Source organism: Schistocerca cancellata, chromosome 5, assembly GCF_023864275.1.
Source record: "Schistocerca cancellata isolate TAMUIC-IGC-003103 chromosome 5, iqSchCanc2.1, whole genome shotgun sequence".
Lineage (NCBI taxonomy): Eukaryota > Metazoa > Arthropoda > Insecta > Orthoptera > Acrididae > Schistocerca > Schistocerca cancellata.
In genome coordinates, this window is record NC_064630.1 from 433,011,050 (window position 1) to 433,296,671 (window position 285,622).

Sequence of the window (285,622 nt, forward strand, 5' to 3'; positions counted from 1 at the left end):
CATGAGTTGTTGGTAGCAGCATATTCATGATTTATGATGATACAAAAGTCAAAGTATAGGTAATCAACATTGTCAAGACTCATCCTATGCCCCAGGCAGTGGAAATCACTCACAGAAAACCATGGATTCAAGGAAATTATGAAGAAGGTTTCCTGTTTGGTGTTCATTTGCATATGTACATTGGAGACAGTACTGGAAACAGGTCATTTTAAATTGATGTATTTGAATGGCAGTTGCATCAACAATTAAATTATGTGATCTTTTCCTATATAATACAAATTTATTCCCCACTAAGAAGCCAATGTGAAACAATTAATTTTGAAACAAAACATTTGTGCTACTGACTACTTATTTTCAGATGGTGATATTTCATTGCATTATTTGTCATCTTCCCACAGGTAATGAAAGAAGTAGGACTAAAACTACTTCCCATCATTTCTACTACCTCAGTTCAGTTGAAGTCCTGAATGGGTGAAGAATAATTCAAATGCCAGTGTAAAGAATGAATTATGAAGAAGAGATACCAGTAGGTAGTAACAGTGATGTATTGCTGAAGTTTTCTGCAGTTTGTTTTGTGAGAAAATGTGAGTTACATTGAACTTTTGGAGTCTATGATCAACTATTTATCATAAAATGTAAGAAGTGCAAGGTCATTATAACCATAAATGAGATATGTAAAATTAATAGGAAAATTTGCAAAGAGCTGTATCTTCAAAAGTTACAGGTGACTGTAAATTTATACATTTTGTATTTCTTATATTTATATTTTTTCAGTACTTATTAAGGTGAATGACATTTCTTGTCCTTAAACAAATTAAATATTTTCTTCTCATCAGAAATTAAAACTGGAAGTGAGCTTTATATATCTAATATGTGTGTTAGGTAATAAATTTTGTGTAATAATACAATTTTAATTTAGGCAATCACTTAAACTTTATTTTCTGAATGTATTCCATAGTAACTCATTCCAATTTAACATAGTTGCCTGTTATCAGTCTATTGTAGTGTACATAATATAAAATGTTTTCTGGTTTCAGTTTCAAAGTAAGGTTAGAAAAAATAAAACTCACCCAGAAAACTATTCCATGAGCCTTAATATAGACAACCTATCTTACATTGTCCAGCCCAATTGTAGATGATGTGAGTATTATTGTATATCTTAACGTGCATGAAATATTTCCAGGACGGTTTTATTTTGCCCACCTTGTACCTATAAAAAAGTACTTATCAAATGAAATATTTCCTTCAATGAAACAAAAGTTATCATATCAAGACAAACCTGTTTTCATTTTATAAGAGGCTAGTCATAGGTTTTGGATGTGATTCGTAATACGAAATTTTCAAACATCTGTTAATGGAGGTCATTTTACACATATTATGTTTCATAGATCAAACTTAATGCCCTGAGCAAGAGGCAACTGCTTGCTGTGATTAATAGTCACAGTAGCACGCCTCATGTATTGTTTCCAGGAATCAGAACCAGATTCACGGCCACCACCAGTGTGCTTCTCCCCACCAAATGCTCCTCCAATTTCAGCTCCATTTGTTGGGATGTTCACATTCACGACCCCACAGTCAGAGCCTTTTGGCCCAAGCCACTGAAAAGAAGAAAAATATTTATTTATCTGTCCAACTGAATAACAAATTGTGTTTTTATTTCCACCTAGGCACTTATTATTTAACAGAAGGGATTTGGGTATATTAATGAAGAATTAAAGATGACATTAAAATTTCTCACCAGCTTGAAGTAGGCTAGATCTCCTGCGTCAAGCACAAAGGTAACATACAGAGTGCTGTATGAATTTGGAAAACTGATTTGGCTTGTTTAGTTGGCATTCAGGTGAGTGACTTTAGTTTATTTGTTGCTTCTGTGATTATGAAAGGAGTACTACTACAAATTAGGCTGATAGATCATGTGTCTCCTTGCATCTTGTGTTTGTACTTTCAACTGTTGTGGTACCTGAGTTGTTGATAATGACAGAGAATGTAGGGCAAATTTTTACAACATGGCTGCTTAGATGGGCAAGAGTTACAATAATCTGGAGTGATGAACAATTATAGGAACAGACAAATGTATAGTTCAAGTTAGTTGAAGAGAGGAAGTTGATCCTGGGAAGTTTTAGAATTTTAGGTAATCTGTTTCTTGTTAAATGGAATGAATAACTGAAGCAGTTGATTAATAAGATTGCAATCTTGAATGATATTGTATAGTGAGAGGCAGAAACACATTCAGTGGAAGAAATGATTAAGTGGTAAAACAGTCAGCATAATCAATTTTGTGCAGGATATGAGGTTAAAGTAGAGTGAAAGAACTGATGGATGCAGAAGTTAACCCTTAGGGGGACATGTGCAGTAGTACATTGAGGTAAACATAGACAGCAGGTGAGATTTTGCAGTAGTTGGAGGGAAAAGACTCCTAAGTCCAGAATTATGGTTATGCTGAAGCTTGTCAGGTGAGGATAGCAATCAGATTTGAATAAATGCTTCATGGCATTTACTAAATACTATTCTCATGTGATTTGCTGTATAATGAACAACAGGTATTTGAGAGACTTAATTTGATGAAATATGAGAGTTAAGATGAAAAGAAGTCCCTTAAACTGCAATGAGATCTCATATTTCTTTACTTTTAGACTTTTTTGTGATTAGAGATCCACCAGATTGGAAAAAAGGGAAAAAAACAGCATCCTCAAGTACCTTATGTCATATAGATAGGAGACATAAACTTTTAAAAAAATCCATTGGTAGAATTAAGGAAAGTGAAGAAAGGGCACGGGAGGGGCTTCCTGGCTTGCAGGAACCATGTACAAAAATGGTATCAGGGTTATGAAATTTTCTTCCTGAGTCTAAATAACTGAATGGGGAAAATGATGGTAAGTAGAACAATGACTATAAGGATTATAACAAACATATTTGTACGAAATGTTCATGCTGTCAGCATTGCAAACCTTGGCAACCTCTGTGTGTATTTCAAAGTTCATGAGATCCAAAACTACATCTATGTTGAAAGGAGACTACAAATCTTCCTCATAAAAGTAAGGCCATGGTCAATTAAATGGCACAGCTTAGAATGAATGTCACACAAAAATTACTGAACATGTACATCACTAACAAAGAACGTGTATACTTCAATGCTGCTGTCCAAAATTTACAGATTTACAGATTTGCTCCCAAGATAACCTTACCAAATTGTGTAACAGCTACCAGAATAGCCTTAGAGCAGGTATAAATAAGGCAGCTTTAGCCCCACCAATTACAATACTACCAAATTCATAATAATAATAAAGGTGGGAATTTAAGGAGATGGGACCTGGATAAACTGACTAAACCAGAGGTTGTACAGAGTTTCAGGGAGAGCATAAGGGAACAATTGACAGGAATGGGGGAAAGAAATACAGGAGAAGAAGAATAGATAACTCTGAGGGATGAAGTAGTGAAGGCAGCAGAGGATCAAGTAGGTAAAAAGATGAGGGCTAGTAGAAATCCTTGGGTAACAGAAGAAGTATTGAACTTAATTGATGAAAGGAGAAAATATAGAAACACAGTAAATGAAGCAGGCAAAAAGGAATACAAACGTCTCAAAAATGAGATCAACAGGAAGTGCAAAATGGCTAAGCATGGATGGCTAGAGGTCAAATGTAAGGATGTAGAGGCTTATCTCACTAGGGGTAAGATAGATACTGCCTACAGGAAAATTAAAGAGACCTTTGGAGAAAAGAGAGTCTCTTGTATGAATATCAAGAGCTCAGATGGAAACCCAGTTCTAAGCAAAGAATGGAAAGCAGAAAGGTGGATGGAGTATATAGAGGGTCTGTACAAGGACGATGTTCTTGAGGAAAATATAATGGAAATGGAAGAGCATGTAGATGAAGATGAAATGGGAGATGTGATATTGCATGAAGAGTTTGACAGAGCACTGAAAGATCTAAGTTAAAACAAGGCCCCAGGGGTAGACAACATTCCATTAGAACTACTGATAGCCTTGGGAGAACCAACCCTGACAAAACTCTATCATCTGGTGAGCAAGATGTATCAGACAGGCAAAATACTCTCAGACTTCAAGAAGAATATAATAATTCCAATCCAAAAGAAAGCAGGTGTTGACAGATGTGAAAATTACTGAACTATCAGTTTAATAAGTCATGGCTGCAAAATACTACCACGAATTCTTTACAGACGAATGGATAAACTGGTTGAAGCCGACCACAGGGAAGATCAGTTTGGATTCCGTAGAAATGTTGGAACACATGAGGCAATACTGACCTCATGCCTTATCTTAGAAGAAAGATTAAGAAAAGGCAAATGTATGTTTCTAGCATCTGTAGACTTAGAGGAAGCTTTTGACAATGTTGACTGGAATACTCTCTTTCAAATTCTGAAGGTGGCAGGGGTAAAATACAAGGAGCAAAAGGCTATTTACAATTTGTACAGTGACCAGATGGCAGTTACAAGAATCGAGGGGCATGAAAGGGAAGCAGTGGTTTGGAAGGGAGTGAGACAGGGTTGTAGCCTATCCCCAATATTCAATATGTATATCGAGCAAGCAGTGAAGGAAACAAAAGAAAAATTTGGAGTAGGAATTAAAATCATTGGAGAAGAAATAAAAACTTTGAGGTTCACCGATGACATTGTAATTCTGTCAGAGATAGCAAAGAACCTGGAAGAGCTATTGCACAGAATGGACAGTGTCTTTAAAGTAGGATGCAAGCTGAACACCAACAAAATCAAAATGAGGATAATGGAATGTAGTCGAATTAAATGATGTGATGCTGAGAGAATTAGATTACAAAATGAGAAACTTTAAGTAGTAGATGAGTTTTGCTATTTGGGGAGCATAATAACTGATGATGGTCGAAGTAGAGAGGATATAAAATGTAGACTGTCAATGACAAGGAGAACATTTCTGAAGAAGAGAAATTTGTTAACATCGAGTATAGATTTAAATGTCAGGAAGTTGTTTCTGAAAGTATTTGTGTGGAGTGTAGCCATGTATGGAAGTGAAACATGGACATAAACAGTTTGAACAAGAAGAGAATAGAAGCTTTTGAAATGTGGTGCTACAGAAGAATGCTGAAGATTAGATGGGTAGACCACATAACTAATGAGGAGATATTGTATAGAATTGGGGAGAAGAGAAACTTGTGGCACAACTTGACTAGAAGAAGGGATTGATTGGTGGGACATGTTCTGAGGCATCAAGGGATCACCAATTTAGTATTGGAGGGCAGTGTGGATGGTGAAAATCATACGGGAAGACCAAGAGATGAATACACTAAGCACATTCAGAAGGATGTAGGTTGCAATAGGTACTGGGAGATGAAGAAGCTTGCACAGCATAGAGTAGCATGAAGAGCTGGATCAAACCAGTCTCTGGACTGAAGACAACAACAACAACAACACATTCACTTTGCAATCTTAGCTCAAGAGAGAGAGGTTTTCCAAGAGACCAAGTAACAATCTCCTCTCTGACAAAACTCCTGTATAAGATTGATTGCCTTTTCGTGAAGAATTATGTGAAAAGAAGATACAGAAGTTACATATATTTTAAAGAAAGTCACATGTCATATTCAACCAGGATTGGTGTGCTTACCTTTGAAAAAACAGTTTCCAGGCTTGATGTGAAAATGCTGGATGATAAACCTTGCTTAACTTCATTATTCCATTTTATTGCCTCATCAACATTTGCAGTTTTCAGGGCATAGACAATTGGTGCAAATGTTTCCTTTTGCACTACACTGGCATCATGTGGCAGTCCCGTTATAATTGTTGGTTCAACAAAAAATCCTGGTCTATCTACAACCTGTAAAGTAAATGTCAGTCAACTTATTGTTATTCTGTAAAAGTCTTCCTAGTTATTATATGATATTGGGTATAACAAGAAAGCAAAAGATTTTCAGGTAATCAAGTATGAAACTAGTAACTGCAATGAATTTGAGGTTTGTGGAAAATACATTAAGGTAGTAATATTTGATGCATGCATAGAGACTTCCAAAAGCAAGTCATTCCACACTACAGCCATTGCCCAACAAGAATGGCACACCATCAGAAGAGAGAACATATTCTGGGTTTCCTGCAGACACAGCTCTGTTACAGTACAAATAACAGGTGCCTCACAGTGTGAGAATGAAGTGGCATAGCAATTGGAAACATGCTCCAAAACTGAAGTACATGGGACATTATGAGTCTTGTGGCCAAAATGTCTAAACTGTACAGAGATTCTCCATGAAATTCTGGTGCTATATGGACGAAATACAATTTGATGTTCAGGCATACTGAAAGGGCACTAACAATTTGCTCAAGGTTGCACACATGTGGGTGACAGTGATCCATCATAAAAGCCAGATCTTGCACCATGTGTTTTCCATCTTTCCAGCAAGCTGAAGGAACATCTGGATGGAAAGAGATTTTTCTAAGGATGAGGATGTTCTCACAGCAGTACTCGAATGACTCCTTGCCCAAGGAGAGGATTTCTACTATGAAGGAACTGAACAATTTGTAGAACATTCCAGTCATTGTTCTCAGAGTCTTGCTGATTACGTTGAAAAACAGTGTAAGGTATGTGTGTCACTTTGAGGTGTAAGGTGCAACATTCAATAAAATTGTTTTGGATTGCTGCAATAATGTGTAACTTACTTTTTGAAGTCCACTCATACTTCCACCATAGTGATAACATTGAGCATTTATTTGGGAAAAGGACAAAGTTAGGCAAAATAAAAGAGATAGTTACCGACATGTCTTGTATTAGCCCTAATTAACCTCTGAAATTACATTTCTACTACACCAGACACGTTTTTGCTTCAGAATAACTTTTGGTCTGTGTTATGTTATAGTAAGGTGTTTTCTTCACTGGCTGGGTAAACGTAAGACCATAAATCTGTAGGTTCATGGTCCAGTACCTGGTCAATCCTAGAACTTTCATATGAAAATAATTAATTTTTGAAAATATCAAGTAATTGGATAAATACAAAATCTACTCACCAAGTGGTGGCAGGAAAACAAACATATGAAAATTATTAAAGTTTGTAAGCTTTTAGAAGCAGTGGCTCCTTATTCTAGCAGAAGGGTTGAAGGGGAAGGAAGAGGGGAGTAGCAAAGGGACTGATTAGGTTTAAGAAAAGGGCAAAAATTCATAAAAGTAACCCAGAACACCAGGTCAGAGAAGATTTACAGGACAGCATGAGAAGGAAAGACTGATTGTTGGGGACTGCACCAGATCAGATTTGAAAACCTGAGCACTTAAAGGTGGAACATTACTGCCAAAACATTGTATAAGAGTTAAAAAGGGCAAAAATATGGCATGTGTGGTGAAACAGGCACCGAGGTCACAATTGTCACATTGTATAGCATGTTCTGCAACAGGATATTACATTTTGACAATATACACCATCTGCCTATGCACACTAGTTTTAAATAATAACTTTGTGGTGGTCATGCTGATGTGAAAGACCAAACAGTGTTTACATAACAGTTCGTATACAACATTTGTCATTTCACAGGTGCCTCTCCCTTTGATAGTGTGGCGCCGATGAGATCGACACCAGTATTGATCTGAGCATATAATCGAGCCTCCATGTGCTTACCTCCTGCTACCCTCGCAACTGTGCTATCAGGTCTACCATAACGTGTACTGACAGTTCCACAGGACCAGACCCCCCCTAACATGGCAGCACTTGACACTGGGCCGGACACAAGTGCGCATGCGTGACAAGCGTCACATGTTCCTGTAATGACAGCTCCTACCCCTCCCCTCGCGGACAGCACCTCAAACTATGCAACTTCGGCTCCTGCGCACTGCTGTGGGACTGCCACTGACAACACAGCCTAGCACTTCGCCCGCGACCATGCTGCCACAGGCCGCGCCCTCGGACAATGGACTCACTAACACTTCACGAGCTCTACCGAGCTCACTCGACTACGGTGCCACTGCTTCGGGCCGGCGGCCATCTTGTCACGTTGACTCCTGGGACACTTCGCTGCCTCGGCTCCCATCAGATCCGCTGAGTGGCTCTGAACACCACGACCTCGCCTCGCCTGCCCCGCCCACCTCACATTGTAAACAAACCGCCTCCTGTGCCGCCGGCAACATTTCCATCATCACCAACAGCACGGTTCACAAGCTTCGCCTCACACCTGGCCCACTGATCTCCAGTAAACCATGTCGACTTTGTCCCGAGCACCTCTCCGACCTTAAAAAGCAGATTTCTGAACTTCTAAGCTCTGGTATCATCGAACCCTCTGCCAGCAGCTGGTCTACACCCATTCATATGACACCCAAGAAAGATGGGTCCTGGCACATGTGCAGAGACTACCGTCGACTAAACGCATGAACAATTATGGACACCTACCCTATTGTCAACATTGCCGACTTTACCAGTTCCCTCGCAGGTGCGACCACGTTCTCTGTCATTGATTGCAAACAGGCCTACCACCAGATCCCCATGGCTCCTGAAGACATCAAGAAGACAGCAATCACCACCCCAATCAGGTTATTTCAGTTAAGATTCATGCCCTTTGGGCTAAAAAACGCAACACAGACCTGACAACCCTTCATCAACGAAGTGCGATTTGGCCTAAAATTCTGCTTTGCATATCTTGATGACATTCTTGTGTTCAGCTCCACCGTTGAGGACAACATTCAACATGTGCAAACTGTTATGGACACTCTTGTGGCAGCTGGCATCGAGACCAACCAGGACAAATTGCAGCTACATCAACCCGCTGTCACTTTTCTTAGTTTTCGGGTCTCTGCCGATGGCATTTCACCGCTCCCTGACAAAGTACAAACAATACTAAACCTACCCAGACCTTTATCATTCAAAGAGCTCTGGCCATTTCTGGGGACGGTTAATTATTATCGCCGTCATCTACCTCAGGCTGCGGAGATTCAGGCTCCACTGATGGACGCCTTGGCAGGCACCAAAACTTCTGGATCTCGACCCGTTCCGTGGACCCCTGCTATGACTGACTCTTTCACTGCCCTCAAAAATCTTCTCGCCGAGGCCTGCACCATCGCGCATCCTCATCCCAATGCGCAGCTTTTCATCACCACAGATGCAAGCGGTACTGCCCTTGGTGCTGTCCTTAGCCAGATAGTCGACACCCAAACGTCGCCTCTGCAGTTCTTCTCACGGAAGCTCACCAATGCACCTATGCTGTGCTGATGAGATCAACACAAGTATCAATCTGAGCATAATCTTTGGACCTAGCAAAACATTATCTTTGTGTAGTTCCACCAGCCGGTTCTCTGTAAGCCTTACTTGTGTGAAGAGGTAAATAAATGAACTCCTAATTATAAGGGGTTGTTTGGTGTATCTCACCTGAGCATCCACCTCGATAGCATATGTTTTCCCAGTGCTAAGGCTGGTGTAGGTGGTAGTAGGAGAGTGCATATGGTAAGTCTTACAGTGAAGGTGGCAATAGAGTAAGAGCCATAGGGTAGGGAGATGGGTGCAGAAAGAGATAGGATCTGACAAGGATATTGTGGAGATTGTGAGGGCAATGAAGAGCTAGTCTAGTTATAGTGGGCATAATGTCAGACAGCGGTCAAATTGTCAGAAGCATGAACTTCATTTCAGGCATGATTTTAGGAAATCATATCCTTGTCAAGTAGCTGATTAATACATTCAAAGCCAGGATTATACTGAGTGGCAAGTTGTGTACTCACTTACAAGCCTTCCTAGAATTCCTCTCATCTAGCATTGCTTCACAACACTTCCTCAGGTTCCCAACAACATGACCCTACCCTGTCCTCTGCAGTACTCCAGGCTTTTTTTACCCTAAAAGCTGATGAATCTATCATTATCCTCTCAGCAGACAAGGGATACTTGACCAACAGGGGTATGTAAATGAAGATCTATGCCAGCTGTCTGACACCTCTATGTACAGCATCTACAATTAACATCCCACCCCTGTGATTCAAACTGACTTGCAGTCTCTCCTTAAAATCTCTGGCCCCTCACAAGGACCAAAACCTCATTCCATAGAACTTCTTACCCCACCCAAACCAAGCACTCTCAACTTTTACCTTCTTCGTGAGATTCACAAACCTTATCATCCTGGCTGTCCCATAGGTGTGGGCTTCAAAGCACCCACTGAATGTATATCTGCCTTAGCTGATCAACACCTGCAACCCATAGTGCAAAGACTTCCATTTCCTAGATCATCTGAAATTTGTGCCCACTCCCACCACATACCTTGCTTGTCACCATTGGTGCCGCTTCCCTCTAGACCAACATCCCAAACATACATGGTCTGTTCGTTCAGTCAGTGCCCACCTGATTCCAAACTCATGACACCCTTCCTGCTCGACTTAATCAACTTTATATTTACCAACAACTACTTTACCTTTGAGGGACAGGCATACAAATAGATAAGGGGCACAACCATTGGAAGGAGGATGACTCCTTCCTATGCAACCCTTTTCATGGCTCAGTTGGAAGGGACTTTCCTGGGATCCATAGGCCTTCAGGCCTGGGTTTAGTTTAGATACACTGATGACATCTTTTCCATATGGACTCATGTTGAAGCTGAGCTTATAAAATTCTTAGAATCTCTAAACAGATTACTGCAATTAAATTTCACATATTCCTATTCCAGACTCATACTGTTATCCTTGAAATTGATCTCATCCTCACTAATGATCACATTAAACCTACTAAAAAACAACAGTATCTGCCTATGACAGTTGCTATCCTTACCATTTCTAACATTCCCTCCCATACAGCTTTGGGATTCAAGACAAACATATTTGTTCTGATGCAGATTCTTTACAGCAATAGACCATCATTCTCACCTCAGTCTTCAGTGGACATAATTATCCCATGAGCCAAGTTCAAAAGCAGATTTCCTGGACTAGCACATCCAATCCTGGTACTGCTGATCCCTCCAAAAATCAGGTTACGAGTACTCCATTTGTCATTCAGTATTATCCTGGCCTTGAATGTATTGATGAGCCACTTCGACAAGGCTCTGACTTCCTAAAATCATGCCTTGAAATGAGGCTGATTCTGTCTGACATGTTGTCCACCATACCTAGAACAGCTTTTTTTAGCCCTCCCAATCTCTGCAATATCCTTGTCAGGTATTATGCTCCTTCTGCACTCATCTCCCTATCCTATGGCTCCTACCTCTGTGCCCATCCCCACTATAAGACTTGCCCTATGCACCCTCTCCCCCTCTCCTACGATGGCCTATACCAGGACAGTAACCAGCAAAACATATACTGTCAAAGGGAGAGACACCTGTGAAATGACACATCACATACCAGCTGTTACATAAACACTGTTTGGTCTTTAACATTGGCATGACCACCACCTAGTTATCAGTTAGGATGAGTGGGCATAGGCAGTGGATGTATACTGAGAACATACAATATCCTGTTGCAGTGCATGCTCTACAGTGTGACAGTCATGGCCTCAGCTTCTGTTTCATCACACATGCCATCAGGATTCTTTCCCCAGACATGGGTTTCTCATAACTCCACAGGTGGGAACAGGTGCTACAATGCGACTGTTGTTTACACCATCCACCTGGCCTTAACTTATGTTAATTTCTTTGGTCTTAGCATTTCTTCACAGTAACTATTCTTTCTTCACTCCCTTTTAGTTTCCCACATCTTTCATTTTCTGTCTTATCTATTTTTCTCCACCCCATCCCATCTCTATCACATGCAATCCACTTAGCTTTCCACTCTTAATAACTTGTCCATAATGTTTTGGTAGTGATGTCTTTCTTGCATATTACCCTGTGTTCCATCTTTAAGCTCTCAGGTTTTCAAATCTCATCCGATGCAGTCCCCAACAGTCAGTCTTTCCTTCTCATCCTGTCTGGTAATTCTCCCCTGACCCAGGGTTCTGGGCAACTATTCTGGATTCTATCCTATTCCTATGCTTCACCAGTCCTTTTCTTTCACCCTTCTTCCTTCCCCTTCAAACCATCTGCCATAAGGAGGAGTCACTGGCTCCAAAAGCTTACAATCTTTAGTACATTTTATGCCACCACCTGGTGAGTAGATTTTGTATCTATCCAATTACATTATGCCAGAATTTTATCTGTCAATTGTCAATTATTCTTTACATCAGGAAACAATTTGTATTTGTGAAAATGACAGGAATACTGTAGTTTGGAGTTGACCTGAACTGCAGGTCTCCTTATAATTGGCTAAGCAGGAAGACAAAAATGATAAACCATTTCCAATAGAACATGCCTAGAAAAGCACTTTGGTATTCTAACCAACTATAAGGTTGAGAACAACATTAATTTCAACTTTACATCACATTATACGTTTACTGTGATAACTGCAACCAAGGTGCTATAACAGGTTGCTTTTTGGGATTTCATTTTAAAACTGAAAGTGTCACTGTGTGTGTCTGTATGTTGTTATCTACACTAATAAATTAAATGCTTAGGGTAGCTATCTCTCTACTATGCCTTTCTCTGATCCTATAGTCTCATTGTTCAGACATGTAATTTATCTTTGATGTCTTTGCTGTTTTTATCCACAAGAGCTATTTTCATTGCTTTAGATTTTGATATCCATGGAAATGAGCCATACAACAAGCACTATACAAAGTCTTCATGTCTTTTTATTTGTTGAAATATACTGTGCTTTCCATACTATTGATTAGTTATATCTTTGCTATAACTATCTGTACAAGGTGACATGATACATTATTCACCACTAAGGTAATCCTCTCTTTGCCAGATCTAATTAGATCTGCATAATAGTCTCTTTCTTTTTAGCAGAAACTGATGTGATAAAGACTTTATATCTCACCAGGGAGAAAGTCAACAGTTGCTATTGTCCCTAGCGTTTTAAATACCAACTGAAGTAAACATAAATTGTGATTTTGCAATATATGCTGGTTGTCATATAAAGCACTGTTTGTTCAAGATAAATCACTCCATATATAGAGTTTCAGGAATTTGCAGTTTACATGTAAGCAATACGGGATTGTAGTTCTGTAGGTCACTGCAGTATACATTGTACAGATGGATCTGACATCATCTGTGAGTCACTGGAGATCAGAAATATATATTTTCACAACAGTAGTGTTAATCTACTTCCAGAGTTCATCTGGAGTGTGAAATAACCCACAGGTTGCAGGGCTTTATGATTTAAGATGTTCTTCAGTGTCACATGTTATAATGTCTGCAGAGTTAATCCTTGAAGCAGATGAGAATTAAGTTGGATCAATACATTATATTTTCCTTTTGTTAACAGAAATAAACTTTAGACTAATAGATTACACTCTGGTTAAAAAAAAAAAAAAAAAAAAAAAAATGAAACATCAGCAAGTGCCTGGACTCTAAATTTTGTACCATGATATATATCAATATACAACCAAAGATTACTGGTGTTCCGTTATATTCTTTTTCTCTTTTCACAATCAAGCCTGTTTCAGCTAATACTCCAACTTGTTTTTTAGTAGTTTATCAACATTGTTAATATTTGAAGGTTTCTTTTCATTGGCTTTAGTTATTCTATCATGTACAAGCATAGAAAAGAAAATTACAGAAATTTATTAATTTGCAGAGAGACAGTTGGGATGGTTAGTACTTACGTCCAGAGCATGTAACTCCTAGCACAGTTGATTGAAACAGATAAATTTTTCACCATGCCAGATCTAGAGACAAATAAGTTGGGTAGAAGGGATTGTGTGGGGGGCTATGGAATACTCTTCTCATGCCAACTTTTATTTGCATCATGGGAGAGACATCCCTTAGCTTACAAAAGCTGCCCCTGACTTTATAGATGTTCAAAATGATACATATGTTGTTTGGACCCAGGGCAAGTAAGAACTACCCCACTTCCTCCAAGAGCTCATTTTCCTAACTGCATTTTATCTGTTTCTTCTTCAAATTCCAAACCAACATTCTGGACATTGATTTTCAGATCACTGATGCACATGTAGAAATTCCAGTTTCATGTTTCACACCAAACAAAATCTAATTGGGATGGAAGAGAGCATGATGCAGGTCACTCTTGAACTCACCATTTAGTAAAAATTATTGAGAAAGATGGCAATAGCGGAATGATTCCATTGTCAAATCTAACACTTTATCACAAAGTACACTTATTACATTGAAATAGATGCTGTTGCTTGTTGTGCAGTCCCACTGTAGGAATTCTACACAAGAGTCTTGCAGAATAAAGCTGTGTGCTAGTGAGTGAAGTTAACATGAATTTATTGTCAACAAAAAAATTTACAGATATATTTCCTGCATACAATACAATCATTCACAGCGAACTGAGAATGGCTGAAGTGGCAAAGATATTCCTCCATGAGGGAGCACTATCTAATATCTGAGAGTTTTATTTGTGTGATATTATGTGTCATGAATGATTAGGTCTGCAAAGAGCCCCACTCAAATGTATTGTGGAGCTCTAGTGGGAAGAGGCCAACGAACCTACCAGCTGCCCACGTGTTCTTCACACAATTGCTCATGACCAGCCCCGCCAGGGCTGGCTGCAAGGCAGGACACATCTAGTCCATTTTATGGTGTAGAAACGCAGTAGTGGTGCCACAGCCCCTCCACCCACCCAACTTTGATCCATGTGGTACTAGCTAAGATTGGAGGGAGCTCATTGGATATGGCTGTAGCGAAACTGTTAGTCATTGCAGAAGTTCTCAAGCTGCAGTGGTGGAAGGGTCATTTATGCCAAATGATTCCTCACATGGTGTAAGGAGTGTAAACACTGGATGATTGAACAGTGGAAAAATGTTGTGTGGAATGACAAATCATGCTACACAATATGGCGATCCGATGGCAGGGTGTGGGTATGGGGAATTCCTGGTGAACGTCATCTACCAGTGTATGTAGTGCCAACAGTAAAATTTGGAGGCGGTGGTGTTATGGTGAGGTCATGTTTTTTTATGGAGGGGGTTTGCATTCCTTGTTGTTTTGTGTGGTACTATCACAGCACAGGCCTACATTGATGTTTTAAGCACTTTCTAGCTTCCCACTGTTGAGGAGCAATTCAGGGTTGGCAATTGCATCTTTGAACATGATCGAACACCCGTTCATAACGCACAGCCTGTGGTGGAGTAGCTACATGACAATAGCATCCCTGTAATGGACTGGCCTGCTCAGAGTCCTGACCTGAATCCTATAGAACACCTTTGGGGTGTTTTGGAATGCCAACTTCGTGCCAGGCCTCACCAAATGACATTGATACCTCTCCTCAGTGTGGTAGTCCATGAAGAATGGGCTGCAATTCCCCAAGAAACCTTCCAGCATCTAATTGAATGTATGCCTGTGAGAGTGGAAACTGTCATGAAGGCTAAGGGTAGGCCAACACCAAATTGAATTCCAGCATTAGTGATGGAAGGCACCACAAACTTGTAAGTCATTTTCAGCCAGGTGTCTGAATACTTTTGATCACATAGTGTTAAGTGTTGCATTGGGTGTTTCATAACAGAATTTCACAAGTCCATTGCTCTGTGGGAGGTAGGCTGTGGTGTGGTGGTACTGGATGCTGCAAAGACAACATAGCTTGAAGAACAATACAGACTTGAACTGGTAGGCCTGATTGGTTGTTATGGATGCTGTGCAGCTGAAACACAGTACCCGCAACTCTATGCTCTCACCATCATTCCCACCATTGTGTATGGCAAGGGTGTTGCTTTGACCCAACACATATTCAACTGTGGAAAGAATATGTCAGTGACCTTCTGACTCTGGTAAGTTGCCAACCAGATTGAGGTGGACATGTAATGGACCTTTCAGTATTGCTACTACTTTGACTGTGTGTATCAACTAGTCTTGCAACTCTGGCAAGATATGCAGATTTGAGTCAACAGCTTGCACTGTCACTTCACATCAGGCCAGACATCATTCTGTAAAAAACTAAGTAGTAGAGCATACATCTGGTGCAACAGTCAATGTAAATTATTGAAGATAGGCTTCCTCATAGCTAACTGAATTAGTGGGCAGAGCCGGTGTTGCGATATATCATACCAGACTTGTGTGGAGGAACAGGAGATGATGCGCCACTCCATTTTCAATGAGGATGCTGTATCTTGTAGAGGTTCACAGGTTTGTGGATCCTGTTGCACTGCTTTAAGATCCCTGTAGTTGATGCTAACTGACAGTGAACTGGTCAAGACAATTAATGCTCCTGAGGTGCTGAAAATCAGTGGTAAATTATTTGACATAATCCATGTGGTGGAACAGATGTGGAAAACAATAGTTTCCAGGATTCCATATTGAACCTGCAAGCAGTCAGTGGTTGTGTAATTTGTTGTTGATGTACCCTAAGTGTCTTCTCTGAATTGCCACATGGCCTCATACATGGCTAGCAGATCCTAATTGTAAATTGACCATTTGTGTTACAACTCTGTTAGCTTCTGTGGAAAGAAAAGTCTTGGTGGCTTGTAGCAAGCTGAGCTTAATTTGGCTGAGCACCTGTTGCATTTTGGGAGTCCAAGTTCGAACCTGTTGGCCGAATGTGTTGTTCCCAGCCAAGGCATCTGTCAATGGTGCTTGTATTGCTGCCACCTGCAGCATCTGTAGAAACTGATCATGCTGAGAAAATGCTGCAGCTCCTGGTAGTTTGTTGGCTATGAGAGATGACAGAATAAGTCAAGTGCATTGGTTGTGGGTCAAAACCCAGCTTGACTGATGGAGTGTCCTAGAAATATTACTTCCATTTGTCAAAGCTGGCATTTTTCTTCATTCATCACAACTCCAAAATGTTCAAGGGTCTCACAAATAAATCAAATATTATCCAAGTATGAGAAATAGAATGTAAATTTGGGGAAGTGTTGTACATATTAGCTGCATTTTTTTAACCACAAGACATGAATAAGAATATACAGAGCCCAAACAAAGTTTTCTGCAGTTATAATTATGCCCTCTGTAGCAGTAGAATGAGTAGAATGCTGAACAAGTAAGCACATGCCAAATTATGAGTTAAGTCTTGGGTAATCCTTATTGGTAATGATCAGATACTGTGTGGAGATTCAGGGTACAATAATCACTAGACAATCTGTATGTTCTGACTTTTTCAGGAACTGTGTGTATGTATGAAGCCCCTAGACCATACAGCGACCTGACTATGCTTGCCTGCAACAATTCATTGATAGTGGTTTTAGATGCTCGTAATCTGTCTGGTACAAGCCTGCATACTTTTTGGTACACTATTAGGCCTATGTTAATTTTGTGCACTGTGTCATGTCTGACACCTCTCTGTTTATACATTACACACACTGCAGGGGGAAAACAGGGCACAGGTAGTGGGTGCATGCATACTGTTATGGAGGTACATAATACTGATCTGTATCTTTGATGGGTCATAGGATGCAGTATGCACTGACTTTCTATATCTGCAGCTCATTGCTACTTCAGCAGGTGCTGTCTCATTTGTGCCAGTATTTGCAGATGGTGGTGCTGTTCCCACATTAACTGCCTTAGATAAGATTGCATAGCATCCAGTTCCCTACCTCATGAGTGTGTCCAAGCTTCCAACTCAAAATTTTCAATGTGCACCCTAAGCCTGTCCTTTTTCCTCCTTCATAACTCTTCATCACTGCTTGTAGTCCACACTTTGAAGCTCAGTGGCTATTAAATAGTTGTAGGCATATGTCATATGGGACTAGATGAATCACAGGCCGGAGTGGCTGACCAGTTCTAGGCGCTACAGTCTGGAACTGCGCGACCACTACGGTCGCAGGTACGAATCCTGCCTCGGGCATGGATGTGTGTGATGTCCTTAGGTTAGTTAGGTTTAACCAGTTCTAAGTTCCAGGGGACTGATGACCTCAGAAGTTAACTCCCATAGTGCTCAGAGACATTTGAACCATTTTTTTGACTAGAATAATCACTTACAAAGCTGCATTGAATGTGCTCGCGGACTGCCAGCAATACTGAATACTGATTCCTTAGTACTGATTTTCCTGAGGTTCCCCAGTTTTAGGTCAGGGGAGACATGAAACTAATGGAGAAAACCAATGCCTATGACTGGCTCATGAACATTTGTGACTACATACTGCCTTGTAAATTTTTAATGCAAACTGAGGTCCATAGGGCGCACAGACGTTCCGCATGGCCTGACACAAGTGTTGTTTATGATGCGCAGTTCGATCATGGATTTTGTGTGTGCCATTTGTGGCAGTTTCACATGAATGGAGCTCACTTCAGAGCCTGTATCTATATGGGTGGTTATATTTGTTGCATTATCTAACAAAGGCCAGCTCCAATGGCAAAGATATTCCTTCCTGCAGGAGGGCTAACAAAATCACTACCAGAGTGTTTATTTGTGTGATATTTCTTGTCATTGATGCAACGCAACTTGGGTCCACATCAAAGTAATTGTTGCAATAATCTCTCCACTTTGTCAGTTTTCACACCTTCCCTGCCAAACTGTACACTATGTACAGCTTAGGTGTCCATAGTCATCAAAACTGCTTCAGCAATGAATGTCTCAACACTTAAACTAATAACATCTCCTAAGCTTCATTGTCAGCATTCACCCCAATGACATCATCCAGAAATTAGTCTCTTGAGCAGTCTCCTTCCTCCCAACATCTATTTTCTTCTAGCAGCAAAGTCCATACTTTCAAGTAACTCAGAGCCTCTTCCCATGTCATCCAGTACCAGTAAGGCCTTGGATTGCCTCACTGGAGTAATCCAGCAGAGTTATAATTTTTTTAAAGTAAATCTATTTAATAATATCACATTATTCGCCATACCCACACCCTGCCATCGGATCACCATATTGTGTACCACGATTTGTCATGTGATAATCTCTTCCCCATCAGTCTTCTGTTGTCACCACCCTCTGACTTTATCAGGATTCTTGTCAAATCCTATGAAATGCCTAGATCTCCATTCATAACACAAGAACCTACCCTTGCAACCAGCCCTACTGTAAAACTTGCCCTCTGCACCACCCACTACCACCTATTCTGGTCCACAATAGTAAAGTACACAGTATTAGCAAGCAAGGCCACATTCAGAACTAATCTTGTTATTTACTAAAATGTTTTCATCGTATTGTTTTCTATGTAGTAATAGCCTCATCCAAATGTGCAGAACACAAGAATGAACACAGATGAACTATCACCTTGGGAATATCCAATATTCTTTTGCTGAACATGCTCTACACTTGTACAGCATGACGCCAGAGACCTGACTGTGTGAAACACCACTGAGGCCATTTACATCCCCCATTCCTGAAATTCGAATATGAGAAGCTTCAATCTAACACAACCTCTCATCTCACCACACCCTTCCTCCTCAGAGAAGTCTATTCTTTCTTAAACTGTATTTTGCATGGCCTGTTCTCTCTTTCTTACCATCCTCAGCTATTTTCTAATATATTCCATGAAGACAGAACCCGTTGTACAGAAAAACAGGAATGCTGTCATTATTTATTTTGCATGTGTCTATTGGCTGTAGTGAGAGCTGAGCCATCTGAAGGCAAACACTATACTCCTTATGCACATAATCTGCTACAACTTCATTGAGTACTTACTAGTGAAGATACATTATCAACAGCTTGCTTGTGAAGTTTACCTGGCATGAAAAATTTCTGTATCCCTTTTAGTAGAATTTGTACCTTAGTGGCCATTATTATTACAACTGTGGCTTCTATCATAAATCTCGGTTTTAATTACAGCATCTACATTTATATACATACTCCTCATGACACTGTAAGTCCATGGCAGAGGGCACCATATACTACTATTATTAATCATTTTTGTCCCTGATCTACTTGCAAACAGAGCAAGGGAAAAAGCCCTAACTTTTTGTGTCTTGCCTTCTTGTTCCTTATGTGAAATATACATTGGCAGCTATAGAAACATTCTGCAGTCAGCCTCGAATGCCAATTCACTAAATTTCCACAAGAGTGCCTCACAAAAAAATGTCATCTTGTCATCTTCCATCCAGGGTTTCCTATTTCAGTTCATTAATTATCTCCATAATGCTTTCGTGCTGATTGATATTTCCAGTAACAAAACCAGCAGCGTGCCTCTGAATTCATTCAAAGTCTTCTTTAAATCAGTCCTGGTGGGGATCCCAAACACTCAATACTCAAGAAACAACTCAGTAGGTTTCACTAGTGTCCAATGTATTGTCTCCTTTTATGGATGAGCTACACTTTCCCAAAATTCTTGCACTAAAACAAAGTTGAACATTTGTGTCCCTTACTAACAGTCTGATGTAGTCATTCTGTTTCATATAGCTTTGCATCATGTATGCCTGGATATTTAATCAATGTTACTGTATCAAGCATCACTTTGCTAATGCTGTATTTGAATGTTACAAGATTATTTTTCCAACTCATTTGCAATAAATTACATTTTCCTACATATATAACAAGCAACCTTTCATCACACCAACTAGAAATTCTTTCTAAGTTGCTCCTATGGTCACTCAATGATGACATCTTCCTGTACACGACAACATCATCAGCAGACAGCCATAAATTGCTGCTGACCCTGTCCGTCAGATCATTTACGTGTACAGAAAATAACAGCAGCCCTGTGACACTTCCCTAGAGGCACTCCTGATGATACCTTTGTCTCTGATGAACATTCACCATGGAGGACAACATACTGGGTTTCATTACTTAAAAAGTCCTCAAGCTGCTCACATATCTGGGAACCTAAACTGTGTAGTCAGAACTTTGTCAACAGTGTGCAGTGGAGCACCATGTCAAATACTTCCCATAAATCTAATAATATAGAATCTACCTGTTATGCTCCATCCATAGCTTTTATGATTATCATGTGAGAAAAGGGCAAGCTGAGTTTTGCAAGAGTGATGATTTGTAAGTCCATGCTGATTTTTGTCATTCCTTCCAAACATTTCTAGTGCTATCCCATCCCTACCTGTAATCAGTTGTAAGTAGCGTATGTAGCATGCCTTCAGAAATATTTGGCTGGAATTTTTGTTTACGTATAACTTTGGAAGTTAATTATGAAGTATTATTTTCTGCATAACACTTACATTTCCACCAAATTCAATTGTACCTCCAGCTGCCAGTGCTTCTTTAATGGTATTCTGGAATGCAGTTACAGTCTGGGAGCTGTGTACTGGTCCATACAAAACACCTTCCTGCAGAGGGTCTCCCATCTTTTTAATAATCTGAGCATAGGCTTCTTTCAGTCGCTGCAATACTTGTTCATAGATCTGAAATAAATGTAAAAAAATTCAGTAAATATTTACATAATACATTCAATGTTGTAAATGTACTAACAAATTTTATCTGTGTAGAGACATCAAATTATTAATCTTGCTGGACTTTTAATGTTTATCAACAAGCAATATAGGGGTGTATATTTGCATATTTGTATCTCTCTCTCTCTCTCTCTCTCTCTCTCTCTCTCTGTGTGTGTGTGTGTGTGTGTGTGTGTGTGTGACAGAGAGAGAGAGAGAGAGAAGAGGAAATGGGGGGGGGGGGGGGGGGAGATTGGGAGTGTTTCACTTATTTCACCAATTGTTTCTCTATTGCAATTCTGCTGTTAGGTAATAAATTATTGTTATTACCAAAGACAATAATACACATTTTAGTACTGAACTGCCCAGGCAAGGGAAGGCCACAAGTCTGTTTCTGAGAAAGAGCAAGTGGCACCAAATAACTGACTGGTCAATGGCAAAAACAGTACACAAATTAAATAGTAGGCAAGAACCATTAACAGTGTACAAACAAAGCAAACAGAGAGAAAAATCAAGTGCAAGCAAGTAACTGTATGTGAAAATAAGATTGACCATCAGAAAGCTTCAGAAACATCAACACAATACTGCAAGGAAAGCCCACAAACTTTCTTCCTTGCTTTCTCCACCAGTTTTGACAACTGAAGATATGAATGCAAAACAAAACAGTGCTGGATGGCTCATGCTGGCGAATCTCAGTTTCAGTATCTGAGTAAAACAAGGATACTAAAACCCTCCCCCCCCCCCCCCCCCCCCTTTAACAGGCGCCTAGGGCCAAAAATAAACAGACTTGTGTTTTGCACTGTGTGGCAAGAGGTAGGTAGCACTGTGATGGTAGGCTTGCCAGCAGCTCCAGCATCACCTCAACTCTGCGGTTTCCATCACTATGGCATCCTGTTTATCTGCTGACTGGTTCATTTGTTGCTATCATCGTTGCTGTTGTTAGTGAAAGTGGCTCAGCCTCAATTGGGTGCCAGTCCGTGCTGGTTTGATTCTCGTCTGTTGTCATAGCTGCTGCTGGTAGTGATGGCATGGGTGCAGGCTGTAACAGTGCTGTGGCTGTGGCCATGGTGCAAACCTATGAGCACTCGCAGTCTTTGGATAAGACCTAAAAGTGCTGTTGCTGAGGGTGATGGGGTTGGAGGGCCCTGCACTGGTTTGAGAAAGCTTCTGTATTTGTGATGGCCACAGCTAATATGCTGACAGATAAAGTACTCTGGTATGGCTGCAATGAGGAAAGCTTAGTGGTCGTTGTGCCCGAGAATGATGTGTCCCACCTATCTTCTGGCTGAATGTGGATGCCCACACAGTAGTACCCTTCTAGTAGGAGCATGTGTAACATGGACTCAGTGCTTATCATGTAGGTAACATTGTCCAGTGTCATGCACAGCTTTTTCCTATGCAGTACCTTGGCCAGGCTGCATCCACTGACTGGGATGGTCCAGTATGTTTCCAGAAACATTCTAATATTTCAGTGGGCATTGATGCCACTGCTTTCCTCATATGTGCCTTAATAGACTTCCATTTCAAAGTTCAACACTGAGTGGAAAGGGGTCGTGGTCAGGTGCTGTATGGCACTGCATTGGCAGAATGCCTCAAATTCTGCAAAACAACTGGTATCCATTATCAGATACTAAAGTGTATGGTGCTTCCTCCATAGTGAAAATGGAAACTAGAATTGTGATTATAGTAAGTGTGGTTGCAGAAGCGGTTCATGCCACATAATGAAAATTGGAGAGAGCATCCACCCAGCCCCGGATCTACAATATTTTCTAACCGGGGCAAAAACTTGGCAGTGGCACCCACCTCCCATTGAGCATTTGAGATAGGATGTCAAAAACTTAAAAAATGATTGTTAAAAATTATGTTCATTTTGTAGAGTTTGATTTATAAGACATATACACTCCTGGAAATGGAAAAAAGAACACATTGACACCGGTGTGTCAGACCCACCACACTTGCTCCGGACACTGCGAGAGGGCTGTACAAGTAATGATCACACGCACGGCACAGTGGACACACCAGGAACCGCGGTGTTGGCCGTCGAATGGCGCTAGCTGCGCAGCATTTGTGCGCCGCCGCCGTCAGTGTCAGCCAGTTTGCCGTGGCATACGGAGCTCCATCGCAGTCTTTAACACTGGTAGCATGCCGCGACAGCGTGGACATGAACCGTATGTGCAGTTGACGGACTTTGAGCGAGGGCGTATAGTGGGCATGCGGGAGGCCGGGTGGACGTACCGCCGAATTGCTCAACACGTGGGGCGTGAGGTCTCCACAGTACATCGATGTTGTCGCCAGTGGTCGGCGGAAGGTGCACGTGCCCGTCGACCTGGGACCGGACCGCAGCGACGCACGGATGCACGCCAAGACCGTAGGATCCTACGCAGTGCCGTAGGGGACCGCACCGCCACTTCCCAGCAAATTAGGGACACTGTTGCTCCTGGGGTATCGGCGAGGACCATTCGCAACCGTCTCCATGAAGCTGGGCTACGGTCCCGCACACCGTTAGGCCGTCTTCCGCTCACGCCCCAACATCGTGCAGCCCGCCTCCAGTGGTGTCGCGACAGGCGTGAATGGAGGGACGAATGGAGACGTGTCGTCTTCAGCGATGAGAGTCGCTTCTGCCTTGGTGCCAATGATGGTCGTATGCGCGTTTGGCGCCGTGCAGGTGAGCGCCACGATCAGGACTGCATACGACCGAGGCACACAGGGCCAACACCCGGCATCATGGTGTGGGGAGCGATCTCCTACACTGGCCGTACACCACTGGTGATCGTCGAGGGGACACTGAATAGTGCACGGTACATCCAAACCGTCATCGAACCCATCGTTCTACCATTCCTAGACCGTCAAGGGAACTTGCTTTTCCAACAGGACAATGCACGTCCGCATGTATCCCGTGCCACCCAACGTGCTCTAGAAGGTGTAAGTCAACTACCCTGGCCAGCAAGATCTCCGGATCTGTCCCCCATTGAGCATGTTTGGGACTGGATGAAGCGTCATCTCACGCGGTCTGCACGTCCAGCACGAACACTGGTCCAACTGAGGCGCCAGGTGGAAATGGCATGGCAAGCCGTTCCACAGGACTACATCCAGCATCTCTACGATCGTCTCCATGGGAGAATAGCAGCCTGCATTGCTGCGAAAGGTGGATATACACTGTACTAGTGCCGACATTGTGCATGCTCTGTTGCCTGTGTCTATGTGCCTGTGGTTCTGTCAGTGTGATCATGTGATGTATCTGACCCCAGGAATGTGTCAATAAAGTTTCCCCTTCCTGGGACAATGAATTCACGGTGTTCTTATTTCAATTTCCAGGAGTGTATGTTTGAGGAAATATAAGATGTGTTGTTTGGTCTCAAGTATGCCAAAGTACAGTGCCATGCCTCCCTCGCACAGCATTCTTCAATTGCACATCGTTATATTTTACTCTGTGGAATTGAAAACATGTATATTCTGTAATGGAAGCCATAAAACTTATATGCAGTACAGTGGAAATTAAAATGTCCTGTGATGCCTCTTGTGCTCCTACCCCACTTTAAAAAACTCACAATTAATACTGGGTGGAATTATTTGTGACTCGGAGAATAAGAACTCTTCAGAAAATTTTCACTCTTGATTGCCTATTAGCTAATAACTTTCTTTTTTGTGTCACATAAAATGAAATATAGGAATTATAAAACCAGTATAGACAAGAGGCAAGCAATACAGTACACATTTCTTCAGTCCTTAGGTCCCAGCACCTTTTTCTCTCTAATCTTGCTACAGCTTTACATGGCATACTTTTTTCTGCAAAAGAATGTATTACCTCATCAAAGTTTTTCAAACATTTTATGCATGAAAAATCAAGTGTCATTGTCTGACACTGAAAAAGCTGTTAATACAAATAATACCCAAGACTGGTGTGATTTCTTGATCTGATTATGTCTGTTTTGTCATTGTCTGCAAGATAAAATGAAATAGGCTTTTCTACTATTACAGCAGTTGTAACACACTCCAAATCAGCGAGACTCTTTTGGCACAAATGATCATTTTATCGTTTTATATATAAAAATAGAGGGAAACATTCCATGTGGAAAAAATATATCTAAAAAGAAAGATGATGAGACTTACCAAACAAAAGCGCTGGCAGATTGATAGACACACAAACAAACACACAAAATTCTAGCTTTCCCAACCAATGGTTGCCTCGTCAGGAAAGAGGGAAGGAGAGGGAAAGACGAAAGGATTTGGGTTTTAAGGGAGAGGGTAAGGAGTCATTCCATTCCCGGGAGTGGAAAGACTTACCTTAGGGGGAAAAAAGGACAGGTATACACTCGCACACACACACATATCCATCCGCATATACACAGACACAAGCAGACATTTGTAAAGGCAAAGAGTTTGGGCAGAGATGTCAGTCGGGGCGGAAGTACAGAGGCAAAGATGATGTTGAAAGACAGGTGAGGTATGAGCGGCGGCAAATTGAAATTAGAAATTAGCAGAGATTGAGGCCTGGCAGATAGCGAGAAGAGAGGATATGCTGAAGGGCAAGTTCCCATCTCCGGAGTTCTGACAGGTTGGTGTTAGTGGGAAGTATCCAGATAACCTGGACGGTGTAACACTGTGCCAAGATGTGCTGGCCGTGCACCAAGGCATGTTTAGCCACAGGGTGATCCTCATTACCAACAAACACTGTCTGCCTGTGTCCATTCATGCGAATGGACAGTTTGTTGCTGGTCATTCCCACATAGAAGGCTTCACAGTGTAGGCAGGTCAGTTGGTAAATCACGTGGGTGCTTTCACACGTGGCTCTGCCTTTGATCGTGTACACCTTCCGGGTTACAGGACTGGAGTAGGTGGTGGTGGGAGGGTGCATGGGACAGGTTTTACACCGGGGGCGGTTACAAGGGTAGGAGCCAGAGGGTAGGGAAGGTGGTTTGGGGATTTCATAGGGATGAACTAAGAGGTTACAAAGGTTAGGTGGACAGCGGAAAGACACTCTAGGTGGAGTGGGGAGGATTTCATGAAGGATGGATCTCATTTCAGGGCAGGATTTGAGGAAGTCGTATCCCTGCTGGAGAGCCACATTCAGAATCTGATCCAGTCCCGGAAAGTATCCTGTCACAAGTGGGGCACTTTTGGGGTTCTTCTGTGGAAGGTTCCGGGTTTGGGGAGATGAGGAAGTGGCTCTGGTTATTTGCTTCTGTACCAGGTCGGGAGGGTAGTTACGGGATGCAAAAGCTGTTTTCAGGTTGTTGGTGTAATGGTTCAAGGATTCCGGACTGGAGCAGATTCGTTTGCCACGAAGACCTAGGCTGTAGGAAAGGGACCGTTTGATGTGGAATGGGTGGCAGCTGTCACAATGGAGGTACTGTTGCTTGTTGGTGGGTTTGATGTGGACGGACGTGTGAAGCTGGCCATTGGACAGGTGGAGGTCAACGTCAAGGAAAGTGGGATGGGATTTAGAGTAGGACCAGGTGAATCTGATGGAACCAAAGGAGTTGAGGTTGGAGAGGAAATTCTGGAGTTCTTCTTCACTGTGAGTCCAGATCATGAAAATGTCATCAATAAATCTAGTTATTTAGTATTCCCCAAGATCTGCATCCAGAGTTCTTGCACTCCTACTTGTGGGTCACAGGGGCATATCCAGCATGAAACAGCAGGCATGCTGCTGCACCTACTGGCCAGCCATCACCAAGACCATGCTGTGGTTATGCACGATGTGTGCTAAACAGAAATCTGCACCCCCCCCCCCCTCCCAAATGTTTTCTCATTCTGGCACCAGTCACGCCCTCAGGAGTATCCCCAGATAGGCATCACTGGTCTCTTCTTGTATCAAATGTGGTTGTTTGCAGTCAATTCATACTCCAAATGTCCATACATCAGCCCCAAGGCTCCTCAGTTGCAAATGTGATCAAGTCCCTTTCACATATCTTTACCACTGAGGGCCTTCTGCAGGCTGTGATCTCAGACAACAGCCCCAGTTCACCTCCACTCAGTTCACCCACCTCTGTGCATTAAATGGGATAAAACATCTCCTTACCACGCAGTTTCACCCACAGTCCAATGAGGAAGTGGAACAGATGGTGCAGACCTTCAAAGAGAAGATGAGGGCCCTGTTACAATCCACGCCATCGGACAATGCCATCATCTTGTTCTTGGCCACCTATAGGACCACTCCAATTGCAGGAAAAGCCCAACAACCTCACACCTTTCTCTCTCTGCTCTTACCCCTGGGCCAATATCTTTCCTAGCTCCAGTCTACCCCCAGTGCTTGACCAACACCCAGTGCGGACCCAACTGTTTGGATGCCATCCAAACTGGATATCGGCTGTCATCCAGGGTTCAAATGACCACCAGACATATGGTAACTCCATGTAAGGTCACCTCTGGTGACGCCACCAGAACCAGTTGTGCCCCAGGACACTGCCAACATGGCCCTCTTGTCTGTACAACCTACACCCCTGGCCTCATCTGCTACAGATGCCTCCTCTCCTCTGCCACAACCCCAGGCCCCTGATGACCTGTTGGTCATGGACTGGACTATTGCACCCCCTCCTTCCTCTGTTCATGTCCCACCAATGCAGGCCTGCCTTACACTTTGGTATTGAATCTGCAGCATGGCCCTTGTGCAGCCGGAAGGTATCAAGTTGGAGATGCAGGACCTTTCAGCTTCAGCTCCAGCAGTGGTGCACCCCAATACAGCGTCAGCAGTATGTCTGCAGAAAGTGGACCGAAAAGAGAACTAGTGGTTTATGATCCATGTGTAACTGAAACTTATTCTCATACAGGACAACTTGAAGTTTTTTAATGCCATACACAATTGCCAGTGCGTCCTTCTTGATTTCTGAATAATTTTGCTGCACCTTTGGGGATGTCTTACATGCGAAAGCTCTTGATTTTTCTGTGACATTAGCATTCTTGTATGATAAAACTTAACCAATACATATTGTGATGTTTTAGATTTTATGTCAGGACTTTGCCAAGTGTGAAAGCTGCTAAGCACACAAACAACTTCAGGTGTTTTTTCAATTACAAGGATGCTTGTGACACTCTTGAGACTAAATGAACAGAACACCTTCCTTCCTCAAATGGTTCAATTGATGCATGTGGTGAACAACCTGTGGAATGAACTCTTTGTAGTAGTTCACTTACCCTAAAAAATGTTGTAATTCCTTGATATTTTTTGGGGTTGGAAGTTTCTCAATAACATCAATGCACTCTATCACTGACGTAGAAGTTTGTAGTTATGAGCACAATTTATTTGGCTTATTACACTGACACAGTAGAAACAAACAAAGTGCAAACACTAAAACATATAAATTTGATGCCACGCAAGCAAGTGGTGCACTGAGTTTCCACACTGGTAGGATAGACTGCTGTTGATGTTGTTGTGGTCTTCAGTCCAGAGACTGGTTTTATGCAGCTCTCCATGCTACTCTATCCTGTGCAAGCTTCTTCATCTCCCATTACCTACTGCAACCTACATCCTTCTGAATCTGTTCAGTGTATTCATCTCTTGGTCTCCCTCTATGATTTTTACCCTCCACACTGCCCTCCAATACTAAATTGGTGATCCCTTGATGCCTCAGAATATGCCCTTGACTTCTAGTCAAGTTGTGCCACAAATTTCTCTTCTCTCCAATTCTATTCAATACCTCCTCATTAGTTGTGTGATCTACCCATCTAATCCTCAGCATTCTTCTGTAGCACCACATTTCAAAAGCTTCTATTCTCTTCTTGTTGAAACTATTTATTGTCCATGTTTCACTTCCATACATGGCTACACTCCATACAAATACTTTGAGAAACGACTTTCTGACATTTAAATCTATACTCGATGTTAACAAATTTCTCTTCTTCAGAAACAGTTTCCTTGCCATTGCCAGTCTATATTTTATATCCTCTCTACTTCAACCATCATCAGTTATTTTTCTTCCCAAATAGCAACACTCATTTACTACTTTAAGCCTCTCATTTCCTAATCTAATTCCTGCAGCATCACCCGCCTTAATTCGACTACATTCCATAATCCTCATTTTGCTTTTGTTGATGTTCATCTTACATCCTCCTTTCAAGACACTGTTCATCCCATTCACCTGCTCTTCCAAGTCCTTTCCTGCCTCTGACAGAATTACAATATCATTGGTGAACGTCAAAGTTTTTATTTCTTCTCCGTGGATTTTAATTCCTACTCCAAATTTTTCTTTTGTTTCCTTTACTGCTTGCTCAATATACAGATTGAATAACATTGTGGATAGGCTACAACCCTGTCTCACTCCCTTCCCAACCACTGCTTCCCTTTTATGCCCCTCAACTCTTATAACTGCCACCTGGTTTCTGTACAAATTGTAAATAGCCTTTCGCTCCCTGTATTTTACCCCTGCCACCTTCAGAATTTGAAAGAGAGCATTCCAGTCAACATTGTCAAAAGCTTTCTCTAATTCTACAAATGCTAGAAATGTAGGTTTGCCTTTCCTTAATCTATTTTCTAAGATGATAAGTCACAGGGTCAGTATTGCCTCACGTGTTGATAGACTGCTACTCGCCACATAAGGGATGCACTGAATGGCAGACAGGCACACTTAAAAGTAGTTTTAAAAGCAGACTATACAATTGGGCAATTCATTCTTCAGATACAGCTTAATCTACTCTTATTATGCCTGTCCACCACACAACACATCCTCTACATGGTGAGCAGCAATCTTTGCTATTTAATAATGTGGGAATATATAGACTGCTACTTACTGTAAAGATGACATGTTAAGCTGCAGACAGGCACAGGTAAAAGACACTTACACATAAGCTTTCAGCCACAGCCTTTGTCAGAAACAGGAGGACAAACACACACCACTCACTCACACAAACAAGCACACCTCATGCACATATGACCACCAACTCCAGCAGCTCAGACCAGAATGCAAGGGGCCAAAGTTGGCAGTGATGTGCATGTGAGGTGTGCTTGCTTGTGTGAATGAAAGGCACATGTTTCTCTTTCTTTTGCTGACAAAGGTTGTGGCCAACAGCTTATGTGTAAGTGCCTTTTAATTGTGCCTGTCTGCAACTTAACATGATATCTTTATGGTAAGTAGCAATCCATCTTTTCCTACCTAGGGTTTCCATTGTTTAATCTAAGCTAATTCATTTGGTTTGTTGAACAAATCTACATTTTTCCAGGAATAGGTTAAGTATTTGTGACATATTCTCAATGATCACCAATGTCACAGAATTCTATCTAACTATGGAAACTCCAGGTTGGAATATCAGCAATGTAAGGAAAATACAAATTGATACTTACTGTAAAGATGACATTCTGAGTTGCAAAAAGACTCAATTAAAAGACACTTACATATTAGCTTCAGCCATAGCTTTCATCAGAAAGCACACCTGGAAAATGCCACTAGACAATGCCACTGACCTTCCAGAGTGGTCACTATCCCAAGACTTCACACAATGGATTCACCAGATCAGACATTAAGTCCTCCCCTCCAACATGTTCAACACCTTAGACAAGGCACTAATTATAGAGCTTCCAGCACTGTATGCTTATTTTAGGTATGAGTGCTAAAATGTTTGAAGATATGACCTATTGATACATCAGAGCCAATGGAAAGCGAACATCTGGAGTGGCCACAATCACTGTGCACCTGATATAATTGGCAATCACAGAGCTACCAGTAAGTCACATGTGACAAGTTACTTTTGATTCATTTCCAGCTGGATGCTCCCATAATGACCTTCTCCATACTTTGTGTATGGATTCACTTGATGAGAATCGGACGGTCTCAATATTGTATTATACAATTCTTAATGTTGTAACCTCTTACACAAGTTGGAATGTGGTGAGCTGTATTCACAATTTATTCTTACAGTTGATAAATGTCTGTCTGCAGCATTTTAACTATGGGAATTTGTTAGGAATTTAAAAAGAAAGAAACAAGAAAAAGCTCGTTTGTGTCAAAATCAGTCAGGATTGCCAATCTCAGTAATTCAAGAGAACCTTTTTTTATGAGCTTCAGTCTCACAGCTGGTGACACCTGATATGTTGAGCCACCCAACAAACATGATTACCTGCATTTTGACAGATCCTAACCATTTCGTGTTAATATTCTCTCCTTTGCAGCTTTCTGTTTCATAGGTAGTGGTTCTGCTTTGATAAAGTTCTCTCAACAAGTATAACTTTAATGCAAATGTTTTAGACTCTCTAAACTATGTTAATGAGGTAGTAGGCAAGGAAATTTCACAAGAAGCTGTGCATTAACAGAAGCAATAATGGTGTGTGACGAGGGCCTCCCGTCAGGTAGACGGCTCACCTGGTGCAAGTCTTTCAATTTGACGCCACTTCGGCGACTTGCACGGCAATGGATATGAAATGATGATGATTAGGACAGCACAACACCCAGTCCCTGAGCGGAGGAAATCTCTGACCCAGCTGGGAATTGAACCCGGGACCTTAGGATTGACAGCCTGTTGTGCTGACCACTCAGCTACCGGGGGTGGACAGCAAGATAATGTCCATAAGAAACAAGAGAAATTATCTTGTCATGGAATACCAACCTGGACTTGAATCTGCCAGCCCTGATCCAGGTGCTTCTGTGGCATAGCTGCTAAGTAACTTGTCCTCTTTTCGCATACATATTTTTCACTTTCATTGTAAGATATATTCTTATTAATACAGTTTGAACAACTTAAAAACTTAAATGCAGAAGGTGGAGGCATGCACAGTGAAACATGGTAACTTCATATTATTACTATCAATTAAATTGCATATGTTGTGTGAAAAGGAAAACTATAAGATTAATAACATTGAAGAGGCAAAATTTCAGTATTGCTGATAGACACATATAAAAGTACATACACTGTCATATCTTTTGGAGCTAATAGTTCCTCCCTCATGGAAGAGAGAAGGATGTATTGGGAAGGTCAGGAAGGAAGGGCAGGTCACTCACACACCTGGATTGGAGGAAACCAGCTGTTATGAGGATGAAAGGAGACAAAGCTCTCCCGTCCAGAGCCCAATGGACCTGCTCTTCCTTTTTAACATTCCTCAACACATTCCTTTTTCCTTCCTGATGAAGCAATTATTGCCGTTTCTGAAAGCTAGGATAAGAAATTACATACACTCATTACAGAATATGTTTTACTGTGAAACAATGCAAATATTTACTGTCTTTTGAGGCTGTGTTTTTTATTCTGATTTGTAAGTAATGTTTAGCACATTCTTTTTTTTATTTCTGACGGATTAATATCACAATTTTCTGTTTGCACTGTTCATTTTATTATCTCTAGAAAAACAACCCACAAGAGTGCTTTCAAGTACGCAAGCCAAAAAGTTTTTATTATCTTGGAAGGGAGGAGGAAGAGTGTGGAAAAATGGGCATTACAGAAACTAATCTTAGGAGTTCAAAAGCGACAAAGCTGGATTGGCTTCCTCAACTTGAAAATTTAGATGGGAGCATGTGGAACAAATTCATGTTTATAAAAAATTAGACAGAAACTCCTTTTCAGAGTCCAGCTCAAGAGGAAAAAAGCAAGATAAGACAAGATGGCAATTAACTGCAATATTCCAGAAAGCTCATACATTGTTAGTATTGATTTTTAATTTTCATTATATCCCTCCCTACCTCTTTTTTTCAGGTGAAAGAATCTGAAATGCTGTGTCTTACTTTTTGTGGATGTGTGTTTGTTGATTGGTTTCCACTGATAAGTAGATATTATGTTTTAATACTTTATACTCTATTAATTGCAATACAAACACAATAATACCCTATAGATAAGTTATTTTTTTTATTACACATCTTAATAAGCATGGTTTTGTGTGATATTAGAAAAAAGATTAAAATATTTACCTTCTCATGGAGAATCAGTCTCCTGGTGGTCGTACAGCGCTGTCCTGCAGTGCCTACACATGCAAATAACACAGAGCGGACAGCCATTTCAAGATCAGCATCTGCATCTACAATAATAGCGTTGTTTCCTCCAAGTTCTAGTATAAATTTACCAAACCTTTCTTGCACTTGCAATGCAACCTAAAAGTCAAACCAACCAGTAATCAGCTTTTAGGAAGGCAGCAAATCTTGTTCATGCAGAAAAGTGAAACAGATATAAAAAGTATATCGGTAAAATTGTCCCCAAGATTAATAATCAAATGTGTCACCCTGTCTCTTGTGACCACTGTTCTATATACTGCGCTATTCATGAAATATTCTGGGTGCAGTGCAGAGCTTCAGTATGTTGTTTATTCTTTAACTTCCCCAACAATGCTTCTGCAATGTCGAAAGGTTGGTATTATTAAAAAATAAATCAGGGTCGTATGTAGAGCAAACAGATTTTATGTAACGTTGGATGAAATATTATCAAATATTGATGACCATATGTTTAACCATCTTACTTTCTTTCCTCCCACTTCAACTTTTTTCCTGTTATTATATCTCAGAAAATAATTAAAAGTTTTGATATTTATATTGTAAATTTGTAAATATAGTAATTGAAGGTCTAGTGTTTGGACATATCCTTCTTCAGAGCCAACAAACACCACACACACACACATACACAAGGATACATATACTTCTCGTGGCCCACAATGATGAAATAGTATACCTCAACTGGGTTGATGAGTTATGTCAGGCAGAGTGAGTGAGGGCAGAAAAGAGTTGGGGAGGGGGAGGGAGGTTTGGAGAAGGTATCAGACAAATGGTAGAAAGAAGCAGTAGGCTTACAGGATGGGAATGAGGTACCAGTGAGTTCATTCTGGCTAAAGGCTGGGGGGGGGGGGGAGGGGGGGGGGGAGTTACGTGCAGCACACAGTGATATGGTTCAGATGGGTAGATAGAACACTGGGAGGGGAAGACTGTGGGGTGAAGGGTGTGAGTGCAGGATGAATGAAGTCACAATGTGGTGGCTGTGGAAATGGGTGTTGAGCAGATGACTCGTGCAGATTGAGTCCAGAAGGATTACGGGATCAAATTATGTGTTGCAAAGATACTTCAGAGAAGATGATATTGTGGGGGAGGATTGAGACAGCATTAGCTGCAACAAATCCATTGAAATAAAGCATACTCATGCCCATATAAAATATTGTGCAGAAACAGAGCTAGTCGGTCATATGACTGTTTTCATAGGTGGCCCTGCCTCTGATAGCATAGGATAGGATAGAATAAGATATACCTGTGACAGGACTGGAGTGGGATGTGCTGAGTAGCTGGTTGGTGCATTGGAGAAGTATTGCACTTGAGCTTTCCACAGGGACTGTGACTTACATGGCAACTGTCTGGGATAATTTAATGACAGGAGGCCTGCAGCTATTGTCTGAATACTGAGCATATCCTTTTAATCACTTTTGGTTGCTAATAATAACGGTTCAAGTTTGTTAAAAAAATTACTTATGCATTTTGGGCATGGTTCATCATCAGAGCATCATTAAAAAGAACTTAATAAAGAGTATCTTGGCAACAAAATACTCTATATTAAATTCTTTTCTCTGACATTTTGAAGATACACTATGTTCAAAATAAGTAAATAAAAAAGTTTTAACAACGTGTAGGCTGTTGTTATTAGTGACTAAAAGTAGAGACAATAATGATCTAAATAGAGGGTTTGGGAGTAAGTGTGATGTTAGGATGGACTAGGATATTTATATAAATTGGATGGACCACGGAATACTGCTGTGGGAGGAGGAGGAAGGATTGTCGGTAGGATGTTCATCTATCAGAGATTATTGGAACAGCGGAAAGTTCCACAGGACTGGAAGAAGGCCCAGGTCATAGCAATCTATAAAAAGGTTAGAAAATCGGATGCACATAATTACCGGCCAATTTCACTGACATCGATTTGTTGTAGAATCATGGAACATATTTTGTGTTGAGACATAATGACCTTTCTAGACTCTGAGAAGCTCATCTGCAGAAACCAGCATGGTTTTAGGAAACAGCAGTCACACAAGACACAGCTGGCCCTCTTTGTGCATGATATACAACAGGCTCTAGATACCGGCTCCCAGGTTGATGCCATATTTCTCGACTTTTGAAAGGCATTCGACTCAGTTCCACACTGTCACTTGCTCTGAAAAGTGTACGCTCACGGTCTATTGACATATGTGGGTGGATAGAAAGTTCTGTAACAGTCATGGAGCAGTTTGTCACCCTGAACAGAGTGACTTCAACAGAAACAAGTGTAAATTCAGGTGTGCCCCAGGGCAGTCTAATAGGTCCACTGCTTTTTATGATATACATAAACAATGTGGCTGATGGTACTGACAGTGGCATTAGAGTGTTTGCCAATGATGCTGTAGTCTACAGGAAAGTAGTATCACATGAAAGTTATGAACAAATCAATGAGGATTTGCAGAAAATAAATGTGTGGTGTAATGACTGTCAGTTATCTATCAATTTTAGTAAGTGTAACCTACTGTGTATAACAAGGCGAAAATCCCGTTTAATGTATGAGTACAAAATAAATGCCCAGTCTTTTGAAGCGGTATCATCTGTCAAGTATCTGGGTGTGACTATTTGAAATGATCTCAAATTGAATGATCAGATTACACAAGTAATGGGTAAAGCAAACTCAAAATTGCGGTTTATTGGTAGAATCCTGTAGAGATGCAATCCTGCGACAAAGGAAATCGCTTACAATATGTTAGTTCGTCCAGTCTTAGAGTATTGTTCATCTGTATGGGACCCTTACCAGCTGGGTCAGATTCAAGAGACTGAAAAGGTCCAAAGAAGAGCAGCAAAATTCATGACTGGTACATTTAGCCATCGCGAGAGTGTGGCAAATCTCATAGAAAGTTTGAAGTGGGACACTCTTGCAGATAGACGGCGCACCAAACGGAAGGGGGTACTCACTAAATTCTGAAATCCGATCTTCACCGAGGATGTAGAGTATATATTATTACCACCAACTTTCAAATCGCGCAATGATCACTATTCAAAGATAAGGGAAATTAGAGCTTGTACTGAGGCATTCAGACAGTCGTTTTTCCCTCGCACAATCAGTAAGTGGAAAAGACGGGTTGAGGGGGGGGCAGGGGGGGGGGGGGGGGAATATGTCTTTGGTGTGATTTGTGCCCTCCACCACACACTGCTTGGTGGCTAGCAAAGTATATATGTAGATGCAGATGTAGATGTAGATTTCTATAAGTTGAATCCCAGGTAAAGGATATGCTTAAGATCTTCCAATCTCAGATAATACTGTGTGATTAGGACAATGCTCCTTCGCAGCTGATTCATTAGGATGGTCAGAGAATTAGGGGTGCGGCATAGGAAGTAGGACTAAGTTTTTTTTGGGGGGGGGGGGGTCATAGGGAGGTGGGGGGTAATGCCTGCCTATGAAGGCATTAGTAATGTGTATTGATGGCAAAGACAGGGGCATTATAGGTTTAGGAGCTCCGCCATAAGTGGCAGTAACTACATCACAGGACCTCTGGCCATGCTAGTCAGCTACCTGAAGAACTACAAACATGACAATCTATCTGGCTGCAGAGCAAGTGGAAGTCAGTTTTCTTTGGGCACCAAACTGAAGCAGATTGTCATCAGCTACCGTATTTACTCGAATCTTAGCCGCACTCGAATCTAAGCCGCACCTGAAATATGAGACTCGAAATAAGGGGAAAAAAAATTCCCAAATCTAAGCCGCACCTGAAATTTGAGACTCGAAATTCAAGGGGAGAGAAAAGTTTTAAGCCGCACCTCCAAATCGAAACAAAGTTGGTCCATTGTAATATGAGACACAATTTAGGTCGAATGAATGACGATACAGCTACAGTAGTTTGGTTCGAGTCGAAAGCTTAGCAGTCAAGCTTTACCAGGTAGCCATTGCTGTGCGTCAGGTGCTCCATCCGTATTTATAGTATACGGATACCCTTCCTTTTTCACGTGCTTCATCTGGTTTGAATTGATTGCTTATTTTGCTTTGATCTGATAAGTGCCGTTTTCAATGTTATAGGTGTTTACGTCAGTCACTGTAAGCTGAAAATGCATTACTATACTGTGTCATGCACTGTTTGTTGCATTCTGATAGTGCGTGTTTACGGCCTGTCGCTGCTCGCGGCATGGCTTGCTTTTGTGCGTGCTAACGCCGCCTACAATTAAAAAAAGATAGGAATCGTCACATTAGCGAAACAATGGCAAGAGACTGCTATTTGTTGTTACTTACACTGCTGCTTTCTTTGATAATGATCAACAAGAACCAAATAATAGACTGCATATGATATAACATGTTCTGAACGAAAGTTTGGCGAAAATTTTTCTCCGTTTGAAAATCTTTGCGGCCGCTTCTTTAGTACATCAAATTCTGCACAGAAATTACTCATCTTAGATTTAAAAATCTAGTCAGTTGCCGTGCTTCATTTCTGACTGTATCACTATTAGGCATAAGAGTAATACGAATATAAACATGACACGATACGTATATTCTTTCGCGTTTGCTGTTGTCTCACTCTAGTTTCGTAGTTTATTTGGCAGACAGGATTTAAATGAGATAGAAGCAAACACGAAAGAATACATGGCAAAATGTTTATATTCGTATTATTCTTGTGGTGAAGAGAATACTGCATGTGATTCACATTTCATCAGGTTCCTATTAGTAACCATCTCTTCTCACACGTAGTAAAAAATTCAGAACGTAGAGTTGGCCATATTGACAAAAATCCCAGTATTACCAGTCGGATTTTCGTAGTACATTGAAATTCGAAGATGAACAATACGGAATTTGTATTTACTTCGTTGGATAATGTATGAAAATGCAGTGATCGAAACTCGGGTGAAGAAAAATGCTCGTCTTCCAATTTTTTTAAAATTTTATTTACTGACACAGAGGTTTTGGCGCCAGTATTTATCTTTGTGCCTACAAAGGATGCCTGTGTAGCGCTACATATATTTGACGGCAGAAGTTAGTTGTGGCGGCACCTATCAACATTTTTCAGAACTTCCGTTTGCTTTGCACTCGATTCTAAGCCGCAGGCGGTTTTTTGGATTACAAAAACCGGAAAAAAAGTGCGGCTTAGATTCGAGTAAATACGGTACACTAAGCCACCATTTGTTTACTGCCACTGTCACTGGTCTGTGAGTATAACATCACTCTGCTCTGTTGGATTCTGTCAAAGTCATCATCTCGCCTTGGTGTACTGCCACAGAATTGGTATTGTCTACCACAGGCAGCCTCACAGTGGACAAACTGGTTCAAGATACATCTGGATTGGTAACATAAAAGTTACCAGATTCTAGTTTTGGAGAAATATTAGTCACTGCATGGTCATTTGAAAGAACACAGACAGCCCAGTGCCCAACACTGCATCTGACATGTTGCCTTCACAGCTTCAACCAATAGATTCCCCAACCATCCACCAAGACCCTTCTTCCAAGCACTGAAGGGAGCTTTCCTTCAGCTCTGACAGTTCCCGTGGCCACAGCTGCTACACCTAATCCAAACATAGTGCTGTTTGTGTAGCTTTTCATCATTGTCAGTCATAAGAAGGTCCCAGACATATTTGCCATGGACTCTTTTAATAAAGTCTATTTCATAACTGTAGACACTGTCCATGTAGTATCAAAAGATGTTCCATCTCAAGAAATCACCAACATTTGAAACAATTATCTTAACTGTTTCAACAAGATTTCAGATGCTCAACACAATTTTCAGTGCATATTGTCATCTCAAAACTACACTCAACTCCAAATCCAAAAGTAGAGACATCAATGAAGTACAGCACTTAGCAATGAATACAAATTTATTATGAACACCATCATACAGCCAAAACAGGACTGAACTCCCGAGTGAAGAATGCTCCTGTTTACACAAATATTAAGTATTCCAGAATATACAAACATTAGAGATTTTGAGAATCTTCCATAAATGGTAAATACGAAATAACAAATAATTGCTGGTGATCAGGTTAGAACTGGTGACCCACTGCATGCCAGCTACCGATATTAACCAGTATGCCATACCGCACACAACACAGGTGGTGACAATATCACTCTTTGTGAAAACAATATTCCACAGTTGGCAGATACTAATACTATGCCTCAAGCCATCAGTGAGTTTGTATAGAACAAACTAGATCACGTTGTGGCTTGGGGCATACTGAACCAAATTCCAGTAAGTCTGCAACTTCAAGGCCTTAGTCAGTGCCCTAGTTGTAACAGATATGTATCCACTAACATGGCCAGAAGAATTACTTTCTTTCATTGCAGGTGGGCACTGATACTCATAGATTGAATGGTCGCATTCTTGCTTCTCAACCACGGGGTCCCGGGTTCGATTCCTGGCAGGGTCAGGGATTTTTCACCTGCCTCGAGATGAATGAGTGTTTGTGTTGTCCTCATCATTTCATCATCATTCATCAAATTGGCGAGATTGGGATGAGCAAAGGCTGGGTATTGGTACAGGCACTGATAACAACGGAGTTGAATACCCCACAGACCAAACATCATCATCATCATCAAAGATTGAACTTCCTGAAATGTAATTAAGTTTCTCCTTTCTGCAGAGTCTCAGAGTTACATGGTCATCCATGCACTACGATGACTATATCAATACTGTAAGTTGCCATTTGTCATAATAACAAGTGCCCCAGCAACATTTCCTAGATTGCTGGAGCAATTACTGCAGGGAATTGCCCATTGTTCAAATTATTTGGATGACATCACATAACAAGCACTAATAAACTGAAAATGTATGCATTCTTTGCCAAGTTTTCACACTACTGGGGCAAACAATCCTCTGTTGCAACCATCAAAAGTGCTCATTTTTCATCCATGAATAAAGTACTTAAGACATATTATGGGAATAGATGGAGTGAGACCAAAAGAATTGTATCTATAGGCCACACAGAAACTACCTAAACTAAATAATCTAAAAGAACTTCAGTAATGGTAAAATGAATTATTACAGATGTTTCACTTCAAATTTTGCCACAGTAACCAAACCATTTGTCACAAGGTGATATCCATTTTGAGTGGACTTTCGAATACAAGCAAGCATTCTCTTCTCCTAAGAAGTGTCTAATACAGGCTCCATGCCTCATACATTTTTTCTACTGAGTACCCTCTTATCATTTTCAAAACTGTCTTGAGCAGCTGGTTCAACAGCCAACATGCAATGGAAATATTTTAGACCTTGTAGCTACAAACAGTTCTGACCTTATCAAAGGTGTCAGTATAGAGACAGGGATTAGTGACCATGATGTCATCATAGTGACTAGAGTTACTAAATTTAATAAATCAATTAAGAAGGATAGGAGAGCATTTCTGCCAGAAAGAGCGATAAACAGTTGTTAGCATCTCTTTTAGTCAATGAAGTGACAACATTTACTTCCACAATGGTGGATGTAGAGGAATTATGGACATAGTTTAAATGGATTGTAAATCATGTTCTGGAGAAGTACATGCAAAATAAATAGATTAGCGATGGAAAAAAGTCCCACCATGGCATTTAAAAACAAAATTCAGAAACTGCTGAGGAAGCAAAGGCTGTTTCATTCTCAGTTTAAAAGAAAACACACAAACGATGACAGGCAAAAGTTATTAGAGTCATCCTTAACATTTATTTGCTGCAGAATTCTCAAACATGTTCTCAGTTCGAATATAATAAATTTTCTTGAGACTGAAAAACTTCTATCCATGAATCAGCAGGGTTTCTAGAAAGCACTGCTCAGGCAAAACTCGGCTTGCCCTTTTCTCACATGATATTTGTTAGCTATGGATGAAGAACAATAAGCAGATTCCATAGTCCTAGAGTTCCAAAAAGCATATGACACCCCACTGCACACTGTTAACATAGGTATGAGCATATGGAATAGGTTCCCAGATATGTTCCTCACAGACTTCTTAAGTAACAGAAGCCAGTACCTTGTCTTTGATAGTGAGTATTCATAAGAGACAAGGGTGTCATTCAGAGTGCCCCCAGGAAAGTGTTGTAGGACTGCTGTTATTTTCTATACACATAAATGATCTAATAGACTGGGTGAGTAGCAATCTGCAGCTGTTTGATGATGAAACTGTAATGTGTGGGAAGATGACAGTGACTTGACTTGAGTACTGCTTGAGTATTTGGTGTCTGGACCACACTGGATTAAAGGAAGAGATTGAAGCAATTCAGATGCGGGATGCCAGATTTATTACCAGTAGGTTTCAACAACGCACAAGTATAGGGGAGATGGAAATGAAACTTGTAGCTACCTATTTATAGTTACTGCTAGATGAATGAATGTTACAGATTTTGGTGCACGTCACAGCCCCTGCATGAACTGGTAAAATGACCTGCTTTTTGGTGTAGCTAATGCACCCACCATATTTCATTGGGATTTACAACAGTTAATCCACAGTATCCCTTGTTGTGTGAATTACCTGGATATCATCACTCACACAGGAGCCACTCAGAAGCAGTGTGTGCAGAGCCTAGAGATGTTGTTTAGCCACCTACAGGAAACAGTTTATACTGCCATCTTAAAAGTGCATATTTTTTTAGACTAATAGTAGTAAGGAGAACACAGCAAGTGCCTGAACGTGATTTTCCAGAAACTTTGCTCAGTGGAAGAGGATTCAAAATAAATGAACACATGTTTTGGCTTATTTGTAGATACTTGACTGTTTCTGAGAAAACAATAGTCAAAGGCTTAGACGTACTTTAAATGCCTGTTAGTGTGTGATAATCTCAGCTGAAATGGTGACACAGTGGCTAACGTCTTGGTCTTGTGTCCTGCATTTGACACACTATTTGTCCCCAGCCATGTCTGTAGAAGGTTACTACATGAATATCTTTTTATCAAGATAGGGTATACAAGGACATTACCTTAATCATAAAATTTATATATGTGTGTATGGCATTTTCAAGTGCTACAATCTTTCTTAAATTCTTATTTTTTATTCTTATATCAATTATTATATTAATGGTTATAATAGAAGGAAACATTCCACGAAGGAAAAATATACCTAAAAACAAAGATGTTGTGACTTACCAAATGAAAGTGCTGGCAGGTCGACAGACACACAAACGAACACAAACATACACACAAAATTCAAGCTTTCGCAACAAACTGTTGCCTCATCAGGAAAGAGGGAAGGAGAGGGAAAGACGAAAGGATGTGGGTTTTAAGGGAGAGGGTAAGGAGTAATGCTTATATTTTATTCTTATGCTTATTCTACAGGAAGATTTGGTGCCTTCACTTGTATGATACCATTTGAAGAAACATTAAAAACACAGAAATGCCAAAAACTGCAAGAATTATTCAAAGGCAGATTTTCCACAGTGACATTTCTTCATATGAATCTCACTCAGGAAAGAAACATTGTTAATATGGCTGAAGATTTGATGCATTGGCAATAATTTCATAGCAGTTCACGCATAAAGGAACACTTTACCGAAAGTTGGCACTTGCAATTGATTATGAATCAAGATACACTACAGGAATTTCACTGAAAAAAATTTCAAATACTTTTCTCTTTCATTTATTGTGTTTTTCTTTTCTTTAAGTACATTCACCAGTCATACAATTAGTATGCAAATAAGGTCAACATTACTTCAAAATAGATTAAACACAGGGTGTAAAAGTGTGATGCCATGATGCTAGCCACTATGCCACCGCTTCAGCTAAACTTGTTCCTCACTAAAAAGTACATAAAGTACTTCAAAAATGGTCAAGTATCTACGGATAAAGAGATATATGTTTGATTATTTTGAATCCTCTTCCTCTGAGCAAAGTCTCTGGGAAATTGGGTTTTGGCACTTGCCATGTTCTGTTTATAAGTTCTAGGTCCACAAATTAAGTCAGAGTGTACTACACCTACTTTAGGCCACACCATCATTAACCTGTCTGTGCCTAGAAATCCTAAAGGACTTCAATTATTTTTAGGCAAAATTAATTATCATGGCAAATTTCATCATCAAAGTGGCTCAAATTGCTACACCCTTAAAAATTTAGGCAAAAGGAGGTAAAATTCAAGTAGAGACCTACCATAAATTAAAGTGATGTTTCCAGCCTGTATTCAGTCTAGCTGTTTCCACACCAGACCACAGCACACCACACCAGACATTCATCTTAAAGCTAAATAAAGCATTAGCACAGAACTTTTGTAGTAGATAACAAATTCTGAGGTACACTTGATAACACTTGCATCAAAAAATTTGATAATGGCACTAAATGAAATGAGTGAAATGAATAAAATCCGCAGAAGTTCAACTGTCGAGTGCAAGTCTTATTTCAGTCACTGCCACATAGGTGACTTGCATGGAGGTGATGAGGATGAAATGATGATGAGGACAACAACAATACTCAGTCCACGAGTGGGTAAAATCTCCAATGCAGATGGGAACTGAACCTGGGCCCGCTGTATGGGAGGCAAGCAGGTTACCACTGAGCTAACCAGGTGGACATAACAGCACAAATGAATTATTTGAAGCTTGAGAAACCCCAGTTGCAGTAATTTATGACATCATGTCTTCCTGAGTGCCATAAACTTTCACTTCCTAACAGACCACAGACTCTTGACTCTTTTTTCAACTCTCATAATAAATATCTGCACAAAATGGCACAAAAACTATAGAAGTGGACTATTTTTTAAGTGATTATAATTATGAAATTCACTCTGGCCCATAGCCCAATATGGAAAATGTGTACACACTGTGCCAGTTGCCTATGTGGTGAGAAGCTCATTCAATGAAACCAGGTTCTCTGTTTCATCATCAACATCAACATTGAAGCTGCTAGCAAAGTAGCTGCAGTCACAGACTGTCACTCCTTGCCCTATTTGGTCTTATTGACAGTACTACCATGGTATTCAGAGTGTCTGCCTAAAGGGATCACTCTGACATCTTGAATGTTTTTCTCCGTCCACCCTCTGACTCAGTGTCTCTAATGGCATTTTACTACTTTTGAACAGGGATGAAGACTGCTGCTTCATCATACCACCCAAACACCACCTCCACATCCTCAAGGTGCTTCATCAGTTTTATTGCGGGATGTTGTGAATAAAATAATTGGCATGTCATTATTTCTACTGGCTCCACAGGATACCGACATAAAACACATAATTTCAGATGGCCTCAGCTCTGCATTTTTCCCCACGACCTACACCCTGAACATCCTTGGGAATGAGTTCATACATATTTCATTGGAATATTTAAGGAAGACCAGTGGTTGCTACTCCTGTAGCAAGATGGGGGTGGTTCCCCCTTGCTACAGTTCTATTCTTTAAATTCATAATTTTTTCTTCTTTTCATATGTATGAAACCATATGCTATAATTATAGTAGGATAGTTCTGATGGAATGTACATATGTCAGGAGTAAAGGAGACCACTCACTGAAAGCAGAGGCATTGATTCATCGATGGGGACACACAAAAAATAAAGAAAACTTGGTAGCTTTCAGTGTAAATCCTTTGTCAAGCTAGAGTACAAAATCACACACACACACACACACACACACACACACACACACACACACATACACACTCACACACCAGCCAGCACTATGGAGGAGCACAGCCATCTGTGAGCAGGCACATGAGTGCATGTGCATGTACGTGTGTATTTATGTGTGTTTCTACATCTACATATACAAACATACTCTGTAAACTACCATATGGTGCACGACAGTGGTATCCTGTACCACTGCCATTCATTTCCTTTCCTGTTACACTTGCAAATAGAGTGAGGCAAAAATGACTGTCAATAGGTCTCCATACATGCCGTAATCTCTCTTATCCTATCTTCATTATCCTTACATGAAAGGTATGTTGGCCACAGCAGAATCATTCTCCAGTCAAACTCAAATGCCAGTTATCTAAATTTTCTCAGTAGTGCTTCTCAAAAAGAATATCACCTTCCCTCTAGTGATTCCCATTTGAGTTCCCAAAGCATATCCGTAAACCTGCATGGTTTGAACCTAACGGTAACAAATGAAGCCGTGTGCCTCTCAATTTCTTTGATAGCTTCCTTTAATCTGACCTTCTGCAGATCCCAAAAACTTAAACAGCACTCAACAAAGGGTCACACTAGTGTCCTATATGCAGTCTCCTTTACAGATGAACCACACTTTCCCAAAATTCCTGCAATAAAATAAATTTGAGCATTCATGTTCCCTACTACCATCTTGGAGTGCTCATTCTATTTCACATAGCTTTGGAATATTTATGCCTAGATATTTAATCAATGTCAGTGTATCAGGCAGCACCCTGCTAATGCTGTGTCCAAGTGTTATAGGATTATTTTCTCCACTCATCAGCAATAGTTTACATTTTTCCTACATTTAGAGCTATCTGCCATTCACCACAGCCACTAGAAATTTTGTCCAAGTCATCTTGTAATCTCCTACAGTCACTCAATGATGACACCTTCCCATACACCACAACACCATCAGAAAAGAGCCACAGACTGCTGCCTGCAAGATCATTTATGTGTATAGATAATAACAGCAGTCCTGCCACACTTCCGTGGGGCACTCCTGACCATACCCTTGCCTCTGATGAAGACTTTCCATTGTGGACAGCATACGGGGTCTGTTACTTAAGAAGCTTTCACCTGCTCATATACCTAGGAATGTATTCTGAATGCATTTACCTTCATTAACACAGTTGGCAGTAAAGCACCATGCTACTGGGAAAGTCATTGATGTATATCAGGAACCGTATTGGTCCTAATATGCTACCTTGCAGAACCCCTATATTAATGTATTTTGATTCTGATAAGTGTTTTACTAAATATTTAGATCTGCTCTTTGTACCCTATCTGTTAGGTATGACCAAAACCAGTTATTAGCTACCACTCTTATTCCTAATGCTTTTAATTTATTTAATAGAATCTTGTGGTCGACTGTATCAAAGGCCCTAGAAAGATCCAAAAATATGCCTGTGATACACTCACATTTATCAAGAGCATCAAGTACAACTTTTGTGAATTCTACTATGGCTGAATCTGTATTTTTGCCACTTCAGAAACCAAACTGTGATTTGCTTAAAAGATTGTATTTATTCACGTAATTTATTAATTTGTCTTTCATAATTGCTTCTATTATTTTTTAAAGTGGTGACGGCAGGGAAATGGGCCAGTAATTTTCTATGTCTTCTGCATCACTTTTCTTAAGCAAAGTTACAACTCTTGCCTGTTTTAACAGCTCTGGAAATGTCCCTTATCTGAAGGATTCATTTATTATATTTGTTAAGGGGCCTTGTATAATCCCTATGCATTGTTTCAGTACACACATTGGTACTTCATCTAAGTCTACTGACTTTTTATTTTTTAGTTTTTGAACAGTTTTATTGACTTCATTCTCTGTGGTTGGAAGTAACATCATTGTATTTAGTGCAACATTATTTACAGGTGTTATATTTGTTTTGGCGAATTTTTGCTGTAACTTCTCTGCAGTACTTGAAAAATGCTCGTTGACATAGTTTTCTAAGTGTTGTGGATCATATATTACGTAATCCCCCCCTCCCTTGGCAGTATGTTATTTTGCATTTGTTTCCCTCTCCCCATTTCCTTTTTTATAGCATCCCAGACTGCTTTGCTTTTATTATCTGCATTATATATTATTTTGTCATTGAATGACTTTTTTTGCAGCAATCAGCACCTTCCTATAGATCTTTTTGTATCTTCGATAGAAATTTAAGAATTCTGGATCATTGCAAATCTTTTTCAGGGAACTGAGGTGTTTAAGTGTTTGGGAGGACTTCTTAATACCTGCTGTTATCCATCTGCTTTTGTGAGATGTTGATACAGACATGCATACTTTTGGAAATGCCTTTTCAAAGTTCAATTTAAACAATGCAGAGAACTTAGAGAATTTCATTTCACATTGGTTTCCTTACAGACTTCATCCCAGATTTGCTTTGCTAGTTCTTTTGAAAAATCTTTTATTTTGATTTCTGATAAATGTCGTTTGTAGGTTTGTAGTTTATGGAGTGATTCAATGCCTGATTTTACTATTGTTATTTGACAGAGATGATCTGATAATCTGAGATCTTTTACAGCTACATCACATTTTTCCCTGTCCATATGTGTGGCCACATGGTTAATTACTGAGGCAGTTGTAGTAGTAACCCTTGTTGCACTATTGACCAATAGGGACATGCCAAAACTTTGAAGGATATTTATGAAGGTGCTGCTGGATTCATTTGTGATATTAGCATTAATGTTAATGCCCCCTCACAGAATTATGTTGAGCATTGTACTTGAGACTTTATCTAGAACTTCTGTTAATTTATTGAAAAAAGTGTCCACACTACCACTATAGTTTCCCTAAACCTTATTGTTTGTTGGATAATTTCAGAATTATTAACAAAAAATGAATAATTGGTTTGTCTAAAAGCAGTTTATTTAAAAGATTACTAAGCATTTTAAATCCCTACAGAATATGTGGAGTTGATATTTTAAATGAGTAAACAGACATTTGTTTATAAAATAATGTACCACAGTCAAAAGCCCTCTTGCTCCTTATACCACCATTAACCATCTTACTTTTTCCAAAAATTTCCTGTTTCAAAAATTGTTAGCAATTGACATTTTTGTCTTCCAGAACCATCAGTCCTTAATTGGAGATTATTGCCAAATTCAGTCAGCTAGTTTTATAGCCATAATTTTCCTGATCACGAAAATGTTCACTTCAATTTGTAAAACATGTTAATTTGCTAAATATAATTAGCTATTCTTGATGAGATTTGTGAATTCTTAGTATACATTATATTCACAACAGTCCCTCAAACTGTGGCTTAGCCACGTCTTCACAATATTCTTTCTTTCAGGGGTGCTAGTTGTGCAAGATATGCAGGAGAAACTCTGTGAAATTTGGAAGTTAGGAGATGCACTGGCAGCTTTGAGGCTGGGTCATTAACTGTGTTCAGATAGCTCAGTCAGTACAGCATTTGCTCACAAAAGACAGAGGACCCAGCTTTGAGTCCTGACTTGGCCACATGTATAAACTGCCAAGAAATTTAATAGCTCCTATTAGTTTGTCAATTTTCCAATTATTGATTCCATAGTTAAAACAGATTACTTCTTTAACTTATTTAAATTCTATATCCATCATTTGTTGTTCTCTTTATCAAAAATCAAAATATATTTACAAAATTCAATAATTATTGTTCACTCTTGTATATGTGGTGGTAAATGGCAATATTTCAAGCAGTCCCAAGAATAGCTGCCAATACATGGATGCCTTAGTGTCAAAGTCAACAAGTAGCTATTAGCTAAAGTGCAAACATCATGCAGTCTATTGTGTTGTGAGCCAATAGCTTCTTGTTGCTAAAAGTCAGTCAGAGGGCAGTTATCTACATGCTGAAGATATGAGTAAATATTTTAGTCAGTTGCTGCTCAGCTATAAAAATGTGACATTCTATATTATCAGAAATCACTTGATAATCATATTTCTCATAAAAGTGAACAATTCTGTTTCATTTCCTTTGTTAATAGTATACATACACATCCACATTATACTCTGAAAACCACTGTGAAGTACATGGCAGATGACACATTCCATTGTAGCAGTTATTAGGCTTTCTTTCCATTCCATTCACATATGGATCATGGGAAGAACGATTGTTTGAATGCCTTGTGCGTGGTGTAATTATTCTAATCTTGTCCTCATGAACCCTATGCAAGTGATACATAAAGGTTGTAGTATATTTGTAGAATCATCATTTAAAGCCAGTTCTTGTAACTTTTGTTAGCAGACTTTCTCATGATAGTTTACATCTATCTTCACGAGTCTGCCAGTTCAGTTTTTCAGTATCTCTGTAATACTTTCCCACAGGTCAAAAAACCTGTCCCCATTTGTGCTGCCTTTCTCTGAATATGTTGAATATCACCTATTAATCCTATTTGGATTGCGTACCACACAAATCAGCAATATTCTGGAATAGGTCACACAAGTGATTTGTAAACAATCTCCTTTGTAGACTTACTACACTTCCTCCATGTTCTACCAATAAACCAAAGTCTACCACCTGCTTTGCCCACAACTGAGCCTCTGTGATTATTCCATTTCATACAGTCAATCAATAATGAAAACTGAACAGTTTTCATATGAAGTGACTATGTAAATGAACCCAACTTCATGTTATGTGACAGTCACAATTGGAGAGTGAAAATGTACTGAAAATATGTTGCCACTGTCAAAATACTTCATAGTGTGCTGAAGCGCTAACTTGTAATTAATATATTGTATGAATTCTCACAGACCAGCTGATCATCTTAATGTTATGAGTGACAGTAAAGGTGAACTAATGCATCCATCATTTCAAACTTGTTATAAACCAGATTACAGCAAGCACAGTCCATCTGCTTAGCCGAGTGGTAATGTGTTTGCCTACCACGCAGCAGGCTCAGATTCAATTCCCAGCCAGGCTTGAGATTTTTTCCACTTGTGGACTGGGTGTTGTGTTGTCCTCATCATCCTCTCATCATCATGATGCACAAGTCACCCATTGTGGCACCCCCTGAAATAAGACTTGTACCCGGCAGCCATACTTCCCCATATGGGGCTTCCCGGCCATCAGTGTCACACAGCAAGACTCTGGGAGCAGCAATGGGACCACTGAGGAAAATTCACATTAATATCACAACAAAGTATTTTGGTTCAGTTGGTAAAGGTAACGGTTTTGCATCCATCATGCCACATTTCTGTAAAATTCTCTTCACATATTAATGCAGACTGGTTTATTTGAATATGGTTGTCAAATTTAATGGTTTGTAAGCCCAGGAAGTGATTAATATTTTCTACAGTGAGATGAAAACATTTACCCAATTGTTGAATAAACTTAGTTGTTGCATAAACAGAACCGTCAACATAAAAATGTGGCGACTAGTTTCATAAACTAGTTCCCATATTTTATTTTTCTTCAGTGAATCCATTTCTTTCTCCATTTCTTTCTTCAATTCTTCAGAAATTTTTGAGTACACTACTTCTTTATATGATGAGTCACAAAGGGCCTTCATCTTTGGTCAGTGTGCTGAATCTTCATGGTAACATTATGGTTACTTTGAATTTCACTGACCATATAAACTGAAGTTCACTTTCTCTTCATTTCATGTTTCCAAGTGGCTCTCAACTTGTCCCCCATTGTCACACAAATTGTTGTGAATTTTCTGTTACTTGTAACTTCATCTTGGATCCTACTACCTTATCCTCTTCAAAATCAAAATCTTTAACTTCAGTTTCTGTAACCTCTTCCTTTTATCTGTATCTGAGATAACAATCCCTTTGGTCTCTTGTGTAAGTGGTTGATGTAATTGTTTGCAGTTGAGTTCCACATTTCTGTATACACAGATACACTTTTTTCAAAAAAATAAACACATTGCCCACAGTCATGATAACCAACCACATATCCTTTTGAAGATTTAGCATCAGACTTCTTCCATTTTTGCATGAGAATTCCATTCCAAATATCATCAAATTATCAAAATTACCTTTGTTCTTCAAGGTCTTACCCTTAATTTTAATAGAACCAATTCAATTCAGAGTGTATGGTACATGCAGGATTGTCTCACCATAGAATGCTTTTGGTATGTTTTCAGCAGAGTAGAGCCAAGAGTATGCCCTCTCACATAGGATTCTGCTTTCCCAATCAGCAACTCCATTCTGTTGGGGAGTATATGGTGCAGTAATTGAATGTTTCAGTCCAGTTGAGTGAGTAAACCTATGAACATTTTTACTATGGAACTTCTTGCCAACATTTGTATGTAATTCCTTCACAGTAATGTACACCCCTTGGGGGTGTAGTGTGGACTGGAGAGTAACGTGTGCTTGTAATCAATATATAGCACTCATATGTAGAAAAAAGAAACTGTAGGTTTATTTGCTCATGGAGCTTACATGGTGAGGATTACCAGTAGGCTGAGGCAAGGTATCTCCAGTAGCCCCAGTCTCATCTTTGAGGAGAAGAGAAATGCAAAGGTAAAGAAGACTAGCCATTTAGCATCTGCTCTGGCAATGACAGGATGGAAGAGAATGATGTTCTTCAGCCATGGCTCCAAAAGCCCCTCCGTCTGATAAGTTAAGTGATCCTGGGAGCAATCTGATTGATGATGACAATTCCACCTATTCCAGTGTGAAATTGTTGATTATTGTTGCATTAATGGATATGTGATTGATGAAAGAGGCAGCCTCTCTGTAAAATTAAACAATAAAAATTTCTTATATTTGGGGCCTGGGGACATATTTTACATCTCCTGCCCCTGTCCCTGAAAGAAATCACATTTGGTGAATTCAACTACTTTAATGGGGTGTTCAGTCTAGCAGGTAACAATATTTTAATACCATTTAAGAATTCAAATCTTGAAATGTGAGTACAATTGTTACATCACTGTGCTCTGCCTAAGTTGCTAACAGAGGACAGTGTTGGGGGTGGCATTACAAATGTAGCTGGTGCTGGTTTCAGACAGTTTTGAGGAGTAAAAGAAACTGAAGCACTTGTATGACAAGGATTAGAACAAAATTAACATTTTTAGTGGTATCAGAGGAGGTAATAGATCCGATGTGGTCTGTAATGGAACAGAGGCCATGAGACATTGAAAAGCCTCCCTATCAGAGAGCAGTCAATCTTTTTAAGATGATGTGGGCATGCATTGTCCAATGTCATGGCCCAATAACCACCAGAGTGACACCAATTGGTTGACAACTTGATGATAAGGCAGATCAAAATCAAAGGACAGAATTTTGAAACAACTGTTTGTTTTAGTTGCAAACAGAGAGGACTGAAGCACTGTAAGTGAATTTATTTTGAGTTCATTAGCACTACCAATTATATCCTCTAAGTATGACTGTAACTATTTAACTGACCAAAGAAAAGTTGCACAACTGAAAATATATAATGTGCTGAAAGCATCAAGTCAACTATCTGATTAAATCTTTCTGAGCACCAACCAGAATGATGTACAATAGTAAATATATTTAACAAACAAAAGTATAAAATGGCACAACTACAAGACATGATGTATCTGTTTGCATTAATGTGTCTTATAAATAAATAATAAAAATTAAAATAAACATCTGAAGGTTGATTCCCTTGACCCACCTTTATTTGCTAACAACAGGAAAGTAATTAAATTCAGTTAAACTGAACAGAAAGAGTGTAAAAATAACTCATGACAAGTAAACATCAAATGAACAAAAATGCACAATAAGTAATTAACTAAGAAAACTATTGTTTGCAGAAGTCACCAGAGTAAACAATTCATAAGACAATTAAAGAATACTAGTTACAATTAAAGCTAACAATCCCAAATGGGATTATAAAATTACAATTCATGACAGTTGGAAAATAAGAGTTGTCATTAACTCTGCACTTCACCTTGATGCAGTCCAGTGGAACTAGGAAAAAACACTTGATCAAATGCATTTGACTACATAAATAGCATGTGCTGTGCTATAGCAGTATTTAATCTTGCTCATCAGAATATCAAGCAGGGTGGTAGTCTTTGCAGGAACAGTTGTTTTAACTAAAATATGGCACTGGTGGAGTGCCAAATATGGATGACAGCGCAGTCTAGAGTGATTTGTTGCTGCTCCTGTGCCATCAACTGACCCAAGGAATTGAGCAATTTGATGTTGGTAATAGCCCGAAGAACTGATGAGACAGAATGTGTACTGAGAGAGAACTTAAATTTCGGTATGAATAACAGGGATGTTTCAATAGCAGCATTCAAAGTTTCTTTCAGTTGTGTGGAGAATCAAACTCCAGGTCCCACAATATTAAAACCAAATGCTTTGAATAGAAGTCCTCTGTTATTCAGCATTATTGACTATGTGTGTGAAGTGATATTCTGATAGGACAGGGTGCGGCAGAACCGACTAAGCAGTTTCTATCGATTACCGCTGGGGCTGTGGTGGGGGTAGGAAGTTGCACTTAGTCTGCCTTTGTTCAGTCATTGGCCCCATTTCAGTAGCTAATATGATCTGTGGTGCACATCATGGTTTTTCTGTTCATGCTTATTATGAAAATAATAGATCTATGATCGCTACACTTTGAGTTTTTCGGCGACAGTTCAACATTCCATGCAACAATGCCGTTCCTAATGCAAACTCAATCTGGTCCTGGGTTCAGCAGTTGGAGGAAACTGGTAGCACACTAAGAATAGATACACATGGCCAAGGCAGGTCCATCAGAATGCCAGAAAATGTTCAGTGGGTGAGAACTGCTGTTCAACAATTGCTGCAACGTTCTGCTCGATGACATTCTTTTGCACTGGGGATTTCAGACCGCAGTTTGAGACGGATTCTGCAATGCGATTTGAAGTTCCATCCTTTCAAAATAATGATTGCTCAAGGATTATGCCCAGCAGACTACGCCAACCTTCAAAATCTGTGTGAGCAAATGCTTGCTCAGATCCCTCTGAATGCAGCTTTCTTCAGTAGTGACGAGGCACATTACATATTAGTGGGTGTGTAAATAAGCAAAACTTTTGATACTGGGCTAAAAGAAACCCCTGAATTATTCATTAAAGACTGCAAAATTCTCCTAAAGTGACAGTGTGGTGTGCCGTATCACAGTTTGGCATGGTAGGCCCTTACTTTTTTGAGGAGGAAGGAGTGACCGTGACAGTGAGTTCCACACGTTATGTTTCAATGTTACAGAATTTTCTACAACCCATAATGGGTGAGACTGTTGAAGAACATGGACTGGGGAATTTGTGGTCCCAACAGGATGGAGCTACTGCTCACACAGCTCAAATTTCACTTGATGTTTTGAGAGAAATGTTTCCAGGATGCCGCGCTCCTTTGAGGGGTGATGTCGGGTGGCCTGCACAGTCACTAGATTTGAGCATTTGTGACTATTTTCTTTGGAGACATCTGAAGGAAAAGGTTTTCAAAAGCCACCTTTACATCCTACCTGAATTAAAAGAATGGATTATTGATTAAGTAAATGCTATACCCTGTGATATGTGTGCAAGAGCTGCTCGAAACTTCATGGATTGTCTACAACAATGTATTGACACTAACGGCCGCCAACTTGAGGACATTATTTTCAAAACTAAATGAATGTGAAATGGTATATTGTACTAATTTTAATATTCTGCATTATGACAGCTGTTTCAGATTATTACCACTCTCAAGTAACATCTAGTTTGATTTGATATCCGTAGTGCATATATAGTAAACTGTCATTGTCTAATTTGTAAAGATTACGTGAAAAGTGGTAATTATAAATATATGGAATACATTTTGTCAATTATTTGATAGTTCATTACTATAAAATACAACTTGACCTTTACTTGACAGTTCATTTACTCTGATGGTATATAACATCAGATTAAATGAACAGTCAGGTAAATTTCAAATTGTACTTTATAGTAAAAGCTATACAGGGTGTTACAAAAAGGTATGGCCAAACTTTCAGGAAACGTTCCTCACACACAAAGAAAGAAAATATGTTATGTGGACATGTGTCCGGAAACTCTTACTTTCCATGTTAGAGCTCATTTTATTACTTCTCTTCAAATCACATTAATCATGGAATGGAAACACACAGCAACAGAGCATACCAGCATGACTTCAAACACTTTGTTACAGGAAAAGTTCAAAATGTCCTCCATTAGCGAGGATACATGCCTCCACCCTCCATCGCATGGAATCCCTGATGCGCTGATGCAGCCCTGGAGAATGGCGTATTGTATCACAGCCATCCACAATACGAGCACAAAGAGTCACTACATTTGGTACCGGAGTTGCGTAGACAAGAGCTTTCAAATGCCCCCATAAATGAAAGTCAAGAGGGTTGAGGTCAGGAGAGCGTGGAGGCCATCGAATTGGTCCGCCTCTACCAATCCATCGGCTTCCGAATCTGTTGTTGAGAAGCGTACAAACACTTCGACTGAAATGTGCAGGAGCTCCATCATGCATGAACCACATGTTGTGTCATACTTGTAAAGGCACATGTTCTAGCAGCACAGGTAGAGTATCCCGTATGAAATCATGGTGGTGAATCGAGGAAGTACAGTACATACTGACGAAACTAAAAGAGCTCTAACATGGAAATTAAGTGTTTCCGGACACATGTCCACATAACATCTTTTCTTTATTTGTGTGTGAGGAATGTTTCCTGAAAGTTTGGCCGTACCTTTTTGTAACACCCTGTATAATGCTATATAACATCAGAGTAAATGAACCATCTGGTAAATCTCAAATTGTGCTTTATAGTAAGTGAAATATCAAATAAATGATAATACACATTCCATACATTTATACTTGCTATACATAATTTAATCTCTGTGAATTAGACTAAAGACGCAATTTGGATGTCAAATCAAGCTAGGCCTCACTCAAGAATGGCAATAAAGCTAAAACAGCTGTTGTAATAAAGAATATGAAACTTGTTGCAGCTTGTTTGGACCTCTCCTTTTGAAAATTTTATACAGAACACTTGTAGACTGTAAAGTCAGGAAAGTACCTGAAAAAAACTACCTAAAAACTATGCATTTGTGTTGCATAAGATTTTCATATTCTATCACACTCTGTGTGCAGATTATTAATTCTAGAGAAATAATGACCTTTTTTGCAGGAAATTTAATGTAGTTTAATTTCATACTGACATTTGTGTATATTTTACTTAACATTTTGAGAATTTTGACAGCATAAAATTAACAATTCCAACAATGAAATTACTGTTCTTGTAATGGTAAGTTTTGATCATATTGTCATTGTAATTAATTTCTGTGTAATGTTTAAAAAATGGTTTTTCTTTGATTAATATCAGGGACACATTTAAATTAATAATGTCAATGAAGTAGCCTGCTTAGCCAATAGCAACAAATTACTAAAAATCACGACTAGTGGGAGGTGAGTGTGGGTATGGCTTTGAATGTCACTCTAAAACTGTGGCCTTTAGTGAAAACATATCACAGAACAAAATTAAATTACATTAAGTTTCTTACAAAAAAAGATATGTTCTTTTTTTCTAGGACTAATAGTATGCATGCAGAGAGTGAGAGAAGATGTAAATCTCATGTGACATGCAAGCACTGTGGCCTAGGTGGCTTTTGTGGACTTATTGTTAACAATTGCATTTAAACCCTATATAATAACATTGAAAATACAAGTACTTTCAAACAAATAATAACACTTCTTGTAAGTCAGCCCTTTTTATCACCCAGTCTTCCCTCTTCTATATTTTCCAAGATACTAGCAGTACCCAGTTTAACATTCTCGAGATGGGCAATGTGGGTCCTACATCAAACAGATTGTACTGTCAGCCATTTCTCAGCTTTGTTAACATATTCCTACACTTGTCTTCCATCTATTGTCTGTATAAAGGTATTCTATGATGCTCATAATACCACAAAAATATGGATGGCAGCACCTGTCACTCATATTGGTGGGAAAGGTATACAGGCAATGCATGCACTGTACCTCACGAGATGATATTAGTGCAAAGGGCATTGACTGTTGTCTGCTACATGCTTTGTATTTGTTTTTAAGATGATCTTACAGTTTTGTGTGTGTGTGTGTGTGTGTGTGTGTGTGTGTGTGTGTGTGTGTGTGTGTGTGTGTGTCATCAGTCTACTGACTGGTTTGATGCAGCCCGCCACGAATTCCTTAATTCCTTTCCTGTGCTAACCTCTTCATCTCAGAGTAGCACTTGCAACCTACGTCCTCAATTACTTGCTTGACATATAGTTTTTGCCCTCTACAGCTCCCTCTAGTACCATGGAAGTCATTCCCTCATGTCTTAGCAGATGTCCTATCATCCTGTCCCTTCTCCTTATCAGTGTTTTCCACATATTCCTTTCCTCTCCAATTCTGCGTAGAACCTCCTCATTCCTTACCTTATCAGTCCACCTAGTTTTCAACATTCGTCTATAGCACCACATCTCAAATGCTTCGATTCTCTTCTGTTCCGGTTTTCCCACAGTCCATGTTTCACTACCATACAATGCTGTACTCCAGACGTACATCCTCAGAAATTTCTTCCTCAAATTAAGGCCGGTATTTGATATTAGTAGACTTCTCTTGGCCAGAAATGCCTTTTTTGCCATAGCGAGTCTGTTTTTGATGTCCTCCTTGCTCCGTCCGTCATTGGTTATTTTACTGCCTAGGTAGCAGAATTCCTTAACTTCATTGATTTCATGACCATCAATCCTGATGTTAAGTTTCTCACTGTTCTCATTTCTACTACTTCTCATTACCTTCGTCTTTCTCCAGTTTACTCTCAAACCATACTGTGTACTCATTGACTGTTCATTCCGTTCAGCAGATCATTTAATTCTTCTTCACTTTCACTCAGGATAGCAATGTCATCAGCGAATCGTATCATTGATATCCTTTCACCTTGTATTTTAATTCCACTCCTGAACCTTTCTTTTATTTCCATCATTGCTTCCTCAATGTACAGATTGAAGAGTAGGGGCAAAAGGCTACAGCCTTGTCTTACACCCTTCTTAATACGAGCACTTCGTTCTTGATTGTCCACCCTTATTATTCCCTCTTGGTTGTTGTACATATTGTATATGACCCATCTCTCCCTATAGCTTACCCCTACTTTTTTCAGAATCTCGAACAGCTTGCACCATTTTATATTGTCAAACGCTTTTTCCAGGTCGACAAATCCTATGAAAGTGTCTTGATTTTTCTTTAGCCTTGCTTCCATTATTAGCCGTAACGTCAGAATTGCCTCTCTCGTCCCTTTACTTTTCCTAAAGCCAAACTGATCGTCACCTAGCGCATTCTCAATTTTCTTTTCCATTCTTCAGTATATTATTCTTGTAAGCAGCTTCGATGCATGAGCTGTTAAGCTGATTGTGCGATAATTCTCGCACTTGTCAGCTCTTGCCGTCTTTGGAATTGTGTGGATGATGCTCTTCCAAAAGTCAGATGGTATATTGCCAGACTCATATATTCTACACACCAACATGAATAGTCATTTTGTTGCCACTTCTCCCAATGATTTTAGAAATTCTGATGGAATGTTATCTATCCCTTCTGCCTTATTTGACCGTAAGTCCTCCAAAGCTCTTTTAAATTCTGATTCTAATACTGGATCCACTGTCTCTTCTAAATTGACTCCTGTTTCTTCTTCTATCACATCAGACAAATCTTCACCCTCATAGAGGCTTTCAATGTATTCTTTCCACCTATCTGCTCTCTCCTCTGCATTCAACAGTGGAATTCCCGTTGCACTCTTAATGTTACCACTGTTGCTTTTAATGTTACCAAAGGTTGTTTTGACTTTCCTGTATGCTGAGTCTGTCCTTCCAACAATCATGTCTTTTTCGATGTCTTCACATTTTTCCTACAGCCATGTTGTCTTAGCTTGCCTGCATTTCCTGTTTATTTCATTCCTCAGCGACTTGTATTTCTGTATTCCTGATTTTCCCGAAACATGTTTGTACTTCCTCCTTTCATCAATCAACTGAAGTATTTCTTCTGTTACCCATGGTTTCTTCACAGCTACCTTCTTTGTACCTATGTTTTCCTTCCCAACTTCTGTGATGGCCCTTTTTAGAGATGTCCATTCCTCTTCAACTGTACTGCCTACTGCGCTATTCCTTATTGCTGAATCTATAGCGTTAGAGAACTTCAAACGTATCTCGTCATTCCTTAGTACTTCCGTATCCCACTTCTTTGCATATTGATTCTTCCTGACTAATGTCTTGAACTTCAGCCTACTCTTCATCACTACTATATTGTGATCTGAGTCTATATCTGCTGCTGGGTATGCCTTACAATCCAGTATCTGATTTCGGAATCTCTATCTGATCGTGATGTAATCTAATTGAAATCTTCCTGTATCTCCCGGCCTTTTCCAAGTATACCTCCTCCTCTTGTGATTCTTGAACAGGGTGTTCGCTATTACTAGCTGAAGCTTGTTACAGAACTCAATTAGTCTTTCTCCTCTTTCATTCCTTGTCCCAAGCCCATATTCTCCTGTAACCTTTCCTTCTACTCCTTCCCCTACAACTGCATTTCAGTCGCCCATGACTATTAGATTTTCATCCCCCTTTACATACTGCATTACCCTTTCAATATCCTCATACACTTTCTCTGTCTGTTCATCTTCAGCTTGCGACGTCGGCATGTATACCTGAACTATCATTGTCGGTGTTGGTCTGCTGTCGATTCTGATTAGAACAACCCGGTCACTGAACTGTTCACAGTAACACACCCTCTGCCCTACCTTCCTATTCATAATGAATCCTACACCTGTTATATCATTTTCTGCTGCTGTTGATATTACCCGATACTCATCTGACCAGAAATCCTTGTCTTCCTTACACTTCACTTCACTGACCCCTACTATATCTAGATTGAGCCTTTGCATTTCCCTTTTCAGATTTTCTAGTTTCCCTACCACATTCAACCTTCTGACATTCCATGCCCCGACTCATAGAACATTACCCTTTCATTGATTATTCAATCTTTTTCTCATGGTAACCTCCCCCTTGGCAGTCCCCTCCCGGAGATCCGAATGGGGGACTATTCCGGAATCTTTTGCCAATGGAGAGATCATCATGACACTTCTTCAATTACAGGCCACATGTACTGTGGATACACATTACATGTCTTTAATGCAGTGGTTTCCATTGCCTTCTGCATCCTCATGTCGTTGATCATTGCTGATTCTTCCGCCTTTAGGGGCAATTTCCCACCCCTAGGACAAGAGAGTGCCCTGAACCTCTATCCACTCCTCCGCCCTCTTTGACAAGGCCGTTGGCAGAATGAGGCTGACTTCTTATGCCGGAAGTCTTCAGCCGCCAATGCTAATTATTTATCAAAATTTAGGCAGTGGCGGGGATCGAACCTGGGACTGAATATGTTTTGATTATGAATCAAAGACACTACTCCTAGACCACAGGTACACTCCTTACAGTATAATACTGAAAATAGAAACTAGCTAGCTAAAGATCTAATTAACCAGGAAAATAAAAAATCCATTTCCTATATAAGACCATTTGTTGTCTGTGAAATGGAAAGACACTAGGAATGTATTTCTTTTAACAACAAAACACAAAATGAGTGCACCCAATGTCAATGCCAGACTAAAATAAGAAATGACAAAAGATGAAACCTGCCTGTCTTTTGTATTATAATAAAAACAATGCTGCTGTTAATCATTTGCCCTGGTAATGGCCTATTAGCTTTTTCAGAGGAAGTGGAAGAAAGCTTTTTTCACTTTGTCATGATGAGGATTGTAAATTTATAAAACCTATGTAAAAAGCTGATGCCTACTAGCAAACATGTTGTTGCATTCATTACTGACTTTGCAACAGCTTTGAAAAACAGAGGAGGCAAATTGAAGCAACTTCCAATCAAAGTAGTTCACCTGTAAAAAGACTCAGTGGAAGACATTTTCTTAAATTTTTTCCAGCTACAGAAATGTCAAAATTGCTACAGAGGAGATGTAAGGTTTGTACAAAACAAAACAAGGGAAAGTGGCAAGAAAAGATACTAGATGCTATTTGAGAAGAATGCAATGTAGGACTTTGTTTTCCAACTTTAACTTAGTAATAAGTAATAAAACCTACATTTCAAATAGTTTTGTCTTTAGTACCAATGGTTTTAATTCTATTTCCACTTAGGAAACTAAAGATGAAAAAATTTGTTCTTGTGAAATTATATATTTTATTTCAATACAAAAAATAGGTCACTCATGTACGTCTCTGCATCTTTGCAGTGTTTCATAGAAAAAAGCTCCTGTTTCAAATACAATAACCTGAAGTAAATTCTGTGTAGTAGAATCTACTAGTCAAAATTGAGAAAAACCTATGAAAAAGTGCAGTATCAACCAGATGAACAACACCTTAGCTGCTCAATCCTCAGTGTGCTAATGCCATGTTTGGAAGTGATTTCTTTTTACACCAATGGGCTCTTTTGCATGTACCTGACACATCATACATGAGATAACTACTCTTACCAATGGACAGTAGCATTTATAGAGAGAGGAGATGTACATCTGTGAAACATATGTGCATGAACAATACATGTTTGAAAACTGAGCTGCAGTGTGTAGTAATTTTTTCTTAGGACTATACACCTCATTGCATCTTCTAGATCAGAAGTGATTGCCTTCTTGATAGATATTAAACATTATTAGTCTAAACTGGGTGGGCTTCAACACACACTAAAAATAAATGCTTGCAAATTTCACAGACCCTTAAATATTTTGAAAAAATGAAAAGAGAATGAGAAATTTAACACATAAAAGTTTCTGAATTTTTTTTTCTCATTAGTAGAATACAAGTTATGATCAAAATAAAAGTAGTATTTGTGACTGTGCACTTCATAAATGTAGCATGTCACACATCTACAGTCTCATAAGATCATCAACCGCATATCACCACACCACTACCTAATATTTCTCTCACTGTGTTAATCAATAAAATAACTATTGACAGCAATATGAAAAGGACAGATTGCTGTTCACCTTACAGAGGAGACAGTGAGTTGCAAACAGACAAATGAAAAGACTGCTATAAACTTAAGCTTCCAGTGAAAAGGCCTTCTTCTGAAGCGGAAAACACACACACATTCTCAGAAGCATAACTTGCACATACACGACTTCTGTCCCTGCCCACTGAAGCCAGACTCTCATGAGGCCAAACACACATGACCATTGTTTCTGGGCACTGAGGACATAGCTTACAAAACACTCTTGTAACTCCTTCTGGTGTGGAACCCATATTAAATAAGACTGAAAGGGCTTGTTGAACTTACACAAAGAAAGGCAGTATGAATGGTCACAGGTTTTCTAGAACCTCAGAAGAGTGTAACAGAGATACTGAAAAACCTGAACTAGCAGATCCTGATTAGATTAAATAGACTAATTACAGCAATCAAACTGGCACCTGAGCAGCATTTGCAGCATTTCTTCCCACAGTCCATATGCAAATGAAACAGGGAGAAAGTCCAATACATTTTACAATGCAAAGTTCCTTCTACCATGCACTTCACAGTAGTTTGCAGAGCAGAGATGTGCTTGTAGAATGCGAATTTAGTAGCACCCATGGCTTTTTCTTGTGAACCACGTATACATATTTGCTTCTTTATTCCATTAATGTGTACTGTAATTTGTACAATGTATTGATATATTACTATAGCATGAGCTCATCATACCTAAAAGAAATTTATCTATAAGTAAGATTTGCTCTGAAAATTATACACACCAAAGAGTGTATGAACAGTGGCAAACATAACAAAGGTCAATGAAACTAGCAGCTGTCATATTACTCTGATTCTGTTGAAGTAATCATTTCATCAAAAATATAAAATGTAACTCTGTCATCTACACCAACATCCATCCATTACTCAGTTAATCTGTCATGAAGTGCAATATCAAATGTCTGAGAGTGATGGCACATTAGTAAGACACGGGATTCATGGTTAGGAGGGTGACAGTTTAATCCTTGTCCAGTCATCCTGATTTAGATAACCCAAAGTTTCCCTAAACTGTTTAAGGGCACAGCTGAGTTCCTCCCTCATCCTTCACTGATCTGAACTGCTACATCTAGTGACCTCGTCATCAATATGACTTCAAATTCTAATTTGCTTTACATTTTTTAAACCAAACAGTTGTCATATGAATATTTACTCTGCAGTTGTGCTGTATATTATAGACTATTACAGTAAAATCACATCTCATTTTGGCTTCATATCCAATATTTCATCTTTTTATCAACTTTAAGAAAAAATTGGTGATGAAAATATGAATCCTTCACTTTCCTTGAAAATGAACTTTATGCTCAGTGTAAATTTCTCTTATTAGCATATGGTAAATTTCTCACAAACACACTTAGAATTATATGCTCTTACCTTTTGGCCAGCATTTGTGCTACCAGTAAATGCTACCAGTGGCAGCCTAGTATCTTTTGCAATAGCTTGTCCAATGTCAGTTCCGCCAGTGCACAAAGAACAAATGGCACCAGGAAGATTATTTTTTTCTAATACTGATGCTAAGATCTTGCTAGTAGCAACAGATACAAGAGGGGTTGTTGGAGCCCCCTTCCACAACAAAGCATTTCCACATACCTGAAACATTTTGTGGGTGTTGTAAACTGTGTTCCATTGTTTGAAGATTGCTATTTAACTGTGAGGACAAGGTGTAGCACTACTGCAATTTATTTACATTGTATTAAAGAAAATACCAAACAGAACAAAAAAGTATTGGAAGCACCTTTATTTACCAAGTTATGTACATATAGAATATGGATTAAAAATGTTGTCATTGGAGAAGCAGAACATAAATGAAAAAGCTTAGTAATAACATTGTAAAAAGACTTAAAATTTACATTCCAACACTCAGAGTTTCAGAAACAGTGTTGTTTCCTCTATATTAATTGAGTTAAATCATTAAATACTAGTCAACCAAGGAAAGAACTAGCCACATGATTCCATCAGATATAAAAAAAGGGGGTAGAAAAAACAGTAACTTTGTGAAAGATTTGCAACCAACAATAATACCAAATATTTTAAAATAACATGAATGTTCTCAATCAGCAGGCAATAAATTGGTGTTTGTGGTTGATTACAAGCTGCAAAAAATAACTATTAAATGATAAAATATGAAAATAAATGTAGAAGCTAAAAAAAAGTGAGTGAGAGGTTGGTTGGCTGGTTGATTTTGGGGGGAGGGGACCAAACAGTGATGTCACCAGTCCCAACAAATTAGGTAAGAATGTGGAAGGAAATCATCCATGACTTTTCAAAGGAACCATCCCAGCATTTGCCTGAAGTGATTTACGGAAATCACAGGAAAGCTAAATCAGGATGGCCAGATGCAGGCTTGAACTGCTGTCCTCCTGAATGTGAGTCCAGTAAGTGAGAAGTGAGAAAACGAATAAAAATCTGTCTATAAAGAGATGTAGTCACAATTGTAAATATAGGTGATAGATAATGGATGGGCAGTGGGCATAGTATGAAACTGTAGGGGGGAGAGAGGGGGAGGGGGGGAGAAGGCATGGGAGTTATAAAAACAGTGCATGAAATGAAGGATTAAAATTAGGTGGAAGACACAAAAGGTAAACATATGGCTGAGACCTTTTTCTACTTCATTGGAAGAAAGCTCAGTTCACACAAATTTAGAAGAAGTGTAGCAGAAGTAATCCACAAAACTACCATCCATTGTGTCTGACACCCATTTTTTGTAGAATCTTACAACACAGAACAGCATCTGAACAGAATGACATCCTACATGCTACCCATCATAAATGAGCTGAAAATTGGTCATGCTAAAACCATCTAGCATTTTTATTATGAAAAGTATAGATTACTACTCACCATATAGAGGAGAAGTTGAGTTGCAGACAGGCACAACAAGTGGTCTACTGTATGTTTAAGATTTTGGCCAAAAGGTAGTCTTCCAAAGTAGAAAATGCACATCCATAGAAGCACAAAACACACACACACACACACACACACACACACATGGCCACTGTCTCTGGCCACTAAGGCCAGATCAGGCCACAGACAGTGGTCATGGGAGCTGTGTGCAAGCGCGCGCGCGCGCACACATACGTGCGTGCGTGTGTGTGTGTGTGTGTGTGTGTGTGTGTGTGTTTATATGTTTATATGTTAGAAGGCCTTTAGGCTGAAAGCTCAAATGTACAGCAATCTTTTTGTTGTGTCTGTCTGTGACTCAACATATCCTCTATACAGTGAGTATCAATCTATCCTTTCATAATATTGGCATTATTCCATTCTGGATTTTTCCATTGTTTGATTTCAGCTAGCATTATTCTTGCATGACATGCAGAAAGCCATAGATCAAGGCAGTCAGGTGTATGCCGTATTGCTTGACTTCTGAAAAAACATTTGACTCAAAGTCATACCAACCACATATTATTAATGAAAGTATGATCATATGGGGGTATCAAACAAAATGTTTGATTGGATTAATTATTTCCTGGTAGGCAGTATGCAGTGTTATACTGGATGGGGAGTCACTGACAGATGCAACTGAAACTTCTAGTATGCTCTAGTGAAGTGTGTTGGGACCCTTCTGTTGCTAGTGTACATTAATGAGAAAATATTGATAACTTCAGACTTTGTGCAGATTCAGTTACCTATAGTACAGTATTATCTTAAGAAAGTGCACAAAGGTTCAGTCAGGTACTGATACACATTCAAGATGGATGGTGCAAGGATTGGCACTTTGCTTTAAATATTCTGAAATGTAAAACATGCACTTCACAAAATGAAAAAAGTGTAGTATCCTACTACAGTTAGGAGCGGTGTAAGGATGGACTATGATGTTACGTAGACTGGGTGAGAAGCAGGGCACATTAGGAGGAATGAGAAGGATCTTGAGTATGATGTCCCTTGTTTTGGTGGACTCGCGTCCGGGAGGACGACGGTTCAGTCCTGTGTCCGGCCATCGTGATTTAGGTTTTCTGTGATTTCCCTAAATTACTCCAGGCAAATGCCGGGATGGTTCCTTTGAAAGGGCATGGCCAACTTCCTTCCCTGTCCTTCCATAATCCGATGGGACCGATGACTTTGCAGTTTGGTCTCTTCCTCCAAACAACCCAACCCAACCCATTGTTTTGGGGCATAATTATAGATAATCAAAGTCCTGTCTACGGATTTGACTCATTTGTTCCAGTCCAGGATGGTACTAGTGATGAGAAAGGTGCTCTTTTGTAGTTGATTTTTGGGGGAGTGGTGGGAGAATTAGAAGCGTACAAGAATATGACATGATAAATCTGTTTGCAGATTAGGTGTGTGAATTAGGTCCTCTGCGGAGACCTTCAGCGCTCTGGGCAAGGGAATTTTCACCCCTGTAAATATGCCATACATAGATCAAGGTTATATGGAAGGGATGGCAGCTGTTGAAATGCTTATACTGTTGGTGGTTAATGGGTTTAATGTGGACCTACCAACCATGAAAAGTACCAGTGTTTTGACCACTGTCAATCCTTCCACACCAAAAAACCTGTCCCATACAACCTCACCACCTGTGGACTCCATGTCTGCAGTGATGAGAACTCCCTTACCCAGTATAGTGAATGTCTCACAAGGACCTTCACAAACAGGTGCTACCTCCCAAACTTAGTCTACAAGCAGATTTCCCTTTCACCAAGGCCTTATCATTCGTCATGCTCTGAAATAAGGGGCATTCTACCAACGATCCTTTCCACTGCTAGTAAGTCTGTATTCCATTGCTGATGCAACCTGCAGGATATTCTAGTCCATCCCTATGCCACTCTCACTCCTGATCCATTATTACTTGCTCACACAGTTCCTGCTCCATTCTGGTCACTAGCCTATCCCACCCCATCAGAGGCAAGGCCACCTTTGAACCCAGCTATGTCATATATCAGTTCTGCTTCAATCACTGCACAGCATTGTATGTCAGTATGACAACCAATCAGGCATCCACCAGAATAAATGGCTACTGCCAAGCCAGGGCTCAAAATAAATTCAACACCCAGCAGCACAACTTCCAACTGAGAACAATATGCTCAGTTTCAATGGCTGCTTCACAACCAGGGAAATATGGATCCTTGCATTGCCACCAGCTGTTCTGAACTACACAGATGTGAGATACACTTGCAACACAAACTCCTTGCCTCAAACTCCTTTAATGCACAGTCCTCCCTCTCACCACCCAACAGTTTCACCTTCCTCTCACTTATCATCTCTTCCCAATTGACATCTCCACATCATATTCATTGTGTGCCACTCACCACCAGCTCCAGCATCTGTGAAGCACATGCCTAGCCCATACCTCTGCCACCCCTTCCTCCTGTGTTCCTAGCCAGCAAACTGACTGGCCCCCTCCTAGCTGCTAGTTAGCCACACAGGTTCAAACTCACATGGGGACTTCTAGTAACATGCCTTTGGTTTGTTGCCACACCACTTGAAATGGTGTAAGTTTCTCAGTCCATCATCTTGCTTTCTTATTGGTTAATTTTTAGTCTTCTATGTTTTTACTTCATTGTTAACAGAAGCTGGTTTCAGCACAGTGTGCTTCTCATTACGACCTCTCAGATCTACTGCACTCTTTGAATTGTGTTGTATATATGTGACATGTATTCTGACTGTGTTCTTCTCACATCCATAACACTGGGTACAGTAAATGATTTCAAAATTGTTTTTGTTTCATATAAATTAGAAGTTGCTTTCATTGCGTGGTGTTCTGTGGACTTATGCGTATCTGTTATTGCCTACAAATCTAAGTGTGAACTGCTCAATTTAAATGTATTGCATATTGCTCATATTCTATGTTATTTTTGTTCGTATCTGTTTTCAGTACTTTCTCATATTTAATGTAGAACTCCATATTTGCAGGTTTTAACAGTATTGGTAGTCAAATTTATTATATCTTGCCATGGAATGATTATCTAACTATGCTTTTAATGATGTTGCTTCTTGTCATGGAGTGCCATGCATTTCACAGTGTCTTAAAGAGTTTGAATGTGAATCTAGATGAGTAGGCCCTATGCTTTGTAGTCTTGGTGACTACACCATTCTTTCTTGAAATGCTAAAAATGCAAAAGTAGTTACACAAATGTTTTCAAACGTTATTAACTGGTACTACAAATAGTACATTTTAGCACAATATACTTAAAGTGCATTTAAATCAAACAATTCACACATGGATTCATAAGAAGTAACAGATAGACATGAGTCCATAGAATACCATATGACTGATGACATCAGCAGTTTGGTCCCATAGAACTTACCACAATACCATATGATGAAACCAGTTTCTATTTCATATGAAATAAAAATAAATATGTAATCATTTACCACACCCACTACTGTGTACAAGGACAAAGATTAAATGGAATACAAGCAAAATATTTACATTGAAATTCAGAAAGTGCAATACACACAAGAAGGTCATAATCAGGAACATAACAGCCACATGGTCAAAATTGCAATATTGTGTTTTACAAATAAATACACTTTTCCACCAGACTAGCAGACCCATACATAAAGCACAAATGAAAAATATTATCATCTAATAGTCACATTTTAAAAAGCAATAATATGGATTTCTGTGTCATATTCCTTGAATTTAAAGTTCACTGCCATGGCCACTTGGAGCACTACTCTCACTCTCTGTTTCCATGTCAAAATATGGGCCTTGCACTTCTAATATTTCTGATATTTTGGTCTTCTGTGGTTGCCCACTGCCAGCCCATCTTTCTTCCTCTTGCCTGTTTCTCCCTCTACCCACCTCACCAAACACTACCCCCTTCCTGCCCAGGTCACCTGCTGAACTGAAATCACAGCATTGTGCATCCAGCTAGCACTACAGTTTGTATGGTGGACACCCAGTGAGTGTGTGTGTGTGTGTGTGTGTGTGTGTGTGTGTGTGTGGAGAGAGGGGGGGGGGGGTTACGTGTGTACACTTTGTGTATGTACTTGAACTCTTGAACTCTAGCTCGAGAAAGGATTGATTCCAAAAGCTATCAAGCTTTCTTTCTTTTCTGTGTGTATCTGTTGACAATTCAACGGTTCTGCTATTTTGTGAGTGGTGTCCTTTAGTCTGAAATTATTGATATTCTACCAGAGCATACCATATTTAATCTCTGTCTCAGGTAGTACTCATTAGAAAAATGCCATAAAATTCTCTGTAATCTTCCTTGCTTGGCAATCTTTGACAGAAATTCACTGTTTTTGCACAACAACCCATTGTCAGAAAAGTTTCTGTAGCTCTCCTTTCTTTTTGTTCTGTCCATATTCAGAGGATACCATATGAAGTATCATAAGAAATTTATGCTGTCAGTCTTTTTTTCTATGTACTAAATTAAAAATCCATGCAGAATATGATAGTTCTCATAACACACTTGCTAACTGTTTCCCCTGATCTAAACTGATTAGTATGCTAACCAATCACTGACACATATTTATGCAGTAACAAATATTCCCTGTAGCATAAAACATGAATAGCCTAGTTCATGTTATCATTTCAAACCTCTGTCAAGGCAGCAACCCTTACAGATCTGTATTGTAATTTTTATTTGTATGTGACAATAGCACTTTGAATCTTTAATCACCAGAAAATTGCAGTTTATGTTTGCCACAACCTTTTAAGACTGACATATACATACACTACTGGTAATTAAAATTGCTACACCAAGAAGAAATGCAGATGATAAACAGGTATTCATTGGACAAATATATTATACTAGAACTGACATATGATTACATTTTCACGGAATTTGGGTGCATAGATCCTGAGAAATCAATACCCAGAACAACCACCTCTGGCCATAATAATGGCCTTGATACACCTGGGCACTGAGTCAAACAGAGCTTGGATGGCATGTACAGGCACAGGTTGCCCTGTAGCTTCAACACAATACCACAGTTCATCAAGAGTAGTGACCGATGTGTTGTGACAAACCAGTTACTCGGCCACCATTGACCAGACATTATCAATTGGTGAGAAATCTGGAGAATGTGCTGTCCAGGGCAGTAGTCGAATATTCTCTGTATCCAGAAAGGTCCGTACAGGACCTGCAACATGCAGCCGTGCATTATCCTCCTGAAATGTAGGGTTTCGCAGGGATCGAATGAAGGGTAGAGCCATGGGTCATAACACATCTGAAAGGTAACATCCACTGTTCAAAGTGCCGTCAATGTGAACAAGAGGTGAGCGAGATGTGTAAACAATGGCACCCCATACCATCACGCTGGGTGATATGCCAGTATGGCGATGATGAATACACGCTTCCAATGTGCGTTCACCGCGATGTCGCCAAACCCAGATGCGACCATCATGATGCTGTCAACAGAACCTGAATTCATCCAAAAAAATTACATTTTGCCATTCACACACCCATGTTCGTCATTGAGTACACCATCACAGGTGCTCCTGCCTGTGATGCAGTGTCAAGGGTAACCGCAGCCCTGTCTCCAAGCTGATAGTCCATACTGCTGCAAACGTCGTCGAACTGTTGTTGTCTTGCAAACGTCTCCATTTGTTGACTCAGGGATTGAGTCACAATACTTTACAGCCATGCGATAAGATGCCTGTCATCTCAACTGCTATTGATACAAGGCTGTTGGGATCCAGCACGGTGTTCCGTATTACCCTCCTGAACCCACCGATTCCATATTCTGCTAACAGTCATTAGATCTTGACCAATGCAAGCAGTAATGTCATGATATGATAAACCGCAATCGCAACAGGCTACAATCCAAACTTTATCAAAGTCAGAAACATGATGGTACGCGTTTCTCCTCCTTACACGAGGCATCACAACAATGTTTCACCAGGCAACGCCGGTCAACTACTGTTTGTGTATGAGAAATCAGTTGGAAACTTTCCTCATGTCAACACATCGTAGGTGTCGCCACCGGTGCCAACCTTGTGTGAATGCTCTGAAAAGCTAATCATTTGCATATCACAGCATCTTCTTCCTGTCAGTTCAATTTTGCATCTGTAACATCTCATCTATGTGGTGTAGCAATTTTAATGTCCAGTAGTGTAGGAAAATGTGTAAACTGTAAATTCTGGCATAGCTCATACATTATACACATTTTGCCATACAATAAAGTTGCAGCTTCTTGCCAGTTTGTGTGCAGAAAACAATTTAATTCACTATAACTGTCAGACAGGATGCTATAATACTCCTGAAACTGAAACTTACCATGGCAATAGCACTGTTCCAACCATATACTGCTACAGGAGAGTTGAACGCACTAATTACTCCAACAACACCCCATGGATTCCATTTTTCAATCAGAAGATGTCCCTCACGCTCAGATGGAAAGAGTTTCCCAGCAAACATACGTGACAGACCAACGGCATAATCACATATATCTATGTATTCTTGTACTTCACCAATTGCTTCTGGCAGTATCTTCCCTAGAGATTTGAAGAAGCAAACAACACTGATTTTAGTCATTGATTTGATATGTAAAAGCTATAGGCAGTGTTCAAGATCAGAAAAAAAACTGTAGCTGTATGTGTGTCTGGCATGATTATAATTATATAAACATACCTAAAAACAAAGATGATGTGACTTACCAAATGAAAGTGCTGGCAGGTCGACAGACACACAAACGAACACAAACATACACACAAAATTCAAGCTTTCGCAACAAACTGTTGCCTCATCAGGAAAGAGGGAAGGAGAGGGAAAGACGAAAGGATGTGGGTTTTAAGGGAGAGGGTAAGGAGTCATTCCAGTCCCGGGAGCGGAAAGACTTACCTTAGGGGGAAAAAAGGACGGGTATACACTCGCACACACACACATATACAGACACAAGCAGACATATTTATTTGGTCTTCCCTCTTTCCTGATGAGGCAACAGTTTGTTGCGAAAGCTTGAATTTTGTGTGTATGTTTGTGTTCGTTTGTGTGTCTGTCGACCTGCCAGCACTTTCATTTGGTAAGTCACATCATCTTTGTTTTTAGGTATATTTTTCCTTCGTGGAATGTTTCCTTCTATTATAACCATATCATTAATTATATAAACAATATGAATTTGTAAAAATAACATATTTTAAATATGTAAATAAAAAGCACAGTCTATTCAGCTGGCACAATGGATCCATACAGGGGTATGTATACTCTAGTTAAAGCAGGTTTTTCCTCAAAGTTAGCAAAAGTCTTAGTCTTCTTTATATACCTTTTGATGTTTAGTCAGTTGTTACATTTTTACCTTTACTCCTAAATTAAATAAAATATAGTGTAATTACGGTGTGCCAAGTTAGAGCTTTTTAAAGTAAACAAACCCACCACAGAGAATTTCTAAAAATTTTCTGTGAGCACAACTGGCATAAAATATCATATTTTAAAAATATTATAGATATATTTTTGTGGCTAGAATGATGTATTCTGTCCAGCTTCATCAATTATGTATTAAAGAAAAATTATCACATGTCAGCAGATGTTCTAGCTGGGTCACTATATGTGATTTACAGAATGTTTGTTTCACATCTGTAATGGCAAAAGATTTTGAGACACCTACATTCAAACTCATTGGCAATGAGTGCCAAGTATAACTGGCCATCACTTAAATTTTTGAGTTCAGACGTCTTGTACCAAGCAGAGGCAGGAATTGTTTTCCTTTACAGATTGCCTTGTTGAAATTTATAATAGGGTGAGACATGAAAAACGGCACATCCTTTGCAATGTACTGTTTGTATAGTGAGGCCCTTACATTTTACATGACTGAGGTTTGGTTAAACTTAGAATTACTACTACCAGTGATGTGAAAAAAACTGTTGTTGTGTGAGAATGTTTTGTTAAATGTTTTATAATTGAATTAATCAGCAGGCAGAGAACATTTTTTATTGAAGTTTTCAGTTTTAAGGAGAGTTTTATCACTTTATCACTAGCAGCTTTTATTTTTCAATCTAGTAATTGTATTCATTCATTCATACATTCACACATTGTGTTTTGTAAATCCCATGAGTCTGGAGAGACTTCAGAGATATGGAATGAGTTGGCTGTCAGATCAATTGTAGTAAAGAATATGTAATTGAAATTTATAAACAGTTAAGATTCAGTTGTCTTATCAATAAACTGAATACACAGTATTACTGTTCCACAATAGTGATTCCAAATATGTCAGAATCATGAATCCAGTGGCAATCAAATTATATGTATTATTTCACAAAGAATGTGTACCAATAAGATCTGTAGTGTCTTTAGTTTCAGCACCTAGCCATAAATTAGAAAAAAATTAGATCCACTAATTAAAACAAAAACTAAATTTCAACCAAAATTTGGAATACCTAATTCACTTGCTTTAGTGAAAAAAGTAAGATGTGCCCATTCCACCTAGTGCAAAACTAGCCTCATTGATGTTAGCAGCCTGTTTTCCAACTTTCCACTTGCAGAGCAGTAGAAATTTCAACAGAATTGTTACATCATGTCAGAAAAACTCCAGTGGAGACAGAAGATATAAAGATGGCAACTGAAAAATGCTTAAAGCAAAATTATTTCCAATTTCAACAATTCTGTAACAGTCAGTTAGATGGGTTAGAAATGGAGTCACCACTGAGCCCTGTATTAGCTGAAATGTTTATGGATTATTATGAACAAACATTTTAGATAAAGAGCCTCTAAGTTTTAAAATACGATATTTGACTAGGGATGTGGATGATGTGCTGCACTTTTGGACAGGTACCAGTAGACAATTAAATAAATTTTTTCAGCATTTGAATTCACACCATAGTAAAACCAAATTTACAATAGAGTTGGATCGAGATTCTATCAGCTTTTTAGACCTCACCATTGACATCAGTAAGCAACAGCATTTATTTAAGATGTACAGGAAAGTAGCTACAACAGGCCCAGTAATACCTACCAATTCCCCTCATCCCATAACACACAAACATGCAGCCTTCCATTCCATGGTGCACCACCTACTGTATTCTGAAAATAAACTGAAAATAATTAAAGAAATAGCATGCAGCAATGGTTATAATTCTATAATAATTGACAACATACTCAGCAAAAAGACGAGATGGAGGATAACAGCACTCCTTTATTCACCTCAGACAGCACAAAACAACCCTGATAACAAATAGACCCCTGCTATATGTGGGTAGAACTTCAAAGATTTTTTGCCAGGAAACTAAAATCAAGGAAACATACTCCAGCTTTTTACACTAGAAATACTGCTGCCCACCTTCTGTTCAATAGTAAACACAAGATTCCATCTTCAGAACAGAGTGGAATACATATGATGATGATGATGTTTGGTTTGTGGGGCGCTCAACTGCGTGGTTATCAGCGCCCGTACAATTACCCAATCTCTTGCACAGTCCAATTTCGCCACTTTCCTGGATGATGATGAAATGATGAGGACAACACAAACACCCAGTCATCTCGAGGCAGGTGAAAATCCCTGACCCCGCCGGGAATCGAACCCGGGACCCCGTGCTCGGGAAGCGAGAACGCTACCGCGAGACCACGAGCGGCGGACTGGAATACATAGAATTTCCTGCCATCTGTTTGGCAAGTTATATGTTGCTCAGTCAGGTAGGGCTATAACTATTAGACTGACTGAGCACGGAAGGATTCAAATTATGTGAAATGTGATGTTCTCCATATAGGAACTAATGGTAGAAAACTAACACTACTTGAAATTCTGGCCATTAATAATCACCAATCAAAGAATCCTGACCTGGTCCTTAATGACTACACAGTTCCATTACTCACCCTTATCAAAACAGCAGCAGCCAGTTATTATTTATCTCACCATTATGTAATGGGCTTGCTATAACTGTTCCACAGCCACATTCCATACTTCTGTCTTGCTCTCCCCACACCTCCCCTCTTTTTTGGTCTATTCATCACATTCACCATCAAATCAAAAGACTTGCACCCAGATGTAGCGAAGCAGCCTTATAAAATTCACATCAGTCTTTCCATTGTGTGCCAGCCTAGTCCACTGTAACTAGCTCTGACATCATAAATATTGCGCAATACTTTAAAATGAGGTAAATAACCTGAAACGTTTCTAGCATGTCAGGAGTAATACAAAATCAATATGTGTTATATATCATTTCAGTTCAATAACTTTAACCATTTTCCAAATTTGGAAGTTTTTCTGTAAAAATCATTGGCGCAACAGAAACTTAAAAATTTATATTTAGATTCCTTTTGCATAATAATTTAGTAGAAACAGTATTCTGGATCTCACAAATTAAAATTTTAGTTGAAATTCATGATTTTCTGGTTTTTGCCTTAGAAATTAAGGAAGCAAGATAGATTAAGTAGGCGAATAAATAAAGCTAGGATGTTTAAATTTAAGTAGAAGGGAGATCCGCTATAATCATAAAAATGTGAGAAGTTTCAACAGAATAACTATAAAACTAAAGCTATAGCGTATATCCAAAGAGCAAGTTCAGACCTCGTGTATTGCGTGTAGTGTAATTAAATTAATTCTCTCGCCCAAAATATTTGACTTAGCCATGTCAGACTTTTATTATGATTACTTACTTGTGTGCTGATTGCACATTTAAATTGAGAGCTTCATTGGCCATCAGCAAAGGAAGCAATGATTTATTCGATAACTTAAATTGGTGCATTACTAGCCCAGCAGCTAGTCGGGAGAGCAGATTTGATCAGGCGTTCCCTTAGCCGTCTGCACTGCGGCTTTATATGTATGAACTCTGCGTGAAAAAAAAGGAGGCCCTAGTTCTCTCCAGATGCTGATTAGCGCACCACCTGTGCTGGGAGTTGCATCGCGTCAGTATCGTTGATATAAACAGCCTCGGATGCAGTAATAAGTTACTTGGGATACGCGTAACCATGAAATCCTTTTTGAGTGAAGTGTTAATTTTGGGATGATGTTAATGATCTATCTTTAGTTTGCATATGTTGTATTTTCACATGCCGCCGCAGGACAGACATTCTACAATTATTAGCGTGGCGTTTGATGAACATTATCATCAAATTATGGCGAGCATTCACTTAAACATTTAATTTGAACAGTTATAGTGGCATCAGCGCATTAGACTCTGAACTGCTCTGATAGTTGGATTGTGTGGATTCTTTTTGGTCTGTGGCTTTCAGAATATAGTGAAAATTTTAGAAAGAATGGTTTTTGGTTATGAATCCCAGACAATCTCCTAATTCCTCAGACCTATACGCTGTAGCTATAAATGTATTTCTCAGATGAAGTGGGCACTAGGAATTCTAATTACAGGCTTCACATTTTGCTAATCACTTTCTGTTTGCCAATATTGTAGTTAGAGAGCCAGTGTTGAGAATGGCAAACAGCATAAATACAAAACATTTATTCTATTATTCCACCCACCGCTCCACATGGCAAACGGTCTATCCAATGAGAGGCGCTAGTCACATGGCGACCAGTTTCCAGAATGAAATTTTCACTCTGCAGCAGATTGTGTGCTGATTTTGAAACTTCCTGGCAGATTAAAACTGTGTGCCGGACCGAGACTCGAACTTGGGACCTTTGCCTTTTGTGGCAGTGCTCTACCAACTGAGCTACCCAAGCACGACTCACGACCTGTCCTCACAATTTTACTTATGCCAGTGCCTCGTCTCCTACCTTCCAAACTTCACAGATGTTCTCCTGCAAAACCTGCAGGACTAGCACTACTGAAAGAAAGGATATTGCAGAGTCGTGGCTTAGCCGCAGCCTGGCGGATTTTTCCAGAATGAAATTTTCACTCTGCAGCGGAGTGTGCACTGATTTTGAAACTTCCTGCAAGATTAAAACTTTGTGCCAGTCTGAGACTCAAACTCGGGACCTTTGCCTTTCACGGGCAAGTGCTCTACCAACTGAGTTACCCAAGCATGATTCATGACACATCCTCACAATTTTACTTCAGCCAGTACCTCGTCTCCTACCTTCCAAACTTCACAGAAGTTCCCCTGTGGAACTTGCAGGACTAGCAAAATATAACTTCTGCACAATTTCAGTGCAGTAATGTGTTCATTATAAATTAGTATTATAGTAGTTCTATTACATGTTTATTACATTATAAATAAAAAAGAACTTTTTTTATTTTCAGTTCAGGTCATTAGTGTTTGTAAAATTATTCTTTCATATAGTGTTCATTACAAAAAAAAATTACGATCATTCCACTTGGGACCTGTGGAAGGTACATTAGCTTATTTGTATCAGTTGTAAATATTTATCATGTATTATTGTTTTTCTGACATGTTGTACATCCTGGAGGACCTCCTCACTATGGATCAATTGGAATGAAAGTGAATCTGATCTAATCTAAACATAATTGTTACTCTGTGTGTTCAACACTTTGAATTTTAGAAGGCACATTATTCTGGATTTATTTATTTTTGAAAAGCTAGTTCAGTATGCAAGTCAGTGCACGCATGTATTGCTGCAGATCTTGCAAAATATATCCTGTAGTGGAATGGAATGAGCTGAAAACGAAATTTCACATACTTGACAGAAGGAAAGAGTTTAAAATTCACTGTCACACATCTATAGAACCTGCTCTTCATGAGCATCTGAAAGTGATAGTTACATCACCAGTATCAGTGTATGAAGTAGAGCAGTCTTTCTCTAGCATTAAGAAAATATGCAGATTTCTTTAATAATTTAGTTAAATTAAGAAAGTATTCAGCCTGCACAAGTGAACTTTAAGAATATTACATAAAGTAAAGTAGCCTAAGATCTTGCAAAGATCTCTTCAGAAATCTTACAGCCTTTGCTCTTACTTACCACTCCACTTAGGCCTAATCTTTAATGCTATCTGCAGTTAATATTACAAATTAATTTAAATGAAAAGAAACATGTACACCAAACTACAAGACAAAAAATAATCTTCATGTAAACTTCAGTTTTATTTCTTTAAGGTACTACACTGTATTTTGCAGATCACTGTAAAGTGCGTGGCAGAGAGTACTTCCCATTTATCACATATTAGGGCTTCTTCACATTCCATTTGGATATGGAGCCCAATTCTTGAAACTTTGTAAGTTAGGTTTTGCAAGATAACTTACTTCTATATTGAAGTTCAGGTTTTTCGACTTGTGCATGATGCACTCCCATGAATCAAACAAACCTGTGACCATTCATGCTGCCTGTCTTTATAAATGTTAAATATTCCCTGTTAGTCCTGGTCTCAAATACTTGAGCAACGCTCTAGAATGGGCAACACAAGTGTTTTGTAAGCTTCTTTTTGCAGACCGGTTGCATTTTTCAAGTATCCTACCAATGAATTAAAGTTTGCCACCTACTTTACCTATCACTGAGCCTATGTTATCATTTGATTCCATATGCCAACAGATTGTTATGCTAATATATTTGTAGGAATTGAGTGATTCCCAATTGTGACTCATTGATATTAATGTCATAGTATAATTTTTTTGTGAAGTGCACATCTTTACATTTCTGAAACCTTTAAATAGTTGCCAATCGTTGAATTGGACCTGTCAAGATCTGAAAATATTTTTGCTGCTTTTTACAGACAGTACCTCATTATGAATAACTGCATCATCTGTGAAATATCTTATGTTACTACTAATATTGTCTGACAGATCATTAATACACAACATAAACAGCAAGGGTCCCAACATAATTATCTGGTGCATGCCTAAAGTTACTTTTACACCCTTTAACAATTGTCCATCCAGAATAACATGCTACATCCTCCCTAATGAAAATCCTTGATTCAAATACAAATTTTGCTTCATACTTTGCATTATCTTACTTATGTTAGTAAGAGTTGGTGTGGTACTGATTTAAATGCATTTCAAAAGTCAAAAAATTTTCTACCTGTTTTTCTTGATCCACAACTTTCAGGATTTCATGTGATAAAAGTGCAAGCTGGCTTTTGCATTTTGTGGATGATTTCCATGACCCTTCTTGTAGATGGAAGTGACTTACACTTTCTTCTAATAATGGGGCACAATTTTTTTGAGGTATCTATTGTTTTTTATGCTTCAAAAAGGAACTAATTCAGCCACATATTCAGTACAAAATCTACTGGGGATTGTATAGGGCCCTGGAGCCATCAGTTTTAGCAATTTAAGCTGTTTCTCAGTGCCACTGGCACTAATATCTGTCTCATTCATCTTTGTAGTGCATGTCAATGCTCCTGGAGTTTCCTTTGTAAAGGAACATTTGAAACTGAAGTTCAGTATTTCTGCTTTTGCTTTTCTACCCTCAGTTTCAGCTCATGTGGCATCTGTAAGTGTCTGGACACCGATTTTGGTTGCACTAATTGCCTTGACACATTGTTTGCATTGTTAGCTGCCCCAAGCAGAAGACAGGCTTTGTTGGTGCTTTATGATTTTTGGAATTTTTAGTATAATAAATTGGTGCTAAAATGTTCATCTTCAGCAACCTAGTGCAGAGGATGTCACAAATTCAGCCCAGTAAACAAGCGAATTTTGCACATTTATTTTCATATTTATACCACATTCCAAATTTTCATTAAGTGCATGTGACAGACTGATCTGATTTGAAATTTTAGATTCTAGTATTTTCCTCATTGTTTAGTTTTCCCACACTCTTCCATTAATTGTGTCATAGCTTGTATGTATGGTAATGTATTCTGTTTTGAAAATTTGATAGTGCCTTGCAAAATTAGTACAATGTTGTCAATTATAAAATCTAGTTGTGCTTCTTAGATATTTGAGACAATGGTATCCTCATTCAAAAACAATCATCCCATAACTTCATTGTGCATTAATGTGATAAAAATATATTTTTGGAAATTTTCAGATGCTTTTTGTACCATCATGGGTGAAAAATCATCAACATTAACATCAATTTACTTTGATAATAAGCATGTGATTTAATTGGAATAGTTTTCCAATGCACATCACTGTGAATCAAATACAATGAATGGTAAAATTCAGCTAAATTAATTCTGAAAAGATGCTTACCTGTCGGAATGTAACTTAAATATTGCTTTAGTTGCTGTGAATAATATAATAACTGGACAACTCTTTGCATACATCAAACTACCACTAACTAGTCACACTCTGGCATTGGACCATAAATAATTTACAACAATAACAATATTTCATACTTAGAACATATACACAACTAAAATTATAATCAAAAATTATGAATGTTCAGTGTCCAACAACAGAAGTTAGTTTTACAAAATGTAGTAACACATAAAAAGAATGTTAGTAGACAGTATGAAAATTACTGAAATTGTTCAAAAGAATTGGAGGAACACATATATCAATATCTGGGATTTTGAATTTGTTTTGATATAGTTGGTATCTGTGGTCATATTGCATGGCTCTCAAGCCATGTACTTTCAGTGTAAAATCATTCACCATCTGTTGGCCCCCATGCATTACAATATAAGATGACTCCTCAGAAGGAAGAGAATACTGGTATCCCAGTGCTTTCTAGAGAGGTTGTCATTTATGGATGTTGTATTCAACCAGTCACATGCAGTTCAGTATCTTAATGCAATGCAAGTTGCAAGTGTGTTCTGTTTGATCCAAAAGGATGGGCAATCTGTCATGTTGTTGCAGATGCCAATGCCTCGCCATCTGTCATCTCAAGGTTGTGGATATGCTACAGAGAGGCAGGTGAGTACACAAGGTGTGTTGAACAAGGTTGCCAATACCTTACAACCCCACATGAAGTCCAACATCCAGTCATCTCTGCATTGCCGCATCATAACATTACAACCAGAGCACTGCAAGATGATCTCAGAAAGGCTGCTGGAGCTGCTGCATCATATCACACTCTAATGAACAGGTTACAAGAAAGAAGTGTATGATCCAGACATCCTGTTCAAGTACCACACTTGACAATACATCATCTCGCAGCTTGCCTTCAGTTCCATTCCCTTGTCAATTGGCATTTTTATCACTGGTGAAACCTATTAGTATTCACAGGCAAGTCCAGATACCCTCTGATGGAAGGTGATGGTGATGTTCATGTGTGGAGACACATGGTGAGTAATACCTCTCAAATGTTGCCCAGGAAACTGACAGATTTTCAAGGTTTTGTGATGATGTGGGCTGGCTTCAGAGTTGAGAGCCATATGTATCCCATTATTGCCCATGGTCACTTTACCGCTAGGCAGCACACCAAACAGATCCTGTTGAACCATGTGGTGGTTGCAGAAAACTGTGATGGCCCAGAATTCCTTCTAATGCCAGGAACCATGCAGGGATATTGTGAAGCCTGGACATTAAAGTAATGGAATGGCCCACATTGAGCTCCCACCTAAACTCCATTGATCATATGTGGGATATTCTTGACAGACATATTTGTGGTCATTCTTTTCCATCACAGACTCTCCAACAACTCTCATGGGCTCTCATTGAGGGATGGGAATGGATACCACAGGATGACCTTGTAATAAAACTGGTTATGATGAGATAAATGTACAAACTGACCTTGGATCATATGAAATGATGGATTCCAGAGTTGAAGACTCAAAACTCAGAAATCCATTGCCATATAGCTACACTCCTGGAAATGGAAAAAAGAACACATTGACACCGGTGTGTCAGACCCACCATACTTGCTCCGGACACTGCGAGAGGGCTGTACAAGCAATGATCACACGCACGGCACAGCGGACACACCAGGAACCGCGGTGTTGGCCGTCGAATGGCGCTAGCTGCGCAGCATTTGTGCACCGCCGCCGTCAGTGTCAGCCAGTTTGCCATGGCATACGGAGCTCCATTGCAGTCTTTAACACTGGTAGCATGCTGCGACAGCGTGGACGTGAACCGTATGTGCAGTTGACGGACTTTGAGCGAGGGCGTATAGTGGGCATGCGGGAGGCCGGGTGGACGTACCGCCGAATTGCTCAACACGTGGGGCGTGAGGTCTCCACAGTACATCGATGTTGTCGCCAGTGGTCGGCGGAAGGTGCACGTGCCCGTCGACCTGGGACCGGACCGCAGCGACGCACGGATGCACACTAAGACCGTAGGATCCTACACAGTGCCGTAGGGGACCGCACCGCCACTTCCCAGCAAATTAGGGACACTGTTGCTCCTGGGGTATCGGCGAGGACCATTCGCAACCGTCTCCATGAAGCTGGGCTACGATCCCGCACACCGTTAGTCCGTCTTCCGCTCACGCCCCAACAACGTGCAGCCCACCTAAAGTGGTGTTGCGACAGGTGTGAATGGAGGGACGAATGGAGACGTGTCGTCTTCAGCGATGAGAGTCGCTTCTGCCTTGGTGCCAATGATGGTCGTATGCGCGTTTGGCGCCGTGCAGGTGAGCGCCACGATCAGGACTGCATACGACCGAGGCACACAGGGCCAACACCCGGCATCATGGTGTGGGGAGCGATCTCCTACACTGGCCGTACACCACTGGTGATCGTCGAGGGGACACTGAATAGTGCACGGTACATCCAAACCGTCATCGAACCCATCGTTCTACCATTCCTAGACCGGCAAGGGAACTTGCTGTTCCAACAGGACAATGCACGTCCGCATGTATCCCGTGCCACCCAACGTGCTCTAGAAGGTGTAAGTCAACTACCCTGGCCAGCAAGATCTCCGGATCTGTCCCCCATTGAGCATGTTTGGGACTGGATGGAGTGTCGTCTCACGCGGTCTGCACATCCAGCATGAACGCTGGTCCAACTGAGGCGCCAGGTGGAAATGGCATGGCAAGCCGTTCCACAGGACTACATCCAGCATCTCTACGATCGTCTCCAAGGGAGAATAGCAGCCTGCATTGCTGCGAAAGGTGGATATACACTGTACTAGTGCCGACATTGTGCATGCTCTGTTGCCTGTGTCTATGTGCCTGTGGTTCTGTCAGTGTGATCATGTGATGTATCTGACCCCAGGAATGTGTCAATAAAGTTTCCCCTTCCTGGGACAATGAATTCACGGTGTTCTTATTTCAATTTCCAGGAGTGTATATGAAAATGTATAAAAATCAACATATGTAAACACTTAATGTAATTACGATGATGATTCTGGACTTATTAAAGAGACAAGCAATGATAAACAATTATTTGTACTTTATTTTTAAAATGTATGTTTCAAAGATGATTTTGCACAAATAGATCAATATATGATAGTATTTTCTTTGCTATGTGTTGTCAGAGGTAAATCTTTGAGTTTGGAGTCTGGGGTGGAGTACAAGTTATGTGTGTTGTATTAGCATCATGGTTGATGTCGACTTATATTATGGAGTGAAATGACTGATAACATATGAGTTGAACACCAAAAAGTCCACCAGTGTTCGTATTATGTAACAAAATGAGGCGAAGTGTCTTCTAGACCAGTGTAAAATGTTACATTTTATAATGGACTACAATTAATATTTATGCTATTGCATTCCTTCTGATGATAATTGTTATCATTGTGGTTACTATGTTACCTCATGTTGTGATTATAATGCTGCCAGTTTTGATTACTACCTCTTTCAAACTGTATGTACCTCTTGTGATTGTATTTCCCTGTTTTTTTCAAAACTTTATTTAATTTATTTAAATATTTCAAAAACTGGTTTATCATGTTGTCTGGCCCACAGACAAGGTCCCACTGCACCTCAGCTGGTAATCGCATTTTTAAAGCATCACTTTAGGTGAGTTCATCAAAATGGTTGCTCAAATGAGCTAGTTTTTTTAGTTGATTTTTGCAAAATTGTTTCATGCTAATATGACCTTCTCTGTAATTTGGTTCATTGAGAAATTCACTTCTTATTCTAGCTTGTTCAATCTCTGACCAAAATCTATCTAAAAATCCTTTCTCAAAATCGGCATAGGTTGTGTCAGCTTTAGTACACTGATTAGCCCAATGTAATGGTTCACCTTCCAGAATTTTCTTAACATTCTTGATTTTTATAATATCAGTCATATTAGGCACAAAATTATCTCTACAGTGCTGCAGAAAATGTACAGTGTGTAAACTACCTTCATCTGAGAAGTTTTTTATTGGAATCCGGCAAAACGTGATACTAACATTGTTTATAAGATTTCTGTTAACTGCATCACTGGACAATACTTCACCATTTTTGCACAGAACAGAAACACTACAGTCCAGGGTGCTAGTTTTGTTGTTACTTAATAATACATTTTATGTGAATTTGCTGTCTACTGTCTTCACCTTTTCAACAGAATTGCTTTCAACAAGTGCAACATTAGTTTTGAAAGCCAAAATTCGACTATTTGCACTTTCATCAACAGTTCTTATTTCCTCATGCACTTTTTAAGCATTTTTTATATCTTCAATTATCTCATATTTGACATTTTTGACTTCAGTGTTAAATTTAAGTTCAATTTCTTTCATTTTATACTCAACAGACTCTATTTGAAAATCTAATCTATCCGTTTTTTGATCAATATCATTTAGTTGAGTTGTATCTTTACCTACACAATCAAATAACACTCCTTTGGAATGACTGAATTCTGTGAACTGTTACTTACTGTCTTGTTTATGGTTTTCAAGTTTCTCATTAATTTTTGCAAACTGGTCATTATTCTTTTTTATTAACAATGTGAATATGGTACTTATATCATTATCATCATCTCGTTTTACTAACTTACTTGATTTATCGTCATCTTTTTTCTGATCTACTGCTTCATCAATAAAGCTTTCCAGTTCTTGTTTCACAACACTGCTTAATTCTCCCATGTCTGTATTACTTCCCACTGTTTCAGATTTTTGTGCAATGAATGTCATTGCTAATGATTATTCAATGAAATACTTCACCAAAAAAAAAAAAATATTTGCAGTACGTAACTTTGCTGTTGGATGTCGATGTTGTCAAGTGATCACCTCAATTTTTATTTTTCAGCCTTTTCTTCTTCTCACTTTTGAACTCCATTTGGTGCTACTGTTGCTGTTTTGTAACTGTGGTTCATATCTGGCTCACATAAAATTTTCACAATATACATACATCAAAAAAAGTTTTTCATTACCTCAGTTCCAAGAGATCCAGAACCTGTACAGAAAATTGGAATAGACATCAACATAAACATCATTTCCACCCTTTTCATTGCTCATGAAAACTACACATTGCATGTTGTACTACCGTATAGCAAGACCTTCAGAGCTGGTGGTCCAGATTGCTGAAAACATTGGCACTTCTAATACCCAGAAGCACATCCTCTTGCATTGATGCATGCCTGTATTCATCATGGCATACTATCCACAAGTTCATCAAGGCACTGTTGGTCTGGATTGTCCTACTCCTCAATGGCGAATTGGCGTAGATCAATAAGATTGTTTGGTGAGTCACATCATCCATCAACAGCTCTTTTCAGTCTATCCCAGGCATGCTCAATAGGGTTCATGTGTGGAGAACATTCTGGCCACTCCAGTCAAGCGATGTTGTTATCCTGAAGGAAGTCTTTCATAAGATTTGCATTATGGGGGCATGAACTGTCGTCCATGAAGATGAATGCCTCGCCAATATGCTGCTGATATGGTTGCACTATCGGTCAGAGGATGGGATTCACGTATCGCACTGCTGTTACGGCATCTTCCATGACTTCCAGCGGTGTACATTGGCCCCACATAATGCCACCCCAAAACAGCAGGGAACCTCCACCTTGCTGCACTCACTGGACAGTGTGTCTAAGGCATTCAGCCTGACTGACAATTGTCTGGTTGAAGGCATATGCGACACACATCAATGAAGAGAACATGATGCCAATCCTGAGTGGTCCATTCAGCATGTTGTTTGTCCCAACTGCACCGCATTGCATGGTGTTGTTGTTGCAAAAATAGACCTCGCCATGGGTGTCGGGAGTGAAGTTGTGCATCATGCAGCCTATAGCACACAGTTTGATTTGTAACATGATGTCCTGTGCTTGCATGAAAAGCATTATTCAAACTGGTGGCATTGCTGTCAGGGTTCCTCCAAGCTATAATCCGTAGGTAGTGGTTATCCACTGCAGTAGTAGCCCTTTGGCGGCCTGAGCGAGGCATGTTATCAACAGTTCCTGTCTCTCTGTATCTCCTCCATGTCTGAACAACATTGCTTTGGTTCACTGTGAGATGCCTCAACACTTCCCTTGTTGAGAGCCCTTCCTGGCACAAAGTAACAATGCAGATATGACTGGAACTGGTCGGCTGTCAGAGCCCCTCTGTCTAATAGGTGCTGCTCATGCATGGTTGTTTTCATCTTTGTGTGGGTTTCATAACATCTCTGAACAGTCAAAAGGACTGTGTCTGTGATATAATATCCACAGTCAACATCTATCTTCAGGCGTTCTGGGAACTGGGGTGATGCAAAACTTTTTTTGATGTGTGTATATATACTTTTAATCTGCAACACAGTATTCACATTTCACTTTCAGAACATTCCAGATGGTGCTTCCATATTCTGTGTGTGTGTGTGTGTGTGTGTGTGTGTGTGTGTGTGTGTGTTAAAGAGAAAAGGGAAAAAAAAGGTTTGTAGAAACAAAATGTTTTCTACCATATTGCTTATGCAGTGTTACTTCTCTACAGGTTGTAAACAAGTCATGATTTGTATTTTAAAATGTTCTTTCAGTAAAAGTACTTAGTCTTTTTACAGTGTTATTTATCAATGTTTAGAGTAATGTTTTAACTAAATAATCATTTGAAAAGCTGAAACTTTAAGTACAAATCTCATTCAATCCCTGAGAATTTATTCAGTTTGTAATATACCTTTCTTTGCAGTGTATAATCATGTCATTTCCATGTTATTTTTAGTCATGATATTTGTGTAAAAAAGACTCTGGAATCCGAAAATTGATCATTCTGTCTACAATTATTTGTCATCCAATGAAACAGTGATATTTCTTTTGTGGTAGTTTTGGGAAAGTGTGTGGAAAATACCAAACCATTGCTCACAAAATAAGTGCAATTTCTTGTTCTGTGTATAATTTAGTTGTTTTTATTATGACAGATATTTTTCTGATGCTTGATATTATTTTTGTATATGTATTGAACTTTCATGTTGTCCCAGTGAATCAGCGTATTTTATATATATGTGTGTGTGTGTGTGTGTGTGTGTGTGTGTGTGTGTGTGTGTGTGTGTGTGTGTGTGTGTGAATGAAGAATTTAAATCTGACAGTGACAAATAGTTAATGAACACCACTTTAGACAAATTTTTGGGTTGTTGACATTTTTGGCATAACTTACAGCCATTTTTTACATAAGCAACTAAATAATGCGGTTTTCATGAGAACATGTAAAAATGATCTAGTTGTTTCATCCTGTAACGTAAATTGAAAGATTTGAAAAGCAGTTTTTCATGTGTTATTGTATAATCTATTATTTATCATGAAAACTAATGAATCCAAAATGTTTGCAGCAATCAGACATTAATGGACAAAATAGTGATAAAACTGACTGTGGACTCCACTTGGTGAGTGGTGCCTTCCATAGCTGGGTGTATTCATTCTCATTTTCTGGTGCACTCTGTCCTAAATCTTTCTGATCCAGGTTCTGTTCCCACTGTGCTGTCCAATTTTTTTTTATTCTCTTCTATCTAGGATCTATCCTATTTTATGTGACCCAAACTTCTGTAGATGATGACTGAAGCATCTGCCATTTTGAGCATAAGAAATTCTTGCAAATTAGGGACAAGAAATAATTTTTATTGTAGCATATTTTTGTATGCTGAGTGTTCAATGTTCTGTATGAAAGTTAAATTTGAAGTAAGAATGTCTTGGTATCCATTCTGGATGATAAATTAGAGTCAATTATGGAGTTTGGTAAAATGAATGTGCCCTGTGGTGATAGGAGGTTAATGTTGCCAATAGTAACAATATTGAAGGAAATAAAGTGGATTTTGATTCAGTGAAAGTCAGTGATTACTGAGTACAGGCAGGATGGCCTGAAGCTGGTATTTTTATAGGTAATAATGCACAAAAAGGAATGTTTACTCCAATAATGAGGTGAAAATTTACAATGAACAGGCAATGGTTCTTGTGTCATATGTTGTGGTTGGAATGGTAATACACAAAAGGCTGTTTACTTTAAAGAAACAAGAGAGGTTTATGTGGAGGAAAAGATGTTGATACTTTTATGAAATATAGCTTAATGATGTAAGTTCTGTTGCATGTGACATGAATGTAAGTGTTGAAGAGACACATTTATTTTGCTAAATCATGTAAAAGTGAGATGGAGTGGGAATTGGATCCTAGTAATTGGATAACCAAAAAATAAACAAATAAATAAATTCAGAAATGGGGGTTACAATCTGATGAACACTATTTTCCAAAGTGACATACCTGATGATGATGTAAGGTATTATGAAGGACATGTAGATATTGGTGAAATATGTAAAAGACATTGTAAAATGTTGTTGCAAAATCATTTCATGTGTGTTCTAAGCAAAAGGAGTAAGTTCCTAATGACATACATTACTTTTGTTCTGTGATCTAAAGTATTTTGTTATGTTTTCTTCAAATAACTCTATGTGGATCAAGATGTTTTCATTTGGACATAGGACATTACCAATCAGTAATATTTCACTAACTGAAAACAGATTTATAAATCTTGGTATATAAAGGAGTATGAACAAGATGATTTTGTGCAGTGGTTACTAACAGACATTTGTTTATCACGGCATTTTTGGGTTTTTCAAAATGCTTACAGACATTTTCATGAAACACGGGTTCTACTGTCATGCCACCATGAGAAAATCAATGAATGTATTTTTATGTTGAAGAACAGAGTTACAAGTAGGAATATTTGTTATGTGAACCATCTGTGGCATCTGCTAATAATCTGAGAGCTACAGAAGAGGTAATAGGACAGACTTTGTAATTGTTTTAAAGATTTGTAAGAAAAGAACTTTGTAAAGCAAAATTTTGCTGTTGTCCTCATTTGAATGAAGTAATGATGCTAAGGTAGTCAAAAATGTTGTATATGCTGTCATGAAAAGCCTATGAATATTGATTTTTTTATATTCCAAGTCTTGTTGGCATACCTAGTGGCATTTTTTTTTATCCAGTTGAGCCCCTATGAACTGTGTGGTAGCAACCAATTTCATTTTAGTGTCTAGGTCCTGTTCTTGTTTCAGCTTTGACTTCCTGCCAGTATCTTCTGAGCCCATCAAGAAGTGCCTGTTTATGCTCTTCAGACATAGGTCCTCTCTGTCTTTTGGATGTTGATGCCATTTTAAAACATTGGTAGTTGTTCACCAATCTTCTATATTTGTTCCTGTCAGGAATTTCTCTTTCTGAGATACCAATCAGCCTAAGATCTCTTTCAAATTCTTTGAACCATTTTGGCCTTGTTTTCTTGGATTTGATGAAACTCCATATTCTTTTTGTTAGTTGATCACCGTCCATCCTCATGAGATGCCCATAAAATAACAATACCTAGTTTTATTATTTAGTATCAAAATTTTTCTCACATTTTATGCTATTAAAATTTCTGAGGGGCAATTCTATTAGAACCAGTTGTGGTGAGGTAAATATACTAACAGATCTTGGATCATATGAAATGACCGATTCCCATTTTGAAGACTCAAAATTCAGAAATTCACAGACATATAGCTATACAAAAATATATAAACACCAACATATAAAAACACTTAATGTAATTACAATGATGATTCTGGACTTCTTAAAAAAATAAGTAATGATAAACAATTATTTGTACTTCATTTTTGAAATGTATGTTTCAAAGATGATTTTGCACAAATAGATTGATATATGATAGTATTTTCCTGGCCATATGTTATAAATCTTGAGGTAAATCTTTGCCTTTGGGTAGTTAGTAGTACGAGTTAGAAGTGTGAAGATGGAGTACAAATTATGTGTGATGCGTTAGCGTTGTGGTTGATGTTGATTTGTATTGTGAAGTGAAATGACTGATAACATATGTGTTCAACACCAGAAAGCCCACCAGTGTTCATACTATTTAACAAAATTAAATTGAGCATCCTCTAGACCAGAATAAAAAGTTACATTTTAGAATGGACTACAAGCTTACAACTTACAACAAAGAGGAAAAAATGAAAGATCAGTTTTATGAAAACTGTTTATTCAAATTCTACCATTGCTATATCTCTCTGCAGTATGTCACTATCTCAGCATGCCAAGTGCTGTGATAATGTGACAAGCCACTCGTATCATTAACTTACTTCAAAATTAATGAATCAGTTTTGGGCTCCAAAAGGGTGGTGTCAATCAGAACCCCCACAGACTTACACAGAGCATGCCACATTTGTGTCAGGCAATGATAAACACTCATGGAGGGCATATGCTTCATTGAAGCTCTCAAATCCCAAGGAAAAGCAACCAGGATGATTGGATGAATGATTGTTTCCACTTTGTTTTCAACACCTGTTGAACATTTCAGTTCTTTTCATGCAAACAATCAAGGATGTAATGATGTTTTGTTGTGCACTTAATTTGTGAAAGATAAAGGTATAAATTGACAACATATACAGTCTTCAATTATTGCTCTGTGGAGTATGGCAATCATTTTCAGCTAATTCTTCTTTCATAAACAATCCTGGTAGGACATTTCTAATGTTGTTGTTGTGGTCTTCAGTCCTGAGACTGGTTTGATGCAGCTCTCCATGCAACTCTATCCTGTGCAAGCTTCTTCATAAAGCTGCATGCCCTCGGGAAAAATTACAGCTGTAGTTTCCCCTTGCTTTCAGCCGTTCGCAGTACCAGCACAGCAAGACCGTTTTGGTTAGTGTTACAAGGCCAGATCAGCCAATCGTCCAGACTGTTGCCCCTGCAACTACTGAAAAGGCTGCTGCCCCTCTTCAGGAACCACATGTTTGTTTGGCCTCTCAACAGATACCCCTCCATTGTGGTTGCACCTACTGTATGGCTATCTGTATCGCTGAGGCACGCAAGCCTCCCCCCCCCCCCCCCCCCTAACGGCAAGGTCCATGGTTCTTGAATATCTATTTTAATTTCATAATTGTTTTCAGTAATAATATCCTCAAAGAATCTAGGGCAAATACTGAACAATTTAGTGCAGATAAATATTTAATGAATGCATTGTATAAATTTCTAAGCTGGTTGCATGTTATCATCTTATGTTCTAGAATGTGCTACAAAGCATTTTCACTTAAAATAATAATAACTAGACATCTAGTGGTATGTTCCTTAAGAGTAATTATATTTGCAAGCCAGTAAACCTCAAAGCTATGAGCAACAAAAGTTAATATCGATTATGAAACATTATTCTGTTCATGACCTAAAGATGGGGTTGTTCATCTAATGGAAGTATTGGCTACAGTACTGATCTGTACCATTAGTATGTGTATGCTGTAGAACATATACTGTAGTACATTGTGAACTAAAGTTGTGTATTCCATCAATTTTTGCAGAATATCTTTCCAGAAAACCATTTCCAAACCATTTCCCCCTTATTGTAATGTAAGTACTTATATAATTAGTGCAATATTTCCAATTTTTTCTGCTTTTTGAACTGTTTCTCATAAGTCAGTGTTTGAAAATTTATGATCACAACATAAACATGGGTGTTACAAAACCAACTGCACTGCTGAAGTATTGTGTTTCGCACATATTATGAATCTCATTTTGTGTTCCATTTAGTTTCCTGCTTCGACAGTAGTGTATACTGTCAATCCATCAAGATAAAATTGAAGTTGCATGAGAGACTGTTTGAGCAAGACTCAGTAGCAATGGTGACATAAACTTGCAATTTCATTTTTCTATTTATCATCAGATTCACTCTAGGATGCAAGAGAAACCTTTAGAGAAAATGTCTGTTCCCTAACACAAATGTTCCCCAATCATAGTGTCACCACCAGAAGAGAAAATAACAAGATATTCTGTTAAACACTACTGAATGCATCCCTGAAAATTACCTAGATGAAATAATCTGGAAACCCACTCACAATGTAAATATACTAAATAGAATGACAACAAACGACACTTGACATTTCTGAAGATGTCCATGTTGAAATTTGTGCCAGTGACTGAGGTGCAGTTGTAGCAACTATGGTTACTAAAGTATAAAGGGCACCTAAAGTAAGTAGGAAGATTTACGTCTTCAGTAAGAATGACAAAGGGGCAGTTGTGTCACATATTACAGAGGAAATAAAAACATTTATCATTGAGCAGGAGCATGTATAAGAACAGTCACTAAAGTTCAAAAATATAGTTGACCATGCATTGGATAAATATGTGACCCACAAAACTACATTACTGTCTCACTGATGCAGAATCCTAGAAGAAACATAATGAGATAACCTGAAATGAATTACCTCCTCTATGCCAACCAGGACAGATTTCAAAAAACATCAATCCTGCAAAACTCAACTTGCAGTTCTCTCACATGACATCCTGAAAGTCATAGACCAAGAGAATCATGAGGGTGCAATACTTATTGACATCCAAAAATCATTTAATTTGATATCATATCATTGATTATTAACTTAAGTTTGATTTTATGGGTTGTCAGTCAAAATTTGTAACTGGATTAAGGAGTTAGTGTGGAGAGTATTATTTCACATTCCACTAAGCATCTGAGGTGTAAAAATCTGGACATGCAAACCAATTACAATTTAACTTTCCATATATATACGAGGGCAGTTCAATAAGTAATGCAACACATTTTTTTTTCTGAAACAGGGGTTGTTTTATTCAGCATTGAAATACGCCAGGTTATTCCCCAATGTTTTAGCTACACAACACTATTTTTCAACGTAATCTCCATTCAATGCTACGGCCTTACGCCACCTTGAAATGAGGGCCTGCATGCCTGCATGGTACCATTCCACTGGTCGACGTCGGAGCCAACGTCGTACTGCATCAATAACTTCTTCATCATCCGCGTAGTGCCTCCCACGGATTGCGTCCTTCATTGGGCCAAACATATGGAAATCCGACGGTGCGAGATCGGGGCTGTAGGGTGCATGAGGAAGAACAGTCCACTGAAGTTTTGTGAGCTCCTCTTGGGTGCAAAGACTTGTGTGAGGTCTTGCGTTGTCATGAAGAAGGAGAAGTTCGTTCAGATTTTTGTGCCTACGAACACGCTGAAGTCGTTTCTTCAATTTCTGAAGAGTAGCACAATACACTTCAGAGTTGATCGTTTGACCATGGGGAAGGACATCGAACAGAATAACCCCTTCAGCGTCCCAGAAGACTGTAACCGTGACTTTACCGGCTGAGGGTATGGCTTTATAAACTTTTTCTTGGTAGGGGAGTGGGTGTGGCGCCACTCAATTGATTGCCGTTTTGTTTCAGGTTCGAAGTGATGAACCCATGTTTCATCGCCTGTAACAATCTTTGACAAGAAATTGTCACCCTCAGCCACATGACGAGCAAGCAATTCCGCACAGATGGTTCTCCTTTGCTCTTTATGGTGTTCAGTTAGACAACGAGGGACCCAGCGGGAACAAACCTTTGAATATCCCAACTGGTGAACAATTGTGACAGCACTACCAACAGAGATGTCAAGTTGCACACTGAGTTGTTTGATGGTGATCCGTCGATCATCTCGAACGAGTGTGTTCGCACGCTCTGCCATTGCAGGAGTCACAGCTGTGCACGGCCGGCCCGCACGCGGGAGATCAGACAGTCTTGCTTGACCTTGCGGCGATGATGACACACGCTTTGCCCAACGACTCACTGTGCTTTTGTCCACTGCCAGATCACCGTAGACATTCTGCAAGCGACTATGAACTGAGATGCCCTGGTTTTCCGCCAAAAGAAAATCGATCACTGCCCGTTGTTTGCAACGCACTTCCGTTACAGACGCCATTTTAACAGCTCCGTACAGCGCTGCCACCTGTCATAAGTCAATGAAACTATACGAGACAAAGCAGGAATGTTTTAAAATATTCCACAAGAAATTTCCCGTTTTTTCAACCAAAATTGGCCGAGAAAAAAAATGTGTTGCATTACTTATTGAACTGCCCTCGTACATACATCATAAAGTGTACTTCATCATGTAGCGTAACAATACTTAAGAAGCCTTCTAATATCGTCACCTAAGTGCTACTTCAGCATAAATTACAGCTGTCTGAGCACTAGACCTGTCTTTGAGGAAAGTGAAGAGTACAAAAAAAATTAACTTTGCTACTTAGTGCCCTTGTTGGTGATTCAAAGATAGTTTACTGATGCTTTTGTAATCTCATTCTCTAGAAGTCCTGAGTTGAGTTTTTGTAGGTGACCATTAATACCTAATTTCTGATGAATCCATTCTCTTTGATTTTTCTCCTAGGCATATTTCATAGGAAACATTCCACATAAAGAAAATATTACAGTGTTTTGTAGGTGCAGTCACATGAATGACTCTTGACATCTGCACGTATGGCATATAAAATACCAACTGAGATGCTAACCCACCCAAATATATTTTGAAACTACAACTTAAATGTAAAAAAGGACAGGTCTTGTTTTTTAAAAAATTAAGGTCTGATATTTATAATCAAAGACCTGAGAAATGGAGAGTTTGTTTATCTAAGTATTGTCAAGTATAATTCTTTAAACGTTCCATGGGTGCATTTTTTGTAGCAACTTGGCAACATTAAGTTTTTTGTATTGTTGGAATTGTAATGAAGTGATTGTATTTATTTTCTGATAATTGTATTTTTGTAATTTAGGACCATACACTGTGGTAATTTGTGTATCTCCCATGGCTCTTTTGTGAGCTGTAATTTTGGTGGTAAGTGTCTTTCTCACTGTAGAAATGAGACAGTTTTATCTGAGTTAATAAGTGACACCAATAGTGATTTCACAATAAACAGAAACTTTCTGTAGCAGTGTTTATACATCTGATGTCTTGTACTACCAGATGATGTCAGACACATCCAGAGATGGTAAGACATATTCCAAAAAGCTTTGTACAAGTTGATGGTAAGTATGTTTCCAAAAGTCCACAAGTGATGTACCGATTTTGTACCATACTTCCTGAGCCTCTTGAAGAAACTATTTTGGTGGTAAACGTACTTCCCAAGGGTCTTTAAAACAATCTTATTTGATGGGATGTATGCTTCCAACAGCCCCAAAAGCTATATTTCACAGCAAACAGAAACCATAGCTCATGCAGCAGACTGTCACTAGATGCCAGGAGCATACAGAGGTGGTAAAAAGTAAAGAAATACATTTTTGGTAAGGATATCCCTCACAGCCTATGAGAAGGTTGAATAAAATGTCACTATTAGACTCATGAGATATGTTATTAAGTGTTAAAAGATAAAATTTTGTTTGATACCCTTTTTGTTTGTTCCTTCTTCCAGTAAATGAAAATTAATTAATTAAAATAATACACCAATTAAAAACAAAAAATACTGAGGGGCTAGATGGTATAACAACTAGACTAATTAAATGCTTCTCGTTTCTACCAGGAGGCAGCAGATCGTGCCCCATGCAGGCAGTCTTCCTTCTCACCTCAGAAGACACAAGGCACCCTTGAGCCACCTGTATGTGGCTGTTCAACAGCAGAAGCAGACATGCAGACATAGCCAAGAGAAGAAGCACACCACTGACAACAGAGGTTTGGCCTACTCATAGATCGCTGGCTTGCTGCCCAGTCTCATGTCAGCATCACAGGGTTCCGACACAAGTATCATTCTCCTGGATGGAGGCCAGCAGTCTGCTGACCGTTGCCAGCCCTCCATGCCAGAGTGGGAAGTGTCTCACTCACACTTACAATGGAGAAATGTGTAATTGAAAAGTAATAATGTATTTTTCTCAATCACTATTCTATCACCGGGCCCTGCCAGCATACCTCTCAGCCATTCTACCCATGGGCCACAAAGTGTGGTGCCAGAAGTCACTCCACCCACAGTACGGTAGTGTGCTGACAGCACCACCAGTGGACAGTGAAGGTTTGGCCACCCCTCACAGTGTGACATTTGAGCCACCGCCGTCACCTTCATTTCGGGGTGAGTGAAACTGTTGTTCATGCTTTGTGACAGTCAAGGGGGCCAAAATTAAGGGTTGTCAGAACTACAAACTTCCTTCTGTGAGATTGGAAGAAGTGTTGGATGGCTCCCAATCATGTTTTATGACAGACAAAGGGGCCAAAATTAAGGGTCATCATAACTGCAAAGTTCCTTCTGTAAGATTGGAAGAACCAGTGGATGTCTCCCAATTTGGGAGAAATTGTAAGTATCAGTGGTTAGAACCAGTGTGATGTGCACAGTGTACTTGGGCATTCTTCCCCTTGTGCTGAGTCTATGGCTATTTTACATGTCATCATTTTGGCCATACCACAACACTTGGGCATTCTTCCCCTTGTACCGAGTCTATGGTTATTTTACATGTCACCATTTTGGCCATACCGCAACACAGTGCAGAGAATCCAGTTGGCTCATGATTACATGTAAAGAAGAAGTATGGTAGTGTTGTTGACTAAGGATCGTTCTGTTCTTATTGTTGGGTTTGTAAAATATGAATAAGGCTAGTGCAATGGCAGAATCAGAGACACAAGATGTCACCAGTCCAGAAGCTATGCAGTCATTAGTTAATGAAATAGCATGGTTAAGAACAGAAAATACTTCTACAAATAATGAGCTGACAGCAAGGAATGAAGAGCTGGGATTGTTAAAATCACAGATTCTAGGAATAGATCCAGCTGTTGTGAATATCATTCGGCATGTTATTTTTTGTGGAAAACGTCTGTCATCTGCTGACATAGAGGACTGATTGGGCAAATAGTTGTTGCAAATAATGTGATTACTCCTTTCAGGACAAGTAATGTCCTTTTTACAAGGAATGAAAGCACTAAACAAGGCAGAGACTTTCAGGCAGCTAAAACAAAGATTATTGGAAAGGTATAAGAAGCAGAATAGTGCACAATTTCTCTGTGAGCAGTTAAGTGTGATTGCTTAGAGGTCTAGTGAAGCCATAGAGAACTTTTCACACATATTTAGAAAAATTAATGTCCATAGATACAAATTAATGCAGAATGATGAGGCGAACAAGGTGCTGTTACAAGGAGCCAAGCAAAGGGTTGTTGATGCTTTCCTGAGGGGTTTAGCACTGGAAATATCTAGGAGGCTGCACACTGGTGCACCATGCACCAGTGAGGCTAGCAATGGGATTTGAAGAAATTGATGTTGCCACAGGAGTAAGAGGTAGACAAAATGTGTTTGCAGTGAATGTAAAATGTTTCAATTGTGGATTTTTGGGGCACATGAAGAGGTAGTGCTGCCAGCCATCTGAACAATAAGGGTGTTTGAACCAGCAGTAGTGTTGTGCGAATAACAATATGGGCAACCTGGGTGATAATAAGTGCACATTAAACTCAAAAGGGAACCCTGGAACTGCAGAAAGGCATTCCCAGTAAAAATTAATGCAGGAAGTATGAGTGCTGAGGCAGAATGTACTGTAATAGGTATAATAGGTTGGCAAAGGCATAAGTTTCTGTTGGACACAGAGGCCATGTGTCAGTGGCCTCATGAATTTTAATGGGTAGGAGGCAGTGGGGCCAACAACATTATTTTTGATTGGAGGCAACCAATTTTATTTGAGGGTTAGATTTCCTGCATCAGCATCATGCCCTAATTGACCTTCGACAATATGTGGTAGAACTTAGTGGGAAGGCAATCCAGCTATGGGAAGCTGCTGGCAGTAGTGATCTATAGTGAGGAGTGTCTGTCATAGTGAGCAATACAGTTAAACCACAAGCATTGACATTGAGCTTTAATTTCCATGACTCTGTGTCAAGTGGCACCAAGAAGTTTCATGTGTAGTGTGGAGCCTGACTTAACAGTATGTTATGTATAGTGCAACCACTAGAAGGTAGTGATGTGTTGGATGCAGTATGTTGTCTAGTGAAACAATGTGTTGTACATGTACAGGAGAAGGGCAGAGGCAAGATAATACCTGTCAATGTGTATAATCTTGGTGCTGAGGAAGTTGATAGCAGTAATATTAGAAATTCTGGAAGAAGAAGAATACTGAACAAAGGGTGTAAGCTATGAACAGGCACAGGTTGATGCTTAGACTGCATTGCTTGAGAAGATTAAGCATTTGAGTAGAATAGAGGAAGTGTGTATGCAAGAACTGTTGTTAGAATTTCAAGATTTGTTCTTCCCATTAGGACTGTTGCCTGCATTGCCTATGACACAACATAGGATTCCTGCACAAGATGAACCAATGACATACCAGAAGTCGTGCAGAATACTACGGTCACTGCAGCAAATTTTAGAAGAATTTATCAATCAGCTGTTGGCTGATGGCATAACGGGGAGAGCAGTAGTGCATGGGGGACAGGAATTGTAATCATAATGAAGAGGACTACTGACAGTTGAAGGAGGTATTGATGCAACAGTAAGATGACCACAGATGCTCACCCCATTCCAAACATCATAGAAACAACTGATAATCTTAATCAGTGCTCGTACTTCTTGATGTGGACCTGAGGAGTAGGTACCATCAGTTTGAGGTGATTCCAGAGGACACACCAAAAATTGTTTTCAATACAATGGGGATATTATCAGTATAGAAGAATGTTGTTTGGTTTGAAAAATGCACCAGCAACATTTCATCATTTGTTAGACGGAATGTTGAAGGGATTAAGTCCTCATCAATGTTCAGTGAATTTTGATGACATAATTGTTCAAGAGATATGCAGGAACAAAGGTAGTGACTGAGAGAAGTATTCAGAGATTACAGGTTGCACATTTAATATTAAGTAACAAAAAAAAGTGTTGTTTTGCATTGGAAGAAGTAAATTACTTGAAATATGTGGTTAGTAAGGGTAGTAAGAGGAACAATCCAAGGATGACACGTGAAGTGCCACATTTTCCAGCACCAGGGACATATAAAGAATTATAATCTCTTCTGGGTCTCGTGAATTATTGTAGGAAATTTGTGAGGGGTTCACAGACATAGCACAACCACTTATGCAATTGCTGAGAAAGGGTATCAAATTTGCATTGTCTGGGGAGTGTCAGGGAGCATTTGATGAGTTAAAGGAAGTGTTGACACTGAGTAAAGTGTTGGTTTCTTGGATTTTCAGAGGGAATTTATATTATCATGCAATGCATTGAACAATGTTCTCAGGTGCATTTTGGGCTAGGAGGTCAATGGAGAAGAACACCCCATTGCTTTTGTAATGAGACAACTGAATGGAACTGAGAGAAATTATCTATTACAGAGAGGGACAGGCTTTGCCTGGTGTACAGAGAAACATACTTCTGGCATTATCTTTACAGGAGAAAGTTTAAAATACTGACTGATCATGCTGCTTTCAAGTGGTTACTAGGTTTGAAGGAACCATGCAATGGACTGACAAGATGGGCATTAAAACTCAGTGAATTTGATTATGAAGTAATCCACAAACCTAGGGGGAAGAAACATAGAAATGTGTATGCACTAAGCAGGAAGGTAGTGGTGATACAAGCACTAGGTCAGGATCTTGCTGAGTGGTAAGCAGCACAGAGTCCTAACAGAGAATGTAAGCAGTACAGTAAGCAGCAGCAGTTCAACATGTGTGACAGATTGTTATGTAAGGAGACTAAACTGGGACCATCAGTGGTAGTACGAGTGAAGATAATGGAAGATATGCATGATCACATTTTGTCTGGCCTTGGAGGGCACAGAGCAACAATTTGATGGGTGGCAGAGAAGTACTTGTGGAAAGGAAGAAAAAGCAAAGTTGATCAGTGCATCAAGATTTACGTGAAGTGTGCGCAACATAGAGATTTAAGTCAAAAATGAGTACTGTGCAGAGATTGCTAGAAGTTATGAAATCATTTCAGTTTTTTGGGGTGGAGGTGTTAGGACTGTTAAACTGAACACCAGCAGGTAATCATTTTGTGCTGATGATACTAGACCATTTCTCTTGTTATTGAGGATGGTATGATGCAGGAGGAACCAGCAACAGCCATAGTCCTGCAATTGTGGATGAATAGATGGGGGCTGAAGTCTGGGGTGCCAGAAACACAAACAACACATCAAGGCTTGAACTTCATGTTGGACCTGATGATGAGTTGTGTCACGTCATCCCCAGTCAAATGGAAGGATGGAGTGGGTTCATCAAAAGATTGGGAGGATGGTTAGTTATCATGTCAACTCCCACCACACAGGCTGGGATAAATCTTTTGTGATGGGTGTGTGTGATTCAAAAGTATGCACCAGCATGGGGTTGTTGCCATTTGAGATAGTGCATGGTAAAAAGATGCTGTTGGCATTCAATATGATTAAGCAGGAAGGGAGCACAAACAGAGAGTTTGTCTGAGAGCTTGCAAGAACTGTGAGAGACATTTGGCTTGCAAGAACTGTGAGAGACATTTGGAAAAGGGTCCAAAAAGCAAACATCAAGGCATTGGAGAGCCAAGAGGAGTAGTGAAGTGCATGGGAACTTTACTTCAGAACAAGATGGGCCATTTGGTGATGTTGAGTCCATATACTCTGAAAGGAAAAGCAAAGAAGTTTGTGACATGATACAAGGACCTGTAGCAAATGATTGAAATCATGCCACCCGTAAGTGTGAAGGTACAATTACCAATGAGATAAATAATCATACATGCCCAATGTTTATTACTTCTTAAGGATGTGACAGAATTGATCTCAGCAGGAGTACCATCAGATCCAATGAAGAGAGCAGAAAATAAACAATGGAACAGGGAGTAACAGGAGGAGGAGGACCATGTACCTCATGTATTTCATACTTTAAGGCCAAGGAGGCAGTGAATTTCTTTTTTACATTGTATTAAGATTCATGTGGCTTTTTAAGTAGCATTGGGTAGGATAGTATGTATATGTTAGTGTAAGAATTATCTTTAATTATTGAGTGAGAGATATTGATTGGAAACAGCAGGCTTCTGGGGGGAGGGTAGATGATATGGTCCCTGACCTCAGGGTGAGGAAGTAATGGTGCTGTTTTTGGCAATACTGTATCTCTTTGCATGGGGCAGAGTAGAGGTGGTGCAAGATAATCACCTGGATGGGTGATTTTTGTTTTCCAGGCAGCAGAATGTGTATTGTCTAGTCACAGGTGGACACTAGGTTTGGTATTTAATGTAGGGAAACTATGAAACGAAATAAGGAGATTGGAAGAGGGATTATCAGGTACATGACGCTAGCAAGCAGTAATGGAGTACTTATGGAGGTGTCAGAAGAGTACATGTTGCTCATAGGGTATAAGTGATTGAAGGAGCAATGCAAGACTTCGTGAGAGTGAAGCCACGAAAGTTGTGGGGGAAGAAAAGGGGATGGATAGATGCTGGAGACAAGCTACTCAAGATAACATTTGGAACAGTGGATAAAAATGATGTGAGTGAGCTAACTAGGACAGCAGAAGCCATGAGAGAGTTGGCAGAAGGGAACAAAGTGACTGTAAAGTGGCATTCCAGACGGATTGCAAGTTTAGAGTGCAGCAAGCTGAACAACATATGCATTCTTCAACAACTAACTAGCAAAGTGATTATTCTACACCATTAGTTAGCCTTCTAAACAGAAGTTTAGGGACAGTTCAAACACAAATTGAAGTATAGGATGTGAGACTAATGCTAACGGGACTTTTGTAATCACTAGGAAATAGTGTCTGGGATGCAAGAGTGGAGTTAATGAGGTTGCAGGAAGCCATTTGTCAGGCACTGTGTGGACAATTGAGTCTTGTCCTATTGTCACCTGAGAAAGATCTTAAGAGACTGAGAAAGGTTTAGAAAGAAATTACTGCTGGAACTATACTGATAATAACAGAGCCTAACATTAAACTCTGCGCTTCCACTATCATGGAGTAACTGTAGAAGTGAGAACAGATAGTGCACAGTTGTATATGTTAGTGAAAGTACCAGTGGCAGACGTATATGCATTGTTTAGGTGTTATATGCTACACACCCATTCCCTAAGGTTAGGAACAGCAGGGAAGTTTTTGCAGATAAGAGAGGGACACCATATTACTGACAGCAGAAGATGGGGATCAGAATGCAGTAATGCCCAAGGGAGAACTACAAGAATTCCAAACAGGGTGGTCACATATGTCCTACTTGTGGGATACATACAGGAGGAAACTCATGTGTCTTTCAGTTATTCAGGGATAAAGGCAAGGGGTCAGTCATGCCAAAAGGAGGTGATGCAACCAAAGTCAAACTTCCAGCAAGTGGGCCTACTTAGGGTATAACTTGGTGTACAATGATGTAATCTTGGTGATGACATGTTATGAACAAGGGAAGCTCATGGGAGTGAGATGTATGGAGTTAAGAGGCATTGTGTTGTTATTTAATGGTATCATGTGTAATTTACGGGACCAACCTTTCATTCACCAGCTACAATGATGGGAGTTACTGATGTAAATATAATGTAACCACAGCTATTTTGGCCAGATTAACCCTTGGAGATGTTTCCTAAATGAAACCTCACCTACCTAAATGATACCTGAGAACCAAGTCTAGTTCATTCTCTGAATCAGATGATAGCTGCACAGGAGGGTCACATCACTGTGATGCAACTAATGCAGCACATTGAGCAGTATTGGGATGGTAGATGATGGGTAACCATGACCTTGAGTGTTGCAATTCCTAGCACAACAGAAACTTTGTTTTTGTTTTACATAGCTTTAATTTATTTGGGATGGTGAGCCTTTCAGCCACCCAATCTGTGGGTAATCCAGGTTCCAGTAGACCTGAGTGTGAGATGGAGAGTACTTTCATAGAAACTGAATTTGTTACTCTTAAGGTGATTAGAAGCATGGAGAAAGCCAAGTAAAGGGCAAAGATATACAATGGGCACAAATACAATAAGCAGTAGTAACAAAGTGATTTTCTCAGCTACCAGTCTATCACTGGGCCCCACCAGGCCACTTCTCAGCCATCCGCCCCCCCCCCCCCCCCTCCAGAGGCCACAACAGGGTGGTGCCAGAGGCCACACCACCCCCAACAGGAATTTGGGGTTACAAAGCATTTTATGGCTTGAGAGGAGGAAGTGCGAGGAGGTTTGGCCCTGATACATTGTGTTTTGCAGGACTATATTGGTGAGAGCTATTGGCTGACAGAATTTGAACATATAGAGATCATTGTGGAAGGACGGGGTGTAGTCAGAGATGGGCAATTAAATGGTCAGATCACTTCAAGGGATCCTATAAGGTAGACAACAATGTAGGAACAGTATGTGGGACTGGGTTCTTACTATGTATAGGAAAAGATTTTGTGTTGCCACAGATGAAGGGAGCAAGAATCCTTATTGGTGGGAAAATACACGAAAAAATATGCAAAATTGCATAAAAATACATGGAATTATCACAAAAGAGGGGAGTGGAAGAAATATAGTGAAAAAAGGTTAAGGCTGAGTGAGTGGGGCCTTTGGCAGAAAACAAAAACCTAATAAAATTGGTGTGGAAATGAGAAGAGTTCAAGAGAAAAAATGTAATAAAAGATGATAAAAGGTCAGTGGGTGTATATGTGTCAAGAAAGAGGGTATCTGGTGTAATTCAATTGGGTGAGGTTGTAAGGTGTGTGCTTGAATAAGGGAAAAGGAGGAGAGGGCTTGTTAGGTATGGGGTGCAGTGCAGTATATGTGGCACAGGAAGATACAGGGAAACACCCAAAAATACATGAGGGTGAAGGGACATAGAGTATCAATCTGAAGCTCCAGGAATAATTATATCAAATATCTATAATTAAACAATAGACTTGATCGCAAATTTCTTTTAATTGGAGTGACCAGTTTCAATCCTTAAGGATCAATTTAGTGTCATGAGTCAGTGCAGCTCGCTCCATGCTAGTCCACCTGCCATTCTGGAGTCTGAAGATGATCCTTAAGGATTGAAACTGGTCACTCCAATTAAAAGAAATTTGTGATCAAGACTGTTGTTTAATTATATGTATTTAATTATATTATATAAGATTGCTGATAATGTTTTCAAAAATTTTATAATTATATCAGTTAGGAGGAGAGATTAGAAGGAGTTAAGCAGAATAAAACAATAGAAAGTTTGGGATGGAATAAAGAACACTATGGAAAGGAGAGATTGCTACACTCCACAAAGAGCAGGCATTAAGTTGCAGACAGACACAATGAAAAAGAATGCTAGTAATATTTCAGTTTTTCAACAAAGTCAGCCTGAACATCAAATTAGCCATCTCCAGCTCTGCCTCCTTCCACAATGATGTCTCTGCCTCCTTCCACAATGATGTCTATCTGCTGAAATACCACTAGTACATAGCCCTCATTGACATAGTCCTGCAAAACAATATGAATGGTGCCCAAACCTCTTTGTAATAGCTCCTCTCGATCCATAAAATTCTCCTGAATAGCAATCCCAAGTTCCTGCATCCAATCTCCCAGATTAAAACTCTTGCACTCCAGGAACTAGAACAGCATGCACAATGCCACATCAAAAAATTTTCTAATCCATTCTCCTCCTACATCCACCTTGGACTATCAGTATCCATTATCACTCCAATAACTAGTAGTTAGTTTCATGTCCCATAGATAATTTGAACCATTCTTTTATGAAGATTATGTGGAACAAGTCAGTTTTACTGCATATGTATAGGTGATTAGTGTTAATACTGATGAAGCCATTATTCTTTTAGTCCTACTCATGCAACTAAACTTAAAAACTAGGAAGTTTTTTCTTCTTTTTCTTCTTCTTCTTTCTTCCATGCTACTAGGTTTTAGATAAAAATTCATCCTTGGAATAGCAGGAGTTAAATAATTTAGGTTATATTTAAAACTAGCATGGCTACCTGTCAGGCACTTTATAGTATTGAGCAAATGACAAAAAATTTTTGTTGCTGGATATCGAAATCCTTTCTGAGCTACTGACAGATTTAATAACTGGTAATAAAGGTTAGTGTTGTAACTATGAATATTACTATTCTTCTCAAACTGTGAAGTATAATTTATCATGAATTTCATTGATGACTATGTGTATTGTGGTAGTCTGTACGAATGGCCCACCTCGTTGAAGAGGTACGTGCAAGAGGACTGTCAGTGAACACCATACTGTATTATTACTGCTCACTTTTGAGTAATTTGTACTTTCTTTTTAACAGTTAAAACTCCATCCAAACAGGTCTTGGAAGACCCAATGGTACTGAGTGATCGTGATGACATCTTCAGCTGATAGGCATCACTGGAAGCGAATATGGAGGGGCATGTGATCAGGCACACAACTCTTCCAGCTGTTCTTGGTTTTCATGACTAGAGCCACTACTTCTCAGTCAAGTAGCTCCTCAATTGGCCTCAGAAGGGCTGAATGCACCCTGCTTGCCAACAGTGCTCATCAGACCCAAGTGGTCACCCATCCAAGCACTAGCCAAGCCCAACAGTGCTTAACTTCGATTGTCTGATGGGAACCAATGTTACCACTGTGGCAAGGCCGTTGGGGTTCTAACAGTTGAGTTACCTCATAAAATTATTCCATGAGAAATTACAGAGCATAAATATGCATAATATGTCAGGAGGTTAATTCATTTGTTTCCAAGATTAGCCATTATATCAACAGGAAAAGCAGCTGAACTTATTGTTTGAAAAGCTCAGTAATATGCTTCTTCCAGTTCAAGTTTTCATCAAGATGTACACCCACAAATTTGGAGCATTTAACCCTATTTACATACTCCTGTTCATGTGCTATATCAATTGCTGGTATAACTCTGTTGTACAATATTGAATATAACCTGTTTTCTCAAAATTTAGAGGTAGGCCATTTTTAGAGAACCACTTAACAATTGTTTTAAAACTTCATTTACTGTCTCTTCTGTTTCTTTCTGTCTTATGGGATTAATTATAACTCTAGTTTTGTCTGCAAAGAGTATCAATTCTTCAAATAACTTATGGGTTTGCTGCCGGGTGATATCATCAACCACCGCCGATATTTCGACAGGAGCACACCCTGCCATTCTCAAGGCACAACTGCAAGGAGGAAGCAATGTGCAAGGGAATTTAATACCTCTGTTCACAGAGGAGAAACAATGAAGATACCACAACATAGAACAAGTAACCACAACAGATGCTGATTAATAGTCACTATCGATATTTCTGATGTTGGTTGTCTTTGGTTGTGTGTTGACTCTATGCTTACATGTTCTGTGTTGTGGTATCTTCCTTGTTTCTCCTCTGTGAACTGAGGTATTAAATTCCCTTGCTCATTGCTTCCTCCTTGTAGTTGTGCCTTGAGAATGGCAGAGTGTGCTCCTGTCAAAATATCGGCGGTGATCAACAACGTCACCCGGCAGGAAACCTGTAAGTTATTTGAACATTCAATTTGCTGGGAAAAGTTAAGGTCTCACAGTATCAATTCTGTTTGTTGAATGTTCACTGGTAGGTCATCCACATATATAAGAAATAGGAGTGGACCCAAAATTGGAAACTGTGAGTCTCTTCATAGCTGCTAAAACTTGCCTTGCAGACCTTCTGCATTTACCTCACCCCTCAGAAACTCCTTTCTGCTGCCTGCAGAACGCAAAACCTAAAGAGATCCACAACACAGGCATGAACCTGTGCTTCAGAAGTCTCAGTCTCACAGAAGTATCATTCATACCTTTTGTCCCACTTCCAAATTCATTCATGTTGGGCTTATAAATGAACTTCTCTCCTTCTCCCAGTTCTCACAGTGGAAACAATTTTTCACTATTTTTCAGCACTAACCCTACCAGTCAGACTCAATCTAAAACCCATACTGAAGTGTGTCTGAAAGCTTATTTCTCCATCCAAACATGACTCAGCCACATAGCTCCCAAAACACCTTCTGCTAATTTTCAATAATTTCCTAACCTTACACTTCACCACACCATCTTTACTCAAACCCCTCAACATGAAAACAAACCTCAAATCCACAGAAAGAACAGCAATCCACCACCTAAAAACTAATCCCAACCTTATAAACCTACCTGCTGACAAAGTCTCCACCAATCTGGTTATGAACTGCAGGAATTATCAAGCAGATGGACTTCACCAGTTATCAGATACATCCACCTACAAGCCCTACCATAATAACGCCATTCCATAAATACAGCAGGATCTCCTTAAATCCTTAGGACCTCCCCATAACCTCTCCCCTGAGTCTATCTGTCTTCTCATCCCTCACCACACAATGTGCCTTACTTTAATGACTGCTTCACAGCCTGTGCCATATGTATTCCTCCCCATCAACATCAGTTTTCTAAATTGTGCAGGTGGGAGCTCTCCCTACAACATATTCATCATTCCCATGATGCCCTTGACTCAACCTTTGCAAGTTCCTATACTCCACATACCTATCCCCTTCCTTGCTCCCACTCCAGTACTACACATGCCTTCTATCCCACCAGTACACCTGCACTGTGTTTTCCTCCTTCCTATTTCTCTCCTCTACTTTTCTGTCTGCCCCTTCACCCCCACCCACAATCATTCCATCCCAGTCTACCCAACCCGTTTTACACCTAGCAGTCCTACCATATCCCCACAAGTCCCTGCGCACTCTCACAGGCAGATCTAGCACCTTCACCCACCCATAACATGCTATCCCTCCTCCCTCCCACCCCATGTACCCCATGCCTCTTCCTTATTCTCACAACTAATCCCAGCTAGATTGCTGCTCACAACAGATGCAGTCAGATGCCTGGAGACTGTGGCCATGTGTGAGTGAGTTGTTGTGTGAATGTTTGTATGTGTGTTTTTCCATCATATAGAAGAGACGTTGAGCTGCAGACAGGCATGATGAAAAGACTGCTGGCCTAAAGGTCTTCTTCTGAAGTGGAAAAGATACACACACTCATGGAAGCACAACTCACACAGATTGACCACTGTCCTGCCCTCTGTAGCTTGACTGTCCAGCCTTGACAGCAATAGACAGTAGTCATGTGTCTTGTGTGAATGTGTGTGTGTTTTCTATTGCAGAAGAAGACTTTTTGGCCAAAAGCTTAAATGTATAGCAGTTGTTTCATTGTGCCTATCTGAGACTCAACGTCTTCTCTATAAGGTGCATACCAGTCTATCCCTCTGATAATATTTTTGTTATTTCATCCTGGACTTGCCATTGTTTGTGTGTGTACTTTCTATTTCTGAAGGAGGACTTTGTCTGAAAGCTGAAATATTTGTAGCATTCTTCTCCATTGTGCTCGTATGTGACTCAACACTTCCTCTTCTTGGTGACTAGCAATTTATCCTTTCCATATGAGAGTAACAATTTGTAAATACATGAAATGGAATCATCACATACACCCAATTTTTGGTTAAGATAGGTGGAAGACTGATTCATTGGAAGGATACTGCAAATATGCAGTTAGTCTATAAAACAGACTGCTTGGAAATCAATTATGCATCATATCTTACAACACTTCTCAAATGTGCAGGACTCATACCAAATAGGGCTAATGGGGACATTGACTGTACACAAAGAAGGATGGCACAAATCGTTACAGGTTCGTTTGACTCATGGGAGAACAGCCCAGAAATGTTGAGTGACCTGAATTGTAAGATATGCTTGAAGACAGAAAGCCTACTTACAAGGTTCCAAGAATGCATTCAGTATGTGATTATAATGGTGTTCCAAGTGCACTAATAAATTTTCAGAGCTATTATTTGAAACAGATGGTAAAAGAACCAAATACAACTCAGATTTTATGTCATAACCATAATCTACAGAATGTGGAGAGTGCCAGTACTGCAAAGCAGGGCAATACTCATACCTCATTACTGTACAGCAAGCAGAAATATAGCAAGGAGCGCAAGCAATTCAGTAGGATGGTACCCAGAATGTCATTCTGCAAACTCCACAATATGAAGAAATTACATGCAACATTCAAGCTCCTCCACTCCAAGGCATACTAGTACTGATGATAAACTGAGAGGTAGGAAAAACTGTTTGTACTTGAGACACCACGGTGTGAACAGGATTGCTGACACCTCCACTTAAATGAGATCAAATGGCCACATAACTTGCCACAGTGATATGATATCTGGCTTTAAATACTCCTGTTTAGGTCTGAATACTCTCAGTATATTTGTTCATTCTGTCTGAATCACTGATCCTAATGGAATGACAGTTTCGCTAGTTACAGGTTAGTGCTGTTGGCAAACCATGATGTGCTGCATGCTGCCTGTCTGAAGACTTCAACTACAAAACTGCAGTGTGCCTGATATGGGCAGACTTTGTTGCTATGGGCTGTCACTCCTTGTAGGTCACATTAAAGACTGATAGAAGATGCAGACCTAGGGGGCATTCCTCTGGTGAGGGGCCTAGCTGACCGACTGCAAGTTGCCATCTTCTACTTGCTGGGTGTGCACCTGAATGCCGTCTCCCAGACTGTACATGTATCACCTTCCTGGCTGCTTGCCATTTGTGCTAAGGGAGTCCTGGGCTTCCAGCTTCAGGGAAGATAATACTCTGCAGCAGAATATAATTTTTGGGGAAGATAACACAAACACATTAATGGAATGTATTTCGGAAGCTACTATTTGTGTGTCGTATTTAGGCATAGTACCAAAATACTCACCACTACCTGGAGCTCAGCCACCACCCATTGTCCAGTCTCAATGCCCACAGACCTCTGTACTTAAGGAGTGCCTTTTACGATGAGAAGAAGCCCTAACTTGTGGTAACATGCTACATACCCTCTGTCATTCATTTCACAGTGGTTTGCAGAGTATCTATGTAGATGATAGGAGTTTCTTTGGGTTCTTTGAACCATCTTTCCATAAGAACCTGTTATGGTAACCATTAAAGGCTTCATCCATTGCGCAATAGGTATTGTTTGTTTAGAAGTTTCTTTACTGAGACTGTGTACCATGGGAAGTCCTATCTCTCACAAAGTGTTTTACAAGGTACATATATATCTGGATCTGTGGGTTGAAAATTCTTGTTTGTAGCATGACAAGTAATGATGCTCACTTTGAATAAGCCTTCATTTCAATATTATACAGATACCTTTTAGCATTTGACAGTCAATTTGCACCTAGCTACTTGTTTATCAAACAGTGGTAGGTAGGCAGCAATAGTATAACTGGAGAAATAACACATGATATCAAAGCAGGAGCTTTACTTATACTTATATGAAATGTTTATTTGTAGCCTTTTACAAGCAGAGAACAGCAGAATATATTTAGTGAAAGAGTATTGTTTGCAATACAACCTAAGTAGTTTAGAGAGATGCTTCTCTCTGTTAATCAGTTTCTACACTTGTTTCACTTTTTTCTTTAGTGCAATCTCTCAAACCCAGCTAATGAGTGTATAATGTGAAGCATCTTTTGTCAGATAATAGTACACTGTCTTCTTTATTTTTCAGTATTTCCAATACTCATCTTTCCTGTCAAAACTTTTTCTAGTTTTCAGATTTCAATAAGTTTCAGAAAAAGGCATTTGTGTACTCATTTATGTTCAGTTTTTATCATGCATAGATTCAAGTCACAAAAGTATTACAAAGACATATTTGAAGCGTATAATTTGTACTGAGACACAATCTGAAATTGTATTTACCCATTTCAAGAGATACTAATTTTCCTAGCGGTATCAGCTTTTCTCTTAGAGCATCTCCCATCTGCCGTACAATTTCTCCACGTTTGGGTGCTGGTAAATCAGCCCATATTTGCCAGGCGTTCTCAGCTTCAAGTACACACTCATTGTAGTCCTTTATGTTTCCTTGCTGAACTTCAGCTATAGGTCTCCCATTTGCTGGACAAACTGAAGTTACAACCTGCAAAAGCAGACTCTTGTCAGTAAACATGCTATGTAGCTATATATCTGGTCCAACTATATAACTTGTTCAACAAGATTTACCCCTGTGCTATGATAGTTGACTCAGAAACTGTACAGTACTATCAATGAGGACATGGGGGCTGTGAGCATAGTCTGTTTCAAAGCATTGTCCATGTAGTCAAAATATTATTGTAAATATTGTAGGCATTTATTGTATGCATTTAGGATCATGTGCACCAGTGTCATTTCTCTATAAATCTAATTGAGCACTAAACACAGACTTGCATGATACAGCAAATAGTAATTATGTAACTGATATTAATTCTGGTATGTTCTGTAGTACAAGTAGTCTATACATACCAAACTAGACAATAAGCACACTGTGTGTCCCTTAATGTTCTCCACTGTTTGTACAGCTACTTTTGTAGCTGCTAGTAAAGCAGACTAATTACATCATAATTCATCATTTGTAACTTCAACAATTTCTGTTACATTGGTTCTTAGTTGTGCCAATAAACTATAAGTGTTGTATACTCTTGTCTAGACAGAAAAACCTAAAGCATACTTATGCTTCAGGACAGATGGGTGGGTGGGAGAAAAGGGGCAGGTGATGGGGGAGGGGGGAGGGGGACAAGAGGGAGGATTCTCAGCACAGAAATGAAAGACTGCATCTTCCAGGTGAAAAACATATTTATTTTTCATGTAGTGCCCTCTCAAGTCAGTGGACTTCGTGCACCACATTTCTTGATTTATAGAATCCAGCTCTTAAGCGTGATTATGGAATGTCTGAAATACAAATGACTGACAAGACCTCTTCATTGGGCTCAAAATGTTTTACAGCCATAATTTCTTTATGTATCTGTACAAGCAGAATCTGGTAAAAAAATTTTACTTAATTTTTTCACCGCCAAAACACTTTTTAGGGTAGGCACATCCATTTCACAAATAAACTATGTTTCTTTTGCCTTCTAAGAGACTTATCACATATTTTATCATCCACATACACAAGACTTGTATATATTTCACCACTTATTGTTGTGCAGTTTAACAAGGACCTCTTTTACATATCAGAAGACAATGACTAAAATTTTTGCCAAATGATGTTAATTTCATCATTTTTGGTGCATGGTCATCCTCTTATTTAAAAGCTCATTTATTTGAGGCATGAGATGTTTAACTATCATCTAATTCATAATAACAGATTAACTGAGAAAATCAGTAAGGTTACTTTTCCAAAGGTCCCACCATTGCTGAGAAATTACTTTTTGCTTTTGCCTGTGATCAGTACTCAAGAAATGTGAAAAACATCTTGCACAAAGCTTTCTCATGGTTCATTCTTCATGTGAAATTACCATTCTTCCTCATCTGCTATCCCTACAGCAACAGTTATTTCAAAAACATTTGATTTTGACATCCAGTACCATATTGTACATTTTCAAAATGTTTCCACCTGTTTCAGTTCTGGGACACATTTTGTTTGGAACATTTTCAAGAGAATTACAAAAATTTTTGATTTTAATTGTCAATTTCTTAACTGTTGAAAATGAAGTAGCACACTACTCATTCACCAACCCTCGATCAATTTCCATTAACAATATACAGTTCAAAACAAAACAAAAAATTATCATGGCCAAGTCTTCCATTTTATCTAATTGAAAGAAACACACATACAGTGACTACTTTGTAAAGCTGGATTAACAAAACCATTCTGTAAATTACATCGACACTTTACTTAAATTACTATACAAAATGTACTAACATAACATGCACAAAATTATTATCATCTTTCCTTACTCAGACATTATGTTTGGTTAAAAATGGAAAGTGATGCGGACCTTGATCAAGCGTGACTTCCTTTTAACTGTACGGTATATGTTACATTGCATTTAGGAACTTTCGGGTAATTGAACATGTATCAATAATTACAGGTTTCTGTAGTTATATACATACGTTTTGATGTAGCTGTATTGCGTTGATGTACTGGTGGATATTGTGTGGTATGACTCCTGTAGTTGATAGTATAATTGGTATAATGTCAACTTTTTCCTGATGCCATATGTCCTTGACTTCCTCAGCCAGTTGGACGTATTTTTCAATTTTTTCTCCTGTTATTTTCTGTATATTTGTTGTATTGGGTATGGATATTTCAATTAGTTGTGTTAATTTCTTCTTTTTATTGGTGAGTATGATGTGAGGTTTGTTATGTGGTGTTGTTTCATCTGTTATAATGGTTCTGTTCCAGTATAATTTGTATTCATTATTCTCCAGTACATTTTGTGGTGCATACTTGTATGTTGCAACATGTTGTTTTATTAGTTTATGTTGTATGGCAAGTTTTTGATGTATTATTTTTGCTACATTGTCATGTCCTCTGGTGTATTCTGTATTTCCTAGTATTGTACATCCGCTTGTGATGTGATCTACTGTTTCTATTTATTGTTTGCAAAGTCTGCATTTATTGGTTGTGGTACTGGGATCTCTAACAATATGCTTGCTGTAATATCTGGTGTTTATTGTTTGATCCTGTATTGCAATCATGAATCCTTCCGTCTCACTGTATATATTGCTTTTTCTTAGCCATGTGTTGGATGCGTCTTGATCAATGTGTGGCTGTGTTAGATGATACAGGTGCTTTCCATGTAGTGTTTTCTTTTTCCAATTTACTTTCTTGATGTTATGTGATCTAAAGGGTTGTAGAAGTGGTTATAAAATTGCAATGGTGTAGCAAATGTATTTATATGAGTGATTGCTTTGTATATTTTGCTAGTTTCTGCTTGTTCTATAAAGAATTTTCTTCAATTGTCTACCTGTTCATAATGTAGGTTTTTTTATGTTGATAAATCCCCTTCCTCCTTCCTTTCTGCTTAATGTGAATCTTTCTGTTGGTGAATGTATGTGATGTATTCTATATTTGTGGCATTGTGATCGTGTAAGTGTATTGAGTGCTTCTAGGTCTGTGTTACTCCATTTCACTACTCCAAATGTGTAGGTCAATATTGGTATAGCATAAGTATTTATAGCTTTTGTCTTGTTTCTTGCTGTCAATTCTGTTTTCAGTATTTTTGTTGGTCTTTGTCTATATTTTTCTTTTAGTTCTTCTTTAATATTTGTATTATCTATTCCTATTTTTGTCTGTATCCTAGATATTTGTAGGCATCTGTTTTTTCCATCGCTTCTATGCAGTCGCTGTTGTTATCCAATATGTAATCTTCTTGTTTAGTGTGTTTTCCCTTGGCTATGCTATTTTTCTTACATTTGCCTGTTCCAAGAGCCATATTTATATCATTGCTGAATACTTTTGTTATCTTTAGTAATTGGTTGAGTTGTTGATTGGTTGCTGCCAGTAGTTTTAGATCATCCATGTATAGCAAATGTGTGATTTTGTGTGGGTATGTTCCAGTAATATTATATCCATAATTTGTATTATTTAGCATGTTGGATAGTGGGTTCAGAGCAAGGCAGAACCAGAAAGGACTTAATGAGTCTCCTTAGTATATTCCACGCTTAATCTGTATTGGCTGTAATGTGATATTATTTGAATTTGTCTGGATATTAAGTGTGGTTTTCCAATTTTTCATTACTATGTTTAGGAACTGTATCAATTTAGGATCTACTTTGGATTTTTCCAATATTTGTAGTAACCATGAGTGGGGTACACTATCAAAAGCTTTTTGGTAATCAATGTATGCGTAGTGTAGTGACCTTTGTTTAGTTTTAGCTTTATATGTCACCTCTGCATCTATTATCAGTTGCTCTTTACATCCTCGTGCTCCTTTGCAGCAGCCTTTTTGTTCTTCATTTATAATTTTGTTCTGTGTTGTATGTGTAATTAATTTCTGTATAATGACTGAATTTAATATTTTGTATATTGTTGGTGGGCATGTTATGGGGCGATATTTAGCTGGGTTTGCTGTGTCTGCTTGATCTTCAGGTTTCAGATAAGTTATTCCTTGTGTAAGTGTAACAGGGACTGTGTATGTGTCTGCAATGCAACTGTTAAATAATTTAATATAATAGAGGGAAACATTCCACGTGGGAAAAATATATCTAATAACAAAGATGATGTTACTTACCGAACAGAAGCGCTGGCATGTTGATAGACACACAAACACACACACAAAATTCAAGCTTTCGCAACCAACGGTTGCTTCATCAGGAAAGAGGGAAGGAGAGGGAAAGACGAAAGGGTGTGGGTTTTAAGGGAGAGGGTAAGGAGTCATTCTAATCCCGGGAGCAGAAAGACTTACCTTAGAGGAAAAAAGGACAGGTATACACTCGCACACACACACACATATCCATCCGCACGTGCACACACACAAGCAGACATTTGTAGAGGCAACGAGTTTGGGCAAACTCTTTGCCCAAACTCTTTGCCTTTACAAATGATTGCTTGTGTCTGTGTACATGCGGGTGAATATGTGTATGTGTGCGAGTGTATACCTGTCCTTTTTTCCCCCTAAGGTAAGTCTTTCCGCTACCAGGATTGGAATGACTCCTTACCCACTCCCTTAAAACCCACATCCTTTCGTCTTTCCCTCTCCTTCCCTCTTTCCTGATGAAGCAACCATTGGTTCTGAAAGCTTGAATTTTGTGTGTATGATTGTGTTTGTTTGTGTGTCTATCAACAAGCCAGCACTTTCGTTTGGTAAGTTACATCCTCTTTCTTTTTAGATATGTTAAATAATTTAGTTAGATGTGAAGGTGTTGAGGTGAACTTCTTTAGCCAGAAATTTGCTATTTTTTATCTTCCGGGGGCTTTCCAATTGTGTGTAGAATTAATTGCTTGGGTGACTTCATGTTGCAAAATTATCACTTCAGGCATTTGTGGTATCATCTTGTATGTGTCTGTTTCTGCTTGTATCCACAGTGCATGTCTGTTATGTTGTACCGGGTTTGACCATATGTTGCTCCAGAATTGTTCCATGTCTGTTATGTTTGGTGGATTGTCTATTTTAATGTGTGTGTTATCTATTGTTTGGTAAAATCTCTTTTGGTTTGTGTTGAATGTTTGGTTTTGTTTCCTTCTATTTTCACTTTTTTTGTATCTTTTAAGTCGTTTGGCCAATGCTTGTAATTTCTGCTTCTTTTCATCTAATTGCTCTATCGCTTCTTGTTGTGAGATTTTACCTAACCTTTTTCGTTTTTTTTTTCTGACATTTAATTTCTTATAAATTGTGTTAGCTGTCCGATGTCTTTTCTCAGTTTTTCTATTCTGATCTGTAGCCTGTGTTGCCATGCTGGTTTTGTGGGTTTCTTCTGTGTGTTGTTTGGTTCGGATCTCTGCCTAGTGTGTATATTTAGCGAAGTGAGTGCTCCTACATAAACCAGTAGTTGTAACTCTTCCATAGTTGTGTTTTCATTTATTTTGTTGTGTATGATTGTGTTGATAGTTTTTATTGTTCTTTCGACTTGTGGGTTATTTGGCAGTCTATGCAAGAATGGTCTAATGTCTGTATTTGTGACTTTGTATTCTATATATGTCAGCTGAAATTTCTCTTCTATATCTAACATGTGTGTCACTTTGTGTTCTATTTGTGCTTGTTCTGGTGGCTGTCTTAAGATTTCGTTTTCCTCTGATTGTTTAATTGATGCGTGTTGGTCTTTGTTTGTTTGGTCTGGGATGTTTGAGTCCATTACTGTATTTTCTTCTTCTTCTGATTGCATATTATTTTGTTCCAGTATTTGTTGTACTTATTGTTTGATGTTTTCTAATTCTGACTGGGGTATCCAGTTATTTTTGATTATTACATGGATCTGATCAGCTAGTCATGCTGTTAAAAATTTTCTGGGTATCTGGTAATAAATGTTGTGTATACTTGCGATCTGTATCCAGTTGTGTTGGTTCCTAAGTTCGTTGCTTGGTAATAACAGAACATGAGGTGTCGGTTAACTTCATCTCATCCTCTGCCTTTGTTTTCCTTCTAGAGTGGTTGCAGGAAGGATATCCTCCAAAACACCTCTTTTTGGATTTAAATCATTTTCCGTGTGGCTAGCAGTGTCATTACCATTGTGGACAGGCATAGGGTTCAAGCGTCATCCTCAACCATGACAGCACTTGCCCAAGGCATCATTAGTTCTGTCCTGAACCAACTAATCACACTAAAAGGTGGGTTAGCCCTTTTAGTGGTTTGTTCTTTTTGTTGCCTTTTACGACTGGCAGAACATACCGGAGGCCTATTCTTTTCCCGGGCCTCCATGGGTTTTATTATTGATTTCATGTAAACAATATTAATTTACTACTTAATAATATGATGCATATCATCTTGGAAATAGTTAGGTTTGCTCCCACCTTATGGCTGCCTACCCTGGGCCATATCATCTCCAAACGTGCAAAGTAAGGGAGCCCTAATCAGAGCATAGAACAATATTCTACCAAATTCAGAACTACCATCCAATCTGCCATCCCTGGTTTCAGAATCAACAGACTTCATTCAAAATATAGTTGTCTTGCACTTGCCGAGAATCTCACTGGAGTTAACATCATTAATTCCTGGCAAAAGAAATGGCTCCAAAACACCCCAGTAACATGTCAGTTATTATACTGAGACAGTTTGATCAGTGCTGTAAGATATGGTCAACTCTTAACCAACTGAGGAGATGATACAAAAGATTTATAGAATAACTTTTCAAATGAGAACTGCTGCCCTCACCAGTATGCAACGTGGCAAACAGAGGCATACTATCCAACACAACAGGATAGAAAGCAGTACCACAGCATATAAAGGGGATTCTGAGGAATTTCTGATAACAATTCCAAATTCTATCAAATATATACAAGGACATGATGATTATAATTGAGTATTAAGTGCTTAGAAATAATTTAATGTAATTCAACATTGATCTTTACTTATACAAGACATGCTAGATAAATAAATAAATCCTCGAAGACCTTGGACTTCATCCAAAAACCCTAAATCTTATCACACACATACTCACCAATGCAGCCTCCAAAGTATAATTCATAATTAGGTGTCATAACCATTTCTGGCCAAAATCAGTTACCAGCATGGTGACAGTCTGTCTCATACCTTGTTTAGTCTGGTTTTAGACAAAGTCATCCAAGAGTGGGAAAAAGAACTTAAAAACAAAATCTATTAGAAACCCATATCACTTGCAATACCTAATAATTACAACCAAATTTTTAGTGTAGCTCTTGCAGACAATCTGACAATACTAACAGACAACAAGATGATAGCAATCAAACACATAGAAACTCTCAAGAAATGTGTTGGAGGAACTGGCCTCAAAATATCCTTCCAAAAAATAAGTACATCTGCTGAAAACATCCCACTCAAAAACCAGTCACAAAATATGGACAGATTGAGAGAATTCCAAACCTCAAGTATTTATGTGAACTCCTTGAAGCTCCTTAGAGGGGACGGAGGGAGGGTTAGGGGGACGTGGTCAGGAGAGAGGGGGGGAGAGGAGAGTGTGGAAATGGCACATAAATCTATAATATTTATGACGAAAAATGTATGTTCATACACATGAAAATAGCTGAAAATCACATCTGCACAGACAAATCATAGAGTGTAGATGGTAGATGGCCACAAATTCAGTGAGTAAAATGTGTTTGGGCCATCTGCTTTATTCAGACTGGTGTTTCTTGTCTTTGCATACTCAGTGCATTGTAAAATACTTGATGCACTTCAGTGCTTTAAGGAAGTCATTGATGAATTTATTAAAATATATGAGAACCACTCTTTTTTTATGAAAGTAAAGACCAAGAATTACATTGACTGACATAGCAAGTTAGCTACTTACAATTCTAGAACCCACAGCAAACAATGAAACTGTAATTTTGAAAAAAGCTCTTACAGGCCAAACCAAAATTATTATTTCTGCCTATTCTGCAATTAGTAATCTCTGTCATTACACTGACATGCATAAGGGATGGCTAGCATACTTTTACTCAATACCGTCTTTTGCCAAAACCTTTTGTGGCACTTTAAATAAAATAAAAGTATTTAATCTACCAAAGAATGCAGTCAGAATATTGTGTTAAATTGATAAAGACACATCTTGCAGCAGTTTCTTTGGGGAGATAGGTATTCTTATATGGTACTTGCATGTCAAGGCAGTTACTCTCTAATAGAACATGTGGTTCATAAAAAGAGTGGTTCCAAGGTAAGCTGCACAGTTCATTAATCATTCAAATGGCTCTGAGCACTATGGGACTCAACTTCTGAGGTCATCAGTCCTCTAGAACTTAGAACTACTTAAACCTAACTAACCTAAGGACATCACACACATCCATGCCTGAGGCAGGATTTGAACCTGCAACCGTTGTGGTTCCAGACTGTAGCGCCTAGAACCGCTCGGCCACCCCGGCCGGCTGCACAGTTCTTTAATGTAACATTCCAATAGATGGTGAATCTTTGTCTATAATTCAGAATGGAGTTTTCTATTCTAGTGCAAAAGTTTATAACAGGTTGCTGGTAGATTTCAGGCAGGAAACTGGAAATCTCTACACACTCACAGGGATACGTACCAAAGGGATACACTTCAATTTTGATCAGCTTTGAATATGTTGTAGTGTAGGGCAAAATAAGAGACCTTTTTTTATGTGCTCACATAGCCATTAAGTTGTGAAACATACCCTTGGAAAAAAATGAGTTTAATATTTCTGAATGAATACTTTTTAAATGGTAACAGATATAAGACAACTTTATAAATTAAAGTTCTATGGTATTTAATGTAGGTTACAACAGTGCAGCGAAATTTATCTAAAAGGACATTTTTAACAACCCCCTTCCCTTCCCCCTGGTACTCTGTTTAAATTCAGTCATCTGTTGGAAGTAAACTAGAAGCATCTCTAAATTACTGTACACATTCCCAATATGTGTGATCTTCATTGGCAGTTGTCATATTGGGTTGTTTAATATGCCATATATTTACTTTTCATTTTATGAAGTCCAGAATATTTTGTGTGGAAATATTGTGAAAAGGATAGTTGCTACTCACCATATAGCGCAGATGCTGTGTCACAGATAGGCACAACGAAAAGACTGTCAGAAAGTAAACTTTCTACCAATGAGGCTTTCGTCGAAGACAGCACACACACACACACACACACACACACACACACACACACACACACACACACACACACACACACATGACCACAGTCTCAGGCTGCTATGTTTTATTTGTGTTTTCTTTTTACATTTAGTTTTTTTCAGTTATAATCTTTTCAATTTAATTATCAAACAGGAAACCCCTTGTAGGAATATCAGTAATGTAGGAAAAGACAGATTACTACTACGATGAAGATGGTGCATTAAGTTGCAGACAGACACAATTAAAAGACACTTATACCTAACCTTTTAGCCATAGCGTTCATCAGAAAAAGGGAAACACACACCAGTCATTCACACAAGCAAGCACACCTCATGCCTACATAATCGCCAACTCTGGCAGCTCGGGCCCAAATGCAACTATCACATGGGGTGGAATCAAAATTGGAGGGGCAGGGAAAGGGAAGGGAAAGGTTAGCAGTGTACAAGTGGATGGGGGGGGGGGGGGGGGGGGATGCTCGTGCTATTGGGCAGAGTGTGCAGGAATGAGAATGCCAACAGGTGCAGCATCAGGAGGTTGTGGAGCAGGGAGAGAGGGGTGGGGGGAATGGAGTGAAAAAGGAGAGGAGCAGGGAAATATGGGTGGGTGAATTGGTAGAGGGCAGGAGATGAGAATGGGGAGGAGGTGATAAGGAAGAGCGGGTAGACATGAGGTCAGGATAATTATGGGAATGGAGAATGCACTGTAAGGATAACTCCCATTTGTGCAGTTCAAAAAAGCCAGTAGTGGAGGGGAGGATCCAGATGGCTCAAGTAGAGAAGCAGCCATTGAAATCAAATATATCATGTTCAGTTGCATCTTGTGCGACAGGGTGGTCTATTTTACTCTTGGCCACAGTTTGGCAGTGGCAGTATATCTTGGTGGAATAGCTAGTTGATGGTCATACCAATATAAAAAACTGTGGAATTTAGAAACAGAGCTGGTAAATGATGTGGCTGCTTTCACCAGAGGCTCAGCTCCTTATGGGGTAGGATAAACTTGTGACAGGACTGGAATAGGAAGTGCTGGGTACATGGATTAGACAGGTCTTGTGTCCTGGTCTTCCACAATGTATTGATGCCTGTGGCAAGGGGTTGGGATTGGGAGTGGCAAAGGGATGGTTTAAGATGCTGTGGAGATTGAGTGGGCAAGGAAACATCACTTTAAAAAAGGTGGGAAATATCTTGGGTAGGTTGTTCCTCATGTCAGGAAAAGATATGGTTCAGTTGTTCCAGTCCAGGGTGTGGTTCAGTTGTTCCAGTCCATGGTGGTATTGGGAGACAAAAAGGACACTAGCTTGCTGGGATGGTGGGAGGATTAGATGTGTGAGGGGATACAACACAGGAGATCAGCTTGTGGACTAGGTCTGGGGAAAAGTGCCTGATGAGACACTCAGCATACTGTGCAAGGGAGTTCTTGTCACTGCAGATACACCATCCCCAAGTGGCCAGGCTTGTTGGGAGTGATTATTTTTTGTTAAAAGGGATGACAGCTGTCAAAATGCAGGTACTGTTGGTAGTGGACAGAGGTGCAGATGGAGCCATCAGAGAGATGGGCGTCATTGTCTAGGAATGTGGCATCCTGGATTTGAGGGAGATGAGGTGAAGCAGATGGGAGGGAAGGTGTTGAGGCTCTGAAGAAATGGAGATAGGTTGTCTTCAAATAATGAGGCTAGATTATGGGCAGTTGGATGGAGGTGGTCAGTAAGGGCCAAGTTAGGGTGGGGAGGAAAATGGATTCAGGGGAGAGGTTCTGGCAAGATCCCAAGGCTTAAGCAAAGATCAGAGGTTGTGTTGGATTTCTGGGATGGGGTCACTCTGGTAGAGTTTATAGGTGGGGGAGCAAGATAATCAGTGGAGGCCTTCAGCCAGGTAGTCACTGCAATTCAAAGCAACATTGGTGGAACATTTATCTGCAGGTAGTATGATAAAGGGATCTGGGCAAGGATATTGATGGTAAGATGGAGGTAAGGAATTCCGGAAGGTGACCAGGTGGTGGTTAAGTGGGAGGATAGGAGGATCTTGGTTGGATGGTGCTATGAAGTAGGAGAGGCAGGGTTCAATATTGGAATTAGTTTGGCTTTGGTTGGAGAGATTGGCAGCAAAGAACTGTTCCCATTGCAGAGATCAAGGGAAGGAGAGTAAGTCTTTCACAACTCCAACATGGTTAAATTTGGGTGTAGGGCCTTTGAATAAGACTGAAACTTTTGTGGAGCTGATGGGATAGGATAAAACTGCGACAGGCCTGGAATAGGAAGTACTTTTTGCCGAATGGCTTTTCTCCCATCCTACAACCCTGTGATGTTTTCCTTTGTTACTATTCTCTAATAATTACCCTTTTCAGTGTCTGTTCATTCTCTTCTTTCCTGTGTTTATTTACCACCTTCCAAACTGCATATACTTCCTAGGTACACTGTATCAATGATCATCTGTGCAGAAAACAGGCTTCATGACCACATGGACTGTTGATGCTGCATCTGATGCCCCAAATCCTTTCCTCCAAAGGTTATAAGTATATTTATTCCTACTGATCCCACTTCACCCCTCATCATGATGTACTTTAGCATTTTATTTCCCAAACCTGCTCATATCACATGAACTTGTGATCCTCGAGCTAATCCTTCCCCCTTCCCCCTTCCCCCCCCCCCCCCCCCGTCTTCTTTCCTTATTGCAACACACACACACACACACATACACACACACACACACACACACACACACAAGTTCACACTTACTCCCATACTTCATCTGTTCCTCATCTCCCATATTACTGTATGTTTTTAACATATTTGTGCATATTTTTACATAGTTTCATGCATTTTTGCATATTTTTATGTATTTGTGCATATCTCTGTGTGTATTTTTGTGTCTTTACACATTTTTTATGTGTCTTTTCTCTTGTATAAGAGGCACCATCAACACATATTTTGCCCATTTCCATGTCATTCTTGTTTCCTTTACACCATTCCTGCCACAATGGTCCCTTGTTCCATCTTTATGCACCAGTTCAGAAAAGTATCCCCTTTCCTGACTAAAATCCAGCCCCAACATCCTACTTCTTAAATGATGCCTAAACTATAAAAACCCACAAACATTTTAACCATGAAAATTACATTTTCTGGATCCCTTCCCCCCACCCCACACCACCCCCCTCTCCTTTCACAATGACTTTCACATTTTCAGATTCTGCTAGTCCTTGGATCTCATAAACCTGATACTGCAAAAACACATCTCCATTGCACAGGCATCCCAGAGCTGCCTCTGCTCCCTCCACAAGATGCTGTTACCATGCATCCTTACTTCACATATCACATCTCTGAAGCTGAATCTCTTGCTCTCCAGCACCTGGAGGAGCATTCTGGACACCACCTCCACAGATTATCCAATCTGCTGTCATCCTGTTGCCACATCAGGACACAACTATCCAACTGCTATACTATCCTATCCACAGTGTTCCTCCTTGTTCACTCCTCACAGCACTTAAACACTTCCTAACTGACCTTTTCAACTTGCCATGTACCCAAAACTCACTACCAACACTCTGCACAATCCAGAGTCAATACATTCCTGTAACACTGTGTTGATCACTCTAACAAAACCTTCAGCTCCTTCGGGAGGACGACGGTTCAATCCTGCGTCCGGCCATCCTGATTTAGGTTTTCCGTGATTTCCCTGAATCGCTCTAGGCAAATGCCAGGATGGTTCCTCTGAAAGGGCACGGCCGACTTCCTTCCCCGCCCTTCCCTAATCCAATGAGACCGATGACCTCGCTGTTTGGTCTCTTCCCCCAAACAACCAACCAACCTTCAGCTCCACAAAAGAGTCAGTCCTATCCAAAGGCCTCACCTTTAGCCCTACACCCAAATTTAACAATGCTGGACTTGTCAAAGAATTACTCTCCTTCTCCTGATCCCTGCAATGGAAACACTTCTATGCTGCCAATCCCTCCATTCAAAGCCAAACTAATTCCAACATTGAACCCTGCCTCTCCTACTTCATACCACCATCCAACCATGATCCTCTTCTCCTCGCACCTAACCACCCACAGAAGAAAGAATGTCACACACAATTTCTAAACAGGTCCTAACCTAATCATCCTACCTGCAGATAAAGGTTTCTACACTGTTTTTATGAAGCACAGTAAGTACCTAGCTGAATAGCTCTGCTAATTATCTGGCTCTTGCACATATAAACTCTGCCGGAGTGACCCTATCCCAGAGGTCCACCCTGCTTAAGCTTGGGCCCTCCCTAGAATTTCTCCCCTGAATCCATTTCCCTCCTCACCCCTATGACACCCCACATTCCCAACGTCATTCCGACTCCAAACCCACTACCTCAATCTTCATACAAGGGGCGTTTGAAAAGTCCATGCAAAGTCTGAGAGATGGCACCACCAACATATATCGAGGTCATCTTTAGTTAGTAGCATCTTTGGAAAGAACGCACACCAAGTTTCAGCCAAATTGGTCTATTTCTTTGTGTTTGGCATTCATGTGAATCAAGCAAGTCGAGTGATTGTCAAAAAATGGACAAAAAAGAATTTCATGTGGTGATAAACATTACTTTATGAAAGGCAAAACGCCTCAGGAGACTAAAGAGAAGCTTGATAAACATTGCAGTGACTCTGCACTTTCCATTAGAACAGTTTACAAGTGGTTTCAAAATTTTCGGAGTGGCCATATGGGCACAAGTGATGCTGAACATTCCTGTGGAGGTTACGACTCCAGAAATCATTGATGAAATCCATGATTTGGTGATGGATGACAGAAGAGTTAAGGTGCATGAGATTGCTAGTGCTGTGGGCATCTCGAATGAATGGATATGTAATATTTTGCATAAACATTTGGACATGAGAAAGCTACTCGCAAGATGGGTTCCACGATTGCTCACTCTTGACCAAAAATGGAATCGTGTGAAGTGTTGCAAGGATGGTTTGCAGCTGTCCAGGAAGACTCCACAGGACTTTAAGCATCGTTTTGTCACTGTGGATGAAACATTGATACATTACTATAATCATGAGACCAAACAACAATCTAAACAATGGGTTACCAAGGAAGAATCTGCACCAAAAAAGGCAAAGACCATTCCTTTGGCCAGAAAGGTTATGGTGATTGTCTTTTGGAATTTTCAAGGGTTAATCCTCATCAACTATCTGGAAAAGGGTAAAACTATTACAGGTGCATATTATTCATTGTTATTGGACCGTTTGAAAACCAAGCTGCAAGATAAACGCCAGGGATTGGAGCGCGAAAATGTGCTTTTCAATCAAGACATTGCACCGACACACACCTCAGCAGTTGTGGTCACAAAATTATTGGAAATAGAATTCCAACTCATTCCCCCTCCCCTATTCTCCAGACTTGGCTCCCTCAGGCTACTATTTGTTCCCCAATTTGAAGAAATGGTTGGCGAGACAAAGATTTTATTCAAACGAGTAGGTGATTGCAGCAACTAACAGCTGTTTTGCAGACTTGGATAAATTCTATTATTTGGAAGGGATCAACAAATTAGAACAACATTGGACAAAGTGTATAAGTCTAAAAGGAGATTATGTCAAAAAATAAACAAGTAGTTTTTATTTTTGCGCGGACTTTTCTAACACCCCTCGTACACATTACTAACTTTATCCTAAAGCAAAACTACTTCTCCTTTGAAGGAAAGATATACAAAGAAATCTGTAGCACAGCCATGGGGAAACACATGGCACCCTCCTAAGACAGCCTGTCAGTGGGCCATCCAAAGGAGACATTTCTAGCCTTCCAAAATGCCAAACCCCTAGTCTGGTTCAGTTTCATTGATGATATCTTCATGATCTGGACTTTTCTCCCATCAAGCAGGTTCATCCTATCCCATAACAGCTCAGGCAACCTGTGAAAGCAACCATGTCATTTACCAGCTATGTTGCAATCATTCCACAGCTTTTTGTATCAGTATGACCACCAACCAGCTGTCTACCAGGATGAATCACTACTGCCAAACTGTGACCAAGAGCAAGGTAGACAATCCTGTGGCACAACATGCAGCTGAACAGAATATGCTTGATTTCAGTGGCTGCTTCACTATCCAAGCCATCACCCTCCACCTAACAGTCCTCCCCCCCCCCCCCCCCCCCGTCATACCACCTCCTCCACATTCTCATCTCTCTCCCTCTTTGTTTGGCACACTCTGCACCGCACCCATCCATCCCTTCACTCTCCCCTCCTATTTCACTCCATTTTCTTCCATCTCCCTGCTCCATAGCCTCCTCACACTGTGCACACTGTGCCTGTTGGAGTTCTGGTTCCTGCACACTGCCAGACAGTGCTCCTCTCTCCCCACCACCTACCCCACCCGATCCACACAGCTCCTTCCATCTCAGATGATATTTGCATTCTGGCCCAAGATACTGGGGTTTTCAGTCATGTGTTTTTGAGGTGTGCTTCCTTGTTTGAATACATGATGTGTTTTTCCCTTTTTCTGATGAAGGCTTAATGCATCATCTTTATGGTAAGTAGCATTCTTTTTTTTCCTTCATTGTTCAGTTTTAATTATGTTTTATTCAAAATTGTTTGTACATTATTATTGTAATACAATTGTAAATCTGTACAATAATGAGGAAGCACAGAATTATTTGGGTAAAAAACAATTGCAGTTTCATGACAGGAGCAGGAAGAAAGATATAATTCCCCCTCTCTTTCCTTCAGCCAATCGACCTTACTGAAGCTTATGGGCAACAGAGTGGGAAAAAGTGGTGTGAGAGGAATACTGTGTGCCAGGATGCCTAGTTCACTGAGAGTGTTATTGGCTTTGTGAGTGTTGGGTATGTAGTCAAAATCAAAGTGCAGTCAGCATTTTTTTCCTGAACAATGCTGCACTTCCTCAATATTATTCAGATTTACAATAGTGTTACAACAATAATGTACAAAAATTTAATTAAATCTGAACAGGTTACAACTTGAAAACAAAAAAAAGACCAAAAAATACAATGGCAACTGCATTGAATCAAACATACATTGGGATCCATACAGTGATACAGATATATTTCTAGCTTATTTCTGACAAATGAGTCTTTGGAATGCCGCTTCATCATGTGTAATTTAATTTTGTATTAACAATGATACACATTTTACTATTAGTCAATGGTCAAAATGGAAAACAAAATAGTGGGAGAGAGGTGTTTCAAAAAGATGACTTTTTGACAAATGTGGTTGCACTGTTGTAACGTATATTAAAAACAGTAGAACTTTTATTTGAAGTTTTTTTCATATTTATTTCCATTTCAACAACATTCATTCAGAAATGTTAAACTCATTTTTTTTTCAAGAGGGTGTTTCACCCCCTTAACGACTGTGTGGTAAAGTATTAAAAAAATATGTGTCTCAGTTTGCTGTACACTAGAACTTATTCAAAGTCAGTCAATATGGAAGAGTACCCTTGGGTTTATTTGCACAGTAGAAGCAAAGTAAAAGTTACCTCACTGATCAGCCCTATATTTTATTGGAATACATGCACTTCAAAGCACAACTAAAAATGTTAAAATGCTGTTTGTCACAATTGATATATCACATAACTGACATATGTGACTCGCATTCATGAAATCCATCTCCAGGATGCACATACAGTTTTCAAAGCGTTAGGTATTATTACACTCAATGCTTGTTCAGATACCAACATTAAAAATTTTAAATCTGAAATATCCTTTCAGAGTGGGGTAATTGCTTGTTGCTTAAAGTTCTCTCACTGACTGGCAGATGTCAGCCAGCAGAATATTTTTGTATGAATGCATGGCATTTGTGGGAATATATTGCATGCTCAGACATTTGTGCAGATAGATCATTGCATGTGGATCAGCTTTTCTGCTTATCTTGCTGTCACGTCTGAGTGTTGGTTTTGATATTATATTATAATAGAGAGACTGTGACAATCTGATGTTTTTAGTCACACATAAAAATTATTTTAATCGATTTAAAAGATATTTCTGGAGCAAAGACTCATAAATATTCTTAATTTTTAAGTATTTACTATTATAATAGTATTGAACTGGACAACATGAAGAAATGTGAGTCTGTGAACTCTGTAATTTCATATAGGATCTCCTTTTTCCACTTTTGCCCATGGATGAATATTCCCACTTCATCCAAGAGATCAATTATCCAGCTGTTCTCTAAAGTATCCACTCTATGCTGCACTTTAAGATCATTGTGTACACACTTAGCTTCAGAAATGTTCCAGACTTCTACTTGTGGACACCATTTGGAAACATGTTACAAAACACAGAAACAGCAGTGTCAGTACAGATCAAAGGAAACAATGTTTCAGGGCAGCTACCACAAGTCACCAGTGTACAGTGTTATTGTATGTTTACATTCTGCATTTCATCATCATCTGCTGTAAATAGATGTTTCATGTTCTGTTCCTGTTTGTTTTATTAAGATTTTTTCAGAAAAAAAATGAGTGACAGCAGACTGTCACATTTGTAAGCAATTTCAAATTGATGACACTACTGAGAAACTAATTTTTGATGATCTGTGTGACATCAAATGAATAAAAATTCGATAATATGTATATTTAATTATGTTTTTCATTTATGGTACTTACCTTTACACAATCCTTCAGGACTTCCACTAGTGTTCCATAAACTTCAGGTACTATTTGAGGTATAGCTTGCTTCATAATATGAAATAAATTTCCAAGGCTCTGGAATGAATCTTTCATTGCCGAAAAATCAAAGAGTAATGGCAAGTCTTTGACTGATTATAACTGCATTACTGAAATTTGTTTTTGAAGCAAATAGTGCTACCATATTTTCCAGAAACTGAGTATCGACAGTTAATATCCAAGTGAAGTTAATAAACCAGAGCAAGTTTCTCCTACCAGTTCTTTTATAATACGTTTTCATCTACCAATGATAATGATGCATTTCATTTTGTCTGCATGAACCTTCAAGTATTATTAAAGCCACCTTCACAATGTCTTTAAAACATGTTTCTGTTCATAGCATTGTTTGCAACATTGTTCCATCTAAGTCAGCAACATGTTGGCAGCAATGTTCCTTGCTGACATTGCTGCTTACTGTACATACAAACCAAGTTGATACTTGCCACAATGACTGATGAGAGTGACCATAAATGGATAAATGCCTTTATGCTTGTTCCTATCAGCCACTGTGCCGAGTGTCAACTTGGTTTGTGTGGACAGTGCACTAGTGACAAACATTTCTGCATATTATGCCATGTTTACACTGAGTTTAAAGACATGTTTCTCTTCACAATATTGTTTCCAACATTGCTTCACCAAAGTCAGCAACATGTTGGCAACAATGTTTGTTGTTCACATCCCCATCTACTGTCCAACCATGTTGAGACTCAGCATGCTGACTGATGGCCAGGCATTAAATAGGAAATGCCTTTGTGGTCGCTCCCACCACAAACTGTGCCAAGTGTCAACTTGGTTTGTTGAGACAGTACACTAGCAACAAACATTTCTACATATTACGTATTTGCAGTGTCTGCTACGCTGAATTGGCAGCAAACATTTCACTTGGTGTGCTCACATGCAGAGCTCCACCATGACAAGTCATGAGGAAGAATTAGTGATATGTGGTGCTGCATTAATAATGCTTGATGAAATAAGCAGACAAAGAAAAAGACACAGTCATCTTTGGTGGTTAGTATCCTGCTATTTGATTTTGAAGTGCTAATGAATGTTACTGGAGCTGTTGTTTCGAAGAAAGGCACTTTCAGAAAATCAATTCCTGTGAAGTAAAAGTGCTTTTATTCTTCATTTTTGGCAGTGGGAGATTTCTGTCAAAGACTTGTCAATTTATTCCATATTTCAAAGCCATCCATATCTCAGTTAGTTCCCATGAAGCTTTTTAGTAAAGGACTGTATCATTATTTAAAGGTAATTCATTTATATTTAACTGTTCATAGATTTATTTTTTATATGTGTAATAAGAGTAAAAAGTTCAATAATGGAAAATCTTCGATATAATGTGACAATATTATGAAAATAAGATGCAGAGATGCTAAGTCACACATAGGAACAACAAAAACACTGTCAGAAAATGAGCTTTTGGATAACAAGGCTTTCATTGGAGATAGAACTCTCTCTCTCTCTCTCTCTCTCTCTCTCTCTCTCTCTCTCACACACACACACACACACACACACACACACTCACACGCACGCAAATGCAACTCACACACACACATGACCATAGTCACTGGCTGCTGGGACCTTGCTGGCCGAATACTGACAGTGGAAATTTCATCCACCATCAGGATTTGTACCAGCTTACCTCTGAGTTGAGTGCCACAGCACACACATGTGGATATCAACCTTGGCTACAGAGCTGGGCACGTGCATATGTATGGTCCCAGCAGCCAGAGACTGCAGTCATGAGTATGTGAGTAGCACTTGCGCGCGCGCGTATGTGTGTGTGTGTGTGTGTGTGTGTGTGTGTTCTATCTCTGACAAAGGCCTTGTTGACTGAAAACTCATTTTCTGAACAGTCTTTTTGTTGTGCCTATCTGTGTGACTCAGCATTTCGCGTTGGTCGAGATCCAATGACTGTTAGTAAAATATGGAATCGGTGAGTTCAGGAGGGTAATACGGAACACCGTGCTGGATCCAAACAACCTCATATCACTAGCAGTCAAAATGACAGGCATCTTATCTGCATGGCTGTAATGGATCGTGCAGCCACGTCTTGATATCTGAGTCAATAGATGGGGACATTTGCAAGACAACAACCATCTGCATGAACAGTTTGATGACATTTGCAGCAGCATGGACTATCAGCTCAGAGATCATGGCTGCAGTTACCCTTGACACTGCATCTCAGAGAGGAGTACCTGTGATGGTGTACTCAGTGACGGACATGGGTGCACGAATGGCAAAACATAATTTTTTCAGATGAATCCAGGTTCTAGAATGAGATTATCACTCTGCAGCGGAGTGTGTGCTGATATGAAACTTCCTGGCAGATTAAAACTGTGTGCCGACTGAGACTCAAACTTGGGACCTTTGCCTTTTGCGGGCAAGTGCTCTAACATCTGAGCTACCAAAGCATGACTCACGCCTGGTCCTCACAGCTTTACTTCTGCCATTATCTCATCTCCTACCTTCCAAACTTTACAGAAGTTCTCCTGCAAACCTTGCAGAACTAGCACTCCTGAAAGAAAGGATATTGCGGAGACATGGCTTAGCCACAGCCTAGAGGATGTTTCCAGAATGAGATTATCACTCTGCAATGGAGTGTGCGCTGATATGAAACTTCCTGGCAGATTAAAACTGTGTGCCGACCGAGACTCGAACTCAGGACCTTTGCCTTTCGCGGGCAAGTGCTCTACCATCTGAGCTACCGAAGCCCGAGGAAGACGAGAAGGTAGGAGACGAGATACTGGCAGAAGTAAAGCTGTGAAGACCGGGCGTGAGTCATTCTTTGGTAGCTCAGATGGTAGAGCACTTGCCCGTGAAAGGCAAAGGTCCTGAGTTCGAGTCTCGGTCGGCACACAGTTCTAATCTGCCAGGAAGTTTCATATCACCGCACACTCTGCTGCAGAGTGATGATCTCATTCTGGAAATATCCCCCAGGCTGTGGTTAAGCCATGTCTCTGCAATATTCTTTCTTTCAGGAGTGCTAGTTCTGCAAGGTTCGCAGGTGAACTTCTGTAAAGTTTGGAAGGTAGGAGATGAGATACTGGCAGAAGTAAAGCTGTGAGGACCGGGCGTGAGTCGTGCTTCGGTAGCTGAGATGGTAGAGCACTTGCCTGCGAAAGGCAAAGGTCCCAAGTTCGAGTCTCAGTCGGCACACAGTTTTAATCTGCCAGGAAGTTTCAATCCAGGTTCTGTTTACAGCATCATGATGGTCACATTCATGTTTGGTGACATCGCGGTGAATGCACATTGGAAGCATGTATTCATCATCACCATACTGGCATATCACCTGGCGTGATGGTATGGGGTGCCATTGGTTACATGTCTCTGTCAGCTCTTGTTCACATTGATGGCACTTGGAACAGTGGACGTTACATTTGAGATGTGTTACGACCCTTGGCTCTACCCTTCATTCGATTCCTGTGAAACCCTACATTTCAGCAGGATAATGCACGACCGCACGTTGCAGGTCCTGTATGGGCCTTTCTGGATACAGAAAATGTTCGACTGCTGACTTGGCCAGCACATTCTCCAGATCTCTCACCAATTGAAAATGTCTGGTCAATGGTGGCCGAGCAACTGGCTCATCACAGTATGCCTGTCACTACTCTTGATGAACTGTGGTATCATGTTGAAGCTGCATGGGCAGCTGTACCTGTACACGCCATCCAAGCTCCTGCCCAGGCGTATCAAGGCCGTTATTACTGCCAGAGATGGTTGTTCTGGATACTGATTTCTCAGAATCTATGCACCCAAATTGCATGAAAATGTAATCATCTATCAGTTCTAGTATAATATATTTGTCCAATGAATACCCATTTATCATCAGCATTTCTTCTTGGTGTAGCAATTTTAAGGGCCAGTAGTGTAAATCTCCAGTGTCTGATGCAGTCACTACCAGATGCTATAGTAAATTTTTGGCTGAATAAGTCCCTTTTTTAATCATAGGACAGCATAGAACCCTCTAACAAAGAACTGTGCCCAGTTGTTGGAAGAAAGCACAGATTACACATGTTTAGAAGAAGGGTAGCAGAAGTGATCCAAAAAACTACCATCCAGAATCCTTGACATCCTTTTGCTGTAGGATCTTGGAACACAATGAGCCATCTTGAACACAATGACCTTTTCCAAGTAACGAGCATGCATTCTGAATACATCAATTATGTGAAATGCAATTCACACTATCTAACATGATACCCTGGAAGCCATGGATTAAGGCAAAAGTATAATCGTACAGGCTTTGAAAAATTTGTAACTGGACTGAGGAGTTTTTTATTACAGAGGATGCAGCAAGTTATCTCGGATAGAGAGTCACCAGCTGCTTCAGAAGTAACTTCAGGTGTGCTCGTGTGTTGAGACACTTGCTGTCCATGTTGTATATTAATTACCTTGCAGGCAATATTAATAACTAGTAACTTCACACTTATCTGTAATGAAGGAGTGTCTGAAACTAGCTGCACAAATATCCAGACAGATTTTGATAATGTTTCAGAGTTTTGCAGAGATTGTCAATTTGCTTTCAATGTTCATAAATGTAAAATGATTCACTTCACAAAATAAAAACACATGTATCTCATGACAGTAAAACCAGTAAGTCACAATTTGTATCAATCAACTCATAAAAATACCTGGATGTCTCTGTCTCACAGAAACTTTACAATGGCAAGTGCAGCAGTGTTTTTTGAAGATGATGCTTGGAATGGCATTTCTATTATTAGTATTCAGAACAGCCATTTTCATATCAAAATTGTAGAAGTTTTGTTTTTAATGGCTGTATAGGTTTTCTGTGGTGCTGAAACCAAATTTTATGTATGCTGTCTAGTAAAAGGTCAACTTCAAAACAAAAAATGCAAAAGATCTCAAAACCTTTATGCTTTTTTCAGTTTTTCACTAATATCTCAAAAATTATGTGTTTTTCAAAGGTAACCACACCATACAGAATTAAACCACACACAATATCCTACAAAATGCACTTCTCAGATTTGGTTTCCTGATGAGCAATGGAAGGTTCACTCAAAGCATCAGAGGCTGTGGAAGGTCATGGCTGAAATGTGAGTTGTTACTGTTCTTCACCTGAGAAAATTATAACTGAATGATTAATGTTAAGGGAGAGAAAAACTGATTAGTAAAGATACAGAATTCTGCAAAATATCAAATACCTTCTGTCACCTCAGCAGGTGCTTTTACAAGATATAACCTGAAGAACCCTCTTGAGAGAGTTTTAGTGTGATAATAACAGCCAACCCATTTTCTGTCAACTTCCGCCTCCATTGCTCTGGATCCATGTAGCACAGTATATGTGACTGATGGGGGTTTCTTATTGCACAGATTCATGTGGTCATATGGGCATACCTTCAAGCAAATTTTTGACTCATATATCCATTTTGTATGAAGTAAGTACAATCAAGCGTGACAAATGTGTTTGATGGGTACCCATGATAGTCAGAAGACTACCTGTTGAGCGCCCGTAACTCCCAACACACACACTCAGAAGACTACCATGCCCATGGAGTGCTTGAGGGGGTTGATCAAAAAGCAGTCTGTGGAGATACAATTTAGCAAAAGCGTGACACCAAAAGTTTCACAAATATATTTTATGTTGAATGGAAAAACCAGGGGTAGTTAATCACAATAATGATGAAAAATGCAATGAAAGTGGAATCACATCCAAGAAGGCAACTGATGTAGACATACCTTTGGTACAGATGGCATAATACCTGGCTTCACCTTACAGGAGGTTCACAATTCTGGGAGAAGACATTGATCTTCTGCTCATAATGATGGGTCTCCAAACTTCCCCAATGTGTATTTCCATTAGCCAGGAAGAGGTACAACCCTTCATCCCATCTACCATCTGGTAAGCGCAATAGAGAAGAGCGTTGCCAACCACATGCTCTTCCTCCACAGTGAGTAGTTGAGACTTTACATCATTATTTAACCAAGACAAGGTTAAATTTCTCAAGACCTCTCTGAAAACATGAACCTCAAATTTGTGTTATTACATGCTCTGATCCTTCAACCCATCCAAAGGAAATAACAGCTGTTGGTTAGAAATTCTGGATTGCCTTTTATGGTGGTAGCCATCCAACCACAATACTCAACAAAACTGAGGTATAAGCAGTACATGACATCAGCCTACAAGGCATCAGCAGACACAGCATCCATACCTCCCACTGAAGCTGCAGGTCTCCCACACACCTCCAGAGCTTTCTATCAGATGCATCAATGGATCAGAAACTACTTGGATCCAGAGCAGTGGAGGAGGAAGCTGAGGAAAATGCTTTGCCTACCATTACCACTCTGAAACCTCCAGCTCCTGAAAGGCTTCTGCAGCCTATATCTTGCAAATACAAGACAGGCTGCCAGTGTCAGTGGGCTCTTCTTCATGAAAATGTGCCAAAAATGTGAAGGTTTATGCTCTAACACTGATGACAGTTTTGATATAGAAGATAAAGATAGCTTGGATGAGCCCATTGCAGCTGAGGTGACAGAAAGTATTAATTCATGAAATGGATTCTGCATCTTCACTAAGCAATTTCTCTCTGTCATAACATTAACCATTCAGCTCCAAGATCCTCTGTGGAGAACAGCAACAACTCACTGTTCAGCTTGTACTCTCCACAGCTTGACACTTTGTGTGGACCTTCCATTGCCCACAACCCTTCACAACATTTCCTAGGCCACCAACAGACAAATGGAGACATAATTACAGGTATTTCTTCATACATCAATGGTTCACTGTGGAATGTATCTGTGTTTTGCATCTATACTCTATCATTAAATGCCTTCTTTCTTTTCCAGATGGAGAAACTACTTGAAGCAATGACCCAATACTGGGCTCAACATTCATTTACTTCATGACATGTTCATTGCTACATATAGATTTCATTTTCATCTTTCTGTTCAGTGTCATGTACTTAATACATTGTAAATATAATTTGTTATTTTTTAATTAAACATGTTTTGCTATTAATCCATTCAAAATAACTTATTTTAGGCATATTACACTGAAAGTATAGCACTCATGTGAGATAAACAGAGGGGAGGCGCTGTTGGCTGTAGAATGCAGAAGATATTTTTGGTAATTTTTACTTTGCTCCCTCCCCTTATGAGAAAACTGAATTTTACAGATGTCTGTTGTAGGATTTTTTGTTTATAACATGTATATTTTTATAATTGTAGGGGGTGGAAGTAACATTTTTGACATTTTCACAAAAGGGCTAAACATCACTGCTTTTCTACATGCTCTAGGCTGATGCTGCTTGTCAGAAAATCACACTTACTACTGAATCTTGTAGGAAATTTTGTCTGCTTTAATTCTGTATAGAGTGTTCGTCCTTGAAAAATGCATAGTTTTTTAGATATAAGTAAAATACCACAAAAAGAGCAAAAATTTTGAAATTTTTTGCATTTTTCATTTTGAGACCAACTTCCTATATGGCAGCAGCACAAATTTTGTTTCAACATCCCCGAAAAATATAGAACTTCTGATAAAAAACTTCCACAATTTTGTAACCACCATTTGACTGTTCTAGTATTATAGGATGCTGAAGACACTCATACGTTACCTCCCCACTAGCAGTCCACTTTCCATTGTAAACTCCTGGGTTTGTTTTCTGTAAACCTAGCTCTTGTAGGAATGAATATGAAGATTCTTCAATAAGAAATTTTGGTTTTGACATCATATGTCGGACTTGAATGAGATTGATAAACATATTCTTAAAAGTCCTCATACTGCCTGAAGCTGTGTCCTCTGTCCAGACCAAGTACCTCTAACAGACTGAGTTGTAACACCTCAGACAATTGTTCACAGAACTCACAGCAGTTACTACCAAGCAACTCACAAACAGCAAATGAGATAAGATAATGTATGAAAATACTGTAGGCTTAGAACAGAACTGTCTTCAAAATAGATGCAGCATGCATGTTATGCAATGACCTTCACAGTGTAGCACATCCATTCACAAATATTGAAACAAAAATCAGAATCTTGTGAAATCCAAAACAACCCTAAACAAATATGCAAGCTTTGTGTAAGATGGCTAACTGCCACTGTTTCACAAGTACAGACCTAAGCATATTTACAAACCTGAAAAAACTGCAAAACCAAGTTTACTGCTTTAGCAACTTTCAGGAATTCATGGAGAAAAATCTCACATTAATATTAAATAATTTATTAATTTAATTTTTATAATTTCAAAATATCTGTTTTGTCTACTGGTATAAACTGTACAACACTAATGGGTGAGATCAATTGTTCTTGAATATCCTTGTTGTGGAGTACTATAAATGTCACCCATATAATTACATGAGATTGATGAAGGTTTTGCTCAATGTTCTTCTGATGGCTACTTGTGGAGGTGCCACTGGGATAATTTATGCCAGCCTATGAGGGGAGGTACATGGTTGGAAAAGTTGAGACTCAGTCTTTATAGACTAGTTATGTTAACACAATATTTCTGTTACCAGTCCTTCATTAAATATGTCAAGCATGAAACTGAGGTTTCTGAGTAAACAGTTTTCTGAGTAAACAGTTTTCATTCTGAGAAAGGTTCAGGGTACAGATGAGAGTATGCAAGAGGTGGTAAACAAAAATAATGAACTTTTTGAAATATGTAAGGTGTGGTGTATTGCTAACAAGTTACGTATAAACTACACAAAAACAGAGCAAATTTATTTTAATCTGAAGGTACAGAAAGCAGAGAATCACAGTGTCAAACTACTGGGACCAAAAATAGACAAAAGGCTCTCATGGGATGACCATATAAGCAATCTAACAGGAAAACTTGCACGCGTAATATGTCTGCTGTGTAAACTAAGATATTCTGTCAGTGAAAGTTTATTGATGCTTTGGTACTATGCATTCTTTCAGTCACAGCTACAATATGGGATTCTGTTATGCGGCAATTCACCAGGCACAAACTGTGTATTCAAATAGTAAAAAAAAAGCAATTAGATGTTTACAAGGATTGGGTCCAAGAGAAAGCTGTAAGGAGCACTTCAGTAAATTAAACAGAATGACACTCCCAAGTCTCAGTATGTATAACTCCTCAATATACATAAAAGAAAATATACAACAATTCACACAGAGAATGAATTTACATTTGCACAACACTCGAGACAACTGCATGCTTGATATATCATATTCTTGGCTGTCACCGACACACAACAGTCACAAACACTCAAGTTTAAAGTTATACAATAAACTGCCACAATCTGTTAAAACCCTCACCCACTTTACATTTAAGGAGCTATTAGACACATGGCTCAAAAATAAAGTATATTACTCAATTGAAGAATATCTTGGAAGTCATTTGAAAGGAATGTATAAACAATGAAATAATATAACTATCATTAACTAAATGTGTAAAACCCTATAATTAATTCTTGAATGTATAATGATTATTGATGAAATTGTCTGATTAGTAAGAAGTTTGTGTATTTTTATGTATTTATGTATATGTAAAATGATTATGTGAGTAAAATGTACGAATTACTAACTACTAAAAAGGTGTATGTACATGTATGCATAATTTAAAATGTAAAAATTAGTAACAACTATACTTTTTATGAAATACGTAAAACGTATTTTGACGAAGCCAATTGCATGGTAAACATGCTGAACAGCTAATAAATAAACATATAAAAGATATGAATTCAATAAATATAGGGGACCACTGAGCAGAGCAGAGGGGAATTTGGGCTGATTGTGGAAGTGGACAATTCTTGCTCTGTTAAGATGATGACTGGAACATGTTATAAAGTTGTTGATCTTTTGGTTTTTCAGGCTGTTATTTCGTGTGGGGATTGTGATGATGTTGTATGTCAGGTTGTTTATAATTGCAGTAAAAATGCATTAACTTCACTGTTAGATGGATACGTAGCAGAAGGGCTTACAATTACCTTAGGTGGTTCTGCTTCACATAAGGGATTGGCAGTAGGGGCTGTAATCACCTCATCATGAACCACAATGTTGAATTTAAGGATTATGAGACTGGGGCCTGTATTAATATAACTGAGCGAATGGAGGGGAGCACCAAATTTGCAACTGGGAGGGGCAAGAGGGGTATTTTGCATTGCAGGTACATCTTGAGAAGACCTGTTTGTGGAAAAGTGTTCCAGAGGGTAATGGTATTTTTCAGGGAGTAATGAGGTCAATGGGCAAAATGTGTAGACCCTAGCTTGTAAGATAAATGGGAATAGGTGACAGAGCTTTTTATGTTTTTTTCCTTTTTAAGTGACGTGCAAGAGGGTAGGGAAGGGCGCTTTTTTTCACATTTTGGTTGGGGAAGATGAGGTTTAAGTTGGGATTGGTTCATTCATGTCACTGGTGTTTTTATTGACATGTGTGTTATTTTATTATTGCTCATAATTTTTTGTTTTTGTGTTATTTCTGGTCATGAATCTCACTCTCTCTACTGAAGAAAATAAACAATAATGTAGCTGTAATTTTTTAAAAATGTTTAGAACGGTAATGTGTCATTCAAGATTATATATATGCAAATAATACTACCTTATTTACAAATGTAAAGGGTATAGAAATTTTATTCAAGTGGAAACATCTGATTTATTAAACATATTGTTCGGTTAATACTTACAGGTTCTCATATTAAAGCTCTCAATACTCTCTTTCAGTTGTCTTACCACCCCTTTAATGTGTCTCTTCTAAATTACTTGAGATTCAAAGTGGTTAATTAATGTGAGAAGTCAGTGTTCATTGGCTGGATATTTCTGAAGCAAACCTATTGTCTGTGTAAGTGACACACTACCAGTAAATCGTACCATGTCCTTTTTCAGTTATTTTACATGCAAGTATTGTTAGATACAAATTCACTTGTCTCATAATCAATGACAAAAGCAACAGACATGTCTACAGATAACTGTATACAATATTTTCAAATAGTAAAGAATGGATACCACAATCAATAATCCAATCATCAGTATCTTTGTTATGAGTCTTAAAGAGATGCAGTTCAACTACTGTATGCATTACTATTACAATCACATAGTATGCTACTGTGGTGTTCCCAAAATGTCACGCTGAAATGACTGTATGTGTTTCATTTAAGAGAAAAGAACAAAACAGACACTGATACAATCTAGTAATGTTACGGAATTGTAGATTTTTAAAACTATTGTACCTTACTGTAAATGTTATAAAGTGTCCACTATTTTCATATGCGATCAGTAGATTAATTTCTGCACTTTCTCTTGATTTTATCTTATTCAAGAATACCACAATGTTTGTCAATATATTTTCTTACATTATCATTATTTCAGTGATTGTAAATGTGTGTAAAAGTATGACATCAACAATATGAAAATGCTCAAAGATTTGAAATCAGTATCAAAAGTACTCTGTTGAAACATTACCAGAACTTGTACCAAATAAAGTAAAGACAAGTTTTCATATGCACCTAAAAGCGACACCAGCTGAATAACATCAAATTTAATCAAGTCAATTAGAAAAGAAGTTATTACCTTGAAAAAAAAAAAATAAAAGCATTACAAGTAGGCCCCTCCATACTGTTTATCTACTTTTAGTAGGTTAGTATTTACTTCGTTGCAATGGTGTTTATTTAAAAATATTTACTTACATATGTAAATGCTGTGTCCTTTCACAATACATTATTACTCATCATGCAGACTTACAGTGGACACTGCTACTTACCATATAGCTAACAGAACTTTTCAATCAGCAAATCTAATAATTCAGATAATTTGTTGAAAGAGCTGAATTAACTGAGACTCCCAGTTTCTTAATTTATATTAGATGGCATATTGTTGAACATCTTCACTCCAGTGCATATAACTCCACTCTGAACCTTATCTGAGAAGATGAAATCTACATAAAAATTATTTTTACGTTGTCACAATTAATATAAAACTGATTTTTATTGTCAACAACAATTACTGTTAAGGTGCAAAAGTATTGGAAGTGAATGTAAGTATTCTAAGAGTCCTAAAGTTTTTGTGGGCAAAGGCTTTGCTCAGGTCTCATTCTGTGACCTAATCAAGGCGTTTGACTTTGTTGAGCACACACCACTACTAGAGAAACTAGAATTCTATGGCATCAGAGGAAACAGACTATTAAATCCTTATCTCAGTAACTGTAAACAGGTAGTTAGTGTTGGTAAGGAAATGTCAAACATAGAAATTGTTAAAGTAGATGTGCCTCAGGGATCTGTACTGGGCCCCTTCCTGTTTCTGATAATGAACCACCACTGTATTGTATGCAGATGATACGACTTTTCTACATAGCAGTAACAATCTTAAATATCTTAAAACCTGTGCTGAAAATACACTCACTCCCACAGCATATTGGTTCAAAGCAAATGGTTTCTTGCTAAATGAAAATAAAACTCAGCAGATAATCTTCACTCTAAGAGACAAATCACTATCTGATGACCCTAGTTCTGCTAAATTCCTGGGAGTTTATTTAGATGAAAAGTTATCCTGGGGCCAACTTGTAAACTATATTAGTTGTAAGCTATCTCAAGTAATTTATTTATTAAGAAAACTCAGAAATTGTATAACATATGTCAGATCACCGTATTTTGCATTTTTCCAAAGTATAATGTCCTATGGCATTATCTTGTGGGGTAATTGTTGTCATATATATGACATCCTATTATTGCAGAAGAAAGCCTTTAGGATAATTACAAATTCTTCACATATGGCTCACTGCAAACCCTTATTGACTGAACAAAAAATTATGACAGTAATAAACCTCTATATATACAAGGTTATAAACACAAAGTCAAATAGGGGTAATGCAGGAGTAGGTTTAATAATGAATAGGAAAATAGGAATGCGGCTAAGCTACTACAAACAGCATAGTGAACGTATTATTGTGGCCAAGATAGATACGAAGCCCACACCTACTACAGTAGTACAAGTTTATATGCCAACTAGCTCTGCAGATGACGAAGAAATTGAAGAAATGTATGATGAAATAAAAGAAATTATTCAGATAGTGAAGGGAGACGAAAATTTAATAGTCTTGGGTGACTGGAATTCGAGTGTAGGAAAAGGGAGAGAAGGAAACGTAGTAGGTGAATATGGATTGGGGCTAAGAAATGAAAGAGGAAGCCGCCTGGTAGAATTTTGCACAGAGCACAACTTAATCATAGCTAACACTTGGTTTAAGAATCATGATAGAAGGTTGTATACATATATATATGTGTGGATGGATATGTGTGTGTGTGCGAGTGTATACCCATCCTTTTTTCCCCCTAAGGTAAGTCTTTCCGCTCCCGGGACTGGAATGACTCCTTACCCTCTCCCTTAAAACCCACATCCTTTCGTCTTTCCCTCTCCTTCCCTCTTTCCTGATGAGGCAACAGTTTGTTGCGAAAGCTTGAATTTTGTGTGTATGTTTGTGTTTGTTTGTGTGTCTGTCGACCTGCCAGCACTTTCATTTGGTATGTTAAATAATTTAGTTAGATGTGAATGTGTTGAGGTGAACTTCTTTAGCCAGAAATTTGCTATTTTATCATTTCCAGGGGCTTTCCAATTGTGCGTAGAATTAATTGCTTGGGTGACTTCATGTTGCAAAATTATCACTTCAGGCATTTGCGATATCATCTTGTATGAGTTTGTTTCTGCTTGTATCCACCGTGCATGCCTGTTATGTGGTACCAGGTTTGACCATATGTTGCTCCAGAAGTGTTCCATGTCTGTTATGTTTGGTGGATTGTCAATTTTAATGTGTGTGTTATCTATTGTTTGGTAAAATCTCTTTTGGTTTGTGTTGAATGTTTGGATTTGTTTCCTTCTATTTTCACTTTTTTTGTATCTTCTAAGTCGTTTGGCCAATGCTTGTAATTTCTGCTTCTTTTCATCTAATTGCTCTATTGCTTCTTGTTGTGAGATTTTACCTAACCTTTTTTGTTTTTTGTCTGATATTTCATTTCTTATAAATTGTGTTAGCTGTCTGATGTCTTTTCTCAGTTTTTCTATTCTGATCTGTAGCCTGTGTTGCCATGCTGGTTTTGTGGGTTTCTTCTGTGTGTTGGTTGGTTCTGATCTCTATCTCAAGTAATTTATTTATTAAGAAAACTCAGAAATTGTATAACATATGTCAGATCACCGTATTTTGCATTTTTCCAAAGTATAATGTCCTATGGCATTATCTTGTGGGGTAATTGTAGTCATATACATGACATCCTATTATTGCAGAAGAAAGCCATTAGGATAATTACAAATTCTTCACATAAGGCTCACTGCAAACCCTTATTGACTGAACAAAAAATTATGACAGTAATAAACCTCTATATATACAATGTCTTAATCTATAAGAAGAAGAACCTACAAGATGTGAAACGTAGAGAAAATGTACATTACTACAATATAAGAAGCATAAAACACATATACATGCCTTACCACAGGTTATCAAAATCAATAAATAGCCATGAATTCACAGGGTACAAACTATTTAATAAGTTGTCATATGCCATACATGATCTTCCTGGATGTACATTGAAAGAAAGACTTCATGAATGGTTAATTGCCCACTCATTCTATGGCATCAATGAATTCTTCAATTGTAAAATGCAGTAATCCAATAGATGGCCCACTGTACATTTATTGTAACATAAGCTAATATATGTCAGTAGTCAATACTTTATCACACTGTATTGTAAATTGTATCTTCATTTGACATTGTCAATTGCTGTAATGGCCTAAAGGTAATCAAATCTATATTATTATTATTATTATTATTATTATTATTGTTATTAAAAGTGTGTCTGTAAGCTGTATGGTTACCCACAGCCCACAATTTCTTACTGCTGACTTTGGTTGGATAAACACTTTATTCACTTTAGGTGTCGAAACCTGTGCAGATAATTCCATTAGACAGCAAGAGGTGAGATATGCCAGCATTCTTGTGTTTATGAATGTCTTTATGACAGTGAAAAATACTTTTAGGGGCAAAAACATTGAACTCATCTTCATGATTAGTTTATCCATGTGTTGACTCCATTTTAATTTGTTATTCAACTGAACTCCTAGGAATTTTACACACTATTTCATTTAGTGTATAACATGTCTGGTGATAACAGATCATTACTGATTGTTTGAAACTGTGTAATATGAATCTTTGAAGATTAAGACTTAGACTGTTATTTTTGAGCCACTTGTAGTATTGTTCAGCTATCATCTGAGCTGCCTAGTAAGACTGAGTTTGGATCCTTGTATGCTAATGTCATCAATAAGTTTAACAGTTATTGGATCACTCTTTACAATTTAGAAGATCATTTTAAGTAGGTTAAGAACAAAAGTGGGCCCAGAATCAATCTCCGTTGGGCCCCACAGGTTATGTTCCCACATTCTGAAATTAGTTACGTGTCTGTGGTGCAGTCTGTCAATCAGACCTTCTGAATTTTGTTACTGGGTGGGTATCTAGAAACAGGATAATTTTTTATGTTTTGCTCTCACAGAACTTCATTTGCATGGTCTTCTCAGGAGAGAATCCTTGCAAAAACTTAATAAAGATAGCATTAACAACTTATGCTCAGAAAAATGACTCAGTTTTCTGTTATATCTCTCTTTTTCAAAAACTTTGGAAGAAGCCAGATTAAGTGAAATGGGTCCATAATTAGTTTTATAGGTGGGTGTTACTGCAGCCTGTCTATGTTTTTCAGGAGATATGCCATGAGTTATTCTCTGTTACAAATATAGCTGTAGGGTAGTCATATCAACTCAGTACAAGAAATTAATACTCTGCTAGAAATACTGTCATAGCCAGCAGAATTATCATTTTCTAATGACCAGATGAACTGTGCAAACTCCTTAAAGGTTATATTAGTGAAACTATTGTCTCTTGGCGATACAAGCAGTCTCTACCAAAGTAAAACTAATACATTTGTATTTAGTTGGGTCTTACTAGGTGCTATATTTGCACCCACTCTGTGAATGAAATCATTGAATTTGGTAGCCAATGTTTTCACTGTCATCATTTCTGCCACAGTCATTTTCCAGTACTCAGTTCCAATCATAACATTATTTTCTTTAGTTTTTTTAAATAAGATCCCTAATTATTTTGGTTCATATTTGGAACTTCCAATTTTTTTTAGCATAGTGGCTACAGATTCCTTTTTGAACAACAGACTGAAGTGGTTTTACTGTAACATAATAATGGAGTTTCAGCTATTTGGTATTATCCTGTAATTCAGCAAACAAAATTTTAATAATGAGAGCTATTTATCCCTTGTCCGTGCTTCTGTTCAGTTTTACACTTGTGAGTTTCAGCTGCTAAACTTTGTGAAGACAGACACAGAAACCCAACCATGTGAAGTTACTCAATTACTTATTCATATCTGAAACACAATACAAGCAGGCATTCACATATACAGAAATGATGCAAAGAAATGTAAAGTCAAAGATCTTCACTTCCTTCATCAAAGTTGTTTGGTTCACTATTGATATTCATCACACCCTTATTTCTTTTAGTAGAAATCAAGACTTAAGGAAATGCTGTAGGCATATGTTTAGGGAAGAGTTCCGATCTGAACTGACCGGTCAGCATATTGTATCATTAAAATTTGACCATGACTCTGAGATGAACCATTGATTGTCCTTTTTTTTACTTTTAAATTAGGAAGCATTATTATTTATCATTGGCTGTTGCACTGTGCTTCAGTCTGTTCAAGGAATTTACTGTGACAAATAATTCAAATCTGGACATCAACAACTCTAGTCCTTGATCCATGCCATCTGACAGATAAATAACAAAAAAGATTCCACAAACAATGACTCTTCAGTCAAGTCAGCATTACATTATTAAAACTCCCTTTATGAAGCTTCAAGCACCTTCTACTGTTGGCCTGTAATGCCAGTGCTACTAGCCCATTTGTTTTAGATAAATAAATAAATAAATGTGCTTGTGACACAGAATTCAAAGGGCTGTTTGATACAATAGTAATGAACTTGAATGGCCTGAGATTTAACTGAATTTTTTGTATGTACAGCCATGACTCTTTTCCTCTTACTAAGGATGCAGTACTTGTATCCACCAATTTCAATTATATCCATGTGATGCTCTGATAAGTAAATCTCAACAGACCAGTTGTATCCTGTACCATATTTTTTAAAAATTTATTTATAGGTGTTTGACATACATACAATGCAACTAGCACCATCATAAATAGTACATCTAATGATTCATGGATGCATGCAGAATGTATAGTAGCTGACAACAGATAATAGCACACATCCAGAGCCACTGAGAGCCAGAACAGGCCCAGGGCAAGATGTGTGATTGGGCCCCATCTCCAAACATAGGAATCCAATTTTATTATTATTTTAAAGAATGTTTGACATGATTTAAGCGTAATGAAATTTCAGAAATATTGGAGATACACAAAAAATACTTATTAAGATGAAATACATAATAAATATAATTTCTTATTAACCCCCTGGTCACCAGAAAATCTGTATAGCATTGCCTACCAATCGGGTGTCTCAGACCCATGTAGTTTCAACTGACATAAAATGACACTATTTGACTACTTATGATGTGAACGATTTTTGAGGTATAAGTACTTTTATAATAATTTTATTTATTTAAATTTTACATTTAAAAAAACACAATTTTTATATTCCACTGGTGGCTTTTATTCTTATTGCAAATTTGTGCACGGTTTGCAGACCATAGCAGATTGTTCTGGCATGTAGGTTTGGTACACTTATAACATGACATTTTCATCTTTCTTCTCTATATAATATGAACATTGTGGTTTCACTGCCCTTTCTGGATCTGATGCTACTAATCAATTCATCAACTTCATTACCCTTGCTAGATGCTTTCCCAAATTAATGATGGAAGTCCACCACCTCATTTTTTATTAGTAGTCAGCATTATACAAATTATGTATGCATTCATTACACTTACATCAATCATGTTGAAATAAACCACCCATGGCCAACAACTTGTTTTTCTCTTCAGACCGTAGCATCACGTCTTCTGATCCATGGCATCAACATCGCCCTTTGTAGCATTATATGTCATTATAACTTCAGGATTCTTTACTTGTGATGATAACACCATTGGTTGGTCATGAAGAGAGCTAAGGACAGTAACAATTTTTTTAGGAACATCGAGGCTTTTATCAAATCTAGTTGAAAACCAAGTAATGTAGAGTATACCTCCTGTTCTTTAGGTGTAATAAAATTGATAAGCAGTTTATGTTTGTTTTTTTCAGATAGTACCAACTAGTGTCAGATTTTTTGACAGCAAATAATGAACTAAATTGAGAGATGTGAAAAAAATTATCACAGACGATATTATGTCTAGACTTTTAAAGTTCAATTACCAGGGTTCTCATGACATTCTCTCCAAGTCACAAGGCTCTGGTGTCTTCCTCCTTCCCCAAATACACTTTCATCTTTCAGCAGTAGCTTGGTGCACTGTCACAAATTGCACAGAACTTTATTCCATATCTATCACAATTTGACGGGAGGTATTGTTGAAATGGACAGTGTTCACAAAATGTGGGCTGTTTGCCCATGGTCATGCATCATCCTGGAATGTAGGCATCCTTACAGATAATTTTCCACATCTCAAAAACTTTTCTGATTGGTTCCAATTGCCTGCCACTTGACCTATGTTCATGTCAGGCTGCTGCATTCTCAGTGTGCAACACCCTCAAAAATTGCATGCAAACAGTTGCGAGACATAATTTCATTGAAGAGTGGTCAGCCATTTTCTACACTCCAAAGCTAAATGATATCTTCATTTCATGACTTGTAAACTAGAGACAGGATCATAACATCAATAAACTTTTTCATTTCATGAATGTCTGTTTCAGTCCAGTCCTCGTAAACGATTTGATCTTCCTTGTTTTCCACAATCACACTTTGTCAATGAGGGGTACACCAAAGAACAACATAAAAAAGTTTCTTCATTATTGCAGTTCCTATCTGAATAATTTGTATGTCCCTGGTCTTCTTTCAATACATCCTTTTTGTTCCATCTACCAGAAATTCCAGCTTGAGGACCTGTAGCCGATGTTTCATTGCCATTATGAGAAAACAATAAGTCACACTCAACAGAATTCGCACTAAACTGTTCTTCTCCATCTTCATAAAAGGATTCTTCATGATCAACATCTTCATGTAGTTCTGGGTTTCCAACAACATCTACCTCATTATCGATCATCACTGGAAGATTTGCATTCACTAGGTGGGTTTTCAGAATCAGATGACTACTCCAGCAATTCCATTATCGTCTCATTTGATAGTCCTCTTCTCTGTAACATCTTCACTTTGTAGAATAGACAATTACTATGAAATAATACACCAAAATAAACATGTGCTTATCACAAGAAGGTCTGTTGAACACAGAAACAATAACAACATGAGTCAACAATGACATATTACTTAACAGATGCTGTACAGACAAATATCTGGTTGTTTAGAAATTGCTTCTAGCTGCATAGCTCTGCAAGGCCCATATGGGAGGAAACGTGCACCAACACTTTAACACTGAGCCATAGGTAAATCTTTAAATATCTTTTTCCAAAATTATGGCTAACTTGACAAATTAGGAAAAGTCATAAAATTTAATTAAAATAAAATGTATAGTTACTAAAAGGGAAGATATTAAACATCACAGATAGACCTGTGAGGCCTCATGCTAGAGAAAGGGTTAAACATTAAGCAAACTGCAATTGGTCCATGCATGACAGTGCACTATACCAATATGCTCCAAAATGCCATGTGCAAAAATTTGATTTTTCAGGGGCTCATATCTCAGTTTCTATTGATCACAGAGATAAGTGGTCAACTGTTTTTTATGCCCTCAGCTTGGTAACCATAGAATAGAATAGAAGTCTATTGTCTCATAATATATAATTTCAGGTCATTGACTTAATGTACAGGAGACCCGTCAAAACACTAAAATTGGTTTACAATTTTTCTTATAGTATCATTAATGTAATATACTGTACTGGATATGTAATTAATATGCAGCTAATAAGATTTCTTAAAAAGTAACAAAGCTTCAAAAATTAACAGTCCTAAGTACTTGCTCTGTCCTGCTCAAATGTTCAGGTTTCCTTTCGTGAATCCTTCTACTGAATAGTAAAATTTCTGCACTAGTTTCTCATATAAGGTTTACTTCAGTGTTTCTAAATTTATACTGAGCAATTCTCTTCCTTTCATTTTGTTATAAATTTTCATACCCATATACTGTGTAGTTTGAGCATAAAGTTTTAAATGGTAGTTGGGGCAGCAAAAAATTATTTTCATTTCTGGTGTTGTAATCACACTGAAAATGATATGCTACAAATAAATCAAGGTTACTATCTACAAAGACAATCAGCCCAGCTTGTAGATGTATAGAGAGGCAACACTTAATATACTTAGACTTTTTAGGAGTGGGCAACATGTTTTTCTTCACCCTACACTGTACATGTCTCTAATGATGGTTTTCTGATGTTTTAATATTTGACACATATGGTTTGAGTTACCCCAAAATACAATTCTGTACCTTATTACAGATTCAAAATAATTGTGATACACTACTTTTCTTATGTTCATACTGGTAGCATTGTACAATATTCTCACTGCAAATGCTAGACATTTAATTTATTTGGAGGGTGCTGTATATGTGAATCTCATGATAGATTTTTATCCAATTGCAAGCCTATGAATTTCACACAGGTAGCTTCCTGCAAATCCTGGATTTTGTAATTGACTTGAACATCCTTTAATTTTGCTAATTTTGTTTTAAACTGCATTAACTGGGTCTTTTCTATGTTTAATTTTAATCCAAAAAAAATACAGCTTCAGGAATATGGTCAATACTATTCCTTTCAATGATAACAGATGTGTCATCTGAAAATACAACTGAATGACACTTAGTGGTAGACCATTTACATTAAACAGAAACAGAATGGGACCTAAGACAGAAACTTGGGGTACTCTTTGTGAAATGGCTTACCAATTTGTAGTACAAGTTCCTCTCTGCGGTGATATAAACACTCTTTGTATTTGATTGGTTAGGTATGACTTAAACCTACCTAATACAGTGCCCCTAATTCCATATTTTTCCAGTTTACAGGGTAACAAAGAGTGGTTCACACTACCAAAGGCATTTGATAGGTCACAAAAAATTCCTATGGCATGCAGTGACTTGTCTGGAGAGGATCTAATTTTACATAGAAAATGGTTTATAGCAGATATTGTAGTTTTGCCTTTTTGAAATGCATACTGATTTTTTGAGATTAGCTTAATTTTTTCTAGTAAATTTTGAATTTGCATTATGATTACCTATTGGAAGAATTTTAATAATGTAACTACCCTACAGTACATTGTCAAAATTTAAACATTACACACTTTCTCCAACCCAAGCAAGTTGAACAAATCACTTTGCTGTTTTGCATTGGTTGTAGTCTAGTGTGGACCTCAGGTGGCTTACAAAATTGCCATTTTCATTGTGTGATTCCTGAGAAAACTTCAAAAAATCACAATTTTTGGGTATGGAAAGTACCAGTTGTGGGAATGGCCATGTCTATAATTTCTGTTCACAGCAGATTATTGAAAATTTTGCCACATGTTTTGAAGATGATATTCTCAGATAACTTTGAAACTTCTTTTGATATTGCTATCCATTATCGATCTATAGATTCAAATTTGTCATGCTTATGCAGTAAAATATCCAAGTAATATCCAGTCTGGGGCATAATTGTAGTTTTAACAGACATGGACACATGGAATGGGGTTCTAAGGTCATCACAAGGATTCTGGGGTCACCAAACTATGTTTTTCATCAGTATTTTTCACCCATAAAAGTTCATGTTGCATTGTCTGTGTATAATGGGTGCTTCACACCTAAACAAATATATCCAAAGTGGTACTGCAGAAAAAAAAAATGGGCTTAAAAGTATTTAACATGGCTAAAAAGCACTAAATGACTGTAAAAAATGACGTAAATCTGGAAGGACTGCAAATTCAGTAAAATATTTCCTATAATTTTTTCATTTGTTTATGATATAAATAATAAATCAATCATTTTAGATGAACCACAATCAATGCACAAAGTACTGAGCAAAACGCAAAGCAAAAGATTTGGTACCACCCTTAAATTATGTGCACTTATTTGTTGTTTATAATATGTGTCAAAGTATATAAATGTCTTGAAGTGTGACTGATGGATTTTGTTTTACATATTCTGCAAAGAGAAGAGGGGAAGCAACAGAAAAATTCTCAAGCTGGGGCACAAAACAGCAATAATATTCCTCTCAATGACAAATAATTGGGGAACCAGCTGCTTCAATTCTCATTCTGCCTTCCTCGCGAAAGACATGCAAACATACTCACACTTCTTTATGCTGAAAGAGAACAGCAGAGAGACAGTGACAGTGGAAGAGAGAGAAGGTAGCTCCAGTGGGAGTGAAAGACAGAGGAGACAGTGATGGCAGTACAGAGAAAAGTGTCCATGAAAGAGAAAGAGAGGTGGATGAAGACAATATCAGTGGCAGCCAAAGAGAGAGGAGAGATTGATGGTCAGTGAGAGACAGTGGTAGTAAAAGATGAAGAGAGTTGCATCGAGTTAGAAGGAGTTGGAGCAAAAAAGAGAGAAAACAGTGGAGAGGAAAAAGAGAGATGAGTGGACACCATACATAGGCTTGGGGAGGTGGGGTCTGAATCCTGGATAACATGTAGATTTAGGATGTAAGGGAGAGTGCATTTTGGACTGAAATTTTAAGCAAGTGAGTGTAGGGGAAACGATAAGTTAGACTCTCCACCCTGTCTTGCCCCCCAATATTTTGTGATGCCAAGGCAATGGCAGTGGCAAAGAAAGACAAAAAAGAAGCAGTCCAAGCAAGAGAGGAGACAGTAGCAGAGGCAAGGCAGAAAACTGATATGACTTCGAAACTTAGAAGTTCAGCTTCAGGTGCTACTCAATAACGAATTAGTATAAAATGCATGTATGCTCTATTTAATTTTATTTTTTAAGTCGAATTGATTTGCTTTCACTTCACTTTAAGACAAAAGGCTAAATATTATACTGAATTGTAGTAGTAACACTGTGATATTCTCTGTCCCCACTCATCCCATCACATGTCCATACATTTCAATAAACAGACATCAGCACCCTCACATACAGACTGCCATGAACTGTGCAGTGGAGAACATATTATAGCCTACAGGCCTATAACACTGTTAGTGCCATTTTATGAACTTTTTGTTCAGGAACTGTTTGAATCATAGTGTCAGTGTATTTGCCTTGCCAAATTATATTCAGTTTCCAAGGTTCCCAAATCTGTGAGATGTTGTTGTGCATAGTTTATCTGAGAAAACTTTTAACATGAGGCAGAATGCTGAAAGACTTTTCTGCTTCAGCTACAGTCACTGGAAGAGTGTAAAAGATACACATACATAAACATATATTTGGAAGCAAGCTTATAATTTTAAGCTGGTGCATTTTATTCAAGAGTTCTAATGGTTCCAAAGTAATGTATTCAGAGTTTGAAGTATGAGTTGTTTTAAAATATTTAATTTCTACTTCTAAATCTCTTGTGACATCATAATGATATTCATTAATAAATAACTTGCATGTCCCAGAAATCTGACTGTCAGTTATCTTTAAGTAATTCCATAAAACCCAAATGCTTCATCTAAAATCGTCACTGTTTCTAAACAGTTTTTCAAGTTAGACACTAGGCTGTCAGCCATGACATGAAATACATATATCTGGAATAAATCTTCTGAATTCACATCAGCCACTTCATTCCTGGCTTTGACATGAAATGATTTCTTCTTCTTAGCACACACCTCTGGAAATTCAGGATTGATATTAATTGCACTGGCAACAATTGTATATCAGAGAGAATGGCATCCCATTTTTTGCAAAGATATTTTAAGTCATTTAATAAATACTCAACTGTCTTACCTCAACATCACTTGTGGTATTTTTAGCTTATAATAATATGGTTCTGTAGTCAACTGATACCCATAGCTTTAGTTAAATGGATGCTGTGATTAAACACATGAATGATATTACTTAATCCAGAACAACCCATGCCACAGAATGTGTTCCAACTGACAAATTTAACGTAATGAGAGTTTCAACAACAATGGAAATTTTATCTAAGTGAGCTGCAATTGGTCTTGCAGCATCAGCCTGAGCACTCCAAGGGGTTTTAGACACGGAGTATAAAGAAGTTCCGACACTGTTTCAGAACAGGTGGACTGCTACTAAACTGATTGCAAGGACATTGTATCATTCCAAAAAAATTTCTGCTTCATCACAACTCTCTGCTGTGTGTACTCCACATAACGCAATATCCACATAATGCAATAACAAGCATACACAGAAAATTTTATTAGAGAATTTCACTGAAGAAAATGAGTCTGAGCTCCTTTATAAGACCGCATAATATTATTTCAGTTATCTGTGGCCATCACTGATTGGAACTGAGAGTTAATATGTGTTGATTGATTTAAATGTGCAATAGTAACTCTCTTTTTCTGATTGCAGTTCCAAAAATCTTCATTTATTTCATGTTTGTCAATTTCCTTCTTGAAGTAAATATGTTGCTCACTCAATATGCTTTGAGTCAGGAGTTGTATCAACAATAATTGAATAATACTTCTCAGTTCCTCACAGTTATAATATGGCACCCCTGACATGAAGGGCTCAACTAGAAATAAATTCACTCTGAGTATCTGTTGACAGATAATGCACTTGTAAATGCTTTCCAAATCTTGTAGGTTTCTGACCTTGTTAATGTATTTTGCAAGAACTGGATCATAGTGACTCATGAGCTCTAACATCACAAGGAAGTTTCCATTATTTGTATCTCCAATCTTCTCAGCTGAACCTCTGAAGGCCAAATCTCACTGACTAAGAAATGATGTCACATCAGTTTACAGGGAAGTAGGTACCTCTTTTCTTCCAAGCATCAGCATGGCCAATGTACATATTTCATGTCACTTCATTTCATCAGTTTCATGATTCTTCCAAGAAAACTACATACAAGTAAAAATATTTTATTTCGTGTTTATTCTCAAATGTAAAATATTTTCTATATACTTGTTTTTCATGTAAAATCACCTTATGATGGCATCGGAAGTGCATTGTAAAATTTTATTTCGTGTTTATTCTAAAATGTAAAATATTTTCTATATACTTGTTTTTCATGTAAAATCACCTTATGATGGCATCGGAAGTGCCTTATCTTTGAATGTTGTTGACAAACCTACCAAATCATAACAACATTTCACAGCTGTTTCCATGTACATTTGTTGAGGAAATGTTTTGGTAGGATTTCAAACAGCATTTAAAGAAAGTGCATTTTTGAATCCACCACACTATAGGTTTAGTGCATGATGTCTAGAGAAAATATTGTTTATCGAAGACTGAATGTGAAATTGGCCTGTGTGACTCACAAAACTGAAGTGGAGAGGAAGAGCTAGATTGGTTATGCTGGTTCATAGCTAATGTTCTTTTATTTATAATATAATATAAAAACTATTTTACAATAACAGGTTGATTTTTGCCAACTTAGCACCTTGGGAGATCTACATCTACATCTACATTTATACTCCGCAAGCCACCCAACGGTGTGTGGCGGAGGACACTTTACGTGCCACTGTCATTACCTCCCTATCCTGTTCCACTCGCGTATGGTTCGTGGGAAGAACGACTGCCAGAAAGCCTTCATGCACACTTAAATCTCTCTAATTTTACATTCATGATCTCCTCGGGAGGTATAATTTGGGGGAAGCAATATATTCGATACCTCATCCAGAAACGCACCCTCTCGAAACCTGGACGGCAAGCTACACCGCGATGCAGAGTGCCTCTCTTGAAGAGTCTGCCACTTGAGTTTGCTAAACATCTCTGTAACGCTATCACGCTTACCAAATATTGTGTGACGAAACCCTTGAGAGACCTGGCCCACTATGAGGCCTGGGCCACGGGGATTTTGTGCACCCCCCCCCCCCCCCTCCCACCACTCATTAGCATGCACACATACCGGCTGTGCACTGGAGTAACTGGGTGCAAATCAAACCTATTTCAATGGGGTTACTGTGATGGCGACAGGTGTGAATGCGGAGCAATATTGGACTTGGACCACCTACTGATCTGCCCAGATATGTCTATAACATGCACTAAAGATGATATTTTGAAAGTCAATGACAAAGCAATCTACGTTGCTAATTACTGGGAAGGGAAGATATAATTGGTACATCCGGACACGGAAGAAGAAGAAGAAGCATGCACACATCAAACAGAGTATATAGTAACTGATAATATAAAACATACAGATCATAATAATGACCAACCAACACAGTTCCTTTATATTATTAACGAGCAGCTGCAAAGAAGCACACATACACCAATTAGTTCTGAAATGATAGCGCAATATTTTCTTCCTGTTATACGATAGCTTCTATAGTACTTACACAATATGAATATGTGGCACAATAGACAGACAGTCCATGGTATGGTACAAAAGCCTTCTGTGGGAAGAGTCTGTCAATTACATGTGCATGTTAAAAGTTTTAAAAAATGTATGATGATTCTATAAATTGCATTAGTGCTTATAATTGAGGTAAACTGTTGTTTGCATTTGCTTAGTCCCTTCCTCAAAGTTATTTGCTGATCATGATACTTCTCACATGAAATGAATATGTGATGTAGATCACCTTCTAATGATGAGTTATAGGAATAAGGTACCTGTCCTATGTAGATGACTGGGGAAGTTTCTTTCAAAGAAGCTCACTCTTCTGATGGATGTTCGGCGTAATCTACCATATCCATTCTGTAAACTACAATGTTTTGGGAAGCCTAGTTTGCACCAGCAACCTCTCTGCCATCATATTTTTCCAACTTTTCTTTCAATGAATTGTGTGTCCTAGCATTATGTTAAGGGATGTTGTTAAATACACTGAAATTGAGGATAAGTAGGTGCCTGTTTTGCATTGTGTCCTTTGCAAAGGGACTCATGAACTGGAGCACTTACGTGATACCCACTGCATTTGCAGTAAACATTGACTGATTATGAGGGAGGGAATTTGATCTCTTTGCTTAGAGATCAGGAAGAAAGCAAATGATACCCACCTATAGTTGTTCAGTTATTTTTTATCTATAAATGAATATTTTAATCATGTCTAGGCATCACATTTGTATGGTTTTCTATATTAATAATAAAGCAGCCATGTCTGTCTGAACATGCTAATCTCCAAAACTAATAGACAATTTTTCATGGGGTTTTCACAAGTAAATTCATTGAACATAGCTTGAGGTAATGTGTGAGCTTTATTTCATGAAAATCAGATCATGGAAGAAAACAAAACAGTGATTTAAAGTTTTATCTTAAATGTTGTGTCTGTCTACTTATCTTCTTGGACACACTACTCTCCAAAATTACTAGACAAATTTTCATGGGATTTTCACAGGTAACTTGAATGTATTTTGGGATAACTTATAGTCTTTATTTCATCACAGTCATATCATTAAGAAAAAAAGATATCTTAATTTAAAGTTCTAGAAGTGTGCTCCACTTAGTAGTTTAGATGTTTACCTCAGTTATAGTGTAGTTGTGGTAAAGAACCAAGAACCAATAGATGAAACTGTTATATATATATATATATTTTTTTAATTTTGTTTCTTATTTTTTACCTCAGTGATGGAAGTATTTTCAGAAGCTTACACCAGTGACAGAATTAAATGCTGCAATCTTATCTTCATGAATACAAACTAACATTGAATTTACTTGGCTAGCAGTTATGGATTTACTGATTTTGCTTAGTGTCAGTGGTGACTGATCAGAGGAGGCAAGGGAGGTTGAGCCTCCTCACTTTTCTGTAGTAGTAGTAGTAGCAGCAGCAGTAGTAGTAGTAATAACTGTATCTACAGTAAACCTTCATGCACTTCCTCAGTGTGAGCAAAAGACATTACTACATATCATTTCTTCTAAACTGCCAGCAGTAGAGAGCAAGTCAAATTATGAAAGCTTAACCTTAACCTAAGACAGCTGGAGGGCTGAAGCATATGTTGAGGCAGCCAGAACCATTCTAGGCCACCTGCAAACTCTCAGTTGCCATGATGATCTGACATCACTTCGAGGAACAGAAGAGGGAGTATAGACTGTCGTAGCCATGTTGCTGTGCACTTCAGTGCCACGGGAAGTCAGCAGCTGTGGTGCCACAGCATTATTTGTCACATGTACAGTGAATATGAACAGATAAATGTTCTCCAAACTAAGGTCCGTGCAAATGCCCCTGTCTCACCCCCCCCCCCCCCCCCCTCATCCCAAGCTCTTTCCACTCCCTGTTTTACATACAGCCTAAATTTATTTTTGCAGTGGAGCTGTTCATATATAAAATCAGGATTTTTTCCTCCACACTTCAGGATATTTCTGCTTTCTTCCAATGGGCTTCCAAATGCACAGCAATTCTCAATAATATTGTTGCTAAATGCATTCCTTCCAACAGAGAAATGAAATGGAGCTATAAAGCCAGAATAATATTTGGCATTTATGAAAACCATCTGGGGCTAATTGAACTCTTAAATTAAATAATTAATAGTCCAGACTCAAGTAGAATTACTAAATAAAAGTCTGTGGTTTCAAAAAAACCCTCCTATACATTGACTTTGTTGTCCTCCTCTCTGTTTTTCAAAACATGTTTTTGAAGAATGAATTGCTTTTCCACATTCTTCAGGTAATAAAACCAATGATGCACAGTTTTGCAATAATGGTGTCTCGGAATGCATAGCTTATACGAAAAACTTAAGAAATGAAGATAAATTGATTGACTAATTCACAATGTGAAGTTTCCATGAATAAAGTTGAAATGATGGATGAATGCATTGGCAATCCACTGATGTCAAAATACAAACAGGTGTATGAGGTATTGGATAATATTGCAATAGAGCTGGAAACAAGATTTTTACATCCTTAAATTAGACAATGCCACTCAGTTCATCATTTATGCTCAGCATTTCCCTGTAGATGGTTTGGTTTCATTATAGAGCATCCTGCAATCACTCACAGGTGCTTGTACATCTAATTGCCTTCATTCTTGAAACAAGTGTTTCAGCTGAAAGGAGTTTTTTGTTTTAAATGTGTAAAAACGTATTTGAGGAACAGTGTGGACCAGGATAACTTGTCTGCTCTTGTTTGTACCTCAACTGAGAAACCAATACTGCTAACATCTGAAAGAAGAGACACGTGATATGATGATGTCATCAAAAATTCGAGAAGAAGGAGGATCATCGAGTTAACTTGCTTTACAAGTAACAGTGCTCAAACACCCAATCTACCAGTTCATTTACAAATAAAAGTGAGTGCCATTATTATTACTGGCAGTAATAGTGGTAATCATCATCACTGTCTTAGCAGTAGTAGTAGTAGAAGTAGTAGTAGCACTGCTTTCAAATGGAATTTAAAGAAGGGCCTTTGTGTCTCATTGTTTTTATGGTTTCATACTTCCATCAGTAAAAATGGAACTCTTATAGGATTTCTTTGTCAATATATTTGTATTTTCTAGCCAAGAAGTCAAATATAAATCAAACCTCTACTAGTAGAAGCAGTAGTTGTAGTGGTTGTTAGGAACACTTGGTGTGTCTAAATTAAAAGAGAAGGAAAGGGAATTTTCCAATTTGTTTCCCAGCCTCCCTAGAATTTAAGTCCATGATCCGTCACTGCTTTATGTATTAGAAACTTAACGAAATTGATTTGCTCCTTTTGATAGGTTTAATTTATATTTGACTTGTTGGCTAGAAACAATGAATTTATTGACACAGAAATCCTGCAAGAGCTCCATTTTTACTGACTGAAGTATGGAACCTTAAAAACAAAAAGCTGCAAAGGCCCTTCTTTAACTTCCATTTCAAAGCACAGTGGTGTAGCTAGTCATGAATATGTTTTTAATGTTTAATATTTCTTATTTGGGGAAAGGATTCATACCGCATAAAGTAAGTAGCTGGGTAGAAGGAATTTTGAAGTGCTGGTTGTAATGTAATGACTTTGATCATGTTCATAATATAAACTATAATTGTTCTGAAAACTCCAGGAAAAGGCCAGTAAGCAAAATAAACAAATTGGTATACATTGCACAGGATTTGCATTCTAACTAGCCCTTGTTGAGTACAGTCACTTCATTATAATATTGAAGTAAGCAAATCTTTCTTACGTAGAATAGGTACCACCATGTAGTTTGTTGTAGTGTAGATGGAATGCCATGACCTCAAGTAATTTTGGGGCAATGCAATCCACTTACTGTCTCAAAGGCACACAGAACTATAATGGTCCTGTGTGATACAAGCACTGTGGAGGGATTGGGAGTCATTCTTCCAGTCGAGTTGGCATTACTGCTCTCCCATTCAGGCATTGTGGGTTCAATAGGCCGGTGAGGATTACCGAGATCTATCAGAGATGAAAGGTGGCCACAGCAAGATAGATTGAGTTCAGAAAAGCACTTTATTATTCATCAGGCTAATTTAGATACAGGATGCACTTTCTTTGTGGTAGGCACAGCCTGTCATCAATCTCCAGTGTCTTTATTTCAGTGCACTGTGGGTGGAAGTGCATAAAAGCTAAACACACTGCTATGAGGCAACATGCTTACACAGCACTGGATAGGTGGTGGTGGTGGTGGTGGTGGTGGTGGCCAGCTGAAGCTAGTGCAGTATTCTTTGCACGCTAGATTGATTGCAGTTACCAACACTGATGGTGGCTAGGTAGAGGCCTCAAAGGATTCCACTCAGATCTCCAAAGAGCACAGCCAGCAGCTGATGGAGGCTGGCTGACTCAACACACAGGTCAGTTGCATTGCCCCTTCTAACTCTTCACTGAACCATGGCTCCAATATGTTTTGCTGACTGGTGACAGTGACATGCACTGCCACTAATGTCCTCAAGAAAATTATCTATAAAATTGTTGAACCATTAGCTTGACAATTAATAAATGTTTCACACTGGTGTATTCCCAGACACTCTGAAACTCACATGAACAGTGCCAGTTTATAAAGAGCGTGACACAGCCATGGTAGCAAGCTTCAGACCAATCTCAGTCATTCCAGTCTTTGCTTAAGTCATTGAGACTGCAGTGAAAGATTAAACACCAAATTACTTTGAAATTAGTCAACTCTTCACAGATGCACAGTATGGTTTCTGGAAAGGCAAATCTACAATGGCAACAGCACTAAATCTGGTTACTAGGATACAGTAGAGGTTTGAGAACAAAGAATCTGTAGCACTGATACTATGCCACCTCAGTAAGGCATCTGACTGCATTCCTCATAAGCTACTCCTAAACAAGCTCAGTAAATATGGAGTTGGAGGCACTGTTCTGGCAAGCCTCAAATCTTATTTGGAGAACAGAAGGCAATTTATACCAGTCCAAAGAGCACTATCATGTGAATGGCAGTTGGAATACTTCATGCCACAGGGATTGGCAACAGGCCCCCTCTTGTTCCTGGTATCTGTAAATGATTCAAGCTTTGTTGAACAATACGTGCAGTTTGCAGATGACACAGCTCTGTGCACAAAAGTCATCAATGCCAGAAAGGCTCAAGAAGAAGCATACACTTTGTTTCATGCTACAGAGAAATATTTTGTTACAAACAGAATAAAAATAAATGAGGAAAAAATGCAAAAATTGCCTTTTAGTCTCAGTGACAAAAAATACCTAAAACATACAAGAACTGTGAAGCTTCTGGGATTCATGGTGGATAATAAACTCACTTGGCAAGAACACTATGTACATTTGTGTGACAAACTATCCCAAATCATGTACCTCCTGAGGAAACTGAAATGTGTTAACTGATCAGTATCTGCTGATGGTATATTATTCACTGTTTCACAGCCATATAAGCTATGGCCTGTTTCTGTGTAGTCAGTCTATAGGCTGCAAGAAAATTCTACCAATACTACTAAAAAAGGTAATAGGGATCATAACATCAAACAGGAAACTGGACCATTACAAACACATCTTCGCATATCTAAGAGTGATGACAATTTTCAGTCATGTCTTCACGTGTCTCATGTATGTGAAAGAAAACCATGAAACATTCACCAATAGGAGTGATGTCCACAATTATAGCAATCGCAGTAAGGGAGACATAGACACCCAAGACTGTCACCTCTCCATGACATTGAACAGCTTCCCAACAGCAGCTCTTAAGATGTTCAGCCATCTAAATACTAAGACGTAGTCTTTGGACTTGGTGAAATTTTGAGGTAAGCTGTTGCAAAATCCACAGCAAAAACTACTAAACACTTTAAATGAGTTCTTTTATAGTGAAACAGCAAATTGGACTCCCTGAATAATGCTCTGCCATATGAAATGAAGTGAACAAGGACCTGTTAAAAAGTTCGCACTCTATATGCCATTAAGTGTTATCCTATACTTATGCAAGTTGGGTCTTTATTGTTATTATATGTATTTATGCTCATTTGCTATTGTATTATAGGGTTTGTGTAATCTTAAGCTTGTAACACTGATGCTGTCTATCCATCAGTGACTGGCAATTGACAGCTATAGCAATAAATGGTACTAATTAGTATGTGGTTGTTATCGACTGCAAGAGTCGACCTCCTCATCTTTGAGAACAAACTTCTTTGAAAACTGTTGATCTCAGTGTGTCCTGAAATCTGTATTCGAGTGGATGTGTTTGTACTGACATGATGAAAATAAAGTTAATTCATTATAAACAAGCGAATACTTAATGTTGGGTTCGATATTACCATACGTAACATCTCGATCCCCATACTGGTGACCCCGATGCTCACGAACACCGTTTACGATGCCAGAAATGTGTACTGGAACATTGCCATAGACAAACACTGCAGCAACCCTTTGTTGGATTTCTACGTCCATCGACTTCACATCGCGCCGCATCTGGATGCAGTGTACAGGAAGTGTAATTAGTGTGTAAATTCCCGACTTTCATGTGAATCGTGCTTTTTGGTAACTTTTGTCACCTTCTCACACATCGACAATGTGACCGAGGCACACACATCGTCCATCAAAACATGCTCAATGCGTCAGTAATTTCACTTCCGGACAGTGCAGTGCTCCTTCACTGATTGATTTGGACTATTTTGACTTGCTTTTGTGTGTGAATTATTACAGTGACATTTGTCAGTGCAGTGCTTCGACACCGGACAATCATGCCAAACAATGGACTGCAACAAACGGGGACTATGTTGCAAATCCCAGTTCGCACAAACTCCGAACTACAGTTAAATCGCATGCCTGGCTGAATTCACAAATGCCCGTCACAGCTACCGCGTCTTCCGCATTGTGTGCAAATTCATTCAACCCGGTTTCCGCACAGCCCATCTTCCAGAGTTCGAATGTTCGCGCCAATTTTTCTGCCACTTCTCCGCACTTGTCTCTCATTTGCAGCATTCAACTACCAATATTTCTCTCGGACCAACTTCCAATGTGGTTCATGGCTGTGGAGTATATATTCTCCTCTTATGGCATCACCGACGAAAGTGAAAAATACCTCATACTATTCAGGCACCTAAAGGACTGTCATTATATAATTATGGACATTATCTGTGACAATTTGAGTGACAAGTACACCAGAACGAAAGCCACTTTAATTCAGCACCTGTCACCAACATCACAGGAACAGTTTCATCAAGGACATCCTACCGATCAACTACAATGCACCAATTACACCGACGACAATGCCAGCTGTTTCTCAGTGCAACATTGGACGTGCCACGCCTCCCTCTACGCAGCACCCAAGCCACACGACTCTGCTCGACAGCTACCGACCGATGTCACGGCCACCACCCGCTGGCTCACTGACCTCAACCCAGTCAAAACAAACAGGTGCACAAAATATGATACCGCCATGGCTACCACACCTGCATCTTCTCAAGAACTCACCGACACTATGCACTCTCACCACCCAGCCGTTCACTACTCGACCGCACCCGCAAGTTGTTCACCCAACCCAGAAGACAATTTCAGCCATATCAGTGCTCCATACAGCAGTGAACGTGTTCTCACTCCACTGCTGCCGAGTACTGAGTTTCACATTCACGATCACACACACGATCTCTTCTACTCAAACTGTTACGTCAATACTATGTCGCTGACCTTGTCTTGTACACCAGGTTACCCTTTGATAGAGACAGATTCTGATTTTGACCCCATCTTACTCAGTGATACACAGCAGACTGCTTCACGACATACATTTTCGCCTGAACAACTGCAACAGCTACATGAGCAAATTGCGACATACAACTTGTTGGTACAAGTATCGGAGACTTGGCACACATGACGTAAATTGGTGGAGGCTTGCAGTCATGTACCTTTTTGATGCCAAGTGGATCACTGTGTAGCTTTCCCATTTTTTCCCTTCACAAATAGCCTCAGAAGCAGTGTCACAATCTAAACTGGCTGAAAAGTTGATGGTAGGAACAAGCTACTAGCAATAACGTAGTCCACACCAAAAATTGCAGTTCGTACATTTTAATTGCACTTGGGTGCTGAATGAACTACTGTTTATGGCCAATTCAACTATAATCTATTTTAATTCCTTCTTTTTTTCCTTTGCAGAAAAATTTACCCCCAAACCTGTGTAATGTATAATAATAACACCTTATCCTCTTTCTAAGATGCTCAACATCTCACTTGTTATAGAGGACACAAAATGGAAACCAGGCATTCTTACCATGGTCCTGACATCAGCTGATAGTTGAAACATAGTATGCTGAACCTAATCCAGCTGTTACGATTTCCACTCTTGATAATAAGTTTTTTTTTCTGTATCTTCTTCCTACTTGGATACAGGTACTTAAATAATTTATGTGTCTTTGGATGAATATTTAAAAACATTATCTAGGATGAATTGCATTTAGGTTCATTAGTCAGTTTGTTAATTTTAATTTGTTGATTCTTCCAGTATGTACAGTTTCTATGAAAGTGTTGCTAATCAAAAGGAATGGATAATTAACCACTTACTGCAACGTGACTCAGCAGACGTTCTAATCTCACAAGAGAACAGCACACAATGACTGCTACAACAAACTTTATTGGTAATTAATTGAAATTCTCAGCTGCCAACAGGTGTTGTTGATATACCTCAATGGGGACAGCTGAAAATGTGTGGCCAGACCGGGACTCGAACCAGGGATCTCCTGCCTGCATGGCAGACGCTCTATCCATCTGAGCCACCGAGGACACAGATGAATAGTGGTACAGAAGGGACTTATCCCTTGCACACCTCCCATGAGACCCACATTCCCAACTGTCCACAATCTACATATGTAAGTACCTAATAGATATTTGCCCATCCACTCATTACTCGCGCACACTAAGGTGACAATTCCTGTAAGAGTTTGGGCAACCTGTGCACACCTGGCAGATAACGAGAAGAGAGGATATACTGAAGGGCAAGTTCCCATCTCCGGAGTTCTGACAGGTTGGTGTTAGTGGGAAGTATCCAGATAACCCGGACGGTGTAACACTGTGCCAAGATCTGCTGGCCGTGCACCAAGGCATGTTTAGCCACAGGGCGATCCTCATTACCAACAAACACTGTCTGCCTGTGTCCATTCATACAAATGGACAGTTTGTTGCTGGTCATTCCCACATAGAAAGCTTAAGGCAGACAGTGTTTGTTGGTAATGAGGATCACCCTGTGGCTAAACATGCCTTGGTGCACGGCCAGCACATCTTGGCACAGTGTTACACCGTCCTGGTTATCTGGATACTTCCCACTAACACCAACCTGTCAGAACTCAGGAGATGGGAACTTGACCTTCAGTATATCCTCTCATCTCGTTATCTGCCAGGCCTCAATCTCCGCTAATTTCAAGTTGCCGCGCTCATACCTCACCTGTCTTTCAACAACATCTTTGCCTCTGTACTTCCGCCTCGACCGACATCTCTGCCCAAACTCTTTGCCTTTACAAATGTCTGCTTGTGTCTGTGTGTGTGCAGATGGATATGTGTGTGTGTGTGAGAGTGTATACATGTCCTTTTTTCCCCCTAAGGTAAGTATTTCCACTCCCGGGACTGGAATGACTCCTTACCCTCTCTCTTAAAACCCACATCCTTTCGTCCTTCCCTCTCCTTCCCTCTTTCCTGATGAAGCAACCATTGGTTGCGAAAGCTTGAATTTTGTGTGTACGTTTGTGTTTGTTTGTGTGTCTATCAACCTGCCAGCACTTTCGTTTGGTAAGTCACATCATCTTTGTTTTTAGATATATTTTTCCCACATGGAATGACCTCCGTCTGTGTGAATGTGGACAGGTTGCTCGGACTCTTACAGGAATCATCACCTTAGTGTGTGTGAGTAATGAGTGGATGGGCAAATATCTATAAGGTACATTACATATGTAGATTGTGGACAGTTGGGAATGTGGGTCTCATGGGAGGCATGCAAGGGATAAGTCCCTGCAGTCGCACTATTCATCTGTGTCCTTGGTGGCTCAGATGGATAGAGCATCTGCCATGTAAGCAGGAGATCCCGGGTTTGAGTCCCGGTCAGGGCACAAAATTTCAGCTTTCCCCATCAAGGTGTATCAACAACACCTGTTGGCAGCTGAGGGTTTCAATTAATTATCATTTATTCTAGAGAAGCTGCACATTCATCAGTGGTGTCTGTTCTTTTGAGAACAGTTACCATCTTTATATATAGACTTTACTGGGTCTAGAAAACAACTTATTATTACGGGTACACTAGCCACGAAGTGGCTCACAATAAGAGTCTGATAACATATATGCAGAAATAGACATGTAACTGAGTTAAAGCTGGCCAGGCTCATCTCTAGAAGCTGCCAGCTGGCTGGTGGAGTGTGTGCGGAAGAGGCTGCATTAGCATTTTTGAGTGGTAGCCTTGTATGGTTGTCAAACTTCTAACTGCATCTGCCAACTTCTGTAGTGAGTCTTTAACTGTTCATGTGGATCTCAGGTGTAGATCCATGTGGGTGACTACACCTCATCCCCCTTGGGAGATGGAGCATTCCTGACCCTCAGGGCAAGTTGCAGATGACTGCAATATGGACACAGTGCCCACGTCTATCGAGGCCCCAGAGTTGAGATGAGTGAGGAACCTCTGGTCACCAGAGACCAAGGGATATGCACAAAAGTGGCCAGTGCAAGGAGATCCCAGATGCCACCCTATCAGAGCACGAGACAACAGAACTGGCGACAGGCAGTCCAAGCCAGGATCCGTGGCAATGGCCAGTGGTTGTGTGGAAGGTGTACGAGACACCACCACAGACCGGAGCTGCTTCTGTGAGACTGAACCAGTGAGGGGTGTGCACTCTGATTGGAGGGCCACTGTAACTGCTGCTGGAGGCTGTGAAGGCATAGGCTCCTCAGGTGGAGGCACTGCCACAGGTACAAGTACTAGAGTACTGGTAAATGTAGTGTTGCAGCCAGGAAAGAGTGGAGGATGCTCACCCAGAAGTGGAGCTGATTTCATTGGTGCTGGACCTCCCAGTCCCTTGCCCGTAGGGTGTTGATGTGGCAGCCATTGTAGTGCCTGATAACTGGCAGTATCCAGTGGGGTACCAACCAAAACCATGCACTCAGACTGCTGTCCACACAGATATTTTTTCATCTGATCTTAAAGGTGCAAACCACGTACTCAGCCTCCCAGACAGATTGTGAGTGAAGGGATGGGAGCAAAGATGGTGAATGCCTGATCATGTACAGAAACCATTAAACACCTGAGACTGGAACTGTGGGCCACTGCTGGAAATGAGGGTAACTGGAATAGTGACCACAGTAGTGGCTGGGGAAGATTAGTGACCACAGTAGTGGCTGGGTAAGAATGGGACCACTTATGAAAAACATGAAAACACGTCAATGACAATTAGCCACAACACATTCCAAAACAGAACCACAAAATCAACATAGATGCAGTTCCAGAGTTGGGTTGTTGGAGGCCGTGGAGAGATCAATCACATGGGTGCCACCTTTTCACTGGCGCACTGGGGACACACAGCAACCAGGTGTTCCAGCTCTTGGCCAATACCAAGCCAATAAACATGTCTGCGAGCCAAGGCTTTGATATGGGAAGCATCCTGGTGCCCCTTGTGTAACAGCAGAAAAACCTCGTTGTAAAACCTACCACCACAGACTCCCATGAATGGGGAGCTGCATTATCTGTGTAGATGAGGAGGACCCCATCTAAAACTGAAAGACAATGGTACAAAGTAAAGTAGTTGCAAAGGGGATTGGACAAGCAGCCTGGACGATAAGACCAACCATGTTGGATAAGGCAGACTACTTGCCTGAAAATGATGTCAGCCATTGTTGCCCTGGTGACTTGAGCACTAATAATTTTTGTGGCAGCGTTTGTAGCGACAAACACTTCGCTGTAGAAACGGCTTACGAAGTCACCGCCACACTTTTAATAGCAGGCCGACCGGTCCGCTGGAACAGTGAACAGAAAGATGAAAACCCAAACACTCTGATTAAATAAAAGTCGGCACTTATCTTTATCAACGAAGATACAGAAACACAGTAGTGAACTCCGTGTCTACAGAAATCTGTCTAGTTCGAGTCGGAGCGGCTAGGTCAGCGTCGGCTGACGACAAACAACAACTCTGCTGCGATGAACACACAACTGACTAGCAAGTACACAAATCGGTGGCGAGTATACAACTGAGCGGCAAATACAGAACTGTCCTAGCGCTCGTGACTCCAGCGCTTAAGAAGCCAGAAGCCAGCGGTGGCGCGCGCAGACTTGCGGCGATTTCCTGTATCGCTGGCGCTGCTTATGCGGACGGCGGCCGGACTTTGATGCTGCCAACCTTTTGGCAGCGGGCTCGGTTGGCATTACTGGCTAGGATATAACACTCCTCCCCCCCAAATCGCCACACCGTCGTTGAATAATGACGTGGCAAGCGTCGACGGCGGGGGAGGGGTCTGGCCGCAGGCATAGCAGAAGAGACCGGGACGGAGACTGTTGTCGGTGGCAGTCCCCGGTCCGCACCCCAGCATTGGCTGCGCGGGGCCTCGGGAAACACCAACTGAAAACCGAGGTCAGGGTGCACGCCTGTGACCACGGGCGCAGCTTCTGGTACTGGACGCGACGGGGCGTCGGGACCCACGAAGAGAGGCAGCGTCTCCTGACGCTGCGTCGACGGCTGCTGAGTGGGCGCCGGACAAGGCGCTATGGTGTCATACTCCTTGGGGGTGCCCAAGGAAAGTGGCTGCCGGACAGGCTGCACAGCCACCGCTTGGGATGGCGGCCCGGCTGAGGGGTCGACGTCCATCTGCTCCGAAGGCGGTGGCGACTGAAGAGGGACCGCAGGCGCCGGAGCGACCACCTGGGGCGCTCCCAGATGAAGCTGCGCGGGAGGCATCAACGGGACGGGCTGTCGGCGTGGTAGTGGCGACGGCTGCTGCTGCTGCCCTGGAGGCGGCAGCGAAGTCGGAAGGCGCGGCTGGAACCCGCCGCGGACCAAATCTGTGGACAAAGAACGAGCGGCAGAATCCGGGCGGCCAGCGCAGCGCAACTGGTTCTGATGCCTCCTGTGCACCCCAGTAGCACCTTGAACAGTATAAAAACCGCGACCCTGGACACTTATCACGGTGCCTCGTTCCCAACAACGGCGACCGTGATAAACTCTGAAAAAAACGCGCTGAAAACGCGTGCGATGCTCAGAAGCGGCGGGTCGATCCGGGGGGTGCAACAACCGTAGTAGGGTGCGATGACGACGGCCGTGGAGAAGCTCCGCAGGCGAAGGGCCGTCGCGTGGCGTGGTCCAGTACGACGACAGGAACGTGATGAGGGCCTGCCGACGAGAGTGCGTAGCTCAAAGGCAGTCCATATGATCCTTGAATGTGCGTACAAAACGTTCTGCTGCACCATTCGATTGAGGGTGGAACGGCGGAGTAAGAACATGGCGAATGCCATTGGCAGAACAAAAACTTTCAAATGCAGCAGAGGTAAATTGTGGACCATTGTCAGACACTAAAACTTCTGGAAGACCCTCAATACAAAAAATTGAAGTCAATGCCTGTATAGTTTGTGCAGACGTTGTAGACTGCATGGGCACAACAAACGGAAAATTACTAAATGCATCTATCACGATGAGCCAACGAGAATTCCAATATGGACCAGCGAAATCAATATGTACTCGCTGCCAGGGACCGGCAGGGCGTGCCCACTCAAAATAGCATTGAGGCAGAGCAGCTTGGTGTTCGGCACACGTCGAACAATCTGTAGACAACAGCGTAATCTGCTTATCAACAGATGACGTTGCGGATAACAGCGACGAACCACAGGATCCGATATGTCCTTTGCCTTGGACGGCCAACCACGTTGAACAAAACGTAATAGTAAACTCAGATGAGGATCCGTAGCTGTCTCACGTGCCACCTGATGATAATCAATCGGAAAATCCTGGAGGGACTGATGCTCATCAGTGTCAATCTGATGGCAAGAGGCTTCAGAGGAATCAAAGACATCATCCGCAGCAATCGGCAATCTAGAAAGCGCGTCAGCATTTGCATGCTGAGCTGTAGGGCAATACAGTATCTCATACTGGTATTGTGATAACAAAAGAGCCCAACGTTGTAGTCTCTGAGCTGTCCGCTGAGGAACTGGTTTAGACGGATGAAACAGTGACGTCAGAGGCTTGTGATCCGTTACTAAATAGAATGGTCTACCATAGAGGTAGTGATGGAATTTTGTGACACTGAACACAATAGCCAACGCTTCCTTGTCCAATTGGCTACAATGACACTGAGCTTTGTTTAGCAATTTAGATGCGAACGCAATAGGACGTTCGGTGTTACCGACTCAGTGAGACAACACAGCACCGAGGCCGAAAGAAGAGGCATCACAAGCTAACACTAGAGGCTTGTTAGGGTTGTAATGGACCAGACAACGACCATTCAATAAAGCCTCTTTAAGCTGCTGAAAGGCTGATTGGCAATCAGCTGACCACACAAACGGAACATTCTTACGGCAGAGACGATGCAACGGTGCAGCAATCTGTGATGCATTAGGTATAAACCTAATATAATATGTCAATTGGCCAAGAACTGCTTGCAATTCATGCAGATTGCGAGGGGCAGGCAAATCACGAATAGCTGCTAAATGTGACTGGGAGGGATGAATGCCTTGAGCATTAATAACATGTCCCAGATACTCCATCTCCGTAAGGAAAAATGAACATTTATCGATGTTGCAACGTAGGCCTGCCTGAGACAACACTGTAAACAAACACTCCAAATTACGGAAATGTTCAGCAGGCGTCCGACCGGACACAACAATATCGTCTAAATAGTGGCAACACGATGGCACATGAGCCAGAAGTTGTGACAAAAAACGCTGAAAAACAGCTGGAGCTGACGCACAACCAAAAGGCAAACGCAGAAAATGGAACAACCCCAACGACGTGTTTATGACAAAATACTGTTGTGATTGCTCGTCGAGGGGCAATTGCAATTATGCTTCACGGAGATCAATTTTGGAAAAGAAACGAGCTTCCCCTAACTTATCCATCAGCTCATCTGGTCTAGGCAAAGGAAAAGAATCAATGACAGTCTGAGGATTAACTGTCGACTTAAAATCAGCACACAATCGTAACTTGCCAGACAGTTTCTTTATAATAACTAAGGGAGAAGGCCACTGGCTCGCTGAAACGGGTTGAATAACACCGTTGTTTTGCCAACGACGAAGTTCATCTTCTACAGGTGCCCGGAGGGCGTGAGGCACTGGACGAGCACGAAAAAATCGAGGCTGAGCATTATCTTTTAACGTAATATGAGCGGCAAAGTTTGCAGCACAACCTAGTTCATCTTTAAATATGTCACTGTATTGTTTACACAAATCGGTTATGCTGTCTTGAGGAACAACAACTCTGCTGCGATGAACACGCAACTGCCAACCTTTTGGCAGCGGGCTCGGTTGGCATTACTGGCTAGGATATAACAATAATGATCAAGCCATCTACCATGTAGTGGTAGGAGGCATCCAAATGAAAACAAACGAGCTCCTTCTGATCAGACATGGGGCCCATATCAACAGGCAGCAGGCTAAATAACAAAATTGAGAGCTTGTGGTACATAATTAGTTGGAATTTAGCGCCATATAAGAAAATGTGAAATTTGGTGACTACATACACAATGGCCAGAGCCTCTTTACCGACCTGAGATTACTGGACCTGTGTAGACTGTGAGTTTTGGATGCAATTGTCAGTGCCTGCTCTGAGCTGTCTGCATTCCAGTAGGCAAAGACCAACAGCACTTATGTACTGGGATCAAAGGTAGTTAGATACAATATGGATGAGAGTGGCAGCCTCTGATAGTCATCAAACTTCTAGCTGTGTCTGAGGACTTCTGTGGCACACCTTACATCTGTGCACCCCACTCTCGGGTGTGGATCTATGCGGGTCACTACAGGAGACATCTTGTGAGCTAATACATATTTATGGATTTAGTGACACCACTCATTATAAAGACTAGTATTCTGATTTTCATAATGTAATTCAGATTCCATGAAACTAATTAACTTACAAACTAATTAACAGTAAAGTTCAGAAGTAGTTACATTTTACACTGCAGATTTTGCCATGTGTTTGTTAGGTTCTGATCTTTGCCATTATATTTTATTGTCATCCTTTTTATGCAAAAAGTAGCACATTTCAGGTACATAAAATGGTTTTGTAAACTGAAATTTTGGTCTGACGGTAGCACCTGTATTATTCTGCTCTTAACTCTATGCAACCTTACAGTTGTTATTGTATTCCATGGAGTATTTTATTTGGTTGACAATAATATTATACTTTTACATTTTAATTTTTACCCTATGACATTTCTGTTTGACAAGAGCACTTTTGCTCAGATGTTTTAAACCATGGTGTGATTACATATATTCCACATAAATTTTTGTTTGTGATGAAGTTGCCCTAGTGCAATTGAAATCATGGTCAATTGACAAAAAATTGTGTGCAACTGAAGTGGCTGTATATACATCATGTAATTGTTTTGTAAACTTTTCTCAGTTACTAAACTGCTACATATTGTAGTTCACCTGAGTAGCAAAATCAAGCCCAGCAGTTTTTCAAATGATTGTGTAATTTTTGAAATAATAATTTATTCATATGTCAGTCTTTAAATAGTTGAACATCATCCAGAATAGTAAGTCAGCAGAACATGCGAACATCATTGTGAGAGTCCATGTTGAGTGAGTAAATGACCAACATCTATGTTGAGTCTGCTCCCAATAATTACTCACATAACAGCTATGTGCAACCTGTCTGCAAAAATACACTAATTGTCATCCATAATCTTGGTACCTCAAGAGCTTTCATGTGTTTTCTTTAATTCAAGTTTAAGAATATTTTTACTGAATCATTCATTGTGTTGCGGTTGGTAGGGGGGAAGGGGGTGGACCATCATTATCACTGGAATAATTGATTGTTGTGCATGGTAAATTAAGAACCGGACTAAGTGGAATATTGTTGTGCACTTTCCTCTGATAAATTACTACAGGACAGTTTGTGAACATTGACATTTAAAGTAAATATGTATTACATTTAGTGTTACACACAATCATTTTGTTTTAGTGACTTGTTAGAGCTCCTACTGATTTTGGAGAGTGCTTGTAAAACTCTGTGCTTCAATAGCATTACAAATTTACTCCTCAAATTCTGCCACAGACTCAGTGAGTGCTCACCTGGTTTGAACAATATTTAATCATATGAAGTTGAGAAACTAGTCATCAGCCTAATAATAGGGGAGTAAGAATAATAAACGTGCAGTAAAGTGAAACCAAAATTTTGGTATTCTGTACATTATGAAGCAAATTCCATCCAGTATTCATTACACTTTTCAGCTTCATGACTAAAGACTGCTGTGCTAATGAAGAGGTGACAGAGAAGAGGTTGCCCAACTTACATGTTATGATATATACAGGGTGAGTCACCTAACGTTACCACTGGATATATTTCGTAAACCACATCAAATACTGATGAACCCATTCCACAGACCGAACGTGAGGAGACGGGCTAGTGTAATTGTTTAATACAAACCATACAAAAATGCACGGAAGTATGTTTTTTAACACAAACCTATGTTTTTTAAATGGAACCCCATTAGTTTTGTTAGCACATCTGAACATATAAACAAATACGTAATCAGTGCCATTTGTTGCATTGTAAAATGTTAATTACATCGGGAGATATTGTAACTTAAAGTTGACGCTTGAAATCTCCGATGTTCAGTTGCGTGTTGTAACAAACACGGGCCATGGTCGGCGAGCAGCATCTGCAGGTACATGTTTACGATGACGACCGTGTTTACGAGTGTGGCTGTAGTGCACTGTTGTGGTTTGGTCTAGCTGTCGCAGTGTCCGCATGTAGTGCTTGCTGCTATTGTTATTCTGCGTTCATCTCCGCAAGCAGACCAACTGCAGTACACCGTGTTACAAGACGTCTGTGATAGTGTAGTGTTGTAGGAACTGTGACCATGGTGTATTCGAACTCTGAAAAGGCAGAGATGATACTCATCTATGACGAGTGTCAATGAAATGCAGCTGAAGCCTGCAGGGTGTATGCAGAATGGTACCTGGACAGAGAGCATCCAACGTGCCGCACATTGCAAAACATCTACCACCAACTGTATGCAACAGGTATGGTCGTAGCACACAAACGGGTCCGTAACAGGCCCGTCACAGGAGAAGCGGGTGCAGTTGGTGTGTTAGCTGCTGTTGCCATGAACCCACACATGAGTACATTGGACATTGCGAGAGCCGGTGGACTGAGTCAAAATAGTGTCATGCGCATACTGCATCGTCACCGCTCTCACCCGTTTCATGTGTCGCTACATCAGCAATTACATGGTGATGACTTTAATCATTGAGTGCAATTCTGTCAATAGGCATTAACAGAGAATGCGTTGCACTTCTACCTGTTTACCGATGAAGCAGGTTTCACAAACCACGGGGCAGTGAATCTACGGAACATGCATTACTGGTCCGTGGACAATCCTCGCTGGCTCAGACAGGTAGAGCGACAGCAACCGTGGACTGTAAATGTATGATGCGGAATCATTGGTGACCACCTCATTGGTCCTCACTTCCTCCCAGGGGCCCAAACAGCTGCAACATACATCGCATTTCTACAGAATGATCTGCCAACGTTGCTCGAAAATGGCCCACTGGAAACGCGTTGACGTATGTGGTATCAGCATGATGGTGCACCTGCACATTCCGCAACTAACACTAGGCTGACCCTTGACAGGATGTTCGACGGGCATTTCATAGGACATGAAGGACGCATAAATTGGCCAGCCCGTTCTCTTGATCTTACACCTCTGGACTTCTTTCTGTGGGGTACGTTAAAGGAGAATGTGTACCGTGATGTGCCTACAACCCCAGAGGATATGAAACAACATATTGTGGCAGCCTGCGGTGACATTACACCAGATGTACTGCGGCATGTACGACATTCATTACGCCACAGATTGCAATTGTGTGCAGCAAATGATGGCCACCACATTGAACATCTATTGGCCTGACATGTCGGGACACACTCTATTCCACTCCGTAATTGAAAATGGAAACCATGTGTGTACGTGTACCTCACCCCTCATGGTAATGTACATGTGCATCAGTGAAAAAGACCAATAAAAAGGTGTTAGCATGTGGACGTAATGTGCTGTTCCAGTCTCTTCTGTACCTAAGGTCCATCACCGTTCCCTTTGGATCCCTACGTAATTCGGTGCTTTCCAATACACACAATCGAACAGCGGAGGAGTGGTACTCAAGCGTCAACTTTAGGTTACAATATCTCCGGATGTAATTAACATTTTACAATGCAACAAACGGCACTGATTACGTATTTGTTTATATATTCAGATGTGCTAACAAAACTAATGGGGTTCCATTTAAAAAAACGTAGGTTTGTGTTAAAAAACATACTTCCGTGCATTTTTTTTTATGGTTTGTATTAACCAAATTACACTAGCCCCTCTCCTCACGTTCGGTCTGTGGAATCGATTCATCAGTATTTGATGTGGTTTACAAAATATATCCAGTGGTAATGTTAGGTGACTCACGCTGTATGTGATATATGTGTATAGTGTCCAGTGACTGGAGGTGAGAAATCAGTGAACAGTGCAGTACTTGCCTTTTGTGTTGCTAAATAACATCTCTGTGAAACAGTATTGTACATTAGGGACATACCAAATGAGGTGTCACTGCTGTAAAGAGTGTGGCCTTGTACAGTCATGCTCATAAATTAAGGATAATGCTGATACATGGTGAAACAATGCTCTGGTGGGTGGTTTTTGGGTTTAAATCACCTCGGGATATGACCATGCAGTGCATTCGACCTGCAGTCATCGCACGGTGGTGCTGGCAGCAGTCCACATACACAGAGGTGTTTTGGTGCATGTCAGAGTATGGTGCAGCGAGTAAGTGTGCAGGCATTTCCAGACATGCTAATGGTGACTGTGTGTTGAAAATGGTTCAAAGAACACATATTGATGACGTTGATAGTGCTTGACTAGGAACAGATGTGCTGGGGATGGTATGCCATTGCCTTCCTCTGACCTTTGAATTGACTGATCTGACCAGTTGTAGGTGAACTAACAGTTTAATGTGGACTCTGAACCATGGTGAAACTTAACATTTTCTCATTACCAAAAGTTGTCAGGTATAAAGGAGGTGATAAGTGACAGATAAAGTTCCTAGACCCGACCTGGGATCAAACCCTTGACATTTGGATTTGCAGTCTGGCACTTTAGCACTGAGCCACCTTCCCAAATTAATATCATGTCCATACAATATTGCAGAACTAGGACCTCATAACAGAATTAATTTCCTGTGACAATGATAACAACCAATTCACATCAAGAAAATCAATTTTAGTGGATATTTGCACTACTTTGCACTATTAGGGTTGCAGTACTTTGTCCATCGAAGAAGGTAATGGAACAAATATGAAGCCAATTTTTTGTGAGTTAGATGACAGAGTGGGGCATCTGCTTGGTTCATATGGTGAAGAGGATAGAAAAGCATTGTTCCCAATGAGTACCAGGTACTATTCAGTAATGCTCTTTGGTTTCAATAGAGAAATGGTAACTGGTCCACAGAAGCTTCAGCAGGTCAATTAATTTCTGAACAATCAGTAACAGTTTGAACCCTCTGCAATTTAAGTTTCTCCACCAGGGATTAGCACCAAATATCAAGAGACATTTTTGTTATTTTCAAGAGAGGAGCACTTGTAATTGTTGAAGGTATTTGCCATGTTTCTGTGATCTCTTGCAATGCCACCAACCTGAAACATAGCACTGCTATGTGGGTCATCGTTCCAGCCCCACAGGTGCACCAGCTGAAGTCAGCTGAAGTTTCCCTCGCCTGCAGGAAGTAGGCTACTTCCGAGGGCCTGCACATAGGCAGTGAAGGCCACCACGTCTACAGATATTTTGATGCATCCACCGTGCCTTTTCTTCAGCCTATTTAAGCCCACGTTGCTAGACCAATAGCTATCTCATACTCATCCGCCACAATGGTATAACTGCCCTTGCCCAGTGAGCAGCAGCCAGTTCCATCTCTGCCAGCAGAAACAGAAGATCGAAAGCACCAAGCTGCTGCCCAGACTCGACATCATCCTTGCCATGTGAGACCACCACAAATCCTAACTCGTTGCTCCAGCTGTGGACTCTGACATTGGAACTCCTTGTTCTGCTTGTGAGATGGGACTTTAATTTTCTGCCACTGTTGATGTGTAAAAAGACAGTCATTTTCATTTGCAAGAGAAGTTTTCATAAGATAGTCTCAAGCAAAGATTTACTTTTATCATTTCCCTAGAACTTTAAGTTGACAAAGAACTTAAAGTTCTAGGGAAACAATAAAAGTAAATCTTCCCGTTATTTTCAAGGAGGACTTTTCTTATTTCTTTTTAACTGCTAATGGGTCACAGAACTTATGTTTGTGAATATAAACTGCTTCTCTCAATAAATTGATTTGTGAGTGTAATCACTGACTACTGTGAAAGTATGTAACTCCATCTTCTGGTGGAGTATGGGATTGCAGCTGTTCATTGTTCAATAAAAACAATACCAATCACCATTGTATAGGTTTATTTCTAGGCAACCAGTTTCGACATTAAACTATGTCATATAGCAGTGCTTTTAACTGATCTTGTAATAGCTATTGCATCATTGTTTTTTGGTGTGCAGATTGAACAGTATGGATGAAAGACCATATCCCTGTCTTACAACATTTTTGATCCAAGTATTTCGTTCTTGGTTGTTACAAATATAGCAGTGCCTTTAACTAGTCTCATAATAGCAATTACAAGACCAGTTAAAGGCACTGCTATATTTGTAACATGAAGTTTACTGGACTTGAGCAGTTTAGGCCTGAAGATGATGTAGTGTAATGTTGAAACGGGTTGCCTAGAAATAAACCTATACAATGGTGATTGGTATTGTTTTTATTGAGCACTGTGAAAGTGCCCCAAGCCGTGGAACTTCAGTTGGCAATGATGTGTTTCAAAAATTTCTCATGACTGTTACAGATAGGGTTCTTGTGTTTGTGCCACCATGGCATTGGCTTATGTCCCTATGGACTTTACTCATCCTATCATCCTTCGGCTACAACAGATGCAGTGTGCCAACAAGGCTCTTCTGACGAACCCTCGCAAATCTGGTGCACTGACCACTTGAGGTTTTAGAGCACTAAGGCCCACCCCTTTGCCCCCATCCAGGGCTTCTGGCAGCTGCCACCTCCATTTCTGTGCATTCATCCACAAAACTGAACCGTAGTCATTCTACCTACCAGAGATGGAACATCTCCTAGTCCATGGGTTGACAGTTGACTCTCAGTGGCATGCTTATCTTCTGGCCAACACTGGGCTCTATGTATACCAGCTCATCCCACAGATGCAGCCCGAGGCTGATCTGGACTCAGTTTTGTATAAACTTCTGAAGTCTAGCTTCTCTGACTATTTTGATTCCAGTGTTCATATGGTCATGGCCCACCAACATTTTTTTAGTTTCACAAACTTTCTCTTAAATGTTTTTTTCTTGAGTCATCAGTCTTCTGACTGGTTTGATGTGGCCTGCCACAAATTCCTCTCCTTTGCCAACCTCTTCATCTTGGAGTAGCACTTGCACCTTACATCCTTGATTATCAGCTGGATGTATTCTAATCTCTGTCTTCCTCTACAGTTTTTGCCCTCTACAATTCCCTCTTGCATCATGGAAGCCATTTCATGATGTCTTAACAGATGTTCTATCAACCCACCCCTTCTCCTTGTCAGTGTTTTCCACATATTTCTTTTCCCTCCAATTCTGTGCAGAACTTCCTCACTCCTTACCTTTTCAGTCCACCTAATTTTCAACATTCATCTGTAGCACCACATCTCAAATGCTTTGATTTTCTTATGTTCCATTTTTCCCAGAGTCCATGTTTCACAACCGTAAAATGCTATGCTCCAAATGTATATTCTCAGAAATTTCTTCCTCAAATTAAGGCTTATGTTTGATACTAGAAGACTTCTCTTGACCAGGAATGCCTTTTTTGCCAGTGCTAGTCTGGTTTTGATGTCCTTCTTGCTCCAGCCATCATTGGTTATTTTGCTGCCTAGGTAGCAGAATTCCTTAACTTCATCTACTTTGTGACCATCAATCCTGATGTTGAGTTTCTCACTGTTCTAATTTCTGCTACTTTTCATTACTTTCATCTTTCTTTGATTTACTCTCAATCCATATTCTGTACTCTCTAGGCTGTCCATTCCATTCAGCAGATCATGTAATTCTTCATTGCTTTCACTCAGTATAACAATGTCATCAGCGAATTGTATTATTGATATCCTTTCATACTGAATTTTAATTCCACTCCTGAAATATTTCTTTTTATTTCTATCATTGCTTTTTTGGTGTACAGATTGAACAGCATGGGTGAAAGACTACATCGCTGTCTTACAACCTTTTTAATCCAAGTATCTTGTTCTTGGTTGTCCACTCTTATTATTCCGTCTTGACTCTTGTCCATATTGTGTATTACCCATCTCTCCCTACAGCTTACCCCTATTTTTCTCAGAATTTCAAACATCTTGCACCATCTTACATTGTCAAATACTTTTTCCAGGTTGACAAATCCTATGAACATATCTTGATTTTTCTTTAGTCTTTCTTCCATTATCAGCCTCAACATCAGAATTGCCTCACTGGCACCTTCACCTTTTCTGAAGCCAAACTGATCATCAGTCAACACATCCTCAATTTTCTTTTCCATTCTTGCAACTTGGATGCAAGTGATAATTCTCACACTTGTCAGATTTTGCAGTCTTCAGAATTGTGTGGTTGACATTTTTCTGAAAGTCAGATGGTATGTCGCCAGACTCATATGTTCAACACACCAATGTGAATAGTCACTTTGTTCACAATTCCCCCAATGATTTTAGAAATTCTGATGGAATGTTATATATCCCTACTGCCTTATATGGTCAGAAGTCCTTCAAATCTCTTTTAAATTGTGGTTTTAATACTGGATCTCATAGCCCTTCTAAATCAGCTCCTGTTTCTTCTTCTATCACATCAGCCAAATCTTCCCCATTATAGAGGCCTTCAATGTACTCTTTCCACCTATCTTCTCTCTCCTCTGTAGTTAATAATGGCGTTCTGGTTGCAGTCTTAATGATACCACCCTTGCTTTTAACTTCACTGAAGGTTGTTTTGACTTTCCTATATGCTGTGTCAGGCTTTGCAATGATATGCTGAGTCATTCCTTCTGTCAACCACTTCTTTTTTTATGTCTTCACATTTTTCATCCACTTCCTATTTATTTCATTCCTCATATATTCTTTATGTTTCATTATATTTTTGTATTCCTGAATTGCCCAGAACATTTTTGTACTTCTGTCTTTAATTGATCAGCTGAAGTATTTCTTCTGTTACCCAGGGTTACTTCACACTTACCTTCTTTGAACATATGTCTTTCTTTCCAAGTTCTGTGATTGCCCTACTTAGAGATGTCCATTCCTCTTCAAATGTACTGCCTAATGAGCTATTCCTTATTTCTGTATCTACAGCCCTAGAGAACTTCAAATGTATCTTGTTAATCCTTAGTACATCTGTATCCCACTTTTTTGCATATTGATTCTTCCTGACTAATCTCTTAGACTTCAGCCTACTCTTCATCACTACTACATTGTGATCTGAGTCTATATCTGATCCTGGATATGCCTTACAAACCAGTATCTGATTTCGGAATCTCTCTCTGATCATGATGTAATCTAACTGAAATCTTCCCATATCACCTGGCGTTTTCCGATACCTCCTCCTCTTGTGATCTTCAACAGAGTATTCGCTATTAGTAGCTGAAGTTTATTACAAAACTCAATTATTCTTTCTCCTCTGTCATTCCTTGTCCCACGTCCATATTCTCTGTAACCTATTCCTATACTCCTTCTCCTACAACTGCACTCCATTCCCCCATGACTATTAGTGTTTCATCTCCTTTCACATATTGTATTACCTTTTCAATATTCTCATATACTTCCTCCATCTCTTGATCTTCTTGTGACATCAGCATGTATCCCTCAACTATCATTTGTGTTTGTTTTCTGTCGCTCTGAAAAGAACAACCACATCACTGAACTTTTCACAATAAGACACTCTCTGCCCTACTTTCCTATTCATAAAGAATCCTACCCCTCTTACACCATTTTCTGATGCTGTTGGTATTACCCTATACTCGTCTGATGAGAAATCCTTGTCTTCTTTGCACTTTACTTCACTGACCACTACTATATCTAGATTGAGCCTTCTCATTTCCCTTTTCAGATTTTCTAGCTTCCCTACCATGTTCAAGCTTCTGACATTCCATGCCCTGACTCATAGCAAACTATCCTTTAGTTGATTATTTGATCTTTCTCTCATGGTCACCTCCCCCTTGACAGTCCCCTCCCAAAGATCCGAATGGGCGACTATTCTGAACTCTTTCGCCAATGGAGAGAACATTGTGACACTTTTCCAATTACAGGTTGCATGTCCTGTGAATACATGTTATGTGTCTTGAATGCAGTAATTATCATTGCCTTCTGCACCCTCATGCCATTGATCATTGCTGATTCTTCCACCTTTAGGGGCAGTTCCCACCCCAAGGACAAGAGAGTGCCCTGAAGCTCTGTCTACTCCACCATCCTCTTTGGCAAGCCTGTTGGTAGAATGAGGGTGACTTCTTATGCCAGAAGTTTTCAGCCGTCAATGCTAATAATTAATCAAAATTTAAGCAGTGGTGGGTTTCAAAACTGGGACTGAGGGCATTTTGATTAAGAATTAAAGATGCTGCCCCTAGACCACAGGTGCAGAATTGGGAATCTTATCAGGAGTGGATTACGTGACTCCAGGTTCTCTCTCGGGACTGTCACTTCCAGTGTGTTAATGACCAGTGTAAACATTTGTATGCTTCCTCCCTGGTACATGACATGGTTCTATTGCACTCCCAAGATGAGGCTCTCCATCACAATTTACTCAAGATTAAGGGTCCCTCACTTTAGTCTTGCCTCCCTGTTACTTTGGTGTATGACCAATCTCAGTGCTCCTCAGGATCCCTGCATGATCCAGTGTTGGTCTTTGCCTATAAGCAGCCTCAAAAGCCTTCTATCCCTTCCAAGGCCCCCCCCCCCCACTACAAGGGCCAGCAGAATAGGCATTGGTCACATCCCCTCCCCCTCCCCCCCCCCCCTGCAGTCTATGTTTTATTAGCCATCAGCTGCAGCAATATCATTTCCACTGTGCCAGATGTTCGACATGTGGAAAGTCCAGCCATCGGTGCTGAGTTTGCCTTTCCTTGGCAATGTCTGTCAATTATCGCCATTTCAGTCCCTATGCATCTGCCATTGCAGAGCCTCTCCATTGCCTCCTCCCCAAAAATGTCTGGTGGCACTAGTCCCCTGAACCTGACAGGTAATTCTGCATATTAAAACAGGCGCTCCTCAAACCTATCTACTTTGTGACCTATGATCCTTCCTGAATGAAATTTTCACTCTTCAGCAGAGTGTGAGCTGATACGAAACTTCCTGGTAGATTAAAACTGTGTGCTGGACTGAGACTCGTACATTCATGCATTCTGGGGATGTTGCCACAACCTCTCATCACAGGATGGCATCGTGCTGATCCAGGTTGACAACAGCCACACTTGGGTGGTCAATCTGGTGGCTCTCTGCAACCGCGTACACCAGTTGCTTCATGAAGAACACTGGGGGTCTGTTCTCACCAAGATGTATTGGTCACCTGCTGCCCCACCTGCCAGAGTCAACAGATGGCCCCACCTCAGCATTACTTCCCATGGCCTACCACCTCCATTCCTCGGTCCCTCTTCCATCTGGACTTTTCCAGCCCATTCCTTGGCTCTATGTGGCATGGATTCTGGGTCCAGTTTTCTGTTCATGGCCCAAACATCTTTCACTTCCTCTTCCCATACCATTTGGGCTCTTACCTAAATTTTCACCCTCGAGAGCCTCCCTGAACACATTATAATGGACCTCGGTTCACTTCCTCTAAATTTACCCCATTTGTGATACTAATGGCTTTGCATTAATCCACGCCATACCTTTCCACCCTGCCTCCAATGGCATCACTGAGCATTTTGTGTGGACTTTTAAGTCTCAAATGTCCAGACTGCACCAGCACCACGCATTTGACGAGGCTATTGGTCTAGCAATATGGGCTCAGTCTGGCTGAGGAAAATGGCTGAATGGATGCACCAAAAGGTCCCTAGATGTGATGGTCTCCACTGATATTGTGCACGCCCTCAGAATTAGACTGCTTTCTGCAGGGCAACCGAAGTTTGGCTGTCTTTGGCTGGTGCACCTGTGGAGCTGGAGCAATGACCCGCATAGCAATGCTACATTGCAGGTTGGTGGCGTTGCAGAAGACCCTGGAAACACAGCATATCTTCCCCCCCCTTCCCTGAAAAGAACAAAGAGAGGTGGAGGCAGGAGTCAAAGTTGAGGGCAGCATCAACTGCCAGAAGAGCCATGTCACTGCCGGAAGCATCACCACAGAGCTGAGCAGGAGATTCTGGTGGGTCTACATCCATCAGTATGTTAGATGCAGGTGTCAACAGGCTGGGCACACTGGATGGTGGAAGCAACACATCAGCCGGGTGTGCAGCAAGCCACCCAGAGTCCTATGTATCTGAAACAGAGAGCGGAATCGCGGAGTCTGTCAGAGGCAGGAAACCAGGATGGTGGCAGAGTTGATTGATATGCTTGTGTCATTGGGAGCTATTGAGGAGTGTAATGAGAAGCATAGATCAGATCAGGAGATGGTAAATAGTGGCCAGCAGCCAGATGGTCTGGCCGAGGACAAAATTCATAGCCTAGAACAGGTCCCCAGGAGGGAAGCGAAGTCATCTTTTTCCCTCGTCATACTGTCCTCTCCAATGGAGGGCTCCTCTCCCACAGACCATCCCACCTTTCCCCATTCTTCCCACTGACATCGTTTTTCTCATGGGGCCCAGTCTGGACTATGAATTTCGTGTGCGACGAAACCAGGTGGCTGCAGGCCACCATTTCCTATCTCCTGGACCAAGCTATGCCCCTCGTCATACTCCTCAGCAACTCCCAATGCTGCAAGCATATCAACCCCATCATGGTTCCCTGCCTCTGACTCCACCACTCCACTATCTGTTGTTCCATATACACAGGATTCTGAGTGTCTTGCTGTGTGCCTGGCCGATGTGTTGCTTCTGTCACGCTACAAATATTTTTGTATTTTATCTCATTCTTCTAAATCACACTGACATTACAATTTCCACATAGAAAAAACCAATAATTACATTGTTGTTGACAAGTTTAGCAAAATATATGCGTTTCCATCAGAGGCATGCCCCACCAGTACTTACATTCTGCCATACTCACAATTCCCAAAGAGTTTGCAAAGTAACAGAGTTTACAAAACAAAAGATGAATCATCGCTAAAATATGTCATTATTTTGTAAATTAATACAGAAATAAATTTAATAATTCACATTAAATTGTGCAATTAATAGTATGAATTTCAAGTATGCCAGAAATTTTGTAATTTCAGTTATTCTTAAAAGAAGAGTAATTTTAATAGTTAGTGCATTTGGATTGTAATACATTAATTTCTTTTTTATACTTTTAGCCTGAAATATATTACATCATATACAAAATTGTATGAATTCTTTTAGTGAAACAGCTGAGATAATTTTAACCTATGCAACAATCGATAGTATACATGGTATCAGTTATCTCTATGAAAAAAAAAGTACAGTAATGTTAGAGGAGGGTGACATTATAATATCCCCCTCACAAAATTTTGAAATTAAATGTTAACAATATTTTGCAACAGACTATATGGTTTGCCAAACGGAGTACAAAATGATGCCGAGGATGGTTGACAGAAGTATAGAAGTATCTGATACATACCATATTATAGAGAACATAAGAAAAATATCTACTATAAAAATTATAATCTACACATATATCAGGATATGGCATTCAGATTTTCAGATCTGTCACACATATTGTCACAAGACAAATAATACAGGGTCAAAACTACAACATTACACCATTAAACTACAGAAATAATTACAGAGGCAATGTAAATTAGCAAAATTTATAAATTTTAAGCAAAGATATGTACAATCAAACCTACAAAACCAAAAGAGAAGAGAAAAAATTTCAGAGCCTAAGTGTACAACGAGTTAGCCAACTCAAAAAAACTTGTAACACCGGGCGGAGACCAGAAGAGTATACTCAACCATGAGTAGGAATCAATCATCCATATAAACCATAGTATTTACAGATATGTTGACTCATGAAAGAACAAAATAATGGAAAAATATTAGGGCCTAAGCTTATGATGTGGGGATTGACCCATGAATCCAAACCACACCAGGTACAAACCAGTAAAAAATGTTTCGACACAACAAGATGAATAAAACTGATAATCGTATCAGTAAGTTCAATTATATGCAAAGATTATTTGTGAGAAGCATCTAGCTTCAGTCAATGGTTGTACACTCTCCTTGAGTACACACACACACACACACACACACACACACACACACACACACACACACACACAGAGTCGCGATGACCATGGATACCCAAAACAGAGCTAAGCATGAGTCTGTCCACAACTCAAGATCCATTCAGCACAATATTGCAATGTTCAGGATAAATTCAGGTAAACATAGTCATAAATAAGCATTGAACCAGTAGCTTGACAACCAAAATCAGAGTATGAAAGCAGACATATATAGATCTTATTACATCATCTATTCTAATAAATGTCTTCCACACTCATCTTCATACACAAAGACCTGGAAGATTCATTTACAGATGATAAAAAAATACACTCTGATTTAAAGTTACATAATGATTAGAAAGTCAATTACCAAAATAAAAAAACGCATTTATGCTGAAAAACACTGTCTTCAGCAGTCTTGGTTAACAATTCACAAATATCGAATGCAACACACATTCCAGTCAACAGATGATAGAGTACGTTACACAGCACCCACAATCTCTTGCAAGATGACTGGTCCAACAGGGTACAGCCATACAGCAGAGTGGGGAATGGATCTACCCATATCTTTCAGCTTCCCCCTTAGAGTTATCGTCACACTCTCCAACGTATAAGTAACTTCCTGTATAACTTTCACTTCAAATCCTGAAACATTGTTTTGTGTACTAAATCTGTTGTTCAATAACACCTGCACATTACACAAGATATGCTGTCCATATTCATTTTACATAGCCATTTATATGGGACTTTTGTCAGGTGAAATTAAAAGGTGTTCCCATAAGAAACAATAATAAACAAATTTAAATGCAATGAGAAGAATGGACTAATAAGGTAATACACACAGATATGCTCAGATACTATACCTGACCTTAGCAGTACAAGTTATGAATATTGTCCCATTTCAAAACTGTAAAAAGCTCTACTCATTTAGTCTCTTGGCACCTATATGTATGGTTCTAAAGCACAAATCTATTGCAGAACATAATTACATACTGTATCATATATTTTAAACCAGTCAATAGATAAGACAAAACATTAAAAATCACAACATCTTACATACTAAATTCCAGACAAACAAAAAAAGAGTTATATAGTCTTATGAATTTACAGGTAGATTTAAACTCAGTCAATGTATAAAATAGAACTTTAGAAATTAAATTTTCTTACCTATTAAATTCTTGATAATGGAAAAAGAACAAACAAAAATCAGATATTTATAGATCATGTCTATCAACACTCTGTATTTCTCTTTGCCTTTCAACAACACAAATTCCCCTACTTCAGACTTCTACCTTTACCATAATATCTGTGTTTTCTCCTATCCCCCTGTTTTTTCATCATCTCCCTCAGTCAATAGATAAGACAGAACTTTAAAACTGCATACTCTTACATACTACATTCATGTCAAACAAAACACAAAAACACAGACATAGTGATATTTTCTTCTAGACTAGTTATCATTATGCATCCATGTTCATATGTGTCGTCCTCTATAGTAAATGTTAACAGGCTTGACGTTGTACATACTTGCTTCGCTTACCAGTAGCTCCTATTATCTTTACACATGCAATGGGCATTTCAACAAAATTCTTACTATATTGGATTTTGTCTCTAAATTGTCCAGATATACGACTATTCGGGCTACCTGTATCAACCAATAATTCCCTGCCCACTGATCAATCTTAATCTTAATGTAAGGACATCCAAAATCTTAATTATCATCTCCATTATTAGACACTTCATGTAAAGCCTAGTTTACAGGACGATACCAAAGCCTAACAGAAGACTGTGACGATACTATATACAGGCAACTGCGCTACCGGCCACTGCGCATGCGCACCGCGCGTTTGCGCAACGCGCCGGTGAAACTAAAACACCTTAAGCGTGTTCCAACTAGTTGCACAAGTTTTGAGGTTGTGTGTGTTCGTAGAATGTTGACAAACTGAAATATGAAGTGGGGAACGGAAAATAATGTTCGCTTTTTGTATATCTATATATGCTTTGCATAGGTGTTTGTGGGATTTTAGTGACGCTCATTACAAAAACAAGCAACATATTGCTGCTCCTGAGACCTCATGTGCCATCAGAACATAGATAGTTTGGCAGCATCTGAGCAGCAGGGCAAAATTTATTAAATTAGGAACGCATACACAACTGAATTAGGAAAAATACAAGCAAATGTAATTCTGTCTGTAGAAATGCTCTTGTCTACAAGACTAAAATCCCATCGTTCGAGTTGGTCCACTACTTTTTTTTTAAGGAATATTGTTGACAGGAGGGAAGGCTACGCAAATCAAGAAGCTACATTCTTTATTCAATATTCATCTATTTAAAACGTCGCAGCAGTGCTCTCCATTCGCATATGATTGAATTTTGAAACATTGCCATCTTCAAGAGAGTAGTTTGCAAACCATTCCCTTCTTAAATGCGGCCTGCTTCGAATATTTACTGTTGTTAATGTTAATAATTATTACTGTTAATAACTTTTCGTGTTAATGAAAAAGCGTCATCACCAACTAAAACAGCATCTTATAGCATGCCGAGTGTTCTCAATTGTAATGCATGCAATGCAACATGTAATATCAGTTCTGGCGACAGTGCTTCATGCAGTTCAGTATCTTTATTCCTTATCGCATGATTAACTATATTTAGAAGAAACGTTAAAAGTTGGAGACATTCTAAGATAATTAAAAGAACTGCTTGGGTCTTCCATTACAAATTATTTCTGCAAGGATGCTGAGCAACCGAGCTGACGTCTATTCTTCATCCAGTCACAAATCGAAACACCTTTCTTATTTTTATCTCACACAGCGATTCCATGCAACAAGCTTTAACTCCATCACAACTCATGCTATGTTCAGCTGCCAAAACTTTTATTTCAGACAGAACAAGAATCAGAATTTTTATTATCGCATAACATGCAAATTCAAATCACAGATCTGATGTACTGGGGACTCATCAACATTAAATTTAAATTACAATTACGATTTGTATGTACAGTATTATAAAAACAACATATTTACACTCCAGTTTACATGTATTACAACGTAATATATAACAACAGCGTTTACCTTGTGAACATATTTTTGCAGTCATTTATTTGACAGAAAACTGCTAAGCTTAATTTACGGGTGATGTTTCCTTGCTCAGACTTCCACATCATCATACATAAATTCTTCTATGGAGTTTTAACATTTCTCCACTAATAACTTGTGCAACTTTGGTTTCAGTTGCCTTAGCTCCATGCTGTTTATTTGTTTCCTTTTTAGCATTTTGTAGATTTTCATGCCCATATATTTGGGGGTTGTGCATATGACTTCAACCTGTCAGTAGGAAGCATGAAGTTTCTCATACTCCTAGTGCTGTATTGATGGTTAAAATTGTTGTCTGTGAGTAACATAGGGTTACTGTATACAAAAATAATCAGTTCATAGATGTACAAACAGGGGGCGCTTAATATTTTTAGATTTCTTAACAGTGGGCAACATGATTCTTTTGTTCTTGTGTTACAAATATTTCTAACAATTGATTTTTGAAATTTTAACATTCTAATGATTTTTCATGTACTACCCTAAAAGATAATGCCTTATAACAGCTTCAAAATAGCTGTGATAAAATGTTTTTCATATCTCCATGCTAGTTGAATATGACTAAATCTTCATAGTAAAGGTCAGGTTGTTTAACTTATTTCCTAAGTATTCCTATATGTGAATACCAGGATAAATTTTGATCCAAATGTATTCCTAAAAATTTAACACAATCTGATTCTGCAAGTTCCTGGTTTCTGCGGGTAATATGAATTTCATTTATCTTAAAGTTTTTAGTTTTAAACTGTAGTAAATATGTTTATCAAATATTCCATTTTAACCCATTTAGTTGGAACCAGTTTTCTAACCTGTCTAGTAAATTTGTGACAGTTGAGGTAATTTGTTCTGAGTGATTGCTTTCAATGAGGACAGACATATCATCAGCAAATAAAACTGAGTGTGAATTTATGTTTACTGGAAAGTTATTTATGTAAAGTAAGAATAAAATTGGACCCAGAACTGAGCCTTGTGGAACACCTTGTCAAACAATCATCCATACAGAGAAGAAATTTCCCTTGCTACTTTTTGTTTTCTCTTTGTGAGTTATGATCTGAATCGCTCTAAAACACGGCCTCCGATCCCGTATTTTTCCATTTTCTACAGGAGCAATTGATGGGTTACACAATCAAATGTTTTTGTGCAGTCACAGAACAATCCTGCAACTTTGCTAGACTGGTCTAAGGCAGAACAAACTCATTTATGGCGTCTATTGTGTTTTTGCCTTTCTGAAAGCCATATTGACTATCTGAAAGTATGTTTTATTTCTCTATAAATTCGTTGATTTGCATTACTATCACTTTTTCAGATATTTTTGAGAAAATTGGTAGAATAGAGATTGGGCGGTAGTTCACCATATCTTCTCTTGAGCCTTTTTTGAACAAAGGTTTTGCCTTTGCATGCTTCACGATGTCTGGAAAGTGGCCTTCGTCAAGTGATTTATTGATTATTGAGCAAAGGGGGTGATCTATTATCCTGGCAGCTGGTTTAACTACTTTAGTAGGTATGCTATCCCACCTTGCGGAATTTTTGTTTTTGAGCTGTGATATAGTGTTCTCTACGTCTTTGGCTGAATTTTTTTTAAATTTGTTAAAACATTCTTCCGCCTTCTAACCTAATTGTACTTTTTTGGTATAATCATCGACATTTGCAAATGATTTTGATACATTTATAAAGAAAATTGTTAAAAGATTCTGAAATCAGAGCAGGATTTGTTATAGTTTTATTTCCCACCTTAATTTTGGAGATAACTTTGCTGTTAGTTCTCATCCCCAGTTTGGATTTTATGACATACCATACTACCTTTGATTTGTTTTCATGAGCCAAGGTGTATTTATTATCTACTATTTCTTTTGCAGCTTTTGCAGCCCTTTTAAATAAGCCTTTAAACAGTTTGACAGCCAGTCGCTGCGGCAGAGCGGTTCTAGGCGCTTCAGTGCGGAACCGCGCGGCTGCTATGGTCGCAGGTTCGAATTCTGCCTCAGGCATGGATGTGTGTGTTGTCCTTAGGTTAGTTAGGTTTACGTAGTTCTGAGTCTAGGAGACTGATGACCTCAGATGTTAAGTCCCATAGTGCTTAGAGCCAGTTGAACCATTTTTGAACCGTTTGACATTTGTGAAAACAGGGTCTTTGTTGTATTTCAACTCCTTGTGCAGTTGTCTTTTCTTCCAACTGGATATTTTTATTCCAACAGTGATCCAATTTAGGTTATTTGACACCTTTGTGTGGAATGCTCTAAGTGGAAATATTTCATTAAATACATGAAAGAAACCTTCTAGAAACCTGTTAAATTGTACAGAGATTGGAGTATCAACATCAACTTGCCACTCCACTGCATCTAATTTAGAGCAGAACTGGTTCAAGTTTTCAGCAGTAAAATGTCTTTTGCTATGTCTTTTTAGTGCTTGGTTCATTCGCATTCACTATTTTAATGAACAGAGAAGAGTGGTCTGAGAGCCCTAATTCCACACGTAACTTCTTTGCATCATCAAATTTATAAGTTATTAAAATGTTATCAATACAGCTTCCTGTATTTTCGTTTTCTCTTGTGATTTCCATGCAGTTTACCTTGAAACCAAATTTTTGGATTAAGTACATAAACTTTATTGAGTCATTTGTTTGATTTAATAAATTTATATTGAAATCTTTTTCTCATTGGTGACTTTCTGTAACAGATTTTTTAATTTTGGTAAACATAATTTTGTTATCTCTACACCTGGGATTCTATATATAGAAACAATAATATTTTATGTTTCTAATTCAGTTGAGCAGCTTACAAAACTCCTTCTTCATTTGGAAAATTGAAATCATCTTTTACTTTTTACTCTATAGAGTTATTTACAAGTATGCATGAGCCCCCATGAGTACTATTTGTTGTACAAAAACTTGAGGCTACATTGAAATTTTTTAACTTATTTAAAATTATTATGGTATCTTCTGTAAGCCAATGCTCGTTTAAACAAACAATTTTAATATTTTTACATTCTGAGAGTAAAATTTGTATCTCATCAATTTTATTCATTGTTTCACTTTGATGGGTTGTAACCATGCCATTTATGTTCAAGTGCATTACAAAAGTGCTATTTTTTGGCCTAAGGTTTCAAGAATAGCTTTCCTTATAAGATTTTTACACTTTCTATTCTCTTTTTCCTTATTTACAGTTTTTTTTTAAATGTTTGGGAAGCAGTACAATCATTAATAAAAACGTTTCTTACCTTTGTGTTTGCCCAAGGCTCACTGGCATTAAAAAATCCTTTAAGTGCAATGGTTGTTTGATTTGTCTATTTGGTAGTCGAGTAGTTGTTGCTGTTGTAATGGCTGTTGGTGGTGGATTGATTTCTGCTGCTGGGCTGGCTGTTAATGGTGGGATGGTTTCTTCTGCTGGGAGTCGAGTGGCTGTTGCTGTCATACTGGCAGTTGGTGGTTGATTGTTTTCTGCTGATGGGCTGACTATTTATGGTGGGATGGTTTCTCCTGCTGCATCAGTACATAAAATGTATTCAAGTTGGTGAGAGTGATCTGCTTCTGCTAAATAATTGTAGTTTTTGGCTTAAACCAATACATAATTCGTGTTTTTTCTGGCGATTTTTAAGTTTGCTGTATGTGTCCTCATGACATAGGTACTGGTAAATAGTTTTTCTGCTAAAAGCTTTTTTCCTAATTTATTTAAATGGAGTCCATGAGCTATGAAAAACCTTCGACCTAAGCCATGTATGTCATTTAACTTCTACATTCTGAAAGTCAGAACATATTTCAGAGATTTGTTTATTAGTAGCACAAATTTCACGGTTTACACACGACCAGATACGCAAGTCATAACGAGATGGTATGTTTACAACGTGATTAGTGGTGTGTATTAATTTTTTAAATAGTTCTTCAGTTCTTTTATTAACTTGTACGTTTCATTGCGATAAAGATCGTTTGAGCCACCTAAAATTACGACAAAATCATCTTTATTTAAGTTGGATATCTGAGCAGAATTTGTTTGTTCTGCTAGCTCACGAAACGGCGCTTCTGGTTTGACACACCTGATTCCTTTAAATCACATTTTTCTGCCAACAGTGTAGAATTTCCACGTCCGTGGCTATCACTAACACACAAAGATCGTTTTTTTACTTTTTTTTTTTACTCGATATTATGCAAACATGTATTTCCACAGAAGCCATGTTATGTTTTTGCTCATTTCCTATAGGTAATATCTTACCTACCTTAGACTCCGTGTTAGATATTATTACACATTGACCACTGTTGTTTGCCGCGTGGGATTAGCCGAGTGGTCTATGTTGTGGATTGGCAAGACAGCCAATCCACTATGAGGAAGCCGAAAGGCACGTTTTTAAGCTCACGCAGGCTGGCGTGAGGTCTGGAACAGGACACGGAAATGAGAGTAGCCAAAAACGTATGTAGCTGCTGGAATACTTAACTTTAATCCATAATTGGTGAACATCGCTTTTGACGGTACATGTTTTACAGCATCAATAGTAACTAGTAATGGCGCCTTGCTAGGTCGTAGCAAATGACGTAGCTGAAGGCTAAGCTAACTATCGTCTCGGCAAATGAGAGCGTAATTTGTCAGTGAACCATCGCTAGCAAAGTCGGCTGTACAACTGGGCGAGTGCTAGGAAGTGTCTCTAGACCTGCCGTGTGGCGGCGCTCGGTCTGCAATCACTGATAGTGGCGACACGCGGGTCCGATGTATACTAACAGACCACGGCCGATTTAAATGCTACCACCTAGCAAGTGTGGTGTCTGGCGGTGACACCACTTCCTCCCCCGCAAATCGGCGGACGGTTGTGGCATAGGCCTTCCGCCCGCCATGGAGAGGACCCCATGTTGGCGTATGCGACGAGGTGGGGAGCCTAACAACAGGCGAGGCTGTGCCACCCGCACCCTGCCATTCGGACCGAGGGGAGCTAGGAAACGCCTGAAAACCTGGTTCAGGGTGCACGCCAACATGCGGTGTATGCGCCCGTAGAGAGACAGGAGGGGCCGAAGGGTCTACCTCCATCGGGCCGGGGCACCCGACGGGCGAAGACGACATATGGTCCGGAGCGGGCAAGAGTTCCATGGCAGAGGACAACTGGTCACGGGAAGCGATCGGTGTCACGTGACCCAGGGAGGCGCCTGGTGGTTGCAGCGACGTGTCCACTGCGGGCGTCGCCGGCGGGAGAACAGGCGGCTGCGGCGGCACGTCGCCATGGGGCAAAATGGAAGGCAGCGTCGGTAACACCTGGGGCTGAGGCGAGCCAGTTCATGGGTCCCCAGGGCGCTGACCAGACGGCACCGTCGCTGAAAACAGACGGGTTGTGGCAGATCCCGTGCGACGACAGAGGCGCATCTGATTGAGATGCCCATGCACCTCACCAGAGGCCCCCAAAACCAGATACATAGCGCGGCCGAGGCAGCGAAGAATGCGCCCTTCGAGCCAACGCCGTGAATCTCGATAGTTGCGATAGTATACCACGGCGCCTGGAGCAAAAGCAGGTGTCTGCCGCTGCACAGGAACCTGATGCGGTGGATGTAGCAAAGACATCAAGGTGCGATGAGGGCGACCGTGAAGCGACTCAGCCGGCGAGCGACCATCTCAAGGCTGAGAGCGATACGAGGACAAAAAGAGCAACAACGCATCCTCCCGAGAATGCAACTCTTTCAGCTTCAACATCTGTGACTTGAAAGTTCTGACCAATCGTTCAGCGGCACCGTTTGACTGTGGCGAAAACGGCGCGGACGTCAGGTGTTGAATACCATTGGCCTTGCAGAATGACTGAAATTCTGCGGACATGAATTGTGGGCCATTGTCGGAAACAATAGTCTGTGGAAGACCTTCAATGCAAAAGATAGCAGATAACGCTTGGATGGTGGCAGATGACGTCGTGGAAGACATCTGGACAACAAAAGGAAAATTACTGAATGAATCGACCAGAACCAACCATCGAGCATTCCAGAAGCGACCAGCAAAATCGATGTGTTGCCAAGGGGAAGTGGCTTTTGGCCATGCAAAGAATTTCCGCGGTGGTGCTGATTGTTGTTCGGCACACATCATGCAAGAAGAGCACATATTCGTAATCGCAGAATCGATTTCGAACCAAGTACAGTGCTGACAAGCAAGTTGTTTCGTTCTCACTATACCCCAATGTCCTTGGTGGAGAAGCCATAAGACAGAGGACTGTAACGAACGTGGGACCACGACCCTGGACTGATCATTATCTGAATGCAACAGCAAAACACCACGTCGTACAAAAAGTCTCTCCTTGTGAGCAAAAAATCGGCGAACCAACGGATCCCCGATCCATGACTTTGACAAGGGCCATTGAGTAGCAACGAAACGCAGAACGGTAGCCAGGACAGGGTCGGCAGCCGTGGCTGTAGCTACACGACGAAAATCAATTGGAAACGGTTTGACCACGTCATCGGTTTCCGAATCAATTAACATGCAAGCAAGTTCGGAGGAATCAAATGCTCTATCCTCAGCAACAGGCAAACGGGACAACGCATCGGCGTTTCCGTGCTTAGCAGTGGACCGATACAAGATATCATAGTGGTACTGCGAGAGGAAAATAGACCAGCGAATGAATTTCTGCGCTGTACGTGGAGGTACAGGCTTGGTCGGATGAAAAAGCGATGTCAAAGGTTTGTGGTCTGTGATGATGGTAAAGTGACGACCATACAAGAAATCATGAAACTTTGTAACACCAAATACGAGAGCCAATGCTTCTTTCTCGATCTGTGAATAATTTCTTTGCACAGACGAAAGCAATTTCGATGCAAAGGCAATAGGGCGATCATGCGAACCATCTTTGTGCGCAAGCACAGCACCGATCCTGAAATCTGATGCATCCACCATCAACAAAAGTGGCTTCTGGTGATCGAATGGCGTAAGGCAAGTATTGGAAAGCAACGCCGATTTCAACTGGCGAAAGGTGCGTTCGCATTCCGTCGTCCAGACGAACGGAACACCTTTATGGCGTAAGCAATGAAGCGGAGCTGAAATGGAAGAGGCGTGGCGCACATAGCGATGATAATAATTAATTTTTCTCAGCACACTCCGTAGCTGCTTCAAATTCTGCGGCGAAGGCAAGTCTTGTATTGCACGGAGGCCTCTGGACTGGGATGTATGCCTTGGGCATTGAGTACATGTCCCAGATAGGGTAAGTCACGAGCAAAAAACACACATTTGTCCTTCAGCAAGCGAAGACCATTTTGTCACAAGACCTGAAATAATGTTCTGAGATTGGCTAAATGTTCTTCTTCCGTCTTTCCGGAGATCACAATATCGTCTAGATAGTTTGCTGCAGTAGGGACTGACGCACAAACAGTTTGTAGATATTGCTGAAACAATGCAGGGGCGGATGCACACCCGAATGGCAGGCGTTTGAATCGGTACAAACCACCAAGACGCGCTGGGATTCTTCGTCCACCGGTATTTGCAAGTACGCATCTGCTAGATCCAACTTCGAAGAATATTTATCCGGGCACAGTTTGTCAAAAAAATCTTCCGGGCGGGGTAAAGGAAAAGTTGCAGTCACTAGTTGTGGATTCACTGTTGCCTTGAAGTCCACACAAAGTCTCAATTTTCTGGAAGGTTTTTGCAAAATTACTAAGGGTGATGCCCAGAGAGAAGCCTGCACATGTTCAATGACACCTTGTGATTCCAAATCGTGTAATGTTTTTGCGACCTCATCACGCATTGCGTTGGGAACATTGCGTGCTCTGAAAAATTTCGGTTGTGCGTTTACTGTCAGTTCCAAATGTGCTTTATAGTTCTTAGCGCAACCAAGGCCCGGTGCAAAAATGTCTGCAAATTCTTCACAGAGACGAGAAACACTGGCTGAAGGCACAGTCTGGTACACTGAGAGAACCTGATTTACTATAGACAAGTTAAACAACTGAAATAAATCGAAACCAAACAAGTTCACTGCAGAAGAAGAACGAAGGATGTAAAATGACACAAGTTTTGTTTGTCCCTTGTATGTTGCAAGAAGGCTGCACTGTCCTAACACAGGGATCGCTTGTCCTGAATAACTGCTTAACATTTGTGGCACGCAACAGAGGTGTGCCCAGCTGTTTGTTCGTGTCGTGATTGATCAGTGAAACTGCAGCTCCGGTATCGAGCTGGAACGGTATCACTTTGCCGTTAATGTCCAAGTCCACAAAAAGTTTATTGTCCTGCTGACGACAAGAACGACTGTCTTGTGCAACGTGAACTGACACTGGTACAAAATCACTTGCGACCTGACGGGATTTCCTGCGATGTCGACGCACACTATTTGTGGGACGAACACAGTCACTGTGAGAGAGAGAAGCACTGGGCAGAGTGGAATGAACTACATGAATTTCCATAGGCGAAGTTTCACGAGCCTAAGTATCCTTGGTTCGAATTCGGTGCGAAGCAAAGGGTCTGGAATGGTTTTGGGCTTCCGATTTGAGCTTTTTCTGGCAAACACTTTGAACAAGGTCTTTTTTATTACAGAAAAAGCAAATAGCCTGGCGTGACGGGCAATTCTCACGCGAATGTTTAGTAGCACACTGCGGGCATGATTTCACTGCATTTGCTTGCTGGCGCGGTACACGTGGCTGAGAGCCAGGCAGCTTTGGCGCGGCCGGGCGCGAGGACTGTTTACTGTTCCGTGCAGCTCGCCCGGTGGGGCGGTTAACCTGACACACGGGTGGCAAAGTTTCAAAGGATTCCTGAGCAAAGTCAAGTGTGTCCTACCGATCCAATATGTCCAGCACTTGTTGAAGGGAGGGATTGACCAGTTTCAAAATCTGTTCCCATATACGAACATCGGAAACGTTCTGTGCAATTGCATCATGCACCATAGTATCTGAATAAGGGAGTCCACATTGACACTCAAAAGCACAATCCCTAGTAAGGTCTTCCAAGGTTGCAACCCACTCCCTATTAGTCCGACCTGCCGTACGTTTTGTACAAAAGAAGGTGTACCTATTCGCAACTACATTGACTGATTCTTTGAAATATGCGTCTAATGCAGACAAAAGTTCGTCGTTGCACAGAGTTGCTACGTCGCGTCGGGGAAATAGTTTGACTATCACACGGTATGTGTGGACGCCGACTTACGAAAGGAGACAAGGCTGCCACTCATTACCTTGCATTCTGTATGCGGCGAGATGGAATCCAAATTGGCGTGACCACTCCGTCCAGCTTTCCAGAGCCGCATCAAAAGGACGAAAAGGTGGTGCAACTGCATGTTGTGGCTGCATGAGCAGTGGAGCGGTGGCTGCCACATCGTTTTGCATTGCACGTTGACCCTGGACGAGCTGTCCAAGAGCATCCAGTAAGGCCTGCGTCTGCTGATTCTGTAAGCGATAAAATTCGGACAGTACGTCCGGAGATTGTGGCGAAGCCATTACCAAGTAAATCAGGGCAGTATAGTTACGAATGCGATCCCATCCTCATCGCCAAACTGTTGTGGATTGGCAAGACAGCCAAACCACTATGAGGAAGCCGAAAGGCACGCTTTTAAGCTCACGCAGGCTGGCGTAAGGTCTGGAACAGGACACGGAAATGGGAATAGCCAAAAACGTATGTAGCTGCTGGAATACTTAACTTTAATCCATAATTGGTGAACATCGCTCTTGACGGTACATGTTTTACAGCATCAATAGTAACTAGTAATGGCGCCTTGCTAGGTCGTAGCAAATGACGTAGCTGAAGGCTAAGCTAACTATCGTCTCGGCAAATGAGAGCGTAATTTGTCAGTGAACCATCGCTAGCAAAGTCGGCTTTACAACTGGGCGAGCGCTAGGAAGTGTCTCTAGACCTGCCGTGTGGCGGCGCTTGGTCTGCAATCACTGATAGTGGCGACACGCGGGTCCGACGTATACTAACGGACCGCGGCCGATTTGAAGGCTACCACCTAGCAAGTGTGGTGTCTGGCGGTGACACCACAGTCTAGTGCGCTGCAGTCTTGGACTATGCGGTTGGTCCTGGCGGAGGTTCGAGTCCGCCCTTGGGCATGGTTGTCTGTGTTTGTCCTTAGGATAATTTTGGTTAAGTAGTGTGTAAGCTTAGGTATTGTTGACCTTAGCAGTTAAATCCCGTAAGATTTCACACACATTTTAACATTTTGAACCACTGTTGTTTACACTGGTAAGCCTATTTGATTTGTTTTCACCGTTATTTTCACCCGGAAGTGTGAGTGGTTTTTTATGCACTTTTGAGTATTATTTTCCACTGATGCATTGCAACCAGTTGTGCACATGAGTTTTTGATCTGCTTCAGTTTTCTGTATCACGTTTATACCTGGTAATTTGCTTTGAATGTTACTTGAAGCTGCTGCTTGTGGATCGCGGTTTTCGTCTCGAAGATTACTGATATCTCGCCACAGAATATCAACGATTAGCTGAAGGTTTTGCAATCGTTCTTTCAAGCTTCTCGAATTCACTTTTACAGTTATTACAAACTCCGTTTTTTTACAGTAAAACTATAACTTTTAGTCACATTCACTTCACTTGCTTCTTTACTTGACGCCATATTGTTTTCAGAGGAACCCACAAAATGACTCAACTGAAGAATTTACTGGTTTCGCCGTGTCTTCAGTCAAATATGAAATCATCTGCGTGCATTTCATTCCGTGCAACGTGTGGCGCAACCCAATGTCGACGTGTAAACTAGGCTTAAGAGATCACTTTCAATTTCATCAAATGCTACATTTATACTGTTTTACCAAGATGGTGCCGGTAGGTAAGTGCAGTGCTGCATCAGTCTCAGTAGAACAGCAATTTTATAATAACTCGTCGTGAAAAAAAGGTAAAAATCGTGTGATGAAGGGCATCTTGTGTGTGAAGCTCAATTTCTGGTTACATGAGAGGTGTGCGAACATAAAGGTGAAGTTAGTAAATGACGATGTTCGTTGGACCTGTGGTGACTGTGTGCATGACGAACACGAAGATCTTTTCAAAGTGGTATACACAAAAAGCGAAATTATCAAGTTATTAAATAATGGTATTGAAACAAGAAAACAAAAAACCTCGTAAGTGTAAAAACCGTGTGGTCTTGTGAAAACAGTGAAACAATTGCGGAAAATATCAACAAAAATAGTCGTATTGATATTGTTAAATGCGATTTGCAAACCAAAAACCCGAAACAAATGTAATATTGAATTCATAATACGTTGAAACTACAAATAATTTTACGTGGACTGCAGTAAAGTACAAAAACAGAACACGAAACCGTCAAGAAAGTTAAAAACAAAAACAAAGCACTAGAAACGGTGCGCCAGATACATCGAATAAGTTTTCAGCACTAGACTCAGCCAGCGAAACAACGAATAGTGTCTGCGAAAGAAAATACAACAAATCCCTCGATAAAGGCCGAAACAGAAAAATTCTAACGCCTGGAAGCACAAAAGAGTTATCACTGAATGCGGACAGCCACGGAAAAAGCCTTTCGGCTCCCCTCCATGAAGCTTACCACAGTTAATACTCTGTATGAAACTTCCTGGCAGATTAAAACTGTGTGCCCGACCGAGACTCGAACTCGGGACCTTTGCCTTTCGCGGGCAAGTGCTCTACCAACTGAGCTACCGAAGCACGACTCACGGCCGGTACTCACAGCTTTACTTCTGCCAGTATCTCGTCTCCTACCTTCCAAACTTTACAGAAGCTCTCCTGCGAACCTTGCAGAACTAGCACTCCTGAAAGAAAGGATATAGCGGAGACTTCTGTAAAGTTTGGAAGGTAGGAGACGAGATACTGGCAGAAGTAAAGCTGTGAGTACCGGGCGTGAGTCGTGCTTCGGTAGCTCAGTTGGTAGAGCACTTGCCCACGAAAGGCAAAGGTCTCGAGTTCGAGTCTCAGTCAGGCACACAGTTTTAATCTGCCAGGAAGTTTCATATCAGCGCACACTCCGCTGCAGAGTGAAAATCTCATTCTGGAATACTCTGTATTCTCAAAAGTTAGGCCCGGAGCTACATTAAGTGCTGTTGCTGAGAAATTATTGGAAACAAACAATCTAAAATAAGACAACCACGGTGCAATCACTGGCGGCGCCGACGATGTTTACAAAAACGAGAGCAAGTCAGCACTCGTAGTTTACAGGAAGTTACTGCCAAAACTGCACAACACAATGTTACCCTAATAAACCTACCAGTGTGAACATCTTCTCCCTCATTGGTCTTGCGTTAATACAGAAACTGAGCATTGTAATTTAGAACTGCAGAAACTATGTAAAAAACTAAATCATGTGCACTTGCTAGACGTAAGCAAACTGAAACGTGAAGAACATACTGGGCACTTACTTCACTTAAACAGAAACTGAAAGCTCAAGTTATTGAATCAGATGATGAAACTTTGTAAGAAGCTGAATAAAACCACAGACCCAATCATCTTAGATTATAATCAACAAGTTTTTTAGCTCAATTTCAAGCAACACAAATTTACTAAACTAAACTCCTTGGATGGGAAACAGCCCTGTTCACATGCCAAAGAAACCGACTTGGAAGTGAGTAAATTGTCATTATAGTGCAGTGTTAAAGACTTGTGCAATAATTCGTCTGACTAAGAATACCATGTCACAAAGTGTTGTAAAATATCAGTGCCCTTTAGGATAATGCATCTAAATGTGCAGTGTCTTAGGAATAAACTAAATTTGCTGCATGTATTTGTGGATGAGAATTCACCACACATGTTAGTAATTACAGAACATGGACTAAAAGACAGTGAAATTATTACAAATTAGATGGTTATTTGTTAGAAGATAATTACTGCAAGCAACACAAATGGAGTGGGGTGGCAACATTTGTAAATCAGCATCTACCATTTAAGAAAATCTCATTTGAAACTTCCTGGCAGATTAAAACTGTGTGCCGGACCGAGACTCGAACTCGGGACCTTTGCCTTTCGCGGGCAAGTGCTCTACCGACTGAGCTACCCAAGCGCGACTCACGCTCCGTCCTCAGAGCCTTAATTCCGTTAGGAGACCTTCTGTAAAGTTTGGAAGGTAGGAGACGAGGTACTGGCGGAATTAAGGCTATGAGGACGGGGCGTGAGTCGTGCTTGGGTAGCTCAGTCGGTAGAGCACTTGCCTGTGAAAGTCAAAGTTCCCGAGTTCGAGTCTCGGTCCGGCACACAGTTTTAATCTGCCAGGAAATTTCATATCATCGCACACTCCGCTGTAGAGTGAAAATTTCTTTCTAAAATCTCATTTGTTGAACAATACTGCAAAGAAGGAACAATTGAAATGGCTGATGATGTGGTCCACATAACACTCATACGAGCAGGTTAGCTAAACATAAAGTTATTGGTATGTGATGCCCACCAAATACAGATGTGTTGTACTATCTTGATAGACTTAACAGGGCATTTAGACAAACAGGCACTGCTGACCTCACTGTTGGAGACTTAATTAATTCAAACTCCGGTAGTATAACCTATTTGAAAATAACACGTATATTGAACTCATAAAATGTCACAAATATTAGAATAACAGAGTCAAGCTCCAGTAAGACAAATTATGTAATAGTCAACAAAAATCTAAAAGACAGTGTTAACATTCATAAGTGCTGATTTTCATTACTCAGATCACTATTGTTAGGTGTTAGAATATTTAAGGTTTGCTGTACCCACAGCAACTAAGATAACTGAGAAGAAGCAGATCCTGAATAGCACCAACATCAAATGCCTTCAAAACTAAGTTAGCAGAGGAGAAATGGGACACTATTTACCAAACTAAAGGGTCAGAAAACAAATGGGAAAAATTTTATAGGGCAGTGCTGAAGCATTTCGACTACTGCTGCCCTCTCAAAGAAATAACCAGGGTACGAACCAACTCTCGTCTTGAAAGTAATACTAGGTTGAAAGTTACACCTAGGCTGATTAATTAAAGCAGAATGTATATGACCTTGACTGTTTATATAAGGAAACAAAGCTATGTATATTTAAGGAAAAGTACAATCAGTCCAAAAAAAATCTTAAGACAGACCTTTTACACTTGAGGAAACAGATAAACAATGATTCAATAAAGTGTTCAGCCAACATTGGTGAGGTATCCTAGAGACTAATCAATAAACATCATTAAGCCACCAGCGAGGGCCGAAGTGAAGCAGTTAGCTTTAACATGACAGCCATCTAGTGGAAGATCCAAATGAAGTATGTAAATTATTCAGTAATCATTTTATCTCTTCTTTTGACGAAGCAGCCTCTATTATAGATCTACAGGCTGGTACACCAAATTATATAACGGATGGTAGAGGGATCGAATTTATGTGGTGAATCAACAGGAAATATTTAACACAATACAAAAGATAAAGAACATGCATGCATTTGGATGGGCTGGTATGTAAAGTATTGTGTTACAGAAATGTGCCAATGAAATAACTAAACCCCTTACGTATCTTATCAGCTGAAGTATTAATGAAAACATACTCAAATGCCTTAAAAATAAGTGGAATTCAGCCAATCCATAAGAAGGGAAGTAAAGAATAAGTTTAAAATTATAGACTGATTTCACTAATCCCTTCCTTCAGTAAAATATTTGAAAAAGCTATGCTATCACTACTCACAACATTTTTCTCAAGACACAAAATGCTTACTGAATCACAGCATTGGTTTAGGATAGACCTAAGCACGGCCACTGCTGTTACCAGTTTCTTCCATGAAGTATGTGGAAATATAGAATGGTGTATGCATACAGACGGAATATTTCTCGACCTGAGCAAAGCTTTTGACTCAGTAAACCATGAGCTTCTCTTTAAAAAAAATGTGGGCATACAATATCAGTGATGCATCAATGAAACCTCTATCTACCTATCTGCTGGATTGGAAACAGTGAACCAAACTTACACATTAAATTGACAATAAGATCTTAACTTTTAAATCCAAAAGTGAAACAGTGACACGGAGTCCCTCGAGGCTCAATTCTTGGACCTTTCCTCTTTTTAGCATATGTTAGGGACATTGTACACCACATTAACTTGCACATTGTAAATTATGCTGATGATACCCCACTTTTATTTCATGGTAATGATTGTGAGGAACTGAAATTTTCAGCAATTAGTGGGATACTAGAATTAAGTTCATATTTTCATGACCAAGGATTAAAGGTCATTGTAAATAAAGCCAAGATTCTAATATTTACAACTGGCAGCTCACACTACCCATGTGTTAATAAGATATGTGGCATAGTGGCAGAGGAAGCAAACAACTGTAAATTTCCAGGGGCCATCTAGGCTCAAACCTCCAGTGGATTAGCCACATTAATGCTGTACGTAAAAAAGTTTCTTCTTAGCCAACTGTCCAAACTGGTGCCCACCTGCATGCTTAAAACTAAGTATTATGGGAGAATCTATCCCCATCTTAGCTACTGTATAGAAATATGGGGTTGTGCTGCAAACATTCACCTTAACTGAGTACTATTGCTACAAAAAAGAGGGTTAAAAATTATACATGGACTAGGCTATAAACACTCTTGCCGTGATGTTTTCAGGCAACACAAGTACTTCACCATATACTCTTTGCATCTTTATATATTAATTACGTTTTTTCTCACAGGAAACTGAAGTAACTTAATGTAGTTATCCACAGGACCACAACATCAGGTCCAAAGAGAATTACCACTAACAAAGAGCAAGATTAAAAATGATGGACCAGAGCCCATATACTAATGGACTGATATGGTATAATAAACTGCCAGAGTCTACGAAAAACAGTAATTCAAATCAAAACTAAAAGAATTCTTAATTAAAAAGAGTCTCTATTCACTCAACAAATTTTAAATAGTTAAGTTTAAGAGCTGTAAAATAATGTATAAAAAATAATTTGCTGTATTAATATGTGTAAGATGTAATGTATTTTGTCAAGCATCAATTACTACCTGTAAGGCTAAGATCTAAATGTATTTAATGTTTGTAACTGTACTTGATGTTTGCAAAAGCTATCATGTTGATGGCTCCAAGCAAAAAAAAATCTAAATAAATGAATAAATAAAAACGTTACTGGTATGTTAGCGTTACTTTGGTTACACATGTTGTCAGGTAAAGATTGAACACACTGAATTGCTTCCATACCACAGCTAACATCAGTTATTATGGAAGGAATGCAAAATACATTACTGTCAAAATTACACTTCCTACTTACATCTTCTTTCAGTTCATTCCACCATTGGATACAAATTTTGACTAACCACAGATAACTTAGTCCAGAATGCTCATATGTCTACATTATCAGCAATTTGGCCCCAACAAATTTAAAAAAAAATCACCTTTAGTCCCTAGGCTTACAGATAACTCAGTTTTACTGTTTGCATCATTACTCTGCATGACAGTAATGAAAAACTGCTTTGACTGGACTAGTATTCCATGACTCCCACTTACCTTATTACCAGCATCACTTACCTTATCTGTATTTAAAAACAACTCTGAAACTTCATTATTCTTAAACTCCACAAAACCCTGATACACTTCATCATCATCATCATATTCTTTAAGAATTACTTCGTCAACATCACTGACATCACAGTTCTCATCACTATCAAAGTTACGCACCTCACTTACATTCATTTGCAATAAGTTACCAGTCTCAGACTCATCAACCTCAGTTAGATCACAGCTCTCATTCACACCTACACCAAAAATATTACCTAATTCAGATCCAATACAGTTGTTACTTTTTTCACATCCATCAACAACACCATTTTCTGACTAAAAGGAGAACTCATTAGTACCTACTACATCAAAATTCTCATTACACTCATCCTGGTTTGTGATTAGTATCTACATCATTATAATTAAAAATCGTATTCCAAAATTTTGAGCAAAACATGAATGAGAAATTTAATTTTGCTTCTGTTCAATTTCAAATATCTGTGCTACATTATTAATACTTTTATTATTGTCTAAATGTAAGCATAAATTGGGGGTCGTGTACTTGGTGTGTTTACTCGCATCAAAATTCTGAACCTTTATTGAGGTGGACCACTATTTCCCGAATGGTTGCGTCTATGATTGTTTCTCCTATTACATTGCCCATGGTTATCCCCATTGTTCCTATTCTGTTGATGTCCAAAATTCCTGTCTCTATTACCATGTTGACCCTGATTAAAGTTACTAATATCTCTGTTTCTGTAATTGTTACCATTGTGATCTCTATTATTTCGATTATTATGGTACATGTTTCGTTCTACTGCCCTATTCGGCCTGTCTACATATCGTAAAAATTGTTCTCAACAATTGACAGGTCCATGTACTAAATCCCACTGAAACCTTCCTGGTAATCTCCTTTTGAGTGCATCAATCAAAGTGATCTCATCAAATGGCCTGTCAAGGTGTGCTAATTTCCTAAGTTGATTCTTACAAAATACTTTCAGCGTACTACCCCTATTCCAATTACACTCAACAACTAATTTGAAGTGACAGTGTGTAAACTGCATGATTTTGAGTTACTTATGTTTATTTCAGTATAACATGATACAGAATCCTTATCTTCATAAATATTTAGCTCCAGTTTTTTAAAAGTAATCTACATTTTTATATAAATATCTCATTAACTAAATATACATTCATGTTCCAAGATTCAGCACAAAAAATTTTAAGTGAATAATTACTTGAATTATGTGGTATGCGTTGATAAATTTCAGTGCCATTCTGCAAGTACAAAAGTAAAATATTAAGAAAAATTGAAGATAATATTACATTAATGAAAATACTTTGTAAGTTTACTTTGTACCAGAACTATGTAAAGCACAAAAGAAAATATATAAATTAACTGGTCACAAAGGTATATAAAGGATTACAAATGTTAATTGTCCATATGTACAGTATATACAATTACATATTTTGTTCGGAGATAAATTCAGAAGATGACCATTTTCGCTTGGCTTGATGTTTATAAATACACTCAGGAACATCCCTTATGATTGTCCAGTAGTAATTTGCTAAAATAGTAGGGCTCCACTTTCCGCCATACCTCTTTCAAATGTGGCGCTATCTTGATGAAATCGATCCCCATGTTCATCACTTACTGCACCACAATCTTTGGGGAAGAAGTCAAGATGACTATGTAAGAAATGCTTTATCAATGACATGTTGCAACCAAGTTTTTCATAAGATGACAACATGTTATCTACAATCTCCTTGTAATTTATTGTTTGTTTGTTCCCTAAAAACTGCAAAGAGACTGTCTTAAGACATGCCCATGCATGCTTCTCATCACCTGTATGATTCCATCTAAAGCATGGTCTCCAAAAAGCTCTAGAATCTGTGGGCCTACGAAGATGCCCTCCTTTACTTTGGTATCACTTAAGTAAGGGAATTTTTGCTTTTAGTACTTAAATGCGTCACTATCTTTGTTCAGTCCCTTAATAAAGTTTTTCATGAGACCCAACTTGATGTGCAAGGGCAGGAGCAGAATCTTTTTAAGGTCCGCTAGATGTTCGCTCTTAATGTTCTTCATACCTGGTTGAAGAGATTTTCTGGTGGGCCACTCATGTATTCTGTAATGAGATGTACGAGCCCGGCTATCCCATTCACAGAGAACGCAGCAATATTTAGTATACCCTAACTGCGTACCTAATAGCAGTGCAACCACTTTCAAGTCACCACAAATCTGCCATTGAGAGTCTTTATACTTGATGGCTCTATTGTGCATACCTCTACTAACGTGTGGGGCAAGCAGTGGCATGTGGTGACAAGGCACAAAGTGCACAAGCGTAAACGCACCTTAACACGAAGTATGACACTACTGCTTATTTTTGTTGTACACAGCAATGGCAGCGCTTCAAGCGAACAGAAAGCTACACTTCTAAATACGATATAAGATGAGGGTGAATTGTATCGCTTATACTGGTTTGTAACATACGTTTTTCAGTACAGAGTGTATTTCGTGCCATAAAAATCGGCACTGGCTAAAATATGACAGCACATTTGTCTTACTTTAATTTCCTAAAGACCCTGGACCTATTCTGTACATTACAGAAAAGTTTACTTACAATTTTTTGTAACCTACAGACATTTAATTTAGAATGTCGTTTATTTTTAAGGACAAAAAGATGGCCAATAAACAGAAGAAGGCCTGACCCTCTGCAGAAAGATGTCGTACATATATTTAGTAACGTGAAGTTTTCATCACTGGACTTCCAGTGATGGGATACCAGTTCGATTTTATACAGAGTATGCGAAGGAACTTGCCCCCGTTCTTGTAGCAGTGTACCGTAGGTCTCTAGAAGAGCGTAGCGTTCCAAAGGATTGAAAAAGTGCACAGGTCATCCCCGTTTTCAAGAATGGACGTCGAACAGATGTGCAGAACTATAGACCGATATCTCTAACGTCGATCAGTTGTAGAATTTTGGAACACGTATTATGTTCGAGTATAATGACTTTTCTGGAGACTAAAAATCAAATCTGTAGGAATCAGCATGAGTTTCGAAAAAGACGATTGTGTGAAACCCAGCGTGTGCTATTCGTCCACGAGACTCAGTGGGCCATAGACATGGGTTCCCAGGTAGATGCCGTGTTTCTAGACTTCTGCAAGGCGTTCGATACAGTTCCCCACAGTCGTTTAATGAACAAAGTAAGAGCATATCGACTATCAGACCAATTGTGTGATTGGATTGAAGAGTTCCTAGATAACAGAACGCAGCATGTCATTCTCAATGGAGAGAAGTCTTCCGAAGTAAGAGTGATTTCAGGGTTGCCACAGGGGAGTGTTGTAGGACTGTTGCTACTCACAATATACATAAATCACCTTGTGGATGACATCGGAAGTTCACTGAGGCCTTTTGCGGATGATGCTGTAGTATATCGAGAGGTTGTAACAATGGAAAATTGTATTGAAATGCATGAGGCTCTGCAATGAATTGACACATGGTGCAGGGAATGGTAATTAAATCTAAATGTAGACAAGTGTAATGTGCTGCGAATACATAGAAAGAAAGATCCATTATCATTTAGCTACAATATAGCAGGTCAGCAACTGGAAGCAGTTAATTCCATAAATTTTCTGGGAGAACGCATTATGAGTGATTTAAAATGGAAAGATCATATAAAGTTGATCGTTGGTAAAGCAGATGCCTGACTGAGATTCATTGGAAGAATCCTAAGGAAATGTAATCCGAAAACAAAGTAAATAGGTTACAGTACCCTTGTTCGCCCACTGCTTGAATATTGCTCACCAGTGTGGGATCTGTACCAGATAGGGTTGATGGAAGAGATAGATAAGTTCCAACAGAGAGCACCACGCTTTGTTACAGGATCATTCAGTAATTGCTAAAGCGTTACGGAGATGATAGAAAAGCTCCAGTGGAAGACTCTGCAGGAGAGACGCTCAGTAGCTCGGTATGGGCTTTTGTTGAAGTTTAGAGAGCATACCTTGACCGAGGAGTCAAGCAGTATATTGCTCCCTCCTACGTATATCTCGTGATGAGACCATGAGGATAAAATAAGAGAGATTAGAGTCCACACAGAGACATACCGACAATCTTTCTTTCCGTGAACAATACAAGACTGGAATAGAAGGGAGAACCGATAGAGGTACTCAATGTACCCTCCGCCACACACCGTCAGGTGGCTTGCGGAGTATGGATGTAGATGTAGATGTAGAAACGTGGAATGTAGAAAATCTGCATGGAATATCATATATCATTATTTAACATGGCAAAAGAGCCACCACAACTGTAGGTGGATGGGAAACCACAAGTACTTGATGATAAAATAACAAAAGCAGTAAAATTCTTTCCCAACACGGAAGAATCTGGTTCCTTGATAGTTGTTGCATATGATCAACAAATGGTAAGAATCTTCGACACATTTGGTTTTGAAGCAAAAGTAATTGTATTCCCGAAAATATTCGTGCATTAAAAAGTCAAGTGAAGTATAAGATTGTGCAAATCACAAATTGCTCTATTCCAAATTTTTACATGTGAAGGAAAGTGCCCATCATAATAAGAACAGGTAACAACAGAAATGTATGATTTTCATAGATGAAAGTTTTGCTTGCATCCTCCTGTTTTCAGTAGAGCAAGCTGTTGATACACACATATCCTAAAGTAACTCTTCATGAATGAATTGTGGCTTATGTCACTCAATCAGTGAGAGTCACCTTTTTTCATTTCTTTCATGATGATTCATATCCCTGAATCATTTAGGAATGCTTGGAACACAAAAGTATAGTACCTATTTTGTTAATTAAGTAGAACAATAATTTTACAAAACATTAGTGTTATTATGGCTAATGGTAATGAGTTTCAAATAAGTGAATATTGTGACTGTATGTATTAGATTGTGTCCAAAGCCATTTTAAGAATAAGAAAAGATAAATTTTGAAATGAAATACTATTTGTGAATGACATATATCAACTTTTCCATATTGATTCATGTATCCAAATATTTAATGTTATAGTAGCTTTAGCTGATTAGGACTAAACAACTCAAACAAAAGGGAGTGGTTTGTAAAACACCAGCTGCAGATATGAAAACTGATGATGAAAGTAAATTGTCCTTAATAATCTCACTTGGTTGTGTATGTAAAATTAAGAAACAATAGGAAATATAGCTTTTGAAATACATCCCACCAGCAGCTGATTTGGCAAATGTTTATGGGTAATCTCAAATAGATATACTGTTTTATTTTTGTTAGCAAGAATATGAATGCTCCCTGTAATACCTGGATTTAGACCTCTAGGCTCTGAGCATAGGATTTCAGTGTGCCTGCAGGTTCCTCTCTTCTGTGTCGTTCACCATCAGTATTGTAAAGCAGGCAAGTGTTTCCACCAGTCTGTATGTGACTAATGGTTAGTTACTTATTTCTAACAATGATCCTCATTTCATTTACTGCAACAATGTCTGATCAGAGAATTATCATATCAGCACAAAACTAAAATACTTCATTCATAGATGCTGATACAGTATAACCAGAATAATTATTTCCTTCACATAAGCAATAAACTCTGAAAGCTCTCTTGTGGTTTTGTTCATGCATTTATTAAATAAAATCTTTGAGCTGCAAAAAAATTTCGTGTGTGTTTGCCATTAGTGCTTATACATTTACATGAAACAACTTCTGTAAGATGAGGAGCGAATTTCGAAAACCATTTGCATTGTTGTGTTTACATGTTTTGCTGGAGCTTTCAAATCACAGGCCCAAATATCTGTTTTCCGATCTTCAGGTGTTAAGCGCAAGTGACTTCTGGAAACCAGCTGATTCAATTTCCGATTTTAGTCAGCACAATGGCTGTCTCTTTTCAATTGGCTGTTTCTCTTCAATTAAACATCAGAACTTCGTGTTCAGTCTAATATTTCCACTTCTCTTTTACTGCACAAAAATTCATTCTGGTTAGAGTAGCCGAAAATGTTTAAAACAAAGACATTACAGAACGATTCAAGGATACATGTGACTAAATTCGGAAGTGTGTCTGGCATTTGCCTGAAATCAGAAAGTGGTCATTTGATGTCTCTCACTCACTATTTCGAGATGCAATATTGGGTTCATTATATCTCGATTTTTTCCACATTATAACTTGCCTGTTATGACAGTATGCCATTTTAAGGCATAGGTGTAATGAAGATTTATCGCTCTCAGTTCAATTTGTTGTAACTAAATGTTGGTAAATGACACATCATCTATAAAAGTCCCAATAAAATACAATAAATTATGAACAGTTTTAACGGAATGGTTTTATTTTTTGCTGTGGTTTTCTAATAAAGTCAAGATGTTGCAGAGTCATCAGAAGTAGGTTTGGATATAGCTACTGCAGACACGAATCCTTCCTTTTCATCTTCACATTTGTAACACGTTCTGAGAGTTTCTTATTCATTAACCAGGACAGAGCGAGGTGGCACAGTGGTTAGCATAGTGGACTCACATTGAGGAGGACGGCAGTTCAAACCTGCGCCTGTGTTGGAATTGTGTGAACAATATATTTCGTGTGTGACGGAGCAAAGTGCACTGTGTAAAATAGACCTCTTTGGCATTGCCTAACACTCTTTGTGTGTGCTGATTATTGTGTTGTGTTAGCTGGAATCTTGTTTTGTTCTTGAATGTGCAAATATAGTTATTAGTAAGATGTCCCTTTTTCTCCTTAATACTTATTCAGCTGCGCAAATTCCAATAGGTTATGGGCCCAGCGTGCATTTGGAATAAGTATATCAACAAAATAGTAAGGAGAAAATATTGGAAAAGTTCCAATTTACGTGAAGTGCAAGTGATCCTTACAAGACGATCGCAATTTTTTTCCGCATTATTTTTCTGTGTTCTTTACGGCAATAAAAAGCAAGTTACCGTTAAGAATGAGTGCGGCACAAATTCCACAGATTGAAAGACTTATAGGTCGCGAAAACTATGCAACCTGGAAGTTCGCAGTAGAAGCGTATTTACGTTTAGACGACCTATGGGACGTGGTAGATGGGACAATGAAATCCACAGATCAGAATTATACAAGTAAGGATAGGAAAGCAAAATCAAAATTGATATTACTGATTGATTCGGTGAATTATGTTCACGTTGAAAAAGCTGCTACAGCGAAAGAAGTCTGGGACAATTTACGAAGTGCATTCGAGGATGGTGGTCTTACGAGAAAAGTAGGATTATTACGCGAGTTAATTACCACTCGTCTGGACAAATGTAAGAGTGTAGACGAATACGTTAACAAAATATTAACCACGTCGAACCGACTGAGAAACATCGGATTCGAGATCGCTGAAGAATGGATAGGAACATTGCTTTTGGCAGGACTGCCCGAAAGGTATGCACCTATGATTATGGGACTTGAAAGCTCGGGTATACCAATCACAGGCGACAGTGTTAAGGTGAAAATCCTGCAGGACGTAAAGAGTGCTCCAAGCTGTTGTACACTGGAGAAGGAAGGTGTGTCTGCTCTCTACTCAAAAAACAAAAAGAAGAAACCGGTGAGGTGCTATAAATGTCAGAAGATGGGACATATTGCGTCTCAGTGCAAAGAAAAAGTAAGCCCAGGAACAGACACTCAGCGAAGGAGGTATGTTACTGATAGCCCAGAGAGAAGGACCAATAACAAAGGTAAAGCACTCTCATGTTTTTATTCTTTTGGTGGGATGAGCAACCGTGATATGGAATGGATTTTAGACTCAGGTGCATCTGTGCATATTGTTAAAGATAAATCACTTCTTTATGACATCAAAGATAAGACTCATATGGGGATATCTACTGTTGATGGCAACAAACTCCAGTGTCACCTGGCTGGGAAACTAGATCTACATGTAAGTGTAAATGGTGAATCAGATATGGTTACAGCACACAATGTTCATTATGTGAAAAATGTGGCAACTAACCTGCTGTCTGTAGGGGAAATTGTCAAGAAAGGAAATACAGTCACCTTTGACATGCAGGGTGCAAGAGTAATCAGTGAAAGTGGTGAAGTTATAGCTACAGCAAGTAACGAAAGGGGTATTTTTAAGTTGGATATCATTGACAGTAAACATAAAAATGTTAGTGATTCAGTATATTCAGCAGAAGGGTTTTTATGGCACCGGAGGCTTGGACATCTAAATAGAAAGAGTATGTCTATAATAAAGGATATGGTAAAGGGAATACAGAATTTTAGTGTGTCCAAGGATCCTTGTGAGACATGTATAAAGGGAAAACAAGCAAGGTTACCCTTCAAGACTAGTAAGAGTAAATCCACAGAAGTCTTACAGTTAATCCACACAGATGTATGTGGTCCGATGGAGTGTGAATCCATAGGTGGGAGTATTTATTTTCTTACGTTTATTGATGATTACTCACGATATACTCATGTTTATTTTCTTAGTTCTAAAGACCAAGTGAGTGATATCTTTGAGGAATATTGCAATATGGTTGAAAGATGGACAGGAAAGAAGATCAAGATCATCAGGTCTGATAATGGGAGAGAATATATTAACCAGAAATTGGAGAAACTTCTGGCAGAAAAGGGAATCAGGCATCAAACTACCATAAGGTACAGCCCATCTCAAAATGGGGTTGCTGAGAGGGCTAATAGGACCATTGTTGAGAAAGCAAGGAGCATGATGACTGACGCTGAATTATCCAAAGATTTTTGGGCAGAGGCAGTGTCAACAGCTGTATATTTGAACAATAGATCACCTACAAAAGCATTAAAGAGTAGAACCCCTTATGAAATATGGGTAGGAAAGAAACCTGATCTAAGCAATATAAGGGTTTTTGGGTGTGATGCAATGGCACATATTCCAAAACAGCTAAGAGGAAAGTGGGATCGAAAAGCTAAAAATTATATTTTTGTAGGCTATTGTGAAAATTCAAAGGGCTACCGATTAATGGATCCATTGACTAAAAAGATTGTCACAAGTAGAGATGTAATATTCTTTGAAAATAGAAAGGACTCAGAAGAGAGCAAAACCACTAAGTCAACTGCACCTAGTTCAGAAGGTGAAACCTTGTGTGAGGAAATAGGAAGTGAAGAAGAGGAAGACGACAGCCAAGGACAAATGGAAGCAATTTATGATGACAATGAGTTAGAGGATGAAAAACATGAAGAAACCAATGTAAGGCGTTCTTCTCGAGTACCAAAACCGAAGGAATATCCGGATTTTGATATGTATACAGCACAGTCCTTTAATGATGAGCCAAGAACAGCAGAAGAAGCAATGAGTGGCCCAAACTCTCAAGAATGGAAAGAAGCGATGAAGAGAGAATTAGAATCCTTATATCAAAACGAAACCTTTGAATGGGTAGATATGCCAGGAGATAAGAAACCACTGCAGGCAAGATGGGTATTCAATTTGAAGAACCCTGAAAGCTCATCACCAAAATACAAAGCAAGACTTGTGGTAAAAGGATATTCACAAAAACAAGGGGTAGATTACGAAGAAACTTTTTCACCTGTAGTCAAGTATGCATCATTGAGATATCTTTTAGCCTTGGCAGTAAAACGAAATTTAATAATTCATCATATGGATGTTAAAACGGCATATTTAAATGGGAAATTGGAGGAGGAGATATATGTCATTCCACCAAGGGAAGCCATAAAAACCAGGTCAGAAAGTAAAAAGATTTGGCGTTTGAGAAAAAGTATTTATGGACTTAAACAAAGTGGACGTTGCTGGAATCGATGTCTACATGAAACTCTAATAAATATGAATATGAAGCAATCCAAGGCAGATCCCAGCATTTACTATAAAGGGAGTAAAGGGAGAAAAGAAGAAATAATAATAATGGCGATATGGGTGGACGATTTCTTTATCCTGACTGAAAGTGAAGGCCAAATGAGAATTTTCAAAAAACAGCTGCAAACCAAGTTTAAGGTGCATGATTTGGGAGAAGTTAAACGTTATTTAGGTATGCAAATTACTAAGGATGAAGAAAGACAAGAATTGAGCATAAGTCAATCATCATACACGGAAAAAATATTAAAGAAATTTGGCATGAGTGATTGCAAACCCATAAGTACTCCAGTGGAAGTAGGAGTGAAGTTAAGTGTAAATGAGACTGATGTGGAATGTGACAAGAATGTTCCTTATTTAGAAGCAGTAGGGAGTCTGTTATATTTGTCTCAAACATCACGACCCGACATTGCTTTTGCCACCAATGCAGTGAGCAGATATTGCAGAGACCCAAAGGAAAAGCATTGGAAAGCTGTAAAGAGGATATTCCGATACCTAAGAGGAACCTCAAACTATGAGCTAAAATACTATAGAGATGGTAACGCAAAAATAGAGGGATATAGCGATGCGGACTGGGGGAGTGAATTGGGAGACAGATACTCCACCACTGGCTGCTGTTTTAAATTAATGGGGGGTCTCACATCATGGTCATGTCAAAAGCAAAAAACTGTTGCATTGAGCACCGTAGAGGCCGAGTATATGGCACTATCCTACACCACACAGGAAGCATTATGGCTACGAACATTAACAAGTGAAATAGAACCCAATTTAATTGAGGAACCTACAACCATCTTCTGTGACAATAAAGGAGCCATAAACCTAGCTAAAAATGATGTTACTAGTGCTAGGACAAAGCATATTGATATACGGCACCATTTCATTCAGGACCACATAGAACGACAGAACATTGCCGTGGACTATCTGCGTACAGAAGACATGTTAGCTGACCTTCTGACCAAACCCTTGGAAAGGGAGAAGTTTGAGAAGATTGTGGGACTATTTGGTTTATCTTGTGGAAGCAACACACAAAATATAAGTTCAAGAAGGGGTGTTGGAATTGTGTGAACAATATATTTCGTGTGTGACGGAGCAAAGTGCACTGTGTAAAATAGACCTCTTTGGCATTGCCTAACACTCTTTGTGTGTGCTGATTATTGTGTTGTGTTCGCTGGAATCGTGTTTTGTTCTTGAATGTGCAAATATAGTTATTAGTAAGATGTCCCTTTTTCTCCTTAATACTTATTCAGCTGCGCAAATTCCAATAGCATAGTGGACTCACATTGAGGAGGACGGCAGTTCAAACCTGCGCCTGGCCATCCTTATTTAGGTTTTCCATGATTTCCCTAAATCCTTACAGGCAAATGCAAGGATGGTTATTTGAAATGGCATGGCCAGCTTCCTTCCCCATCCATCCCTAACCCAATGGGACCAATGACCTTGATGTTTAGTCCCATCTCCATAATCATCCAACCAACCTTACATATTAGAGTGTGTTCTGTCAGTAATGAGTTCCTTCCATTTTGTGATATCAGTCTCATTAAAACTCGAAATAGTTGCCCGTTTTTTACGAATTTGTAGCGTCTTACGATGGCGTGGTTAGGCAGGAATCTAAGATTACAGCTTAAGCTGTTGTGAGTAAAATAAACAGTAAATATACAGCTGAGAGGCAGCATGTCCTATAGAATCTAGTCCTCCAAATCTGGGGCATGGACAGTCTGTCGCCTCCCATTCATCTGTCTGAAAGAACTCATGATCACTCAAACGCCCAAAAAGGGCTTGAAAAGTTGTGAAATGTGGTTTTTGTCTGTGAGAGTACTTGTTTTGGTACGGCCATACTGCCTCTCGACCATTTCCATTTGCATGTCCATATACAGAAACCATCTCGGTTTGTTCCCAACATGAATTGCAGACCATTCTGATCTTACAGGCCATGTGGTCAGGCACTCTCATTTGCCAGTGACATCTACGATGACCATGATGCATTTCCAGACACTTGTTCATGGGACATTTTTTCCTACATTTGCAGACAGGAATTTGTCCCTGTAGTTTGTTGGTTCTGTTAATATTCACCCTGTGTGTATATTCTTGCCTGTCACAAATGTTTTTCTATTTAGTCTCAAATGTGTAGCCTTGCAAGTCGCCAATACCTAACTATTTATTCATAATATGTCGCGATTTTCGATTAGTGGTTAGGTACAAACATAAGACACAACATAAAATTACAGCAAATGAAATGAGCAGCAATCATATTTATAGTTATTTAGTTGCGATAGAATCTTTGACAACGCTTCGTAAATTTGTTGGTGAAGACAGAGGTCACATGACACGGACGAGGGATGTGATGTGATTGACGTCCATTTTCAGCCGAATGCTAGACACACTTTTGATTTTTAGTCGTTTGTTTCACGAACGAGTAAAAAAGGCCTGCATGTTTACCTGAAAGCGAAAAGCATATGTGGTAGAGGAAATCTGACCGCCAGAAATGCATTTCCAAAACATTTATTGGTGCATTTCTATCACCAACGATTACCAGTATTGGGAAACTAGCTTACAAAATCCAGCTCTGGGAGCCCAATGTGAACTCAGTTTGTATATATCCTCAGGGACAGTACAAACATCTGCAAAATTATTTTCGAAATCTGCTGTCTGTCAGTTTGTGCATGTTTCTCTGTTGTTAAATAGGCCACATGTAGTATTCAGATGCGCAGAGGACTCTATATTTCATACCACGTCGAGAGAAATACTTTGTCGCTTTTGTAGCATATGTCCTAATGACGCTAACAACATATTTCTTGGTAGACAACACATCACTTCATAACTGGGCACCTCAAATAGTACTTCACTTTAGACTGAGAAGTAGATGCCTTTGAACGTTTCAGTTTACACATTTATTTATTTACATAGTGAGAACTTGCGTAATTCATTCATAACTATTATCATTAGCATTGACATTAGCATAGCTGAGTAACCATGTAAAATTCTTGAACAGGCATCTGCATTATTAATGAGAGTTGGTTTTATGAATTACATGTACTTGTATGTTTGGATAACATAGCACTCAATTTGTTGATTTCTTCTGCAGTTAATGGCATTGTCTGCATGACAGTATAGTGCATGAGTGAAACGTAAGTGAAATAAAGAAGAATCAATTTCTGGTCATTGTATCAATATCTATAAAACACTACAACTTTGGAATGATATGTGAGAACTAACTTTTTCCATTTCTTTTGAAGCATTACATTTTGTTAAGAACGAAGTTCTCCAGAAACCTGAAACATCCAGGTGGATGGAAAGTTGGAAACTATTTTGTTTTGCATTGTAGTTACACTTAGTTCCCCCTCCCCCATTTTCTTGTTATATAAGGAACAAAATAAAAGCACTCTTCTATTGTTTTTCCCTTAAGCAACGATGATATTAACAAAGAATTTCTTTAAAATTTTTATATGCATGTAGTTTTAAATTGCGCCTCTAGGAATAATATTAGTAATCGTTGCAAAATTTTATTACTCAGTGATGTTGAATTATTTACTCCCTCCTTTCTTGTATTTTTTTTAAATCTGTGTTTCCATACTGTACTTACCATTCAGCTCCTGTCTTCACATTATGTGGTCAGTCTATGTACTTTTGGCTATGCAGAAGTCTCTTTCTTAAACGGATGATTTTATTAATCTATATGCTTGTCCCTATTAGCTGAGTAAATGGACAATTATTGCTGGAGGCCAAATAAAGAATACCCTCGGATCACAGCTAACTTTACACAAGCTGGAGTCATGACAAGTGGCAACATTGTGAAGACTGCCTACTACAAATGGAGTAATGCATTCAGCAAAACGTGAATTGTGATAGTTTTGACTACAATTGTTGTATGATGTGCAACAAGTGGTAAAATGTTTCCCATTGACATTCAATGACTGCTATCTGTCTGCAAAGTCGCCATTTCTTACTGATTTGTTATAGTAGAAACAATATCAAAAGACAGCATGAGAAACAAATAATAAACTGCATACATGTAACATGTTAGAAAAAAGTTGTGTGTTACTTATAGCAAATCTGTGTTATCATTAATTAAATAACAGCTTTTCACATTCCATTCAAATACATTGTCCCAAGATACGCAAACAGTTCTCCTTACAATAGAAATAAGAGCTTTCCCATGGATTTCCTTGTATAAACAGACACAGATGTGCACAGAACATTTCTGAGGAAAAGCTGGATAATTTACAAGAGACTTGTGGTCTACACAAAACATTTTGAAAAATAGTATATCAGTAACAATTAATACTTTTCACGATTTGCAATTCAATGCGTAAAAGTACCCAAGAACTCGACAAAAATTGCGCAAAGGTGCGATTCCAAGAAGTTCCCTCAGTCCACTGCATTATGTAAGAAAACAAACTAAGTCTCATTCTTGGATAAATATAAATCTGGGAAATTTTTGTTTATTTATTTCATTAGATTCTAAAGAATGAACAGTGGAGGATGAATAAGATCTTCATAAGAGAAAGAAATATTAGCTTGCAAAAAGTGATTAAAAGCTTTACCGTTGTATGTGAAAATGTGTGAAAGATTGTAGGAACTGACAAGTTGTATCGTACCGTAATAAACGAGTCATTATATTTCTGCAGGTTATCAGTGGAAAGACTTCCGAAAATTCAAACTTTTTGCAGAAAAGCTTCTGTGAAGTTTGGAAGGTAGGAGGCGAGGTACTGGCGGAATTGAAGCTGGGAAGACGGGTTGTGAGTCGTGCTTGGGTAGCTCAGATGGTAGAGCACTTGCCCGTGAATGACAAAGGTCCCGAGTTCGAGTCTTGGTCTGTCACACAGTTTTAAACTGTCAGGAACTTTCAGCGCACACTCCACTGCAGAGTGAGAATCTCATTCTATTGTAAAGATTGACAGTTGTTACATTATTTCTTCTTGTCACAGTACAACTGAAAATCAGTCAAATAAACCTATATTCAAGTTATCATGTGCTTTGTTCTCTTATTTTTTATTCTAATTTTTAACTGTGGTTTTTTATGATTAAGAAACTGCGATGATAGACCAGTGTAAAGCAACGCGGACACCAATTTATAACAACACTACACAAACCGATATCTTACCATAAACAGGAAAAATTTGTTTTTTAACGTTTTATGCATCAGCATACCATAGCTACATTCTGCAGTAGGTCTATGTGTGACAGCTGCACTATATAATTTTCGACGTCTGTTAAAATTTCATTCTTGTCCATTTAACGGGAAAAGTATTACTGATTCAAGCTTGTTCCCATGTGTAAATTGTAGTATTGCGTTAATGTATGAATATATGATCCGACCTATCATGTATGATACGAGGTCTGTTTTCGATACCTTTTAAAATTACCTTTGCGGATATTTAAATGGGTAGATAACCAGTGATTCGTACCTGTGTACACGAGTTAAACGCATAGTTACATGTATTACAGTGTAAAATAGCACAATTACATGAATTAGAACGTAAAACAGTTTTGTTTTTAAAGTGCAACGAGACGTCCATTTTGCGAGTCCGGCCATCCATTTATTATTTGACAACTGTGAGGGGTTATGATACTGAAGGCTCCAGCCTGCGTAAAGTAGGCTGTGATCTGACACAAAGAGTAAAGCAGTTTGACGTCCCGTTTAGGTGATCATGGGCACTGAAAACAAGGATGTTAGGTTCTAACCTCCTTGACTGAAAAATACCAATGTTATTGAATCTGTGGTTTTGACAATATCGATAGTGAACTCACTGAACTGTCAATTTATTCATTCTGCGGGTAAATTGTTATATTCAAGTAGCGTATTATCACTGGTTTATCTCGTGACAGGTGTTTTGCGGTGGACCAAAAACTGGATACGGAAAATAACAGCAGCGCGATGAAAGTGGAGAGTACGAAGGATATGGATAATCAAGGCAACAATACGAATCCGGAGGAGGCAAACACAAGTACTGAGCAGGCAAACGCTTTTCTGGAGCAGACTACGGAGGAATTCGACCGTGGTAAGTTATCGCTCGGAGAGGTGCTAACATACATTGGCAGCAGTTCTAATTTGGGTGGTCATTACAGTGAGTGGTACTGAAATCTTAAGTAGAAGGTTGAATTAGGGTATAAGGTCATAACATAGTCAATGTACTCATTAATTTATGACGCTTCAAGGCCAGGGCATTATAATGTTAAACTGAAGCTCCCACTTTAAATTTTGCGCATAGTTTAGTCACCAAAATTCAGTTTGTTACTGTTGTAAAGAAATGTAATCGTTTTCACCCAGTACTTCCCACTTTAGTGTACATTAGCTGACTGGAAAAGTTTTCTTGTTCCATGTAATAACTAATCCGCCACAGCAACGTAAAGAGAACAACAAACAGCTGCAATATTTTTGCGTGTCAGTATAATAGTATGTCATTTTTATCGAACCCTTACTCAGTGTCAGAAAAGCTGTCATCACATGGCATGACACTCACTTTTTTTTTTTTTTTTTTTTTTTTCCCCGCCTCATCATATTGTGAAAAGGAGCCAGCCCCTGTCACTGCAATAACTTTGTTGAGTCTTGTTCTTGCTTATTAATTATATGATAATTTTAGTGTTCTAGTGACCTCTCAGTATAACGAAAGAATTGTTTCCTGGGTCTACTTCTTCCATATTTATCCATTAAAAATGAATCAAAAGTTCGAGTATGCAGTCAATGACTGTAGGTCCGCAACAGCACATTGTGCTGTTTCAAATTATGTAAAACTTGAGGTCCCCAGAATAAGCCACACGAAAAGAAATGTAAATGTGTCTGATGTAATGGGAAAAACGGTTTAGGAGTTTGTAAATTAGATAATTGAAGAAAGGCACCTCCATAATAAAATATAAAGATGAAACTTAGAGAATACATCACGCAGGATAACAGAATAATTGCGATCATATTACTAAAAGGATGTATCTCTTCTGAACATCAGACAAAGCATGCTTTCCACCAGCTCCCTATGCATCTTCTTATGCTTTCCTCTCATCACATTCACTCCTTGGAGGAGAGTGTGTGATGATCTGCATGCCACAGACCACATCCCACCAAAATCCAGGAGTGTACTACAGCCTCCCATGTGTTGCACCTATAGGGAAAACATGGGAAAGATTGGATAAATTATGGCATGCACAGAGGTGTTTAAATAGTCATTCTTCCAGCAATCCATACTGAATAACATGGGAAGAAGCCCTAATAAATGGTATATATCCACTGACATGCATGTCACAGTCATTTGCAGAGTATATATACAGATGAAGATGTAGAGAATGGTTACGCAGCAAAGCATACTGTCTGCTTAATAGGCTACTGTGTTAGAACATAAAGACAGCTCCTCGAATGTGAGGATTATATCAGAATTAACCATCGTGCTGTGCACCAATATCAGAGTTTCATTGGCAGCTTGAAGACATCCTGTTCACTTCTGGAGCAAAGAGCACTGTTTCACAGTTTGAGTCATTGTACAGCTTAGTGGAGTTCAAATCCAGATGAGAACATCAGTGTGTTTCAGATAGTATGGGGAAAATTTTGGTTTATTTACAAAAACATGAATAGATTGTGGTGCTCTTGAATACCATGAATGACTGCACATGGTCCAAACTTGATATCAACAGGATCTCTAGGAATTGTAGAAGGAACCAAATTACTGACAAACTGCCTGTTGGCTTCTGTCTCTGATTCTTTAGCTGCAGCACAGGGATGCAAGAGGCTTTTCTCTTATTGAAGCTACTGTCATGTTTTTGCATCTGTTTGGCTTCCCTGAACAGGCAGACTTTGTAGCTCTTCTCCACAGCAAGAACTTTCATATCAATTAATTTTATTATGTAGGCAGTCTCAAAATGCACACATTACACCACAGCCATTTTCTCCACCTGTCCCAACCTGTAAAGCCACTAACGTTTGGTGATGCTTGCCTTGATGGATCATCCAGCCATTTCCACATACTTTTCCACATGAACATGGTATGTGCTGTATTCCTAACATTGCAAGTGTGCCCCCTTTTATCATTTGCCGATGTAAAAAACTCTTTGATCTTGCAGTGTGGAACCATGGTGAGAAACAACTCAGTGATTTCCTAAGACACCTGAACAGTCTCCATACTATCATAAAAATTTACTAAGGAGGTAGAAAAGGGCCAACAGCTATCCTTTATAGATTTATTAATTAATTATTATTGGTCCTGTGGATCATACAATTTGTACAGCAAAGCACATCATGATATAGGACAAATCCATTTGAAAATTATGTTTAGGTGGTGTATGATAAGAGATGACAGTAATGGTGCATAACTCACATAGCAGAATACATATAGGATATATAGACAAAATATAAAAAGGTGGTGTATGATGAGAGATGACAGTGGTGGTACATACTACACATATCAGAGTACATATAGGAGATACAGTCAGAAATCAATAACAGACAATAATTAAATCATCTTACCAAGTAGAAATACCTACAGGTGAATAAACAGCATATTACAAGTAATTAAAATTTTGTGGTACATACATCACACAGCAGAATACATATATGAGATACAGACAGAATGTAAATAAGATGCAGTGATTAAATTATCTTACTAAGTAGAGATAACTACAAGTGAATAAACAGCTTATTCACAGTAATTAAAATTTTGTTTCAAGAAATTTGTGTAAGAGAAAGAATGATTTAGTAGTAATTCCTTTAATTTAATTCTCATTATTTTTGGGTTTTTGCTTGTTTTTATGTCTGTTGGGATGTGGTTGTATATAATAAATGAAAAGCACCAGTTTGCTTTTGTTCTACAATATTACTTTTATTGTTAACCAGTTTTCAGCTTACAAGGCCATCTTCAGACATTTATTGAGTATTATCACCAAAGAAGTTATAATGTTTGCAAACAACATTGGAAGAGAAACATTGTAACTTCTTTGGTCATAATACTCAGTAAATGTCTGAAGAGGGCCTTGTAAGCTGAAAGCCAGTTAAGAATAAAAGTAGTATTGTAGAACAACATATATAATTTTGTGTCGTGAGCTATAATTTGTAACTGGGTTTTGTTTCTGGTATCGTGTGTGGCGGTCTGGATTTCTGTGGAGGGATTCCAAGTGCTGTACTGTAAAACAAGCTAGTTCCACTATATAGAGGCATGGCAGTGACAGGATTTTTAACTGTTGAAACAGTGGTTTAGTGTTCAGTTATTTTTTTACATTTCATTATTCTTACCACTTGTTTTTGTAACTTGAAGATTATGAGAGAATCAGAGCTATTTCCCCAGAATATTAGACCATACCTCAAGACAGACTCAAACAGGGCATGGTACACCAGCTTCAAAGTATCTACATTGGCTGTGTCTTTTAATGATCTTAATATATAACATGTTTTATTAAGCTTTTGTGACAGGGCCTCAAAAAGTGGTTTCCAGTTTAGTGTGTTATTGATGGTAAGTCCAAGAAATTTGGTATCCTGCCTGCTTGTAATGTCATCTTTGCCAATAACTATAACCGCATTGAAGGGGGTAAGATTTTGTCTAGTGTGAAAGTTCATACTTACAGTTTTTTGAGTATTTATGAGTAATCTATTTGCTTCAAACCAAGATTGTAATTGACAAGTAGTTTCATTGACTGCATCTTGCAATGTGTCACCTCTACTGGTTATCAGAATATTTTGTGTCGGCATACAGAAAGGATTTGGCATTTGATATGTGTTCTGGGAGATCATTTATGAACAATATGAAAAGAACAGGGCCAAGAACAGATCCCTGATGGATGCCATTTGTTGTATGTAGTGTATCTGACCTGCAGCACCTGGGTGTGTTTGATTTTCTTATTTCTACATATTGTTTTCTTTCACTAAGGTAGCTACAGAACCAATTGTGGACTACACCTCTAATCCCATACTTCTGGAGTTTCATAAGAAGCAGCTTGTGGTCGACCATGTCAAATGCCTTGGACTGATCAAGAAATATTTGTTAGTTAGGAGGAATGGTGAGAACCTGTGACATATCATGTGTCGAAAACCAACACACACAAAGAAATGTCAGGTATGGTCTTTGTGCCATACATCTCCAATTGATGGACGGAATCAGCCGTATACTGTGCAAATACGGCATAAATGTGATTCAAAACTGACCGAGAAGATCAAACAAAGAGTGTCTCAGGTTGGCAAAGTACAAAAGGATCCACTTGTAATGTTGGAAACATGCCTCACACCCTGTACATGTGGAAAAGTCTGTGTGTGAATGACTGGATGATCTGTCAACACCTGGATCATCGAACATAAATGGCACTACAGGTTGGGGCAGGTGAAGAAATCTTCTGTGAGAGACAGACCATATAATAAAATTCACTGACGTGGAAGTTCTTGCTGTGGAGAAAAGCTACCATACCCGCTTGTTCAGGGAAGCTAAAGAGGTGCACAAACGTGACAGTAGCCTCAACAGGACAGAGGAAAGCCTCAAGGTGCACAGATTCTGGATTCCCCTGCTGCATGTAGCAAGGGGAGGATCACAGTGGTAGTGGCCAGGAAGAAACCCCCAGACTTTGGCATGACATCATCATCATTTAAGACTGATTATGCCTTTCAGCATTCAGTCTGGAGCATAGCCCCCCTTATACAGTTCCTCCATGATCCCCTATTCAGTGCTAACATTGGTGCCTCATCTGATGTTAAACCTATTACTTCAAAATCATTCTTAACCGAATCCAGGACCGAGCGGGGTGGCGCAGTGGGTAGACACTGGACTCGCATTCGGGAGGACGACGGTTCAGTCCCGGGTCCGGCCATCCTGATTTAGGTTTTCCGTGATTTCCCTAAATCACTCCAGGCAAATGCTGGGATGGTTCCTCTAAAAGGGCACGGCCGCCTTCCTTCCCCATCCTTCCCTAATCCGATGAGACCGATGACCACGCTGTCTGGTCTCCTTCCCCAAACAACCAACCAACCTTAACCGAATCCAGGTACCTTCTCCTCGGTCTGCCCCGACTCCTCCTACCCTCTACTGCTGAATCCATGAGTCTCTTGGGTAACCTTGCTTCTCCCATGCGTGTAACATGACCCCACCATCTGAGCCTGTTCGCCCTGACTGCTACATCTAAAGAGTTCATTCCCAGTTTTTCTTTGATTTCCTCATTGTGGACTCCCTCCTGCCATTGTTCCCATCTACTAGTACCTGCAATGATCCTAGCTACTTTCATATCCGTAACCTCAACCTTGTTGATAAGGTAACCTGAATCCACCCAGCTTTCGCTCCCATACAACAAAGTTGGTCGAAAGATTGAACGGTGCACAGATAACTTAGTCTTGGTACTGACTTCCTTCTTGCAGAAGAGAGTAGATCGTAGCTGAGCGCTCACTGCATTAGCTTTGCTACACCTTGCTTCCAGTTCTTTCACTATGTTGCCATCCTGTGAGAATATGCATCCTAAGTACTTGAAACCGTCCACCTGTTCTAACTTTGTTCCTCCTATTTGGCACTCAATCCGTTTATATTTCTTTCCCACTGACATTACTTTCGTTTTGGAGATGCTAATCTTCATACTATAGTCCTTACATTTCTGATCTAGCTCTGAAATATTACTTTGCAAACTTTCAATCGAATCTGCCATCACAACTAAGTCATCCGCATATGCAAGACTGCTTATCTTGTGTTCACATATCTTAATCTCACCCAGCCAGTCTATTGTTTTCAACATATGATCCATAAATAATATGAACAACAGTGGAGACAGGTTGCAGCCTTGTCTTACCCCTGAAACTACTCTGAGCCATGAACTCAATTTACCGTCAACTCTAACTGCTGCCTGACTATCCATGTAAAGCCCTTTAATTGCTTGCAAAAGTTTGCCTCCTATTCCATAATCTTGTAGAACAGACAATAACTTCCTCCTAGGAACCCAGTCATATGCCTTTTCTAGATCTATAAAGCATCAATACAATTCCCTGTTCCACTCATAACACTTTCCATTATTTGCCATAAGCTAAAGATCTGGTCCTGACAACCTCCAAGAGGCCTAAACCCACACTGATTTTCATCCAATTGGTCCTCAACTAATACTCGCACTTTACTTTCAACAATACCTAAGAAGATTTTACCCACAACGCTGTTTAAAGAGATACCTCTGTAGTTGTTACAATCTTTTCTGTTTCCATGTTTAAAGATTGGTGTGATTACTGCTTTTGTCCAGTCTGATGGAACCTGTCCCGACTCCCAGGCCATTTCAATTATCCTGTGTAGCCATTTAAGACCTGACATTCCACTGTATTTGATGAGTTCCGACTTAATTTCATCCACCCCAGCCGCTTTATTGCACTGCAATCTATTGACCATTTTTTCCACTTCCTCAAATGTGATCCTATTTCCATCATCATTCCTATCCCATTCTACCTCGAAATTTGAAACATTACTGATCGCATTTTCACCTACATTGAGCAACTCTTCAAAATATTCCCTCCATCTGCCCAAGGCATCCACAGGATTCACCAGCAGTTTTCCTGACCTGTCCAAAATACTTGTCATTTCCTTCTTACCTCCCTTTCGAAGACTGCTAATTACACTCCAGAATGGTTTTCCAGCAGCTTGACCCATAGTCTCCAACCTGTTTCCAAAGTCTTCCCACGATTTCTTCTTGGATGCTGCAATTATCTGTTTGGCTTCGTTTCTTTCTTGAACATAACTTTCTCTGTCTACCTGGGTTCTGGTATGTAGCCATTTTTGATACGCCTTCTTTTTCCTTTTACAGGCTGCCTTGACTGTATCATTCCACCAAGCTGTTTGCTTCATCCTACTTTTACACACTACTGTTCCAAGACATTCTTTAGCCACTTCTAGTACTGTGTCCCTGTACCTTGTCCATTCCTTTTCCAATGACTGTAATTGACTACATTCAACTAACTGGTACCTTTCCGAGATTGCTGTTATGTACTTGTGCCTGATTTCCTTATCCTGAAGTTTCTCCACTCTTATCCTCCTACATATGGACCTGACCTCCTGCACTTTCGGCCTCACAATCCCAATTTCACTGCAGATTAAATAATGATCAGTGTCATCAAAGAATCCCCTGAATACATGTGTGTCCCTCACAGCCTTCCTGAATTCCTGATCTGTTATTATATAGTCAATGACAGATCTGGTTCCCCTGCCTTCCCAAGTATACCGGTGAATGTTCTTATGTTTAAAAAAAGGAGTTTGTGATTACTAAGCCCATACTGGCACAGAAATCCAAGAGTTGTTTCCCGTTCCTGTTGGCTTCCATATCGTCTCCAAATTTACCCATAACCTTTTCATTTTCATACCCTTCTGTTCGATTTCCAATCCCGGCGTTAAAAGCACCCATGAGCAGAACACTGTCCTTGTCCTTTACTCTAACAACTACATCACTGAGTGCCTCATAAAAACTATCCATCTTATCTTGATCTGTCCCTTCACAATGCGAATATACTGACACATGGCATAACAGATACACAACATCTGTGACTGTGAAGGTTGACTCCAGTCCACCAGCAGCAATGGCAAGTGAAGCTTTGACAATTCCAGCCTCTCATGCTGGTAAGACATCAGAAAAATCATCAAATAAATATCTGCTGAAAAACCTGAGACAGAAGATGAGTCAGTCAGTCAGCAAGTGGCCATGGAAGCCTCAATAATTTTGTAAACTAATTACTGTTATAATGTGAAATTCAGGATTCATATTAGTCTAATAGACAGCACAAAAAAGCCTGTCAGTTTGTAACTATCCACCACTCTGTTAGAATTATTCCAGAGTAGTTGGCTAATTGAGTGGTAACAATCAATCAGCAACAATTTTAATTACTTCCCTTTAGCAATAATTTTAACTACTTCTCTTTTTTGGGATATTAGGACTAGGTTGACACAATGATTTCAGAATGTGTTATATTTCTTTTCTTTTTGTTACCGTTCTTAAATATATCGCCAATTTTAATGACACATACCAAATAAACTGATAAGCCAAAACATTATGATCACATGTAGCAAAGAAAGCTGGGACCCGATCCCATTTTTGTTTTGTTATTTCCCTCTTCAATTCATTTTTTAAATATTAATTAGAGATGTGCCAAAGATAAAGCTGTCAGTCTGTAAATCTGAGTATAGGACCAGACCCAGCTTTGTTAGATTAAAATAGTCAGAATAATTTCCTATTCATCTCACATTGTTGACATTTAAACAGATGTGATTACTATATTCTGATAAAGTTGGGAAAATAACCCATAGAAATCAAAGTATTCATGTAACTAATTTCGAAAACATGGTAGGAACATCAGTCCTTAAGTAGTTTCTGGCTAAGTAACACTATTATGTATGGTATTGTTTTTTTAGCTACTTTTGCAGTTTTCATCACCAAGAAGGCTTATTTCAGTCGAAACTCATATTGTAACATAAAGTTCAGACCAAAACCAGTTTTTCAGCACTATTCAATTAATTTTATGTAAAATACTAATTGTAAATTATCAAAATTATGTATATAACAATGAGGAACTTTAGCAGCCATTTTCGCAAAGCTATATAAGCACTGGGCATGAAACCATTTCTGGAATCAGTCTGTTCAGAGATTGCAAGTATGGAACCTGTGTCAGTCAAAACAACAATAATGTAATAATGCAGTGATGTGTTGTTGTTAATAAGAAGATGGACAGTGAAGGACAATAGACAAACAAATATTGCTGGTTAACTATGACTGAAGTGCTACATCGGAGTGAGACTGTTGTAGGCTGCTTTGGTTATACTGTACAGTGACTATTTTTGTATAATTGAGTATATACATACCTGGTAAATGAAGCTTAATTAGATAATTGAGGCACTAACTGGCTATAACTAACTCAGTGAGGGAGGGATACTGTCGTGTCGTGTCGTGTCGTGTCGTGTCGTGTCGTGTCGTGTGTGTGTGTGTGTGTGTGTGTGTGTGTGTGTGTGTGTGTGTGTGTGTTTTTAGATTAGATTTACTTTCATTCCAATTGATCCGTAATGAGGAGGTCCTCCAGGATGTGGAACATGTCAGAAAAACAAGAATACATGACAAATATTTACAACTAAAACAAATAAGCTAATGTACCATTCCACAGGTCCCAAGTGGAATGATCGTCATTTTTTAATGAACAATAAGAGTCATTTTACAAATACTAATGCACTGAATTTAAAATAAAAAAGTTTTTTATTTATTTATAAGGTAATAAACATGTAATACAACTACTGTAATACTTATTTACAATGAACACATTACTGCACTGAAATGGTGCAGAAGTTAGATTATACTTACACACACACACACACACACACACACACACACACACACACACACACACACACACACACACACACACACACACATTTTCAGTGAACACATTACTGCACTGAAATTGTGCAGAAGTTATGTTGTACTTATATACAAATCAGTTGGTTTTACTAAGAAATTCATCAATGGAGTAGAAGGAGTTGGCCACCAATAAATCCTTTAGGCTTCTCTTAAACTGAATTTCATTGGTTGTTAAGCTTTTTATGGCTGCTGGCAAGTTATTGAAAATATGTGTTCCTGAATAATGCACACCTTTTTGTACAAGACTAAGTGACTTTAAATCCTTGCGAAGATTATTCTTATTTCTAGTATTGATTCCATGAATTGAGCTGTTGGTTTGAAAAAGTGATATATTTTTAATGACAAATTTCATTAAGGAATAAATATATTGGGAAGCTGTAGTTAGTATCCCTAGTTCCCTAAACAGGCTTCTGCAGGATGTTCTTGAGTTCACACCATATATAATTCTTACTGCACGTTTTTGTGCCTGGAAAACTTTAGCTTGGCTTGATGAATTACCCCAAAAAATAATCCCATATGACATTATGGAATGAAAGTAAGCATAGTATGCCAGCTTTTTCATTTTTATATCCCCTGTGTCTGACAAAATTCGCATTGCAAACAGAGATTTGTTAAGACGCTTCAGCAGTTCTGTGGTGTGCTCCTCCCAGTTATTATCAAGCTGTAATCCCAAGAATTTAACACTGTCCACTTCTTCTATCTTCTTGTCATCGTATGTTAGACATATACTCTTGGGACACCCCTTACAGGTTCTGAACTGCATGTAGTGTGCTTTTTCAAAGTTTAGTGTCAAAGAATTGGCTAGGAACCAGTGATTAATGTCCACAAATATTTTATTAGCTGATCTTTCTAAGACTACACTTGATTTGCTATTTATTGCAATGTTTGTATCATCGGCGTGTGTGTGTGTGTGTGTGTGTGTGTGTGTGTGTGTGTGTGTGTCAGCCACATTATTGGATGTAGATAGTGCTGTACTCACCCACATTTACAGCCAGTTTTTCACCATGTTTGCTGCCACCAAGAAATTACATGTTGCTATTTGGTTACGTACGTTATACGCAGCCCATTGCAATGTTGGATGCCAACGGGTGGCATTGCGGGCGTGTGAAGTGGTATCAAATGTCTGTAAGCAGAGCAGACACAGGCGGGGAATCACGCTAGAAAGATATGGGCTGCAAATTTGGAAATCCATTAAGATATGTGGCTTTGGCAAAAGGCAGATTATTACTACTATTATTACGCAGAGCATGTGAAAGAGTATCTTGAAAACAGTGGAGCGGGTTCAGTTTTCAAATGCTACTGTCATGAGTGTCCACGGAAAGAGGTAGAACAGTGAAACTACCACTATGCGCTAAATGGTTGGATGTCCACAGCTCTTCACAGGACATGGTGTTCGGAAGCTTCCCTGTAAGGTAAGATAGGTTATCTGTGGGATCTCTGCTGAAAGAGCACAATGCTGGTGCACACACAAGTGTTTTGGAGCATATTGTACATTGTTGAACATTGAGCTCTGCAGCAGACCACCCCTACATGTTCACGTGTTGACCTAACATCGTCAGTTAAGATGGAAGTGGCCACGGGACCATCGGGATTTGACCATCAATCAGTGTGTTAGTTCTTCCGGTGAATCAAATTTTTGCTATGCTAGTTTGGTGGTTATCTCCACAAATACCATCATTAAGGTGAACTGCAGCTTGAAACGTGTGGTGTGCCACGGACACGGGCTAGTGGAGCAGTATTATGCTATTGGAGAGCTTCTCCTGTGCTTACATGGAACCTGTGTTAGTAATCGTACATGCTGACAGCTGCGAACCACCTGCATTTGTTGATGTCTTCCCCGATAGCAAAGTTATCTTTCAGCAATATAACTGTCCGTTTCTCAAAGCTAGAATCATGTGCTACAGTGGTTTGAGGACCATTGTAGTGAACTCGTGTTGAAGCCTCAGTGACCAAATTCATCTGATGCAAATCCTACAGGTTCACTATCTGGCACCATCACAGTGTATGCAAATCAGCGGCCCGTTATTTATGTGAATTACATTACCTCCACATAGACATTTAGTGCCACATACTGCCACAAATCTACTAACAAACTGTTGGATCCCTGATATGCAGAATCAGTGATGTATTTCATTCCAAAGAAGGATGACAAACTATTAAGCAGGTGGTCATAATGCTTTGGTTCATCAGTGTAAGTTTACAGTGAGCAATAAAGAACTCATATTTCCCAAAGATATATCACCTTTATCTGCCTTCCCCTGTAGTGGAGGTTGCTAATACATCTTGTACAGAGGCTGTTAACTCGTAGTCATTTAGTTATTAAATTCTTGACAGTGAGATAGATTTCATTGTCAGTATTTGGCAAGGGAATAGGTAATAGAGGCATGCAGTTAGTGATTGCCAGACTCAACACAAAAGCTGTGGGTGAAATTCCTAACTCTTTCCAAGATACGTCATGGAGTAAAGGCACACTCATCAGGATATGAGCATTAATCTCAGTGGACCCCTTGGTGCTGTTTTAGAGGTTACTTCCCGACAATGGGTTTCACTTTTTCCCATGTGTGTTTGTTATTCACAGTGCATACTATATTAAATTTTACACACACACACACACACACACACACACACACACACACACACACACACACACACACACAAAAAATAGCTGTCATCAATACTTTACAGATAATTTTAAGTATCTTGCACTTGATGTAGGAAAAGTGCTGTTGTGTGCAAAGTAAGGCTGAGCCTAATCCAAGGATTCTCGAAACTAACACCACCATAAAACTTTACATTTTGTATTGGCACTGACAAATAATGGTCTAGATGTGGGGCAGGAGGCATCAATAATAAGGTTCTAATTCCCATGGTGTATTTTTGTAAACTCTGTTATTGATTGTGGGTGTATTGCAGCAGTCAAAAGCAATGATGCAGTTGAAAGCCTGGAAACTATCTGCATCCAACATTTCAAAATCATACTGTGAGAAGATAACTTAGTGTAACAGCAGCAAAGGTTCATGTTTCCAGCAGTGGACGTTTTAGTTTTACATTTGTTTACCGTAAGAATAGCTGCAGATTATGCACTCATAAGGATCAGATAGTTAAAGTATTTCACTAAGTTTTGTTGACTAATTTGCCATAATACTTTAGTTTTTTCTCAGGGCATGCAGCTTTACTGTATGGTTAAATGATGATGGCGTCTTCTAGGGTACAATATTCCAGAGGTAAAATAGTCCCCCATTCAGATTTCCGGGCGAGGACTACTCAGGAGGACGTCGTTATCAGGAGAAAGAAAACTAGCGTTCTAAGGATCAGAGCGTGGAATCTCAGATCCCTTAATTGGGCAGGTAGGTTATAAAATTTAAAAAGGGAAGTGGATAGGTTAAAGTTAGACATAGTAGGAATTAGTGAAGTTCGGTGGCAGGAGGAACAAGACTTTTGGTCAGGTGAATGCAGGGTTATAAATACAAAATCAAATAGGGCTAATGCAGGAGTAGGTTTAATAATGAATTTAAAAAATAGCAGTGCGGTAAGCTACTACAAACAGCATAGTGAATGCATTATTGTGGCCAAGATAGACACAAAGCCCACACCTACTACAGTAGTACAAGTTTATATGCCAGCAAGCTCTGCAGATGACAAAGAAATTGAAGAAATGTATGATGAGATAAAAGAAATTATTCAGATAGTCAAGGGAGACGAAAATTTAATAGTCATGGGTGACTGGAATTCAATAGTAGGAAAAGGAAGAGAAGGAAAAGTAGTAGGTGAATATGGATTGGGGGGGAAGAAATGAAAGAGGAAGCCGCCTGGTAGAATTCTGCACAGAGCATAACTTAATCGTAGCTAACACTTGGTTCAAGAGTCATGAAAGAAGGTTGTATACATGGAAGAATCCTGGAGATACTAGAAGGTATCAGATAGATTATATAATTCTAAGTCAGAGATTTAGGAACCAGATTTTAAATTGTAAGACATTTCCAAGGGCAGATGTGGACTCTGACCACAATCTATTGGTTATGAACTGTAGATTAAAACTGAAGAAACTGCAAAAAAGTGGGAATTTAAGGAGATGGGACCTGGATAAACTGACTAAACCAGAGGTTCTACAGAGTTTCAGGGAGAGCATAAGGGAACAATTGACAAGAATGGGGGAAATAAATACAGTAGAAGAAGAATGGGTAGCTTTGAGGGATGAAGTAGTGAAGGCAGCAGAGGATCAAGTAGGTAAAACGACAGGACTAGTAGAAATCCTTGGGTGACAGAAGAAATATTGAATTTAATTGATGAAAGAACAAAATTTAAAAATGCAGTAAATGAAGAAGGCAAAAAGAAATACAAACTTCTCAAAAATGAGATCGACAGGAAGTGCGAAATGGCTAAATGGGCATGGCTAGAGGACAAATGTAAGGATGTAGAGACTTATCTCACTAGGGGTAAGATAGACACTACCTACAGGAAAATTAAAGAGACCTTTGGAGAAAAGAGAACCACTTGCATGAATATCAAGAGCTCAAATGGAAAAGCAGTTCTAAGCAAAGAAGGAAAGCAGAAAAGTGGAAAGAGTTTATAGTGTGTCTGTACAAGGGCGATGTACTTCAGGGCAATATTATGGAAATGGAAGAGGAGGTAGATGAAGATGAAATTGGAGATATGATACTGCTTGAAGAGTTTGACAGAGCACTGAAAGACCTAAGTCGAAACAAGGCCCTGTGTGTAGACAACATTCCATTAGAACTACTGACAGCCTTGAGAGAGCCAGTTGTGACACAACTCTACCATCTGGTGAGCAAAATGTATGAGACAGGCGAAATCCCCTCAGACTTCAAGAAGAATATAATAATTCCAATCCCAAAGAAAGCAGGTGTTGACATATGTGAAAATTACCGAACTATCAGTTTAATAAGTCATGGCTGCAAAATACTAACACGAATTCTTTACAGACAAATGGAAAAACTGCTAGAAGCTGACCTCGGGGAAGATCAGTTTGAATTTCGTAGAAATATTGGAATACGTGAGACTTATCTTAGAGGCTAGATTAAGAAAAGACAAACCTACATTTATAGCATTTGTAGCCTTAGAGAAAGCTTTTGACAATGTTGACTGGAATACTCTATTTCAAATTCTGAAGGTGGCAGGGGTAAAATGCAGGGAGCGAAAGGTTATTTACAATTTGTACCGAAACCAGATGACAGTTATAAGAGTCGAGGGACATGAAAGAGAATCAGTGGTTGGGAAGGGAGTGAAACAGGAGTTTAGCCTCTCCCTAACGTTATTCAATACATATATTGAGCAAGTAGTAAAGGAAACAAAAGAAAAATTCGGAGTAGGTATTAAAATCCGTGGAGAAGAAATAAAAACTTTGAGGTTCGCCTACGACATTGTAATTGTCAGAGACAGCAAAGGACTTGGAAGAGCAGTTGAACGGAATGGACAGCGTCTTGAAAGGAGGGAATAAGATGAATATCAACAAAAACAAAACGAGGATAATGGAATGTAGCGAAATTAAATCGGGTGATGCTGAGGGAATTAGATTAGGAAATGAGACACTTAAAGTAGTAAAGGAGTTTTGCTATTTGGGAAGCAAAATAACTGATGATGGTCAAAGTAGAGAGGATATAAAATGTAGACTGGCAATGGCAAGGAAAGCGTTTCTGAAGAAGAGAAATTTGTTAACATCGAGTATAGATTTAAGTGTCAGGAAGTTGTTTTCGAAAGTATTTGTATGGAGTGTAGCCATGTATGGAAGTCAAACATGGACGATAAATAGTTTGGTCCAGAAGAGAATAGAAGCTTCTGAAATGTGGTGCTACAGAAGAATGCTGAAGATTAGATGGGTAGATCACATAAACTAATGAGGAGGTATTGAACAGAATTGGGGAGAAGAGGATTATGTGGCACAACTTGACAAAAAGGAGGGATTGGTTGGTAGGACATGTTCTGAGGCATCAAGGGATCACCAGTTTAGTATTGGAGGGCAGCGTGGAGGGTAAAAATCATAGAGGGAGACCAAGAAACGAATACACGAAGCAGATTCAGAAGGATGTAGACTGCAATACGTACTGGGAGATGAAGCAGCTTGCACAGGATTGAGTAGGATGAAGAGCTGCATCAAACCAGTCTCAGGACTGAAGACCGCAACAACAACAGAACAGTATTAAAAGCTAAACAGTGCTCAGTTTGCAAGAGAAGTTAAAATTACTTACTTCTGTGTACTTAATATTGAAAAATGCATTACAAGAAAATTTTATGTTTTCAATGTCATCTGGAAAAAACACACACACACACACACACACACACACACACACACACACACACACACACACACACAGACAGAGAGAGAGAGAGAGAGAGAGAGAGAGATTCAAATCAATCAATCAAACTGGCGATCAAGGACCATGTAGATCATGTGCCGACCTCACAATGCTCCTCCATAATTGGCGATCTAGTTTTTCATGGACTCCTAGCTGGCAAAGGTCTTTCTGTAGCTCATCCTCCCTTTGCTTTCTGGCTCTTCTGATTAGACGAGTACCATCAGTTCTTCCCTTAAGTACAGCTTTGCCTTAGAGGTTTCTGGTCTCCTAGCAATGTGGCCTGCCAAGCTTATTCTTTGTGCTTTCGGTTTTTGAACGATGTTCATTTGCCTCATCAGCTCATACAATTCTTGGTTTTTTTTCTATGTCTCCACTAAATCCCTTCCTGGACAGGCCTGAAGATACATTTCATAATATTTCTTTCAAAGACCAACACGTTTTCTTCATCCTTCTTTGTTGTGCTTAGGGTTTCTGTCCCATATAATAATACTGGCACTATCATGGCATTGTATGCTACAAGTTTGGTCTTAATTGACAGATTCTTGGATAACATTATCTCAGACTAAAATAAGTTTTAGTCATTCACAATATGTTGGTTTATTTCCTGTTTTAAATTGTTTTGCCTGTTAACCATGTACTAAGGTATTTAAAATTTTCCACTTTAGCAAATTTCTATATCCCTACTTGTAATGGGATACCTCCATTACCTCAGTCTTTTCTGCATTAATCCATAACCCAGTCTTACTTGCATTTTGCACTAGGTCCTCTACAGTTTCTGCCATTTCTTCCTCTGATTCTGCTAGAACTGCGAAGTCATCTGCATAACCCAATAAATCTGTCCTGCCATTTAGCGTCACCCCTTTGTTTTCTCTTTTCATTTCTCAGATTACTTAACTCAGATTAAATAACAGTGGTTAAATAATATCACCTTGTCTCACACCCATTCTGATATGGAATTCCTTGGACAGCTCCCCTTGGTATTTGACTTTGGCTTTTGTCTCCACTGTGCAAACCTTGACCATATTTATTAACTCCATTGGTATACCAAGCTCTCTCAGGATGTTGTACATATTTAATCTGTGGATACTGTCTAAGCCTTTGAGAAGTCCACAAACATCGCCAGAAACTTATGGTGGAATTCTCAACACTTTTCCCAGATTTGCCTCATGGTGAAAATTTGATTGATGGTCGATCGTCATTCCTGGAACCCTGCCTGGTACTCTGCTACAATATCTTTTGCAAATGGCTCAAGTTTTTCAAGTATTATTAAAGATAGAACTTTGTAAGGTACACTTAGCAGAGAAATGTCCCTGTAGTTGTTACAATTCCTATTACTGTTCTTTTTATGCAGTGGTATAATGACAGCTGATTTCCACTCTTCTGGGATTTCATCTTTTTCCCATATTTATTTTATGAGATTATATAGCTATTTCTGAAGTGTTTCTCCTCCTTCCTTCAACAACTCTGTCGTTATCCTGTCTTCTCCTGGTGTCTTAATATTCTTTAGTTTCCTCATTGCTCTTCCTACATCTTTTTGAATCATTTGAATGTTTGCAGCTTCTCCTTCACCCTCTACGTTATTCTCATGTGAAAAGACACTCTCTGGATCTTCAGAATTTAATAACTCTTCAAAATATTCTCTCCATCTATTCAGAATTTTTTTCTTGTCTGTTAGCATATTGCCATCCTTATCATTAACTAAAGCTTATCATTAACTAAAGCTTTGTTTCTGTGACCTTTCCTCACATGTTTCAACATCTGAAACATTTTCATACTGTCTGATATTGTATTTGCCTTTTCAATTTCATCAATCATATTGTTCATGAACTTTCTTTTTTCTATTCCCAGAATCCTATTTGTTTCTTTTCTTATGGTCTTCAGTGCTTCATGTTGTTCTGCACATTGTCTGTCCAGCATGTGCACTACCCTTGCTCTCTTCCTGGCATTCAGAGTTTGTTCACATGTCTCATTGAACCGAACTCCAGAGCGCCCTGGCACAGTGCCCCGATACAGCCTTTGGGCCAGATGGCGTCCACAATCAGATGCTCAAACACCTGTCCCCGGACTGTCAGCGATGTGTTCTTGCCATCTTCAACCGCATATAGGGCGATGGTGTCTTTCCGTCGCAGTGGCGAGAAAGTACCATCATTCCGGTGCTGAATCCTGGTAAGGACCCACTTAATGTGGATAGCTATCGGCCCATCAGCTTGCCAAATACTCTATACAAGCTACTGGAACGTATGGTGAGTCGACGGCTGTGTTGGCTGTTCGAGTCTCGAGGTCTTCTGGCTCAGTGCCAGAGCGGCTTCCGTCAGGGCCGTTCCACCGCCGATACTTTGGTCTTTCTTGAGTCTGCAATCCGCACTGCTTTTTCTAGGCGCCAACACCTCGTCTCCGTCTTTTTCGACCTCTCCAGAGCATATGACACGACGTGGCGGCACCATATTCTCGCCACGTTGCACGGGTGGGGTCTCCGGGGCTCTCTCCCCATTTTTATTCAGAATTTTTTATCTGTTCGGACATTCCGCGTTTTAATTGGCACATCCCATAGTTCACTTCATATCCAGGAGAACGGCATTCCACAGGGCTCTGTATTGAGCGTGCCCCTTTTCCTTGTGGCCATTAATGGCCTTGCAGCAGCAGTAGGGTCATCTGTCTCACCCACGTTATATGCTGATGATTTCTGCATCTTTTTCAGCTCCTCCACCATTAGTGTTGCAGAACGTAGGTTGCAGGGAGCCATACGCAAGGCGCAGGCGTGGGCCCTAGCCCATGGGTTTCAATTTTCTCCTGCGAAGACTTGTGTTATGCACTTTTGTCGGCATCGAACTGTCCATCCCCACCCTGAGCTTTATCTTCAGGATGCCATGCTCAGGGTTGTTGACACTTACCATTTTCTGGGATTGCTGTTCGATGCCCGGCTTACTTGGCTTCCACATATCCGTCAGCTCAAGCGTCAGTGCTGGCAGCATCTGAATGCCCTCCGCTGCCTCAGCAACACAACTTGGGGTGCAGATCGTAACATGCTGCTGCAGCTCTACAAAGCCCTTGTGCTGTCCCGACTGGATTATGGGAGTGTGGCGTATGGCTCAGCGTCGCCCTCAGCGTTGCAACTGCTGGACCCCATTCACCACTGTGGGGTTAGACAGGCGACAGGAGCATTCCGCACCAGTCCTGTTAATAGCCTACTTGCTGAGGCTGGGGTTCCTCCGCTCCACATTCGGCATCTACAACTCTTAGCCAACTATGCTGCCCATGTTCGTTGTTTGCCTCATCACCCTAACTACCGTCTCCTTTTCGCTAATGCGGCAGTCCATACCCCACACCAGCGGCCTCGATCAGGCCATACCATTGGGATCCGTGTTCGGTCACTCTTTAGTGACCTCGAGTCTTTGCCTCTTCCATCTGCTTTTCAGGTCCACCCACATACACCACCTTGGTGTATTCGTCGGCCGCAGCTTTGGCTGGACCTCTTACAATGGCAAAAGGATTCAGTTCCTCCTGCAGTCTTGCACCGCCAATTTCTTGCTCTCCTTGATGCATCCCATGACTTGGAGGCTATCTATACAGATGGCTCGATGGTTGATGGCCGTGTGGGGTATGCTTATGCTCATGCGGACTATGTAGACCAGCGCTCCTTGCCAGACGGCTGCAGTGTTTACACCGCAGAGCTAACAGCCATTTTTCGTGCCCTTGAGCGTATTCGTACCAGCACTGGCAAGTCTTTTGTCATTTGCAGTGACTCTCTCAGTAGTGTACAGGCTCTTGACCAGTGCTACCCATGCCATCCCATTGTTGTTGCCATCCAGGAGTCCGTTCATGCTCTTGAACAGCGTGGACGTTCAGTGGTGTTCATATGGACCCTGGGACACGTTGGGATAGCGGGAAACGAACATGCCAACAAGTTAGCTAAAGAAGCCACCCGCAAACTGCCATTGGAGATCGGCTTCCCGGCAACTGATCTCCGATCGGTGTTACGCCGTCGGGTCTTTGGGATGTGGGCAGACGAACGGCGCACTCTGTCTGTACTCAACAAGCTGCGGGGTGTAAAGGAGACCACGACCGTGTGGGGTTCCTTTATGCGGGCCTCTTGCAGGGATTCTGTTATTCTCTGTAGGCTCCGCATTGGTCACTCTTGGCTGACGCATGGTCATCTGCTGCGTTGAGAGGACCCCCCTCATTGTCGCTGTGGTGAAACCATGACGGTGGCCCATATATTGTTGGAATGTCCTCTTTTATCCGCCCTCAGGCGAACTTTTAATCTCCTGGGTGATTTATCATCTCTTTTAGGTGACGATGTTTCTATGGCAGATCGTGTTTTAAGTTTTATTCGAGCAAGTGGCTTTTATAGGTCCCTCTAATTTTATTGCGTCACCCTCTTTTGTGCTGTATCTTTTACTTTGTTTTGTGTTGTAATTCGACTCCACCCTAATCTTTTAGGCTGGAGGTTTTAACGTGTTGCAGAGTGGCTGGCTCATCCTATTATTTTCGTGATCAGCCAGTCACAGTCCTCTGCTGTGCAGTTTTAATTCATTCTGCCTTTGTTCTCTATGTTGTTTTTGTTGTGCTCCGTTTTCTGTGTTGTCTTACCATTGACCATGGGGCTTTCCTTCTCCCGGAATTTTTATTTTAGTGCTTCGCCTGACTGGTGGATGGTTTCACTGTGCTGTGTGTTTTTATGAAACGAGGGACCAATGACCTTTGCAGTTTGGTCACTTTATTCTTTAAACCAACCAACCAACCAACCATTTCTTCTTAGCTGTTAGCTTTCTCTTTCCTAGAATTTCTTCAGCTGCTTCAGTTACAGAGGTCCTTATTTCTTCCCATTGCTTGTTAGCACTTATTTCATCAGCATGGTCTGATGCAAATACTTCAAACTTCTTAATGTTATACTGCTGGCATATCTCTGGATCCTTAAACTTCTCAATATCAAACTGTCTCTTGGATGTGTTGTTCTTTTTCATTCTGTAGCACAGCTGTAACAGTAATTTGACCATGACTAGGAAGTGGTCTGTGTTCGCATCTGCTCCTCTGTACGATCTCACATCCATCACACACTTCTTGTGTCTCTCATCTATCAGCAGATGATCTTTCAGGTTGACAGTGCAACCATCTGGGGAAATCCAGGTGCCTTCGTGATCTGTTTGTGGGGGAAACATGTTGAGCTCACTACAAGATTCTGACTTAATGTAAAACTGATTAACAGTAGGTCATTTTCATTTGATTTTGCATGTAAACTCTCTTTTCCAATTGTTGGTATATACATCTCTTCTTGTCTCACTTTGGCATTGAAGTCTCCCAGAGTAATCTTCAGATTTCTGTTGCCCACTGTTCTTTCCAGTTCTTCATAGAAATCACTATTCTCCTGTTCATCACTTATATTTGTTGGCCCATATGCATTAAACAAGGGTGAGATTGCCATACCAATATCTAATAGTTAGGCACAATATGCTGTTGCTGACTTCACTGAAGGCCTGCTCCAGCCCTATCAACCACTCACTCATCACAAATCCCATTCCATGCTTACCATTTTCTTTACAGCCTCCATAAAAGATTACTAATTTCTTCTCGCGTAATATCCCTTCCCGTAGCCATCTTGTTTCTTGTAATGCAGTAACATCCATTTTATACTCTCCTGGTTCAGAGACTGTTGTCTTAACAGCTCCATGTCTATACAGAGTTTTAATATTCCATATGCCAACTTGTAAACCAGTGTACCTAGCCGTTTTCAACTTATGGGGTTTGATCGTATTCCAAGCCACACTTGTGAGGTTTTTTGTGGGGGTAAAACAGCCCCTGGCTGCATTACAGGTGCTGCACAGGGCTAGCCCAGTAGTGGGGCTGCCACTGTTCTGCCCTGAGCTGGCAGGATTTCTTTTCAGGGTTTACTCCCTTAGGAAAGCTGGCTTCACCATGCCTCTAGAGCCTTCCCTGCCCTCTTCGTTGGAGGTAGAAAAGAAAAATGAAAGACACTCTCGGGCCTCGAAACCTAATCCTGTTGGGGTCGTAAAAGTAAGAGTTGGCCAAAGGAGGCTGATAGGAAAGAAAATAGAAGTAGTCTGACACAAGTAAGTGGAAGTAATGTCAGACTTAGCTAAGGGCCCATGTGGTTGCCACCCACCTCCCAAGGCGGGGGCCCCCTTGGGGCTGTCTTCATATGTAGATATATATTACTTGTGGATAACCTGAAAAGCAAAACATACTTCTGCATTCATAATACAGTACTGGATAATGCAACAAGTTCCTCTCTGTAGATACTGAATGAACATAGAGAAATATCTCTAAAGAAATTAATCATGATAGCAGGTGAGAACCCTAGGAGAATAAGGCATTCAAAGTACTAAAATGTTTCAGAACTGACTTACTTATTATTTCTGTTAGCTATCATGTGCTTGTCTGCAGCCAGAGCTTAGATATAAATGATTATGAGAAATCTGTGTATTTCAGCTGTAGTACACACACTAAAAATAAATATGAGGTAACCATAACATTACTTAGTGGTAAAGCAAATTTAAATTTTTGTGTTTTTGCAAGCTCCCTGAATCACATGCACATCGACTTGTTATGAAAAGGACATGTCAGTAGGTTTACAAATAAGGTAACTCTTCTCTATGCAGACATGACTACACACAGGCAGTTTACATTGCTGGATATTATAAAATCTTAATCCACCACAAAATTTGATAAATGTAACCAGACAACTCTGTTCAGAAATTCTTCTACACATGCTCAAAAATTGATGTTTGTGTGTGAAATGAATCTGTTTCAGCAATATGAGAAGGTGGAAAACTTCAGTAAGTTAATCAGAGATACTTTTTATGTCTCACTTATTTAGATTGTAAATAAAAACTGAATTCTTAATTTGATTACTGATAATACATTTGAATAAAAGATACTATGCATTTATAAAGATGATGTGACTTATGCATTTCTTTCCTGATGAGGCAACCGTTGGTTGCGAAAGCTTCAATTTTGTGTTTGTTTGTGCGTCTATCGACCTGCCAGCGCTTTTGTTTGGTAAGTCTCATCATCTTTCTTTTTATATATATATATATATATATAAATAGAAAGATGATGAGACTTACCAAACAAAAGTGCTGGCAGGTCGATAGACATACAAACATACACACAAAATTCAAGCTTTCGCAACAAACGGTTGCTTCGTCAGGAAAGAGGGAAGGAGAGGGAAAGACGAAAGGATGTGGGTTTTAAGGGAGAGGGTAAGAAGTGATCCCAATCCCGGGAGCGGAAAGACTTACCTTAGGGGGGAAAAAAGGACAGGTATACACTCGCGCACACACACACACATCCATCCGCATATACACAGACACAAGCAGACATTTGTAAAGGCAAAGAGTTTGGGCAGAGATATCAGTCGAGGCGGAAGTACAGAGGCAAAGATGTTGTTGAAAGACAGGTGAGGTATGAACAGCGGCAAATTGAAATTAGAAATTAGCGGAGATTGAGGCCTGGCGGATAGCGAGAAGAGAGGATATGCTGAAGGGCAAGTTCCCATCTCTGGAGTTCTGACAGGTTGGTGTTAGTAGGAAGTATCCAGATAACCCGGACGGTGTAACACTGTGCCAAGATGTGCTGGCCGTGCACCAAGGCATGTTTAGCGACAGGGTGATCCTCATTACCAACAAACACTGTCTGCCTGTGTCCATTCATGCAAATGGACAGTTTGTTGCTGGTCATTCCCACATAGAAGGCTTCACAGTGTAGGCAGGTCAGTTGGTAAATCACGTGGGTGCTTTCACACGTGGCTCTGCCTTTGATCGTGTACACCTTCCGGGTTACAGGACTGGAGTAGGTGGTGGTGGGAGGGTGTATGGGACAGGTTTTACACCGGGGGCAGTTACAAGGGTAGGAGCCAGAGGGTAGGGAAAGTGGTTTAGGGATTTCATAGGGATGAACTAAGAGGTTACGAAGGTTAGGTGGACGGCGGAAAGACACTCTAGGTGGAGTGGGGAGGATTTCATGAAGGATGGATCTCATTTCAGGGCAGGATTTGAGGAAGTCGTATCCTTGCTGGAGAGCCACATTCAGAATCTGATCCAGTCCCGGAAAGTATCCTGTCACAAGTGGGGCACTTTTGGGGTTCTTCTGTGGGAGGTTCCGGGTTTGAGGAGATGAGGAAGTGGCTCTGGTTATTTTCTTCTGTACCAGGTCGGGAGGGTAGTTACGGGATGCAAAAGCTGTTTTCAGGTTGTTGGTGTAATGGTTCAAGGATTGCGGACTGGAGCACATTCGTTTGCCACGAAGACCTAGGCTGTAGGGAAGGGACCGTTTGATGTGGAATGGGTGGCAGCTGTCATAATGGAGGTACTGTTACTTGTTGGTGGGTTTGATGTGGACGGACGTGTGTGAAGCTGGCCATTGGACAGGTGGAAGTCAACGTCAAGGAAAGTGGCATGGGATTTAGAGTAGGACTAGGTGAATCTGATGGAACCAAAGGAGTTGAGGTTGGTGAGGAAATTCTGGCGTTCTTCTTCACTGTGAGTCCAGATCATGAAAATGTCATCAATAAATCTGTACCAAACTTTGGGTTGGCAGGCCTGGGTAACCAAGAAGGCTTCCTCTAAGCGACCCACGAATAGGTTGGCGTACGAGGGGGCCATCCTGGTACCCATGGCTGTTCCCTTTAATTGTTGGTATGTCTGGCCTTCGAAAGTGAAGAAGTTGTGGGTCAGGATGAAGCTGGCTAAGGTAATGAGGAAAGAGGTTTTAGGTAGGGTGGCAGGTGATTGGCGTGAAAGGAAGTGCTCCATCGCAGCGAGGCCCTGGACATGCGGAATATTTGTGTATAAGGAAGTGGCATCAATGGTTACACGGATGGTTTCTGGGGGTAGGGATTCCAGGCATTCGAAAAAGTGGTTGGTGTCTTTGATGAAGGACGGGAGACTGCAAGTAATGGGTTGAAGGTGTTGATCTAAATTCACAAACCCAATCATCCCGGCCATACCATTGTAGCTGGTTACCAAGCCCCCACAGAACGCATCTCTGCCTACGTAGATCAACACCTTCAACCCATTACATGCAGTCTCCCATCCTTCATCAAAAACACCAACCACTTTCTCGAACGCCTGGAATCCCTACCCAGTCTGTTACCCCCAGAAACCATCCTTGTAACCATTGATGCCACTTCCTTATACACAAATATTCCGCATGTCCAGGGCCTCGCTGCGATGGAGCACTTCCTTTCACGCCAATCACCTGCCACCCTACCTAAAACCTCTTTCCTCATTACCTTAGCCAGCTTCATCCTGACCCACAACTTCTTCACATTCGAAGGCCAGACATACCAACAATTAAAGGGAACAGCCATGGGTACCAGGATGGCCCCCTCGTATGCCAACCTATTCATGGGTCTCTTAGAGGAAGCCTTCTTGGTTACCCAGGCCTGCCAACCCAAAGTTTGGTACAGATTTATTGATGACATTTTCATGATCTGGACTCACAGTGAAGAAGAACTCCAGAATTTCCTCTCCAACCTCAACTCCTTTGTTTCCATCAGATTCACCTGGTCCTACTCTAAATCCCATGCCACTTTCCTTGACGTTGACCTCCACCTGTCCAATGGCCAGCTTCACACGTCTGTCCACATCAAACCCACCGACAAGCAACAGTACCTCCATTATGACAGCTGTCACCCATTCCACGTCAAACGGTCCCTTCCCTACAGCCTAGGTCTTCGTGGCAAACGAATCTGCTCCAGTCCGCAATCCTTGAACCATTACACCAACAACCTGAAAACAGCTTTCGCATCCCGCAACTATCCTCCCGACCTGGTACAGAAGCAAATAACCAGAGCCACTTCCTCATCCCCTCAAACCCGGAACCTCTCACAGAAGAACCCCAAAAGTGCTCCACTTGTGACAGGATACTTCCCGGGACTGGATCAGACTCTGAATGTGGCTCTCCAGCAGGGATACGACTTCCTCAAATCCTGCCCTGAAATGAGATCCATCCTTCATGAAATCCTCCCCACTCCACCAAGAGTGTCTTTCCGCCGTCCACCTAACCTTCGTAACCTCTTGGTTCATCCCTATGAAATCCCCAAACCACCTTCCCTACCCTCTGGCTCCTACCCTTGTAACCGTCCCCGGTGTAAAACCTGTCCCATGCACCCTCCCACCACCACCTACTCCAGTCCTGTAACCCGGAAGGTGTACACGATCAAAGGCAGAGCCACGTGTGAAAGCACCCATGTGATTTACCAACTGACCTGCCTACACTGTGACGCTTTCTATGTGGGAATAACCAGCGACAAACTGTCCATTCGCATGAATGGACACAGGCAGACAGTGTTCGTTGGTAATGAGGATCACCCTGTGGCTAAACATGCCTTGGTGCACGGCCAGCACATCTTGGCACAGTTTTACACCGTCCGGGTTATCTGGATACTTCCCACTAACACCAACCTATCCGAACTCCAGAGATGGGAACTTGCCCTTCAATATATCCTCTCTTCGTGTCGTCCACCAGGCCTCAATCTCCGCTAATTTCAAGTTGCCGCCACTCATACTTCACCTGTCATTCAACATCTTTGCCTCTGTACTTCCGCCTCAACTGACATCTCTGCCCAAACTCTTTGCCTTTAAATATGTCTGCTTGTGTCTGTATATGTGTGGATGGATATGTGTGTGTGCGAGTGTATACCTGTCCTTTTTTCCCCCTTAAGGTAAGTCTTCCCGCTCCCGGGATTGGAATGACTCCTTACCCTCTCACTTAAAACCCACATCCTTTCATCTTTCTCTCTCCTTCCCTCTTTCCTGACGAAGCAACCGGGGGTTGCGAAAACTCGAAATTTTGTGTGTGTGTTTGTGTGCTTTTTTATTGTGCCTATCTACCAGCACTTTCCCATTTGGTAAGTCATGGAATCTTTGTTTTTAATATTTTTTTCCCATGTGGAATGTTTCTATATATTTACAAAGATGATGAGACTTACCAAACAAAAGTGCTGGCAGTTCGATAGACACACAAAATTCAAGCTTTCGCAACAAACCGTTGCTTCATCAGAAAAGAGGGAAGGAGAGAGAAAGATGAAAGGATGTGGGTTTTAACGGAGAGGGTAAGGAGTCATTCCAATCCTGGGAGCGGAAAGACTTACCTTGGGGGAAAAAAGGACAGGTATGCACTCGCGCGCACACACACACACACACACACACACACACACAATTCCATCTGCACATACACAGACACAAGCAGACATTTGTAAAGGTGTTGAGGATGTGAAAGAATGTGGAAAAGGTGTCTGGCCCTTAGTCCAGATCATGAAAATATCATCAATGAACCTTAGCCAGCCTAGGGGTTGGGAGTTTGGGAGGCTAAGGTATTCTCTAGATGGCTCATAAATAGGCTGGCTTAGGAGGGTGCCATGTGGGTGCCCATGGCTGTGCTGTGGATTTGTTTGTAAACCATCCATTCAAGGAAAAGTAGTTGTGGGTCAGGATATAGGTAGTAAGGTGTATAAAATATGAGGTGGTGGGTTTGGAGCCTGAAGGACATTGGGTGAGATAGTGTTTGATAGTGGAAAAGCCATGGACATGAGGGATGTTTGTGTATAGGGAGGTGGCATCTGCAGTGATGAGTAGGGATCAAGGAGGTAAAGTGTAGGGAAGATGGAAAGTCAGTAAAGGAACTGGTTGGTATCGATGAGGGAGGCTAGGTTTTGGGCAGTTGATTGGAAATGTTGGGCAACAAGAGTGGAAGTCCTTTCAGTTCATACCACCATCCCCCCCCCCCTCCCCCTGCCAGGTAGCTTGGGGTTCTTTCACGAGTTCTTGCATTGTGCACAAGGGCCCCAAGCCCATTCTTCCTCCCTGGGCTGTATTTCCTTCACTGTGCCCCTCCCTCCCCATCCCTGTTCCTTCCCCAGTGCCCCTTCCTTCCCTATCTCATTGTTTTCATTTATGCCAACCTGGCTATCCTCCTTGTTCCCTGTGTTCCTTGCGATTTTGTTTCTCTTGCATATTATTTCATCATTTTTGGTGTTTTTGGTCTCCCTTGGGGTTTGACAACCACTTCGAAATTTTCTGTCTTTAGTGTGAGCCGTTTGGGGAAGAATTCCCTCCCTCGCATATATAGCTTGGATTCCTCTCCCCTCCTTTCTTCCCTTTTACCTTCCCCGCCGTAACCCTCTTCCACCTTGCTAGGTCATCAGCAAGTGTAGCCAGACCATGTGGTGGGGCTGTTATGTACCCATATGGCTGAGCCGCCTGACAACACATGGATCACACCACTCATACATGAGGTGTTCCCTCCCCATGTATGAGAAGGAGTGGTTGCTTGTTTGCATCAGAACTCTTGGCAATGGCTGTTGTGTCAGAAGGCTGTTTCTGTGGCTGGGTGGCATCCACGGGGAGCGCCCCTGATGGAAGTGGATGCTATCAGTATGGACGCATTAAGCATATAAAGCTGCAAAAATGAGACTGTTTTCAAATGGTTGTCTCTTCAAGTGCTAGCAGATCATTGAATGCTGCTTCCTATGACACAGCAGCCTTCCCTTCCCTGGCTACACCCTGGGAAGAATGCCAGGCTCACTATCTTGGGATAAAACACTTTTCCCGTTATGTGGTCTGTTCTAGGATGGATGGTGAAACGTTCACCACCACAAAATCATTGTCTTTCATGGAGAATATTGAGTACAAGTGTGGTGAAGGGGAGTCTCAATAAGATGTGGTCGGGCTCCCTGTTGATCAAAGCTTCTCGTGCCACCCAATCCGCAGCTCTTCATGCTTGCGAATGCCTTGGCAACTTCCCGTTGTCAGTTACCCCTCACCAGTCTCTGAATATGGTCCAGGGAGTGATTTTTCATAGGGAGCTCATACTGCAAACTGATGAGGGTCTCGGGGCTAATCTGGAGTGACACATCATGCATTTTATATCTAAAAAGAAAGATGATGAGACTTACCAAACAAAAGCGCTGGCAGGTCGATAGACACACAAACAAACACAAACATACACACAAAATTCTAGCTTTCGCAACCAACGGTTGCCTCGTCAGGAAAGAGGGAAGGAGAGGGAAAGACAAAAGGATTTGGGTTTTAAAATCCAAATCCTTTTGTCTTTCCCTCTCCTTCCCTCTTTCCTGACGAGGCAACCGTTGGTTGCGAAAGCTAGAATTTTGTGTGTATGTTTGTGTTTGTTTGTGTGTCTATTGACCTGCCAGCACTTTTGTTTGGTAAGTCTCATCATCTTTCTTTTTAGATATATTTTTCCCACGTGGAATGTTTCCCTCTATTATATTCACATCATGCATTTTGTTTGACATGTGCAGAAGGGCCATAAAGGCAACCACACCAATACCAGTGCCTTTAGTTCTGGCTTTTGAACGGGAATACCCTCCCTGAGAAGGTCAAAGTTGCACGTTCACAGGATGTACAGCTTCATTTCCCGCCTCCCATGATGTGCTTTCAGTGCTTGTGTTTTGGGCATTTGTCTTCCCGCTGTCCAGCAGAACCTCTGTGTGGTGACTGTGACCACCCACTCCATGAGGAAAGCCCTTGTTTTCCACCCCCACCCCCACTCTCTCTCTCTCTCTCTCTCTCTCTCTCTCTCTCTCCCCCCCCCCTCCCCCTCCCTCTCCTTCTCCTACCCCTCCCTCCGTCCCCCCCCCCCCCCTCTCTCTCTCTCTCTCTCTCTCTCTCTCTCTCTCTCTGTGTGTGTGTGTGTGTGTGTGTGTGTGTGTGTGTGTGTGTGTGTGTGTGTGTGTGTGTAAGTCAGTAACTTTTGTGGTCACCACTGTCCGTGCTCACCAGATTGTTCAGTTTACAAGAAAGAAAAGAAGATCCAAGAGTAAATGTCAATGGATAATTATCTTATGCTGAGGCTTGCCAAAAATATGACCAAATCCACACAGTGACAGTTCGTTCTATTTTTGCCTCTGTTACATCCCCTCCTACCTCTTCCTTACTCCGACCCCTTCTTACTATCATCTCTCATCTCCCCCTCACCTGTGGTTCCCATGCCCCCCCTCTGGATACTGCTCCTCCTCCTCCCCCCTCCCCCCCCCCCTGCCGAAGAAGAAGAAGTGTCCTCCCTCTTCGGCTCCAGCGGGGGATGGGGCTCCCTCCCGGGACCCCTGTACCTGTCTCTCTCAGACTGGAAGCCTGCTCTCACAACTCAGCCACAAGGCTCACCATCTGTGTGCACCAAGATCACCTGCTCTCTTTCAGTTCTGGATTTTGCGGAAGCCTGCTCTCCCTCTGTGCCCTGCCCTCATGAACCTCTGAAAGAGGAGGAGAAGGAGAAAAAGGAAACAAAAGTCCTAAGAGAAGGCCTCCCAGTGCCCTCGGAGATGCCATCTCCCCCTTCGCAACCTTAGTCTGACATCTTATTTATGGATTTCACTCCACCCTCAGTGGTGACGACCATTGATCCGGTGACCTGCCCTCGGCTCATTTATGTCATCGCCACATGATAATCCAGTGTAATTGTTGTGGATATTACTCTCACCAACTGGAAATACAACATTTTTCCTCTTATTTTGCATCTTGTCTTGCTCTTCAAGAAACGCACTTCCGTGATGACCAGTCTTCAATGTTTTGTGGTTATTGGGAGTTCTGTTGGAACCATGCCAGCCCCTGGACAGCATCTGGAGGGGTCTACACTTTCGATTTGCACCAATGTATCATGACTGGATCCCCCTTCATACCAACCTGGAAGCAGTAGCGGTAAGTGTGTGAACGACCCCAGCAATCACCATTTGCAATGTCTACCCCCTCCCCCCCGCACCCTCCATCTAGGCCACTTGCTTACATTGACCTGCCTACCTTAATACAGCAACTCTTGCCCCCACACCTCCTCTCCGGAGACTGCAATGCATGCCACCCCCTATAGCAGAGTGCCACTTCGACAAGTAGGGGTCTTCTAATTGACGAACTTATTACAGACGTTGATTTGTGTCTCCTCAGTGACAGTTCCACTAGCCACTTCAGTGCTGCTCATAGCACCTTTTCTGCTATTGATCTCATGATCTCCTTCCCTGCTCTTGTGGCTTTGCAACATTGGTCACCCCAAGATGATCTTTGTAACAGTGACCACTTTCAGGTGATTCCGGCATTTCCCTTCTACTGCCAGGCAGACAGGCCCCCACATTGGGCATTCTGCAGAGCCAATTGGCCTATATATGTGTGTACTGTGCACTTCAACACCTCCTCCTTGGACTGCATTGATGTGGTCTGCAAGAAGTCACTGCCACTCTTCTTCATGCCACTGGCACTATGCGGGTTATGCAGTTTTGCCATCGACACACAGTATACCTCAATCCAAAACTTTATTTAGGTGCCCAGTGGCTAGATGTTGTAGCACAGTTCTGTTTCTTGGGCCTTATTTTTGATAAAAAGTTGATGGGTCTACGTGCATGCAGAAGCTTAATGCTCTCCTCCACCTGGCCCACACATCTTGGGGTGCAGACTGTGTTATCTGTCTCCATCTTTACCACGCTTTGGTTTCATCCAGACTAGATTATGGTTGTCATGTTTATGACTCAGCAGCTCCTTCCACCCAGAAACTACTTGACCCTGTTCACCATTGTGGGATGTATCTGGCTATCAGTGCCTTTTGCGCTAGTCCCTTTGATAACCTCCTCGCAGAAGCAGGGATTGCTCCTCCACAAATATGACACAGCCAGCTCCTGGTTTCTCACACAATCGACATTTGATGATTCCCTGACCCTCTCATGTACCCTGTCCTCTTTACAATTGAGGGGCATCTCCCTCTTGATAGCTGCCCTCGGGTGGCATTGCAGCTTTGAATGCGTCTCACATACCTCTGTCAGGCTCTTCATCTTCACTTGCTGGAAAGTGCTTCATGAATGAGCCCCCCTCCTCCACCTCTCGGGTGGTTTCTTGATCAAGGATTAGAACTGACATAATTCAGGGTCCTCAGGTCTCTGTCACCCTTATGATATTCCAGCATCATGTACATTCCATCCTTGAAGAGTTCCAGGGTGCTACCATCTTCTACACTAATGGTTCCAAAATTATAGATAAGGCAGGATACACATTCCTTCATAGTGTTTTAATATGTACAGACTCGAAGAGCAGCTTGCAGGTTATAGACTGATGCTATTGTTATCACCCTTTGGTTTCCACTATCCATGACCTCATCTCTGCCCTTGTCTGTGCCGCCTGCTCTGTTGTCTTCCTCTGGGTCCCAAGTCGTGGGCATTCCAGGGACTGAAATACTGACCATTTGGTTAGAGAGGCAGATACTTACCCCAGTCCCTTTCATGATGTAGGTGCAGATATGCAGATACACATCAAATCTCTCTTTGCTCAATAGTGGAATGACATCTGGTGCCCTACTGCACTCAGTAATAAACACTGCATAATGAAGGAGACTATTGCAGTTTGGCGCTCTTTTTTCTGCTCCTCTTGGATGGAGTCCACTGTTTTTTGCTGTCTATGCATTGGTCATACTAGACTTACCCATTGTCTTCTCTTGCATAACGAGCCACCCCCTACATTGTGGATGTGGAGCCAGACCGACAGTATCCCATATATTGGTGGAATGTAATATTAAGTATAGGCTACAAGATTCCTTGTCTTTAATATTAGTGGACATTTCATTGGTGGTTGAACTGGTCCTCAGTTTCCTATGTGAAAGTGGTTTCTGTTCTCAGTTATAAGGTTTTGCTTTACTTGTGGAGTAGGAGCAGGGTGGTTGTGTTTGGGGCCTCTCTTCATGTTTTGTGGTTCTGGAACCCATGACCACTCCCCTTGCAAAGGCTGCTCTTTTATCCCTCTGTTTTTCCAGTTTTTGAATTTGGCCCACCCTTTTATGCCTTCTGCTGTGTGTGTGTTTTTAGATTCCTCACTTTATAATTTGACACTTCTGACTGGATCTGTCCACTTTTAGTAGACCCTTTATCTTACACAAGTAACTTTTGAATCATGCGACTGAAGACCTCACAGTTTAGTCCCATAACGTACCTCAGTCAGTCAGTTAGTTCCACCTAATCACATTCTAACCAGCTTCCAGGAATTCCTTACCACCAACTTGGCCTCACCATCCTTCCCAAATCCCTTCCTAAGAACACCAACCTTCCAGCAGAACAATAGATGCCCATAGTATACAACCTGAAAACAGATCCAGATCTAATCATCCTCCTGCAAACAGAGGCTCCAAGACTGTTGTGATGTGTTTCAGTGACTACCTGCTGGGAGGCCTCCACCAACTGTCTGACTCATCCACCAACAAGTTTGCCAGAGTAATCGCATCCCAGGAGTCCAGTATAACTTCCTGTCCCAAGTGAAATCCATAGATCCTTCCCAGAACCTCTCACCTGAGTGGATCTTCCTCCTCACCCCAACAATGCCTCACCCAGACACAATCTACATGCTTCTCAAAATCCACAAACCCAACAATCCTGGACACCCCATTGTAGCTGGCTATTGTGCTCCCACTGAAGCCAACCAATCGCCCAAAACCTATCCTCCCACATCAAAAATACTAACCACTTCCTCCGCAGATTTTCCACCACCTCTACTTCTTTATCTCCTGCATCCCTACTCATCACTCTTGATGCCATCTTCATATACATAAACATACCTCACGCCCATGACCTTGCTGCTATCAAACACTCTCTCTCCCAGTGTCTTTCAGGCTCCAAACCCACCACCTCATATCTTATGCAATGTATCAACTATATCCTGACCCACAATTACTTTTAGCTGGTGGGGAAGATTTACAAACAAATTCATGGCAGAACCTTGAGCACCCATTTGCCACCCTCCTATGCCAACCTGTTTATGGGCCATCTAAAGGAAACCTACGTAACCTCCCAAAACTTCCAACCTGTAGTGTGGTTCAGGTTCATTGATGGTATCTTCATGATCTGGAATCAGGGCCATACACCTGGTCCACATTTCTTCACATGCTCAACACCTTTCCCATCTGATTCACATGGTCCTCCTCTGTTCAACACGTCACCTTCATGGACATTGACCTCCACTTCTCTGATGGCTCCGTCCATACCTATGTCCACGTTTAACCCACTAACCACCAACACCATCCCAACACCTGCATCTGAACAGCTGACATCCCTTCTACACAAAATGATGCCTCCCACACAGCATAGCCACTCGTGGGTGACATATCTGCAATGATGAGAAGTCCCTTGCCCAGTATGCTGAAGGCCTCGAATTCCTGTGCCATATCCTCATATACATCGGAAGTTCACTGAGGCTTTTTGCGGATGATGCTGTGGTATATTGAGAGGTTGTAACAATGGAAAATTGTACTGAAACGCAGGAGGATCTGCAGCGAATTGACGCATGGTGCAGGGAATGGCAATTGAATCTCAATGTACACAAGTGTAATGTGCTGCGAATACATAGAAAGAAAGATCCCTTATCATTTAGCTACAATATAGCAGGTCAGCAACTGGAAGAAGTTGATTCTATAAATTATCTGGGAGTACGCATTATGAGTGATTTAAAATGGAATGATCATATAAAGTTGATCGTTGGTAAAGCAGATGCCAGACTGAGATTCATTGGAAGAATCCTAAGAAAATGCAATCCGAAAACAAAGGAAATAGTTTACAGTACACTTGTTCGCCCACTGCTTGAATACTGCTCACCAGTGTGGGATCCTTACCAGATAGGGTTGATAGAAGAGATAGAGAAGATCCAACGGAGCGCAGCACGCTTCGTTACAGGATCATTTAGTAATCGCGAAAGAGTTACGGAGATGATAGATAAACTCCAGTGGAAGACTCTGCAGGAGAGACGCTCAGTAGCTCGGTACGCGCTTTTGTTGAAGTTTCGAGAACATACCTTCACCGAGGAGTCAAGCAGTATATTGGTCCCTCCTACATATATCTCGTGAAGAGACCATGAGGATAAAATCAGAGAGATTTAGAGCCCACACAGAGGTGTACTGACAATCCTTCTTTCCACAAACAATACGAGACTGAAATAGAAGGGAGAACTGATAGAGGTATTCAAGGTACCTTCTGCCACACACAGTCAGGTGGCTTGCGGAGTATGGATGTAGATGTAGATGTACCCCAGTACTCCCACCACCTCCAAGAATCGGCTACAGAGGAGTGCCCCCCTTGTCACTTCGTATCACTCTCGACTGGAACAACTGAACCATATCCTTCACCAGGGCTTTGATTAGCTGTCATCTTGACCTGAAAAGAGCAAAATCCTTTCCACTCTTCCTTAAGTGGTGTTCCATGACCCAACCAACCTACAGAATATCCTAGTCCATCCCATGCCACTCCTATTCCCAACCGCTTGCCACAGGGATCATATTTCCATGATAAACAAAGGTGCAAGACTGTCCGTTCCACCCACACAGCACCTTGTATTCCCTCCCCCCTTTTCACAGGGGGCTCACCACCCCTTGCCAGGTTCGTGCTTGGTGCTTGGCTTCCACAGAGCCCCAGCCTTTGCAGCGTTTTGTCCCTTCCATGCTGCATGTATATCCTCTTGCTATTCTTCTTCCCTCCCTTGGGGAACATGCCTAGGATGTTATTGGGAATGTTCTGCATTGTCTGTTGCTGATGTAAGAACAGTATCACCTTTGTGTTTCGCTCCCTTTTCCTTTCTTTGTTTCCCTTCTCCTCCCATTCCTCCACTTAGGCGTTTGAGGTTGCTCTTTTTCTTCTTTTTCCCTATGCACTCCTGAAGGCCAGCCCATGCATCTGCAACGTAACAGGTGACTGGGTAATGTGTAATTCTCAGCCCCAGGTCGACAGGTAGCGTTCGCATGTACCCCCTGGTACAGGCCAGGCCCAGGGATGGGTGATTGCCTGAGCTGCAACCTTCCCAAATTGTCGATTGGTCCCTCTGTCAGATGTTCGGGAGGTGTTATCTGAAGTGTGAACAATCACCTAAGGCGGGTGGGCCCCCTTGTGAAGGGAGTCCCCAGTTGGAAGGAGCGCGCCATCAGAGATGCTGGCAATCATGAGGGATTTTTTCGCAATGAGTCAATCATCTTCCCAGTCAACGTCTACGAAACTTAAAAATAATGAGGCTAATGGTTGAAAGACCCTTCCTGCTGCATCATGGTTCCTCTTGGTCTCACATACTGAAGACGGTCAATCCTTTGCCATGATAAATCCATTTATTATTCAGAAAGGTGTTGATGCAATTGCTGGCCCTATGAAATCCTACTCTCGTTTACAGAATGGCACTTTGCTTTTGGAGACTGCTTCTGATTCTCAAGCAGAACAGCTGCTTGTTGCCTCACTTCTCCATGGCTACCATGTTAGTGTTGAGGCCCATAGAACTTTGAATTCTTCTCGTGGTGTAATTTACACCAGGCTGCTCGATGGTCTAACCGAGGCTGAAATCCAATCTTAAATCTCTGATCAGGGTGTCATTGCTGTCCATCATGTAATGGTAACGATAGCTTCCTTCTTAGTGCCCACCTCCACTCTTTTCCTTACCTTTGATATAGTGGTGCTGCCGTCCAAGATCAAAGCAGAATTTGAAATTATCACAGTCCAGCTGTACATTCCTAACCCAATGCACTGCTACCAGCATCATAGCTTCAACCACACTAGAACTTCTTGTCGACACCCAGCCAAATGTGTAACCTGTGGTAGGGATACACATGAGGGCGATTGTCCGCCTCCTTCCAGCTGTATCAACTGCAATGGCGGCCATGCCACCTCCTCTCGGGATTGTCCCGTGTATCTTGATGAGCGGGCTGTCCAAGAGATCCAGGTAAAGGACAAAGTGCCTTACCCAGTAGCTCGCAAGTTACTGGCTAGTCGCAAACCCTGTGTTCTCCCGTCTGGCACCTAAAGTTCTGTTCTTGTTACCCCTCGCCCCATGAAGGACATGGCCGCACAGGGATGTGACCTCAAATTCAGCCCAGTGTCAAGGTAGCATCACCACCCCCCGTTCTGCTGTGCAACAAATCATCAAACTCTCGTCTCAATGGGCGAAGCCACCAGCTACACAACCATAGGCAGGAAAGGATGGGAGGAGTACTCCCATGAAGACTTTCTCCATCCCTCTAGCCAAGCAACACCCTAGTCATCCTCTAACCGGTAAGACTCGAAGTCCACCAAAGGCAAATGGTCTTCTCCTTCACCAACTCAAAGATCCTGTTCAACTGTGTCACCTCATGATACATTAGCCCAGCCAGCCTCTGTCTTGCCGATGCGCACCACCAACCGTTTTTCAGCGTTGGACTCTATGGACCAACCACACAAGCAAGCCATTGCTTCTGTGGACCCCATGGAGCAGGATCCTCCTGCTTCTGTGCCCTGCATTAGTGACTCTACACAGGCTGTCACTCGTCAGCTGCTGAGTTGACACCCCTATATCTCTTCCTCCTCATGACTGTCCAGCAATGGAATATTGCCTTCAGTCCCACAAAGATGATTTATGGATGCTTGTAGCATTGCAGCATCCCCTTGTACTGTGCCTTCAGGAAACAAAATTGTGCCCTCACTACCGCTTTGATCTTTCACATTACTTACCGATTCATTTTGACCTTCCTCCTTAGGTTGGCATTCCATCTCATGGGAGCATCATGCTGCTCATATGGGACAACATTCATAGTCAACCCATCTCCCAGACTACCCATCTTCAAGCTGTTGCAGTTCGCCATTTTCTTCCCCACCTGACTTTTTCCCTCTGTATCATTTATGTACCTCTGTCATTCAATATCACCAGGGCAGATGTCCTTTAGCTTATTGGGCAGCTGCCTCCCCTCTTTTTGCAACTTGGTGACTTTAATGCACATAATCCCCATTTGGGTTCTCCCAGGATCTGCCAGAGAGGTGTCCTCTTGGCTGACCTTAACCAACTTAACGTCTTCTGCTTAACACTGGAGCACCCACATTCTACATCTACATTTATACTCCGCAAGCCACCCAATGGTGTGTGGCGGAGGGCACTTTACGTGCCACTGTCATTACCTCCCTTTCCTGTTCCAGTCGCGTATGGTTCGCGGGAAGAACGACTGTCTGAAAGCCTCTGTGCGCGCTCTAATCTCTCTAATTTTACATTCGTGATCTCCTCGGGAGGTATAAGTAGGGGGAAGCAATATATTCGATACCTCATCCAGAAACGCACCCTCTCGAAACCTGGCGAGCAAGCTACACCGCGATGCAGAGCGCCTCTCTTGCAGAGTCTGCCACTTGAGTTTGTTAAACATCTCCGTAACGCTATCACGGTTACCAAATAACCCTGTGACGAAACGCGCCGCTCTTCTTTGGATCTTCTCTATCTCCTCCGTCAACCCGATCTGGTACGGATCCCACACTGATGAGCAATACTCAAGTATAGTTCGAACGAGTGTTTTGTAAGCCACCTCCTTTGTTGATGGACTACATTTTCTAAGGACTCTCCCAATGAATCTCAACCTGGTACCCGCCTTACCAACAATTAATTTTATATGATCATTCCACTTCAAATCGTTCCGCACGCATACTCCCAGATATTTTACAGAAGTAACTGCTACCAGTGTTTGTTCCGCTATCATATAATCATACAATAAAGGATCCTTCTTTCTATGTATTCTCAATACATTACATTTGTCTATGTTAAGGGTCAGTTGCCACTCCCTGCACCAAGTGCCTATCCGCTGCAGATCTTCCTGCATTTCGCTACAATTTTCTAATGCTGCAACTTCTCTGTATACTACAGCATCATCCGCGAAAAGCCGCATGGAACTTCCGACACTATCTACTAGGTCATTTATATATATTGTGAAAAGCAATGGTCCCATAACACTCCCCTGTGGCACGCCAGAGGTTACTTTAATGTCTGTAGACGTCTCTCCGTTGATAACAACATGCTGTGTTCTGTTTGCTAAAAACTCTTCAATCCAGCCACACAGCTGGTCTGATATTCCGTAGGCTCTTACTTTGTTTATCAGGCGACAGTGCGGAACTGTATCGAACGCCTTCCGGAAGTCAAGAAAAATAGCATCTACCTGGGAGTCTGTATCTATTATTTTCCTTTCCAACTCCTCGCACACCTATTCCCATTTGGACCTATCGTTTTCCACTGCCCAACTTGCCCATCGTCTTGAGTGGTCTATTCCTCTGACATGTACTCGAGAAACCATTTCCCATGTGCTCTCCGTTTGCGGACTCCTACCTCATCTGTATGCACACCCAAATGACAGCTTGCTGAGGCTGGCTGACTGGCAGCTTTACTCCTCCCTGGCAACCTTCAAAGAACAACATTCCGCAATTGTGATGACTAAGTGGACAATCTCACCAATGTTATCCTTACTGCTGCAGAATGTTCCATTCCTTGTACCTTCTGTTTACCATGTCCTGTCCCAGTCCCTCAGTGGACTGAGGAATGCTGTGATGCAATTCGTGCACGGAGACCTGCTCTCCTTGTTTTTAACCATCATCCTACAATGTCGAAATGCATTCATTATAACCAGGTGTGTGCAGCTTGTCTTCGCATTGTGCAGGATAGCAAACAAGCTAGTTGGATTTCATTCATTAGTTCTTTTAACAGTTCCACCCTTTCCTCTGTCATGTGGGCCAACCTTCGACAGCTCTATGGGACTAAGATCCATTCACCCACTTCCGGCCTCACAGTAGCAGATGTTGTTATCGTGGACTCTCTTACTATCTCCAACACCTTGGGTCACCAATTTGCAGAAGTTTCGAGCTCTTCCCATTATCACCCTGCCTTTCTCAATGGGAAACGAGTGGAGGAGGCTCGGGTGATGCCCTTCTCTTCTCCGAACCGTGAGTGCTACAATGCTGCCTTTACTATGAGGCAGCTCGATCATACTCTCAGTTCATCCTGATCCTCCGCCCCATCCACATTCAGATGTTGCAACACCTTTCTCTTGCGGGCAAGCACTTTCTGCTTAACACGTACAACTGCATGTAGGCAGAAGGCACATTTCCCGGACACTGGCGTGAAGCCACCGTCATACCCATACCTGAGCCCAGTAAGGACAAAAACCTTCCTTCTGGCTACTGCCCCATCTCACTTACCAGCTGTGTTTGCTAGGTGATGGAATGTATGATTGGGGCTGGCTGGTATGGTGGCTCGAGTCTTGCAATTTACTGACAAATGCGCAGTGTGGATCTCGAACATGGCATTCTGCAGGTGACCATCTCATTACTTTGTCCACCCATGTCATGAATGGTTTTCTTCGGAAATCCAAACTGTGGCCCTGTTTTTCGATTTGGAGAAGACCTACATACCTGCTGGAGAACTGGTATCCTCCGTACTCTTTACATGTGTGGCTGTGTGGCTTCCATGGCTGCCTGCCCTGTTTCCTTCAGGCATTTTTACAAGATCGAGTTTTCAAGGTGTGTGTTTGCTCTGCCTTGTTGGACACCTTTATCCAGGAAAACGGTGTGCCTCAGGGTTCCGCCCTAAGTGTCATCCTCTTTATCGCCATTAAACCTATCATGGCCTGTCTCCCACCGGGCATCTCGGGTTCCCTTTTTGTTGACAATTTTGCCATCTATTGCAGTTATCCACAGATGTGTCTCACTGAGCGGCGCCTTTAGTGGTGTCTTGGTCGTCTTTACTCCTGGAGCATAGACAATGGCTTTCGCTTTTCCACTGACAAAACTGTTTGTGTGAATTTCTGGCAATGCAAGTGGTTTCTCTCAACATCTTTACATCTTGGGCCTGTTGCCCTTCGTTTCATTGAAACTATGAAATTCCTGGGGCTCATGCTCGATAGGAAACTTTCTTGGTCCTCCCATGCATCTTACCTGGCAGCCCGCTGTACACGGTTCCTCAATGTCCTACGTGTCCTCAATGGTACTTCCCAGGGTGCCGATTGAACCACCCTCATCAGTTTGTATTGGTCCCTTGTCCATTCGAAACTGTACTATGGGTGCTTTGTTTATGCATCTGCATGCCCATCCCTCTTACACCGTCTGAACCATCGCGGAATCTATTTCGCCACGGGTGCCATTTACACCAGCCGGCCGGTTTGAGTGCTGTATGCTGAAGCTGCTGAACTACCTGTCCTACTGCTGTGACTTTCTCCTCAGCAGGTATGCATGCTGTTTGTCTGTCATGTGTGGCCACCCTTCCTATGCCTCCTTCTGTGATGATTCCTTTCATTGTCAGTTTGGGGCTTGTTCCTCTTCTCCGTTACCTCCTGGAGTCCGCTTTCAGCATTTGCTACTGCGGCTTAACTTCATACTACCTGCAACTTTCCCAGTGTGTGTGAACCATTCACCACCTTGGCTTCATGAAGCGGCCCATGTTAACCTTGGCCTTCATTTGCTTCCTAAGGACACTACTCCAGCCCCAGTTTATCACCTTCAGTTTCACAACCTTCGCATGGAACTTCGTGATAGTACCTTTGTATACACTGATAGCTCTCGGACTGACCAGGGGTCAGGTGTGCCTTCGTCATTGGCACCTGTTTCTTTCGATATTGGCTTCCAGCACACTCCTCAGTATTACAGCCAAGCTCTTTGCCTTGTATCAGGCCACGAAGTAAATCCGACGACACAGCCTTTTTAATTGTGCCCTCTGCTCAGACTCACTCAGTGCCATTCAAAGTCTATGTGCACTGTACACTGCCCATCCCTTAGTGCAGCAGGTCCAGAAAAACTGTCACTTGCTCACTTTTGGTGGAGCCAGTGTGATGTTTCTGTGGGTTCCTGGTCATGTCGGTCTGCCAGGAAACGAGGCTGCTGCCAAGGCTGCAGACCGTGTACCTCAGCCCGCGGTACCTGTATTCCCTCTGATGATCTCTGTGTTGCCGTCTGCCAGAAGGTGGTGTCCCTTTGGCATTGTCAATGGTCCTCCCTTCACAGGAATAAGCTCTGGCTCATTAAGCATCTCCCAGCAACTTGGACAAACTCCTCTTGGCCCTCCCACTGCGATGAGATTATTTTAACTCAGCTGTGTATTTAGTCCAGTCAAATAGTAGATATACCTTGCAAAAGGTGGGGTAGAAGAGTTTATTTTTTCAACTCGTTCATATGGTTGGAAAGATTAGAAAACTGAGTTTTGCCAACAAAATTTCGCTTGGGGAAAGCTTTCTGCAGTCAAAAAACTTCGAAAATTTCGGACTTTTTTCAGTTTTTTCAAAATATCTCAGTTTCGTTTGCTCCTATCGCTTTAACGTCTAATTTATTTTTAAAGAACACAAAATTCTCTATAAATTTGATTCTTGCCATTTTTTTTTCTACTCCCCATATCTAAGGCACTACAGCGCCTCAAAAAATACCAATTTTTCAAATTTTGAGCATAGTGGCAAGATACTTTATTTTTGAACACTATTTTTTCAGTTTCTGTTTGTGTAGTATAAATACATTATACATCATGTTATAAGTTGGAATTTACCACTTCACTTTCAGGTATTCAATTTCTCTGTATGCAACATGAGGATTGCTGGGCACCCAGCTATTGTGATTCTTACATCACTACCTGAAGTTCACTATCGGCCACCTCAGCCCTGGTGTTTGTAAAGCTATAAATATAAAAATACATCATTAAGAGACATAAACACACACACACACACACACACACACACACACACACACACACACACACACACTCACACACACAAAATAAATTGTCTCAGGAAACTGAACTATTATTAGCTGCAATAGGCAACCTAATTAGGTAGGTAATTATTCTTGTGCATACAACCCACACAGTTGACATTAAAAATAAGTAGCTTTATTACAATTAAAATGCATTGTCAGTTACTAAAAAATGTTGACAGTTCTGGGTGTATAATACTTGTAATATTGCACTTAAGCACACTTGAGACAGATATGAGCATCACTTCCAACGTTTTGATGGGCCAGGTTCCTCATTGTCACCAGAAATACCTTGATTTACGGATTCAGGGTCTGTACATAGAGTTGATCCCAGATTGACCTCTTCTTTAAACAGCGAGTCAGCCTCAGCAAGTTCGTTGGTTTCATTAGCGGTTTCCTCAACATCCTCCATAACATCTTCACTGTCTTCATATAAAAATTTTGGTACATTTTCACAGTTGACCCCAATACATTTCTTGCAAATTGAAGAACATTTCAAACCCACTTTTCTGCAGGAGCACGCTCTGCCACAGGTTCAGCCTGCATGAGCATGAAACAATGTGAAGAAGTGCCTCAGGTGCTGGATCTTGGCTCATTATAACGGGTATTGGACCATGGTCACTGTGATTCCAGCCCCATTTCTCAGGAGGTTCCCAGTTTCCCATCCAACTTTGGACTTGTTGGTAAGTCCGCAACGAATGATGTTGTGCAGCATCTTGTGTAGGTGGCAACCGTGCAAGATTCAGTTTGCTTTTTGTGGCAGACTTGGCAAATAGCTGGTACCGCAAATGGTCTAGTGTGTAGGAACTGCTGACACCTTCACTATACAATGCGATAGTAACCTGTTCTCCTGCAGTTATTATTTCTTCACGGGTAGCATGTGGTTTATTGAACGTGCAAAGCGCTGAGGTTAGGTGTTCATTTTTCGCAACAATATTGCAGCAATTAATTTTTCCTTGACCAAAAAAAGCAGATGATGTATCACATCTGCTAAAGGCGTGAGTGAACAGAATATTTTCATTGTCAAACTTGTAAGATGCAGTGGAAAACCACTTGTCTTCTGCATTTCCTCTTCCTGGTTTTAAGAAAAATAAGTTTTCAATGCCTTGCTCCAAACCGGTCATGAGCACAAGCAGGTCAACATCTTCTCCGATAATGACAACACTTCCAAAATCTTTGGTTCTTGAAATGGCAGATGTTACAATTATAACGTTAGCTTCTTCTTGTGCCTGGTGCACTTCAGTGCTACACTCCAGAAATTCCATTTTAAAAAGTGTGATCAAACGCATCTTGTTTCGTTCGTTATACAAGAACTTGTCCTGAGGGACTTGGTTCACCATCTCTGATTCAACCACAACGTCAACCGAAGAATGTTGCTTGGACCTACGAATCCTCTCAGCACTCTTTGTGCTACAGTTGTCTCCCTCACATGGATACCCATCAAATACAATAGCAAATTGAGATCCAGAATGATGTTGCAGGTAAGAAACATAGCTTTGGGCTATTGACTTGAAGCAAACATTTAGAGTCCAAGTCACTTTGTGGATACGGTACCCTCCATCAATGACAAAAAATTTACTCGGTCCACCTGACTTCACATCTTCCACTGGAACGAAGGCATTGTAGAATGAAGATTTTGTTCCTTTTTGCATGCTTTTTTCTGAAAATAGGGACATTGGGTAAGGAGCAAGTTCATATTTCAGAAAGGCTTTTAACTCTTCTTCACTTTGTTTCATTAAACAAATCCTTTGGAAAAGAGTTAAAGGATCTACAGTAATTTTAGTGCTCCCAGCTTTTACAGAATTGAACGCAGAAAGGAGGGTCACAACTTTATCTTTTCTACGGAACTTTACATCGTGGAAATTGTCACCAACTAGTCTTTGCTTGAAATTTGAAAAATTGGTATTTTTTGACACGCTGTAGCGCCTTAGATACTGGGAGTAGAAAAAAATGGTAAGAATCAAATTTGTAGATAATTTTGTGCCCTTTAAAAAAGAAAATAGACGTCAAAACAATAGGAGCAAATGAAACTGAGATATTTTGAAAAAACTGAAAAAAGTCCAAAATTTTCGAAGTTTTTTGACTGCAGAAAGTTTTCCCAAGAGAAATTTTGTAGGCAAAACTTGGTTTTCTAACCTTTCCAACAATATGAACGAGTTAAAAAAATAAAATCTTCTACCCCACCTTTTGCAAGGTACAGGCTTTTTTTCTGACAGTTTCACTGGACTAATTGGGCAGTGCCTTTTTAGCCATCGTCATTTGCTAAGTATCACTACCCCACCACTTTGTGCACATTGTGCCCAAGTTTTAACTATCTGCCACTTGCTGATGGAATGCCCCTTGTGTAACCACTTATGTTCCCACTGGGGTTTGCCGTCTGATTTATCAGCCTTTTTAGAAAATCATGCATGGGCTGTCGACCACGTTTTACTTTTTATCTGCCAAAGCAATATTGAGAACGCCATTTAATTTTTAGTTTTGGACCTCAGTTTCTGTATGGTGTCTTTTTTGCCCTTTTTCCACATGCCTGTATTTAGCTGTCTTCTATTATGTCAATTGGGACTGAAGTATACTCATCCAACTCCTCTCTGTGTTCGTGTTCTATAGTTTTGACTTGAACACATATGACCCCAGTTGTTTTATGTGCCCTAAAGCAAACCAAACCGCCCCCCCACCCCACCCCAAGGGGCTCACCACTCTTTGTCGGGTTCGTGCTTGGCTACCATGGGGCCCCAGCCTTTGCAGCATCTTTTCCCTTCCGTGCTGTATGTCTATCCTCTCGCTATTCCTTTTTCCCTCCCTTGGGGAACATATCTGAGGTGCGTTCGGGAATGTTGTTTCGCATTTTCCGTAGCCGACATCAGAACAGTCTCACCACTGTTTCTTGTTCCTTTCTTCTTTCTTTGTTCGCCTTCTCCTATCCTCCTTTCGCTTCAGCGTTTGAGGTTTCTCTTTTTCTTCCTGCTCCCTGTGCACTCCTTAAGGCCTGCCCATGCATCTGATGCATAACTGGGTACTGTGTAATTCTCATCCCCAGGTCGATAGGTAGGGTTCAACATACCACCTGATACAGGCCAGGCCCAGGGAGGGGTTACAGCCTGAGGTGTTACCTTCCCAAATAGCTGATTGGTCCCTCTGGCATGTGTTCGGGAGGTGTGAACTATCATCGAAGGCGGTTGGAGGGGGGGGGGGGGGGGGGGGGAGTTGGAAGGAGCACACCATTGGAGACGCTGGAAATCATGGGGCATTTTCTCGCAATGAGCCAGTCATCATCTTCACAGTAAACATCTACCAAACGTAATTGGGATGAAGCTCTTGAGGCAAAGACCCTCCCAGCTGCACCATGGTTCCTCATTCAAAGACCCTCCCACAGGTCCTCGTTTCATTTATTGAAGGTGGTCAGCCCTTTGCAATGGTAAACCCATTTCTTATTCAGAAAGTTGTTGATGCAATTGCCAACACTGTGAAATCATGCTCTCATTTATGCAGTGGCACTTTGCTTTTGGGAGAACACTTCTGATTCTCAAGCACATTAACTGCTTGCTGCTTCGCTTCTCCATGGCTATCCTGTTCATGTCAAGGCCCAAAGAACTCTGAATTCCCCCCCCCCCCCCCCCCCCCCCCGCCCACACACACACACACACACGCGCACACACACACGGCTGCTCGATGATCTGACTGAGGCAGAAGTCCAAACGTACTTATCTGATCAGGGTGTCATTTCAGTCTATCAGGTGATGAAAAAGGTAGATGCATCCTTAGTGCCCATACACACTCTTTTTCTCACTTTTGATAGAGTGGTGCTTCCATCCAAGATCAAAGCATGGTATAAAGTTATCACATTCCGAGAGTATATTCCGAACCCAATGCACTACTACCAGTGTCATCGTTTCAACCACACTTGAATGTCCTGTCGTCACCTGGCCAAATGTGTAACCTGTGGTAGAGATGTTCAAAAGGGCTATTGTCTGCATTATTCTCCCCGCTGTTTCAACTGCAATGGTGACCATGCCTCCTCTCAAGATTTTCACATGTAACTTGATGAGTGTGCTGTCCAGGAGATCTGGGTAAAGGAAAAAGTACCTTAACCGGTCACATGCAAGTTATTGGCTAGTCACAAACCCTGCGTTCTACCATCTGGCAATTACAGTACTGTTCTTGCTACATCACACTCCATGAAGGACTTGGCCATGCAGACATGCAACTTCAAATTCAGCACTGCAGCTGTGAAATCGCCCATTGTCATGGTAGCATCACCTTTTCCTCATCCAGCTGTGCAAGAAGCCACCAAACTTTTGTCTCACAGGGTACAGTCACCTGCTACACACCCAGTAGGCTGGAGAGGGCAGAAGGATTACTCCCACAAAGACTTCCTATGCTCCTCCAGCCAACAAACATCTGAGTCTTCCTCTGCCAACCAGAAAGGCTGCAAGAAGTCAAGCAAAGACAAATGGTCTTCTTCTTCACCAACTCGGAGATCCTTTTTGACGGTGTTGCCAAGTGATACCCTCGCCCAGCCAAACTCCGTATTGCTGGTGCACACTGCCAACTTTTTGTGTGCCCTGAACTCTGAAGATCGACAGAAGGAGAATGTCGACGACTCCGTAGATCTCATGGAGCAGGATTCTCTAGTCTCTGCACCCCGTAGCAGTGAGTCTTTGAAGGGTGGCACTCGGCGGCTGCTGAGGTGACACTCCTTCATTTTGTCCTTCCTCCTCTTTCCTCTTTATGACTCTCCTTCAATGGAACGTTCTTAGCCTGTGATCAGTGTATTTATGTCTGCCCTTAGAATCGCAGCAGCCACTTGTTCTGTGCCTACAGGAAACAAAATTGCATTCTCATGACCACTCTGAGCTCTTGAATTCTTTCTGGTCTGTTTTGACCTCTCCCCCCTCCCCCAAGGACAGCATTCCATCTCATGGGGGAGTCAGTCATGCTGCTTATACGGGAGGACGTTCATAGTCAAGCCATCTCCCTGACTACCCACCTTCAAACTGTTGCAGTTCGCCTTTCCCTTCTCCACATGACACCTGTGCCTCCTCCTTCAATTACTTCTTTGGTTGCCAGTATTGGGTGCATTCCCTCTTCTGTGTTATCTCCTGGAGTTCATTTTCAGCTCTTGCTCCGGCAACTTAACTTCAAGCTACCTTCAACTTTCCTGGTGGGTGTGAACCCTTCACCACCTTGGCTTCATATGGTGGCCCATGTTCACTATTGCCTTCATTCACTTCCCAAGGCCACTGCTGCAGCTTTGCTCTGTTGCCTTCAGTTTCACAACCTTCACATGGAACTTTGCGACAGTACCTTTGTGTACACTGATGGCTCTCAGACTGACTGTGGTGTCGGGTGTGCCTTCATCATTGGTACCGATGTGTTTCAGTATTGGATTCCAGAACACTGCTCAGTATTTACAGCAGAGCTCTTCACCCTATATCAGGCCATGCAGTACATCCAACGACACTGGCTTTTCAATTGCGTCGTCTGCTCCGACTCTCTCTGTACGCTTCAGAGCCTCTGTGTGCTGTACACCGTCCATCCTTCAGTGCAACAGATCCCAAAAAGTTGTCACTTGCTCACTCTTGATGGAGACACTGTGATATTTGTGGGTTCCTGGTCACATCGGTCTGACAGGAAACGAGGCCGCTGACGCTGCTGCCAAGGCTGCAGTGCTCTTACTTCAGCATGCTAGTTCTTACATTCCCTCCAATGATCTGTGTTGCCATTGTCAGCAGGTGGTATCACTTTAGCATCGCCACTGGTCCTCCCTTCATGGGAACAAGCCTGTCCCAGCAGCTTGGATGACCACCTCTTGGCCCTCTCACCATGAGGAGATAATTTTAGTTTGCTTGCGTATTGGGCACTGTCTTTTTAGCCATCACCATTTGTTAAGTAGTGCTCCCCACCAATTCATACTCATTGTGGTCAAGGTCAACCTTTGACAATCTGCCATTTCCTGACAGAATGCCCTCTTTTTTAACCACTTGTATTCTCATTTGTGTTTGCTGTCTGAGTTACTGGCCATTTTAGCAAACGATGCATGGTGTATTTTATAGACCCTTCTCCACGTAGCAGTGTGTAGCTATCTTCTCTTCCATCGATTGGGATTAAGTGTAGTCATTTTTAACTTCTCTCTTTGTCTTCATGTTCTACAGTTCTGACATGGGTGCATATGACCATAGTTGTTTTTGTACTGCAAAAGAAAACCAACCAACCAACCTCATACTCTAGACCTGTCACAGACATATCCTACCCCATAGAGGCATGTCTGCCTGTGAAAATGGCCATATCATATATCAGCTCTGCTGCAAACACTGCATAACCTTTTATGCTGGTATGACTACCAACCAGCTGTCCTCCTGGGTCAATAACCAAACTATTAAGGAGCAAAGTTCACCATCCAGTGGCATGACTATCATCTGAGTACAATATGCTCAATTTCAGTGGCTGCTTTACAGTCCGAGCCATCCACCACCAGGTTCTCTGTACAGATAGGAGTTGTCCTTGAAACACATTCTCCACTCCTGTAATCATCCTGGCCTCAATCTCAGGTAATTTACTATCCCTACATCCTCCACCCATCAGTTTCCTCTTCCTTCATGCTACCACTCCATCTCATTTCAACATCCACATTCCCTTCAGCACATGCTGCTTCCTACCGGCCACTTCAGTCGTTCCAGCCATATACCTGCCATCGCTCTATTCCATATTCCTATCTGGCAAACCGGCTGTGTCCATCCAAGCAACCCACCCAGCTGACTGAAGGCTAACTCTGAAAGCTAGCAAGTTTTCTTTCTTTTGTGTGTGCATACCAGCAGTGCAACACTTCTGCTTTGCAGTGAGCAGTCTCCTTCAATCCTAACACATTTAGATTCTACAACTACTTTCCAACAATATTAATGCTGTGTTTTCTTACATATTCCCTCACGAGACATGATAATGTAAGATCTCTGTAGAATGATACAAATTAAATATGTATAGAGCCACACACAGCATAGTGAAGATATTGACAAGAACAAAGACACAGAGCTATACTGACTCCATTGTTGGTTGTAAGCTGCCTTTTCTTTTTCCAAGTGTGTTAGGTAGTGCCACAATGTAACAGGAATTCCAACACTAAATGCAAGGTAATTGATTCAAATGGTACAACAAAATAAAGCACATTTACCAATGGCTATTACTGCTTTATAGTTTTAGATTGCAACCATTGGTGGGGATTCGTTAGACACTATGGTGTAACTGTCTTGCTGGAAATTAATGTTCTCAAAAGAAAATAATTCAGAGTAAATAGCTTTAAGAAATAATGATTTTGGAAATAGTAGCTGAAATAAATGTTCTTAAAGTGAGTAGGTGTAACTCAACTTGTTCAAAATAATAAATGTTGACCAGAACTTACCATCATTTTGATACTTTGCTGCAGATGACTCCTCCCTGAAGTTTAAGTCAATACTGGTTAGAGAACAGTATGATTCTCGAAAGACACGAAAAATCAGAATTTTAGGTATACAATTTGTTAAATCACACAGCACTGCTCAAGATCTTACATCACACTGGACCCTCTACACAATTTGACAATTTGGTATCTGTTTTGTTACTCAATTGTTCATAAATGAAAAGCCCTAATTGTAACCAAACAAAATGACAATACACGTTCCTACCAATGGATGGAAGTAATATTAGAGAGTACTTTAACATGAAGTTGTTGAAAATTACATTACAGGGCTCAAAAGACAAAACTACTTGCATGGTTCCTACCTAAAGACATACCAGTTAATCATGCAATATAAACAAGCTTCAAAATCATAAGAAAAATGAGCTGTTACCTTTCATCACTAGTGGCGTTTGACAACATGGTAGCCATGAGTTCAAGAAAATGTGCTGGCAGTAGGGAAAGAATGCTATCGTAGCTACTATGTTAAACTACTTGTAGCCATGCACTGTTCCTCATCTCCACTATGTGGTGAATGGTTGCATGTTATTTACTCATGACTTCATAGTTATGATTTGTACAGCATTATTTTTAGATACCCTGTATATAACATTTGTCTGCCTATGTTATTGGAATAGTCGTCAGATATAACATTATGAATTTTAAGAGAATTTTTGTTTGGCTGTTTCAGATTGTGAGGAACTCAACTCTCAGCTTGACCAGTTAAATTCTCTTTTGGATGCAATGGAACAGAAAAATGATGAGATTCAAGAACAGCTCCTTCAGCTGCTGCAGTGTAATAGAGAAACAAGGAAACTTTTTGAACTTAGCAGAAATTCACAACCTAGTGCGTAGGAATGAAACTTCACCTACACTGTAGTATTCGCAGATGAATTGATCAGTTCTTCATGCAGAATAAGCATTTATTGTTTCAAGGCTGAGGCATAAATCATGTAAAAATTGTACATTTGTGATTTTTGAATAATTGTAAAAAGATATCCAAGAGTACAAGCTGAAAAAGTACCTGCACTCAGAGGAACACTTTAATTGTAAATAGCAGTCACAGTGATCCGTATACATAGCTGTGAAGTCTCACTTCAAGCCTGTGCTTGTTAACCTTCTATTGGCCTCCCCAACACACAGTTCTTTCTTTATTTTCCAGTGCAGTCGACTACTACATCAAGAACTGAATTGCTTTCAGATGGCTCCCTTGCTTGTCCTATAACACCTATTTAGACAAATTAGCATCCGCCTTTCCTCATTATCCATCTGTTGTGCCTGCTCTTCTCAACATTGTGTGTATAGTTTCAGCAAGAAATATTCCAGTCACACACTAATTGCCACAGATTTTGGTCAAAATAAATGTTTTCTGTTAAATTTTGTTTTAGAGTGAAATGTGATTTGAATATATGAGCTATGCTGAAAAGTAAATAAACTAAAAATCATTGAACTTTGCTGTGTGATTAGCCAAGTTCTATGCAAATGCCATTGACAACATTTTGTGTCAATGACTAAAGTTTTGTGAAAATATGTAACTAATTGTCTGTGTTTATCGTTGGCTGCCATAAAAACAATGTATTGATAAAGCATTTATATGGTTTGGTATAAATTCAGTAAGGATATGTTAACACATATGTTATTTTATTAGGTACTTCAATAAAGTTCTATAAAAATGTTATGATATTTAAGTAGAACTCATTTGTCAGTAATACAAAATGATTTTTGTTTGCTTGCAGTACACATGATCAATGTACAAACTGAATAAAGTGGCACCAGTCATTGGTTGGAAGGGTAGTTGGGAAATGTTCATTCTTGGAATGTTTGCAAAGCCCATCATCGACAGTGCCTGTTTCCATTCTTATCTTCTTTCTAGTATGCTGAATCAGAAAGTTGGTCAGAATTGGTCTCTAAAATTTTATTTTATGGAATGTTAATTATATGATACATAAACATGCCAAATTTCTTTTCATCTTGCTGTTTAAAAAATACAATAATGTCCTTTGCTTTCATTAGACACAGAAGAAATGCATTTAAATTTTATGTGAGTGGCTTCCAGGTGCATCCAGCTGTTAGTTTATATGGGAGCTTTAGCACATTGACTGTCACGAGGTCATCACTCGCCGCAACAGAGCCTGATGCTCGCTGGCAGCTGTGAAACATGCATAACTATATGTGCGGCAATCAGTGTGTTAGTGTACAGCTCAGCATATAAAAATGATTGGAGCAGATGAGGCAAAGTATCCATGGATGCATATCTGTAACCATTCCGTTGTTGAATGAAAATTACCCCCATCTGTTGAAGTAAGATACACAAAATTTTAATCATGTTGGCTGAACATTGATTTTAAGCCTACTATTCCCAGATTTGAGTCCTCTTTAGCTTCTTCAGTTAAAAAGTAGGATTGGATTGAATTGAGAGGAAGAGACCAAACAGTGAGGTCATCGGTCTCATCGGTTTAGGGAAGGATGGAGAAGGAAGTCGGCCGTGCCCTGTCAAAGGAACCATCCCAGCATTTGCCTGAAGCGATATAGGGAAATAATAGAAAACCTAAATCAGTATGCCGGACGCGGGATTGAACCATCGTCCTCCAGAATGTGAATCCAGTTGCTAACCTCTACGCTACCTCACTTGCTCTTCAAAGTAGGATTTAGTTCAGTTGCTGCAGTGTTCTATTATAGACATGCAGTCAAAATGAATAAAAATCTCTTTGTTGGGATTACAAGTGTTGAGGAGAAGAAGACAATATCGTATTCTCCAAATACAACAATGTGGAATAACTAAAGTCTTGTGATGTTAATTTCTCAATCGTGCTGTCATTATTTAGATATTGCAGGCTAACATTGTGTTTCTACTGTTTGTTACTTTCTGTAGTAAGTTTCCAGTCCTCTCATAATTTAAGGAATATATCAGAAGCACTGATTTCAACCTCTGTTCAGTTTTAACTTCACAGTTAAACTGAAGTGTGTGCACGAATGTATGGCACATTTTGACATTTTGTAGAACCATATGGAGTAATGTTGTACACAGCAGTCTGCATTGCCTGCTGTAGTAGTTGACCTATTTACCACCAGAGGGCAGCACTAAACGAGGAGAGAGATGCAGTTTTTGCACCTCTGCACGAACAATGCCTATGTGCTACAAGAGTGGCAGAGTGCAACAAAGTGATGCTTATCGCAAATGGTTTGAAAGGGCAAATAATGCACAGAGACAAAGAAAAAAAAAAAAAAAATTAATGTCGGTAATTGGCAGGAAAGAGGAAAAGGCTTCATGATGCTGGATTGTAACATAAATCACAGAAAGGAAAAGCAGTTCCTGCGAAACTGCATCCAGTGCAAGTGAGTGGAATAATGCTGTATGGGTTTTGTAAAAAGGTGTACAGCTATGTCTGTAGAGTACCTTACATGTCCTGTAAAGTGGCATGTATGCTCTGTACAGTACATGGCTCTAACAACGTACATTATATGCATTTTCTGAAAACATTACAGTAAAAGTATGTAACACGAATAAAATTAACTATAATTCTCAAGATATCATCAACGAAAAAATATAACGACAATCTGATCACTGCTATAGTGTTAAAAGGGAATGTGAAATTTGATAATCCAATTGAATAGTCAGTAGTAATATTGATTTTTTGCTTGAACAGCATCATGTGTGCAATGCAGAAGTGTGCTCAAAAGGAGGATGCAAGGACGTTAACTTGGATATTAAGTTAAGGCTGTGTGAAGAATATAATGCCATGATGTATAAAGAGCAGTCCATTTACTTATAAAATCCATGGAAACAGGTGTGCCAACCAGACGAAAGACAGGTAAGACAGACGATACTTCACAGAAACAAGCTACTTTTAAGTACAAAGTACAGGCAAAAGACTTGTCCGCCGCTCGTGGTCTCGCGGTAGCGTTCTCGCTTCCCGAGCACGGGTCCCGGGTTCGATTCCCGGCGGGATCAGGGATTTTCACCTGCCTCAAGATGACTGGGTGTTTGTGTTGTCCTCATCATTTCATCATCATCCAGGAAAGTGGCGAAATTGGACTGAGCAAAGATTGGGTAATTGTACGGGCGCTGATAACCACGCAGTTGAGCGCCCCACAAACCAAACATCATCATCATCATCACAGTCAAAAGAAGTGTGCTGGAAACATTGCTTGACATTCTGCATCACCTGATGACAAATGCAGACTCTTCAATGTAAACTAAAAGATGGAATGACGACTCGTAAAGATGGTCGAGGAAAACATTTCAATAGGACACAGGCCGTATCAAATGACAAAAGAGCTCTGATTCGCAAATACATTTTGAGTTTCCCAAAGCAGATGAGCCATTGCAGCAGGAATAAATCCTCAAAAGAATGTTTACAAACCAATCTCAACCTCTGCAGAATGTATTAAGTGTTTACTGTAAAGCTTCCTGGAAATCATGAAGCAGGTCATACTACCAAAGTGTCTTTCACACAGATTTTTATTTGTGTTCCAGAATGTCTAGGTCAGATTCTTGCAGACAGTGTGATTTCTTGATTAACAAATCATTTCAGATGAAATAGAACTGCCCAACACTGAACTTGAGTCAGTTGCATCATGCAAAAGAAGATCAAGCATACAAAGTGCTAAAAATGTATGGAATGGCTAAAAGGAATAACAATCTACAAGGTTTTGTGTGTTGACCTACAACAGATTTTATTTTGTTCTCCATTGACGCATTCTACAGTATTCTTCCAGAGACAGCTGTTGTAAAATTTCATGGTTCACGACCTTGGTACTGGAAAAATTACAGTGAATTTTTGGGATGAATCCTGCGCAAGGAGAGGTTTAGCTGACAGTTTCCTGTCGGCTTAAATTTATGACAAACAGTTACAATGTTCTTGAAGAAGGTATGGAACACGAACTGATTGTATGGTCTGATTGCTGCATTGGACAAAACAATAACTGGAGAGTTTTAGCACTTTATTTCCATCTGTTCAGCCATAAGAACTGAGCAGTTTTTCTGTTCAGGCCGTAGTTTCCTACCTTGTGTCACGGACTTTGCAGTGATCGAGAAAAGAAAGAAAGCATCAAAAGTCATGGTTCCTTCAGAATGGAATTATGTCATTGCTGAGGCCTTCGTCGATCTTTCAAACTGGGCCATTCAGAAGATGATGATGGAAGACTTAAGGATATAGGATCCATTGAGTTGGTTTTAAAAAAAGCCACCCACTTTGAAAATTATTGGTGTACTCTGGTTGAAGCTGTATAGTGACAATCCTCGACACATAAGCATACATCGTAGTCACAATGTGCTTTGCCCATGGGAAAGATATTGTATTCTAAAGTATGGTCGTGAATATCAAGTAAAAAATTTGCAGCAGATCACAAAGTGATCTGGGGATAATGCTGTATGTCCATTTCTATGTGGTGTTTTTCCATTTTAATACTTGCTCATCTTCAAAAAACTATACTTAGCACAATTTTATAAAGTGCAATCAAGTATTATCAACAGTCTGTATGCACAAACAGTACATATCTGCTATTACATTATTATTCTGCAATAATTCTCTGGAATTAACCATTTTTGTCAGTTTATTAAAAACTGCAAAATGTACCGTACAGCATTATTTGTGCACATGCTTCAATTGTAAAATTCACAAGTAATGTGGTCTCACTTGAGTTTTTACTAGTTCTAGCTTATGAACGTCTGTTCCTCCTTTATTACTATTGATTACTATTGACCTGTGACAATTTGGAGTAGTGAAATGGAGTACATCCCTAAATTAACACTGAGCTGATCTCTAAAACACATGTTGCTCTAATCAACCCTGAATGAGACTACTTTTAACTATGAGTACTCATGGGCCCCATGTTCTTCAATGTAAATCTTACAAGTATTCTCATAGCTATTAAAAATTCACAGTCTCAAATTTTCGTGATTATCTGTATGGGTCTAGAAGAAATTATTTTGTATCTTGCAGTCCATTTAAAAACTTAGTATATTAAAATCCATTTTTTATTTAAACAATTATTTCCTTTTTAATCTTGTATATGTGAAATTTGTCCAATTAATTTCAAAATTGATAAGACTATAGCAGGCACAAGTGGTAAATTTCAGTGTTTCTTCATCTAAGTCAACCAGTATAACGCTTTCTCCTATGTAGTATTTTGTGAAAAGACAGTGAAAGAAAAACTTAAGAGATTCAAGTTTATCAGGGGGCTTACCAATAATTGTTCTCTCACATACCAGTCACAACAGAAAAAGATGGAAATGGCAGTGGTACAAAAAGTACCCTCTGCCGTACATCAGACAAAACCAGGTAAAATTGGATTGTTATCCAGTTCTGAACTGTGTTGAAAGTTTGAAGTCTCTATCTATTTGCTCAACTTACCAAATTCTGCAGCACCGTTCACCACAAAACTACAAGCTACCAGCCAACAAGCAACACCATGATCAAACGTTGGTACCATTCCCTAAAAGCAGCATTGATCTGTCTTGAAATTAATTGGATGCCAGCTCTACTGAAGGTCCTACTTGGCCTCCAAAATATATACAAGCCGGACTTAGATTTCTCATCAGCAGAACTAGTTCTCCGGAGAATTTATTGAAGTGAATTCATTCCAGCTTTCTGACCAAAACCATTCAGACTTTATTCATCAGATGAGAGAACAATAGCATAGATTTATCCTCACAGAGCTTCAAGACATGGTACCATACTCAGCTACGTGCATCTTAACTTGGACACACACATGAACATAACGCTACATACCGGCCGTGTTAAGCCTTTGGTGCAGCCACTGTGTCTCATGAAGAGGAGCAATAACACTGGACATAACAGTAAATGGCAAACCCTCTAGTTTCCACCGACCAAGCCACACCAGTGTACATGTTCCAAGGTGCACCACTGAATCAGCCTCATCTGCAAGCTGCAACACCACCCAATGCAGATCACACAAGATACAGATGACGCATACATTTCCCTGCATGTTTTTTGTATTCCGTCTTCTGCAAGGAGGCCGCTGTAAAGAAAAAGATTGCCATCCGCTGCACTTGTGTTGTGTGTGTGTTTTAATCATGGCTGTCAAAGTACCTACATGCTGTCCACCAGAAGTGCTGTGTTTCAGCATCGAAAATTTCTGTTTATTCTGCTACTTTAAAGCAGTGGCAAATACAGAAAACCTAAAGAGAGGGCACTAAAAATATCTTGAGCTACCTTTACTGTAATAAAAAACAATCAACTCACATGCAAAGTTTAAGGAAGTTTTATTTAAACTGATTATACATGTATACTAGACAATTCCATTTTATGATATAACAAAGTTACTCTTGTTTAAATGATGAATGCTATGCACCTATTCTCCTGGCAAATTGGTTAATTACATCATCAAAAAGACAACCAATGTCAGAGTGAATGTTCAACAGAGCTAATCCATTAAGTCGATCCTCCTTCATAACGTGTCGAGATCATTAGAATGGCCACAACTTTTCTCATAGATATGTGTTAGTTATCTAAGTGCCAGACAGAAATGTGTAAAATACAATGACGCAGATGTGCATGCTACATAGGAAAGTACAGCTACTCGATTCAGTAGTTGACTGACAAAAGAAATGAATGAATAAGCATGTGGGCTGACTGGCATGGGTGGCACCGCAAAGGAGGGGGGGGGGGGGGGGGGGGGGGGAGGCGTGCCCTGCTCGCCCCCATATGTACCTGCCACTGCTTTAAAGTGCATCCTTTTTTGATTTCCGTAGTAGTATAGTTATGAATGATTCTTCAAAAGAGAATGTTCAAGTCACCTGCACTACATTTACATGAAAGACATCTTCCAGAACGCGAAAACTAAATTTCGGAAACAGTTTTTTGCTGTCGCGTTTACATGTTATTGCCTGAAGCAGATATGCTACACCGGTTAACAGATGTTACAGCTGGAAAATAGCTGTTACAGTTTACGGTTTAGTCAGCACAATCACTATTTATCTTCAATTAGACCAGGTGTAAACAGCTTCAGTCTACTATTTCTACTTATTCTTCACTTTACAAAAAGCCACTCCATCCAAGATTAAAAAGGAAAAATTTGTAAAAACAAGATGAAACCTGACAGTCGAAGCACACTTCAAAACCAGTTATATTTACATGGGAGCAAAAATCGACTGCAGAATTGGAAAACCGGCAAGCAGAAGCGGATTTCCAGAATTGATTTTGAAGTGTTTACATAACCATCCAGAAACAGTCATTGGGAAATTGGTTTATGAAATTTGGTTTTGGAAGCCCTGTGTGAACTGGGTGACATAAAGCTTCTATTAAGTTGCTTTTCATGACAGGTATTTTCTTTCTATGTTCTGTTGAATAAAACTATTTTTCCATGGCGTGCAAAAATTATATTTCATGTACCAGACTGGCTGAATACTACAACATGTAAAATTAAGTTGTTTGCTGGCCTATACCTAGCCTTTTCTACAATGGTTTGACATACCGCTGGTATCCAGATCATAAAATTGTAGTTGGTGGTGACTGTTAATTTACCCTTGATGTGTTGTTGGTTCAAATGGCTCTAAGCACTATGAGACTTAACATCTGAGATCATCAGTCCCCTAGACTTAGAAACTACTTAAACCTAACTAACCTAAGGCCGTCACACACATCCATGCCTGAGGCAGTATTCGAACCTGCAACCATAGCAGCAGCACGGTTCCGGACTGAAGCACTTAGAAAAGCTCGGCCACAGCGGCCGGCTGATGTGTTGATGAAAATACATTTTTTAAATCTGGGAGTACACATAAAACATCATCCGAAATTGTGTTAAATGCATTCTCTGAAAATTATTTCGAGCAATTAGTTCACACACGAATAGTAAACGGTTGTGAAAACACACTTGATCTTTTAGTAACAAATAATCTTGAGCTAATAATGAGCCTCAAAATGGATACAGGGACTAGTAAACACAGGGTTTTCAGAGCGAGACTGAATATTGTAATCCCCAAACCCTCCAAAAATAAACGAAAAATATACCTATTCAAAAAAACAGGTAAAAATTCATTTGACGTCTTCCTGAGGGATAATCTCCACTCCTTCCAAATGTGTAAATGTAGACCAAATGTGGCCTGAATAGCAATGGAAATACTATAGTATCAACAGTGATTGGGAGATTTATACCAAACAAATTAGCAAATGACGAAGTTGGTCCTCTGTGGTACACAAAATGGGTCAAAACACTGTTGCAAAAACAACAAAAAAAGCATGCCAAATTTAAACAAACACAAAATCTCCAAGACTGGCAGTCTTTTACAGAAGCTCAATATTTAGCATGGACTTCAATACAAGATGCTTATAATAGTTTCTATAATGAAACTTTGTCTCAAAATCTGGCAGAAAATCCAAAGAGATTGTGATCATATCTAAAGTACGCGAGCAGCAAGACACAATCAAGCCTTCTCTGTGCAATTATCAATAACAGTTCTGCCAAAGCAGAATTAATAAACACAGCCTTCCGATATTCCGTCACCAAAAAAGGCAAAATAAATATTCTAGAGTTCAAATCAAGAACAGCCACCAACATAAGTAACTTAGAAGTAGATGTCCTCAGAGTAGTGAAGCACTTTGAATCACATAATAAAAGCAAGTCTTCCGGTCCTAACTCTATACCAATTAGGTTGCTTTCAGAGTATGCTGATGCAATAGCACCATACTAAACAATCATATACAGCCATTCACTCAACAAAAGATCCATATACAAAGACTGGAAAGTTACATGTCATACCAATATTCAAGAAAGGTAGTAGGAATAGCCCACTAAATTACAGGTCCATACCATCAACGTTGATATGCAGCAGGATTTTTGAGCACATATTGTGTTGGAACATTACGAATTACTTCAAAGAGAATGGTCTATTGACACAAAGTCAACACGGATTTAGAAAATATTGTTCTTGTAAAACACAACTAGCTTCAACTTTTGTAGTCCTGTCTTCCTCAGTTGCATATAATAATATGGTATAGTGATAATTTTTACTTTTTGGACCATCTGACTAGAACTGAATGAAACAATTTTCGTGCCATACATGTTTAGCCTTTATTCTCTGCAAGGCATCTTCAGTGGCAGGTTGCATGGACGATTTTCTACATATAACGTCTCTGTTCCATTTCTGGTGCCATTCCTCTTCTTATAATTGCCACTTTCGGGTTTTTTCCACATTTCACAGCACTAGGAACTGAACACTTGTTTTGATGCAGTGTTTTGGTTTGTGTTGCTGACTCAGCAATTTTGGTTTCAAGTCTCAGTTTGGCAAAAAATTTTCAGTTGTCACTACATATGCATTACAATGCAGGCCACAATATTCGAATGGTCTGCACTAATATCATTTCATGATATTGCATATTCATTCATTTCAACCCCATCAATCCATTTGTTTCATTTCAGTACATCTAATACTTTATCTACATATATATGTGTAATGTGCAGAAGGCCTATAGTGAAATGGTCACAAAAATTCAGTTTTAGAAACGTAAGTCGTAATTAATTTTAAATTTCAAGCATAAAATACTTTGGTCAGACAAGACAAATTGGAAATCAAAATCTGACTTGCTTTTGGGTAAGCTGCAATATCAGTACTAACCATTTCCTCACCACAGAACTGTTGTCATATTATACAAAGAAATAATCATGTTGCTTGATGAAATTCAATAAGAGGGATGATGGGCTATTGGTAACGTTTCAAGCAAATAAGAAGCAGCAAACTGTCTTCTAACAGTAATTAAAATCCTGTAATTTATGTCAATGACAAAATTATGACCTCATCTGTCAAATTTACAAATGTGAGGAACATCACAAATGCCCTTATAGGTTCTCATGACTGTGAAAAGTAATTTTGTGAAATCATATCAGCAAACAGGATTGAGCCAATGTGTAAAGGGGCCTTCACATGCTAAATAGTAATGCACAATGCCAGGTGTTGATGATTTGTGCAATATATTGAAGAACACCGCAGAGCTTTAGATATATTGATGCTCATTCACATTGTACCATGTAAGGGTAGTACTGACAACACTGAGAGAAATTCAATTCATTCCAAATGAATTTCTGAGGAGGACTAGAAAAAGTAAGTGATGAAAGATCAGGGAGTGTGCAAGGTAATGTGTATTAGTACCATGAGGTACTTCGAGAAATGAAATGCCTGCCTCTTTAGGAAGTGGCAGATACCTTGTTGATCACTAACTGAAGATCATGGTGTCATGACAGTAAGTAGAAACATTTATTTTACTTGGAGTAGTTTTCAGAATTGGCAAATAAGATCTGGCCAGTTATGCAGCAAGCATAATTTTTTTTTTCTTGCAACAGTAGTCACACCATAGGAATAAGATAATGTAAGCTTTCAATGTGCAGTGCAAGTACATGATAAATTATGTAGTTCACTTGTTTAATTTGTAATTAGTAGTAGTTGGGGTTCCCTCAGCTATGCTGCGTGTATGAGCCCCTGGTCAACTGAAATGTCTGCTGGAAGCTTTCCAATTTATTTCATCCATTCTGCATAATTTCTGCTTGTGTTTTGCAAGGCAAGCAATTCAATCATAATACATATGAGTTCTACATTGTCAAGTGCTGACATGTTCACTATGAAGACAGAGTTCTAAATGATGTGTGCCAGGCATAAATATTGGGCAATACATATTGTGCCATTCTTGGCCTCATACTTTTGCACAATATGTCGATACATTATTATTGCACAATAAATATTGTGTGTGTGAGGACCCCTTTAGAAATAAAACATAAAAATATCAAGATATACGGCTTTTGAATTAAACTCCTGGGATCAGTTAAGGATAATTCCACCCTAAAACACAAGAGGATTGCAGTAACATTTATGATGCCTGAGTAGGCATTGATATTTAATACAATTTTCCTTTATCTTTTCACTTCAGTACAGTTGTCAACCATGGTGCCACAAATACAACTATAATTTTCCAACTGAATTGAGAGGAGTGTCTTCATTTATTAATGACAATGACTGTTTTCATAAGCTCATTTAAAAATAATTCTTCACATTTAATCAATCCACGTTTTCAATATTGATTGGAGAATTTGTTTCAGATTTATAACTATCTGCTTTCGTATTAATCACTAGGCCTACATCACTATTCTGGCAATTCCAGCACCAAGTACAATAGTTGATGAATCCCATCTCTTTTTATTCCAATTACCAGGTTATAAAAATAACAAAAGTCCACTATATATAATGGAATTCCTAAATATATGAGTCCTTATAAAAGGACCTTGTATAACATATCCAACACAAAGTTGAGAGTTGTTGATATGATGTGATCTTAGTAGCTGAATCGAAAGATTTTGTAAAACTATCTTAGTTATAAAATTATCTGTATAAATTAAATACAACAGGTAAACAGCACAACAAAAAATACATACCAGCTCAGCTCCTGCAAATATTATGTACAATTGAGAACTTCTTCTCAGGTATGCCACTTATAGTTCTCACTCCCTTCATCAAATATACTTTCCTCTGCAGCCAAGGTCACATTTGTGCAGTAGTGAGTGCTTCACTCAAGAGACAATGGTTTGGAATTCTAGCAGAGAAAAAAAATCCATTATCAGAATTTGGCTGGTCACAGAATATATGCTAGTATAAGATTTATGATAACCAGATGTTGCACAAATATTGCAAATCAAATTTCTCTACAGTGTACAGGATTAAGGGCATGTGGTTCTGTTGATGGCACTCTTACTGCATTTAATTTCAAGAAAAGTAGTATATGTATTGGGTTCATTATCTGTCTAGCATCATCTTAATCATTGTTAACAACAGAAACACAAGTTACAATTAAAGCTCATGGCATGTCAAGCTATCCAAGTGGTATCAACTAGAAATGATCACACCAGACACTGATTTGATTTGATTTGATTTAGACAGGGAAGCTAAAACAGCTTAGATCTAACCTGCCACTACCCGCACCGAACCGAGTTTATTGTGCAGTATTGCTCCCTGTGTTTCTCGTAAAGCCTGGCCGTCTGAATAGATGTAGATGCTACGGTCATTGTAGCACCTATACATATTCTCCTCCAAACATGCCCTGACTGCAATAATTTCAGCTTGGAATACAGAGGCCAGTTTTCCTAGAGAGATGATGCCCTCCAGTCTTGGCTGAACTCCGTACACCCCTGCCCCAATGCCTTGGTCCAATTTCGAACCATCGGTGAACCAAACAATGTCCCCCCTTACGCCGTCGAACTGCTTTTTCCCACTGCTACCTGCTTCCAATTATTATACTGTAAGGCTCGTGAAGCAGTTATTATATAGTCAGCAGGCATTTCCCCAGCCATTCCTATATTTACCTCACTCACTATGTTAGTGTGTGATTCTGGATATCTTGATGAGATACAGTTTCTGCCAGTTTTAAGTCAGTATGCCCCAGCTGCTGCATCCATCTTGACCCAAAGGTGTAGTGGAGATATGTCCAGCATGGCTTCCATTCCAGCAGTTGGTGTGCTGCTAATTCCACCTGTTATTGCTAAGCAGGCCAGTCTCTGCACCTTAGCAAGCTCCTTAGCTGCAACCCGCTGTTCTACCTTCTTCCACCACACTACGGCCCCATAGGAAATCCTAGGTCTAACCACCTTGGTGTATATCCAATGCATACCTCTGGAGCTTAGGCCCCAGTTTTTACTACAAGCCCTTCTGGTACTCACTAGAGTACTTTTTGCCTTGGAGCAGATACTCTTAATGTGAGGGGTTCACATTAGTTTCTCATCTAAGGTTACCCCTAGATATTTCACTATCCCCTTCACAGGTAGAGTTTCATCGAAGAGCTTTAGATTCTAACTTGAGTGTTGGATATGCCTCTTCATAAATGGCACCACAACAGTCTGCCAGTTTTTCCAATGTTTTGAGAATGAAGTAGGACAGACTGATTGGTCTCATATCCTTGGCCTTGATATGATCAGTTCTCCCTGGCTTTGGAATAAAGACAACCTTCACTGCCCTCCAAATGCTGGGAATGATTCCTATTGCTACATTAACCCTAAATAACCTGCATAGGACTCATGAGATTCTCTCCTGCCCATTGCAGGAGAGCTGGAAAAATTCCATCTGGACCAGGTGACTTGAATGGTTGGAATGTTCCCATCCTCATTGGATTGGATTTTATTAAAGTCCACACACTCCTTGGCCGATTCCCAGTCCTGTCTTCAACTGGCTGAGAACCGTTGTCTCTCAGGGATCACATTCTGGCCTGTGTTGTCCGGCAGAGCATAGTGAGGAAAGTGAGTTTTGAGAAGCAGTACCAGCATCTCATGGGCCATCTTTGTATATTCCCCATCTTCCTTCCTTAACGTACCTCCTGGATTGATTGGTACTCTAGTGAGGATTCTGCGAAGTCTGGCTTGAGCAGTCGTGCTCTCCACTTCCTCACACAATGCTTTCCAGGATGTCTTCTTTGCTTGTCTGATTGCAAGGTTGTAGTTGACAAGGGCCTCACGATATTTAGCCTGTTGTCCTTTATGTCTCGCAATGTTAAACAGTCTTCGTACCTGTTTTCTTTGAATTTCCAAGTTATTATCCCATCGAGGTGCACTGCTAGTTGTGCACTTCTTGGTGATTGTGCAGTTGTCCTGATATGAGGTCCCTATGGCAGAGGTGACAGCCTCTGCTACTTCCTCAGACTCTACTGGATTCCTTATCAAGGTTTTAATTTCCAATAAGCCTAAGTCAGGGTCCCTTCTATATGTCACCCAGTCTGTTTTCCTGGGATTCCTATGGGTCATGGTCCGTCTGATTCCCATTTCAACCTTGACTTGTACATGTGGTCCGATGAGGATGCCTCTAACACCACATGCCATTGTTTGACATAGCTGCCCATCATCATGGAACCAAAAGTTATGTCAATTACTTCTTCTCTTCTGCTATTCCTGAATGTAGGTTCTATGCCCCTATTCAGGACCTCCACGTTTTTACCTAAAGGAAATTCAAGAAGGTACTCACCTCTACTGTTGGTGTCCTTGCTGCTCCACACTAGGTTGTGGGCATTGGCGTCACATCCCACCAGAAATTGGTCACCTTGCCAATGGCAAGCCTCTATCAGTCTCCTCACCTCCAGAGGAGGAGAGCAGTCTTCGTAAGGAAGGTATGCTGAGGCCAAAATAATTTCCCTCGTGATACCTTCCTCACATTGCTGCATTTTAATGGTCTCTAGGTCCCTGGAGCAGAAATCCATCACTGGCATGAAAGAAATTCCATTTATTACATAGATGCATGTTCTGGAGTTTCTTAGATTTCTAGCATAAATCGGCTTATCTCCAGTGCCACCGAGGCCCGATACGCCCCCTTTTTATAAATAGGGTTCTTGTATCAGGGCCACGTCCACTTCCTGCCTCCCCAGGCAGCAGCTCAGGGCAGCAGAGGCCTCTTTACTGTGTTGCAGATTAATCTGCAGCACCTCCAGTCTCCATCTTGCTGCCATCATTGCCTTTGAGGTCTTTGAGAACCCTGGCATTAGCCTACACGAACCCCAAAAATAATTTCAGGTCCTGCTCTCACATCGCCTTGAGGGACTTTTCTCCAACCTCCACCACCAGGATTCGTCCTTCCAGTACAACCTTCTGGTTGGTCACTCTCCAGTCTTCTGTCGAGTCTTTTGGATTCTGAGCACCTATTTTCTCGAACAGAGTCTTAGGAGAGACATCCTTAAGGATCTTTGGTACCCATATTGATACCTTTGCAGTCTTAAGAAGTTCTGCTGCTGTCTTGACCAGCAACTTCGCATCTTCCCACGGGTATATCATGGGCACCTTGTCCTTAAGCTATTCCAACGTGTACACCACCACACAGACAAAAATGAGGGCACCACGATCTAGATAGATCCTCATGAAGTTGGGTCATGGACCAGTGCCGCTCCCCCCCAGTCTTTTCAAAGAGGGCTATCTGTTCAGATTCCTCCTGCTGTGAGGTGATGGCCACCAGTGGATAGCCTTCCTGGATAACTACCATCTTAAAAACCGAGACTGCAGTACTATAGGTCTGTTTCCCTATTTCTTGCCTCAGTTTTTTCTGGGCTCGCTTATCCAGGGAGAAGGGAGTCTTAGATTCCTCCCTTACTCTATTGCTGCCTGTCTTTGATGTTGTGGGGCTCTGCATATCCCCTTCAATCTGGGACAGTTTTTTCTTGGGGGTCTTAGGTTCAAGTCCCTTTAATTCTCTCCACTTGTCTTTAGGAAGCCATTCTTCCCCCTCCTTTTTCCTCTGTTCCCTGAGTAGTTTCCTCCTCTGGGCCCCAGACAAGGCTTTAATCTCGATCTGGTCCAACTTCTCGGTCACAATTCCCACTTCTGGCTCAGGTTCAGGCCCTGACTCAGTAGTGGGAATGCCTTCCATTGGTCCTGACCCTGATGTTTGGGTGTCTGAGGTCTCAGTTTGCCCCTCAGTTTGTTTTTCTTCATTTTCTTTAATCATGTCCATATTGGTCCCACAAGATTTGGGGATCTACACTGTCCACACCACAAATACCCTGTGCGGTGTAAGACTACTTAATCAGAGAGGTTGCCTGGTGTCCCTGAGGCTCCATTTGTGACACGTTTTCCAATGTGCCATGCACCCCTTGGCATGGATCACATCACACCTTGGGTTGAGAAAAGGAATTGGATAGGACTAGGCGTGGATGATATGGAAGATGGGACATTATGAGACACACTTAATATGATCCATTGGCTGAGGCCTTTCCAGCAGTAAGTCCTCTACCTTCGGGATAGACCTCAGCTTCACGCTGATACTCAAGCCTCTCCACGTGCACGGGCAATGCTTTGTCAAGATGGTGTGCCCTGAAGAGGCACGAGACACTGAATCACAGAAGTGAATAAGACAGAACTATGCTGCAAAGATTCCTCTGTTTTAACTCACAAATGCTGCACTAAAGCCAAGTGGCATTACAGGCAGTACCAGTTTCTCTGAACTGCAGAGTGCTAGATAGGAACAGAGTCAGAGTGAATATATGATTAATTAAAAGTAATAAAATGGACAATAAAAAGAGTAGAAACTTTTTCTTCATCACAATGAGCCAACTCTTTTCCTCTTACCCAGTGCCAAGAAATTGTCAATTTTACCTCACTATCTACTTCTTTCTTATCTTTATCAATTACCGTTCACATTCTCTTCCCACTCCCCATGGTTTCTCGATTGTGTACTCAGCGACAAACTTGATACGTCTGAACTATTTATGTCCTGTGATGAATATAACACTCATTAAGAACATAAATTCCCAGAAGCTGAACCATTCTCAGAAGTTGCACCACTGCCATTCACACTAACAGTCATAACCTGCAGCACAAGTGGACAATGGCTGTCACTGCATTTCTTG

The 285,622-nt window shown here is 40.1% G+C and overlaps 2 protein-coding genes across 2 annotated transcripts; one reads left to right on the top strand and one right to left on the bottom strand.

Annotated features, from left to right (window-relative positions):
- Positions 1-910: 910 nt before the first annotated feature.
- Positions 911-135,422, bottom strand: LOC126189041 (alpha-aminoadipic semialdehyde dehydrogenase-like). The gene is made up of 8 exons (XM_049930893.1): positions 135,192-135,422; positions 109,712-109,928; positions 70,670-70,887; positions 62,877-63,092; positions 32,994-33,173; positions 20,956-21,138; positions 5,591-5,800; positions 911-1,598 (listed from the first exon to the last, which is right to left on the bottom strand). The coding sequence occupies exons 1-8, from the start codon at positions 135,354-135,356 to the stop codon at positions 1,383-1,385; spliced, it is 1,605 nt and encodes a 534-aa protein (XP_049786850.1). The 5' UTR covers positions 135,357-135,422; the 3' UTR covers positions 911-1,382.
- An 83,056-nt stretch (positions 135,423-218,478) lies between these two features.
- On the top strand, positions 218,479-270,095 carry LOC126189043 (UPF0184 protein AAEL002161). The gene is made up of 2 exons (XM_049930895.1): positions 218,479-218,766; positions 268,993-270,095. Exons 1-2 carry the CDS (start codon positions 218,643-218,645, stop codon positions 269,154-269,156), a joined length of 288 nt encoding a protein of 95 aa, XP_049786852.1. The 5' UTR covers positions 218,479-218,642; the 3' UTR covers positions 269,157-270,095.
- The last annotated feature ends 15,527 nt before the right edge of the window (positions 270,096-285,622 follow it).

Coding starts and splice junctions, on each gene's coding strand:
- LOC126189041 (XM_049930893.1), bottom strand. CDS start 135,356: ATGAGGACTTTTAAGAATATGTTTATCAATCTCATTCAAGTCCGACAT. Junction 33,174..62,876: donor GCACAAATGCTGGCCAAAAG/GTAAGAGCATAT, acceptor TTTGACTTTTAG/GTTGCATTGCAAGTGCAAGA. Junction 5,801..20,955: donor CAATTGAATTTGGTGGAAAT/GTAAGTGTTATG, acceptor TTTACTTTACAG/GTTGTAGATAGACCAGGATT.
- LOC126189043 (XM_049930895.1), top strand. CDS start 218,643: ATGAAAGTGGAGAGTACGAAGGATATGGATAATCAAGGCAACAATACG. Junction 218,767..268,992: donor TACGGAGGAATTCGACCGTG/GTAAGTTATCGC, acceptor TGGCTGTTTCAG/ATTGTGAGGAACTCAACTCT.